General features: G+C 40.8%; 17 protein-coding genes across 31 annotated transcripts in view; 5 read left to right on the forward strand and 12 right to left on the reverse strand.

Annotated features, from left to right (window-relative positions):
- Positions 1-1453, reverse strand: part of LOC122773947 (tumor necrosis factor receptor superfamily member 19-like) — a 16125-nt gene extending 14672 nt beyond the window's left edge. The window contains exons 1-2 of one of the 2 annotated variants that reach the window (XM_044032953.1): positions 1249-1453; positions 331-416 (exon numbers count right to left, since the gene is read on the reverse strand). In XM_044032953.1, the coding sequence (XP_043888888.1) occupies positions 331-396 (66 nt within the window). In that variant the 5' untranslated portion in view covers positions 397-416; positions 1249-1453. The remainder of the gene's footprint in view (positions 1-330; positions 417-1248) is intronic. The other variant, XM_044032952.1, reaches the window with a different exon arrangement.
- A 5127-nt stretch (positions 1454-6580) lies between these two features.
- Positions 6581-30784, forward strand: sacs (sacsin molecular chaperone). 2 transcript variants are annotated; one of them, XM_044031965.1, is made up of 11 exons: positions 6581-6722; positions 6913-7021; positions 9237-9387; positions 12014-12104; positions 12181-12266; positions 12659-12770; positions 13906-14052; positions 14675-16160; positions 16783-16874; positions 17493-17519; positions 18280-30784. In XM_044031965.1, exons 2-11 carry the CDS (start codon positions 6999-7001, stop codon positions 29826-29828), a joined length of 13764 nt encoding a protein of 4587 aa, XP_043887900.1. In that variant the 5' UTR covers positions 6581-6722; positions 6913-6998; the 3' UTR covers positions 29829-30784. The 2 variants fall into 2 exon arrangements, with proteins under 2 accessions (XP_043887900.1, XP_043887901.1); XM_044031966.1 differs by lacking the exon at positions 17493-17519.
- On the reverse strand, positions 15511-44867 carry sgcg (sarcoglycan, gamma). 2 transcript variants are annotated; one of them, XM_044031968.1, is made up of 10 exons: positions 44709-44867; positions 44358-44577; positions 40172-40373; positions 39431-39535; positions 37430-37517; positions 35847-35966; positions 33818-33890; positions 33457-33580; positions 32720-32902; positions 15511-15540 (listed from the first exon to the last, which is right to left on the reverse strand). In XM_044031968.1, the coding sequence occupies exons 3-9, from the start codon at positions 40364-40366 to the stop codon at positions 32735-32737; spliced, it is 873 nt and encodes a 290-aa protein (XP_043887903.1). In that variant the 5' UTR covers positions 40367-40373; positions 44358-44577; positions 44709-44867; the 3' UTR covers positions 15511-15540; positions 32720-32734. The 2 variants fall into 2 exon arrangements, with proteins under 2 accessions (XP_043887903.1, XP_043887902.1); XM_044031967.1 differs by lacking the exon at positions 15511-15540 and having other exon boundaries at positions 31627-32902; positions 44709-44865.
- Positions 44868-47447: 2580 nt separating this feature from the next.
- rps25 (ribosomal protein S25) lies at positions 47448-49585 on the reverse strand. Its single transcript, XM_044032376.1, has 5 exons — positions 49504-49585; positions 48851-48940; positions 48519-48702; positions 47589-47687; positions 47448-47501 (listed from the first exon to the last, which is right to left on the reverse strand). The coding sequence occupies exons 1-4, from the start codon at positions 49504-49506 to the stop codon at positions 47593-47595; spliced, it is 372 nt and encodes a 123-aa protein (XP_043888311.1). The 5' UTR covers positions 49507-49585; the 3' UTR covers positions 47448-47501; positions 47589-47592.
- Positions 49586-49782: 197 nt separating this feature from the next.
- trappc4 (trafficking protein particle complex subunit 4) lies at positions 49783-51722 on the forward strand. The gene is made up of 5 exons (XM_044032375.1): positions 49783-49990; positions 50642-50816; positions 50961-51064; positions 51158-51284; positions 51435-51722. The coding sequence occupies exons 1-5, from the start codon at positions 49816-49818 to the stop codon at positions 51511-51513; spliced, it is 660 nt and encodes a 219-aa protein (XP_043888310.1). The 5' UTR covers positions 49783-49815; the 3' UTR covers positions 51514-51722.
- On the reverse strand, positions 51717-58030 carry slc37a4a (solute carrier family 37 member 4a). Its single transcript, XM_044032374.1, has 8 exons — positions 57230-58030; positions 56350-56582; positions 55208-55451; positions 53998-54156; positions 53835-53920; positions 52937-53050; positions 52695-52833; positions 51717-52278 (listed from the first exon to the last, which is right to left on the reverse strand). Exons 1-8 carry the CDS (start codon positions 57375-57377, stop codon positions 52112-52114), a joined length of 1290 nt encoding a protein of 429 aa, XP_043888309.1. The 5' UTR covers positions 57378-58030; the 3' UTR covers positions 51717-52111.
- A 1174-nt stretch (positions 58031-59204) lies between these two features.
- cfap45 (cilia and flagella associated protein 45) lies at positions 59205-63031 on the forward strand. 2 transcript variants are annotated; one of them, XM_044031594.1, is made up of 12 exons: positions 59205-59416; positions 59533-59679; positions 60255-60367; positions 60549-60693; positions 60775-60945; positions 61029-61207; positions 61290-61419; positions 61529-61675; positions 61781-61894; positions 62016-62209; positions 62328-62552; positions 62617-63031. In XM_044031594.1, exons 1-12 carry the CDS (start codon positions 59414-59416, stop codon positions 62681-62683), a joined length of 1635 nt encoding a protein of 544 aa, XP_043887529.1. In that variant the 5' UTR covers positions 59205-59413; the 3' UTR covers positions 62684-63031. The 2 variants fall into 2 exon arrangements, with proteins under 2 accessions (XP_043887529.1, XP_043887530.1); XM_044031595.1 differs by having other exon boundaries at positions 59206-59416; positions 59533-59649.
- Positions 63032-63123: 92 nt separating this feature from the next.
- Positions 63124-87752, reverse strand: LOC122773161 (clathrin heavy chain 1-like). 5 transcript variants are annotated; one of them, XM_044031593.1, is made up of 35 exons: positions 87314-87752; positions 85759-85966; positions 85317-85319; positions 82506-82774; positions 82127-82288; positions 81849-81962; positions 81125-81298; positions 79911-80108; positions 79313-79513; positions 78610-78762; positions 78378-78500; positions 78069-78206; positions 77781-77945; positions 77490-77670; positions 77210-77373; positions 76993-77118; positions 76717-76859; positions 76359-76593; positions 76057-76179; positions 75684-75829; positions 75299-75482; positions 74993-75185; positions 74690-74847; positions 74447-74611; positions 74196-74303; positions 73769-73936; positions 72234-72383; positions 72018-72149; positions 71701-71811; positions 71310-71480; positions 70957-71178; positions 69945-69965; positions 66068-66105; positions 65905-65980; positions 64798-64861 (listed from the first exon to the last, which is right to left on the reverse strand). In XM_044031593.1, the coding sequence occupies exons 1-34, from the start codon at positions 87353-87355 to the stop codon at positions 65950-65952; spliced, it is 4920 nt and encodes a 1639-aa protein (XP_043887528.1). In that variant the 5' UTR covers positions 87356-87752; the 3' UTR covers positions 64798-64861; positions 65905-65949. The 5 variants fall into 5 exon arrangements, with proteins under 5 accessions (XP_043887523.1, XP_043887524.1, XP_043887525.1 ...); XM_044031588.1 differs by lacking the exon at positions 66068-66105 and having other exon boundaries at positions 63124-64861; positions 87314-87750; XM_044031589.1 differs by lacking the exons at positions 66068-66105; positions 85317-85319 and having other exon boundaries at positions 63124-64861; positions 87314-87750.
- A 906-nt stretch (positions 87753-88658) lies between these two features.
- vaspb (vasodilator stimulated phosphoprotein b) lies at positions 88659-114414 on the reverse strand. 3 transcript variants are annotated; one of them, XM_044032194.1, is made up of 14 exons: positions 113912-114413; positions 99337-99508; positions 96263-96443; positions 95575-95641; positions 94304-94416; positions 93487-93803; positions 93142-93272; positions 92915-92966; positions 92257-92284; positions 92124-92163; positions 91913-91969; positions 91054-91123; positions 90242-90299; positions 88659-90152 (listed from the first exon to the last, which is right to left on the reverse strand). In XM_044032194.1, exons 1-14 carry the CDS (start codon positions 113914-113916, stop codon positions 90118-90120), a joined length of 1326 nt encoding a protein of 441 aa, XP_043888129.1. In that variant the 5' UTR covers positions 113917-114413; the 3' UTR covers positions 88659-90117. The 3 variants fall into 3 exon arrangements, with proteins under 3 accessions (XP_043888129.1, XP_043888128.1, XP_043888130.1); XM_044032193.1 differs by having other exon boundaries at positions 93142-93275; XM_044032195.1 differs by lacking the exon at positions 91913-91969 and having other exon boundaries at positions 93142-93275; positions 113912-114414.
- Positions 114415-121260: 6846 nt separating this feature from the next.
- Positions 121261-124116, reverse strand: snrpd2 (small nuclear ribonucleoprotein D2 polypeptide). Its single transcript, XM_044031435.1, has 3 exons — positions 123994-124116; positions 123012-123191; positions 121261-121682 (listed from the first exon to the last, which is right to left on the reverse strand). Coding segments are annotated over exons 1-3 (357 nt in total). The 5' UTR covers positions 123996-124116; the 3' UTR covers positions 121261-121507.
- Positions 124117-127881: 3765 nt separating this feature from the next.
- foxg1c (forkhead box G1c) lies at positions 127882-129552 on the reverse strand. Its single transcript, XM_044032666.1, has one exon. It carries the CDS (start codon positions 129462-129464, stop codon positions 128256-128258), a length of 1209 nt encoding a protein of 402 aa, XP_043888601.1. The 5' UTR covers positions 129465-129552; the 3' UTR covers positions 127882-128255.
- Positions 129553-132556: 3004 nt separating this feature from the next.
- On the reverse strand, positions 132557-134742 carry pglyrp5 (peptidoglycan recognition protein 5). The gene is made up of 4 exons (XM_044031393.1): positions 134474-134742; positions 134179-134374; positions 133960-134078; positions 132557-133113 (listed from the first exon to the last, which is right to left on the reverse strand). Exons 1-4 carry the CDS (start codon positions 134487-134489, stop codon positions 132938-132940), a joined length of 507 nt encoding a protein of 168 aa, XP_043887328.1. The 5' UTR covers positions 134490-134742; the 3' UTR covers positions 132557-132937.
- Positions 134743-134803: 61 nt separating this feature from the next.
- polr2i (RNA polymerase II subunit I) lies at positions 134804-137373 on the reverse strand. The gene is made up of 6 exons (XM_044031394.1): positions 137201-137373; positions 137004-137058; positions 136315-136388; positions 135988-136062; positions 135165-135216; positions 134804-135071 (listed from the first exon to the last, which is right to left on the reverse strand). The coding sequence occupies exons 1-6, from the start codon at positions 137260-137262 to the stop codon at positions 135009-135011; spliced, it is 381 nt and encodes a 126-aa protein (XP_043887329.1). The 5' UTR covers positions 137263-137373; the 3' UTR covers positions 134804-135008.
- A 3183-nt stretch (positions 137374-140556) lies between these two features.
- On the forward strand, positions 140557-146176 carry lbhl (LBH regulator of WNT signaling pathway, like). Its single transcript, XM_044031773.1, has 4 exons — positions 140557-140769; positions 143421-143496; positions 143782-144091; positions 145221-146176. Exons 2-4 carry the CDS (start codon positions 143464-143466, stop codon positions 145289-145291), a joined length of 414 nt encoding a protein of 137 aa, XP_043887708.1. The 5' UTR covers positions 140557-140769; positions 143421-143463; the 3' UTR covers positions 145292-146176.
- Positions 146177-146654: 478 nt separating this feature from the next.
- Positions 146655-148463, forward strand: LOC122773252 (C5a anaphylatoxin chemotactic receptor 1). The gene is made up of 2 exons (XM_044031772.1): positions 146655-146729; positions 146946-148463. The coding sequence occupies exon 2, from the start codon at positions 146958-146960 to the stop codon at positions 148002-148004; it is 1047 nt and encodes a 348-aa protein (XP_043887707.1). The 5' UTR covers positions 146655-146729; positions 146946-146957; the 3' UTR covers positions 148005-148463.
- Positions 148464-149198: 735 nt separating this feature from the next.
- Positions 149199-163957, reverse strand: LOC122773251 (dapper homolog 3-like). The gene is made up of 4 exons (XM_044031771.1): positions 160524-163957; positions 152992-153124; positions 152523-152633; positions 149199-151509 (listed from the first exon to the last, which is right to left on the reverse strand). Exons 1-4 carry the CDS (start codon positions 160752-160754, stop codon positions 150011-150013), a joined length of 1974 nt encoding a protein of 657 aa, XP_043887706.1. The 5' UTR covers positions 160755-163957; the 3' UTR covers positions 149199-150010.
- Positions 163958-165213: 1256 nt separating this feature from the next.
- gramd1bb (GRAM domain containing 1Bb) lies at positions 165214-229767 on the reverse strand. 5 transcript variants are annotated; one of them, XM_044031765.1, is made up of 23 exons: positions 228644-229767; positions 222912-223001; positions 220703-220729; positions 187228-187438; positions 184854-184874; positions 183414-183437; positions 181168-181188; positions 175465-175549; positions 175051-175154; positions 174823-174918; positions 173922-174002; positions 173706-173821; positions 172067-172229; positions 171775-171967; positions 171242-171385; positions 171029-171147; positions 170790-170932; positions 170589-170692; positions 169945-170245; positions 169733-169744; positions 169482-169589; positions 168547-168667; positions 165214-167815 (listed from the first exon to the last, which is right to left on the reverse strand). In XM_044031765.1, the coding sequence occupies exons 1-23, from the start codon at positions 229045-229047 to the stop codon at positions 167726-167728; spliced, it is 2778 nt and encodes a 925-aa protein (XP_043887700.1). In that variant the 5' UTR covers positions 229048-229767; the 3' UTR covers positions 165214-167725. The 5 variants fall into 5 exon arrangements, with proteins under 5 accessions (XP_043887700.1, XP_043887701.1, XP_043887702.1 ...); XM_044031766.1 differs by lacking the exons at positions 220703-220729; positions 222912-223001; positions 228644-229767 and adding exons at positions 213006-213049; positions 217354-218222; XM_044031767.1 differs by lacking the exons at positions 220703-220729; positions 222912-223001; positions 228644-229767 and adding an exon at positions 205406-206053.
- Between the last annotated feature and the right edge of the window lie 45299 nt (positions 229768-275066).

Here is a 275066-nt window from a genome sequence, read left to right on the forward strand (position 1 = left end):
TCCCACAGCACTGCATGAACTGTAGAAGTATAGGTGTGCAGTTTGAGAAAAACATACAAAAACAACAGTCTTAGTCCACTTTTACCAAAGTTCCACAACATAATGCGGCGACAGAAGCTGACCGACAACAGAGTGATACTTTTAGAAATGTTAACAGACACACTGAAGCTTTTTCGGTTACATGTAAAGCAACAATGAAACAGTTCATATCAGTAGAACTGAGTTAGAGAGATAGCAGTATAACACTGGGCTGATAACAGTACCTCACCAGATTACACACACACACACAGTTTGGATTTGAGAAGATATATTGTGTAATAAATTACTTACCAGAGTTAAATAAATGACGTGCACAGTTAATAAAAGGGAGAAGGTGTGTTGGTGCATCCACACCATTTTGATCCTGATGCTTGCAGCTGAAAAAGGACACAACCGTAAACGAGTGAGTTTATCATCATATAAAAAATACATACAATAATGCACAGTGAGCAATTCTTTAAGACAATTTAATTCAATACATTCTATACAGAGAATATAATCAGACAGGAAGCCTCAATGACATGTTGGTGAGTTAAACATTAATTACTGATGGCTGATTATATTCTCACTGAATTTGATTATATTGTTTTGAAAAAAATATTGTTAGTTTTATATATACAGTGACAGTGAAAAATTACAATTTCCATTTCCCAAATCAATGAAGAAACAATGAACACGTAATCCAAAGTTTGGTTTAGTCCACAAACTATACGTAATCGGTTTACTGTCCAAGAGGAACAACACTACCCGATTATGAAAATATTGGGCAATTTAGTAGCCTATTGATTATTAATTAATCAATTAACTATTGCAGAAGACCAGGTGTAGATTGTGAGGCACTGATTAGAAACAGCATCAGACTGTATGTGGGCTACTCTCCGCAGCAGAGTCAAGTCATGTGATGATTTTCAGTTCAAAATCACATCAGCTCCTCCGACAGTGAGACCGAATATAAATGTCTCTACAACACATAATATTTTGATCACTGAAGTGATACAAATACAAAGAGGATGCGCGTAAAGCGAGTGTCTGTCCCTGTCAATGGTCGTCGATCAAAGTCGATACTGTGAAATGATAACCTGAGGTTTGTTGTCACTGTTCATACCATGTTTGCCGCTGCCACCTTCTCCTGAGTCGTGACTCGCTGTATAAACTTTATTCTGTACGTCTGTGCGGCGTCATAAAGAACTGCAGCTCTACTCTTCTTACCTGATCAAAATGGAACCAAGTTGCTCACAATGTGGGTTCTGGAGAGTTCAAAGCACAGCGGTGAGAGGTGAGGACCTGGACCTGGACCTGGTGCTGGAGCTAGAGCTGGTGTGTTTCCCGTTCACCATGTCAGCGTTGCTGGTGCCTCAGACCAGACCGGCGACTCACACACTCACTGCAGCACAAATACAGCAGCTCACCGAGAGAGAGAGGGAGAGGGAGAGAGAGAGAGAACATCAAAGGCGGGCAGAGGAGGGGGGGCAGAGAGTGCACTGCGGATCAGAAGCCAATGTTCTTTGAAATTATACAATTTACAGGTCATATTCAGAACAAGGCGATTGAAAAGCATACATTTAAAGCATGAGCAGAGAAAACACAAGAATATAAGAAGGGATATTCAAAAGGAGACATGTATTCATTCATTCATTCATTCATTCATGCATTGATTCATTCATTCATTTATTGGACTGTTCAGTGAAGAAGAGGGTGTAGTTGTTCAATACACATGTGTTCTTGTCTGTTGGGTTTTGAATTGTCTATTGATTATTGAATTAATTTCAATGAGAGATGAAAATGGGGAATAGTAATAGCTGTACAAATATATAGTTATACAAATGGGATGGTTGATGAAGAACAGTCTGTAAACACAGTTTGTAAGAAAGCTAGTGGTGTATGTGTATGTACATACATATATATATATATATACATATATATATGAACTGTACAAAGTGAAGACATTTTGGCTGGTCATCACATCTTTAAAGGGCTTTTGGAGGGTTAAGGCGTGGTTTTAGGGTTAGGGTTAGAATTGGGTTTAGGTTAGGATTAGGGTTAGGGTTAAAGGTAGGCATTTAGTTAGGTTTATGTCCATGAGTGTCCTCACTGGGAAAGCAAATGTGTGTTTCAGTGACCTCCTGCCACATGTTCCCTGCAGTTTACTTTCCTACATCCATTATCGGAAATCACGTTGTTCTTCGTGAGATCTTCTGCTCACTCGCAGTCTGCCGCTCGTCTATTTTCTATTTGGAGGCACTTGTTGTCGACATCAAATTATTTGGAAGCGGTTCACCCCTGTGAGCTGCAGATGACATGATGTCAGCATGCTGACCCAGGATTGGCTGGAGCTCAGATGACTTGTTAACACATCTGCTGAGAAGAACAGGGTTCAATGTCAAGTTACTGACGTTGTCTGCATGGTATAACTTAACACGGGAGTAGATAGTTATTTAAATGTTGTACAGTTGAAAAAATGTCCAAAACTTAGTAAAAAAAAACAAAAAAAAACACACTCACATAAACTGTATAACCAGTGAAGAATCAGTGAAAATTAGTCGGTCTTGGTTTAAAAATGTTTATTTTGTTATCCTGGAAAGGAGTAGAGGTTGACATATAACTAAAGCTTTCTTCAACACCTTTTTTTGTTTAAAGCCTAATCTTTGTTTTCCTAAAGGGTTTGCTGATAATTTCTGACAAGTGGAGCAGTTGACTTGACAAAAAGTGCATGATTACATCCACATCTAGCAAAAAAATGTGTGTGTGTGTGTGTGTGTGTGTGTGTCTGAACCAAGGCAAAGACACAAAGGACAAAAGTTCAGCAGCACTGCAGCAAAAGTGGCCAATTACTGTTCATGTCTGGACATGTTGTATCTAAATTCCAGGAAATCTTGTTACTTCTTAGTAAATGTAATTAGCTTTTACAGAACCTGCTGTGGAACAATAATGATCCAACTGCTTCACTTACTATTTAATGTGGCATGCACCAGAGAATAAACTATTTAATGTTACTTTAAAGGGTGAAAATAAAATCTGCCAAATGTCACTTTCATCATCTTTATTAATTTGTTTTATTTTGTTTGTAAGTGAAATCATGGAGGAGAGTACTTTCAAACAGTTGCTGTGATGATTAAAATGATCTAATTCATTCTGATCGTCTTTATTCGTATTAATTTCGACTGTGTTGAGGTTTAAACTTGACCGGTGTGATCTGTGCTGACTGACACCTGGCTGTGAGACGATGGTACTACAACCAAAGCCCCGTACTGAAAGAAACTCATGCAGCTTGAGGCTCAGGTCTTTGCTGTTGTCGCCATCTAGTGGAATATTGCTGTTATTGTTTGTTGGTGTCTCATTTTTACTGAACTGCAGGTGCTTTTATTTTTTATGTTTTTATGGAAGTGGAAGAGTCCTGACGGAGCTACAGACGTGACATGAGGGGGAAAACTTACTCAAAATTAGAGATCCCCCCCCACACCACCTATTATAATCAGAACAAATAACGTGTGACTCATAATCTATTCTAGTCTGTTCTATTCTAATTCAATGTATTGAAGTGATCTACTCTGTTTTGTTCTAGTATATTAAAGCAACGTTATTCTATTATGTTCTATTCTAATTCATTGTATTAATGGTATATTCTGATTTACGGTACGAACTATCTATTCTATTCTATTCTATTCCAGCAGCAGTAGCACCATCAGTAACTGTGGCTTTAAGAACTCTGTGCGATAGAAGAACCAGCAGTAAAGTGAACTCAGAGGCTGTTCACAATAATGTGAGATATCTCATGTTATGGCTGGTTTAATCTGACTAATCTGGTCTAAAGGTGACTGAGTGATTAGTGCGGTCATGTAGAGGAGTGTACGGGCTGCTGTGGTGCAGAGGACATGACAGTGATGATGCTGCACTGAATCTGCTGCCACTTCCATGCGTCCTCAGTGTGAGTATTTCTCTCTTCCTCCTCAGTGCGACATTCAGATAGCTGCAGTGGGGCGATCTGTATGACGCACTGTGAAATGTGCAATAGTTTTTAACTTCCCAGTATACACGGGTTTTTTTTTTCCATTTAACCTAATAAAAATGAGTACAATGTGCTAACGCAGCCTCTGGTGAACTGTATCAATCTGGTAACATGACTGGGGTTTTTTCTGTCGCTCAAGATCAAATGTGCGTGCTCTGCAAAAGCGAAACGATGCCGCTGAGAGCAAGTTCTATGTCACGTCTGATGCAGTAGTGTGAGGTGTCAGTGTGAATTTGACCATTAAACATTATGCGGTGGATCAGCTGGACCTAGACATGGCCTTAAATCAAAGTGCGCATTTTGTCCGCAATTCAATTAAATTCTAAGGGAAAAAATCTCTGACTGAACATGACTGGAAAAAAAAATTACAGCATCTGCCACGACTGGTTGGGGTGAAAGGAAAAATGGGGGACAGAGGAGAGGTGGGGTACAGAAAGGAGGGAGAGAAAAGATTGGAAGCTAGTTAGAGACAGTATCAAGTTATAGGTTTAGACAGGACAGTTCTGACATGTTTATAGTACTAATGTCATTTGTACACGCAATAACATAGATTGTTGATGAAAAATTATACTGTTATCATTTTTAATCATCGCAAACTAATGATGACAATACTACTATTGCCTGATCATTTTGTCTGTTGACTACAAATACAACATTTTCAAATGAGAATTAGTAATTTTTGTGCATGCACCAATTACTGACAGTGAATGTGTCCTTATTACACACCTGTAGTGAGCACACACAAGCCAGCTGCAGGAGCAGTGGGCAGCAATGATCTGCACCCAGGGAATAATGGGGGTTTTCATGCCTTGCTCAGGGCCACCTCAGACCTTGGCCCATCCTGGGATTGAACCAATGACCTTCCAGTTAGCCCATGGGCTTCCCACTATCCCACAATTCAGTGGCATAAACCGCCCTGGCTGGTGTAGCCGACACCTGAACCATGTCTTCTAAAACGTAGGATGTTAAGTTGTATGTGTTGTATCTATTCATTCAGAATTAGCCTGTGTACATTAAAATAGAACTGGACACCATCAGAACTACGGTTGGGACTCAGTATCAGCATCGGTCCAATACTGTTGAAAATCACTGTATCGGATATCAAACAGATAAAAATGTAAAATCCGATACAATACAAAAATCCTATATATTGCATATATGCACAGACTGTAAAAATGTAAATAAAAATCAGCAAAGGCATTTGAGCTGAGTCATGTTTGGGCTGTTAGTTACAGAGCTGGAGAATTATGTCTTTGAAATGATTTAGCACAAATGTGTTTTTAACAGCTTCATAGTTCATAAATGGTCTAAAAAAACTGTATCGGACAAATATCGGTAGATAGTTGAGTTTGTGGTATGGGTATCGGACACAAAAACGTGGTATCATCCATCCCTAATCAAGAGGTGACATAGTAGTCTGGCCTCAAAACATAAGCACATATTTAAGAGACAAGCTAAGAATGAAATATAATGTAATTGCAAGAAACAAATAATTTATTAAAATAAATAATTCATATTTATATTTTTCTAAAGTGTAAAGTGTGTCTGTCCATTCTTATTAGGGATAAGCAGATAGGGTCAGTATTGGCTCAGTATTGGTCAAATTGTCTTGATCGGACATGGTGGTAAATGCATCAGCATGATCCATCTTAGTTTTCTGATGATATAAAAGGCTGTATCTTACTGATTTTTATATTGGTAGATATTCAAGGTTGTGTAATATGGATCAACCACAAAAAAATGACATTGAGCCATCCCATTTTTTTTTTCTAAATCCTTGTTTGCATTGAAATCTGCATTTGCATCAATTGCACTTTCTATATCAAACGGATGATAGAGCAGAAAGGTCTTTTTACAGAGGTAATTTCATGAATGAAATATTTCCATTGGTAGTTGGAAAAAGAATCAGTGAGGAAGATGACCACAAATAATAGTATTTGTGGTCATCTATTTTGCTTCCACTGCATCACCCACTGTTAACAGCATATTAATTAAACATAAAAAAATGTGGATTCTAAAAATACTAACGATTGAATAGAGATGAGCAAGAATACACAAAGATTAAATAAATAAATAAATAAAGTGTGAATTTATTGAGCAAATAATGAATTATCGCTCATCAATGGCACACCTGTGTATAATTTGAAAATCCAGTAGGACAGGCAGATAATAGCTATGTAGCTATGCTACAAGTATAATGAACAGTAAATCCTGTGATTACTCTCCTTCAATTCTACTGCGCCTGCGCAAAATGGAGTCGAATTCTTTCTCGCTCTGTAGATTGAAATTATATAAAAGATATAGGCTTATAAAATACAAACATTCTATACAAATAAACACCTTTAATATCTGTATGGGAAGTTAAAGCGTCCTAAACTCTCCGTTATGAGAGGAAAGAGTTCCCTGAAAGCGTTGAATCGGTTTGACCAGATCTGCGACAACTCGGAAGTGTATGGGCAGGGAATCCTCTCGCTTCGCCTCCGCAGCTGCTGCTCTCAAACGCAGTGTAATTCATTATTATTAGAACATCGCCTTTGAAGGAGTCGGTGTGTTGTTTTAGGGGAACAGTCATGTCACTGGTTGTTGTGGTCGTGTTTGTTCCTGGGAACAATAACCTGCCGTGACATGTGTCGTCTTCGTGGAAGGAGCTTTCACGACGCGCACTGGACTGACACAAGTGAGTGGGGTTTGTCGGGATAGCGGGTTAAACGGTAAAATACAACGTGTTTCAGTCAACCCCTCTGCACCATATAGTGATTTAAAGTGAATTTGCGCTTCGCATACGTCACAATTTAAGGGTAGACGTACATTTCGTAGATGAGGGTGCTTTTTTGTGTGAAAGTAACGGTGTTCTTGTCTTGTCACAGCCGCTCTGCGGGTGGAGTATCCCTGCGCCCTGCGCCGCAGATAGTCCGATGACTGTGAATGTGCAGAGACACACTAAAGTGACGACATGACCTTCTGTCACGACCCGTGGTAAGTTTAATGTGTGCTGTAAGTATGATCGTCTGCAACATAAGAGCGTCATTATTAAATGTGAGCAGCCCCGCCTGCATCACTCCACTGTAAGGATGATATACTGCAACCAAACATACACATGATGTGTGAGATGTAGGGAATTCCCATTGTCAAGATAATTGTGAATAGGACAATCTACATCCCATCTACATCATGTAGTCCAAAATATTTATTTTTAAATGTTCCCACAAACTGGAACCTGTATTATTTTCGTTGTTGTTGATGATGTTATTATTCTGCCTCTATTTGCCTTGTCACGACTTAATGAGGGAGCGTTTGTGTACATACACTTGCAGTGCAGTGGAGGGCGGGGGTAAGAAGGTTTTATCCCATCAAACTGCTGAATGACCAAATTATTTGAGCAGTAGAATGTGTGTGTTTTCAGTCAAACTCCGGTATTGTGTGAGCCCATTTGACAATTCCCTGAATCACAGCTACAACTTTAAAGGTCCTGTGTGTTCATTAGTGAGAGCTAATAGTGAGACTGCAGATTGTGACAAATGGAGGACTTTGCCATGTGGTCAATGAACTATGTAGACCATCACATAAAATAATGGATGTCATTCGTGTTTGCATGATAATCCTTTGCTTCAAAATGCAAAACAAAACACTGTGGCTGGTTTGTCCATTTGGGATACTGTACAACATAAACACAAAATGGTGGCCTTTGTAAAGCAGGGCTCTTGCCAATAGTTTTTTTTATTAAAGACTTATTCTAAAGCTGAGAAAATCAAACTGTTTTTATTTTGTTGTTGTAAATATTGTTGTTGTTTTGAAATTTGAAAGTTTACAGACAGAAAACCAGAATACATTAGTGTGTGGACAGAATGCTCTGCCTATTGATGTTTTTTACAGTCAGTAGCTTATTTTGTTCAAGATTATTGTGACGGGAAAAAATGTAAAGGACAGATTGTTCGTGTCATGTCAGGTTCAGCTGCACTGACCGAGGTAACATGAATAACAGCATTGATTTACCGGATTTGAGGAATTTGTCCTGGATGTGGCTTAATATGATCTGAGCAGGATTTCTACATCACCCTGTGCAGGCTGCCACACCCACACCCACTCCAGCTCCAGTGACTGCACCACTGGGGACAGGGCTGCATAGATGTGGTGCTGAATAAGCAAGAATATTTTGCTTTATGGCTTTAAGACGTGTTGACAGTAATTTACACTCATAAAACACACATGTTGTTTCCTTAAATAGCTAAGCAGTCCATTTCTAGCATGTGGTAGCTGTGTCGTGGTCATGGAGGCTGAGCTGACCAGCAATTAAATGACTGATAGTTCCTGGGAAACAGCAGCGCTCTCTTGGAGAAGGAATCAATACTTTTGTTTGTGACTGTTGCAACGTCTTCAAATGTTTTTTTAAGGATAGCTCATCAGCCTATGCAGCAAGACTGCAGGCTTTATAAAGTGGTACAATAACGCTAACTATTAATACAGATGTCTGACTGCTACTTACGGACCATGAACAGATGGACCTAGTTAGGTGTCCATTCTCATGAATCATCCAGACCTACACCTTGATCAATAATGACTGTAAGCAAGACTATTGACTCTTTCTTGCTGTTAAACCACAGCAGCTGTTGTAGACTGGTCAGTGCACTGAGAAGGGAGTGCAAAATGATGGGATATATCAACAAAAACAAACTAACCTGAATAATACGTACTGCCTCCAGAATCATCCAAGGATGAATACCTAACCTCTCAGAGCTGAAACACACACAGATACAGGATTGTAACATCACGTGGATTGGGTGAACAATAGCCCATGACTCTCAGCACTTACTCAAGCCACACTTCACACTGATGCCATATATCAACATATCCTATATTTATATATTAAATAGCAAAACGGAGAAGAGCTATAGCTTTGTCCCATCTCCGAAAGCGTCACTTAACAATCTTCAATGTGAAATTGTAACCTGTACAAACTGGTGTAGTCTATCTTTCCTATTGGTTGCATCAGTTGCAGTGTCGTTTTCCAGCCTTTATCTTCACCAGATTTGTTTTCTTTTTATTGATACATTTTGTTTTTAAATTGCTATATAGACATGGAGAGGATTTTAACAAATAACCACACGGTGTACATACTAACGCTTTAAATCAACTTTGCATGTATTGTGATTGAAGTCATAGATTATTCACCATTTTCATCCCTACGTTTTAGGTTGCCATGGGTGACAGTCCGTCATGAGTACATTGGCCCAAGGTCCTACCAGGTCCCTCCTGTCACGTCTCTTCTCGAGGTCAAACAGTTGCTCTATGAGGAGACAAACCTGCCAGTGAAAGAGCAACAACTGACGCACAATGGGAAAGTGGTGAGTGTTTTTTTGTTTGTTTTTCAACAGACGGGTAAACACACTGACATGTACAACAGTGTGTCTTGTTACCTGTATATTGGTTTCTCATGACTTAGCTGAAGTCATTTCAGTCACAACCCTCTTTGGGAAGGAAAAAGCAATGTTACTTGTCTTACTGCAGCCAATTTGTTCAAACTTTGTTTTCAACTTGTGTCTGGCACTGCAAACACACTTATTACATATTGTAAGACTCCTGTAAAAGCCAATGTTGGGTAAATTGTAAAAAAAAATAATATTTCATTGATTTTGCAATGGGCATTTAGTTTATCATTAAGGTCTATTATAAACTTATTGTGTTGGTGAATCAGTCACAACAGGAACAGAGGGTTTGTCTTTAGAAGCAGCAGCAGCAGAAAATCAGCCTGTTTTAATGACCGCGTGCCATAACTGCAGAGAAAATGATGCGGCATTCATCGAAACTGATAACAGTGCCTTTCATTGTTTGAACTGTTGACTGTTGTTTTTCTTCTTTGGGTTACTATGAGCAGTTTTTGTTCTCGATCTTGTGACTGATTTTGATCATGTCTCTGTCCTTCCAGCCGTCTGTCTGTCTGTGCGTTTTACCTTCACTGCAGTTGTAGTCGAGCAGAGTAGTGCAGTGTAATGTGCACTGTAATGCAATATCAGCTTGAATGACTGCAGTTAAAAACTCTCACTCTGGGCAGCATGACTAGGCACCTTGTCATCACAGCGTTTTAAAAACTATATAGTAGTTTACTTAATGCAGGCTTGGCATATAAAATAAAGTAAGTGACGTACAAATGGTATATTAAACCACATATTAATCCCTGACTGAGTCTAAAGAACATCATTACAGTTACAATGATACACTGTTTATATGGTCTTATGACCTGATAGATTTATTGTTTTTTTGGCAGATTAGTGTGTTTTATTGCCTGTGGAAGTTAGAGTACTATGGGCTAACATGACAAGTTGACCTCATCTGGGAGCTGAGCGGATGGAAAGTAGCAGGTGGTGGTCAGCACTTGGCAGTCCCCTGATATCGTATGCAAAAATAAGCTGCAAGCCACTCACTCCTACAAAGGGATATGACATACACGACAAGGTCAGGTCACAATTCTCAGAGTGTTAAATCAGATCAATATTGTTATGTAAACTGCTTTCCAGTACAATTATTTTCCAGTCTTCCCCTTAAATGTATGGTATTCCTGCTTTGCACAGTTTAATTAGAAATGTGCAGCAGTCTGATGTGGAAGGCACCGTGCCAGGCACTGCACTTAGCAGAGGCGTGGTCTGCTTTTTGGGAGAAACTGAAATGCAAGTTAACCTTGTCGTCAGTGAGCTTCAAACTATCATACTGCCTAATACACAAACATTTGTGTATTAGAACAATGATAAATGCAGCATATATTTTGTAATCCAAGAATATTTATTATTTATTTTATATGTTATTACACAAATTAAAGAACATTTACATTTAAATGTGTCAGACTGTACTTTCTATCTATAGCCCCAAGATTATTAGTCCTCATCCAGTTCTTCAGATGTGTTTTGAATGTTGCAAAGCTGGAGCATTCCCTGACAGATGGTGGCAAATTGTTCCACCATGTGCTGCCTTTGAGTTACTATTTACCCACAATGCCTCACACACTTGTGTGTGATAGTTTTTGCAAGCAAAGAAACTTGAATAATATTAATAAGAAATTAGAGACATACTGTACATTACTTCATTGCGATGACGACACTGTTTTGCAACAGTGATGAGGATGAAAAGTTTTCCCGACACAAAGCTGATGTGCAACGATTGCTGGGTGCAGTGGGTCACAGTGTGACCTTCAAATGCCTCAAACAGCAGCAGCAGCAGCAGTAGTGTCAGACTTAGTGTCGACTCCCCACTGTATCGATCCTGTAAAATGCATCAGGACCACGGTATCGTTTGCAGTGGAACTGACCAAAAGATTTAACTGCAGCTGTGATGATACAAGACTGATGCTACGCGAATCTCAGTGGCCTGAAAAATGACTTAATGGGCTTTAAAACTGCTGTAAGATCACAGTGAGTGAGAACAATTTACATAAGGTATTTTGTTCATTTTTCACCACATTCACATTTTTCTGGGAACTTTTTACTGAACATCATATGAATGTAAATTTAATCAATTTCATTTTTATTTGTCAATAAAACAGCTAATTAAAGTCAAACTAAACTTAATCATAAGACCACTATTGCACAACGGGTATATCGTACTTTCCTTCACACAGGTGAAAGAAACTTAATGCCAAGTTAAGACTATTCCTGTTTTTTTTGTTATTTATTGTCCAAAAAGCAAGGAAGTAATCAAAAGAACTAAACTAAACAAACTAAATAACAAACAAACATCTCCTTTAAATATAACATCATTTCAATGTATATTAATAGAAATGATGCATAACACAAACACACAATTCAGTTTGACTCGCGAGCAAAAATTAATCTTTAGTATCGTGATAATTATCAGTATCATCGATTTAAACTTTTTGTTGTAATGACCTTTTTGGCCACATCAGCCAGGACTAGAGATGTTAACTAATTATCTCTATTATTTCTAATGATCTATTTCTATTTCTATGTCAACTCACCACAGCTGGATGATCGTGTGCAGATTGGGACCTTGGTGCCGACAGGAAGTCCAGAAATTTCTATCACACTGGAGGGAAGAGGCCTTAAAGGAGGAGGTAGGACTAAAACTGCTGCGTCTGTGATATAACCATTTCTTACAACAGTGATGGTAACCAGTGTCGGTCTTTACAGGCAGGTTTGGGCAGACGACACCACCACTAGTAGAGTTTTTGAAAGATATTCTGAGGAGGTATCCTGAAGGTGGACAGATTTTGAAGGTAAGTTTCAGGCTACACTGTTTTCTCACATCTTTTACTCCCTTTTTTATTTGACTAAATACAGTAGGTTAGTAATACTGTATATCAAATTATGTTATTATAAATGATGTATGTTTAACAGTGATAGGTTAAGTTGTGGGTGAGTAAAAAACATATTATCTTAAAAGCTTTCTAGGCTCATCATTGGATGACTGTAATTAGTCATCATCCATAAGTGTCTTCTTTTACTTTAATGTGAGCTTTATGCTGGATACTTTTCTGGGTATGTCAGGCTTTTTTTATACAAAATATATTATATAAAAACATCCACCAAATCTGACATAACTGTGTACCGTCACAGTTAAGGTCCCTGCCTTCATAAATACCTGGTTTTGCTATGTTTTCTGTTGCAGGAGTTGATTCAAAATGCTGAGGATGCTGGAGCCTCAGAAGTCAAGTTCATGTACGATGAGACGGAGTATGGAGTGGAGTCGCTTTGGTCACCTGACATGGCTCAGCATCAAGGTTAGTAGCTATTACCTAGTTAAACACTGGAGGATAACCAAATGAGTGGACTTTGATCACTCTAAGCCATTTATTATTGACAAAATAATCAGTAACTGATAGTGTAGTACTACAGTTTAATAATTGTTTGCTGGATTAAAGGGCTGTTACAGCCCTTTCTTATTCCAAGAGTTTCTAATACTGCCACCCTGTAACGTTCCTTGGCATTGTCGTGCAGCCGGACGGGTTACCCTTCTGTGTCTGAAAGACAAAAGGTGGCTCGTATTTATCAGATATACTGATGATATTGGTAAAATAAAAGTCTGTCTGAGCCTTAACCTCAGTTCTTTCCTGGTCCCTAAGCCTAACCTCATAGACTGAGTTTTATTTTACCGCTGCTCTGCTCTGAGCGTCTAAATGTTCCACCAGTGGATTTACATTGGAGTCAATGGAAAGCAGGGTACCTTGTGAGGCTGTCAGGTGACGCCGAGGGATGTGACACGGCGGCGGTATATGATGCTCTCGGGATGAGAACACGTTGGCTTTACCTAACCTGTAGACATTCAGACATCATCATCATGGTCACTTTCATAATAAAAATACTGTCAAAGCATATATGAACAAAAGTCATGACATAAAAAGATAAATCTATCAACATGAAATTAATTAAAAGAAATTTGCAAAATGGCTTTGACACTTACTGTAAAGAAATTTCAAATTGAAACCCGTATTTGCATCTTTTAATCAAACAATTATCAACTTGGCCATGTAATTAAAAAAAAAAAATTTTTTACAAAAGTTCTGACAAGGACCTTTTTTTTTCCTTGTTTGTTAGTCACACATGTGTAAGTAAATAGTAAATGCGTTGTGCATTGTGCATTCTGGGCAAGAATTACCAACATGTTCAAGCCTTTGAGTTGGAAGGCTTTTGTCCTGCTTAAGTGTTGTTAAGAAGCTGTTCTTGAGCTGATCCTATGCTCTGACCTCACTGTCAACTGTCAAGGAAAAGGGAAATGACTGTTTTGATTCAGGGATTATTAAAATGAATTAAGTTGTATTAATACACCATTACCTGTTATTCAGGTCCTGCAAATGTTTACTTGGATTGTTTTGGACTATTTATACCGATCTGATTGTTACTCATGTTGTATGGCAGGGTCGGCATTGTATGTCTACAATGACGCTGTGTTCACTATGGAGGACTGGAATGGAATTCAAGAGATTGCAAGGAGCAGGAAGAGAGAGGATCCTTTGAAAGTGGGAAGATTCGGGATTGGCTTTAACTCTGTGTATCATATCACAGGTGAGGATTGTCCTGCTGTTAAATGCTTGCTGATAGTGCAAACCTATTTTCTTTTGTCAGTTTTCAGAAAGAGATTAAAAAGATATTAAAAGCAAATTTTTGTTTAATGTAAAAAGCAAAATCTAAAGTGTATATGTATTTCTATATCCATCTTATACTAATAGAGCAATAAATCTCCATGGAATTTCTACTGAGTTAGCACAAACATTCACTCATTTTTCGGATCAGAGGTTGAAGATCAAGGTTCACTGTGACCTCACATGCTTCCTAATTTTGTGAATGCAAAGTCTTAGGAACCCCTAAATGTTTTTTATTGTTGTTATTTAGGTTAGGTTATTTTCTAAGGATTCAGCTCAAATGATTTATAAACATTTCTAAAATTCAGAGAATGAAGAGTAGAAGAAGGAAATATCATGGTTACATTTACATTTTGAAAAACCAAAATGTAAATAAGGTTTTTGAAAAACCAAAGTGAAGCAAAAAGTATACCAAAACAGCGGAGATGATAATTAACTGTGATCGTGATCAGAGCTTTCTTGTAAAGGAATAGAGAACAGAAAAATGATTAATGTTTATATGAACTCATTTATAATTTATATTATTTTTTCTCTCAATAATTTAGATGTTCCCAGTATATTCAGTGGAGACCAGATTGCCATGCTGGATCCTCATCAAACCCTGTTTGGAGTGAATGAATCTGGGCAGTGTTGGAACTTGAAGACAGACATTAAAGAGATCACAGAACTGGCGGACCAGTTTGCCCCCTACACTGGGATGTTTGGGAGCTCTGAGGAAACCATCCAGGACGGCAGCTTTCCTGGAACACTCTTCCGCTTCCCACTCCGCATGAAACCCTCCCAGCTCAGTGGCAATATTTACAACAAAGAAAAGATTTTGGAGCTGTTTGAGTCTTTCAAAGCAGATGCAGACACTGTGCTCCTCTTCCTCAAGAGTGTTCAGAAGGTCTCCTTGCATGTGCGAGAGTCCGATGGTACAGAACGCATGTTGTTTCAGGTTACAGCCACAGAAAATACTGATGATAAGTTAGAAAGACCAAATGCACTGAAGACCTTGGGTCAGGCGATAGACAATTACAACAATGGTGTTCCCAGTTCGACCATCACATGTGTCACTTACCAGGTCAACATGGAAACTCAGGATGAAACGGCTAAAGAGACTCAGAGAACGTCTTGGCTTGTTTGTAATGGAGTAGGGGGGAGAGGAATGTGTCCCGAGTTGGACTCTCTGGCAGATGATTTGAAGTTCATGCCCACCATTGGCATTGCCCTGCCACTTACTCTGATAAATAGAGAAGACGTAGGTGCCACATCTGGTTTCTCAGGACGGGCTTTCTGCTTCCTTCCCCTGCCTCCTGGAGAAGAGAGTGAGACGGGGCTCCCAGTTCATGTCAGTGGCTTCTTTGGTCTCACAGACAACCGTAGGAGCATCAAGTGGCGGGAGGTGGACCAATGGCGGGATCCAGCTGCCCTGTGGAATGAGCTGCTTATAATTACTGTCATCCCTAGGGCTTACTTCACACTCATCACTGACACTATCAAAAGGGTACAGACAAAAAAGGACCAAGACTTCCCATTGTCCCCTACAGGAACCTATGAGGCCTGGCCAAACCCTAAGCAGGTCAAGTCCCGCTGGAAACCTATTCTCCAGCCACTGTTTCATGAATTAGCGCAGCAGGAAGTCATTTATTCTCTCAGCGATAACTGGATCAGAGTGGACCAGGCTGTGTTCTCAGAGCTGGAAACAGAGGAGGACATTTCAGAGACTGTGATCAACTACCTCCAAAGCTCAGGAACGCAGGTGGCGAAGGTGCCTGCTGCTGTGGACTCTGTCTTGGTCACCTACATTGCTGAGTCCACTGAAGTGAGGAAGGTGACCCCATCTTTGTTGCGGCAGGTGATCAGGAAGTGCAAACACAAAGGGCCCTCTCAGGAGAAGCTGTTACTGCTGGAGTTTGTGCTTAGTGATGCCAATTACAGTGACCTAATAGGCCTGGAGCTCCTACCAAGACAAGATGAGACATTCACAACATTTTCGTCTTGTGTCAGTGATAAGGATGCCATTTACATTGCATCTGAAGAATACCCGAGGTAGAGATTTCTTTCTTAGACATTTACTCATTAATTTATTTGAACAGGTGAAAGTGAGATTGTTTGTACTTGATCCCCCTTAAACCAAATTTAAACTGATGCAGCAGGAAATTTTGATCCAAAGTACAGTCAATCTCTTGTTGTCCTTTGTATGCACATACACTTGGAGATAAGTGTATGTTCTTTTCAGTATTCTGAGGAATATATTTTTCTTTCACATCAACTCAAATGAATAGTACATTTTAATGATATAAATAAACACCCCCTCACCCAATGTGTCCCAAAAGTGATGTAGGGAAGAAGGAGGATAGCCAAACGATGACAATGGTGACAGCTTTAGTTTGCTCAGCTACATGGTGTTACATGTGGAGTTGAATGGCTAGATCAATAGCAATATCAGTATTTGTATTTAAAATATACCTATATAGATAGATAGATAAATAGATATATACACACATATATATATATATATATATATATATATATATATATATATATATATATATATATATATATATATATATATATATATATATATATATATATATATTCAATAGTAAAACACGTGTATGTACAGACTAACATTTTAAGATTCTTTTCATTTCTTTTGCTTTGTTCCAAGGTCTCTGTATCCAGGACTTGAGGGTCGTTTTTTACTGGAGAGCATTAAACCTTCAGTAATGGACTGTTTGAAGAAAGCAGCCAAAACCAGAGGTAATACAAAATGTTACTTTACATGTGTTCTCCTCCTCTAAATACTTATCTGTGTTAATTCTATGATCCTAAACAGTAAATGGAAATGTATGTTGAACAGTTTCAAGCCCTATGCAGAGTACAGTGTATTGTAGATTGTATGTTTAAAAACAAACATCTGACCGAGCTGTATCTCAAACTGAAAGTGACAAATCCTCAGTGCATGTAATGACTGTGTGGGTTATGTGGGTTCATAATGACCGTGTGGGTTATGTAGGTTCAGTCATTTTTATAGTAACACTGGGTCACCTTTACTCCCATGGTGCCAGCAGGGCATTAAATCTGTTACAGTCCTGAAAGATTAGGAGTGAGAGACAGAGAGGAGCAGAGAAGCAGAGAAGGCTGAGTCATGGAAGGGTTGTTGATGTTTGGATGTTACATGTTAAAGCAGAGCTATGCAGGATTTTTAACTTGACAGCTTTGGAATCATTGTTGTGGTGAGATTGGGGGCTTAAATGTTACTGCAAATTATTAAGTTATGAAAAATCAAAACAAATGTCTACAGTGAAACGTGACCTGAGACAGGGAAGCTGTGTAAAATTAATTCCAGATCTCTATACTTTGTCACTTCAATTACAGTGCAACAGTATCTTTGGGGGTGCTCAGGTAGGTATTTCAAAGTGTGTCAGATATTGAATGTTTGTTTGCAGTGTTTTTCTTGTCAAAATGCCCTTTCAAGAAATGGTTTTCCCTGCACTGAAATGCTAAGAGGGGGCCCAAGATTGATATTAACTTTGTTTAAATGTAAATTGTGTTTGCGTGTTGATGCAAGTGTGTTTGCATGGTTTAGATCAGCAGTTGGTGCAATATTGATGTAAGTCTTAAATTGTGTGTACTAACACCAACTACATCTATTCACAGTTATGTGCAGTGTGTGCACTAGTGCAGTGCAATTGGAATGTGTTTTTTTCCAAAAGACCTGAGAATGGGCCCTGTGCACAACAGCCATTTTTGAAAGGTCAAAGTAGGAAAATCACAGGTGTAAATAATCAAATTAATGATGGCTGAGTTCTATTTAGCTTCCTCGCTTTCAGGTGGGCATGCTGGTTCAGTGGTGCTGGTGTGACATTGTTCTCACTTACATGAGCCATTGTTAAAGTGATCTGTAACGCCTGTTCCTGGTAAAACATGTCAAAATGGATGCTGTTGTGCATTTGTATGGTTTCAAATTACTTAATGAAAAATGATCTGTTAAACTGCATCTTCCCTCAAAAAAGATGCTTGCATTTTTACTTTTAGGGAATGTACCTCTATTAGGTGCTGCATCCTTTAATAACAACAAAATGGTGGCAACTTTAAAATATAGTATTTATATATCGCATAAAATAACAAACATAAATAACATTTTCCTGTTTTTTCTTAACAGGGAGAACCTGCACTCAGCTACAAGTGCTGAACCCAGAGCGATCAGCTCGACTCATCAAGGAGATCCTATCAACAGCCTGGCCGACTCGAGACTTCATTGTCCAGTGGGAACCTGGAAACAGAGAGTTGAAGCACCCTACAGTTCCCTGGCTGAAGATTATTTGGAAACATCTTTATATACATTTTGCTGATGACCTAAGTATGTTTGAAGATTTGCCTTTGATCCCATGTGGGCCACTTGAGGAAAACATGGACAAAGTTAAGCTTCTACGAATCAAAACTCCGTCCCCCATTATTTATGTGGACCAGAAGGAAGTGCAGCTTTCTGAGATCCTTATTTCTATTATGGAAAGGCTTGGAGCAGTTGTTATAAAAAATCTGGATCCATGTTTGCAGCACCCTCTGCTAAAGAATTACATCCACCCGTCCTCTCCTGGCATGCTGTTGCAAATTATGGATAGATTAGCAATACAGCGATTATCCAGCCACGTCTCTTCATTCTCAGTTAAAGAGAAGATTGCACTGAGACACTTTCTTGCAGGACTGTCTGACATAACGGAGAAGGAAAAACACACCCTGCTTGAACTTTCCATCTTTGAGAAAGTAGGGATCTGCTCTGAAGGGACCCCAGCATATACATCACTGAGAGGAGCTAGAGTTTTACACCATAGAGCCAAGTATCCACCAGATGTGAAATTATCTGTAAATCTTGTGGGTTGTTGTGATGAGGAAACAATCCGCCTCACCAAGATGCTAAATGTGGAACAGGTGAAAACAACAGAATGTTTGAAATTCATGATTCGGGATATTGAGAGGGGTTTCTATGCAACAGATGAGATAGCACAGATCATGCTTTGGGCTCTCAAAAATCTGACATTTTTAAAGAATGAAAATTCTGCTGTGATCCGATGGCTTTCTGCTATCAAATTTATCCAGCTGCCATGTGGAAATTCAGTCAGAGCCTCTGATCTTTTTGACCCTGAGTTGGAGATTTTACAGAATCTGTTCTACATGGAAGAGAAGACAAGGTTTCCCACAAGTACGTTCATGTCTTCCGCTGATATTCTACATTCACTCCGACAACTGGGACTAAGAAATGAAGTACAGCTCTGTGAACAAGATGTAGTCCAGGTTGCAAATAAAATAGATGAGTTACAAAGAAGCAATGAACCTGAGTGGGATTTCATCATCAAAAAGGCAAAAACACTTCTGCAGATACTCAACAGACAAACTAAGCTGGTCAAATCAGCTGATGCTCAAATTTCATTGTTAAAACTGAAATGGGTTCCTGTCTGCAAGGAAAGACCACCAACTTACCCTAAAACTCTTACCTGGGTTGGAGATACTCTCAATATATGCTCTCTGTCTGAAATGTGTGACATATCCCATGCAGTGCTTGTGGGATCTTCAGTCGCACTCATTGAACATACATCTGCAGGTATGAAGAAGGCACTTAAACTCACTGTAGAACCCCAGGTGGATCAAGTATTGCAACACCTGAAAGCAGTGAACGACTGGCATAAATCTCAAGCATTTACCACAGAGGATTGGTATCAGTTTCAGCAGATCTTATTTGAAATTTATGCCTTTATGCAGGCTCACCTTGAGGATGCAAGAGAAGCAATGAAATCACTGCCTTTCGATTGGGTGTGGACAGGAAAGACATTTTCATCACCAAGCCACACGGTCCTGAAACCGCTCCCTGACCTTGACTTACAGCCTTATCTGTACTCCCTTCCAAAGACAATTAGAAAGTTTCACAAACTTTTCAAATTTTGTGGCTCAGTTGAAGAAGTTATCCCAAGCCATGTGTTCAAAGTCATAAGCACTATCCAACAAAGATGTGAGGGAGAGATCAGCAAGGAAGAAAGCCATCATGATATCTTACTTTTAATCAACATCCTGAGATGGCTGTACAACAGTCACATAGATGTAGATACTAACATGCATGTGCCAATTCTTTGTTACAAGGACCCAAACAAATTAGCCATGAAGCCAATTCATGAATGCACGTATTGTGATGTTAAAGTTGAAGATTTAAACGATTTACTTGAAGATGCCTCAGAGCCCATCATATTAGTCCACGATGACATCCCCATGAAAACCGCAGAGTGGCTGAAGGTGCCATGTCTGAGCACGAGGCTGATAAACCCGGAGAATCTCGGCTTTGAACAATCAGGCCAAAGAGAACCTCTAACAGTAAGAATAAAGAACATCTTGGAAGAGTATCCATCCGTAGCAGACATTTTTAAAGAGCTCCTCCAGAATGCTGATGATGCAAGTGCAACAGAGTGCAGTTTCCTAATTGACATGAGAAAAAACACTGACATCAGAGAGAATCTCCTTGACCCTGGCATGATTGTTTGCCATGGGCCGTCCTTGTGGTCTTTCAACAACTCTGTATTTTCTGACACAGACTTTCTCAATATCACAAGGTTAGGTGGATCGGTGAAGAGATGTGAAGCAGACAAAGTTGGCAAGTTTGGATTGGGGTTCAACTCAGTTTATCACGTTACTGACATCCCCATCATCATGAGCAGAGAATTCATGATCATGTTTGATCCAAACATCAATCACATCAGCAAGCACATCAGAGACAAGTCTAATCCAGGGATCAAAATCAACTGGAGCAAGCAACAGAGAAGGCTGAGAAAATTCCCTAATCAATTCAGACCTTTCATTAATGTCTTCAATTGCCAGCTTCCTCTAGCTCAGGACTCCCCTTACAAATACACTGGTACACTTTTTAGACTTCCATTCAGAACAGAGCAGGAAGCATCAGTAAGTGAAATCAGTAGTCTGTACTACAACACCACAGACATCTACTCCCTCGTTGATGAGTTCAGCATATGTGGCCATCGATTCATTCTTTTTACACAGCATGTTGGAAGTATGGTCTTGAAATATCTGAAATTTGAAGAACCAAACCCAGCAGGAGCACAAGATGTTGTGGCCATCAATAAAAGTGTGTGGTCATCCAAAGCTTCATACGGACCTCTCAGTATACTAAAATCTGCTGCAAAGGTTATGAAGAAAGTAGCAAGCACCAACAAGGTGCCTGCTGATGTTCCAAAGTCTGGCTGCATCATACGCGTTGTTGTGGAGGAGTATCACAACGTGTTCAAACGCATCGTTGATCTCCACTCCCCACTGTTCAGAGGTCCAGATGAAGATCCTAACCAGTACTTTGAGATGGCCGCTAAAGGAGTTCAAACGAGAAGACTCACAGACGAAATGCCCCAAAAGGCAGTTGAGGTCACCAACTGGCTCATCTGCTCATGCATGGATATCACTGAAGCACTCAAGTTCTCCCTCAGTGACAGTGGGAAAAGACTTGGACTAGTGCCATGTGGAGGAGTGGCCGTTCTGCTCTCAGAGGAAGAGAATCGCAAATGGTCAGTAAAGACAAATGTCACACCAATTGGAGAAGTGTTTTGTTACTTGCCTCTCAGAATCAAAACAGGCCTGCCAGTCCATATTAATGGCTGCTTTGCTGTGACCTCCAATCGCAAAGAGATTTGGAAGACTGACACCAAAGGACAGTGGAATTCTGTGTTCATGAGGCATGTGATTGTGCAGGCCTATTTGGCAGCACTCACAATGCTACGTTCAATGGCTGAAAGTGGAGAACTGCTCGACTACAGCTATTATGCAGCTTGGCCAGATCCAAGTCAGGTGCATGATGACTTCACATTGATCAGTCAAGGTGTCTACCAAGAAATAGCCAAAGGAGGTGACAGTCAGCAAGCAAAGCTTTTCTCAGATGGAAACACATGGGTGTCAATCAAATACGTTCGATTTCTTGACGACACCTTACTCTGTAGGGCAGACATCGGTCCTGCTGCTTTCAAGATATTCCTGAAATACCTTAAGAAGACTGGCTCACAAAACCTCTGCGCTGTCGAGTTGCCTGACTGGGTGAAGGATGGATTTGATGATGCTGGGTGTAAAGGGAAGTTGATGGAAAACACCCTGACAGAGACACAGTTTTTTTCAGATGTCTTTTTCCCTAACATCCAAGGAATTGACAAGGAGCTAAGAGATCCTCTGATGCATTATGTCTTGAATGAGAAGCTGGAAGACTTTGCATCAATCCTCAGTGTTACCCCTTGTATCCCATGCTCTGGTCCTAAGGAAGAACTGGTATTGCCTTGCAGACTCATTCACCCTGAGGGAAGAGTTGCTAAACTCTACAGCCCTGATGATGGGAGATTTCCTGAAGGGACTTCTAAAGACTACCTAAATCCTGTGTGTTTGGTGAAACTAGTGCAGTTAGGCATGGTAAAAGATGATCTATCATGGGAGGACCTGCTAGAACGTGCCCAGTCTGTTATTGATCTCAATCAAAGTGACCATATGGCTGCATGCTTTCGTAGCAGTATACTTCTCAGTCTCATAGATGAGAAACTAAAGATGAGAGACACAGCAGCACCAGAACTGTTAGAAAAAATACAGGACATTAAGTTCCTTCCATTTCTGACAAGACCTGCTGGCTTTTCCCTACCGTGGCATGGGAACAGTTTTTCCCAATCAACAATGTTCTCTGCTAGAGAACTGTTTACAACTGAACATCAGGACACTGTGTGTCTCATGAAGCCAATCCTAAATGAGAATTCTCCGTCTTTCAAGGGATGTGGTGCAATGTCATTGGCTGTAAAAGACTCTCTTGGTCTCATAAGAAAGCCCTCAGTATTACTGGTCATCTCTCAGCTCAAGAAACTGTCTCAGTCATTTGATGGCGTCACATTGTATCAGGAAAACATAACAAATGCTTGTTACAAATATCTCCATGAAGAAATGCTACAGGATGAGAATGCAAAAGTACAAATAACCAATGAACTGAAAGCTTTCAACTCTATCCTAGTAGAGAACACATATGTCAATCCATCCAAAGTTGCATTCCACCTGAATTTTGATGCCTCCCCACATCTCTATCAGCTCCCTAACAAATACAGAAACAGCTGCCGTGAGCTTTTTGAAAATGTTGGGGTACAGCCGAGCTTTACAGTTGAGAACTTCTCGGCAGTTCTTGAAACTGTGAAGCAAGAATGTGGGCGAAGGACACTCACAGAGGATAACTTCCAGTTGTGTCGCAGGATTATTAGTGAAGGGATATGGAGCTTGATACGAGACAAAAACCAGGAATACTGTCGAGCAAATTATGGTGGGATCATGTTACCCGACTCAAATCTGACATTGCAGCAATCAAAATCTCTATGCTACAATGACTGCCCGTGGATCAAAGTCAGAGACTCCTCTGTGAAATACTGTCACGGGGATATTCCAAGAGAGGTCGCTGTAAAACTAGGAGCAGTCCCAAAACGTCACAAAGCCTTGGAGAGATATGCCTCAAATGTCTGCTTCACTACACTTGGGAGTGAGTTTGGACAGAAAGAAAAACTCACAAGCAGAATTAAAAGCATTCTCAATGCTTACCCATCAGAAAAAGAAATGCTAAAAGAATTGCTTCAAAATGCAGATGATGCCAAAGCCACTGAAATCTACTTTGTTTTCGATCCAAGGACACACCCTACTGACCGAATATTTGATGACAAATGGATCCCAATGCAAGGCCCTGCACTGTGTGTATACAACAACCAGCCTTTCACAGAGGACGATGTCAGAGGTATACAAAATCTTGGAAGAGGAACAAAAGAGGCCAATCCAGGCAAAACTGGTCAGTATGGTATTGGATTTAACTCCGTCTATCACATTACCGACTGCCCATCCTTCATTTCAAACAATGACATCTTGTGCATTTTTGATCCTCATGCACAATTTGCGCCTGGGGCTACATCAGTGAGTCCAGGAAGAATGTTCAGAGACTTGGACTGTGACTTCAGATCCCAGTTTTCAGATGTTTTAAATCTGTACTTAGGTGCTCACTTTAAGTTAGAACGCAGCACTATGTTCAGATTCCCAATCCGCTCTGTAGACATGTCAAGGACCTCAGAAATCAGTTCAGTCCCTGCATCAGACAGAATGGTGCAAAACCTTCTGGACAAGCTAAAAACTGATGGTGCAGAGCTTCTGATGTTCCTGAACCACATGGAAAAAATATCAATCTGTGAAATTGATAATGCATCTGGAGAACTCAAAGTGCTATATTCCGTGACTGCCAAAATAACAGATGGCGATCGGCTAAAGCGCAAACAGTTTCATGCCTCAGTTATTGATAGTGTGACCAAAAAGAAACAACTCACTGCTATCCCAGTCCAACAGATAACCTACACAATGGACATAGAGGATACTGAGGGAAACTTGACTACATGGATGATCTGTAACCGATCTGGCTTCCCTAACATTGAAAACGTTTCAAAAAGTGTCATCTCAGCTCATAAAAATGAAGACATAACCCTGTTTCCACGTGGAGGGGTAGCTGCATGTGTAAGCCACAACTACAAAAAACCCCACAGAGCCTTCTGCTTTCTGCCCCTTTCACTAGAGACGGGCTTACCTTTTCATGTAAATGGACATTTTGCTCTAGATTCTGCTCGAAGGAACCTATGGAGAGATGACAATGGAGTAGGTGTAAGAAGTGACTGGAATAATAATTTAATGACGTCACTGATAGCCCCGGCATGTGTGGAACTGCTGCTTCAGCTTAAGCGTCGGTACTTCCCTGGTCCTGATCCCACATTGACTGTACTCCAAGGGACTCCACTTCATGTTGCTAAAGACACATTGCGGAAATATCTCTTCTTTTTTCCGTCAAACAGATTTGACATACAACCAGATTGGTACTGCCTTGTTAAAGCAGTTTACCATTGCATCCATGCTGACCTGAAGCGTCTGCTTCCTGTTGTCAGAGCAGCCCAAACTGACAACTCTGACATGCACTCTGCCATCTATATTTCATGGGTTAACACATCCATTGCAAACAAAGGCAGAGCATTTTTTGACAATCTGCTACAAGATGAGCTACATCACTTAAAAAACACAGAGTACAACATCACTTCAAGGAAATCTGTGGCAGAGAATGTTTACAGGCTGAAAACCTTGCTCCTGGATATTGGTTTCAATCTGGTCCACAGCTGCGATGAGACTGTAAATCTCTACTCATGTTTGGAGGATGCAGGGATACCAGTCAGTTATGTAACACCAGAGGATGTTCGAAGCTTTCTTTACACTTTCTCATCACCAGACACATCTTGCCATGTAGGAAAACTCCCTTGCCGTCTCCAACAGTCGAACTACAGGCTCGTTCATAACCTGAAGCTTCTGTTTGACTACTGCTTCAAAGACATGGAAGCAGATGAAATCAAGATCGAGGGTTTGCCTCTGTTGTTAACAATGGACAACATGCTTCAGGTATTTGATACCAAGAGACCAAAGTTCCTGACATCATATCATGAGCTAATCTCAGCGAGGAAAGAATTGTTCATGAATTCCCTCTACATCAGGTATAACACCATCCTGTTGAAGGTTGGAGCTGCGAAGGTATTCGATATCAGCAGCTTTGGTGACCTACTGGGTTCTGTTCTTCCAAGAGAGTATCGAACAAGGGTCCCCGTGAAGTGGAGAGACACTTTTGCAAGTGAATCTTGGCTGAAGAATGTGTGGAACTTCATCAGTGAGAATATTGCAGTTAAGGATGATCAAGTGGATATAAAGCCAACTTTTGACACAATGCTTGACATTCTGAAAGACTGGGCTTTGCTACCTGGAATCAAGTTCATGGCAAGAGAAAGAATAGTTGTCCCTGAGCATGATGTGCTTTTACCTCTGAGTTTGATAAGCATAGCTCTTTTTCCACAGGGCCAAAATGACAAAGTTTTTCACACCCTCATGAAAGCAGGGTGCATTCAGCTTGCAGTGCCCAAAATCTGTGCCAAAGAGAATCCCATCATATCCTTTCTTGCGCAGCATACGGCAAACATTGAAAGTCCATCAAGTATTCTGAAAGCTGTAGAGTACATGATTCAAACATCTGCATTCAAAGCATCAAACCTGACTGACAAGGACTTCGAGGCTCTTCTGTTGTATTTCAACTGCAACCTAGCTAATCTCACGCAACAAGATGTACAGAGCCTAAAGCTACTCCCTTGCTTTAAATCAGTTAGTGGGAGATACATCAGCATTGCAACCTATGGGGCAAACTATGTACTTGCAAAAGACATTCCCACCGCAGACATAGAAAAATGGTCTCACACAGCCTCCTTTTCCTTTCTCACTGACAATCCACAGCTGAAAGAACTGTACACATTTCTTGGCTGCATGCCAATCGACGACAAAGAAATCTACCTTCAACATCTCCTGCCCAAGTTTGAAAGTTTTTCCTATGATGCCAAAGTTAAACACATTGTCTACTTGAAGGAAACACTTATGTCAATGGAAGAATCATGCAAGGTGAAAAATCAGCTCTATGAGAAATTGGAGGGACTGTCATTCATGTATGACAACACGAATCGTCTCAGGCCAGCCAAGTTCTTCTACGATGAGACAGTGAAGGTATTTGAGGTTATGCTACCTGCAAAATCGTTCATACCAAGTGACTTTTTCAAGAAAGTAGAGCAAGTGTCGAAACCAAAGAATGGAACATTGTTGCTCTCTTCATGGATAACCTTTCTGAGAAATATAGGTCTCAAGCATGAAATGTCCCAGCAACAAGTTCTTCAGTTTGCAAAGGAGGTCAGCATAAAGGCCCAGACAGAAAGCTGGTCAAAAGAAAAAGTACAAACCACCGTTGATGTTCTCTTGACCCATATTTTCACAGAAAGAACAGATCTGTTCCAGGGCTCTTTTCTCAAAGAGCTCTCAATGATACCATTCCTGTGTCCTGAGAGAGCACCCAAAGAACTCATCAAGCTTCATTCACAGTACCAAGAGATGAGTGGCACACTTCCTCTGATCCGTTTCAATGGGTCTCAGGTAAATCCAAAATTCAAACAAACAGATATCATTCACTTACTTTGGACATCATGTCCAATTCTACCAGAGAAAGCCACCCCGACAAGCATAAAGGACCAGGAAGGAAGCACTCTCACTGGACAGGAACAACTTGACCAAGTGTTGAACATGTTAGGTGTCAGCTTGGACCCACCATTGGAGAAAGTAATAAGCAACTGCAAGAATATTTGCAACATATCCAGTCCAGAAGATGAAATGGTGAAAACCAGGAACAAAGTGTTAAGATCCACCTACGAGTTCCTCAATGCAGATAAAAGAGATTTCCGACACCAGCTTCGTGGAGTGGCTTTCGTCATGGTTGAAGATGGCTGGAAATTGCTGAAACCTGAAGAGGTTGTCATCAATTTGGACAACGAATCTGACTTCAAACCCTATTTGTACAAATTGCCCCTAGAACTTGGTACCTTTCATCAACTCTTCAAACTTCTTGGCACAGAAGACGTGGTGTCTACAAAACAGTATGTTGAAGTGCTGTGGCGAATTTACAGAAATTCGGAGGGCAAACAGCTCGACCCAAATGAAATGAGAACTGTAAAAAGAGTGGTTTCAGGATTGTTCAAGTCACTCCATAATGATCCAGTGGAAATCCGCAAAGACTTAGAGAATCTAAAAGATTTGTTGTTTTATTTGCCAAGCAATGATGGTAGACTAGCAAAATCTAGTAGTCTAGTGTTTGATGATGCCCCACATTACAAGAGTCGAATTCAGGGAAATGTTGGGGTTCAAATGCTCGTGGACATGAGTCAGTGCTATCTGGGCAAAGATTATTCCTTCCACACAAAGCTGATCATGCTACTTCCACAGAAACTAAGGCCTCGGCTGTTAAGTAGCATTCTCGAAGAGCAACTTGATGAAGATTCTCCAAAAATGTGCCAGTTTGGAGCTCTTTGCTCACTCCAAGGCCGTCTTCAGCTGTTGCTATCGTCAGAGCAGTTCATCACAGGACTGATCAGAATAATGAAACATGAGAATGACAATACATACATAGTGAATGAGGATAAAGCCATACGTCTCTGCAAAGCACTTTGTGAAGGACTCAAAGTATCTTGTTTTGATAAACTCCAGACAACTCTAAGGGTCAAAGGATGCAGTCCCATTCCTCACAGCCGCAGTGAAACACTTGCCTTTCTCAAGAGGTACGGGACATCTGTGATTCACCTCTACATCCAGCATTCAGACAGCAAAGACATTAATTTTCTTTTGGCACTGGCAATGACATTAAAGTCAGCTACAGACAATTTGATTTCTGACACATCATATCTAATTGCCATGCTGGGCTGCAATGACATCTACAGAATCACAGAGAAACTAGACAGCCTTGGTGTCAAGTATGATGCAACAGAGCCTTCAAAACTCGAGCTACCCCTCCCTGGAACACCCATACCGGCCGAAATACATCATACACTCCTCATGGATCCAATGAATGTGTTCTATCCAGGTGAATATGTGGGTTACCTTGTAGATTCTGAGGGAGGGGACATGTACGGGTCCTACCAGCCTACATACACATATGCTATCATTGTTCAAGAAGTAGAAAGAGAAGAGCAGGAAAACACAAGTTTTCTTGGAAAATGCTTCCAAATTGACATCGGATATAGTGAATACAAAATAGTCAGCTCCCTTGACTTGTACAAATTCTCAAGGCAAGATGAAAGCTCCAGTGTTAGAGACGCCAATGCTCCATCAACACCTACGAGCCCGGAGAGCCGTTTTCCTGGTGTCCGCATGGTCCCGCCTCTTTTTGCAAGCAAGGAAAACCTCAGACCTCCTCAAAAAGAATCGCCAAAAAAGATCAAGCTTCATGCATTGCCTGAGATTCTGAAAGAAGTGACCTTAGTAATTGAACAAGCTTGGAAGCTTTCTGAAACAGAGAGAAAGAAGATAATCCGACGATTGTATCTCAAATGGCATCCAGACAAAAATGCAGATAATCTGGACTTTGCTACAGAAGTCTTCAAGCACTTGCAGAAAGAGATCAGTAGACTGGAGAAACAGTCTTTGGCTGATCAACAAAATGCAGATAGAGCTTCCAGGAGATCATTCTCCTCATCATCAACCCGCTTCCAGTCAGAGAAGTTCTCATTTCAAAGATTTTATTCATCATGGAACCAAGAAGCAACAAGTCACAAGTCCGAAAGGCAGCAGTTCAGGGAGCATTATGCAAGCTATGCAGGTTCATCACATTCTCATCGTTTCTTTGTGCCACCAACTTTTAAGACAGTTGGAAACCCTGTGGAAGCCCGCAGGTGGCTGAGGCAAGCCAGAGCAAACTACTCAGCTGCTCGCAATGACCTTCATAAAAATGCCAACGAGTGGGTTTGTTTCAAATGTTACCTGGCCACAAAGCTTGCACTCATCGCTGCAGACTATGCAGTCAGAGGAAAGTCAGATAAAGATGTAAAACCAACTGCCCTGGCTCAAAAAGTGGAGGAGTATAGCACTCAGTTAACAGGCCTCGCCAATGATGTTCAGATCCTGGAAGGATACGGTGTGGACAGCCTGAGAACTCGTTACCCTGACCTTCTGCCTTTTCCACAGATTCCCAATGACAGGTTCACATCTGAGGTGGCAATGAGAGTTATGGAATGTACTGCACGGATAATCATAAAGCTTGAAACCTTTGTACAGCAAAAAATATGATGTTAAAGAGATCAGTGAAGCTACAGTGAGCGTAGATTCTCTGTACAATAGAGGGCGCCCTTGGCTGTGTACAGTACAGACTGTGTAAATCACATAGAATAACATTTAAGCGTTCAGCTGGCAGCTTATGGTACGTGTGCCGATGTATGGCTCCCATAATCCATTCAGCTGGTTCAATATAGATTTGCTGTAATGTGTGGGGAGAAAAAAATCTGCATATGCTGTACATATGAATGCCTTAGCAATGTTTGGATTACCAAAGTCCCCATAGTGTACTGACATATATACTCTGAGTTCTAATAAGAAATATGCTGCTTTTTTTACTTTATCTTTTATAAAAAAAAAAATACACATATGTATACAGTATATTTTCTTGCTACAGAAAACCAGTGGAGTGTAAACATCGTGTGTGTAATGAAGAAATTGAGCAATTCAAACTGACAATTCTGTAATTGCTGTCATGCAAGGTGCCCCTTTTTTGCAAGATCCCAGCAAGGCAAATAAATATAATAGTGTCTGTAATTTTCCTTTTTTAACGGGTTCATTTCATATAATTTCTGTAAATGTGTAAATTTCCTGTAATATAGCCATTCATTTGTGTATAAACAAAAGCATTTTTTAAACTCCTCATGTATTTGCACTTGTATAGCGCTTGTGTCACCCCAGCAAATCCAACTGTGAATGTAAATCTGTATACGTTACTTCAATGCAACTATATGTGTGTTCATTAGAGATATGTTTTTATGGTTATGTTAAATATTGGTTATCCTTCATACAGTAATATAGACTGTTATGTTTTAGTACCTGCAGAGAGCGAGTCTCTTAATACTACATGGGGGCAATGACACTTGCGGCCCAGCTTTTGCTCAAGCAATTCAACTATTTATTTCCTTCATTTATTTTTATCCGTGAATACTCAGCAGGACAGTAGAGCCATACATATATCTATATATTTATTTATATATATATGTATATATATATATATATATATATATATATATATATATATATATATATATATATATATACACATGTATATATATATATATATACATATATACATATATATATATATATATATGTATATATATACACTGTAGTCTGGACACAACCTTTAAGTAACCTTTGTTACCATGAAATAATGTTCATATATTGTTTGGTCACTGGAACTTTCCTGGTTGAAGGGACACTGAACAGCACCACACAGTGGTGCTTGTGTGTTTTACGGCCTCTTTTTCTATTCATTTTGAAAGACAATTTACACACTGGCCACATCATGTGTCATTTTGAAACATAATTTAAAAATGTACTTGTTTGTTTCTCTTGTCTTTAGGCTAAGGTGACACAGCAGGGGGGGCATCTCGTTGATAAACCGACCTAGATTGCCTGATGTGTCATACATGTAACTGTACACTGTTCCACAGAAAGGCCCTAAAGAGTCTGTCTGTGATTAAACACTTCTGGGACTTTAAAACGCATGGTTTTAATTACGTTAATATTGAATTGTTCATGTTTACAAGCAGGACAGCCTATTTATCTATATAGTTTTCCATTGTAGCCACAGAAATTGTTTACACAAATTTTTAAATGTTTACTGTTTTGTGCATTGTGGGGATATATCTTATCCACTAGAGGGCAACAGATAGTCATTAATATGGCCAATCATATATCGAAAGTACAGTATATATACTTCCATGAAACGGCTTTAATGCTTGATTGTGTAACTTTAAAAATGATGATTCTCTGTTAGATTATAAACACCAGAGCAGTAATGAAGCACGAGTTGCTCTGACAGATACACCGTAGAAGAATATCAGTTTATTCAACATACACAAGTAATAAATATACATTAAACACTTTTATCAAAATATGCCAGGACAGAGGTGAGAGTGGCAAATAAAAAAAAAACAACTAACTTATAACACAACACCATGAGGTTGTTGATTATTCAAAATGTACTCCAGGAAAGTAGCATAAATGTATGCTAATCTGAATGAAAAATGAATGCATACAATCCAAGTGCTGTAATTATTAGACACTTGTTTGACTGACTGGCTGCACAGAAGGCTGATTGAACAAACACAGACTTACTTGCAAAAACAAAAAAAGGGTTTCATTCTTGTAAGTAATGCATAATTACATGCTTGTAAAGGATTTAAAAATAACAGGCCAAACATATATAATCTTTTTTTTAAAAAAAACTGGAGAAACACACAATTACATAATATGTGAAAACCACACTAATAACACTCAAAAGTGTTTTAATATCAAATTTCATGAATCAATTGAAACTAAAGAAATTAGTCCATTGCTAAGAGTTGTATCTGAATATGAGTTAGAAAAAAAAAATCACATCTCAGAATGATCTATAACAATGAGAAATTGAAAAACCAGCATTTCTTAATTTCTTTCTCCAATTGAATAAAAACATGCTCAACAGCAAAACAATAATACAGATTACCAAGGGCCTGGAGCCAAACGGGCTCATAAAACAATAAAAAATCACCATTCGGGACATTCATTTTCTATATCTATGCCCTTGATATATCTCTTTCATTTATTGCACCACAAGATAATATTGCATAGGATGTAAGCTGTTACCAGCTCCTCATCGCCCAGCCATGATACTGTGTGTGTCGAAAAGGTTTCCTGCAAAACTAATGAAGATACATTTACCTCTGAGTGCCAGTTTGCCTCACCTAAAATAGTTAGAAGACTATAAATGCAATGACGTTTCCAGCATGTATGCCAGCAGCTATTTGTCTTTTTACACCAATGAGATCACCATAGGTTTTCTGTGGTATAAACCTTTTTAAAAAAAAAAAGGCTGGATATAAACAGTTGTGCTTGTTGCCTCTCAGACAATTCACCCACTAAGAGAACAAAGTTACCTTATCAGAGTCAATCTAGCAGTCCTGATTCTCACTGCAAGTGGAGAGGACCTCAGCCTTGGACAAGAAGAGTTTGCCACTGGGACACACGCAGACCTCGAAGAGACTCTGCGTCGCTCCAGACACGCCTCCTTCACTCAGGGGGAGATTTGGCATCCGCACCGTCTCAGCGTCCAGCACCAGCTGCACGGCAGACAGTGTGGAGAGCATGGATGTGTTAACAGAGGGAACAACACAGTTGCACTGAATCAACGAGGAAATGTCCCTCTGCTTCATTCTCATCCACACACTGGTGTCAGTGAGTGAGTGCAAAACCAGTGCATTCTTCCATGTGGAAGATGGAATGAATACATTAAGATGTATGACTGCAACTACTCTTAAAAAAGGGGGGTCAAATAAGTGCTTTTTTCAGTTAAGCCAAAATACCACACTCTGAGTCATCCACAGTCTGTCAGCAAAGCTCACTGTTAACATAACATCAGAAATGTAAACTACTGCACAACAACACAACAGAGCACGCACAGCAACACGCTCCCAGAGCAGCTCAGTATCATTCTGCTCATTTTATAGAACTACAAACAAATATACTTTGCATGTACAACCACAACACGAACAGTAGAATTGTTAAACAATAACTGTGAAAGGCGTGAGACGCAGAGATGCAGTGTGTCGCTATAAGGACACTGAAATACACCTGAGGCCAGTAGAAGTAAGGAGGGAGATAATGTTTTGCTTACCAGTCCAACACTAGACTGCAGGATGACATCCATGTTGGAAGCAGCTTCAATGTTGCCGTTTAAGGCTCTGATGTGAACACCTTTCGGGGCATCCATACTGAGAGATCGAGTAGGAGACTCCAACCTAGAGTTTTTATTAAAAAAAATAAAATAAAAAACAAAACACCGCTTCACTCCATCCATTCAGGTCTCAACATATCTGTGATTAATTAATGTGCAGCAGAGTAACATAGAAGAGGGTTCAGGTTTTTTCTTCTGTGTTCTTCAGTTTACTGCGGGGACGTGGCCCAATCCACAGAATGTATCTGCTCTACTTTTGCACCGGGTAGGTCTACAAGTTTAACACAGTTTAAATACTCACCTCAAGTCTTTGAAAAGTTCAGACCTGAGCATTGGCACCTCCACTGAATGCTGGAACAGTGCCCCCTCTGGACCTGATGGAAAAACACATGAAGACATGGTTAGTTAAGTCTTCTGGAGTCTGGGGACCTGATGTAAACATTTAAAGACTCTTCTTATAATAATGTGATTAGTATACATAAATACAGAGTCTGATATATCAGCTCCTGAGCAATCACTGTGAAATAAGGGATAGAAATGACACAAGAACTATTAAAACAAGCTGATGAAGCAGCATCCGTACAAGCAGCAAAGATCCAGGTTTGTCATCCAGTCCACCACTTTGTTCATGGCGTCTCTGTAAAAGCTCAGTTTCAACTCTTACTTATTATAGCACAGTAGCATGGCTGTGGAAAAATCAAATGCAAAAGAAAAGAGCGAGGCATTAGAGAGGAAATTGGATCCAAAAAAAGGTCAAAACACTGAAGGGGTGTGTGGTTCTGACTGTGGTGAATGAAACCACTCGCCTCTCTGTGGGAAACACAAAGCTTTGTTTCAAGGATTTTACAAACATGTCCTGCTCGACTGCAGCTGCCCGCTGCTCTGTGTGGACCAAAATGGCCCTGGGCTTAATGAAGCTGACACTGTCATTAATCAGCCGTCACAGTGTGTGGTCAGTGACCCACAGCACCATCAGCTCACACACGCTGGACACTGAGACAATAGGAATGCACCGAGTGGACTGTGGAGACACAGTGGCTGATATTTCATTATTTTAATCTTGAAATATGACACACTGAGTGGTGTTGGGTGTACTGCTGGTTATTTTTGGCTCAAAAACACATGGTTAGAATCTCCTGTTAGTGTGACTGATCTCACCTATGTGGCATTAAGAGTTTCTGTTTTATTTGAAGTTAAAATCTACGGCCATTTAAGCTGGGGATGTTTTTTAGAATACTGTACTGAATTCACCACCTTTTTCTTTTTCTCTGACTGGAAACCGTAGTTTGTGTCAGCCTCCTCCAGTAAGATCAAATGTGTTGTTCTGAATCTTTGGTGTTTTAAAATACTTTGTTCAGATAACTAAGCGATACAAACTTAGCAAGGCAGCAGTAGCCCAGCAGCTCCTGTGACCCTGTAAGCTAAAAACACAGATTTTTCTATATGGGCTTTGGTGAAAGGGAGAGCGTGGTTTACATAATTCTAACCCTGTAACACCTAACTTATTTGCTTATTTTAACCATAAAAGGACAAGAGAATGTCCTGTTACTAAGTACTTTTGTCCATTTTTCCAGAATAATTCTAATATCTGGCAGTTATTTAGAATTTACTGCATGTTAAAATACTGTTTTAACAATATAAAATGAAGACAAAGTTTTATTTAGAAAAGTTCTACACAAACAACAGATTTTGCATGTTAAATTAGAATTTTGTTAGTCTTTGTCTCAATGTGCAAACTATGCACAGGCAGTTTTTCCAACTCTCCTCTCTGACGACAAAGAGGCTGATTCTCCGACTTCCTTCAACAGCGGGAGTGAAATTACCTTAATAACCACATGTAGACTTTAATGTGCAACGTCTCAGCTTTTAGAAACAGTTGAAATAACACAAACTGTAGTGTAAGTACCGCAATGTCGTCCATGACACGCTTGATGTTAAAGGGTTAAGATATACACTTAAGCAGGAGTGTATTTTAGTCGGTGAGCCTTTTGTTATGTCTCAGGCTGAGCTTTATATATATAACTTCACAAAAAAAACATGAACTATCCCTTTAAACCTGTGGTTTACTGAGCTCCCGGCATTTCATGTCTGGGTGCAGTTAATGATATCCACTCAGCTGTGGGACATGAGTGATTGGGAGAATGATTGTATCTGTCTTTGTCCTTGGTTGCTGACCGGCTGCGCAGACACCTGCCGTCAAACATCTGTCGTTAATATTATCTCTTCAAATCTGAAACACGTTTTGTTCTATTGTTCTCTCTTTTTTTTGCCGAGTTTGCCGAGGTGCGAGGTATTTCCAAGGAAGCGGCGGGTGGCAGCTGCAGGTGTACCTGTGACTCGGAGTTTGTCTGGTCCAATCACAGCCTGTTCACCATCTGCACTGAACAGCATGTTGTCATTGTTGGAGTTAATGAGCAGATTCTGAGTGTGTCCCTGAGTCTCTTTTGGACCTGCAACGACAACAACAACAACGCATTAAGATATTATATGAAAAATCATCAAGATTTATACTTTAAATGAAGTTATAGAGACTTAACAAAGCTCTAATATGTAAGATTCTCTGTATATACTGACAAACAAAGATAAGAAAAGCTACTGTAACAAAATTAACAGATAAAAAAGTGAGGGCAACATATTTTTTCACTACATTAGTGTTCAAGAAGAAACACATTTAAAGTAGGGGAATCAGTTAAGGGAATTTTTAACCCACTCCAGCAGCTACAGCTGTGAAGCAGCATGTCATCCTTCCTAACAAGCATTTTTCTTTTTTCTTTCATAGAGCCAAGAGGATGCAGACTACTTTTTATGGTTTGATGATCAAGCGCGCGCGCACACACACACACACACACATACAACGGCGCTGCTGTGAAACACTGCAATTAGCAGGTTCATTTGTTGGCCTTTTAATTGTGACAAAATACCGCACTGCAGCCAGCGGTGAGCCATAAAAGACAGAGGTGGAGAGAGAAATGCTGCATTTAATGGATTTTAAATGGAACCCTAAGAGCGTGTAAATGGGAAGATGGCCTCTTGTCACTGGTAATGTTTGATGAGGGATCACTGCTGGACAAACGTATCAATGACTTGACCACTGCCCTCACACATCAGTGGATGCATGTGAGTGAATGAATTCATTTATTTTGGTTCATATTCATTCATGTTTTGGTTCATAACAGACAATACAAAAGCAAAAAATAATATAGGTAATAAAAGTAATTAAGGACCGTCTGCATTTTTTAAAAATAGTAAACCAAAAGGGAGCAGACTGAAGCTCAAAATCAAATGATCACTAACGAATGGTTATTTGAGCAACAAAAGATAAATTATTTATTATATAGTTATAGTTGTTATTATTATTGTCAGTCCTTACTCTTATAAAGAGTTTTTGAGCCTTCTCAGTGAGTTGTATGTGTTAACGTTTTTAGAGCAAGTATTACTTTATACCATCACCAAATATTTACAGTACATGTTTTTAATGTTCTCAGTACAACAACAATAATGTCTGGCTTTAAACACAACCATTTCATTACATTACATTACATTACATGTCATTTAGCAGACGCTTTTATCCAAAGCGACTTACAAAAGAAGTCGCTTTTCCATTACCGTCCTGGATTAAACTGCTGTACTTCATCCTTACATTTATATAAAGTTTGTATTTTGTATAAAAACTGATTTCAGTTTTTTTTTTCTGCTTTACTTCCTCTGTTAGACTGTTCCATAATTTAACCCCCGAGATTGAAACACACACTTTTTAAAGTTGTCCTGGCACACTGCATTCTTAAATTATATTATATTATATATATATATGTATATTCATTCCTCTGACCGAACAGGAGTTTTAATAAAGTTCTATAAAGTTCTTCTGTGTGTGTGTGTGTGTGTGCGCGTGTGCGTGCGTGTGCGTGCTCACCCACTGATATCCTCCCTGTGACATCACCATTTTCATTACGGGCGTTAAGGGAAACATTGTCTGACGAGTGCACCAGAAGTGAAGAGTCCTGAGGAGAAAAGAAACACAAAAAAATATTTATATTGTCTGTCAGGTATGAAGAAATTGTAAAAAAAAAAAAAATAATAAAATACAAATCATTCTCAGTATGTGGCAGCAAACATTGTCACTGTATCAGACAGACTGTTCCTGAAAAATGTGTCTTCATAACTCCTGATGATGATGATGAACTAATTACCTTTCCTCTCACTCCACCACAAGGTTCACGTTTGTGTTTCTGAATGAATTATCTTTGACATTCTTTGAAATAATTGCCATGGAAACTGGTGCAGACATTAAAGGACCAGTGCATATGATTTAGAAGTTGTATACCACGACAAAACAATACCTCCGGTGAACTAATAATGCAGTGCAACATGTCAGACTCCTGGAAAACTCACTCATTCTCTCATCTTCTACCACTTGAGGGTAGTGGGGGGGCACTGGTGCCAATCCCAGCTGACATAAAAAGCTGAGCTTGAACACCTGTAAAGCTAATGAGCTTTAATCTTTTTTAAAGATTAATAAGGGCAACTTTTGGGAGGGAGTAATGGAACATTGTGGATGCCAACTGCTGTTAAACACTACTTCCAACCAACTTATGGGAGAAAAATGACTTTGGCTGCGTGTTTATCCTCCACTGGCTTTGTCCTTACATAAAGATATTTCCTTATAATGGATGTTTATTAATGGAGCCACATATTAAAACTCCCTCCCAGCTGCAGATACATTTATTATTGACTTACTAACACTAACTGTATAATGACTTTGCTCGAGGAGGACACACGCCTACCAGAGAGAGTGAATTCTAAGTAACGGGCAAACTAAAGGTTTCACTTTACATGGCTTATATCACAGTAATTATAGCAGTAAGTTACCACTAATGCAACTCTGTGCCACAGGTGCACGCATGGTAAATGGCTGTGGGAATAATACACAACTCCTTATATGGACATCCTGGGGGGGGGGTTTATAGGTCACATATTCAGGCTTTAAAAAATGTTGTGTTGTTGAGTCAAAGTTATGATTAATTTTATCGCATTTTTAGTAATGATTTAAAGTAGCAATAATTCTTCAGAAGTCACAGAATAGACCATGTTTCTTTAATTTTGTTCATAAAAATGAGCCATGTAAATGAGCCAAACTCTATGCAGAAAGGCCCTTGTTCCAACCGGGGCTCAAACCTACTTGGGTCTTTTTGCTAACCACTACACCAACCGTGTGGCCACATTGTGACACAATAATGGAAAAAAGCAGCCGAAATGCTCTATGTTCTCGGTGTTAAAGGAAACAACCAGAGATCTGAGATTTAATAAAATTGTTAAAACAAAGCAACTTTATAAATCATTAATGTTCAAACGTCATTTCAAAATAATAAAGTATCTTAATTTTTCACGCCAAATATGAGTGTATTAGAGAAAGTGTCCATCCCCAAATGAGGCATACATTTTCCCTTTTAATGAGACCCATAAAGAAAGAATGCTTAAAAAATGCTGCTATGAGCAAGAAAAGCCATAACATGTAAACAACTGCAGTAAAGTGTTCCCATCTGCTGTTAGCAGGCAGGCTATAAACTACTTTCCACCACAAATATTCCTGAGGTTAATGGGGAGCTCACTGCATCCCCGCCACGTGCACCAAATCCAGTTCATTCTAAAACACCAACCAAAGAAAGTACAGTCAGAAATATGTGACTCACTCACTAAAGACTCTGCAAAAATCCAACTCAAAATCTAATTTAAAGTTTGGTAAACAATGAGATGAAATAATAACCATGCTGTCAGGCCTACTTAACTGCGCAAACAACAGTCTGGTAATTTGTTTGGAAGGAGATAGAAGAGGAAGGAAAAGCAGAAGGTAGAGGGAAGAAAAGAATGTGGGGAGACGAGAGAAGAGAAGTGTGTGTGTTCCTGATTAGCCTACTTCTCTGGAGTGGATCTCCTGAGCGTAGACGGGGAGCAGAAACTCCGACTCGCCGTCCTCCAACTTCACACCATCTGAGTGAACCTGCAGGTATCCCATGCCTTCCTGCAGCCAGGAGGAAGAAACACAGCGATGCGTTCAGATGATATATGGACTGTTAGGAGGTGAGAAATCTTTATTTACACCATTAAACCACAGGGTATAACCAGGTGTGAAACACATGTGGAAATGTTCCCTGGAACCATTTTAGAATAAGACAACCATGGTTTGTTTAATCTATGCAGGCATTTCTCTGCAACCGTATTTCTAAGGAACTGGTTAAGTTTAGGACTAAGATTTGAATTGTATTTAGGTTAAGGGGTTAGGGTTGAGGTTAAGGATAAGGTTTTGTTTAAGTTGATCAATTGAATCGAAGTGAGTAAGCGTTCTTAAAGGGATAGCTGTGTGAACCTGTGTGTGTGTGTGTGTGTGTGACAGTTTGTTCCTGCATAAATCTGTGGATGGCATCTGGACTTAAGACAGGAAGCTGACAAGACTCCAGGAAAAACAAATACAAACTAACTTGTTCAGTCAGCAAACTGCCACATAGTGATGGATAACGCTGCTGCTCGTGCTAACACCAATGCTGGATCAATATGATGGATTCACTATCAAATCCTACATGAAAATACACCATATAGCGTGTGCTGGCAGTGATCATAAGCAGGTACACTGCAGATAACACTGGCGAGTCAAACGCACCGTGTTGAACCACATCACCCGCAGGATCCAGATGGTGAGAGCAAAGTTGACCACCAGGATGATGATGAGCAGCAAGATGAACAGGTAGAGGCAGCGCTTCCTCCAGCCATAGATGCCAATCTTGTAGACATGGTCGTGCACCGGCCTGGGCGTGTTGCTGCCCCGGGTGGTGCTGACATACTGCTCCCGCACCATCTGCTGGCTGGGCACGACACACAGAGGCGTTAAAAAAAAAGGAACAGATGTTGTAAAGAAAACACATTCAAATGCAAACTTTAGTACATTGTAAATAAACAGATTACGAAGACAAAATCCTTGTATTACAGGTCTACTGTGTAAGAATTAGTGACATCTATTGGTGAAACAGCAGACTGTGACAAACGGAGGACTCCTCCACTCAGCTGTCATTTTCCTGAGTGAATCAAGGAACTACGGTGGCCTTCACAAACCAAAAAGGATGTTGTTCTTTCTGTTGCGTGAGACGGTTGCCACCATAAAGCAAGGCCCTTGCCTGAAGTAGATATAAAAGGCTTTTTTCTAAGGCTACAAAAACATTTTTTTATTTTTAACTGATTACACTCTTTTACAAACATATATATGGGATATATTACATCTATGCCAATAAATCATCCAAAATGTTGCACTCTGGGCCTTTAAATGATTTTCGCAGTGACCTGTGGATTTAAAGTCCAGTATTCACTCTTGAGTTAGCACACATTTGTTCTCCACAGGCTCATGAGGAACATTTGTGTCTAATACCCAGCTTTAATCCATCCTTGAAATTGAGAGTTAGGAACAGCTGCCAGCTGTGTCACTAAAACGGTGGAGTAAACCTAAACAGTGACGCTGAATACCTGAAACATTACCTGAAAGTCACTCCTATCTGTGGAGCTGTGAAGAGTTAAATTGCATTTATCTGTGGTAACAAGTTCTCATAGAATCCCAAATTGATATAAAATATTGCTAAACAGCTTTAAGTGTGTCTGTACAGTCTGACGTCACTGTGACCAGAAAGTTCACCTTTGGAGAGTTATGTTTTTGGAATGACTCAGCACAAATGTGCTGTTAACAGATTTCTAGTTGATAAATGAACATAAATGTAAAATAACTGTATCGGACTAATATCAGTATCTGTATTATTCATTTTTCCTTTGAGTTTTGATGAAAGTGCAGCCTGAAGTCATACATTGTTAATATGACTATGAATTGCTGAGGACAGTAACAGATATTTCCTATTGGTTTGGTCTGAGGTGTGTCTCTCTGCTCTCTGAATGAAGTCACAGGGTGGGTTTTCATTTCTCACAGTGAGTTTTAACACATCCAGCACATCCAGCAGACTCCAACTCCACAATGCCTAATGCCAAAGTAGTTTCCAGCCTTAACTGTATACATCGAACTTCTGCACATTGTCTTGTTCACACAGTGTACACACACACACAGTGTGTTATTCATGAGCCCACATCTCGCACACAGACCCAGTGGATGTCTGGCCCTCTTTCACCAACGGAAAACTTGACTGAATTTCCAGGAGTCTTTTTTTTTTTTAAAAAAGGCAAAAGTGTAGGAAAATGCCACTTATTACAGAGCAGAGGCAGAACACTACCCACAGCAGCAGCACTGACAAGAAAAAACAACAACCAAGGAGATGAATGTCAGCATATTTCAAACCACAGCGAAGTTTCAGAAGTTATGACACAACAACAAATGTTTTAGATTCAGTTCACGTGAGTGCACGCTGACCTCACAGGCTCATATCCAAACCCCCCCACTCCTCCTCCTCCTGCTCCTCCTCCCCAGTCAGCAAATCTGGACCATCCAACACAGTGACAACAGGGACAGATTTTTACAACAACACAGGAAGTGTGCATTGGCGCACAGTGGAGCCAGAGACTGCTGCAGAGAGACGAGAGGTGTCACTTTCTGATGATTAATCTGCATTAATAACCAAACATGGGCTGCGGAGAGAGCTCTCAGCGAGAACATGGCCTGGAGAAAAAGCTGTCAGATAAAACTGAATATTATTTCTTTGAGTCAATAAAACCAGACCAGGCAAAGTTGGTTGTCTTTCTCTCTCTGTGACAAACTGCCAGAATATGTAGTGCTGCCACACCTCCATTTTATAGAAGGTATCTGATCACAGACGTATATCATAGGCTGTCTCAGCTGGGTTTTCTGCGCTCGATGGGACACAGGCTCCAGCTGCTGTGCTGATTTACATACGTGACAGGTGTTGCATCTTGCTGCCATAGCTAAGGCGTTTTCCATCATGTTTAAGGTAATGCTTCTGTGACATTAAAAGATTTTCAGCCAGTGATGAGAACAGAAGACTGTATGAATAAACTCGAATACACAATGTTTTTTGTAAATATTGTTTTGGCACTACAAGTGGTGGAAGCTCACGTCTGAGCTTGCTTGTTTCAGAGAAACTATGAAAAAGACACATCACCTCCAGGGCTTGTTTCTTGTTGTTTGCCATAAACACATGGACAGGAAAGACTGAGATTATTTCTATGACTAAATCTGCTTCTCCACAGGACCTGTCACATGGCCTGTGAGCCCAGGCGTGATGAATGGCCCTTATATCAGAACCAAATGAATGGATGCTGCTTGAAAAAAAGGGGGCGATTTCCACACAGAAGTGGAAAACAAAAGTTGTCAGGGAGTAAGTTCGATGGCGTGCTCATTTCTTGCTCATATCTAATCTCGTTTGTATTTGTTAAGGTACCCGAGTGAGAATGAGTCATGGTGGTAAATTGAATCTCAGTAACACAGCAGAGCAGAGGCAACGTTTAGTGAGGGCGTACGCCATAGCGTGTCATAACTCTGCCAGTTTCATTAACATAGTCTTTTCCATCACAAACCAGTGACTGTTAAATTGTCACCATTCCGATATCTCCACACGTAACCAGCCACAGATCATTTACGTGTAAACATGTTGATCAGCCAAACGCTGCACGGTGGGCAAATGAGCGATAAGAATGAAAAGAACTCAGGATTTGTTCATTATGATGTTTAATGAATTTGAGCTCACAGAGTCAGACAATTACTTTAAATGAAAGCATTAAGAAGCCTCCCTACTTAAGCAGCCGTTGGAAGGAGGAGGAAGTGACTGTGAGGCGCTGGATCTTTAAAGGCATCTGCCAGGTCCAGTTTCAGTGTTACCACTAAACCATCAGCCACAGACTGATCCTTCCATAGCAACCCAAATAAACACTCCCTCAACTGCATCGCTGCTCAACTGCCAGGAATGCTCAATTTATGTGACATTATGATCGGAAATACAGTCTGATCAGAGAGTCTAAGAGGAAAATAGTTGATCTGGTTTATGAGCTTACAAAAACTCCACAAACATGGATTCTACACCACAGTGGAGAATGCTTAACTTCTTGGCTTGTTCGCAGCGGCTATTCATCCATAGACACTCTCTGAATTAACCTTATACACAAGACGCTTCCTGTCAGACTCTGTCTCTGACCTCTGGACCAGAGCGAGGGCCAAGTCAGGCAGAGTTTCCGCTCGTCCAACAATCCATAGGATCTTATTATTATTATAAGTGAGAATCCAGGTTTCCCGCTGACCCAAGGCCTGACATGACTGTATGCCAGAAGTTTCAGTGAGTTTTCAAAGTTTGAATTGTTTAGCCGTTAGACATTGTTCATGAGAGTGTGTAGCGATAGAAAGCTCAGCACAGAGCTGACGTTTCTGTCTGACTTGTAAGTGGCCGGCAACATGTCTGCTGTGTTACCTTACCTTCTAAAAATAGGACACAACATTGTAAACTAAATTTAAAAAAAGCCTCACAGAGGACACACACTCAGACATACTTTAGGTTTAGGTTTAACTTCTAATGAGACACAGAAGTGCTGCTCAAAATGCACAGAACATTACTGAGGGGCTCTTTTGCAAAGTTATTTTTGTATTTCAATATTGTTGGCCATGTATGGTAAAACTGCAGACAGCTGGCAACTAAAAACATTTTTTCAAAATCCCCAAACTACCTCTGTAAGGAAAACAGAGTAATCCAAGCACAGAATGAAACACGCGAGTGACATAGAAGGGGGGAACGTGAACAAAAAATGGACAATAGGTCATAGTTTACTCAAATAAAACAATTTAACAGCATCTTAGGAGACAAAAAAACAACAACAAGACTGATTATTTCTGTAAGAAAGTGCAGAGTACTCACTGTTTAGTGTTGAGACAGAGCAGTCGTCTCTCCTAAGCTACAATAAGCAGAGCTCGAGCTGGTACAGGAGCCTGAGAAGCAGCAGTGCTTGAGCTCCTCACACGTCTGTCAGCCACTTAACAGCTGTGTGCCATAAATCCTGCTCTCAGACTGGCCAGCAGTGAATCACCACGAGACGGCGCTCCCTCTCCCCCTGACTCCTTCTGGCTCCTTAGCCTTCCTGCAGACATGTGAATATCAGAGAGCGAGAGAGAGGAGGAGGAGGAGAGGTTCAGTCTCTCGCCCTCCCTCTCTCTTTCACACACAGAGAGGGAGAGGTTGAAAGAGCATCCATAATAACAGTAGACATACCAGTGAGTCACTTTCTTTTACCCAACGCTTAAACACTCCATTCTAAAAAGAGACTTCAGTCATGGCTCGAAACATGAAGTTGAGCTTCTCTCTGCAGGAAGGGTGGAACTTGGGCAGTCACTAAACGGCAGAGAGGCAGAGGAGTCAGACAGCAGACGTATTAATAGACATGAGGCGGGGAAACGCAGCAGTTGTTGGGAGTCTTGTTCTGAATTCTTTCAACTATAGTTCAGCTTATTTTCAAAACTTTATAAAAGAGACATACAACTATCAACTCAAGACTGTCCATCACTTTTACTGTAGATGTTTTATTACAAGTATGACCACCAAGTGTGTTAATTACATATTCATGAATGAATTTACTAATATTTATTAGTAAGAGGGAGATTTTCAGTAAGGCACCAATCAAGAGGATGTCATTTCATTGCGTTAATATGCAAAACAAGGAAACTATCAGCCATTTTGACATGTTTTAGCAGCAAAGTGCATTAGTGATCGCATTAACAATTGCTCTGTTCAGTTCACGCAAAGACAGTGCGACAGTGGACCTGCAGTCGCTCTGAAACTGGAGAAGCCAAATGTGATTATTTACACCTGTGATTTTCCTCCTGTGACCTGTCAAAATGGCTGCTGTGCAAAGGGCCTATTAGTGAATTTAAGGTGGACATTTTAATATTATAAAATAGCAATTATTTTACAACCTACTGTATTCTGCATGTTTTCTCTTTTACATTCATTCAAAAAAAGAAAGCTTAAATGAGCTGAAGAATAGAACATTTGATACACGCTAATACATGGCACAGCTGTAGGAAAATGTCCCTCAGAATCACACGCAGGTTAAACACTGCGATTAGACTGCTCTGTGGACTGTGTGGTTGTGTGCACAATGAATTTTACAAGTGTTGGATGAAAATTTGTCAGATTTGCCCCACTCACCTTCAGTGTGAATGTTGCCTCATTTACTCACCTTTGCCCTTCAAAGGTGTTACACAGTCCATCATGACTCAGCAGGAAAGTCACTTACAAAGCAACGCATTATATTTCCACAAACCAAACATGAATAAACTCACTGGATACACAAGTTCAAGTTTCATGTTTTGATTTGTTTCCCGAGTTCCACAAGCACAAAAAACATTTACATTTTATACACTTGTTGCTTCTGTTATAAATAACAAGTAATGAACCTGTTGGTTACTACAAAAGAGACTTGAATGCATGAAAAGGAAACCTGACCAACTGCAGATTTATAAATCAATCATTCAGTTAGACTGATATAGAGTAAAATATATTCCATTGAGTCCATTGTGAACCAGTAACTTACATCAGCATGAGGTCATCTCCTGTTGTTCTCTCACAGGCACATGCTGGAGGAGCAGACGGTGCCACATCTCTTAGCATCATACTTTCAGTTGCTGCTTGAGGTTGTGATGTGCAGTGACAAAGTGATGTTTGACAGAATCCATCACAGCCATGCGTCTTTCATGCCCTCGGCCAACATCTGACAGTTTCTTCACTTAATGCCATTCCCTATCAATATCTCATAACTGTACACTGCCTGTGGCTTTTCACAAAGATAGACAAACATGATGAATCTCAAAAAATAAGTTTAGAATTACCCGGATCAACTGGATAAAAAGATCACCCAAGTCAGGACATCTTTTAAAGTATAATTATGATAGCAAGTACATCCTGTGGTTGTATTACTGAGGACCTTCATTATTAGAGGATTTTAAATTAGCACACACCACTAATGAGGCATGAATGAATTAAATAGCTTTTTAGTCAGCGATTCAGCCCCAATGTCCTATTTTAACCAATTTCGTAACCGCTCTGAATGTTTTCTGCCCGTTCAGCTTCACTTACGTATGCCAAAACACCAGATTCAGCAGCTAAGAAGTGAAAGCACATGCTTTTGTGAAAAGCATTAACGCTAATGAACATTATCCATGACTATAGTATCTGGCTTTTAATGATCAGCTATAAAATGTGCTTTTACTTGAAATCCATTTTTCAAAATGGATAGTGTTCATTTATGGATTGATCAGAAACATTTTCTTTTTTATTATTATTCTTAACAGATGACAAATAGCAGTCTCCATTTGTTTGACAGGGGAGGCAGAGTCTCCAGCTATCTTTTCAAGTTCATAATGATATCACCTATTTTTAATTTAACCTCATCACCCAATTTCCTGCTGCAGTTATTTTCCTTGTTCTACGCCAAGACAATCTTATTTATAAATAGAATTTTAGGTAATCAGAGACATGAGTGAAGACAATTTTAATTCAGGACAAACATGCAACTATTTCCTACTAAGAGTCAGTGGGCTGCCTGACTGTCTCCTTTGCCATATTATACTTTAGGCTGAATGTTAGAATTTTACAAACCAAACTATTTTTCCACACTATAATGACTAGAAATAGTAACATTACTGGCAAGACCCATGTCCCATTTCATGTCAAATATCTGCTTTGAAAAGGTCCATTATACCAGGTTTATTCAAGACATACTTGAGTATTACACATACACATGTTGTGCGAGTTAAACTCATTGAAACTTGGCTGATATACAAGACTAACTTTCAGTCACAACATTCAATCCAAATGCCAATGATCATAGAATTTGAGATATAAAAACAAAGCTGCTGGTGCCCTATGACCTTTGCACCATACAACTGTTATACCATTGAGCAAAACAAAGAAACCAGTTTTCTACTGTTCAAAAACCATAGACAGGCTGAATTTTGTCTTTACAGAATTTATTCACCTTTCATTACAAACAGGAAACCGGAAAACCTGCAAGACAAAACGTAGATCAGTCAATACATCTTGAAATGAAATGAATAGAAAATGTATACAGATGTTCAGTTGTTAGTGATGTACCTTGTTATGCTTTCTCTGGTGCTCCCTCCTCATCTCCACCCTTGGTGTTACGTGTGTAAATCAGCTGTGCTCTGTGTTTGGACACCAGTTTGATCATGCCTGAAGACAAAACAAGACCATGTTCTGTTAATGTGATTGCATTTTCAACCACACATTGACCATTTATTACAAGAGGACATGGAGTAAACACAAGCAGTATTTTACTTTTGCTGACACGCTTGACAACCATTGCATCACAAAACGTGCTATTGCATTAAGAAATGAGTTTGGCATAAGTCATGCCAGTAATGTAACCTGCACTACAAATTACAATTTGTGTGAAAATAGTAAATCAGAACAAAGTCGTCTCATTAAGGTGATACCTTATTTATGCCTCCTGTAGTTCGCATATTAATGTGTATTATCAAGACAAGTTTTGGACATAAATGTTGAAACTACAGATTACTGATGTTAACAGTATGGCAATGCACATTATCACTGCAAAACAAATCTTGCAATAATTGGTGTGACATTAATAAATCACCCACCCATCGAGTGGTGCTGATGATTGAGGGGTGATTTGATGGGATGAACCTAATGATGCATGACCATGCTACAGCTAATACATGATATTGTCTAGTCTATGCAGAATTGCAGCTAGACAGATCACCTCAAGCATTAATGCAAATGACTTGTAGAATGGTTGATGAGACAGAATGTGACAAATTATATTCAAATGGATTTAAACCATGCTTCACACAGAAAAACTACATTACAACTAATCTCTAACACCAAAAATTACAGGATCAAGCAAGAAGCAGTTTGGCCTCTCCTCCAGCTCCACCGGCAGAATATTAATATTTGTTAACACCCACATAGTGATTCACTGAAATGCCTTGTGCTAAATTCAACTTTCAGTATTTGGGGCTGTGTACTGAAGTGTGAGTTCACCTTTAGCAAGCAGTTCCTGAAGGGCGTTCCTGGCCAGAGAGCCACGGATCTTCAGCCTCTCAGACACAACAGCAGGGGTGATGAGTTTGTAGTTGGGGACTTCTTTGTACAACTTTTCGTAGGTGGCCTTGTCGAAGAGGACCAGGTTGTTGAGCTTATCCCTAACTTTTCCCTTGGACCACTTCTGCTCAGAGTAAAATAAAATACCAGTGTCAGTGCAGTTCATTGTGTTTTTGTGGACTAATACAGTGTGACAGGCAATGATGACAATTTAATTTAGATCGGCAAATAAAACAATTTATTAAATTTATATTACATCATCAATTGCATACCTTCTTCTTGGCTTTGCCTCCAGATTTGTTGACTGGGTCCTTGTCCTTTTTGGACTTCCCAGTGTCCTTCTTCTTGTCTTGTTTGGGAGGCTGAAATCGAGAGTTTTAAGTACTTCAGTATTATTTGGATTGTAGCTACACATACACGTGGAGCCTGACAACGCTTTTCTTTATTTCTGTACTTCCACGGAATAATTCATTCTGCTTTGGTAATGTACACAGCCGGCAGTCCGGTGCTAACTGGGCTAGCTGGCATGGGATGGCCTGGTGTGCGTCCTCACAACTGGGTTCCTAACAGCGCTATTAACTATAAGTAATGGTCACACTGCTAAAGCACTTCACTGTTAGGTTCTTTTATACAGACACACATGGATTTAATCTGTAAACAGGGCTGTTAAATGTGCTGTAATCCATTCGCTTTCTGTTGCCTGAGTGCGGCATGAAAGCATGCTGAAATTACCAAGCTAGGTAGCTAACTAGCCTGCCGCTTAATGCGTTAAAACTATTACAGTCTTCATCAGCTCTCTTTTATCGCAGTTCGGGAGAGCACGGTACATTCGAAGTGTATTCCGAGTAACTTGGAGTCAATATGCATTTCAAAAACTCAAAATCTTTAATTTAGGTTTGACAAAACGTGGAATAACTGTCCTCACCATGTTTCCTCGTCAAGATGTCGGAGCGAAAGGAAGTCCACCCGTGCTACAACCCCTTAGACAACCCGTATATGCGGAAATAGAACGAGGGATTGTGGGTACTTGAGTTTTATCAAATCTTGTTCTTTTCTCCGATTATTACTGACGATCGCATATCGACAACACATTGTGCCACTATTAAAAGCCAGATGACCACATCACAAGTGTTTAAATTGTTTTAATTGAGATGGTTAATTTGTAGTTTTTCCTGTGCTTAGAGGCTGTTGAGGTCACGTGACTGCGTTGTCAGCTGGGCAGTACGACGTCGCAAACATGGTGATCTTCAGTGTGTATGTGGTGAACAAGGCTGGAGGTTTAATCTACCAGTATGACAACTACGTCCCGAGAGCGGAGGCCGAGAAAACTTTCAGCTACCCTTTAGATCTGGTGCTCAAACACCACGATGAAAAAGTGGTGGTGTCGTTTGGACAGCGTGACGGGATCAGAGGTAACGCCTCGGGACTAGCATGAGCATGTTAGCGTATTCCAGCAGCTCCGTGATACTGTTTGTAAAACGACATATGTTCATTAAAACGTGGTGTGTGATGTGACTAACCTTTTCCCGTTGAACCTATACTTAATTTAGCATGTTAGCATATTTTAAAGACCATGCTATGTGATATGGTGTAATTTCTTAAACCTTTAAAAAGGTGGCTCAACAACTCCTTTTTCAAAGAAATGAGCAAAGACAGTCATTCAAAGCTACATATTTAAAGTTATGTATTCATTCATTCACTTTCACCTGCACCTGAGAATTGTTTTTCATTACCTGACAATTAGCTGTATAATTGCAGTATGTAACTTTACCCTTAGATACTGGTCCTGTAATATGTATTGTGTTTTTTTGTCAAAATATACCAAGTTGAATCTATGACGGAGTGAATACTGAACTGAAGCTGACTTAAATACATATTTATATATGTTATATATTGAAGATACAGAATTTTCCCCAAATTATTAAAATAAAATCTGAATTTGTTTTATTGCCAAGAAGGTATTTACATAATTTGCTTTTAGCAAACAAAAAAAAGACTAAAGAAAGCTCACGATCAATTCCTTTTCACTGCATCAGTGTATGATTCCTGTTGTCATTCTCCAGTGGGACATGCGGTGCTGTCCATCAATGGAGTTGATGTGATGGGGAAGAACACAGCAGAAGGAAAGGACATCCTTGAATACCTTAAAGATGCCACAAACTATCCTGTGTCAATCAGATTTGGACGAGCGCGCCTGAGCTCCAATGAGAAGCTGATGCTGGCGTCCATGTTTCACTCGTAAGTTACACATAACCGTGTTTTATATGAACTCTGGGGATGGTGGATGGTGTAGAGAAGTCACAGTGTTGACAAGAATCCACTAAATGTCTCCAAATTCCTGATGTATTTTAATAATTAACAGTGTTCGTTTGTTTGCTCTAGGTTGTTCGCTATAGGTTCACAGTTATCTCCTGAAGTTGGCAGCTCAGGGATCGAGATGCTAGAAACGGATGTCTTTAAACTCCACTGTTTCCAGACACTCACAGGTGAGAATGACATGCAGTCATGTGTAGTTTAGACTTTTAACAAACATGTAACTGACATGTTCCTCACTGTTTGTTCTGTCTCTGTTCTAACAGGGATAAAGTTCATTGTGTTGGCAGACCCCCGGCAATCTGGCATCGATGCTTTATTGAGGAAGATTTATGAAATCTATTCAGATTTTGCCCTCAAGAACCCATTCTACTCTCTGGAAATGCCAATCAGGTAATTTCAGGAGATAATGATGTGGCGCTGCTTCACCTTGTTGTAATGATATGTGTCTTAAAATGATCATCTGTTGTATTTCAGTTTAAATATCAAGCATCCATTGTGTGCATCCTCTGATGTCACTGTAAATATCTGTGTGTGTTCCAGGTGTGAACTCTTTGATCAGAACCTGAAGAGTTCGCTGGAGGTCGCAGAGAAAGCCGGTAACTTTGGAGCTGGATCTTGAAGAGATAAATAAAGAGACAACATGAATCTGCCTAAATGGTCATTTCCAATCACAGGAAGGAATGAATGAATAGTGAATGTTTATGACTGAGGACCTTGATGAAGGAAATTAAGTAGGCTGACTTTGTTCCTTTGGACTGGGATGTGTCATGCTGTAAATACATGATTTTTTTTGTAAATATTTAAAAATATTAAAGTCGTGTGTTAATGTTTCATGTGTCATGTTTCTTTCCGAGTATAAACGAAAAAGCACAATAACAAAGTGTCATTCATTGAAGTCTTTGGGTATGATGCAGGCAGCACCATGAGTAAGTATCATATATTCGGTGTAATTCCATTCATGATTGATAATTACAATGTTATAACAAGTACAAATATTCTACAATATACGCGTTTCTATACCGCGCTTTCGTTGTGCTTATGACATAAATCCTCATTTATATTCACTAGTCTAAACACTGTGTGTTCGGAAGCACCTTAAAAACTTTTATCCATGATCTTTGTCTAAACCTGTATGAATAACTGAAAAAACACAGCGGTATAAAAGGTCAGTACAAATATTATAACACATTGATGGTTCAAGAATGAGGCATAAAGCTTTAGTCTGTCTTCTTGGACACTCTTCCCATCTTTGACTGGATGTTGCGCAGCAGAAAGAATCCAACAGCGGTGACACCACAGGCGATCTCTGCTACCCAGAAGGCCATTTCCCAGCCATGGTGCTTTGCAATTGTGCTGAACGGTAGTCCGGACAGGAAGCCACCAACTGAGAAGAACGCAAATGGATATGTTCACTCTATGGACATATAAAAGCTGTAGTCTCTGGAAGAGAGGGGTGAGGTCTAACATTATACGATATCATCCATCCATCTGCTGGTTTAGCCTCCACGTTAGGGTTGGAGGGGACACTGGTGCCAATCCCAGCTGACATAGGGCAAAAGGCGGGGTACACCCTGGACAGGTCGCCAGTCCATCACAGGGACACAGAGAAAACAACCATCCACTCTCACACTCACACTCCCACCTACAGTCAATTTAGAGTGTCTACTTTGCCTAATCCCTAAATCTGTATGTTTTTGGACTGTGGGAGGAAACCGGAGAACCCCACAAGGGGAAATGTCATGTAACTGTGAGGATATTAAGCAGTTAGCAAAATCTTTTAATGGCTGAAATGAAACTTACTGTTGGCCATCAAGGCAACAATGGCATGCGATGTCCCACAGTAGTTGGATGGGGCGCTCTCATTGGCTATGACACCAAACAATGCAATCGGTCCATAAGAGCAAAAACCAAATGCAGCACCCAAACTGAGAATCCACGCCTGAATGTGTATGAGAGATGAGATGAGAGGTAAACTGCCTGGGTCACATTAAAGATTATTTTAGTTACTCATGCTTGTTCAGTGGGATCTGAATAGTTCATACCTTTGAGCTGACGGGAGAAACTGTGATTCTGAACAGGTACATGGACACACTCATACCAACCATCATGCAGATCAGGATGAAGTGACGGGGATTGCCATAGATTCTCATTCCTTGCTGTATGAAATAAAAGAATATATCAACACTGTACAGTGGTTTCACTGGCTGTAGATCATACAAAATAACATAGAAGTCTGGCCAGTTCAGTGAGTTTGCTGCCCAATTTATTTACTTCAAGAAATACAGTAAAGCTTAAACAGTATAGACAGGTTAGAGTGTATTCTTCAGGCTGTTAAGATGTAGATCAAATGTTGACAGGTCTGTTAAAATAGTTTGTGGACCAAAATGTCATTGACTTTATAACCTGTGCTTCATGGAATAGAGAATAACAAAGGCAACTGAAAGAGCTAATCTAACAGTATCATAGTACAATCACAATACAGTATATATGTGTATATACTCCGGAGGGTGGAGTGGCTCAGTGGTTAAGACCGGTACCCCTGGCTGATTGTACTCAATTCCATTGTAAGTCGCTTTGGATAAAAGTGTCTGCTAAATGACATGTAATGTAACATATATATACAGTATATAAATACAGTATATATATGTATACATATATATATTGTGTAGGTTAAGATAGGATGGTGTTGATGGTTTGTGAAACAGTTCAAATCAAGAAAAATGAGATAAATAGAAATACAAGGCTACTTGAAAAGCAAGATAAGAATGAAGGAGTGTAGGCTACAGAATAATGCATCATCAAGTGAGTCAAGAAAAACACGGTCAGTGTTGTTTTTCCATCACTAATACACTTTGTAATACATAATTTTCATCAATTATAATCATGAGTCTAAGCCTAAAAATCAACCACCACATGTCCACTCTATATGAGCCAACTCACTTTGGCCACAGCCTTGTCAGAGAGGTATCCTGCTGCAAGACTGCCCAACAGTCCCCCCACCTCCAGGGCACTCATGTATGAGCTACCTATGAAGGAGAAGAAGACGGTGATTCACAGGAATAGATAAAAACGAAGGAGGGTCCACTTTATTCCTCAGTCATACCCATGAATGTAGATTGGCCCTTGTCCTGAATGAGAAACAGTTGGCCCCAGTCAGTGCAGGCCGTCTTCACCCCGAACACCACCAGGTAGGACACAGAGAGCAGCCACAGGTAAGGAGACAGCAGAAACTCAGAGAGGGTGCTTTCATTACTTGAGGATCCTAAACAGGAAACAGACAGAAGACATCATCACCGATATTCATTCATTCATTGTCTACTGCTATCCTTTTTTATCCTCCATATGAGGGATAAAAACACAAGACCTAATAGACCTAAGAACGGACAGTAAAACATACAATAAAACAATAAACTACTGTAGAAAGTATAAAAACACAAATAAACAACAATTAAACAAGTCATACAATAAAACTATAAAAAAGATAAAACCGTCTCATACTGGGCCGAAAGCCAAAGAGTAAAAATGAGTTTTAAGATGTGTTTTAAAAGTGGACAGTGAAGGGGCGTGTCTAACATGCAGTAGAAGATTTATGTACATATTTTTTAAATACCAATTTTATCTGTTCTCTAGTCCTTTTTAAATTACATTACACATTAGTTTAGTTGCACTTGAACATGGAGCAACTTTCAAAATGTGTTTTCCGTGCACTTTTCATCTCCTTTACGACTTTGCCTTCATTCATTAAAAAAGAGCCAGTCTATAAAAACACAACACATACACACACAAACTTGTTTTTACAACTTTAAAGTTGTGGGGCCCAGACAAAATGTCCCCACAAGGTCAAAATGTCCTCACAAAGATAGGTTTGTAAATTTTTTGGACCTCACAAAGACATAAATACAACGTCACACACTCAGACGTTAAACCCCGTATTCTTCTTCTCTTCGCTTCGTGTTTCTCGGATTATTCATGCTCAAAGACCTCGATGAGATTGACTCTTAGGTACCACCACATGGTGTTTGTTATGAGGTGATACAGAGGAAGTTCAACACCCACTCCACTCCACAAAAGTGTTACAGTTCGATATCCAGCCCTTCCTGTGAGATCTTTACCCTTTTAAAACAAATGAATTGATAAAACATCTCTGACATAAACAGTGTGTGAGGGGACACACTGGGTCCAGAGTCCACTGTGTCTCTGACCTTTAGTCACAACACAAGGGGCACATGTTGTATAAACACACACACCTGGATGATATGTGTTACATGACTGTGAGAATCAGTATCAGTCAACAAGTCAAACATGAGCCTCACCCCCTTTGCTCTTCTTGGTTGCTGTCTCGATGTTGGGCAGTCCCACGTCCTTAGGCTCATTCTTGATGACCAGCAGGCAGACGAAGGAGACGGCCACACAAATCAGTCCAGAGACGGACAGTATCGTCCTCCAGCTGTAACTCTCGGCCAACACCGTGGCAATGATGGGCCCCAGGCTGCCAGCCAGATTCATGCTGCAGGAGAGGACGGCCCACCACGTCCCAAACTGAGACGGCTCAAACCACTGATGAGATAAGCGCACAAAAATAATTAAACCACCGTTGATATACAGGGAGGAGTACAACGATTGAACCCGCTGCAGTGTTCTGATCTGACAGGTTGAACAGCAGAGAGGTCAAACAACGAAAGGAAGAATATTTCACTTCTTCTCTGCATAATTTTACAACTGAAGAACACAAAGACGGTAGATATTAAAACTCCTAAATATGCAGAAACATTTTCTTAACTGGCATTTTCCTATGACTGACATGAACACCAACTTCTTTCCCAAAATAAAAAATAAAATAAAGCAAGCTTTTATTAAAGTATGTTAACCCTAGCCTTATATGGACACATTTTTAAAACCTCACATATTTTAGTTTTTTCATCTTCCTACGTGTTGCTGAGTCAGTTATGATTCATTTCACATCACATTTTAAGTAGGGATATAATAATTGTGCAGAAGTCACAAAATACACGATAGTTTTTCTTTCATTTTTGTTCATAAAAACGAGCCAAGTGAACTTTGAACTGTGATGTATTTCCAAATTTCAAATCTGATTTTGGATTGAGCATTTTGAGTATTTTTTGCTCAGGTGTGTATAAATTAAATTTCATCAGATTGTCTTGGAAAAAAGGATGTAAGACACTCTATATTGCACATTTTAATAACCTCTGTACATTTTAACATACTAATGGAAAAAGCACCTTAGATTACTTAGATACTTTAGATTTTTGTATTACTTTGACATTTTTTTGAAATGTAAATTGCATTTCAAGTTCGACTTTAACTCTTTCTTTTATTTCAGAAATACAACTAAAGTTCCAGTTCATATTGTTTGTTCTCCGCCTCATGTAATGTGTTGTCTGTTTGTTATTAGGCATCAGTACAGTGCAGTGTGACGTCGTGGCATACGGCTCACCTTGCGCAGCACCCTGCCACAGGGAGGCCAACCAAGGCCTTGACCGAGGCCGTTGAGAAACCACAGGGCAGAGAAGACGGCCACCGTGGACGACCAGGAGAAGACAACATTGATGCCTCCCACCATGAACAGGCCAATGGAGAAGAGCCAGCGGGCGCTGATCTGGTCTGAAAGCACGCCGCTGATGAACTTACTGATAGCGTAGGCCAAAGACTGACTGCTGGTGATCATTCCTGAACACAGAGAAGACAGGAGTGAACACATTGAGAATGTCTCACACATGAGTGTTAATCTGTCAATCAGGGCATCATTTTCATCATCTTTCATAATCATTTATTGATTATTTACTCTGGATTAAGAACTGGACTGACTACAGAAGTAAGTCCAATGTCATACAGCAAATTAGCTGAAGATACCATTGACCTGGATGACTGGGAATCTTTGAAGAGATCAATTTGTTGTATCCATAAAATGTCACAGAATGGTAGAAAAAAAAAAGTTTTTGGCATTTCCCAAATGTGAGAGGGGAAATAAAGCAAGCACTTTTTTAGTTCAGTGTCACAAGGGAGCAGAAAATATTGGCATTTGAGAAGCTGAAATCACAGAAACCACTCAAACTGATTCAGTGAACATCAAAACAACTGGCAACTGATTTGATTATAAATTAAGTTTAGATTATATATAGTAAGAGTCAAGCAATATTGAGTTGTGTGGAAGACAGACTCACTTTACATTTACTACACTTTAGATATTTCAGGGGTAAACAAAATGCTTTGCAACACTCTGAGCATTATAATAACAACAATAACACGTTTATGTATTGGTCTTATAATAGTTTTTCTCGAGCATCAGGTCAGTGCAAAACACCAGTGTCTCATACCCAGGTCATCCTTGTCCAGCTCGATCTCCTCCATGACAGCCGGCATCACAAAGGAGAACGTCTTTCTGTTAAAGTAGTACAGTGTGTAGCCAACAAACATGGCCAGAAATATAGTTCCTCTGTAGTATCCATAATTCACTGTAGCCATGACTGCAGGCAACACTACAACACCAACTGTGAGTGACTGTCTGACTGACTGACAGACGTCTGCTGTTGTCTGTGAACTTTGCCTCAGGATCCACGGCACAGAAGTGGACCAGTGGACGCGTGCTTGCAATCACCCAGGAGAGGTTAATGGTCAACTTCTCTCGCCCCCAAAACAGATTTAATCTGCACTGTTACATCGTTCACTTTGTGACATCCCACGCTGTGTATATATGACGTGTCCAGCTGGAATAGTGACCTTGATGATGTCCCCGTCCCTCTGTTGTTGTTGTTGTTGTTGTTTGTTCCTCAGTGAATGTTGTGGACGAAGAGCACCTCACACTGCTGAGGTTAATGATTCACCGTGGGAGTCCGATAGCTGCTGTGGGGGGGCGTCTCCTCAGCAGCGGAGAGACACAGACAGACATGAACTCAAACACAGTGATTCGTCCAGTCAGTCAGTGTATAATACGTGACGAATGTCCCTTTAAAAACACGCCTCAGTGGAAGCACAGCAGCTACTTGTGTGTGAGCACCTGCTCTCCACAGGAGAAGACGGAGATTCGCCTGCAGTCTGTTGGAGTTTGGGACTTTTTCCCCGCATGATGTCCGTGACGTGGAGAGAAAGAAGGAACCGGAGCCGGAGGCGGAGAGTGTGTGACGTTTACGCGATCATGTGGACGAGCTGGCCCCGCCCACATATACAGACTCGCCACTGCTATAGCGAAAATACAAAATTAATGTATCTGTACTTTTTTTTTTATATATATTTCTAGCAACATTTACTCCACTACATACCCTCTAAATATCTTTGCTACTCGTTACTACCAAATAAAATCAGAAGAAGAGTTGGTAATGGTCTGTATTTATATAGAGCTTGTCCAGTCTGGATGAGCTGCTTTACACTACAGTTTTCATTCCCATTCACATCTGTCAATATGGGGTTAAGTGTCTTGCACAAGGACACATATAGACCAGCAGAGCCAGGAATTAAACCCACAACCTTCCAGTTAAAAGACAACGCACCCTACCACTGAGCTCAATCATTATCTCCTCATTTAAGTACATTTTATATCAGAAGATTACTTTTGATACTTAAGTACAGTATAGACTTTAAGACTTTTACTTCAGTATTGTTATAAAAAGTGACTTCATCTTCTATCAAAGTCATTTTCTGGTAAGATACTTGTACTTTTACTCAAGTATCCCTTTAAGGTACTTTATACAAGACTGCTTATGATTCACATAATATGATATTATAGAATATAATACAACATTCATTGCATAACTATATTATCTGTCTAGCTGTGTTTAATCATCTAATCAAGTTTGTGTGTGTGTTCCAGGTATTACTCATGTTGTGAGGACCCAGGGGTCTCAAACTCAAATGACCTGAGGGTCACTGAGTGTCCAGTGTGGTCAGTGAGGGGTCTGTCAAGTAAAAAAAAAAGAAAAAAGAAAAATTCAAATGTTTTTATAAAACTATCATCAAAATAATCACATTAATCATCACATTTCACATCATTTCAAAATAAATGGGTTTGCTTTGATAGGGGACCATTTACAGTTCACAATATAAACGTATATGATGCAAAATTATGTGTGTGTAGTTATATCGTTATGAGGTCCAAAAACAATTTACAAACCTATCTTTGTGGGGACATTTTGTCTGGGCCCCACAACTTTAAAGGGCTTTTTCAGGATTTAGACCTGCTTTTAGTGTTAGAATTAGAACTGGATTAAGGTTAGGTTACTTATTAGTTAGTTATTCCTTATTAGTTGTGATGGTTAAGGTTCGTCTATGACGTGTCCTCACTAAGACATAAAAACAGGTTGGTGTGTGTGTCACGTTAGCCAGCCCCTTCTACCGTCACCTTCGTTCCCATGACAACAGGCAACAAACCGAATGACATTAAATTGCAGATAGTTTTCAGAGGCGGAGTTAAATAGCTATAACCAAACATTAGTTGTCAGTATTTTAAACGCTAAACAAACATTTGAGTTGACTTTCGTTGTCCTGGACTGTACCAACTGAGCAACATGGTAAGTTTTACAGGGACATCTCTAATCGAGCTCGTGGTAGTTAAGTTCATTAATAGTGGCTACTGTGTGTGTGCGCTATCAGATGTGATAACTGTGGTGATGGCTCCTCTCTGTAGAGACTGGCATCCAACTCCACGACCTCAAGGAGTAGCGGTGATTCCCGCCGCCGGTATCGAACCCGAGCCCCCACGTCTCAGGTGGACGAGAGCCTGTTTGGAAGAGCTGAACCACCGGTAACACAGAGACGGACAGAGACACACACAGTATGCAGACAATGTACATGAGAAACATTTAGTATATGTCAAATGTAAACATTTTTGCAACAACATAACCTAATATAAAATATTAACAATAAAGCTACTTTGAGCTAATTTGAGAGAGGGAGGGGTGGGCCAAAATATCGACTTGGTGATATATCGTTGTCCTTCCTCGTGCAATACTAATCATCGATACCCAGGGCACATACCAATATTTAATCAACACATTAAGACACTGGAAAGTAAAGAATGCAGTATGCCAGTTTCACTCACCGGGCGCCTCCTCGCAGTGGCGCTGCTTTGGCGGAAGAAAAGGGATAATGGTGGACAAAGGTACTTTAAGTGATGCTCCATCCACATTCAATACATAGACTTTAAACACAGAAATCCCTGCTTTCTTCAGTTAGACAGATATCGTGATGTATCGCTATATGACTGTCTTGCAAGATATTGATTATCAAATAATCGTTGATATTATTCGTATCATGTATCGCCTATCATATTGTATCATGAAATACAGTGATTCCCACGCCTGGTCTTGTTCACACTGTATTTGTTGTGTTGTGTTACGTTGTGTGCAGGTAACATCAGACAGATGTGGAAACGCGGCCTCCAAAGCCAAAGACAAATCACAGAAGGGCCGGGAAGTAGAGACAATTCAAGTCATCACCAAAGACCTCATTCGTAACCTCAGGTGAAAACCATTTTCTATTCCACATGTGTCCTTATGAAAAGCGTAATGCACATTTTATGAATCATTCAAGCTACTCCACGTAATAAGAGAGTAGAATAAGAAATAACATGCAGCTGCAAATCGCAGTCATGAATGTACGGCAGTAAGAGACATTTAGCGCCACCATCTGTGATTTTGTTAGAGTGCCACTGAAGGATCCTTCAGGAGAGTCCATCATTCTTCCACCAGTTGAGTTCAAGCGGATCACCTCGACATCCCGCGTTCTCACTCAGCAGGAGAGGCAGGCCTTGATGGAGGCTTATCAGAGGAAGAGAGAAGAAGAACTTGTAGGCAACTCAATAAAATGGTCCCTAAAGAAATCAAACCAAAACCATATATTAAAATAAACACATATTTCCCTCATCCAGAGAGTTGCTGAGGAAAGGAAGCGTCAGATCTATGAGGCAGACTTGTCCCGTAAGGAGAATCCTGCACTTACTGAGCTGGAGCTGGAGGCACAGGAGCAGGCGCAGCACTTGGTGGAGCGGACCAATGCCCTGAGGATGGAGCAAGAGAATGAGATCCAGAGGCTCAACAAGGTAGAACTGGTCAAATGTGCCTGAACATTACTTTGTCGCTCACTGAGTGCTCATGAACTTCTTTGTCTGTGTCATCCTGTCAGCTCATTCTGGACGCCCAGTGTCAAGCCACCCGTGATGCCCAGATCCAGGAGAAGAGACATATCCTGGCTGAGTTCTCAGAGGAGGAGAAGCGTTTGGATGTCATGATGGAGGTGGAGCGATGCAAGGCCTTGGAGACTGTGGAGCAGATTGAGGAGCTGCGCAAACAGCAGAGGATCAGGTAGAAAGACGCTGCAGAGAAACACACACCAAAATCATCATGACCCAACAAAATCAGACCACTTCTAAACATTTACTTGCAGTGGGATGCAGCAGATCTATGACCAGATCCAGCGACGTCTGGAGGAGAAACAAATACAGGAGGAGATGAAAGAGCAGGAGAAGCAGCAGATTCGACAGAACCAGGAGAGAATGAACCTGGAGGACCTTAAGGTGTCAACACAAGTTCCCCATGCCGAGTCAATACACACAAATATGAGAATTTACACATACACACAAACACACAATCTACTTGCCCTGGAGTGCGTTTCTCTTCTTCCAGGCCCTGGAGAAGAAGTGGGAGGAGCAGCAACATCTACATAAGGAGGTCATGAGAATCAACGCTGAGGTTGTGCAGGCCAAGGAGCAGAGGAGGGAGGAGGAGAAGCTGGCTGAAATGAGAGACATGGAATATCTCCGCAAAAAACAGGTCAGATCAGAAACAAAACAGACAGGAAAAGTCACTTTCCCAGGTGTAGAGTTTAGTTCGGTATTCACATATGCAAATATTATTGTTCCATCTTGACCTCCGCAGGAGCGAGAGGCTGAATATGAAGCAGAGCAGAGACGAATCAAGAGGGAGAAGGAGTTGGAGATCGAAAGGCTGAGGGCCAAGCAAGAAAAAGCAAAGGATTACAAGGCAGAGCAGGTCAGGATTAAAAGCCACCTGCCGAGTCTGACAAACCATATTTGTTCCCCTCCCTTTATAGATTAATTCACTGTAATCACAGTTTCTATATGCAGCCGTCTGTGTATTGTGTGTTTGGAAGGATGAGCTACGTGCTCGCAGGAACCAACAAATCGCAGACAGAGAGTGGAGGAGAAAAGAGAAGGAGGTGGCTGAGAAGAAAGCACAGGAGGCGGCGATGCTGCGTGCGGCTCGTCTGGAGCAGGTTCAGTGCAAAGAGCACTTCCTGTCCATCGAGGCGGGCAGGGAGAAGACCGAGTTTGAGAGGGTGCTGAAGTAAGAGACTGCAGTTGATTGTTCTTTAAAATTAGATTTCTTAAATGACTCCGAGTGAAGGAGGATGTGGCAGCAGATGTATACCATTTCATTATTGACTTTCCCCATTTCTACCCAGGGTGCAACAGGAGGCAATAGCCAAACAGATGGAGGAGGAAGAGAGGCAGCGGCAGCATGCGCTTCGCCATGCCGAGGCCATTCGGCAGCAGGTGAAGGAACACGAGGCCTCGGCCATAGCCAAGCGCAGAGGGATCTTCAAGGAAGCTGATCAGCTGATGGAGGAAGCCAAGCAGAGGCGTATGCGCCTGAATGAATTCAAAGAGAAGAAGCTGAAAGAGCTCAGGTGAGTAGAGTCTTTGGGCTGACTCATATACAGCAATACAAATCTAACGTTTGTCTCTGTGCAGGGCGACAGGGCTCTCTGAGAAATACTGCAGTGACGTGGAAAGGAAGGCGAGAGCCTCGTTACTCTGAGTCTTCGTCAACAGGAAACTAGTTTCACCACATTTTACAGAATCTCTAGGAGTGTGAGGACTCGGAAAGTATTAATATCAATCAAAACATTGTACTTGCATAGACTATGTTTACATTAATGTCCAGTAATATTTTGGAAGGTTTATTGGCAGAAATAAAACAAACTACTTAAGTAAATAATTGCATTGATGCCATTTTGCTCAGCATTCAAAAACGTTCCTGCATTTTTGAAGTGAAAGCTCAATCCTTTCTGGAATCTGTAGGCCACCGTAGTTGCCGGACGCATTTGGGAAAGGCAGAAAGGCAACATAATTATGGACCAATAAAAGTTTCTGTTGAACTTCTGTATGCAAATGTTTGAGTAGTTTACGGCGTTGCTTTTTGTGTCGAAGCACTTTGTACAAAAACAACTCCACTCGCCAACTCCAAAGGAGAAGTGGTACAATTTTTAGACTTTTATTTAAGCTAGTATTTCCCTTTCAGTTAAGTCATAATGTTCCACTTATCAATGACAGATGCCCTTTATTATTAATATGCATGACAACAGAAAGGAATTCAACTTATGTTAGGGTTTAGATGACACTTTACACACACAGCTTAAAGCATGTAAGGAAGTTAAGTACATCAAGATAAATACAGGCTCTTATTTCAGACCATTCTTAACAAAGAACTGGATGTACTGAGATCTAATGTCTTCATCATAACCATCTAAACACACAACCTACAGGAGTGTTCATGGATCTAATCCAGCTGTCATTAAGTGAACAAAGGTTCCTCCACTCTGTCGTCTTCTGCCTCCGTGTTTGTTCATGTGGAAATGCTGGAGGAGACAGGACAGGGGAGTGGGTGGAGGACAGATGGGTGGGGTCTCCATCTAAAACTTTGCCATCAATTATGTTCACATCTGTACACACTAAAAACAAAAAAACAAACAAAAAAATAAGTAACGGTGACCGAGGGAAACAACACAACACCCGGCATACACGGACCTCAGCATGAGGAGGGTTCAGAGTAAATACATACACACACACACACACACACAGAGTACGGTTCAGGGTTTAAGGGCCCTGGAGTTTGGGAGCCGTGGTCCCTTCCTTGCACATACACGGACACAGTCTCACACAAGCACTGTACACGGCACAAGAGGTCACCTAACTACATGGAACCAAGAAGGAGAGCTAACATCTAGGAGGGTGGATTGTACAGCCCAGTATAGGCTGTGGGGGAGTTAAAATCCTTATTTCGACCATCAGGTCACTCACACTCTTTGTATCTCTGACACACACTCACTCACTCATTCATTCATTCATTCATTCACACAGTGACATACATCTGTATGCATTTAAAACTCCATAAAGCTACACGCCTGTGCAGAATATACTATCATTACTTAGTGTTGCTATCTATAGCCACTGAAATGGCAATAAATTGTTCAAATATTATATGTAACCTTTTTTTTCCTCAGAATATACAATGAAATGCATTATACAGACAAACGAGACAATGTAAGCTGTTCACATGTTCAGTACATCAAAAGTAAGAGCTTCTCTACATTAATTTCTCGACGAGTGCAAAATCCAATGCTCCTCCACCTACTTCAAAGGTTCTTTGCTGAGCTTTAGCAAGTCCACTTCTGCACAGACCAAAAAAAACAATAGTTAAAAAAAAACCATCAATGTAAACACCAAAAAAAAAGTAAATAAGTACTTATAAATATGGAATGTGAAACAACAAAGAAATATGTGGTCCAATTTCCTTTCAAACAATACAAATAAAAGTCCTTCATTGCAGGTAAATGTTTTCTTTTGTAACAGGACGATATTGTAATAATAATAATAATAATAATAATAATAATAATAATCATTAAAATAAAAAAAAAACAGTACTCAAAATGAGAGTGGGCTGTTGCTTGCTTGTGTCCTCTGTTGTGAGAAGAAGACCATGGGAAGCTGGTGAGGAACACAAAGAGAAGGAGAGATAGAAGGAAGGTATTGGGTCAAGTGGAAGTGGAGGTGGTGGTGGTGGGAGGGGGGGTGTTGTGGGTTCACATGCCGTAACCAAAGTTGGGCTGTGGCGGTTGGGTGTAGCCCGGTGCTGCTGCTGTGTAGCCGTAACCATAGGCCTGCTGGGGGGGCACAGGCACATTGGGCCCTGCTGTGAGCATGAGCTGCGGTGTGCCTGGAGAAGAAACAATCAACACAATTTGTTAAAATGATCATGGCAGTGGTCACTGACATGTTTCCATCAAGCAGTAAATGACGGTATGTTATGCTACTTACATTTCCCATGCATCATGACAGAAACCTGGAATCCTCTCTCTAATTATTATGGCACTTTTCCACTATACATTTCTAGCACGACTCGGCTTGGGTAACAGACACGTCATTTGCCATTACTATACTACCTCCTCAATGTCGTCATAACAACTGCACACAACTGCCGTGATGTCGTTTTTTTAAGCGTCTCACACACAAACTAGTGACAATTCTAAAGATTAGTTCAGTACTTCCCGCATGACCAGAGCACAGACGGCGTCTGACACGGTCACTGATCTGAAATATGGCAGAAGGGGTTGTGATTCAGCTCACGATCGCCGGCTTTTGGCAGTGGTGTTGCTAAATACCCCAGAAATATTGAGATTTTAGAAATGTTGAAAATTAACACCTGTTTTCGTGATTTTTACGTCTTCTTAATGATCTACAGTTTGGCATTGTTTGGTTCGATTCCTGTGTCAGACATTGCACTCAGGACTCTTCCAGTGACGACACTCTCTGCCAATCGGTGGCCGGCGGTCTGTTGACGTCACATTTTAGTATTGGCTCAGCTCGCTTGGAACCCCGCCAGAGCAGGTTCTCTTCTCCTGAGTTAATGGTCTCAATTACTAGTTTCAGGTCTACTTCAATAGAACATATCCATTTGGATGAAAACAGATGATAAACATAACACACGCTAGTGGATAACAGTGTGATTGACAGCTTTATCGTCCAACAGGAGCATGGTTGAAAAATCTCAACCATGCTCCATGATTGCGGAGTTTAGATTCTTGTGGGTGACATCATGATTGGTTGCCACTTGGGCAGCACACAGCCGTGTGAACACTGAATTTATTGGCAGGCTACACTGTATTGCAAGGCTATTAAAAGGTTCTGTAGGTTCTCTTGTAATGTCATGGCGACGACAGCGTCACCGTATCATCACTGAGATCAGTGTGTGGTTTTTACCGTAAACAATAGGTTGAGACTCTGTGGCTTGCTCCTCCTGTTTCCTCAGGGACTCGGAGGCTTCAAGTTTGTCCACCTGCAGAAAACACAACAATAATCCCCACGTCAAACCTCAGTTCCCTCAGTGAGAGTAAGGGCTGAGATGCCTGTAGTAAAAACTGACCTCTGGGTTATTTCACTGGCTGACAGATGGGACCATTCCTGACAGGTGAAGACGAATAAGTCCAGATTTAAAGTAAATTGGGCTGTTGCAGGCCCTCTATGAGGCAAAGAACTTAACACACCTAGAGAGCCATTAGCTAGTGGCTAAGCTATTAAGTAAAAAGCTGCTGATTAGTGCAAAGTATTAGGGATTAGGAGGGGAGACAAAAACAAACAGCTATTGGGTAATAATGGTCCCACCATCCAGCCACCCAAATCATCTACACTAACATGTTGAATATGTAGGGTATGTAGAGAACCAACCCTGTGCCAATCCGACCCGACTTATTAAAGCCACCATTTTTCCAAAACTTTCAAACCACTCGTTGGTCATTTTGGTATTTGAAGCTTAATGCTTAACATTTGGTGGTTGTTGTTACTGAGCTTATTATCCTGCTCTTTGTGAACAGAAACAATGCAATATAATAAGGATCCTGTGTCATTAATCTGAAAATGGGCTCATTCAATCAGTACTATCAGACCTGACTCAGGGAGCGATTGTGTGTATATAGCAGCAGCGCAGACTCAAGCGAGGGAAAGAGGGACTTATCCCATCAAACTGCCTAACAACCGGGTTTTTAGAACGGTAGAATTCACTTCGGAAAATTTTCATGAGCTCTTCTTTGCGTTTTCAGTTAAAGTCCCAACCGTTTGCAGCCATCTCCATTTACTACCCCAATGGTGCCATTGCCTTAGTCTGTGTTGACATAATACACATCATTTCCTGTGTGTGGCCAAACCACACAAGATCTGAACACTGCTATGCAAAGAAATACAGAGAGTCGTGAGGAACTGATTGGCTTAATCAGCATTGTGTAACTAGTGGTTTGAATGTAACAGACATTTGTTGATATTCAAAAGGGCAAAACTATTAGACTTTAGTTGAGAGTGACATTTGACATTTCTGTCAAAAGATTTTAATTAGAAATCTTGATTCTAAAAGAGGTGTTTTGGAACCAAGAGGACAGAGTAAAAACACTAATTCAACTTGAGCTTGAAACCTGCTTCATGTACCTGTGTGTATTCTACCCATGTAAGATAATACTAAGACAGAGACTGATTGTTTTAAAACACTGATATTGGTGTGTATAAAGTCTTTGTTGGAGTGACAGATTAAAACATAAAGTGACTGTTTTAATTACATTTACCATTTTTCTTTGATTTATTGCAAATTATTATTGAATAAAAAGGGGAATAAAAAGCCATTTCCATTATCAATTTACCCATCGGATGATTCATATTATTCATAGAAAGTCAGATGATCAAATATAAAATGAAATAAAAAATTTATTTTGGCAATTCATCCTCAATTCATTCCTACTCTTACCCAGAAGAAAACAACAACATTCAGTGTGTAGAGTAAGTTCACCAGGTTGGCAATGTTTTTGAGCTCAGCGCAGAGGCAGATAATGGGGTGGTGGGGTGGGGACAAACAATTCAAAGAATTAAGCAGCCAGTGAAAAGTTTCAGGTATGATCCTCAGATGTGACAGTGTGCAGTTTAAATGCATATGAAACTGTTGAAGGACAAAGGTAAATGATGCAACAGGACAGATTTACTTTCAGAGTGGTCTTTGGGTTCGGTTCTCTACATACTAGTTTTCCTACTACAGTCAGTCAGTCTGGTTAAGCAGGCTGTTTCCAAGAAAAGACAGGCTGTTGTGTTTGAAAAGGGTCAAGAGACATGCGGAAGCGGCAGTTTAGTTATTTTCTTTAGAAGAGTGAGTGAGAAGGAAAGAAAAGTAAGAGAAAGGTATATAGGTACAGTGAAGAAAGTGTGACAGAGGGTGGAGAGGATGCTTTTGTACAGCCAGATCAAGGTTTCCAGAAGCAGGCACAGCCAACATCGATGTCTCCTAGTCTGGCCAGAGTGCTACTGATGCTAACAAGGGAGGGGAAATGCATGCTTGTTGGTCGACATGTTAGGTTTTCTTCCCCAGAGAACATACCCATACTATAGATTATTTGCTGACATTTGAAGGGACCACACATATATAAATGTACAACCCTCTACAAACACGTTTTTATTTTTTTTGTAATTGTCTGTGTATCAGAGATAAATTCAGTAGTGCAAATGGACAAGGAGGAAAATGGGTCTCAGCAGAAAGGTCACTTCAGCAAAATAACATCTCACTGGCTCTTTTTTGATTAAGGTGATTAGGACTTACATGTAGCTGCAGTCTGTGCCACTGTTCACCTTCTGAAGTACATACGCCCTTGCATACGTTCCTTTTACTTGACTTTGCCTGTAACTAGCAGTTTCAGCCATTTTGAATGAAACAGTAGCTAAACAGTAGCTAAACACAGGTGTAATTACCAACATGAATGTTCTTCTCAGGTACAGAGCCTTGTATTACATGATTACTAACATCTGTGTTTCATGTCAAAAAGGCTGCAGTAAAGTGAACTGTATATTGATACTTCTTAACTGAGTGAGACTGATGGCCTGTCACAGACTGCAGCTGAGCTGTGTTACAAGAGAGTTCCACAATATAGTTTTAGTTTGTCTGTGAGAAAAACACCCGACCACAGCAGGTGATCCTGAGTGGCACTCTTCAGCCAGGCCTCAGCAGAGCTGATGGACATGCTGGTTTTAGTGAACAGCACATTGGGTTTGAAGGTTAAAGTTGGGATGAGATAGAAATCAGTAAAGATATTGCTGGTGGAGTGTTATAGAGCTCTTGGAAACATCCACCATATTTACTGTTTATAAGTACAGCCAGCAAAGAAAAGAGCTGCCTGACATATGCTGCTGGTTATATAAAGCCATGTTTCCACCAAGTGGAATGGTTTGGTTCGGTTCAGTACAGTATGTATTTATTTATTTTTTTCAGGAATAGTCATTTTTTGGCACCCTTCCCTTGGGGTACCAAAACAAAATAGTATGGTATGGTCAGGGTGGAGTGACACTGGCTCAGTCTGTTATCATAAAAAGCTTGACATCTTCTTGAGACAAGCAGAAAAAAAGAGCTACTTGATGTCCTCCGTTGTGTTGTCTGTTGTGTCGCGTTCGTTGTCATTCACACTATGCGGCCATCGAGCACAGCCCAAACCCCACCTGACCCAGGACTTTACCATTCTGAACCGTACCGTACCATGACAGAAACACTGCAACTATCAATGGACCTGAACAGCACAGCTTTCTGCCAAAATGGTGTTTTGGTTTCAATTCTATGACAGGATTGTGCAACGTCAACTGTCGGAGCTCTATAGCATTTTTCAGCTTACTGTTTTGGTTCAAAATGCACAGATTCCATCAGCTGTGGCAATAAACTAAAAATGTATATATTGTTGCTCCTAAAAATAGGAATCTGTAATTAAATGATATTGCTATAAGACGCTTATAGGAGGACAAATTAGCAGTTGCCTAATTTTTAACTCAATTATTAGCTGAGTTGTAATCATGCGTAACTCAATTATTATTTATCCAATGCATGACAGCTGCCATCTGGAACTAATGATGGTTACAAGTATGCACGTTATTGACATACCTGATAAATATGGCAAACCTGGCAGTGACTGAAATGTTAACGAATTTGTGAATACATTTATCAGTTGATAAATTCAAGATAGGCATAGATATCAAGTAAAACCAAAAGCCGTCACTGACACCAGCAAACCTAGCAGTTCGGAGGTTATGGTGTGAAGAGCACCACTCTAGAGTCTCGTGGGTTGGTAGGTGGTCTAGTGGAGATGTGAAGTTTACAATCAGAAGCAGCAAAGTGATATGGGGGGAGGGGGATCATGCGGTTTCTGCTTTTACTCCTCCAAACTACGGGCTACAGGACGGGGGGGAAGAGGGGTCAAAAAGAATGATTAGAAAATGGATTCGACTTTCACCTTTTCCTTTATCGCATCAACCTGGAAAGGAAATTCAGAGAGGCAACTTAAGGAGGAAAAAAAAAACAAATGGAAGTCTACCAAAATAGAAATTGACAAAGAGTAGAGCAAACAGAGGACTTTTCACTTAAAGAAAAATAAAAACCCAGAGAAAAGAGATAAGGGTAAAAATGCCACTTTTGTTACAAATGCAGACTTCTTATCGTGGTCGTGTATTTCACTGTGCTGGTGACACAATGAATAAAATGCAAGTTTGCAAGACTAAGGAAAATAATGCATTGTATTTAATGAATTTAAAGGTGAAGTTTGCTACAACAAGCACCAAAAGAATTGTCAAGCTAAAGAAAATACATTTTTGTGAATTCAACAGATCATATGAAAATCTTAAGTATTTCGACGCAGTAAATACTGCAATTTTTTTAATTTATTTTTTTTTACAATTGCTTCACTCAGCTCTGTGTACTGTGGGTTGTATTTTTTTTATCATGAAACAGACAAAAATGGCGTGACGAATGGCACAGCAGTTATGACTCTCCTCTGGGAGCACATTTGTACGAAAAAGTAGCTTGTGTGGATGGAAATGCAAACGAAAAAGGAAAACACCAGTGATGTGACGAACAGAAGCACAGGAAAATGAGCATGATTGGAGGAAAGAATAGATAGCACTGGCAGGACTTTTAACTGTAAAACTGTGAGGGAGACTGTGTGACATGGCCTATAATTCAATAGTATTTGCAGATTCAGTGGGTGCATCTATTTGAACAGATCTGACATTTCTACACAGAAACCATCAGCTTTGCAAATACTATTTTACACGTCGTCTAACAATAGGGGGAAACAACAACATCTAAGTGAGATGTCTTTACCCATCTACCTTCCATTTGTTATTTCACTGCAGTTATCTTAGGTATGTAAAGGTGTCTGTAACATTTCTGCCTTAAGACACCTTATGACACCGCTGTCTGCTTTGTTCTGATAGAATGCACACACTCTATATCGCCGGCTGACCCACCTTACTCAGATATTCTCTCATGACCTGGATGAAGTATGGCATGGAGAAGTCCATGATGTTGTGTCGCCAGGCCGTCTCCAGCACCACATCGGGCCGCAGCAGGTCGTAGCAGGTGAATAAACAGGCGGCGAAACACTCTTTCTTGTCTTCGTTCAGGAACCAAGCCAGGAGCTCTTCTGCAAGCTCTGTGTCTTTGGACTCTGATGCATACTGCATAGCATCCTGCAGAGAGTCAATCACAGGTCAATAAACTGACTCGGTGGAAAATGAACACTGGGGTGAAATTGGTGACATGTTTTATATCACTTCATATTAAGATGTTATACTAAAACTATGATTTAGTGGCTATGCACCTTATAGAGCTTGTCCTTCTTGCAGAGTTCAACACTCTGTTTCCAGCGGTTGTTGCCCTTGAACAGGTAGGCCGCAATCCTCCTAAACTCGATAAGCTCGTGCTTCTCCAGGCCCTGAGCCAGAGAGATGTTGTCGAAGTTGTCATACGCATCGATGGATGTGCGCAGCGCCTGGATATGAGAGGGAGGATTTATGATCCGGCTGAAAATGAAACTCGGTACAAACATTTATCCTGCTGGTGACAATTTATATTAAGTGGAGAACTGTGACATTTTGTGTCCTCTGCTAAAAGTTAAAAATTAAAACTCATTCTCTCGTTAATCAAAATGCTTAAAATTAGATTGAATTTTGTTATGACACACAGTGCAGTGGGCATAATTGAAATCATACCGCATAGTCTTCCTCAATAATGAAGAGGTTGTTCAGTGCCTCATTCACCGACTTGTTGTTGTGATTCTGGACAGACCTGAGATAAGGTTTCACCAGAGGCAGTTGTTTCACCTAAACAATGTAACAGAAAAAGAAAAAATCATTAATGTCAGTTTCAAGTTGTTTCTTACTTCATTTACAGCCATTTTCTATCAATTACAGAGTACTTCATATGAATAACAGTCACAAATAATATTACCCAATGTTACATTATTATATTATTCTTAATGTTACACTACTTTGATAAATGTTTATAGAAGGTAATATTGGACCAGAACCTTGCTGAAGAAGTTGACAGCGCGCGTGTGGTCCAGTCTCGGAGAGAGGACAATGAGCAGGTCATTCAGTAATAGTGGTTTAATTTCCAGATAAAAGTGGATGGCTTTGTAGTACAGCTCCACGTTGGCCACCTGAAGTGAAAAGCATATGTTGTCAATGAAACATCAGCACTGTTGTTTAGAACTCGCTATCAAAATAAAAGCTAGCGTTTTTACCTTGGTGACAATGTCTTTGAACTGGCCCTCCTTCCAGGCATCAGATGCGTGATTCATCATCGTGATGATGGCATTGTCATACTCCTCGTACTTGTCGTAGAGGAACACCAGCTCTGCCCACAGGTGGGCCTGCTCTGCTGCCCTGAGAACCTGACACACACACACACAAACAGAGTACACCATGAACTTTTCTTTGTAAACCTGTCACAAAGTGTACAAACAGAGATGTGTCCTAGTAATTTCACACTTTACACTACATCCACACCAGGGGTCGCTTTAACCGAATATTTTCCGTCATTGACCGTTTTTTTGGATGAGGGCCATCCGTCATTTTGACAGATTGCAATTCACACCCCTGACCACTTGGTGGAGAAGAGCATATTACAGTAATTGGCTCTTGTAGAAGAAGAAAAGTAGAAAAGAAGAAAAATGTCACAGCAGTTGAGTGTCAGAAGATTCTTTAAAAAGCCCAATAACGATATTGAGGTGAAGAAAGAGGGATAGATGAAGATGAAGGACAAACTCAGCCCTTGGCCTCGGCGGAGTGAGGATGCAGCAGCAAGGAGGTTGGGTGGGAGTACAGAGTTCAGTGGGAGCAGGAGTTCTCCTGGCTGGGGAGGGAGGATGGAAAAATGTTCTGCGACAAAATAAAGATTCCCATCAGAGCATCTGAGCATATTTTCTGACCTGGACACTGTACTCAATGCATCTCGCTATCCAGGTAGTGCTGACAGCGTGTTTAAGAGCTATGGACAGGAGGCTTTGGAGCGCGTCTGTGACCACTACGGGTCACAGACCGGTGCAGCTGATCCACTGGTGCAGAAGGAGCGCATACTGCAGGATTTCCTACCGCTGAAGCGGGTGCTTGCAGGATCAGGAAACCCCTCGTTCAGAGAGTCTTGCCGACTTCTGATCACTTCACTTGGAGAAATGTTCCCTGGTTTCAAAACTTTGGCTGAAGTGGCGCTTTTAATTCCAGTTTCCAGTGTGGCAGCAGAGCGCAAATTCAGTCTCCAGAACAACATCAAAACAGCCATGAGAAGTTGTCTGTCCAAGGAAAAAGTCCAAAACCTCATGACAATAGCCTCTGCAGCAGTCCCACTTTTGAGACATTTGATTACGCGCAAGCAGGCACGCGATTCAAGTCCATGTGGACCAGGAGGATAGTGTGAGACTGTGTGTTTAGGCCACAGGTGAACTGTTCATATTTCACTGCAATATGAACAATGCAATTGAATATGTCATTATCCTCATTTAAAAAAGTTAAGTGACCGGTAAAAATAGATTATGACGGGATTTTTATGACCCTGTCAACCTCTGATCCACACTATGTTAAAAAAAATGATAAGCGTCCATCTAAGTGTCAGGTGACAACACAACTGAAACTGAAGGCCTACAAATATTAGGGTAATATAAATGTCTTCAGAGCAGAATTTATGCACTTTTTAAAGAAAATAAAGTCATGTGGATGCAGCATTTAATAAGCTTCTGCAAACAACAATATAGATGTTTTGTTGTGATATTAAGTCGCCTACCTTTGGAATGTTGACACGGGACCAGAAAAGCTCCAGATGCTCCCTCATCTTCTGGGGCTTAAACTTAGAGTAGAGAATGGCCAGTTCGGTGAACATACCCATGTGCGCACGCTCCAGCCCGAGAGCAGCCTCCAGCATGGTGATCAGCTCTTCAAAGTAACCACGGTCCTGCAGAACACAAATTTAATAAGACCATCGGCAGCCCTTCAAACAAGAGATACTACAATCCAGACTTATAGACATCACAAGGGACAGTTCCGGTACAGACATTAGAAGTGCATGTCTTAAGTTTGATTTTAAAGCAAACTTAACTCGACAGTCCTCTGCACTAAATGCCTGATTCCTGAAAGTGTCTGTGTTTTGTCACTTCACATTTATAGTTACATTTTACATTTAAGCTTAACAATGTTCTTGCTAACCCATGTACCTGGTAGTAGTTGATGAGTTCTTCCAGTTCATCAGCATGGACGACAATATGTAGGCCACACATTTGGGCAAGACGGAACTCCTTCCCATCTACACACGCAAAACACACCTAAAAGAGCACAGGGTCAAATAAAATATGTTTCATATACATACATGCACAGTTAACTGCCATGAGTATTAAATAAGACAACGTTTTTTTGATAAGAAAACATGAAAAATAGTCAAGTGAAACTTCATTATCCCTCTCCTCACCTCCTTCCAGATGCGGGTGCTGTTGGCCTTGCGGGCTCCATCAACAGCTGCCTGATATTCTCCCAGGTGGACCAGAGTAGAGGCCAGACGGCCAAAGTTGGACACATTGTTGTAAAGCAGTTTGGCTGCCTCGTACATCTTCTCGTCATAGCACCGGTCACCCACCTGTAGGAAGGAAAAAGATAGCAGGGTCAGTAAAGTGTGTGTCAGTTTGTGTCTGTGTTCTTCCTTCTCAGGACATACTTGCTGAATGTGAGCATTATTGGGTCCGTTGATGAACTCCTCGAGCTCAGCCAGGCGGTTGGTCTTAGCCAGGGCAAAGATCAGCTCTGTTTCAACATATGACTCCCGAGCCTTCTTACGGGCCATCTGCAGAAACTTCACCAGGTCCTCCCAGTTTCCTGCACACAGCGAGCAACTCCCATGAATTTCATGAGCAAATCAATCCACAGTATGATCAACCATTAAAGCCTCTCATTTAATATGATACTCATTCACAATTCTAAAGATTTAAAGTACCAATATGACAAATGAAGTTCATCTTACCACTTTGGGCTGCAGCTTGTCCCACTTCCATATAAGCAGAGGGGTCGTCAGCCTTGATGTAAGAGTCAATGGCTTCTTTGACAAGACCCTTCTGAAGCTGTGCCTTTGCCAGCTGACTCCACACTGGTGGCTCATTGCAGCGCTCAGCAAATTCATAAGCTCGGTCCAAGTTACCAATGTGCTCAATCAGAACCTGGACAAAAACACACAGCATTCAGATCACACTGCATCAAGCTAAATAAAGCCGTTATGATGATGATTATAAAGTATAAAAGCTTTTTTTAAGTCAAGATATAATCCACTGACCTGAACAGCAGAGGTGTTGACATCAAATTTTCTAAAAATAGCAAAGGCCTCCTCAAAAAGCTCATTGCTAATGGCAATGTTTGCAATGTCTGGGGCATCATAGTTGTCCAGACGGTTGATGTACTCCATGACACGTGTCCGATCAGCTTTAATGGCTGTCAGGATGAGCAAATTCTGCAGGTTTCTGAAACAAACAAAAACAGAGTGAGCAACTATTTCTTATTTCCTTGCATGGAACTCCTGAAGATGATTGCATTTTAAGTTGCTTCAACAAAAAGCTATGCAAAACTCACGGTGCAAAAATTTGGCTTAAAAGGCTTTTAATGTTATTTTAATGTTTTAATGTGGAAATATCATAACTTCTGGATTCACAGAATCATATTACCTGTGCTCACTGAAGACGGAGTTATCCAGGACAATCTTCTCTAGAAGCTCGATGAGCTCATTGGGAAGGTCAGCGGTCATGAAGGCCTTGACTGTGACAGACACCTCCTCTGGATCCTGGGTCTCTGACAGAGCTGTCTGAACAACCTGCCACAGAAAGCATCAACATGCTGTATGTAAAACATTTGAGGTTTTAATAGTTTTACAATTTAAAAAGAACACAAATCTACAAGACAAGTTGTCAGTTATTTGCAGTATTTGCTGATGGTGTTACAGGACTAACATCCAATCTAAGGCACTAAAACTGTCAGAGCAAGCCAATTAAACTCCAGTAGCTCAGGAAGTTAGTTATTAAAAAGAATAAAAAGTCAAACCTGATCAATGAGTGGTCTTCTGTAGTTATTGGTCTCCAGCAGCACACTCGCCCACAACTCAGGGTTCTTACGACGTACAAGGTAGCGGGATAGACTCTTAAAAAGTGAGTTCTCATTGCACACCTAAAGGACAATATACAAAAAGTGAATATTTGAGGCAACACAAAGGGTTCAGAAACAATAATGATCTTAGTTTTTATGTCATAGAAGTGACAAGATTAACTGGTAAAACTAGGTATGAGTGTAGTTAATGTTGTTTATCCACGTTTCAATTTAAGCCCTTTTGGTAAGTTAATACTCACATGAATCAGTTCCTGGTCACACTGTCCTCTTTCATAGGCCACGCAGGCCAAGTGGGGGTCTCTCTTCTCACAGTACTTCCCCACCACACGGCTGTCATAGTAGGGGTTTTCCCTCAGGAAGCGCTCGGGGTTGTTGTTGCTGTCGATATAGATCTTCGCCAGAGCATTGTGGGTAGCAGGCTCCTCACAGCCTTCATGAATACGAGCCTCCAACCAAGGCAGCAGCAGCTTCAGTCTGGAAGAACGACGATTTGTTATGAGTCAAAATTCATTTTCTTATGTAACAAGATGAAGGTGCAGAGAGCCAAGTTAGTGATTTCCTATTATCAAGCTGTTCAATAAGTCCTCCTCTTCTTACCGGTTCCTTTTCTCAACCTCAGCAACCAGTTCATCAGTGGAGAACTGTCCTCTCACCACCATGATCAGGTTCTTAATCACATCCTCAGCGCAGTCTACATCCAGGAGCCCACCAATGACGACGGGCAGACGGCTTGGGTTCACCTGAAATTAATGATTGTACACATTCAGAAAAAGACCAATATCTGAGGAAGCCCAATGTCAAGGTCTTGCCTCAGCGAGACAGATCAGTGTTAAGAGACAAGTTTTCGCACAGAAAACCTAAGAAGCATTGTACCTTCTGCACGTAGATCTCAATGTATTTCTGCAGGCTGTTGCGGTACAGGTAAAGGACCAGGTCATGGACAAAATCAAAGCGGTCACACACGATGATCAAAGGTAGTTGGTCGGTCAGCTTGGCTTCCTGTAAAATGAAATGATAAATAGTGGTATTGGTTAATACATTCCAGCTGCTTAAACAACGAGAAAACTTAATAGTGAATTGGTTTCTTGACCTTGAGGAAGTTCTTCACGCGCTCAGGGTCATAGCAGTTACTCTCTCTGCAGATTCTCTCCACCTCTTTGATCTGGCCCGTCTTGCAGGCGGCCTGGATGTATTTAAAGTGGACCTCTGGATCCTGGCTGAAGTTCACGATGGAACCCAAGAAGTAGAACAAACCTTAAACAAAGAAACACAGGATCAACAGAAACTCTTTAAAATGCAACTTAAATGTATTGTCCTCTTAAAAATAAAACATGAAGGGTGGAATTTCTTGGCACCGATTCCCAACTTACCCTCAAAGCTCTTGAAAGACTCAAAAAGTTCAGTGAGGGACTGAGTAGTGAGCTGCTCATGGTACTTGGACGCCACTTGCACACAGATCTGAAGGTTCTGGCGGATGTTTGCAGACAGCATAGCCCTCAGACATTCCAGAGAATCCTCCACTGACAAGGAGCCAAAGAAATTCACCAGCCACTGCAGAGAAGCATAAATATAAAAAGTAACATAAACGCAAATACTTCAACCACCATCTTATAAATATTAACTATATTAATACATCTTATGCGTCGCAGTCAGAACTGTACCTCTGGGTTCAGCAGGTGTGTATGCACCACTGCACGCTTTATGTCATACAGGTCAGTGTAGTGCTCCAGCGCCCTCTGCAGGAGACCAGCTTTCTCACACAGCTGTGCCACATGTGCCCGATCATAGTGGGTGAACATCTGATTGCCCAGGATGGCATCTGCAACCTATAAGACATGATACAGGGGATAAAGAGATTTCAGTGTCATAAAAGGCTTTGCTGGCAGAGAACTTCAATGGGTGCTGCAGGAAGTTACATTTTTGAACAATGCTTTGAAATGTTTATGTACCTGTGGTGCATGGACCAGATTCATTTCCAGCAGGCGTGTCTGCAGTGGTCCTTCCATGGGTCTATTGTTTTTCAGGGCATCTAGTAGGAAGGATGTGCACTGCTGGATCAGGTTGTACTCCATGAACACATCGACTATCTGGAGACAAAAGAAAAAGAACCATAGATGTCAAACTCAAAAACCTGGATGACCATCAAAGAACTGTTTCTGGTTTGATTAGTGTAGAACAAGCAACACATTTCCTGTCACACAGATTCTCTAAGCATCACTGCTTAAATGATGCAAGATGCAGGTTTTTCTTCTTTTTACCTGTGTAATGTCAGCAAGTGGCTCTTCATCCTGAACCAACATCTGTGAGAATTGAAGTCCCTGCTCTGGACTGATCCGCATTACATTCCTCAGCAGAAAGATCCAGTCTGGTGTGTAGCCCACCTGCAGACAGACACAACACATCCTTCATTATCAATGTGATGTGCCATAACCATCATATTCACACATATTATAAGAAATGTAAATAAGAAAGGTAGACATGGTCTCAAACCTTCTTGGCATAGAGTACAATCTTCTGGAACTGACCGGTCTCTGCAAAGCACTGAATAACCTTATTGGGAACGTTGGCTCTGAGGTAGACACTGAGAGCGAGTGTAGGATCAACAGACTTCACCAAGTCTCCAAGCTCCTCAGAGCACTCAAGCTAAAAAATACATGAACACACAGTGCAGTCAGTGACTGAATCTTAACATAGCAATAAAAGTTCAGGACAAAGCAACAGAGTTAAAAAGTGGAGTAAATCTGAGGTGAAATAAGGAGGTGTAATTGTTAGGTCTCAGCAAATTTGAAAGAATGGAAATAGACCAATATGTCTAATGTTGAATGAAAGCACCTGTTCTATAGAAACAGGTTCTAAATGTAGTCTTCAGGCCAAGCTTAATAAAGCTATCACATGTAACAGAAACCAGCAGAAAAACAGTATTTGTAGAATTGGAGAAACTGGACTGTAATCGAAGTCCTTTACTTCAATGCCATTAAGATGTAATTGTACTTCCCTTTAAATTATGCAACTATTTCTTTGGACCAAAGTTTTAATGTTGTGGCAACTTAAGGTCAACTCTCACTGTACCTGAGCTCTATTGAGACTATTTTCAGATGTGTTTCTCATCTTAATATTTGAATGACATGGTGAGAAAACATATTTCCACAAAAAATACAGTTTCTCCAATAAAAACTCATCACTGAGCATATACCTTGTCCTCTTTCAGCCACTTCTCTAGTAGCTGCTTCCGGCCCTGCTGGAGGACTGGCCTGCACAGCTCCAAAGACTCAAACTTATTAAGCTGGCCTTGGTCCAGCAAGATGCCAAAGTACTGGAGCAGAGGAGATGTCTGGCCTGGTTGAGCTGGAACACTCTGGAAACGACGTATGGTGTCTGGAGTCCGCAGGATACCCTGAGAAGAAAAGATGGATAAACAAAGAGTATTAGTGAGATGAAATATTAACCTTTGGGCAAGGAGAAAATGGTTGTGTTCCGATACAAGAGGTGAAAATTAGCGACTACCAGGAAGACAAGCGTTTCTTGGTTTTTGCTATGCAAGATAACTTATCTGTCTAACTTACCATTCAGAAACAAAAGAATTCAAAAGTGTTTTTTTAACAAGGTAAGAAAATATAATAAAACATTATAGTTAGACATTACTATCATATTACAAGACTTATAAATTCAACCTCTTTTACATATAACTCTAATGTCTCTCATGTGTCTAAAACTGCTTAGTCTGAGCTTTCACTAAAACGGTGAGAAAAGTAACTTGGGTCGACTCAGCTCTCAGTGTGCACTGGCAGTACCTTGGGCGCATTAGCTGCCACCTTGGCAGCCTCCGAGTAATTTCCTGCTGCAAAGAGGGTGTTGAACTTGCGGGCGAACAGCTCCTCAGCACCAGCGAGGTTGTTGCGAACGGCCATGCGAAGAGCCAGGTCTGGGTTCTGGAGCACGTTAGTAATGTAGGGAATGATGTTTTCCTCCTCCACGCACACTGACAACACCTGGAGAGGGATATATAGATGCTTAATTAACTAGTGTCCATACTATTTTATTCCATTTACACATGACAACTCATAAATAAAGTTCACCGTTAAAAAAAAATTCCAAAAAGAATAATTCTCAACTAGGATCTCCTAACGTAATTCATCTACACATGCTATTCAATTTAACTGAACATTACATTACATTACATTACATGTCATTTAGTAGACGCTTTTATCCAAAGCGACTTACAATTTAATTGAGTACAATCAGCTAGGGGTGGAATCGAACTTGCGACCATTGCGAGTATGATGTCTTTCGCACAAAGGATACGGTCTTAACCACTGAGCCACTCCACCCCCAGTGCGCCTCTAATCACAGTCAAATTTTGGATGTTAGGATTTGAGAATACGTTTAGTTCTCTGTATGCAAAACTAGATTGTGTAGTCTGCCTGGGCCAATGCCTCCTGCTGTAACTTTCACACGTGGCCTGACACAGTTGAGGCTGGTACACATTTCCACACAGCTTTCCTCAGACAAGGTCACACCCAAGGACATGATAATACACAAAATAGACCAGACATACGAGAGGGGAAAAGAATCATGAACAAATGCCATAAGTCTTAGCTGTTAACTTAAACTCCCAGGGTGAACATTTTAGAATGAGCTTGATTACTGGTTTAATTTTTAATTGAGGCATGGATTTGGTGTCCCATTGCAATGAACTGCATTATTTAACTTAATACAACAGGGATCCTACAATTGTCTGGTAACTCGACATTCAACAATTATTCAGTCAGTTTTGATAAGAACTGAGGAATGCTAATGTCTTCAATTGAGGATGAACTTATTACCCTCACTTCTGACGAACAGAATATTTACATAAATATGCACCCGTGTCGTTTTGTGCAGCTATGACAATGTGTCACAGCCATTACAAGTGAAAATAACACTGATGCAAGATGACCCCTAAGGGGGTTAATCTCAACACAACTTTCATTCTGTTGGACAAATAGAGGAGTGTATATCTGAATACCTGTCCTTTCCTGTTGACTCCAATGATACCAGCAGTCGGCTCATGGGGGGCTGTGACAAAAATGGTCTCCCCACTGATCCTGTTCATGTAGATACAAGTTCCAGTCTCCAGGTCATAGAGGTGGATGTAGCCATATTTGGTGATGAGGAATACTACATCTTGCTTTGAGCTGATCTACATGCACAGCAAGAGACACAACAGTTAATAAAGTACTTCACTGTCCAATGCATCAACAATGAAGCTACTATTGTAATTGGTGAGCTAAATTGCTTGTGCTTTCAAGCCATTTTTCGCCAGCTGTCATAACACACTAAGATGCATTTTTTTGATTAATTTGTGCTATTTGACCACCTATTTTTAAACAGGGTTCCCACAAGTTGGTTCACATCAAATGCAAGGACTTTTCATTGATTTTCCAGGACCAATTGCCTCAAATTCAAGGACACATACCACTACTCGCTCATTGTTCTGCATGAAATCTCACATCAATGGCAAAGAGAGACAATGTACAGTGCCCACATCACCATTAGTAATTACAACTACATGAAGTAATGCATGTCTGTTTACGGCTTTTAAGAGCCTTGAAGGTTTTGTTTCAAATTCACAAACGTTTTAAGGGGAACCCTGTTAACAGTAAAATCTTCAAAAACTAAATCTGCTCCAGATTAAGAAAACAAAGACAAACAGACAGCAACTACTGGGTATGGGTTAGTAGCTTTTGTACCTGCATGGCCACAGGGAAGTCATTCTGGGCTTCTGGAGGAAAGAATACATCAACAGCTTTCTTTGGAAATGGCTGGTTCCCAGTTGGTGGGGTCCCCACTTCAATGATGTGCAGCTGAAAATAAAACAAACAAAAAGTAGACAAAGCCAGGTTACATGGCTGTTTTGAATGTATTTACTGAAATACAGCTGATATGAATTCTACATTTCCACTCCAAAAGTATCTCGATCTCACTCTTTGCTTGAGCCTGAGACATTTAAGTTGATGGTAAATCTTACTTTTCCTCCTGCCTGTCCTCGCACAGCAAAGCAGAACAGAGTGGACTCTTCAGTGTTGCCCTCCATCTTAAACTGTGCAAACCCAGCAGCATGCCCCTCGATCGGTTGAGACACCTTCCTGTCCACCGAGTACAGTTGCATGGCTCCGACAACACGATTTTGCTGAAGAGAAAGCAGACAAGTTAACCCAAAGCCCAATAATTCATTATACCTCTGCTTCCAGTACCACTTTAGGCCAATGATAATGCTGTTTCACTACATAAGCCTGACTTACAGCATTCAAAATCTTTACATCCACTATGTGCTTCCTTTTATGACACTTTACAAGGCATATACATGTAATTGTAACTGTTATCTATATTAGCATAAAGTAATTTACCTGTGCTGAAATGCCAATGAGCAGCAGCCACTTCTGTTTGGCGTCAGTGCGATAGTTAATAATCTGGCAGCCTGCCAGGCTAGAGTGACGGTCAAAGACTTTGATTGGCTGAGAGTCACCCTCCATACTCCAGTGGTAGACTGCGTTGTCTGTGACCAGGGCAACAGTGTTCAGGGAGATCCATTTCCAAAAGGTCACGTCATCAGTCATTGTGTGAGCCTTCATCTTGCTCTTCATCTCAATGTTGAAGATCTGCAGGGTCTTTGCGGCTGAAAATATTCAGAGCCAAGGTTAACACAGTGAAAAACAAACAAAACAATATTTACTAAAAACCAGTTTAGAGACTAAAGCTACCACACACACGACCCACAACAGACTTTGGGAAAAAAGACAGCATTTGTGCACACCAAAATTCCAATTGCTGGAGAAAGGTTGGAAGCTAGGGTTTGGACCATACCAAAGGAAAGTCACTACCAGTGTCAAAACAAGAGGCAAGACCAACAAAAGGGAAATTATTTAAGACGTAGATCTGCATTCATTGAGGTTTGATGCAGAAACACACTGGAAATAAGTTATGGTATAACTTTCGAGTGTCATCATCTTAAAATATTGTGATGCAGTGCCATAACAGTGTTTATATATTTATGTCAAATCAATTATGTCAAATCAAATCAATTCAAAGTCAGTTGAGACTGATTATTTGCAGCTCTTGTGAAAACGTTGACAAACAACATCTATAGGAAGGATTTTTACTATATAGAAACTTAGACATACTTCACTGAGCTGAGTGTGACACAGCATCAAAAACTGCAGCCACTTTTATTATATTCAATTATATTCACCATGTGAAAGATGGAGGCCAAAAAGTTGAACAACCTTTTTTTCGGATTGCAATGCAACACCATAGTGCAACATACGTGTAAAGGTGCAGAGTTCAGGTAGATTGATTTACAATGCAAACTAGGTATTGCTAGTGCGGATAATTCCTTATGATATATATCCTGTCATTTGAATGATGATTTATATGCTGCTTTAGGTCTGTTTTTAGGTCTCGCTTTGCAAAATTGCTACTACGGTATAGTTCTACTTTTTGTGCTTCTCTGTGACTCTCCACATTTTATTAGTACGATTACATTTTTGACAGCTTTTCAACCAAAACTTGATCAATTAGAGAAACAATTTCAGCAGAAATACATGGTGCCCAGTGTGAGTCAAAGTGAGGCTTTATGGCATGTGTCCAGCCCTCCACCCACACCACATTAGAGAGAAATTAAAGTCCAGACATGCTGTTACAGCTCTTAAAGGATTCACATTGAAATTTAATCCTAAAATGAGGGATGAAGGAATTGAGCTTGGGTCTGAATGCATGTTAGCAAAAGAAGACCACAAAGCACACAGATGGATGTAAGGATCGGAGGGATGCTGGATAGACAAAAATCACACCAATTCTGTTTTTCTCTTTCTTCTTCTACTTAAGCCTCACTGGAGGAAAACTACTCCAATACTTTGGGACCTGCGACAATTAGGCTCAAACGCTCCCAAAACCAAGCTAAACCCTATAAATAAGTGTGACTTATAATTAAAACAGCGTATGAATGATAATGTTTCTTATTTAAATTGAAGAAATGCTCTGGGTATAGTACACTGAAAAATACTCTTACCCATAAAATATATACGGTAAAAAAGAAGCAAAGAGAGAACGTACAATGTAAACTGCTATAATTAACACAAGTTATAAGTTAAAATTTGAAGTTTTGTGGAGGGGTGTGGCATGATCCAAGGAGGAACCAAAAATCTCTTGGATTAGATCAATTAAGGGAGTGGTTATAGGATTTTATTTTTATAATTATTAATGCTTCATATATAATGAAAATTGTTCATGGGTCATAAATTACACTTAAGGTACTAGACAGACAGACAAAAAACAAAATGATTTACCAGTAAACCACATTCTGCACTTTGGAAATGTCACCTACAAGTTAGTGTGATTGTACTGCCTCTGCAGGCTGATATTATGTATACTGATAAATAATAATAATATATTTGTTTATCACAATCCATTTAATTCTTATGCGTATCAGGGGCACATTACAGGAATATGTCCATAAACAACTATATAATATACTATATAAATACTAAAAAATGTTTCTGTTAATTTAAATGATCATCTTACTTTTTCTCTGCATGGTTTAGCACTTTAAATACATACATACTATACATTACTGCCAACCATTTTCCAAACCACAGATTTGTAACCTCTGACTATTCACAGATTTTCTGTGATGAGGGTGACACAAGCCTGAGAATGAAGTCTCATGAATCAAAACTGATGCACGAATTACATTATTCAATTTTAAATGAATATGAAATCAGTGTTACATCTGCCATCTGTGTCCTTTTAACAGAACAGTTTAACAAAACCTTAATTTATTTGAGTTAAGGTTGTTATTTAAGTTTTTGTTTTGTTTTTAACATTAACCCAGTGTATTCATTCACTGCTATAAACTAAAATATTAATTCACATTACTGGTTGATCAAAAACTTCTTAAATACAGTGTGTTTCAGAAAATGGTCAGCTGTAATACAACATATGTACTGTGTAGAAAATGGGACAAACACCCACACACAAAAGGAAAAAAAAAAAAGATACAGCCAAATAAGCTGCCCTCTTATTTTAAAACTATGCACTGCTCATGTTATCAAGATAAATCCAGGCATTCATTAAAACTACCATCAGTACTGTGCAAACATTTTAGACAGTGCATACAAGGTTACAGTTTGACAACTCATGATATGTAAAGTTCAACTCACCGTCTGCAAACATAAGAAAGCATTAAGAAATGAAAAAAGAGCAAAAACAAGCAAAATAGACAAAGCTTTCATGACAGCATGACATTTTAGTTCCTATCTAGTAATCTAGTTCCAAGTCTACTTGTCCTGGATTATCAAATTTCAAATGCATTATCTTGAAGTTCAGTGCTAAAAATTTAGTACTACATTTTTTGACAAACAAATGAGGTGGTCTACACATAAACATCAATATGAAGAGCAGGCTGTGACAACTACATAACCAACTGACAACACAAATATTTATATAAACTGTCCAATGCATTTTAAAGAGCACAATAGCAATGTATATGAGCATACTTTTTAAATCTATGTGGTTTTAAGAAAGACCTGGTACTCTCCTCTCTAAGTGGGACATTACTCTATGTCCTGATAGGACTAGAAATGTTTTTTAGCTTGTGCTTACCTTTAAGGGCAATAACTTTGCTGGCAGGGTTCATGATGGCGCTGTCTGCTGAGATGGGCCTGCGGATGGGATTGTTGGGATCGGCCAAATCTATGATGACAACCTGGGCCTGCTCGCCCACTTTCTCTCGTACACAGATGAACTTGTCGGACTCCATGGTCAGAGTACTGAATCCAATGTTGGCTGGGTTGATTCCCAGGTTCTGGAGCTGAGACGCAAATAAAAAATTGTTTGTTAGTAACAGCTTACAGTATAAGACATTTTCAACTGTGTTCTTTTTTGGAAGCATGAAGCAAATATTGGCGATGACCGTCCAAGGTGCCACTTCGCCCTATGTCAGGCACGACCCACATGCGTTATACGATGAATGAATGAATTAAGCAAATATCCTGGTTCAGTAATTATAGGGGCAGAATGATTAGGGTAAAATTTCTAATTGAAATTTTCCTGAAATTATTTGATTTATGGTATAATTTTTATTGGTTATAAAAGTTCAAGTTCCACATTCACTTTGTAACAGAATACCACAGGACGGAGCTTTGCCACATGATAAAAATCATCAACAAAATAAATAACTACACAATATTCTAATGCAAGGATAAAAACATATATATGACTGAACAGTGATATGCAGCATATCTTATAGTTAATCAGATATACTCCAAAACAAATCCCAGACTGCAGCCTCTGCTAGTTGTTGTTTGTGTTATTTCAGTTAATGTGACTATTATGTCCTGCACTGGGTTATAATTATACAACATTCAGGGGCCACCAAAATTGATGCAGGCAGTGAAACAGAGACTGCAATGCCATTTATGGCAATTATTTCTAGCTCAACTGAAAAATGTTGTTCATTTCATGGCAAAAAGGTCGTCCATATTACATGGTCAAGATACAACCGCTTTCTGTGGGTATCAGTCCTGAATGTAAAAATAACATTAGAAGACAAAGCACATTTAACAACCAGAGGCTGAGATGTATCAGCTAAATATTAACTTAATTAACTGTATTCCATAGAATATTATGTCCATGAATATGATAAGGAGAGGAAATATGATAGGTGGACCATCTATTTCACCTAGATAAGGTGGTTAACCGGCATCACTACGATCAACATCAGATGAGCATAATAGTGAAATAATAGTTGATTAAGGTCTCACACGATTCACTTCAAACATCGTTCACGACACCAACTGTCACGGCTAACTCGCTGCTGTCATTGCTGTACGCCGACTCTGAATGGGGCCATACATGTGCCAATACCGCGGCAACGGAACACCGAAGGTCTGCAAACATGTTTAATCAATGCCCGGTGTCTCCTCCCGGTGCTCGGTGACAGCTAACGTTGACAAACGGCATCGCTGAAATGAATGAAACCGCTAACCTAAAAAGCTAGCTGCTGTTAGCTAATCGGGGGAGGGGAGGTCATTCATTTGCTGCGGGTATTGACGTTTAGCTTGCGGTAGCATCCTGTCAAAAACGACGGCTAAGCCGGGAAAACACCAAGTAACGAGCAATGAGAAGTTCATAGAGCTTTCGTGATTTGCATACACACCTGCAGGTGCTCCTGGAAGCGGATTGGCAGGATTTGCGCCATGGTGGTTTCCTTGAGCTTCTCCGGAGTCCTGAAAATCTAGCCGTGCAGCTCGCTAGCTAGCTAGGCAGTAGCACCGCGCTAGCTACGACCTCTTCACTGTTCGTGTAGGTCGGAGCTGAGCAGTGAAAAATGAAAACCACGATTAAAATGTGAAATGCGCAGTGGTTTTAACCGCGTCTCCAAAGCCTGGAATCAGCAGAGTGGTGAAATGAGTCCCCCGTCTGTGCGCGCTTTCAGCACTGCATCGATGGATAGCAGTGGCTACGGCTGATCTGTCCAAAATCCGCAATGGCGGCGGAAACAGCTCAGAGGCTTCCAGTCCGGAAACATCCAGGCAGCACTGGAAGGACACTTTCTCTCCCTCGGTGCTGTTTAACATGGACCATTTTGATGCAATCAAAAAAATAAAAATCACTTTGATCCAAATAAAACAATTATCTCCGTTAATGCTGTCCACAGCCCTGATTATATTCCGTACTAAATCAAACCCTTAATTCGCCCCTGTACGTCAGTTCCGTTAGAATAAGAAAAAAAACTACTTGACAGCATATTTTAGTTTAAGTTTTGTCCAACTGCTACATTCCAAAAACATTTTTATAATTTTGATAACAAATACTATCGAATCTATTCGAACGTACAATTGAAATGTTTTCTTTATAGCCATCAGATCTGGGACCAGAACTTGAGTGAGATGACTTTTCAACTTCAGAAGGGGGACCATTAAAACAAATTGATTTAACCATTGAATATCTTCAGCAAGGCTAAATATTAGACCACTGTTGCTAGTGTTTTACAGCAGTTTGAATCCATATTGCAATACTGCCTCCTTCCTCCTTTTGCCTCTCCTCATCTCCCAAGTAGACAATTTCAAAGTCAAATACAGAGCATAGATGCAGAGAACTAGATGTGTTTTTTTTTGGTATTTATAATTGACCTTCAGTAAAAATTAGCAGGGGGAGGCACACAGAAACAGCTTTAAGCTGCTCACATTTCTATCTCCATTTCAGTACAACACTTTACAATTACACATCAAAAGTTTTCTATAGATGCATGTAGATGCATGAAGTTCAAACAGAGGAGGCAGAAAATACCACTGTGGGGGATAAGCCCCATTTTTGCCCTGGGCTCAAATCACCTATATTAAATGTTCAACCTAATGTAGTAAAGATGACTAATTCAAATTTCTAATAAAGCTCAAAATAAACAAACTGGGTTTGAACTGTACAGCGCAAAGTTTTGTTCAAAATCCTGAATTCAAAGAAAAATTACAACACGATGCAAAAGATGACTCAAGACAAAGCAGTGCATTTTCAAGAAGCAGCTGTATTCGACTATAAAGGCATTTCTAATCCAGTGTCTCTAAGCTGTTTTCTTAATATTTCAGTGTAAAAAGCCTAGACTCTATTAGAAAAAAGAAAGTCAACCCAAAATAACATTTCATAAGAAAACAATCATTGAAAAAAGAAAAAGGAAAAAAACAAAACAAATCCCCAGTCACCAGTTACTTCAATTAAAATAGAAACACCATTTCATTTTTGCTAACATTTTCCCTCAAAACAAATATATATTTTTCCTTATATATATATATTTATCTATATATATTTATTCTCAAGGCAGTTGGTCATGGCCAAATTAATTGACCTCATCATGGCCATATTTTATGTTTCAAAGTTTGAAATAGCTAGAATGCAGAAAATGACTAGTGGAAGCACAGTGTAGCAGCAGCACCACACTGGCTAACAAATAATATTTCATTTTTGAGTAAGAGGGAATAGTCTGTCAAAGCAGTGTGGCACGCAGGCACACTTCCTCTGGAACAAGTGCAATGCAAAGAGAATACATTTCTCACACATCATAAAACTACAACACACTCCTCTTTCACAGCACTCAGGTTGTCCGTCTTTTCCCCTAGGCTCGTCTCCTCTTCCTCTAAACTTGTCTGCGTTGCAGCAGTGAAGTATGCTGTTTTTAGTTCTTAACCACTGCCAGGAGCTTCAAGTCCACTTGATGGAGAGTCACTGCAGTAGTCAGGGAGGTGGGGTGTTTGGTCCATCCTCGATTGTGGTCGTTTACTCCACCTCTAACCACCATGGGAGGCAGTGTACTGCTAGAGGATGTCTAAGCAGAAATAACTGTTGCAGTGTTTGAGGTTGAACAATAATTTGGCCAAACGAGCACAAGAGAAAAAAAAGTGATCTCAGAATGTCAGCATTTTGCACTTACAGTAAAAAAAAAATGTGATTAGTAACTTGTCCCTGAATACTGAAGACTGTTCTATCAGTAAATGTTTTGTCTGATAGAGGGGTGAAGACACAAGTCGCAGGATTTCTGCAGAAAAGGAGGGCAATGATGAGTGTAGGCAATGATGAACGGGAAGAGAAAGTGGCTGCAGCCACATGCTCTGCGTTGCTTCAGATGAGTAGAGCACATACAGGACACAAGGGACGGTTGAATAAAGAGGAGTTATGGGACAGACAGCATCACCGCTGCGATATCTGAGTGATCATCAAAAGTGCCGGTTGGCAACATTAGGAAGTTCCCTGGATTACCATTTACATGAAGTGTATATGCATGTTCTACACATCAGCAATTATGCCCACGTGTGAGAGAGAGAGAGAGAGAAGAGAAGAGAAAATGTCTAGGTGAAAAAAGAAAAAATCCCTGGGCTACATGGGAGGGGGGGGCAGTGGAGGAGAGTGCCCAGCAGGCTTCAACCACCTCCATCTATCGCAGCCCTCCGTTACACCTGACGCTCAGTGGAACTATGTGCTTCTCTTTTGCAGCTCCTGAATAAAGGCTGTGGAAAACAGGAGAGGTGACACTTAAGCACCTGCAGTACTTACACAGAAGCAAAATTATTTTAAAAACTTTGAAGAGAAAACTCACCTCCAATAATTTCCTCCTTGACTTTTTGTAATTCCTTCCGCACCTCCTCAAGGATCTCCTGCAGAAAAATTAAAAATATGTTGGTCAAGGTGCACAAATATGAAAAGAATGGGTTTACATGCACTAGCCACCTTGTTTTTCTGTCTAGCATGATTTCTTAAAAGGTCTAGTGTGTAAGATTTATGGGGGGTATTATTGGCAGAAACTGAATATACTACAGAAGGATGCCATATTTCTAAAGCAGCCCAATTGGATAAACCAGCCAGGGTGTGTTTCGCATTTTGAAGTGGAAGCTCACTACAAACAAAACAGAACAACATCCTTTCTGGTAAGAAAATGTACCCATAGTTTTCAGATATGATTGAGTAAACGAGGAGCGAGCAGAGGAGGCCTCTGTTTATTACAATCTGCAGTCTCGCCATTAGAGGTCACCAATTCTTACACACTGCACCTTTAAGGCTGGACTATATGACCTACAATTAATATCCCAATACATGTCAGATAAGTAACTGACTTTTAATCCCACAGGAAAGGTAAATAAACCAGTTAATTGTAATCTTAAACTTGTTCTTTGGGCAGAAAATGACAAGAAACATTTCACTAATCGATGATAAAACTTTCAAAGCAAATGTACTGTATGTATACAAACTCAGTGTGTTTGTGCTTGTTGAACTTGTATTGCTTATTAATTGTTGCCTGGTCCAAGGATTTCTAAGTGTATTGAGATAGAGGATGTATTTTTTCCTTGAGTGGGTGTGTGTTTTTAATACAGCTCCTTCAGCAGCAACTCTAATGTGGTGACAGAAATGTACCTGTTTCATCTTCTCTAAATCTGAGTCATCCACTCCACCCGCATCATTACTGTTGCCTGCAGGCTTCGCCCTGTGAGAAGAAAACATAAAAGACAAATGCAGACCGTTATTTTATGTTCCTGTGTTTCCCAGACAGCCAAGAAAGGTCCATGGCACTGGCACAGGCAAGGCCCACTGTTGATCAAGCTTATCACCATAGTACCAGAGCATTGAAGGGAGAGCAAAGCGAAAAGTACATAAATGTACACACTCCCGCAGATGCAATGAGCATTGTCACATCAAAGATAACAATAGAGGAAATTGCACACACACACACATAACCCTGTTTTGAAAGTGCAGGGCCGGCAGAATACTAAGTGCAAAAGGAGATAGAGCCCACACACAGCCTGGCTAACTGTCAGCAAAGCGTGTAGTCACCTCCCACTTCCGAGAAGTGTGACCACATGTAGATGAAAATGTCTTGTTCAAACGGAGCGATGGCCATCTAGTAATGGCGTCAAACAACTTCCGTTGAATTTATCACAACACTTCGATTCTAATCCCTCACACAGCATTGAGACAAGATAAACTAAGCCATGACCATGTTCACCTACAGCCACACCAGCACTTGACACATAAGAATAAACAATCACGCCGTGAATCCTTCTTATCTTATTATTCCCTTTCCAGAGAAACACACAGCTAGTACACCTACAGGTACGATGAGCGTATGCCACTGTCGGATCCATTAAGTGATGCTATCAACTGTTATATACAGTATGCTATGTCAGCACATGGCTTGCAGTAGTAGCACTGATCCTGAAGAGAGAAGAAAGGCAAAGGCAGCTGAGGTCACGATTGAATGGGACAGCATGTATACCTGAAACTTTGGGACACTGAGGAAGTGGAGTCCATGTTCTTGGGGATGGAGTTATTCCTGTTAGTGAGACACACATACTCTCCTCTTAGAATGGAAATGAAAGACAGTCACACTTGTCCACAGACACACACTGACGGGACAGACTCCACACGCTAAAGAAGAGTTCAGGGTTGTAGATTTTCCGCCAGTGGTGGCACAGAGATTAACATACCTGGCCATGGACGATTTTTCCCAAGGTCTTCTCAGTGTGTCTGTGAGGGAAGATAAACAAGACCGGTTAGCAAAACCTTTTTCTGCCTATATCTTAAAATTAATATCGCAATTATTGTAGGTTTGGTTCTTACCGCTTTGACCTTGAGACTCTGAATCATCCTGTTGGAAAAAAAAACCCAAACAAACAGTGAGACCTTGTGTTAGGACAGAGTCATCTTCAACTTTGTCTGTCTGTGTGTGTGTATTATTCGCATATCTCTCAAACCGATGGTCCGATAGATTTCAAACTTGACAGGTGTCTTGCGGGCATGATTACGTGCAGTGCCAAGTTTGACGTTGTTTGGATAAGTAATGCAAAAGAGATCTCTAAAAGAAGCACACATTGGCTTTTGCCACTGTAGCCACTCCCCCTCTCACTCACACAGCACTGTGTGTGAGACGAGGCGCCGTCAAGCTGAGGCAGACACAGTGCCCCCAACCACAGACTGTTCTCCCCACTCCCGGGAGGCATTACAGGTCTCTGTGCACCCAAACCAGCAGGTTCAGTGGAAGTTTCTTTCCTGCAGCTGTCACTATACTGTTATGCAGCCATGTAGCTAAATTTTACATAGTTAGTGTATGCCATTATGTCAATATGAGTATTTGCTTTCTACCATAAACAAATAAAATGTCACTGAACTTTTGCTGTGTAATAGTGACAATGAGCACTCACACACACCAAACCAACAATCACACTAAAAACACACACAAAAACAGATTTTGCACGGGCATTGCACTAGTTTTTCTCACATGATCTTGTGTCTTTACTGCTGGCTTCTCTCCAGTGTCTGCAGCTTTCCTCCTGATAAGAAAAAGGTATCACATTAATGGAGCTTTAAATACAAGACATTTGCACACACTATATTATCAATTTTAAACATGACTTAACAAAAGGCATTTATGTGAAAATCAGATCTTCTCAATTAGGAACCTGAAACGTTTCAATTTCGTGACAGCAAATGTTTTGTGTCACCCACCTTCTTGCCAGGATGGCACTCATCTCACCCATTAGACTGCCGCCCCCTCCTCCGCCTCCCCCTCCTCCCCCAGCAGAGCTGCTGCGAGTGGAGTCACCTCTGCCTAGTGAAGCTGTAGAGCCCGAATCCTCCTGCTGAGGGCAGCAAAAGGCAAAAAGATAAGGATGGGTCAGACAGACACTGTTTAGGCATGGTGACTCAAACACTAACACAAGCAGGCGTCACAGCTTTATAAATAGGAACAACTTGATCAATCTGGCAAGCAGAGTTCTATTTGCGTAAATACAAAAACACATGCATGTAATCATCATCCAATCACGTTAACAACAGTTTTGAGCCACTCACCTTGGATACTTTGCGAAGTTTTGCTCCTGCTAACGCAGCCGCCAATCCACCAAGGCCACCTCCACCACCTCCACCTCCTCCACCTCCTCCTCCTCCTCCTCCTCCACCACCGCCACTTGCTGCTCCTCCTCCTCCCCCACCTTCAACTACTGGAGGGGGTAGAGGTGGGGCTGGCGGTGGTCCTGGAGGGGGAGGAATCCCAGGGGCTGGAGGGGGGCAGGGGGGGCCAGGGGGACCAGGGACTAGAGGAGGGGCCGGTGGAGGAGCGGGACCTCCAGAGACCAAGGGTGGAGGTGGTGGAGGTGGAGGAGCAGGGGCTAAAAGATAAAAAGAACCCGAGACAGACCATCAGTAATTATCAACAGACCCCACAGTTAACACTCTGGTCTGATGGTATTGCTCAACAGAACCCACTTTCAGACGTAGATGCAGGATAAAAATAATGTTGCAACATTTCACTAAGATCGAACAGAGGCAGAATAATAACATAACAAAAAGATCCAAAGATTACATAGTGCAGCTTTAAGTCAGATACAACAGTATTAGCAAAACATATTTTTCAATTATCGCATTTTCTATTTTTTCTGTTTATACTGTAGCGCCATGAATTATTATACTTTTCACAAATCACAATATGCCATGCCTTCAAACTGCTGACACACAGTCCGACACCAACAGTGACCAGGATTTGATTAGAGCTCCTGATGTAAAGCCGTCATGTGGAGCCACAAGAAGGATTACACAAAATAAGAGGACGAAGAGCAAACTGTGGTGCAGTTAACTATAGTTATGTCGATCATTCCAGGTGTTTCCTGACCTGCAGCTGCTTGTCTCTCTCTCTCCAGTCGTTCTCTTTCCTGCCGTTCTCGCTCCTGTCTTTCTCTCTCCTGCCGCTCCCGTTCCTGCTGTTCCAACCTCTGCTGCTCCAACCTACAAGCAAACAAGCACATCCATCAGTCAGCAAAAGCGACGAAGAAACCTGCTCAAAGTAAATCATTGGCTGGAGAGTGCATACATTATGATATTTCATTTGTGTGTAGTCACATCGCAATCTCCAAGGTAATGTGTGGATGTCTGACCAAATACTGAATTACTAAAGCAAAGCAGCAGTTGTGGTTTTTATGGATCCGTGTCTAATCGCATGCAGTGTTTACCAACTGTGACCTTAAAATCACATTTTGTACTCCATATACCGACATCTGTAAAAAGGAAGAGATGGATTTCATGGGTTCAGATTAGTCTACCACTGAAAGAAAAGTCTACAGCTGGATTCAGTGGCCTGATTCAAACTGTCTCAGTTTGTTACTGCTCCTTCCCCCCAGCACATCTGCCACTCACAACAGCTGTATGAAATGTACACATACATCCACTCAAATAAACACATGCACACACATGGTTTAAAGCGTAAGTAGTATGTCCATAAATGGGAATTGGGGTGGAGGAGGAAACCAGGTCCATAAATATGTCACAATATTTTGTTACGAATGAGTGTACATGTGCTCCTTAAAACTAAAAAATCCACCAATACCATAATCTATGCTGGATAGTTGACAGATTTGACGGACAGTCCATCTGATCTATTCTGCAGACTCACTGTGTAACATATTACTTTTTAGTTGAAATTAGATTATATGGCTGATGCCAAATATATGAAGGTAGCCACAATGGGTCTTGCTGGTGGAACAAACAGATGGGAGAAGAGAGCGGCTGGGGTTTATGTGAAAGGTGTCCACGTTTCTGCCTTTTTAACCTTTAACCTATAACCTATAACCTATAGAGGCTGACGGAGGGTTTAGCAGTGTCAGGCTAATGCCATCAAATCCTCTACATATGCGTGTGTGCAAAACCATGCCAACAGGACAACTACAGAGCAACAACAGCTTTGCATGTTATTGACTGGCAAGGAACTAAATCCAAAAGATTTTTGGATTTAGTAGACTTCTTCTTTATCATATTGTCAAGTTGCTGTCATTGAACAGCCAAGTTGATGGTTCTGACATTGCTCATCACTGGTTCAGGGCTTTTTGAGAAATACCAAAGTAAAAAAAAAAAATAGGTGAGTAGCATTTCCATGTAGTCTGGAGTTACCTCCGCTGTTGCTCCAGCTCTTCTGGAGACGGACCATTTGACACTGGGCGGGGGAGGGTTGCATAGCCTGCAAAAACACAACAAACAATTACAACACAGATAAAAAAAAAAAAAGATTAAAGAACATGGGATTAGACATTGCTGCAAGTGGATTAAGCAGCCCTCTGACAATCGCTCTCCATTGATGTGGTCTTATTTCTGTACACACGTCGTCTTTTCATGCACTTGACTGCACACAGTCTGAGGACCGCAAGGACAGCAGCCATGATACAAAGACAATAATGTGATATTTATTAGGCAGGACTGATGGACATTACTGATTAGCTTTTTCAGTAGCATTGACAATACATACCATTAAAAGCAGATGTCCATTGTTGGATTACATTTTCCATTTCATGCAGACAATTATAAATCATTTTTTTTGTTAAAAACTAGTGATAGCAAAACATATGTTATTGTCATTGTTGTATTATTAAAATTCTGAAACAATGTTTTTATGTCACGTTGACTTCACAGCAATTATTCACATCTGTTCTCCATTTCAAATTTAGACAGCTTTAAAAATATGAACAAGAACAAAGGTTCTTGCTTTGTGTATAAAAATACAATACTGTGCATCAAAAGTGTTTCCTGAATAAGGTCTGATCAGCGGTAAGTAAACAGAAAAACCTGGTGAGAACTCATTCACCTGCATCTGCCATGGAGTTGAGCACCTCCAGAGCGTGAGCCATGCCGTTGGCAAATAGAGCGGCGTCCTCCTTACTTCCAAAGTTAAGCCCCCACACCTGTCGGGCATCTCTCCATTGGTGGAAGTTGGGTGTGGCCTGGTTGTATTTGAGACCTCTTACAATCGGACAGTTTATAACCACCTAGGTAAGAAAGAGAGATATTTGATAAATACAGGGATCCTTTCAGTGGAGCTGGTGAGCTCTTCTATAGTTTTTTTCTACATTTACACAAATGATAGTTACTAAAGGTCACGTTTGAAAATACTCAACTGAATCCAATACTGCTGTTCAGAAGTTTAAAATAAATAAATAACTCTCTACAGTAGCTTCTAGGGGTTACTACTTAACTGGAAAACTATTTAAAAGCATAAACCCACATCCCTGACCGACTGTATACAATTACAGTGTGGGCTATATTTTTGTTGGATAATCCTGGTTCAAATTTCACCCAGCAGGTGGCGTGAAGTCTATGAACAAAGAAGAAAAAAATGTTCTGGATTTGAGCGTTGCCTGAATGTGCTGACACACCATTTCAGTATTTGTTTAACAGCCTCTGGATTCCACAGAGTAGACAGGAGGAGAGGAGACCCTGTCAGTGCGAATATCAGAGCAGGCAACACACGCTTTGAAAAGAGAAGGTAGTGAGTTCAGCTGCCAGCACAGACACTGATATTCTAAACAGTAACGCTCCACAATCCTGTCAAACAGGCAAGAAGGGCAACAGGAATGGTGCTGGAGGATGAGGATGCGACCAAAAGAACATCACTGTAAGGATAAAAAGAGTTTATTTTAAAAGTAAAATATAGCCATTTAAAAAGCCTAAACGCCTGCAGTAAAAACGCTATGGCGCCACTTGTGTTTTCAGTGTATTTTAATCATCCAGTCCCACCAGGATAGAAAAAATAAATTGAAGAGACAGGCATAAAATCAGCAAAATGTGACTATACACACACACACACACACACACACACATATACACACACAACAGGACAGAAGGAGGGAAATTCAGCCACCCCAAGTTCTCTCTCTCATTAGCGCCCTGCTGCTCTCACCCACCTACATCCTAAACCAAGTTGCACGTCTCCATCAGACACAAATACAGAGCTCCTTATTGGGTATCAGGCTTCACCCTAAATTGTCACAGGAAATGGTTGAACGGGTCTAACTAGCTCACAGGAAACATCATCCACTTTAAGTCCCATCTCCGGGGAACACTTTGGCGTCCTGAATGTTTTAAGAAGGAGAGGCTGAGGCAGCAGTGAGAGCAGGGGCGCAGTCAAGAATAGACCCACCCAGACTCAGTTTATCCAGGCTTTTTAAATTAGATCCTGACCACCTTTATCTGCTAAGTCAAAGTGTGGCGATAACATCAAGGACACCAGTTTGTTCTACTTTTCTGAATGGTTTACATACCCACTGTGCCAACATTATGCCCAACATGAGCACTGCATCGTCCACAAAGCTTTCTATCCACAGTCAGTCCATATAAAGGGTTAAGTAAACTGGTATTTATTTTATTTCAATCCCTTATTCAAAATCAGCACATTTACACATACAAGGGATTTGACTTGGTGTTCAAAGAACACTGTAGCAAAGTGTGTGTGCAACAGAAATAACTTCTTGATATTTTCAAGCACACAGACAAACACAGTGCAGTGGGATCCAAAAGACTTGTCTTGTGCTTCTTGGCCCCATGTATTTTTATCTGGAAAAAATAGAAAGAGAAATGTTCTCTGCATTCCATTCTTCAATAAATGCTGTTAGTTTTAAAACAGACCAGTAACCAAATAGAATTCAAACACAAGGATGGTCCTGCTCAGATTACTGTATGAAACCAGGTGTGGATTAAATGGTTGCTATGTACTGTAATAACATGTGTCCAACACAGTTTTATACAACGTTAACATGGTCTTAGTTTTGACTTTCAGCTTCATCTAAGAATCAGCGGAGCTTTTCTTTATACTCTGTCTCACTCTCTCTATTACAAAGCACAAACCCCACTGGCCATAGTGTTTTTGTTCTGACAAAAAAAAAAACAAGTGTTGTGTCAGGTTGAGAAATTTGAGCCAGGGAGGGACAATAAATCCAGAGCACCTTATTCTACTGACCATACAATTTATATAAAAAAAAGAATGAAAATGACATTAACCCATAAAAGGTGGTGTGGGACTGGCCCTGCTTAAACTGTGAACTCCACCAGTCTGCTGTAATATCATACATTTACATTCACAGTTAAGTTGAGCCCACTATGCTGTTCAGCTGGACTACTGATCTTGGTCACAGTAAATAAGCACTATTGGGTGGTGGAACACTCTTTCAACTTGTTAGTATTAGGCCATTTTTAAGCACCTACCATTCATTAACTTTGAAATATCCCATTCTTTAAGCTGCCAGAGCACATAATCAGTCTCATTTTTGGTCCAAATAATGTATTATTATGTTTTTGTCGCTGTTGTCTGATTCTTCCGAGTACTGGCTTCTTCTGTTATTTACAGGTATTGACCAGGGGCGGGAACTGCGGCACACGTGCTGAGCACCCAGGCCAGAGTGGCCATCTCTGGTACGACAGAAAGCATTATCAGGTTGCAATGATCTGATTTTGAGAAATTTGCATAGTACAATTAAAAAAAAAAAAAAACTTGCAATACATTTTTTTTGAGGTTCTTAATGCCAGTGTAAATGTACTGACAGTCAAGTGAATAACTAACTGATGAATGTGCATTTAAAGAGAGACAGACAACAATGCCCCGTAAAGAACAGCTGATAAAACGACTAGTCACAAAGCTCTAGTGTGTGGACTAACAATGTTGAAGAATGGGAACATACAAATACGGAGTGTCTCACATTTGCTTCCTTACTCATACACCCACAGATGCTGATGGGGCAGATGATAGAGACAGATGAATGAGGTAAAGACAATCACATACAGTCACACATCCAGAGACATAGTCAACCAGAAATACACGCACACAAACCCCAAACATGCAGTTGTTCAGACACACACACACACACGTCACAAAGCTGGAGGATTTACCTGCTGGTCTGTCTGCATCTTACGTCCCACTATCCTGAAGGCATTGGTGGTGGGGTTGTGATAAATCTGGACTCTGCTGAAGGTCTGGGCTCCAGCACCTGCCGGCATCCACTTCTTATTGCCATCATCATAGATCATCACAGTGGCCCGAGCCTGGCAAATACTCGACTCACTGGAAGAGAAGCGACAAACAGAAGGGACAGGGTTAGAATAACTCTCAATGTATGATACTGGCAAGTAACATCCACAATTTTTTTGCCAAAAACAAAACCTACATGCCGTCTAGAAAACCCTTTAAGGTGTCTAAGCCTGCAAAACATATCCGGCAACTATAAGATAAAAGAATCGCCACACAAAATTGAAACCACATAGGTTTGCGGTAGTGACTGCACACTCCTACATGCCCAAGAAATATATGATCATGTTATCTCTGTGGTTGTTACCAATGGTTCATTATTTGCCCCTGAGAAATGGCAGATTCTCGTGTAAATATCTGACACTGGATTGTTTTTCATTTCCATTTTCTGTGTGACGAGTGCTTTCAAGTAATTATCTTTAACTCCCATTGTGGTGAATCAGTTATACCATTTTGTCGAATGAAAATAAAATGTCAAATCTGCTTTTATTATTCAGCATTTAATAAAAGGATGAGATAGCTGTAGTTAACCACCATTTCTTATTGTTTTACCAGTTTGAAATGTTGTTAAATGATGTTAGTGGTGTGGCCCGCAGCTGAAAGGAAATAAGCAAACATGAGGGGAGGTGGAGGATGAAGTGGAGACACCGGATAGACAAACGAACCAAAAACACTCACTTTATAAACAAATCGTTTCAGACGAGAGCCAGTCCTTCCAGAGTAGCCTGGCCCCCCTCTCATCTAACAGACACCATCAGTACACATGGTAGTTTGTGAACTTTGTCAGTCATAGACTACATCAGAATTTGGAGAATATGGATAAACAAACAAATAAATCACCATGTTTTTAGATGCATATTTCAGGGGGCTGAAGTGAAAAAAATAAGAACTTAAACTAAAGACTGTTAAACTGAGAAGAGAAAGATTAAGAGTAGATTAGCTTGACTCTAAACAAAATGGGAGGCAGAGACAACAATGGTGGCCGACAAAGACAGGAAGTTGTGGCAAACTCTGCCAAAGAGGCAAGGCTCTGGAATCTTCCACCTGCTCTACAACCTCCTCCAAAACACTTTAAGAAAAAAAAAGAAAAGGAAGAAAAAGAAAAAAACAGGCCCATGTGCTTTGAGATCAATGACAAAACATTTATTTATAGTCCCTTGCAGGCAGAATACACACAAGTTACCACACATTCAGGAATGTCTGCCCTGTACACAAGCAAGTTCGGTCAAACGTGCACATGCAAACTCCTAACAGAAAGACATTTGCAAGTTCCTGTTATACACAAACACACAAACCTTAACATGACTGCTTAAACGAATGAATACATTGGTTTCTGGTGTATTATCCTCGAGCCACTGACCACCAACCTAAATATGATGATCATGCACATGTGCAGCACGTCCAACCTACTTCTTAAAAAAAACAACACCACAGGAAACACCAAAGAAATACCAGATAAATGCTGTGTTAATAGAGAATATAGAGAGTTAGTGGAAGACAAACAAACAAAGAAGGTTAACTGTCAATTATAATGTTTTTCTTAACCCCATGTCCCTGTAGTCCCCTAATCCATCTCTTCCCTTCTCCGTCCATCTGTCCGGCCCATGATACAATCTGCTACTTCCTGTGACACAGCACCAAAGCCACAACCTACTTCCTGCTGCCAGCACTGCCTAATAAGGCCTGTGCCTGCCTCAACACACACAAAAAATACACACCATTTCCCTCCAAGTTGATAACTTTTAAATAGAAACTTGTTCACACACAGAGAGAGAGTGGTTTACAATTTCACAGCACATGAGAGCCGAGGGTTTTGTGTCACAGATACATATATATTACATGTTATTGTGACATTTGGCACATGTCTAATACAGTATGTGTGCCAACGGTTAATGTTTGCCAATGTTTATAATAACTGTATCTCTTCTATACATTTAGGCATTTTGTACATCCGATACTTTTTTTTTAACTTATTTGTTAAATTGCCAGTAAATTGTGCCTAACTTATAAATGATCAATCTCAAATATTTTGGAGAAAATTCCTGCAATAAGGCAGAATCTAATTTTAGACCATGTTTAGACTGCAGAGAGAGTCAGGACCCTCTGCTATAAACAAAAATCACTAAGACACATTGTAATAAGATTTGGGAAGAAACTGGCGGAGATCAACATAGCATTGGAAAAGTTTCCGGTGGTATGCGATGCATGTTGTAAATAGTTGACTCACCCTATGCAAAATAGAGGTGGACTGATAAAACTGGTCGGTCCAGTAAACTGCAGGTGTTACTGTAGCTTTTTGCAGATGTGTCATCTCTCTGCGTGTCAACAAACTCTATTACAGAAATATGGCAAAGACATGACTGAGGTCATTTTTGTTGTCCATATAAACAGTCTCATTCCATTACTTACTAAATTATTTATATATATTATTCTAATAATCGATTAATAGAGTAATGTTTTGGTCCATAAATGTCATAAACTGTTGAAAAACATTAATCAGTGTTTGTCAAACCTGGAAATTACGAGGTTCTCGGAATGTCTTGTTTTGTCCACAAACCAAAATGATTCAGTTTTGATTTAGATGATTAGATTTTATAGGTCAAATTTAATTTTTGCTTTGCAAGAATTAAAACAAGCTTTCTAATTTTTCAGCAAAAGGGTTGTTTTGCAAAGAAATCATTAAAACTGTATCATTTTGGTTTGTGGACAAAACAAGACATTTCAGAACATCATCATTTCCAGGTTTTCTGACATTTTAGGGACCAGAAAGTATTTACGGTGGGGGCTGGCAAAGGTCAACACATTTACTGTGACCTTACAGCCTCAGCAAGCAGAGGCCTGTCTGTCCAATGGTCATTTCAAGCAAGTGAAAACCACCAATTAATTCTACAGCAAATTCACTGCTGTAGCATCCTCTGATCTCATCTGCATCAAGCGTGCCATTGATGAGTGGGACAGAGAGGGCCTATGGGAACTGGGAGGGGACAGGGTCTCTGGACTGGGAAATTGATGCATATTTAATGTCGGAGAAAGCGGGAGCTCAGAAGTGAGACCGTGAGTGAACAGATGCATTATTGATAGAACTACAGACAGACACTAAAGCTCTAAAAGCGTGCGGCTCATGCGCACAAAGACAACGGCACACAGCCTCACACCTGTCAACCTGTCGACACCCATGTCCATGTGCTAACCTGACCCACTGAGAATAACCGGCTGCAGAAGACTTGTGGCTATATTTGACTGTACTGCATAGTAGCACTGGCCATAAAGAAGTCTCCTTCCTTACACCGAGTCCTCCAGTGAGGATGCTGGCACTGGCTGTGGAGCAACACTAAGTGTCCAGTTGACTTAAGAGGTTTTCTCTTAAGCACAAATAGGTCACTGGCCAATGCTCCGAGGGGAGGGATTTGAATCACAAACCTTTAAAATACCTCAGGTAACCTCCCACTTCCATGCTTTGGCACAAGAGAATGTCCACCAGGACGATATGCAAAATGCATTCAAAGTTAGAAATACGGACACACAAAAGTCAATCCACACTCTCCCCATTCCTTGGTTTTGAAGCTAGCGTGAGTCGCTCATCCCTCATCCCTCTGTGGTGCTGTGGTCAGGGAGGAGTTAACAGGAAACTGAAGTGCATGGCTGGGGCACATGCTCTCTTGGAAATGTCTGTATATGGCAGTGCTCACAGAGCTTTTCCCCAAATGTGCTGGCAAGTACAGTCAAGCCCAATAGCTCTGTCTCTTACCTCCTCCTCCTCCTCTTCTTACCTGACCCTCCCACCAAGCTCATCTACTGCTCTCCTCTTCTTCCTACATCTTAATGTAGTATTATAATTGATGTATCTATGCAGGTATGTACAAATTTATATAGTACTCATACATGCGTCGATACATCAAATATAATACTACTGTGTATATGATTGTGGCGATCAGCCAGACTTATGGATAGTTAAGCAATTAATTCCATATTAATAATTACAAAATTATTCTGTATCGAGAACCAATAATAAATTGATACCAGGTGTCAAAAGAGGCTGGGCAAAATGGCACTGCTGTTGATATTTATGTTAAATTGATTCTAACCTCACTTCAAAAAGTGCAGCTCACTGGCAGTTTCTAGTTTGCACCTGTGATGTGCTCAATAGTTTACTTTTCGGCCACCATGGCAGGCAAGAACTCAAAGGTTCATGTGCAAAGAATGTAATTGTGAGTAAATGAGGTAACTCTAGCAACCCCGTGGAAAACAACAATCTACAAATGTGAGTGCAGTGAGATTGACTGCTTCAGGGAAGTTTCTGCTGCTGCCAACAGAACGGCAGCATCCGGGACAATGCAGACAGGTAGGCTGATGGTAACACTCATCATGATTAAATGTGTAATTCCTAACTCAGGAGGCTGTTGGCGTCAGTTTTAAGAACTTGCAATGTCACTCAAGTAGTGATCACAGGTCAGTTCAGTTTAGTCCATTAAACAGCTTTATACAGCCTTTCAAAATGGAATCTATTTTGGTTCAAACAGAGGATGCCAGGGTCCTTACACCTCTGCATTCAGGCTTCCTCAGCCCCAAATTATATAAAAGTATCAATAAGCACTATTTGCATTGATAAAATCATAAAGATCCGCCTTCCTAAAAATAATTGTTCATTCATACTTGGAATGTGATATTTTTCCAAAACACAATGCTACATGGAGCACAGGCATCATTACTGAGGCTAGGATGGAGCAGAGTGAAGTTACATAGCAATGTCTAGACACCGAGTAATACCATTCATCTTTGACTTATTTGTCAAGCTTCTTCCTCCTAATACCACTATATGAAAATACCTTCTTTATTTTACTCAAAACTACAGCCAACTATCATTTTTAATGATGGCCGGGGCTTCTGATTTAATCTTGCCTTCGGGAATAAAGTGCATTGCTCTTTGGTAGACAGACTAAAAAGAACAGTAAATCCATCAGTAGTCACTTACACAAAACCTCTGACAAGATAAATGAAATTCAAACAATAACAAACACTCAGCTTTATGTATCATCAATTAAAGAATGTTTTCTCTTCCCCTGTACACAAGATGCACTGTCAAACATGAAGCATGTGTCGCATTTGAATTAGTAAACCTTAGGTGGCCGTGCTGCACCTTCAAGAGCACACAGTGATTCATTAGTTGTTTTTCTCTTTCCCTGCAGTAAAAAGCATGACATTAAAACCAGACCGGGACTGACAATAAGTCACTTAATGTCTGTGTAACCAAACCACTTCCTCCACAGCCTGATAAAACCCGACCACGACTCACCCCACAAAATAATAGTCCCATACGCTGAATACTGATATTGTCTAAAAGAAAAATGGTATCAATTTGAATATGGTCACATATTTTAAAATTGTATTGCCATTTACCTCTGAAGAGGTACTTCTCATTGGTTTGGCTGTTGTCAAGAGTGAAACTTTCACTTTCTATGACAGCACGTGAATGGTTGACCCGAGACAACATTGGGAAAGTCACCTTATAACAAACACACAAGTGACGGCAGAAGTGAGAATTGACAACATGGGAAAACTCAGCATGTGCCAGTACATGAATGCTTCCAGCTGCACGGCCCGTTTAGTGTGGCATCATAACACTTCTTTTTTTTTTAGTAATGGTTTCATGGAAGTCTCTTACTTTTGAAGGTTTGGAGAGGGGAAAAAAAGGAAAACATGCTGCCCAATTACAAACACTGAACCGAGGTCATGAAGAGGGTAAAACACTTGACCTCTGATGCCAAGTCGGACATGTGGGGAACCACACAATAGCCTGTTGATGTTGGGCCTGGTCATCCAACAGTAGTGTCCTCGCTCCACCCTCTGACCATGTGTGCAGCTCCTACAGTAGCTACCATCAGCTAGGCCTATAGCCGCATTTCCATCACGGTACAGTTCGGTGCGGGTACATCCCACCTGCCTTTACTTTGTAGGTGGTGTGTGCGCTGTCTCAACGGACAACGGAGGACATCCAGCAGCTCGTTTTTTTTCCTGCTCGGTTTGTGGCCGTTTGACGTCAAAACGTTGCATGAGAATAGACTGCGGGTGTTGAAGAAACACCAGTTGCATGGGAATCTGTAGCCCAATCAGTTGACTGTCGTGGGTCTAGCTACACCCGTACCATTACTCCAGTATACCAAGGGAAGGGTACCAAAAGATGGAACGGCTGGGGCCGGTTATTTTGGTACTATTCCTAATGGAAATGCCAAAAAACACGTAACAAACCGTTCCACTCGATGGAAAGACGTCATATATGACCGTGAATCCCTTCCAACCAGATAAAATACATCTCATGAAAACAATTTGTTTTTCATGTCAACATTCAGTGACTTAATCAGTAGGTGCAAGATAAGCTTTTGGACTGCAAAGTACAGTTCCTGCTGTGAGACACTTCCCTCATAAATGTTAATATTTAGCTAGAGATGGGAATCGTGGACCTTTGTAGAGAAAAAAGATCTTATGACTCAGTTCCTTTGCAATGGCTGTTTGTTGACTTGTCTTATAAAAGCATTATAAACATGAATATATTTTACTAAATGACTGCTAAGACAGCTTGTATGATTGTTGAATTTGTTACACATTTGTTCATCCTAATGATCCGGTACTTTGGAGTTGGTTTATAGTATATTTTTCCTCAACAATAGATATGTTTACATGTGCAAAATGTCAGTCAGTCAGTCATCATCTAACCGCTTTATCCTCCACCAGAGGGTCGCGGGGGGTGCTGTGCCAATCTCAGCTACATCGGGCGATAGGCGGGGTACACCCTGGACAGTTCGCCAGTCCATCGCAGGGCCACACACAGATAGAGACAAACAACCATTCACTCTCACACTCACTCCTACGGTCAATTTAGAGTGTTCAACTTACCTAATCCCCACATTGCATGTTTTTGGACTGTGGGAGGAAGCCGGAGTACCCGGAGAGAACCCACGCACACACGGGGAGAACATGCAAACTCCATATAGAAAGGCCCTTGTTCCAACCGGGGCTCGAACCCGGGTCTTCTCGCTGCAAGGCGAGAGTGCTAACCACTACACCACCGTGTGGCCCATGTGCAAAATGTCTTCACTTCCACTTTCGTAGTAAACAAGCGGCGCATGCGTCCCATCACTGTCCACTATTTCATTTTCCTCCTCTTCTGCGTCTGTGACTTTCGTGTCTGTTCATTATACCTTTTTGGAATGGAAAGACACCGCGCTCTTCAAACAGATCATGTGACAGCACCAAACCAGGAAGTCATGATTGGATCGAGTATTTATATGAACAGGTGGATTCGTAAGTACGACCATACATTTGTACCAAAGAGCCACTATAAACTGTGACCCTTTGTGATTTTAACATCCAACCTTGACATTCAGAATAGATGTCTTTATGCGTGCCGTGGCAGAAGGCACTTTAATCATTCCAGAAAGATTTGTCATGACAAAAAAGGTTTTTCTCCCAGGTGAAATATCCAACAAATGGTTGTAACTATAAATAAGCATATGTTATGTACTGAATTCACTTCAAAGAAAGACATTCCCTAAAGTCATTATGTCACTTCAGCACGATTAACTGAAATAGCATTGGACTGAGAAAAGGACTGAAAAAGTAGATCCCAGCTATAGCTCCTTTGTTGTCCTCACTCCTTTTTTCTTTGTCCTTTTTCCTCATGCCTGTTCCTGGTCACACAGGTCCTAGCATGCTGTAAAAAAAAAGCACACGCACACACACACACACACACACACACACACACACACACACACACAGTAGGCTACTGCTTTCTGCCTACAGATGAGTCAAACACAACAGTCAAACAGTCATCTATCACAGCTATTCTTAAACTCTTCTTCTCAATACATGAGTCTGAATCTTATCAGATGTCTCCACCTCAAACTACTTCACCAAGAAAACCCTACGGCATTTCTTTAGACCCATACTTTATCCACCATCATTTCAGGAACATTATGGAAAAGTTAAATAGACAGACTTTCCATTTGTTGATCATTTTAAAAGCCAAGACATATTCCTTCCTGTTTCTGAGGCGGCGTATGCCGGGTGTGGGTGTGTGTGTAGGGGGGGGGACACAAGTGGCACACTCAATGCCCATATTTGGAACCATTTCACCTCTGTCCTCTTCTCTGAGCTCAATTCCTTTTACAGGTTGGAGCATATCCTCCTACTTGGGCCACAGAGGAGGCAGGCATAAAAAAACAATCCAGTGAGAAACACTCACAACAGCCTTGTCTTGTACACTCCACTTTTGTTTGCACAGAAGAAAGGAAGTCTTCACTAAACTCTGAGCCCAAAGTCGTAGATGAGGTAGAGAATAGGTGGCACCTATGTTTTTATGTATTTCCAGAATGCTGCCGATGTCAAAAAGAGCCCTGATACAGGACCACATGAGGAGACAGAACACCTGAGGACTAAATCCACAGAAGAACTGTGACCAGTTCTCCAAAATGTATGGCACATCCTACCTATCGCGTTCTTTAAAAATCATAGTTGAGGTGCACCAAGTAGGATTGGTGCCGCTTTAAAGCTTTGTTTATACCAAATGTTGTTTTTGGTGGCTGTGTCTAATTGATAAATAAATCCAATAACAGATAAAATCCTCAATTCGCTGAAACCTTTTGACAATATTAGGTACAAACTGTTCAAACAACACTAGTTCAGTCAAAAGATCTTTCAGTTCAGACTGCTCACTTGCTGGTTTGAAAAGATACTTATTCTTATCATGCCTCTTCAAACGACCTTCACACCGAGTTTGTGTAATATCTAAAAAGACCAAACTGCTACTCAGACTCCACATTATCAGAAAGGAGAACAACATGAGCTTCACGGAGCATCCAGGACAGCAAAAATATTTCTGTAGACAACATTATGTGCATCACTATCCATGCAAATAAGGGGTGGGAATTGCTAGAGACACCACGATACAATATTAACACAACATATATATTAAAAATAGATACAACGTTATCATGATTATGATGATGCAAGTATATCGCAGTACATGAATTCGCAAATACTCAGTATTTTGCAAACTTTAATGGTTATTCGTAAACACCAGTTAAAAAATTATATGCTAAAAAACATCGATACTCGGTGTCTCAAATCGCCACGCAAAATAAAAGATTTATCCCCACACACACCCAAATCACCCATGCAGAACAATCCCTAACAGAAAAATTCAAAACAAGTTCTCTTCCAAGCTCCTTGTCAGGGATAAATCTTTGGTCCAGATCTGGTCAAACTCTCCCGATCAATAATACCCATTACTTCTACCCACACTGAAAGTGGTGCCTAATGATAATGCATGGAAACAGCTGAACAACAGACCATAAAGCAGTTACTGGGTTCCTTCCAATGCCGTTTTATCTTATAAAGCCTTTGTGTATCAGCAGTCGCCATCATTCCAGATCAGTGAAGTTAAGATCTGAGGACCTGAACACTTGGGATGTTTAAGATGGCTGACAGCATAAAGCCGTTTTTATACTCACTTATATCCATTAGGCTCCATTAGGCCCGAGAACCCCATGATGAACCCAGTGTATCCTTGCGTCTGTTTAGCAATGCTGACCACACAATAAACATGTCTCACTGCAGCACTTCTACCCACAACAAGCTTGGGTTTCACCATAATGTTAGATGCAGGCTTTCCATCACCTAGGATGACGTCGCTGCTGTAAAAAAAAACGTGGGGGCTGCAGTTGTGCTTGTAATTTAATTTCATCAACTGAGGAGCTCTCTTCGATTTCACCCTGATCATGATAGTCTGATCATTGCCAGTCAAAACAAACCCAAAAGCAGAAACTTGACTTGATGTACATGTTCGAACTGTTTATATGCACTAAAGACTGGCTGGACTCATGTGTCCAATGAGATTATTTCCACTGACATTTTTCAAGCTACCATGCTACATTCATGACATCGACACAATAAAAATTGTGACAGGCAGGGTGTGATCAGCACCGAGTGTGGCAAGTAAATGAACAGATACAACAAAGCCTTAACCCTAAGTGTTAAGATAAACTTAGCTTAGATACACTTCAATAGCTTCCAGGAGAACTGACAGACATTAGCTGAACAGATATGACATATTATTATATCATTTTAAATGATATGTCTAGGATAAAGCAGATACATTCCTAGAACTCATTTTGTTTAAACAAATGTACAAAATGTTGAGATCTGTTACTTTTACTTGACTATGACTAAAAATAGATGGAAAATGGTTTGGTATTTTTGTTTGAAAAAAGACTATAACTCATCAACCAACAGAAATAAATGCCCCTGCTTCAGACCTGGACAATAGTCAGTCTCTTAAGAAATATTTACTTCCCGCTTATCATCTTCTCCAACAACAGCTGTAAGGGTGATTAATCATTTACAGGCTTGTGTAAAATGACGAGATTGAAAAGATTGAGAGTCACTTTGTCAAATTTATATGAAGTTCCTTTTTTTGAACAACTCTGAAATCTTTTGTTTTAATTAATTGAATGACTCAATGGAGGTAAGAAATGTATAACATAATAACTTTATTTAAATGACAAAGCATGACCCCTTCCAATATTCCACCTAACTTTGTGTGACAAAAAAAAATCCAACTTGTGTTTCAAAACATCAAGCCCTTCAGACAACTACTAACTATGGTAAAAGTTATGTTTGTAACAAGTAAATGCAGGAAAAACAACAGCATAAAAAGAGAATGTTACAACCTAGAGGCACAATTAAAGAGAGAAAACATTGGCCACTACCAAGTAACTGGATTTGTCACCAAGTAGACAATAGAAGGTTTTGTATATTGAGCAACTCCTGTAGAAAAGCGTCTAATCCAAGAGGCAGCCTGGTATAATGGCCTATTTATGAGTTTTAGAGAGGCGGGAGGACTTAGAGGGGTATAATTGTTTCAGGGGAGGGGGGTGGCAGTGATTGGATGTTGTGGGAGACAAAATTCAAAAGGCAGGACCATTTCAGTAATGGAGCATGTGGAGTGATGGAGCGCACAGGCTTTGTGATCTATGAGACATTCCGTCATACCAACTGAACGACAGCGTTCTAGAGGTCGAGATTAACATGCGATTCTTTATGATGCTTGAAAAGAGGCCACTACTCTTAATCCATTTAAGACAAGAGTTCCTGCAGACACTCTCAAATAGCCATTGCTTCCGGTGGTTGAAGGTTAGTGTGGATATTTAGTTGAAAAATTAATGAAAACAAAACATGTAATCAAAAATTCAGGCTGTTTTAAGTAAATTCAGGTCTGCTTAAAACAGTGAATTACATCACAAATGCACGTCTGTTAAGAACAGTGCTTTGACATAGCTCCCAACAATATCAGGATTAAAAACACAAACCAAACAGATCGCAGAGTACAGAGGGATTTAATTAAGCTGCCTTAAAAAAAAATATGGAACAGTGATTACTGAACACAAAATGAAAGTCAAGTTTGTCTCTGCCACTGACAGACTTCAAAAGAAAAAAAGATGGTCGTATTAGAAAAACAAGTGGTGACATGCAGAACACAGACACACACGGTTGTGAACATTACACAACCAACGAGGCATGAACATGCAGCTATCGCAAGACCAGTGGGTTTCATCTTGTTATCCTTACATGGACAAATGCAATAATATTGCTAAATTCATGAAATTACTGCTACTCATCTGTCGGAACACGGGGTCAAGTGGCGAAACATTTGAGGAAGAAGATGTGACGGCAAAACTGTGAAGCTGTCCATCAGCAGTGTGTTAAAGCTGGCGCTCAGACACAAAGAAGAGGAGGGGCACTTTGCTGCTTTTAAGGCTGATCAATAATAAGCTTGTGCACGAGTGTAAGGAGAACAGCAAGGTTTGACGTTGCTTCCAGTCAAGTCAAGCCTCAAGACGGAGCACAGGGAACTCATTAGGCTGCAAACACTGTGTTAAGCAGATGTATTACCGCCGTCTGTGTCCCTGCGTTCTCCCATCATCTGCTTAAAGTCTTGAACATGACACAGCCATACTGCTGGTGTCAGACAGGGCAGAACTTTTAATCACAGAGACCCAGTCAATGAGTCACAGTGGGAGACGGCAGTCACCTATCTGAAAGCAGCAGTGAATCACAGTACAGATGATGCACTCTGTGTGCCTCATAAGATGAGTGTATGAACCAACGGACAGGCACTGAGAGTGGTCAGTGACTACACCTCTTTACGAGCAGAACAGACAAAGGTCTCTACTGACCGCATGTGTAAAGGCCGCGTTAGGTTCTGATGCTTTACTGAGCCATTTTGCCACTGGGTCAAAGTGCTGAACTTTTGACCAACTGACTGCACTTCTGTGTCAACATTTACATTCCTCGGAGAGAAGCGACAATGGAACGGAGCGGGGCTGCATTCCATTGTTCACCTATTATACAAGGTGACGTTAGCTGTTTAGGCCACACAGTGGAAGGCAAGCGGGAGCAGAAACATGTAGCGCATGTAGTGCCATTTATCAAATCACATGCGACCCAACAACTGCAGGGAGACGCTACCATGAGGGGCAGGATGAAATGTGAATACAGGCACAAACACGGTACATGTTTATGTTTACATTGTTTACGATGCAGTCTAATGGCGGCAGAGGTTCTTGGAGAGCAGGTTGCTTATCACTTTGTGTGACTGACAGGAGACAATTTTGTTAAGTGCCACAGTGGCAGCTGTAATTTAACAAAAGGGTCAACATATACTGTATAGCAATGCAATACATCAACTGAATTCTGACAGTTGTGCTCCAAGAACTTCTTTGGTTAGATCGCCATCATTAACCCATAATCTGCCTAGGCATTATGTAAAGCATGTCCACACCATAGTGCCTCCTGATAATGGCATTCATCTAATTCATTTAAGCAATGACCGAATCATGAGCAGAGTTTATTTAATAAACTCCACTGTGATTGTAGCAGTGCTTCGGGAAACTTGACTGCCTCCTGATCCCTCTGTAATCAAAGTTACCAGCTAGAAATATGTGCAAAACAAATACAAAATTTGGACCAACCCTTGTGCCTGCACTGACATACATTGTTACAGAAAGGGCAGCACAATAAGCTCAAGATAAAGAACTAGTCACACAGGTTATCAGTCGTGCACCACCATGCCTTACTGCACCTCATCGTCCTGCATTTGCCAAGCTTTAAAAAGACTAAGTTGGTGCGTGATACAAGTGGACTGCTCCACTAAAATGTGAAGGAGTCAGTGTGTGTGCGTGTGTGTGTGTGGGGGGGAGAAAAAGTGAGTAAGCACAGGGAAGCCTGAGCCAGCAGCAATACCTTCAAAGCATGCAATTGCCAACTGCACAGGCTGTGACAGGATGTGGAATTCATGGACATAGAGCAAGTTAGGTCCTGATGCAAAGCTCGGCACTCACACAGGGAGAAGAAACAATATCGGTCCAAAATCACTGAATCATATATCAAATAAATGTTTATATTGTGTAAATGCCAGACGAAGCAAACACTGGCAACATGTTGTGAAGAGAGACGTGTGCCAGTCATGAATGCAAATGTCTCTCTTCACTCAATCAGAAAATACCAACGCAGTAGCTAGCATTTTCCACTTCCCAACCATTGTACCAATTCATCAGGCAATAACATGTGTCGTCATGCTGCAGTTTAGTCTCCAGGCCATCGTCTCACTTTGCTAAATTAAGTGCGAAAACTTGTAAGTAAAAATCTAGTGAGTTAATGGGCTTGCAAAAAACTTACAGTCACAACCACCATGTTTTCTCTTTCCTACGCCTGACCTAGTGATTGTGATCAATATCTGACTGATAACTAAACTGAATATTGTTTTAATTCATTGTTACTAATGTGGAAGGAGGAGACGAGAACCCAATGCTGGAAGTACCCTACAGTGAAACAGTGAATGTTTTTCCCCATGCTCCATAAATAATATTGTGGTAAACGCACTGTTTATGATGATTTAACCTGGGCTCAGGCACAGTGACAGTCAAGGTGCAAAACAAAAGAACCAACATGGTGCGTTTGAAACAGTATGTTGTTGTCATCAGGAAACCACAACTTGTGGGATTTTTGTGAGCCACATGCGAACAGGTGGGGCATGGGCGTTTCATCCCAACCATGCATTCACTTATACGTTTTCAATACATTCACCATGAAGTTAGTCACTTATACAAGTCACAGAAAAAAACTGCTACACTGAGTGTGTGTGTGTGTGTGTGTGTGTGTGTGTGCGCGCGCGCGTGTGTGTGTGTGTCCCGCAGCTGAAACACAACAGCGACAGGCACTTTGACTTATATCAGGTTTAAAAAACGCGATTTAAATGTATTAACGTGGAGGGGGGTGGTGAATAAAGTGCGAGCACATTTTTCTCTGTCGTCTTTAGCCGAAAACAAGGCAAACACAGCCGGGAAACAACGGTGAAGGTGACGGGAGTGGAGCCGCTTAACCCACCTCATTGTTCGGCCAGAGTGGAGATCCTCTCTTCCTCTCCTCGCAGGCAAGTTTGTGTGACTTCAGAGCGGAGGCTCGGCTTCAAAAGTCACGCCAGATGAGTACAAATAAAGCCGGGAAAACCAGCGACAAAACAGTGCATCTACACCCGCAGGCGGGGTAGAGGCAGCAGCGGGATAAAGAAGCACACCTCGACGATTTCCTGGTTGTGTGGAGCGGGAGAGGAGGAGGAGGAGGTGGAGGAGGAGGAAGAGGGGGGCACATACAGTAGTCGTGGAGCGCGCTTGTCAACTCCAATCACTCTCCCACATTAGCCGGAGCCCAGGGGAAACAGCACCACGGCCGAACCAGAACTTCTCTCCCCGCACTTGAAGTGCCGCTTCACCGCGACATTAGTAGAGATTAAAGCCTTGTGTCGGTGCGCTCCGTCCCCGCCTGCCTGAGTCGGTCAGCCCGTCGGTAGATTCGCGTAAATTCATTAGAGTCTGGCCCAACCCGCCTGCTCCCAAGTAGGCTACAATCCCACGGTGCGTTTACGGGCGCCTCGTAAAAAGCACCACTCAGGAGTGTGTGGAATTCTCTCTGTGTGGTTGTGAGTGACTGAGTTTACTGTACGTGTATGAGGCTGGAATCACTGAAATTATTTTTGATATTTGATTAAAAAAAACAAGCCAAACGTTTATTTATTGACTTTCGAATAACTAATTAATCGTTGTAGCCCAATAGTTACTAATAAACATTTCTTCTTCAAGTGAAGAAAATATATAATATATTAGTTCAATTTAGTTATATTATATATAGTAATATTTATGTATTTCTAGTATTTCTACTTTATGCCACTTTGTTAACTGTGTTTTAAAAAGTTGTGTAAATAAAGCATATTATTTAAGATTATTTGTTGTTACAAGCAGGAAGTATAATTATCTCTACAAATGCAATGGAATTAAAGTGCGGCACAATAAATACATTTAAAAAAACAATAAAACACAGAGGGAAACAAGATAATACACCAATGTTAAATATTCAAGGCATTGTAAGAGGTTAAGCCAAATGTATTTTCACTCCCTACATCTCTCAGAAAGCCGTGTGTAGTTTGGTTTATTAGGGATATTTTACTCCTCATTATGACCCCTACGATTTATCAAGTGCCCTTTATAGACATAGTAGTTCAAATAAGATTTAATTCATAATTATGCTCTTTCGCAATTGATACTTCTGTACATTATACTATAGTACTTAAAGGGAGGATAATGCAGGATTAGAGATTACATTAGATTGTGAACGTGGCAATACCCTAACCAGGCTAACTCTGACAACTGTCAAAAATAAGCAACAATAAATGTCTCTTCCTACTATTGTTGAATTTTATACATGTGCGGTGACTGAATACATTGTCCATTACACAAAAATCAAAATGATGTGCAAGTGGGAATATTTATAATAAATAAATGCCCAAAACAAGCACTCTTTTCACCAAAATCAATGAATCAATAATAACAGAAACACATTCTGAGAAGGCACCTGAAATAACAGGGCTGTACATTGCATTATATTAAAGAAATAGTCTAACATAAATCCTTTGGAGCCAGAATATCTATAGTATAGTATCTCATCTAATTTTCTGTTTTTCACTTGCACAAAAGATGCATCATATATTGTTATTTGGAAGTTGATGCAGGTAATTTCCAATGGCACCTGAAGGCAGCATCTCATCCACGCAAAGGAGAGGGGGGTCTGTCTGTCTGTCTTCATGGCTTCCCCCCAATCCAGCCCTACACCCATGCATTCACCCTCCCAGCTGCCTGTCTGTGTTAAACACCCAAGGCTTCTACCAGCGACTGTGGCTTTTGTGGTAAACTTTCTCTGTCATTAGGTAAATACTGTTTCTGCTGAAGTAGAATTGACAGCGCCAACTTGTAGAAGTCTAATAATCCTGTTTGAACTGTGAAAAATAAGAGTTTCTAATTCTGCTGTCAACTACGAATATAGATGCAGAAGTTAGCCTCACCTGGCCCTGTTTTCAACAATGACATAGTGTACACACTAAAAGCACTGCTGCCTCTTCCTAATGGGGACAGAGGTGGAGGAGAGGATGAGAAAGGAATGCATTACGTCTGCATGGCATGTGTAAACATCCAGAAAGCCAGTATGCCTTTAATCTCACCACACACACACACACTCACTCACTCACATACACTGAAGACATACAAGCTGATCGCTCTGAGCAACTGTGAGTCTGGTATTTTTTATTATTAGCCCTGTGTCCCCAGTTAAATTGGCTGTCTCCTCAAACTGTCAAGCAAGCAAACCCAAATTTATTTTCCACCTCTGCAGTTTTGCTCACATTATCACCAGCTCCAGCTCCTGCATGAGCTTGCGCTTAAACACGCGTGGAGGCGTTTGTGTGATTTGTGTTGGCCCATTCTCAAAAAGTCACTGCTGTTCCCAGAAGCTGTAAAGAAGTGGAAACAGACATGCAGTAATTTTAGGTTTCTCCTGCTCTCCTCCTCCTCCTCCTATACCACAGCTTCATTTCCACAGATTGACGTCAGTCGGTCAGCGCTGTCGAGGAGCAAGGAGGCCTCCGTGGGACATGGAGGAGAGAGTGATACAGCAGGTGTTCGGAGCTGCCTGTCAAAGGTCTAAACTACTACTGTGAAAGTGAGCGTGAGAGCGTGAGTGTGAGTGTGAGATGAAGAAACAGAAAAACAGGAACACAAGGACATGTGCACAAAGAAGCACTGGGCAGCAAGATTCTGACAGAGTGGATGTGCTTGGTAAAGCCAGGCTGAATTGCACATTATCTCTGTCTCTGTTTCTACGCCTGTGTGTAGACTACTGGATGTCAGTCCAGGACTTGTTGAAGCGGCATTGTCTGAAAGCCTCAGCCTCCACTGTTCGGCTGAATTGTACTCAAAGAAGAAGAGAATCATACATAACTGAACTTAAACCTGAGAAAAACAGTGTCAGTCTGGCTTCTACACAACTCTCTTTTCTATTTTACATGGCAGGAAGGTAAAAATGTGGAGATACATGTTCACTAACTCGGAGGTCAAAGGGCATGACATGACATTCTTAGAAAAGAAATAGACCAAATTAATTTGTACAATTTCATAAATTAATAATTTAGACCTTCATTTTAATATCAGTACCAGAGCACTGCGGCATTTACCACTCATGGTCAAAATGGCCCCAAAGACATATACTAGAGAAGATATACTTAGATTGTGTGATATGTTAATGACCCCCAAAACATTTATGGTTTGATTGTTACTGAAAATTACTACATGGTGTCTCCTGGGGAAACAAGGTGCATTACATTTATGATCCACAAGATGGCAGTACAACAGTACAAGAGTATTGTGTAGTGACCTGGAAAACTTGTGTGTCATGTTTCTGTGTTGTTTCGTGTTGTGTCACGAGTATTAAACAGGTTTTTTTATTATTATTATTTGTGTTGACTCTTCTCTTGGAGTCTCCCCGGAAAATACTGACAGCATGTCGATAAATCTTACATAACTATTAAATTGTTAAGTAGATCCAACAGGTGAAACACAAAGGCCTTATAAGTACCGTGCATTGTGAACTGTGTTGCTTTACATTAATTTTAATTAGATGAATGGTTTTAAGTATGTGTGTCCAAAACTATGTTTATTTGAGGTGTAAAAGATGTATAGTGTACTTCACCAGCGGCTGACAGCATGGATGTGACATCTTTATTCCAATGGATTGGATTTCTAACTCATGAAGAAAGTGAGACACAGCTGTGAGCTGCTGAGAGTTAGTGGATATGGAAGTCAATTTTGCCAGCTTTTGTCTGAAAGGTCTAGAATAAACTTATAAGTATAGGGAAGTAATGCAACATACCAACTGCCATAATATGCATATGATTTTAACTGATAAAGTACTGTTTTAGAATAAAGTACAAAGAATGTGGTGAGTCAAAAAAAGAATCTTATTTAGGTTTGCTGAAAAAAATGGATTCATGGCGGGAATAAGAAAGAAAGAAAGAAAGAAAGAAAAAAAGAAAGAAAGAAAGAAAGAAAGAAAGAAATATTAAAGTTGATTATTTGTATTCATATACGTATTTATAAATAAGTATACATGTCAAAACATGTTACATGGATACAAGGATTACTTTGGAATAGATAAATATACATTTAAATTATTTTAAAATTAACGGAAAAAATATGCAGATATTAGATAAATATTGTTTTTCAAACTGGAATTATGGGCTGTTGTGATATTGTTCACAAAGGGGATATTTACAATCCAATCTGTCATGACATTTGTGGATATGAAGCATATTATTGGAGATAACTGGAGTTTATATTTTTGTGTTCTTTCTGGGAAGAATTTGATTACAGATTACATAACATAACATAAGATGCATATTTATTGATAACCTACAGGGGAAATCAAATTGACACAGCAGCGCAAAAGGTAGCATCAAAATGTAATAAGAATATGAATAAAAACAAGGACAAAATGTAAACAAAACATACAGTAATACACCATACAATACTACACAATGCACAATATCAATATTATAAAGCGTTTTAAAACGACTTGCCATGAGTATTTTCTTGTAGGCCTACATCAGTGCTGGTTTGTCACCGGTCACTGAACGCAGCAGCAGCTCTGTTCACCTGATTCGTGTTGTTTTGGCTGTCAGTGAACGTGTCATTGCACTTAAAGACACTTAACGGAGGTGTTTGTGTGTTTACGGAGCAGAGGAGATCCTCTCCTCTCACCTGCTCCGGCCCTCACACCCTCTCACACCCTCAGATCGCGGCTCTGCTTGAAAACAAACTGCGGCGGAGGCTCCGGTTACCTGGCACCGATCGATGCGCTGCAGGGTGTCGCGTTGCTCGGATGGGATGAGTATCGATGCATGACCGATCGCTATCATAATCACACTTCCCCCCTCTTATCGCTTTCCTACTGAATAAAACATCTGCCTTCCTGTGCTCATGGATCCCCGCCACAATCTAAATTCAGGGGGGAGAAGGTTCTTCTTCTTCTTCTTCTTCTTCAAATGTGTCTGAAGTAACATGAGAGAAGTGCACGATGATACCCAACAAAGTTGTTTTTATCTCCAGCATCTCAAAGTAGAGCCACCAGCACTTTGTCCCAGGATACTGCTGCTGCAGCTGAGACAAGTGCAAAGTATCAAAGTGTGATTTATTTTGGTCACAACATCCCCAACAACAGCTTGGTCTTTATGTCAATGAACTGTCACTAACTAATCATTTATTAATTATGGAATTACCACTGACTAATGATTAACTAACCATAAGATGATGACTAACCATTAGGTTGCCAATAACAAAAAAGTTAGTATTATAAAATACTACTTTTCACGCAGTTTAATACATATCGATTCATATTGTGCTCATGTGCAAAAAGGCCACTAAAACATGGGCATGAATGAATGTATGAATGATACTTCAGGTGAGTGCATGAACTTGAACTTGACTATCACAATGAAAAGCCTCTTCAAAGCTTCTGTGAATATGTTCTCAACAGAAAAGAGAAATCACATTTATGCTCAGAATCCCCTCTCCAATCATATATATACTTACATATTTATAGTCTGTACATATTATATGTACAGAGTATTCAATATAGTTTCTTAATATATAGATTTCCTTTTCTCCCCTTTATATTCGTGTATGTTTACAGTCTCAAAGCGACTCAGGGTGACATTTAACTGTGGGTTTTATGAGTGTAACGATGCATGGGACAAATAAAACTCTCGGATCTTGAATATAAGTGTAAATTCATAAAATCTGCACTGATTAATTGTGTCAGCTGCTTGTACAGCACTGTTAAAATATGTTGGTGCAGCACAAAACTAGTTTGTAGAACAATCTACGAAAAGACATAATGAAGAGAGCAAAATGGACAAATGTCATTGATATGTGTAGCTTCATTCAGGCGAAGACATGCATGAATATGTATTTAAATATTATTTTAACCCAAAGACAGCAGATATGGTACACCTCAGATTAAGTACCATATATGATAATGGTCTTTTTTCTTTTTTAAGAGATTTGTTTCAAGGAAAGTTCAAATAAAATACAAAAGGTTACTTGAGAGTGTTTTAAACTATAAAAGTTAAGAGACACAGGGCTTAAAACAGCTGTTCTGTTTCCTCCTGCCTTCAGCAGCTTACGGATGAAAAAACTTGTTAGATTTCCAGCCTCTGAAACACAATCCCACTCACACTTTTAGTAGAAGTCAAGAATCGCCTAAAGCGGGAAAACAAGAGGGTAACATTACATTCAGAGAGGTCACAACGTCAGTATCACTGTATTTCAAATTCACGGCTCATCCTGACTCTTGCTCTCTTCTATCTGACGCAGCACGCTGTAAATCAGCCAGTTCTTGATGCCACACACACAGAAACTCCACAGGTGCTGCACTGGCCTCAGGTTTGGATGTGTTAGGACGGCAACAATTACTAATAAACTAAACTGCAAACTAAACTAAGCAAAGAAATCATTAAAACTGAAGAATTTTGGTCAGTTTTGGACATTGGAGAACATCATAATTTCCAGGGTTGGTTAACAGTTTCTGATATTTTAAGTAACTCTATAACTACAATTGTGAAAACAGTCGTTTTCAAAAATACAGTTGGGACAACAAATTGACATGAAGGAGAGTTCAGGCTCCTTAAAAGCTTCTGCACACGGATTGGAATCCAAAATTGAGGCAGACAAATAAAACCAGACATAAACACTGATCCAGTTTAATACAGTAAAATCCTGTAGGCGCTAAATCTGAGAGCACCAAAGCACAGAGGTTAGGTGCCAACTGCTGGAGGAGGAGGAGTAAGGTGAGACTATAGCTGTCAAGCTATTAAGACAATTAACAAAGTGGTCAGGAGGGGATGAGTGGCAGAAAGGAACAGTCTGAAAAAAGAGAGAGAGATGAGGGTGTGAAGTGATAGTCAGCACATCTGGTCTCATCAATAATGCAGTGGGCCTTTAAACGGCAGTTTGTCACATATTGAGCGCTGATGACTGAAATCAAGCCCGACACATTAGATGCTGTCAGGGGAGAGTGAAAGGGTGACACTGGGGGCAGGGAGGGGAGGTAGGGGATGCAGGAAAAACGGAGAAAAACTTTCCTGCAGAGGTTTTCAATTATACATCTGATGTAGTGTTCATTTTTTTATTAAGATGGTGATCTGTATATTTCTTTTAAAATCTTTAACCTTACAAAATACCCTCAGTGTTTCAACACTGAGGGAAACCGAGGAAGGTGGCGAAGATTGTACTTTTGCATGTTTTAATATCAGGTGAAACTTTAAAGCTAAAAGCAATGCAGGACTCACACAACTCTTGAATCCAATCATCATTTTTATTATTAAAATAAAAAAGACAAGACGCCTTCTGAAGACAAAGCAAAATCAGCAATGAAATGCTTATTTCACTTTCAAAATAGTAGAAACATTTTGTTGACACAGTGTTTCTGTCTCAACAATAAATGCAGTGAATGAGAAAAGTCAAAAATAAAACAAAACTTTACATTTACGACAGTCCACTGCCTTCACAGAGAAAAACAAAAAGCAAGGCGTCTATAAACAGTTCATTTTCCAGTGATCAGAGGATTTCTCAGCACGACAATGACAGAGTCGCCCCTGAGGAACATTTTGGAAATGTAGCGGTCCTTATTCACGGGCTTGGACTTCTTCTTTCCCTTCCCGCTCTTGGGAGCTTCTGTCCACATTTCCTTCACGTTCTCCAGGACCATGTTGCAGTGCCTGCAGTGGCAACGAGGATGCAAAACATTAACATATAAAACCACCATCATAGAGAAAAAGCACATATGCAGAGCACTGATACACAAGATGTTGCAAGATACAAGATACGATCACAGGATGAGTGTTTTAATGATGAGTGGGATGTTTTCACTTACTACACAACATAGAACTAGGGATGGAACGATACACAACTCGCGATTCGATTCATGATTTTTAGACAAATTATTCATGACCAAATAAATTTATAAATACGATCGTTATCTTAAATAACAAAATACAAAAAAAGGCTTCCATCTTTAACAGAAACACTGCACATCACAAATTATCTTATTAACTATATGAACAAAAGTGCAACTGAAATAGTTATACATCTTAAATCAGAAAAAATATTTCGATTTTTAAAAACAATCCAAGATAGGCACCAGTGTCTGTTACCCCCTTACCAGCATAGACATCATGACAAGAACTTAGTAAATCAGTATTAAACACAGGCCTGGCCTGTGTGCCAGACTTGGGCTAAATTGAGCAGCGGACCAGCACACAATAACGTCCACGATTAACTTGTGCTTGTTGATGTCAGGGGCAAACAATGCTTTTTGTTTTGCAGCCAACTGTAGGGCTCCTGTGTAAGAAATTCAAAACCTACTAGTTCTTGATGTGCCTCGCTGATATGTACCAGTGACTCTGAGATAAGTGCCTACACTTTCAGCCTTGTGGCTCTATTAATTTACTATGTAAATCTGTGCAAATAGTCACACATTTTAATAAATTTTCTGTGCATCGTTACATACCTACACATAACCTTTAAATGCTCTGTGTGTGCCAAAGTCTTAGACCATCATTAAAAAGTGATGTTTCAGCAAGGCTTGAACAAGGTTATACATCATTATTTCTAAATATCTCTATTGGCACACAATCGGGAAATATATATGCAATATTACCTCACCAAGACATGAGTAATAATAAATAAATAATAAAAATGCCTCTACAGACTGTGTCTAGTTTTTAGTTTGACCTCCCCTAGATAGCAAGACCCTTGCTCTTTCGCACCTGGGGTGGAACCCTTATTAATGTCACGGTAACAGCTGTGATTGTACTGCTATTTCATGTTGAAAATACCAAAGGGTCTGTTACATCAGATTTATCTCATTTAACAATTTTAATCAAAATGCCAAAGACCACAGAATTTGACAGAAATAAAAGCATAAATAAGCAAGCTCAACAACAAAGTTAGTAATGGCCTAAGATGTTTGCCCAATACTTCATTCATATTTATGTTAGGGTAACTAGCATAAAAACAAGCTTTTAAGCAGCAAAGAGGTTGTGTACCTGTCAAAAGCCTTGACTCTCCCAAGCAGCTTCTTGTTGTTGCGACAGTTAATGAGCACCTGAGTGTTGTTTTTGACTGACTGGGTGAGAACCGACAAGGGGCCAGTGTTGAACTCCTCCTCCTCTCTTTTCTGGAGCTCTTCTGGGGTCATCTCTGACTTCGGCTTTGTTAACAAACTCCTGATGTGCAACAAATAGGTGTGATCAGGTTACAATATAATATTTGTCTTTATCTAAGAGGAATACTGTCCAGTTCTGTGTCACTAATTAGGTATTACATTAAAAGGGGGGCTTTGTTAATACTTGATTAATTTCTTAATTGATTAATGTGGAGATTATTTTCATAAGCAATTGATCTGTCGATCAATTAAATAAGTCCTTGCTTGGTCTGTAAAATGTCTTGTTTTAATGATTTCTTTGTTACATGGAGCAATGAAACCAGAAAATATTCACATTTTAACGAGCTGAAAATCAGAAAAAAACAGTCATACCAATTAATTGATTATCAAAACAGTCGATTAACAACCAATTAATCGCTGCAGCCCTACTTTTACGTAAACATATAATTAACACCCTCAGTATCACATTTGTTACAGGCTGTAAAAATGTAACACATTTACATTTATTGACCATACGCAGCTTAATGGAAGCGTCTCGCTAGCGTGTAACAAAACTATTGTGTGCCTTCTGACTCGTAACTTTTACACTTCGAATCACAACAGTTTTACAATCATAAAAAAGTAGTTAAATGTGTGTTTGCACTGGCACAGTAACACCATAATGGCTGTAAATACACAATATTACACGAGAAAATCACAAAGGGTTTATCGGCTGGAGCTAATCGTCCTCGCTAGCATAGCTGACTCTCTCTCATGCTAAACGGGTTAGCACAGTGGCTACAGAACGTTGTAAGTCACTTAAAGTAGACAGTGGGTTTGAAAGTGACATTCAGACAAAGACCGAGTGCTTTATGAACACTTACATGGCTGATGGTTTATCGAAGTAGTTCTCTCAGATGTTGCAGCGCTCGTCTTCACTGGCTCACTTCGTTCGTGTCGGCAACGTTTCAAGCGTGGACCAGACTACTTCCGGGTCAACAAGTACGCGCTTCAACATGTGGGAATAATAACCGGGTTATTATGATGAAGAGTCATTTGACCTTTTAGTTCGAAGTTCCCTTTCACATTTTGAAGTCATTACAGTTCAGGGTTTTTCAACACAGATCGACGTTGCCCTTCATTCACATTCTTTTTCATTTCCCCATTCCTCATTCTTTTATCCTCATCCTCATTCCTAAACCCATAGTTCTCATACTGTGGTACATAGGCTTCCTCTGGTCATCAGAGTGGATCTGAGGAGTTTTTGACCAGTTTGTGCAGGACATGAAAAAAATAATAATTAATTAAAATAATAATTAACAGAGTCACCTTATCTCTCATTCCATCTTAATTTAATTTCACTATACCAGTGTCTGAAGTATATGGGAGGAAGAGGAGGATGACAACAGAGCAAATGATCTTAGTGGGAATAAAGCAATGTTCATTCATTTATTTTCATGCACTTCTTAGTGTTCACATATTCAATAAATGCGTCCATATTTTATTCTACTGCTTGACACTTGCTATGGAGGGAAGTAAGAAAGTACAATTAATACTGTGTTGTTGTTTTTTTAACACTCATTTGTTATATTTAATTTGTATTCTATTGATGACTGGGGTGATTAAATTAACTATGTGTGTATATGAGTATGAAGAGTGCATACAAATATTGAGTGCTTACAAACAATATAAAATGGATTGGATTGAATTGGGAAGAAAATATTTTGCAATTCAAGAAAGACATTAGGTCCACAAAGTATAAGCAATGGTCCAAAAGAAAGGAGTTTGATGCACTTGTATGAAGAAAATAATAAAAATATGTGAATGCCATTTTCACCCTGATGAAGAAGACAGTGTCCTTAAGTTTTAAATGTGTAGCCTTTTGGGAGGGCTAATGTACATATATAAAATGTATTTTTATATATATATATATATATATATATATATATATATATATATATATATATATATATATATATATATATATATACATGGTGAATATGAGACCTGTGGAAAAGGTCTACTGATACGATGATTACTGATATGTGATCATAAAAAAACAAAAACAGAATCACAGTGATGGTAAGTCTCTGGCATTTAACATTAACTCCCGAATTGAACCCGCATTATTTTGGAGTTACACTGCAATGTAACTCCACAATGTTTACAATGTGGCTGAATTGATAATCTTATCTTATGAGTACACACAACAGGCATTCCTAATAAAGTGCTCAGCGACTGTATACCAACAACCTAAGCACCTTCTGTTACAGAAGTTGTTACAGGAAAAGAGATTGTAGCGAGAGCAGCCAAGGTGATACCATGTACCCAAACAAGAAAGCCATTGTTTTCCCCTTTAACACAACAAGAACAAGGAGAAAGTGTGTGTGTGTGTGTGTGTGTGTGAGAGAGAGAGAGAGTAAGAGGGAGATAGGTAGATACGTGGATGTAGGCCATTCTGTCTTAACAGCAGGAATGAGACATTAAGAGATTGGCTTTCTGGCAAGAGACAGACAGACGCCAGAGGGTGTACAACCCACCCACCTTATTTCAAAGGGTGGCAGATCTACCTGTGGAAGCCACTTGCTGCAGATAATGGCAGCCTGTGTGCTGTTGACTGTGGCAAGTGTGAGGGATTGATTTCCAGAGCTGTACTACATCTTTATGAAGCACACCTAATTCAGCCAACAGACTTCCATCTTAAACTGTGGCACAGTGAGCCTGTAAAACGAGCTGACGGTGACAGAGCTGACCAACGCTGTAGCAAACGGACAACAGTTATGAAGTTACCCAGGTAGAGCAGATATGACTCTCCAACCAAAACATTCAATCAGATAGTCAAGAAGGGGACAAGTTTATTTGTATTAAGTCGTGATAGGAGGCTGTAAAAAGCAGTTTGTTTTAAGGTCCAGTGTGTAAAACCTAGGTCAAATTATTTTCAAAATAAAATAGTTGTACTTAATTTGTGTACAATCACCCCAGAATAACCCTTTTTAATTTAATCAGGAGCCAGGTCAGCTATTCAGAGGCTGTCATTTTGAGGAAAAACGTGTTAGTTACTTTAATGGCTACATAGTTTCTCCGAGGTCTACTTTAAAAGATGTTCAAAATGTCATCTTACACAAGTACTTTTAAGCACTGTTTATTACAGGAACTCTTGAATGCTCCCTGATAATTGTATGTTGTATGTTTTTGAAGTATAGGTTGATGCGATTACTAACGCATAAATACAGTTATTTTAATCGATCCCTTTGCACAGCAGCCACATTGACAGGAAAATCACAATAAATAGTGAAATGAATGACGGCCGAGTTCCATTTAGCTTCCTCAGTTTCAGGGTTTCACAGTCGCTCTGTCCTGACTTGCAGGAACTGAACAGAGCCATCGTTAATGTGATCACTAACACCTGTGCTTTTCATACGCCACGTCAAAATGACTGCTGTACAAAGCCCCAGTGAATTTGAATGATATTTTATGACAAACAGCAGAAGCTCTAGATACTTGATGAGGCCAGGCTGACAGTAATCAAAGCAATAACAAAAGCTTGTGTTCAGGGTTTGCTGTCCTTTACTGACCTTTTAGCTCAGGTTTTGTACAACAGGCCCAAATACAATATACATCGAAGTCTGTCGTGTTTTTCAAACTGCCAAAATTTGCCCCACAATCGTAATATGATGACCAAAATAAAGCCATGAAACAGAAACAGCATGCCTTCTGCTCAAAGACACTTTAAGGGCACACAGGGAAAACAATCTGATTTGGGTTTACGTGACCAATTTTCAATAGATTTTTATTAGTTTTTACAATGAAAATAAAAACAGTACCTTGGTTGGAACAATATTAACATATTTGTTTCACTGTTTATACATTTTGTTGACCGAATTCACTTCTAAACCTTTGAGCACATGAGCAGGGGCAGATTTATTGGTCGAGCTGTCAAAAGAAGGTGGTTATTTATCCCATCAACAAACAGTATCTGCTTACTGCTGCCTCAGGGAGGAGAACTCTACTTCACACCATGAACCTGTTGATTCACATCTCTGTCCGCCTGCGATCAGTATGAGTATTACTCATGCCAGTAATGAAAATATTATTATCTTGGTATCTATCTAGACAGAGAGTTTGCCAACAGTGGAGTTACCTGATCCTACAGCTCATGCAGTCTGCTTTTACCACAGTGACTGAGCTCAGAGAAGGTGACGGGTTTGGGGTCTTTTTTTTTTTCAAACAAAGAGTCTCTTGTTTTACAGAGTGCTGGTCTATATAATCTGAATTTTTTTTAAATGTGAGGGGGCGGGGAACGACGGGAAGAGGTGAGGGAAAGTTGAACAGGCAGTGATGTCAGAAAAGAGTGAAACATAAGCCGGATCAATAAGATTAGGCTGGAAATGTCATGTCTACCTGATGAATTAACATCCCAGTCTGCGTTCAGACACACCTCTGCACTGAAAACTATCATAATATCACATACACCTGCACTATAATTTGCACTCCATTCATCTAATTTTTAATTTTGTGTGGGCTCAAATCTGCAGAGTGACACATTTGACCATGGTAAAGTTATAATGAGGTAGAAAAAAGAAGAAGAAATACAATTAAAATAGTATCATTTATTGTTTAATTACATGGAACCTCATCAAAATAGTTGTGTATTATTTAAAGTGTGAACAAATGAACACCTTACATATATGATTTTAGTTTGATCTCATCGAAATAAAATAATATTGTATATAAGTATTACATTTTTCCACGTAAAACAAATGACATCAGACTCAGTGATTATTATTTTTATTTCATCTTCTAAATGTCTTATTAACAGTGACATGCGCGCAAACAACACTTTGTACACGAACACGTGGATATATGAGGAAGAGTAATGAATGAAACGCGTCTGTGGTGATTATTATTTATTACTGTTGACTTTCCAAAGTCCCAACAGATGTGCGACATTTTCATTCATTTGCACAACTCTCCGTATTATTCTAAAACAGAATAGTCGCTCGTTTGACTTCAAACATTTAAACACAAATACTTTATTGAGTAAATATTGTGGACTAGTTTTCACCAGTCAGGCTGGAAGCTTTAACCACGTGTTTATCTAAATCCTACAGTGATATTTTAAATCTCAGCTATGTGTATAATGACTTTATTTTTCTATATTCCAAGATGAAGGAGCAGTTGGACTTATTTGAGGGCAATAATTTGGAAAGTCGTTGCAGCATCCTCCGAAGTCCGAGTGTCCGGCCTTGGATAAAAAATGACCCGGGGACGTCCTGCTGGTTGTAAACTCATCCTGACACGGACTACAAGTCGCAGCGCACGGAATCTTGTGCGAGTAAAAATAGCTGGCTTGTCCGGAGATCATGTTAAAAGGGCAGGGATCTGACAGCGGCAGTGTGCACGCGGGGATGGACGTGGAGAAAGCGGCGCACGCTGCGCCGATCTGATGGCGGCGGGACTGCGCGCAGCTGACTCCGATGTAGGACATCTCCTGATGGTGAGCCTGCACGAACCGGTCCACGTCAGCCGGGGTCGCTCTGCTCAGGCGGGATCGCTGAGTCACAACAGACGCGGCGTGGTTGGAGAAGCGTGGGTGAGCGCTCAGGTAGTTCCCCGCGCCAAGGCTGCTGCGCACTGGAGTTTGCAGAGGCAGAAACGGCGGCACTGGCCAGTAAAACGAACTCGCCGCGGCCAAAGTCACGCTGGTTGCAGTGCTGGAGGACATCAGCCGTCCTCCTCCGCCTCCTCCTCCTCCTCGTTTCAGCGCAAGTTTTGCCCTAGATCCAGACGTGGTCCTGCGCCGGAGCTTCCCTGACGCGCCGCCTATGAAGACGTCCTCACTGCAGGGGTCCAGCATCCAGTAGTTGCCTTTCCCCGGGTCGTCGTAGTGTCGCGGCACTTTCACAAAACACTTATTGAGACTCAGGTTGTGCCTGATGGAGTTCTGCCAGCCTTGTCTGTTCTGTCTGTAGTAGGGAAAGTTGTCCATGATGAACTCGTAGATGCCGTTGAGTGTGAGCCGTCGCTCTGGACTCTGGCGGATCGCCATCATGATCAGCGCGTTGTAACTGAACGGAGGTTTCTCGCTTTTCACGATTCCTTCACTCTCCTTTGATTCCGCCTTGTTCCCATCCCGTTTCCCACTTGTGTCTTTTGTTTCCACTGTCGCGCCCTGTGTGGGAAGTTCGCGCTTGACTTCGCTGTCACACTTTTCATCCTGGCTGGATTTACCTGGATGTTTCTGGGACGGAGAGTGAGACTCGTGCACCATCCCATCTCGTCTCCACAACAGGCTGCTAATACTGAAGGAGGAGGACTTGTGGACACATCGCTCAGAAGTTTTCAAATCCTCCATTTCAAGCAATAATAATAATAAAAAAGAAGCCCTCAGAAGTTCAAAATAGGAAATGAGCGACTGAGTGAAAGCTGCGCGGAGCAAAGAGGCGCTGATTCAAAGTGGTGAGGATCCAAAGAGACGCACTGGCCAGACAGCGCGACAACACATGCGCATGATCACAGAAAGCCTGCAGGACACGTTACCTACAAAAAGTAGTGGATTACTCTGCTGCTGCACCTTATGGTGACGTAAGCAGAGTTTGTCCCGCCGGAACAAATCTTCATTTTAGGAAACAGCTGTTTTACATAAAGATATGTTTTCTCCAAAAAACTAAAGCAGCACCACAAGAAGACCATTCATTCCTCCACTTCTGGGCAACAATAGTATACAAGGCACAATAATCTCACTCATGATCTGCAGGTAACGGAATATGACTCTACGCTGCTGTGCCAAAAGAAGGAGGTGCAACAATGTCAATCAGTGTGACTGATCTGTGAACTCAGGTTCAATTATGACACTTTTCATGACTCATGAAACTCAACCCTCTCACACGCGCCTTTCCCTCTGGGCTGCAGGTCTCTCTCTCTCTCTCTCTCCCTCTCTCTCTAATCTGGCATGAAATAAGGAAAGAAAGACGAAGCCTGAGTTGATCTTGTCAGTATAGGCCCTGACAACAGTGTGTTGTGTAACACCTCAGCAAATATATGGCATATGATTGTTCCTAAAACTTAGATTATTACACGATCGATTTTAAATAAACATGAACAGTGTGAGAAAAATCACCTTATTTTGAAACTTTATTACAACTTTGTTACTTTGTTACAAAAATAAGTGCAAAGAACAGGCAGCTCTGGGCCTCACTTCCCTTCATGCCACATCAATATTTACTCTGATTAAAGGTCTTGTGTGTAACATTCAGTGTGTTTATTGGCAGATATATTTTCCATACGTTTTCTTTTAATTGTTCCTTTCGAATAAAATGAGTTTGTAGCCTCAGAATAAGCTTTTCAGTCTATTTCAGCCAAAGGCCTCGCTTTCTGTAGGCCGAGATCTCGCAGTGCTGTGATTCTACTGCGGCCTAAAAGAACAAACTAAAGAAAGTTTAGTTTAGTTCAGGTTTTATTCAGGCAAACAAGGACGAATAACACCCTGTCTGGTGAGTGAAGGCCCTGTGAATGGCAATCAATGACTGATGATCAGAGGAGTCACCATAAGACGTCACTAATTCTTACAGACTGGACCTTTAAAATTAAAACTATCATTTATGTACATATTTCAGGTGATATCCCTTTCCCATATTTTCAGAGGCTATTTGTTAAAACAAATAATTGGCACAGTAGCAAAACTAAACTCACATTACAGCTGCAGCAGCACAAACGAATAGTTGTGTTTATTTTAGTGTTTTAATGATATTTAATTGGCTTTTGTCCAAGCAGACAAGACAGTTTGACATGTCATAGTAATACTGATGGTGACAAATACTGCTCTGTTCAGTTCAAGTGTCCCTTTACAGACGTGACTCAGCCACCAGGAAGCAGCTAAATGGAACTCAGCCACACTTACACCTGTGCTTTGTAACATGTCAAACGTCTGCAGAGAGGAATTACCCACATATATGTAGACAACTCTGCAGTTCATCCACATGTTCAGGCAGCATTTTCCCTGCAGACTTCCTAAATACAAATACTTTTTTTATTTTTATTAAATAAATGAGTTAACTGTGTGTTGCTGCTACAGATTCAGGCTGGTTCTCATCCAGAAAGACAGTGTGAAATGGTCTGGGGTCTTTGTCTTTGGATTGTATGTGACACCATTCATCCATATTTGTGTATTTTCATTGTTTTGAGTCTTGTGACTCTGCCAAAGCTGTTCATCTGTGCCTGAGTTTTTTTTTTTGACTGAATGTGCTCTCTAAACAAGCTGTCCTGCCCTGAAATTCTTTCCCCTAGAGGCAAGAAAGAGAACTGCACAGTATGCATCCTTCAGCAACTACAGCACTAGGTCTGCCATTCAACTTTTTTTTTTTTTAAATGCTCTCAGAATGAAAAATGATTCCTCCTTCTACACCATGGACACGGAATGAGCTGCAAAACATAATTTCACTACAGACACGACTTCTTTAAAAACATTCAAAGGCACTGTATGGACCGTCATGAAAGAAACATGTTTCACGTAACCTTTTTGAGGGGTTCGTATGTGGGATCTTGTTGGTATGGTCTGAATACTTCTGCACTTTACTTATTATAGCTCTCTTATTTAGTCTAATTTTATATTCTGTTGGGAGTTTTATTTTTTGTAACTATTTGTACTATCTATGCTGTTATCTTGACCAGGACTCTCTGGAGGAAGAGATCTTGCATCTCAATGGGACCTTCCATGTTAAATAAAGGATAAATCAGGTTTCTTGCTGCATGGACAAACTAAATTAAAACTAAATATTTAAAAAAATATTATTATTATTTATTAAAAAACTAAAAAATTAAAATGATTAAAAGTAACACATGAATTAACCTCTAGAAGAGAAAGGCATTCCCTTCATTACACAGTAAAATATATACCAAAAGTTAAAATTGGAATTAGTTTCAAGTTTTGGTATGGTAACTCACAGGTAAATGTAAACCACCACAAACACCAGGCCATTCTGTACATACACACTGACCAATTACAATTCAGCTGTTTACTTCACCTAAGCTGAGACAACACCTTCCTAATTTCCAGACATAGTCAGAAAAGAAATAATCAGTTAACCTGAGTTCTACCCATTAGTCACGATGACTGCAAGCTGTTCCCATGATACGCCCGTCCACACAAGTGAACACATGTTGGGAATGTTTGTGTTGCTGCAGAAAGCTTGCGCTGCTGTCTCAGGACTTGTAATCCCCTCAGATCTTTTGTTATTTAAATGTATTCTGTTCTCCTATGCTGCTCGTGTTTGCTACCCAGATGTGGAAATCCAAGCAGCAGCAGCAGCAGCAGCAGCGTTACTCATGGATAAAAGTGACCTTTTTGGTTTCAAAGCAAAAAAACTAAAAACAGACAGAATACCTTATAGTAATGAAATCAAATAATAATATTAATAACCATTGGTATTTTATTTTCAAAAGACCATCAAAAGGTAAAATAGAAAGAAAATGGGGTTTAATTAATGTGAAATGTTTATGATACAGTGCACGAACAATAATATCAAGTAAGTCTTTGTTAAATAAAATGTCTAATTCCACCATATAAAGTTAAGAGCTGTGCTTAAAAGGTTATTCATATTTTGCTCCTGTTGTCTGTAAGTCTCATCCTCTGAGACTGGTTCCTCACTCACATGAGAAACAGACCGTGACCATGTTGTGAAACCTTTAGGACTTCTTCCTTTTACAACACTTTACAAGCATTTCTCTCAGTGAAGGGTCCGTGCTTTACCATTTATAACCCGTTTACACCAAATGTTGAAGTGTAAGTGCCAGAGGGCGAGAATCCTCCGTCAGCAACTGCAGCATGTTTTATGTAGTGCCCCTCAGTTGTGCCAGTGCAGCATACAGATTCTCTCCTGGACACTGAGTGTTTCCCAGATCTCTGTGTCCTAACAGAGAGAAGTCTGCACGTAAAAAGCCTTGGGAAACTCCAGACTGCAGCAGCTGATTGACTGACAGTATCGCGTCTTTGCTTGGAGAGTCATCTGAAGTCAAAAAGCAGTAGCATTAATGTTCCATGTTGCCAGCTCTCCCTGCATTATTATGCTGTATGCTTGGCAACAACTAATTGATTTTTAAAGTGAAACTGCTACTTGAAACAAAATAATTAGCAAATCACCATGGTGCTTTTCGGATAATTGTGCTATTTTTGATTGTTCTGTTAGAAAGAAAGAAAAAATAAGCAAAACATAGGCAGCTCATATCTAAAGAAGTTTTCATCCTGGCATGAGGAAATGTAACAGTTTTCATTTTAATGGCGTCTCATGAGTAAATATTTTTACTTACTTTTAATAATTGTGATTTGAGTTGCCATATAATTTGTTGCACCAGGTTTCAAAACCTTATTTATAAATGTAAAACATCAAATGTAAATACATGGTGGTCCAACATGGCAGCTGACCTGGCCCCTGGTACAATGTATGGCCAAGAGGAAAGGAATTGGGCTTGTAACCAGAGGGTCGTCAGTTAAAATCCCAGTACAAGTAAAGGACTGTGGTGCCCCTGAGCAAGGCATCCAATCCAATCAAAATTAACAAATTCTAATAAGAAAAAGGCTCATTCTAGGATAACGAAAAACAACAGTTCATACAAGCAGGTGATTGTACACATGTAAAAATTAAGAATTGCTTTTGTTAATAATCAATTTCTGACAATTGAGAATAGTTTACACACGAAACCATTCATTCGGCATAGAACAATCAAAAATAGAATCACAGCATCTGTCAGGTAAAACTGCATGCAAGATATGCTGCCCAAAATGTTCAGCCCTGCTGTACATATGATGTGTTTTTGTTGTTGCCACAACATAATAGTTAAAAAAATGTGCTTACTGTTGAAATTGCCCATGAAAGCAATCCCCACTGAGTCATGATTGTTGCCTCTGGAATGCGCCCCTACCACACCCCAGCCTCTGCCCTCGAACACTCTGCCATCTTGTCCGATGAGAAAACTGAAACATATACAGGTTATTATTTAGCAGCGCAAAAAGAACAGAACATGACCGAAGCCTGAATCAAATATTTGTTTTCTTGTGAGGCAAAGCTACTCACTTGTATCCAATGTCATCAAAGCCTCTGTCCACCATATGTCCTCTCTGAATGCTGAGAATCTGCTGCTTACATTCTTCCAGGCCTTTGCAGCCTGGCAGGGCAGTATGGTGGATTATAACTCTTCGCGCTGCGCTTTTCAGTCTCTCTGTTTGTTTAGGTTCTGCTGCTCGCCACTGGGCCCTTTCAACGATGTCCACTGAAAGGCGGCGTGAAATGGTCAGAAGCATTTTCAACACAAAAGTCAGCTCATGTCATCATAGCACACGTATTGCAGAAGGTTATTATATTGTCATACCTTTATGTTCCATCATTCTGTAGAGTTTTAAGTAGAGTGACCAGAAGTAGAGTGTGCAGCAGGCTAATCAAAGAAGATTTTTCAGGAGGCGTGGTCATGGGAAGTACACCTTCATGGGCAATTCATTATCTAACGTTCATGTCAGCTGAGTCATAGTCTAAAGTTACACAACTACTGGTTTGGAATATACATTTGAAAAAAAGGAGGAAGTAGGAATAAATCCTGCAAAAACTGCTTCAAAATCACAATAACTGTAGATGGAAAAGGCTCGGGCTCTGTGGTGTGAATATGTACAGATATATATATGTTTCAATAAAAATGTCAGACACATTTGAAACAAATGATTCCTTTTAATCTAATGAAACACATTTGAAAATGACAACTGCTAAAAAAATATATTCACAATCCGATCATTTCAGAATCTACAAGCTTCTGTTTAACAACAAACTGGTAGGAAAAATAATTGTCCACTGGAGCTTTTTTGGAACAGAAATACTGTAGATGCAAATGTCCGACCTCTTCACCTTCGCCAGCTTTACTCCGTCCACCTGTGTCCACAGTGAGGAGCTGTGCAGACGTAGTATAGTCTCATCGCATCCTGTCAGGAGAATAAAAGTGTTTGTTAAAAACAGTAGATCTTCGCCCACAGAGAGGACAATCATACACAAACTACACAGTGTGAGATCATTACCTCAGCTTTCATACTGTGAGACTGGAAGAACACTGCCTCCTTGTGACCACATCTGGGAACAGACACAGTGCATGCACAACATTAGAATATACACCAGCTGCTGACACAACAACACATTACACAATCAGTGACAGTCCAAAAAAGACAAATGATGGATTCTAGTCAAACAGATGCTCGAGTGTGAGAATATATTATCGAACACTTCAATTACAAATCTGTTAAAAGTCTGGTCTGTGGTGCAAGATCCTGACCTGATTAGTTTGAGTGTAATAATGATGATCTAACGGGTAGGGAGTTCAACATAAATATAAAATGATAATAACAATGATCAAAGTGATTCACATGACATGAGCAAAAAAGATTAAACCCAGTAAGTCTATGTTTAATAACTCAAAAACAATTAAAAAAATTTACAGAGAGACAAAAAAATGTCAATAAATAATAAAATCCAAATCTTAAATCATTATATTAGCTCACATTAGCTCAATAAGGATTACTAGTTTCAGTTTACACAAACTGGTTGTACTTGTCTTGTAATTGTCCAGTAAATACAGAAAAGGTGCTAAAATGTAAAAACATTTTTATTATTCAGCATTATTCAGGTTGTGACGAGGAAAAATTTAATAAGATTATCATATTAGCAACAAGTTAAATCTGTTCAACTTTCTCTTCTGCCCATTGTTTTCCACTGCCGAGTGCCCTTCTATAATATAATGTGGCACCAAACCAATAAAAAACGGGTCATTACCCATGATAACATAGATAAACAATTGGGGCTGTCCATAGATAACGTGTGCTGTCAGCTAATTGTGGTTAAACCTACTTGGGACAAGGGTGATCCTCTGTTCTTGGTAGAGTTGGATCCTGAGACACATCAGCGATGATCTGTGTCAATTCACTGGAGAAAAAACAAAACGGAAATGTCCTCAATGGATCAAAAATAATTCTCTTCTCTTCTTATGAGGTCACTCAATAATAAAAAAACATAATAAAACATGGTAATTTGTGGTCTAAAATCTGTGGTTTCTTTGAGCACAGTGCACACCTAAAAATATGATCAGGCCTCTAAAAAGTTAATTCAACTCTTTACAACTGGGTCAGATAATCAGGAACAAATTATAAACTGGCCACTGTAGTTTGTGATACTTACTCAACCTCGTGGGTGATCTTATTGACATATATGCAGCTGTTGTCTGCCTCTTGTTGGTAGTCGCAATTTCTGCACTGTGGGTTGAAATAAATTCAGTGCAAATTAAGACAAACAAACGAAGACAAGCAAATAGGGCAGACAAAATTACATTACATTACATTACATTTAGCAGACGCTTTTATCCAAAGCGACTTACAATAAGTGCGTTTAAACATTTGGGTACAAATAAGAGCTAGAAGTAAGTAAGAGCTTCAAGTAAACCAAAATATGAAGTGCTAGTCATAAGTGCGATGTATACGTTTTGTTTTGTTTATTGTCGTCAAATGACATGAAAGGTATGCTGTGGATATGTAAGCACAGTTTTGGACAGGGACCTTTTCCAGAAAGCAGGCTCAACAAACTCTGAACTAAAGCCTGGAAAAAAAATGAGACTGAAAACTCTCCGTTACACACCAACCTGCTTCTTTGCAGTTTGCATCACCAGTTATCATTCACACAGTTCTCTCAGTGTCCCAGCCCGCTCACCACCACCAACCTTTACTGTTTAAGCTGCTTACCTATCCGAGGGGGTTTATGCACATAGACTAATGTTATATCAGTGTGCACGTATGAATTGGTTCCTATCTGAGCATCACTCAGACTGATACAGATCCTTGAAAATAACTCTTGAACAGGTAAAAGACACTTACCGCATACAGCAGGACACGGTTCTCCTTGTCTTCTTTCGGGTACAACATGTTATTACTGAAAAGAGAGTCGATGTTTTCAATGACTTCCTGAGGTTTTCAAATTTTATAAAATAAGACGAAGCGTCACAACATAAGCGTGTGTAGCTAGCAAGCTAACGATGTTACATTCCTTAGCCTCTATTCTGCCACAGACTCACCATTCTTGACAAAAACGTATCCCAACAAATCCGGGTTCGTATGTTCCACTGTCTAAATCCATTGTACAACAACAACAAAAATAGTGGTGGAAAATCAACTTGATTGATACAACAGTCACTTTGCACCGCGGACAGACTATCCAACCGCTTAGAAACACATCACCTGCGCATGCGTTAACCACAAAACGAGGAGTTATTTTTAGAAACAGCGCCTCCTTCGGGCTTGGAGGGGAATGATTTTATTTGACGTCATCAAAAATAGCTGCGAGTCCATAAAAAAAGAATAATCATTATAAAGCTAAATAATTATGGTAGGTTATATATGTATATATATATATATATATATATGTATATATATATATATATATAGTATATAAATAGTATTAGGTCCACTTGTGAGTATTTTATAAAATAAAATAAAAACTGATATTACATTTGGAATTCTGACTTTTTGCTCAGAAGTCTGACTTTAATCTCGTTAAGTCAAGTCAAGTCAGTTTTATTTGTCAAATGTACTATATGCACGACATACAGCACAGATGAAATTGCAGTCCTCTCAGACCCACGGTGCAAAACAGGCAGTTAAATAAACAATCAATTTTGCTTCCAGATAATTTTCACATGTGGCCTTAATCCTATACTCTTCCGTAAATAACAATAATAATAATAATGACAATTTGTTGTGTACAATGTACTGACTGACAAACATAATTCATGCAAATGAAACATTTTATTTGGTGTTAATAATGTACATTCTGCATCAAACCATTGCCACATTTGTGTATTACATTACATTACATTACATGTCATTTAGCAGACGCTTTTATCCAAAGCGACTTACAAAAGTGTATCAAATTAACACATTAGTCACCGAATTTGCTGGTGCATAAAGGAAATTCCTTTTGACACTCTTAACTCAAACGTACTCCAACAAAGACAGTGTCATTGTCTACACTCGCAAAGATGTCGTTTCTATCACACCCCCAGAGATTCACCCACACCTGATCGTTCTTGGACAGCTTCACCACACTGCTGACACTGGCCACTTGGCTACATTTGTCAGGGAGAGAGGTGTGATACAGAGACACCACTTTCTCTCCGTTCTTGAATATAGCACACTGTCCACGCCCGTAGACAGACACGTGTATGGTGAAGTGATACAAGCCCTCCACAGGACACGTGAAGATGCCTGTGTCAGGACTGTAGCTGTCTCCCTCGTTGACCACAACGGTGGTGAACTTCAGGACTCCAGAGTGTTTTGGGTAGCTGTCACAGACGTCCAGCTTGGCTGTAAAGGCCACAGGGCCCGGGTCTGTCAAAGCAAGCAACAATATTATCAGTACGATCGTTTCCTTTCACAGAGCCACAGTTAATCTGATCAGCATCTCCTGTGGTTTTCCTGCTGAAATATTTAAAAAGAGCTGCTGTGCAAAAGAGCCAACATTTTGTATAATTGGTGGAGAATAGCATGCACAAATGAAGTCCATTTTAAATGTCAGGAGACAGGTCAGATTGTTTTTTTTTGAGAATTTATATAACTACCCTCTCCTCTTAATTATTATAATATTAAATCTATGAATGTCTGAGAGAGCTGAAAATAGAGAGCTTTTTTTGTTTGTTTTTTTTACCTGAGGGAGAAACATTGTCTCCACGGCGAGGGGAAAATTCCATGACTTAAACTCCAGATGATGAGCACGTCTGTGAACCACAACAAACAGCTGTAATATGTTAATGGTATCCCCACAGTGTTTGACAGCTTTGCAGGCTTTTAAAACCGGGGATTTATACACATGCAACACATGTTACCACACCATACAACAAATATACAGAATGAAAGATGCAAAACAAACACGTGCAATCTCTATGGAACTAAGAGTTTGTTTTACCTGTTGCTGTCTTGCAGGGGAGTGCTGCAGAATGTTAGAGATGAGCAGAGACACAGAGCGAAGTTGCTCACCTGGTTTGTAGGAGGAACCAGTTCATTCAGTCCTTCATCCTTGTTGTTTCAAAGCCAGAAGGAATTCACTTTGAGAAAACGAAATAAATGAGTAAAATGCAAGAATGCCTTCTTTTTAAATGAAGAATAATTCTTGGTTCGACTTCTACTGTTTCTTTTTATGTTCAGTATTTATTTCAAACTCGAAGGAAAAATATCAAATGTTTGCTGTGTACTGAGCAATAATGACAGGTTTATGCCATGGTAATTGTATTCAACCATTCACAATCACAGAGCTGAATGTGTTTTAAATCTGATATGTAAGTATATGACGAAAGACACAAGTCCACCGTGAACCATGAATATATTAAATGTCTAAGTTAGACACAAGCACATTTTCTAATTATCATGTCTAATTATGTTTGAGATATTTGAGATCATTTGTGTTTGATACAGATCCTTGAAACCAACCATCACATTTGTTTGACATAACGCGATACACTTGTTGTAGTGCTGCTGCACCAATAAATAGCATGATGGTTAAGAGCGGAATAGTAAGAAAATATGACATCATTATTCCCACAGACTCAGTTGTGGTACTTCTGCCTCTGGCTGTGTGCAGGTGTGTCAAAACAGGAAGTGTGTCCTTGCTATATTACTAGAGTAGAAGACTACACATACTGCACATGCACACACACACACACACAGTTTTTCTTTCACTCGACTGTGCAATTCTGAAGAAGCAGGAAATGCTTCATGAAACTTACGGCCTTTCCTCTTTCTAGATAGATAGATAGATAGATAGATAGATAGATAGATAGATAGATAGATAGATAGATAGATAAACCCCGCCCCATCCATGAGCCCTTGATCCCTGGGCTAATTCCATGAATCGCCCAAATCTAAATCCACACACGGAGCAGCAACACACAGTTGAAAAATAAGAGGGAGGGAAAGAGAGAGCGACAAACTGACAGATGTTGGAGAATATAGAAGGTAAGTCATTAATAAAATATCCATGATTATTTTGTGAGCAGTTATAGTCTGTTGGTTGAGCCTCCATCAACAGTCTGTGTGCCCTATACAGTATATACTGTATATATATGTGTTTCCTCACAGATGCACCAAACGACCCAGTGTGCCAACTCATCAGAGTAGACCGTCAAGCCTGGCTGACGTCACCTACCCAGCCTCTGTAATCGAAAGAGACGCTAATCCAAAGCCTGGCAGTGGGGTGGGGTGGGGTGGGACAGGGAGGGGTATTGAGAGAGACACAAGGAAGGAAGTGGGATACACAGGAGACTGGTGAGTGCATGTCGGCTGTGGGCAAGCAGGCAGACTCAGCACTGATCTGGACGAGTGACATGGTGCTGCTCTGACTGTAAAAGGACACCAGGCACACCTCAACCACCTGACCATCTTCTAAAGGTTTGGAAACTCTGAGGGTTCAAGCAACCCACAAGCCAGGCTTCGCCCTGGAGGCCACAAGCCTCGCTGAGGGCTCTGCGGAGGGGGAAGGCAGTGGGAGCTCACCCCCACTCGAGTCACCGCCACTCATTGTGGAGGAGCCGAGCTTCGCCACGGTGGACCTGTGCCAAGATGGAGAAGACATCTGTCTGACTGCACCTGAGGGGTAAGAGGACATGGGGGTCAATGCAGGGTCCAAACAAGAATACTTGTGCTAACCTGTCTCTCTCTCTGCATGTGTGAAAGGATGTTTGTATCAGAATATGTTTCTGAAGGTTATGAGATCAGGTCATCCTGAATATATAAATGCTTATTTAAAAATCCTTTGAAGTTAAAATTGTTTAGATCAAAGTGGAAAAACCCAGGGTCAATGTTTCTTCAGAGTTTCCTCCGCACTCTTTCGTAAGGTGCATTTAAAAACGACATGTTGCAAAGAAACGTTCTCAGAGCCACATCCTCCTGATGGCTCTGATAATAGCTCAGCTGTCAACACCCAGGTGCATGTTTCACTGGTCATATAGCTTGGGGTTGTAACACTATATTCACTGTTTTATGCACAGCATTTCTAAATAAGAAAACAGAGCGCGGTGGCGCGCAAACAAAGACTGACTGTTGACTGAGCTGCAGTGTGCAGGTGTTCACAGGCAGTGTATATGTGTGGGATTACATGGAGGTTAAGCTTCTTCATCATAATAGCTGCTGAAAGTTTCCATCCCAGGTGGCGCGCACACACACACACACACACACACACACACACAGCTTATCGTGCCACATTTGTCAGCAGCATAATATCAGAAATTGAACATTGTAGCAGCGGCGTGCACTCGCTCACAAGTGGGTCAAAAAAAATGACAGACTCCTCCTAAAGCTGGTCTTGTTGAGATGAGAACAGGGTGTCCTCGTTTTATCTGTTGTGTAAACTGACTTAGTGTTTCTTCGTTTGCCGTAATAAATGAACTCGGAATCTGTTAAAGTAAATGATGTCCCGAACAATTCATTCTGAGTGAGTGGAAGAGAAGGTGAGATAAAGGACGATACTTTGATGGTGATGGTATCTTTACACATTTCCTGTTTGGCACACAACAAGGTTTAGAATCTTGGTTTTGGTTTAGGTTAGGTGGTTTGGGGTTAGGCATGGTGATGGTTTTTGGGGCTAAGGAATGCATTATGTCTATGAGTGTCCTCACAGCTATAGAGAGACAAACGCAAACTGTGTGTGTGTACTAAAAACATTTATAAGCCATATTAAACAAGGACTTTTGTGAATGTGAGGGCAATATAGCTAGTCCTGACATTCTGTCACACCTTTAAAGGGCCGTTAATGGGTTAAGATTTTTAGGTTGAGGGTGTTAGGATTAAGCATTAATTTGTGATGGCTAAGGTTAAGGTTAAGGGCTAAAGGTCTATGTCTACGTGTGTCCTCACTGAGAACGCTGTACAGAAAAATGTGCACGCGTGCAAGAGTCATGGAGATAAGATCAAGCATGTTCTTGCAGTGGGTTTACAAGATGTCAGAAACAAATCATTTGACTAGTACATGGAGAGACGGAGGCGTACGTGTTGTACACTGATATCAAAAAGTACCAGAAACAAGATTTTGTCATTTTTGCTTAAAGCTCGAGCGACGGTGTCATCGCGGCATGTCTCAGGGCGAAAATGCGCCATGATTGGTACTTAAACAGAGTGAGCAAACACTACACAGCAGGGAAGAAGGAGAGGGGGCAGGAGAGAAGGATGAAAAGAGGATTCAGGCAGATCCTCAGTTCTACTTAATCCCCCCTGTTAGCTCTTGTAGAGACTTTAAATAGAATGAGTTTAGATATGGACGCAGGCGTGTGCTTCTGTCTGAAACAGTCGATGACCACTCGATGCAGTGCATTGATAAAGGTTGCAGGATCAGCTGAAAGAAAGCATGCAGGACTTTGGTTTGTAAAGGGAATGCTAATACTGTAGTGGCTCTGATGTAACACAGAGGCTCATAGGTTTGATTCAGTCAGACTGAAATATGAGCATCAGAGGATTTAATCCATATTGGTATCAATCCGTATTATAGCTCTGTTCTAATCCAGACTATGACTGCATTTCAGCGTGTTTGTCTCCTGCTCACTGGCCCTGACACGTAAGACCAACCAAAAGCTAGAAACTTTGGATTCTGATGATATCATTCCGATTCATCCAAATCAACACAGGATGTTGATGTTGAGATAAAACAAAATAACCTAAAACCAACACATTCTGATTCTGAAGTGTTATCACAATGTTGTTACTAAAACGTATTTCTAAAGGGGATTTTCTATGTCTAAGAGTTTCCACATTTAAAGAATAATTTAAATGGTGTGCAGGGATTTTAAATGAAAAGTGCATAGATCTGGCAAACTCAGCCATCAGAAATCACCTTTTTTAACCGTTTGAAGCTTTTAACTGAGAAACAAAACTCTGGCTTAAAAATGGCAAATCTGTGAACACTGGACTTGAGCTAAGTAATCTTGATTTTAGTCATTATTAGAAGCACTGTCTCAAGTCATCGGTGAATGTTAATTGTGATAGCCTTGGTTATATTGTTAATTGTTGATGTCTATTTTATTTTATTAGTTTGTGGTAATGTAATTATTGGTAATTATTCTATGGAAGCCTAACCAGGGACAAACACTGGTTACATTTAGTTAAGAAAGAACAGTGCTTTTATCCATCCTTCCAGTCAAATAAATAAAGAGAGTAAAGTGGATGTGCAAAGGAAACAAAATGGAGATAAAGCGTCCATGCTAGAATTGGATCTGTATTGTTATGTTCTACTCTCATTATATCCACACTCTGCAGAGCAACACCGGAGACATTCAGCCAGGACACAAACTGTGAAGACATGAAAAGGACAGATGAGAGATTGCCATTCCAGGTGTGTTCCATCATCATACTATCATACCAGATTCTCTCATTATTCTGTTGTTTTCTTACCAATCCAATAGTTAATCAAACCAGAACAAGATTATTACAGGGTTGCTGAAACAATAAGTAAACAACTTCCAATGTTCACCTGTTGAAAAACAACAATATAGGCTTCTAGCTTTGAACTCTTTGAAAAATAAGCGCAAGACTGGAGCATGTTGCTCTTCCCTGACTGAAAAGCCGTGTGGCTTTCCTACCGAATTCACAGCCTGCCCTCTTCTGCCTTCTCCTTCAGATCTTCCCTGACCCTGTTGAGATCATCCTGGGTCCAGACACGTCCTTGAGCAGCCCGGAGCAGGAACTTGGGAGAGAACGTCTCCCCTCCATTGTGGTGGAGCCCACGGAGGTGAGCGAGGTGGAGAGCGGGGAGCTGCGCTGGCCTCCGGAGAACTTGGACCTGGATGACGATGACGAGGACCTGTTCTTGGAGCAGTGCATACCCCCGGCTAATATTGCAGAGTGGGGAGAGGAGGAAGAAGAGGAGGAGGAGGGGGAGGAGGAAACGTCAGTTATACTGAACCAGCACCAAGGCTTGACGCTCATTGGTGAGCTGAATGTTTTCATACTCTCTACTTTATAGTCAATTTTTTAAACAGTAAATATAAACTACTGGGTTTCTTTCACCAACAGAAAAACCCTGTGTAATTACAGCAGTAAAAAAAGGTAAAATAAAAAGGAAAAGGAGAGAAAGAGGAAGTCACTGGACATATTTGGAGCATCCACTTCAAATTAAGAAAGGGGAATCTGAAATGCAGTGTTCAGCAAGATGTAAAGAGTGATTCTATTTTTAACAAGACATTTCCCTCTGCAAGTGAGATATTTAGGAAGATGAAGATCTTCTGATTGACATGGCGAAAAGGAATGAACCAGCGAGTGTGCTAGAAAAACTTAAACCAAGTGAAATCCTTGGTCTGTCACTGAAGGACACAGGTTTGACTCCACAGTGACTTCAGGAGTGAGGATTTTCAGGCAAACAGCAGATGAAACGTTCATTTCTGTCTGCTTCAAACATTTGTGGCTGCACAAATATAGGTGGGGCTCTCAACGGTTTGCTCTCTTTTAGTTCTTTGTAATCTTCCTATTTTTTTAGTCGCCACAGCGCTAAATGTCTTTCGAATACAGTATGAATGTACATTAGAATCATAGAGAGTCACAGTTTCTGTGGCTTGCTGTTTGCCCTTTTTTGGTCAAAGGTGAATTGTATGTGTGTGTGTTCTTGTGTTTCTGGCTTTGTGAGGACCAAATATCCATACAGAGTAAGGACATTATGGCTGGTCTTTTAAAGGGCTTTTTGGGGTGGGGGTGGTTTTAGGGTTAGAATTGGGTTTAGGTTAGGGTAAGAGTTAGGGTTAGGTATTCAGCTGTAATGGTTCATTTTAGGGTAAGGGACAATGTAGCAGGGACTGATGGTTTCTGCCCAACTGCCTTGGGACTTAGAATTAAAACTTGAAAATGAAAAAGTGAAAAAGCCAGATCTGCAGAAAACGGCGATCAAAAACCACAAATATAATATTTACTTTGTGTGAAAGAAAGAAGTTTATATGAGAATATCCATTTGTTTTGTCACAAAATATAGCTTTTATGTCTTACATGAGTGGGAGCTGCATGATCTCAGTGTTAGCGTGACAAGGACGCCACTGTGCTTGTAAGAGTGTGTCTCTTGTTTTCACGCAGACCTTCAGTCGGACGCATTTCGAGACGACACCCCCACACTTCCACCGAGCAGCACTTCAGCCTTCAACTGACTCAACTGCTGACTGAGCTGCACCTCGGATGACTCAAGAGGAAGCATCCTCATCAAGTTTGAGAAGAAAACGTAGCAAATTTAGCAACCGAGATTAGGCAAAGTGTGACCTAAAACAAAATGTTAATACAAACACTACACAAGTGTTATACACTGATACACAAACGCACATGGCAACTGTTGCCAACTGTGAATTCATGCTCTAAGCTGTATTACAGTGAGTGAAGGCAAACACATTCTCACACACACTTAAGTCACAGCTCACTGACGTTGGGAATAATTGAGCAATATAATGTCTTTGCTGTGTGTTTCTTTCTGAACTTGTGGGAAACCTTTTGCTGACATTGTGGCTTTGTGTTTCATTTCCCTAGTTGTTTCCTAATTTTAAAGGGCTCACAGATGACATTAAGATGACATCCGAGCATGTCAACAAACTGTCTTCATCTTTTGCTCATTATCTATGCGTCATCTCTGATTCAGACCGAACCCAGTAACTAAATGTCTTCATTTGCTTCAAGATCAGCATTTTACCCCATTTATTGGCTGTTCCTAGAATCAACCCACGTTGTTTTAGATTTTTCTTGATTTTTTTTTTTTTTTTTAAGATGTCATTTTTAATCACAAGGCGGACGACTCATCATGCATCATGGGAATGACAAATGATGACTGATACTTGAATATTTGACCCAAAAGAGGCACTGTAATGCTTATTTCGTAAAAAAAGAAGGGCAGCTCTATTTATTTTTCGTCACGCAAGTAAGACTGATAAAAATGTGTAGTAATACAGTATTTTGTGAGTAGCCTGATTTGTGAAGAATTTATATAAATGGAAAAAGTTGTTGTGTTATTATAAAATGATTATTAAAATAAATAAATGAATAAAGTCTTCCGGACTGTTGCTTTATTCTACGTTAAGGAGTTACTCTAATATAAGATCAATCACAAATTACGATGGAATATGGAAAACCATATGCAGAACATTTCAATTCACAATATTTGTAAGGAAGGTGAACGATGTAAAAATCCAGAACAGATGCACTGAATAGATAAGCAGAAGACTTCATGAAGCAGGAATAACACAACTACACGGTTGTAATTGCTGCAAATGTGTACTGAGACCACACCTAGTCACAAATGCATGGAGGAGACGTTCTAAGTCTTAATGAATACAGTTTAACTTCAAAGTAAACAAATGGAAGGACATTTAGCAACAATACATTAATAAATATTAAAAATGCATTGCTAAGGATGTATGCATAATTTAAAAATCACTTTATTGAAATAGTCCTGCCACTTTCTTTGCTTTGGGGGTTAGAGTGTTTGTAGGTGTGTGCATGAAGGATGGGCTTATGCAAGACACACTTAAAAGCAGAACAGCCTTGTGTTTTCCTGTTACAAGTGTGAGCACAACTTTAACCGCTGCGCCGACCGCTGAACATGTAAGTTCAAATATTACCAAATTTCATTTATTACTTTGTCAGGTGATTTAAATATAATCAACTTTATTTGTGATTTGACATTGGCATTTATTTGTGATTTGACCTAGTTTTTGTTTTAGAAAATAATTGAACTTAAATTACACTAGAATCTATTGTCCGTTGTTCATCTGTTCATGTGATTTAAACAGGTTGCAATTCTGTATTCTAAATCTACAGCTCTCGCACATAATGGATTTTGATCTGGGCCTGGATAACCTATCTTCATATGACGATAATTACACTTTGCCCGTATTTCCTACTGACATTGTGCCACCAAAGATTCAACCAATCCAGATAGTGGCTCTGATCCTCTATGGCCTTGTGGTCCTGCTGGGTGTCCCTGGGAACGCTGTGGTGGTGTGGGTGACGGGGTACTGCATGCCCCGCTCTGTCACGTCACTGTGGTTCCTCAACCTCGCCCTGGCTGACCTTCTGTGCTGCCTCTCCCTCCCTCTGCTCATGGTCCCGTTAGCACACGACGATCACTGGCACTTTGGTGCACTGGCCTGCACGCTGGTGAAGGGCCTGTTTTACCTGGTGATGTACTGCAGCATCCTGCAGCTGGTTTTGATCAGCGTGGATCGCTGGTTGATGGTCAGCAAGCCCGTTTGGTGCCAGAACAACAGACGACCAAGGCAGGCCATCTGTGGCTGTGTTACCGTCTGGTGCCTGTCCCTGATTGTCAGCATCCCCCAGTTTGTCTACACCAGGCAGATCAAAGCAGGTGAAGAGAAGCGAGAGTGTCTGACAGTGAACAATGCAACCAGTGCCTGGGTCGTCACATCCGTTCAGTTCCTTTTGGGATTCGTCCTCCCATTCATGGTGATTGTTATCTGTCACTTGGTGGTGTACAAGAGAACACAGAGGGGCCTGACACGAGGTCGGACCCGCTCCAAGCGGACACGGAGGATCATCATTGCTGTGGTGCTGAGCTTCTTCTTGTGCTGGCTCCCTCTGCACATTGTGGACTTCCTTACGTTGGTGACCCCTCGGGTTTCTCCTCACAGGCCCAAGCTTTACCTGGCACAGGTTTTAGCAATCTGCCTCGCATATTTCAACAGTTGCCTCAACCCTCTGCTGTACGTGTGTCTGGGCCGAGGCTTCAAAGACAGCATGAACCGCTCCCTTCGCAACATACTGCACTTCATCAGCGAGGACACACAGGCAGGCAGGAACAGCATTGCTACAACTGATACCAAAAGCTCGAGCTCGGGAAAGGAAATTACTCGAATCTGATGGTGTATTAACTTTGTTATAGTCTCACAGTAGTCCTGCAGTTTAAAGTTCAGATTCTCAGAACTAAAGCTTTAGAGTTTGGAGTTCGGTCTTTACGGACACATCATATGCTGTTATGAAGCGCTTTGTGGTGAGAATTTTGCTTAGTGACACAAAAATGAGGAAGCTAATTTGCAAACTGTGTTTTTTTTTGTTCCTCAATGACAGTTCTGATCTGCAGCTCTGACCACTAGAGGGAGCCACATGCAAACAGTGCTGGGCCTCTTAACTGGCAGTCATTGTTTCAGTGTTAAAGTCTCACTGAGCCCAATAACAATAGATACAGGTCACAGAAGAGATTAAACAGATTTAAACTGAGATTATATGAGCTCTAGTCAGTTTATACAATGAATGCATGTTTTTAAACAATCCTGCTGTAAATGTATGATTATTTTTTTACCTGTTTAAAGAATAATAATAAAAAAACTATAAAAGTGTGTTGATGTATTAAAATTAAGAGTGACATTGCCTTTATTTAAAAACTACATTCATTCCAAACAAGGCCACATGATGGCAAATACAAAAAAACATACATATTTACATTGTGGAGTAGTGGCTAGCACTGTCACTTCACCGCAAGAAGGTCACCGGGTCAAATCTTGGTCAGTTAAGGGCCTTTCTGTGTGGAGTTTGCATGTTCTCCCTGTGTGTGTGTAGGTTTTCTTAGTGTTCTCCGGTTTCCTCCCACAGGTCAAGTGATCGCAGGCTATCAGCAGTGCTGTCGCTAAATACACCAGATTCCTCTGTTAAATGATGAGATTTTAGACATTTCTGTGCTAAATGACTTGTTAAGTCTTTTTAACTGATCTACAGTTCGGTTTGATTCTTTTGCCTCCTCCTGTGACGGCACTGACCAACGAATGAACCTCGTCTGAGCAGGTACTAAAAAAAGCACTATCGCTAATGAAAAAGCAAAATGACTGTGCCATGGCGAGGCGAGTCGATTCGTAGAAACACGCCATAAATTGACCATAGGTGTGAGTGTGAGAGTGGATGGTTGTTTTATCTCTGTGTGTCCCTGTGATGGACTGGCAACCTGTCCTTTCACCCTGTGTCAGCTGGGATTGGCAACAGTGAAGGATAAAGCGATAGAAGATGAGCGAATGACTGAGTGAGTGAGTGAGTGAGTGAATTAATAAAAAAACCATAAAAGTGTGTTCTAAAATTAAGAGTGACATTGCCTTTATTTAAAAACTACATTCATTCCAAACAAGGCCACATGACGGCATATACAAAAAAAACATACATATTTACATTGTGTAGTAGTGGCTAGCATTGTTGCCGCACAGCAAGAAGGTCACCGATCACCGGATCGAATCCCAGCCGTTCTGTGTGGAGTTTGCATGTTCTCCCTGTGTGCATGTGGGCTTTCTCCAGGTTCTCTGACTGTAGGTGTGAGTGTGAGAGGGAATGGCTGTGCATCTCTATACGTTGGCCCTGGTCCAAGGTGAACCCATCCTTTCCCGGGATTGGCTCCAGGCGACCATCATGTGCAGTGTAAGGCGGTTGACAATGAGCGAGTGAGTGGTGTTTAGCAAGAATTGAAACTTTGAACAATGAATTCGTCAGTCAAGTGAGCTGATGTAAGGTCTGTGTGTGGCCAACTCTCCGCTGTCCGAATGAATCAACCAGAAATCTAGAGTTGTATGAAAAAAACCGATATGAAAAAAAGAAAAAAAAACATGGCAACATATTAAGTGTCAGTGTGACGTACCTGGGCATCATATCAGTTAATTAAAGCAGGATAATCTGCATTAGTCTAATAATGCAGATTAATAATAATGATGGCTGTTGTATACAAGAGAAATGACATCCCTGCAGACAGCAGGACTTTAATCATGTCTCTCACGACACAAAGAATGGAGGTAGGTAGAAAGTAGACTCTATTTTGATAGCGACCGAAAGTAACAGCCACAACGTTGCTGTGAAAATGGCTCAGCTCCGTGGTGAAGGTTATGGGCTTGTCCTCATACAGTGGTCATGACTTTGAGGGACCCTGAGCGGAATCTGAGGATCTTCTTCTTGAGAGCATGAGAGGCCTTGATCTTGACAAAGGCTTTTGGTTGAGTTGGGGCGTTGGCCGTGGCCTGCGGTGAAGGCGAGGATGAGGAGGAGGTCGAAACAAAGCGAGGTGGCAGCTGCTGTGGCCATACCAGCCCCCCACTCTCATCTGAGTCACTGGACAGTGAGCTGGAGGCTGGGGAATACACCTCACTCATGCTGGACTCGGACTCGATGGGGGCGGGACCGGCGTAGCCCTCCTCTCCCTGACAGAGAGGTGCTCTCTCCTGAACGTCAGAGTGCCAGCGTTCAGTTGGCTGCTGCTGCTGATGGTGGTCCTGTGTTTGGGAATGGAGATTTGAGTGAACATGGTGAGCTTTTCGAGTTGGTCGCCTATGTGCCTGCACTGCACGGGGCTCCCCTTCATCCTGGCTGAGCTCCAGGTTGGAGCACCAGCGTTGACACACACTGTGGCTGTTGCTGCCAACCTGTGGTCTGGCGACCTGGCCTTGGTTCTGTTCTCTGTCTTGGTGCCTCTCTGTGGTGCTGTATCTGCGCTCAGGCAGCACTCGCTGGCTCAGGAGACTGTTTTCTGACTGGGATCGATTGGTTTTACTGTTTGATTTCTTGGATTTCTGTCGCTCGTTGTGGCTCTTTTTGGAGGTTCTAGACTTGGAGGTGGGGTGGTCAGGAGACACAACCGCTCGCCTGGGTTTAGGCTGCTCTAGGTTGTAGTGTCTGGGTGAGCGGACAGGAGCATGGCTGGCTTGTCCAGGGATAAACTGAGCACTTACTAAATTGTGCTTGTGATGAATAGGGGGTTGAGGATGTAGATAATGCTGGGGGGATGCGGGTTCACAACAAAGGTCAAGAGCCCCAACACCACATTTGGGGTCCAGGGAGGGCAGAGGTGATGGTAGCCTCCCAGCCAGGGAGTTTGGCCTGGACTGGGGGTAGGGCAGAGCCAGATAACAGTCCTCCTCCAAAGATGGGGCCTCTCCTCCACAGGCCTCCCCCTCTCGCTGGTCACAACCCCAGCTCTGGCTCTTAGGGTCTGCCGAAAGGTCAATATGGCGGTGTAGCTGGAGGTCAGGAAGGCGCTGCTCTGTCGTAAGAGAAGGGGTTCTCCTGTGTAGTGAGTTGTGTCCAGAGGTACTGCAATATGGGAGGTCAGGGCTCAGGGTGGTGCGAGGCTGACACGGTCTCGGTGAGAGTGTGTGGCGCTGGATGAGACTCAGGATGTAGTTCTCAACTCTTAAAGCCTGCTGGTAGTCCTCCTCAGTGACCTGGTCCTCCATGGGCTGCCAGGTTTGGTTGTATGTGGTGGAGTCCAGCTGCCAGGAGTCCACTGTTGAGCCCTCCTCAGCGATGCCCTCCAGAGGTGGGTAAGGGGCAGAGAAAGAACGGGGTAGAGTGGTGTGCACCACTGGCATATCCACCTCTCCATTCAACATGACAGGGTCTCCTGATGACAGACAGGAAGTTGTCACATGATATAAGGTACAGGGTATTTGCATTAGAAAGGAGAACCAATATTTATATCAGTTAGAAGTCACGACATAAACACACTCGTCTGTGCGTTTATATTGTGGTCCTTTCTTTTTTGGTAAATACAAGACCATATTACAAATATGCAGCATTCAAATGGGGTTTAAACACACCAAGATCAGCATGTCCTGCATATGACATGATTACAAGTTCATAGGTTGCTTGGTATTGAGGGGTCAAAAGTGGGTCAAAGTGTCCAGCTGAAGGTGACCCTGCTGTTTTACTTTCAATTAACCCTTAGAACACAGAGAATTTCAGCTGTTTTTTCTCATTACTATGTTTAAAGGTACAGTGTGGTACAGAGGGTATAAGAATGTGTAATATCGACTGTCTTATATCCTTTTTTTCCAGCACAACCTATGCAATCTGATGAACATATGAAAATTATATAAAAACACCTGAGCAAAAAGTTCAAAGTTCACTTGGTTCATTTTTATGAACAAAAAGAAAAGAAAAACAGTTTAATCACAACTTTGACTCAACAACACATAAGAAGAAGAAAAAACCCCGGATGTCCATATAAGGAGTTGTGTATTATTGCCAGGGCAATTTACCATGGGTGCACCTGCGGCACAGATCCGTACCGCGTGAGCACTAAAGGTTAAAGTTCTGTTCTTTGATTTAAAAGACATCAGACCAGAGATAATATTGGTCTGGCGTTTCTACAATGTAGAGCTCCACAAGGTGTGACATATAGCTCCAAAATGACTCCAGCCCTTCTCCTCCTGGTCTGGTAACTTGAGGTAAACATTATAATACATGTGTGTTTTCATTGGTGACAGCCTAAATTAGACACAGCCAGTTGAACGTTGTGGATGAATAATAAATCTACCATGTTTTTTTTTTTTTAAATGCATAAAAAGAACAAGAATAGAAGAAAGCATGTTGTGATTTAATCAGAGGGTATGCAGTACGTGAAGCTTTCCTTACCCACAGACTTTGGCCTGTCATTGGTGTAACTCCAGGAGGAGGCGGTCTCTGCGGGCTCAGTGGAGAAAGATCTTCCTCTTGGTGACTGACCCTCACTTGACTCATAGAAACCTACGTGCAATTACAGAGGCAGAGAGGCAGAGAGAGAGAGAGTGAGATGACTCTCCCATTTATTACAGCCCACTGATTGTTCCAGTCGTCTAAAAATATGCTGCTTCATGCAGACGGTGTCTCACCACATTTCACTAACAGAGCATGAAAACAAAATTACAAGCAACTGAGGCAAAAAATAACAACACGAGCAGAGGAAAATTACAAACTCTATGCAGGTAGGTTACACATAAACATGACTTCTGTTGTATAGAGCAAGAGTCTCATGCAAAAAGTCGCTACACGACTGGGTTGGAAGTGAGTAAATGACAAAGTGCACATTTTGAAAGTCATGTGTGGATTAAAAGAGTGGAAGTACCAGAGCTCGGCCGGCTGTCGCCCGTGTCTCCTTGAGCTCCATCATAACATCCGTCGTCTGTGTCGATCCTCAGCTCTCCCACCTGCTGTTCCAGTGCCTGCATCAGGCCCCATGGGGAACTCTGAAGAGCACTCTGTAACACACACAAGTACACACATGCTCAGATCGCTTTTTTGATGCCGTGTTTGATTGCACTGTGCTGGGAATAGATGCCTTAATAGAGGGTAAGCGATTCCCACAACAAAGCAACATTTTGACATGGGTTATTTTGTCAGATGATGAAATGCTACAGGCAGACGCTGAGGTGTGAATCCTTTATTGCTTTTTTCCTCCAGCTGCACCTGATCTCATTAACGGCTGTTGACATAAGCTCTTACATTTTTATTCCTATAAGTGTTTTGTGTTTATGCATAAATGAGCTGCATCTATTTCTACAAGGGGTGGGAATCACAGGGTGTCTCAAAATACAATACGATACACGATACATGGTCCACAATACCAATAATACACCGATACAGTGATTCTGTGATCAATCATATAGTATATACATCACGGTATCTGTCAAACTGAAGAAAACATAACCTTAAAAGTGCGATCGATTATCGTATTGCACGAAGAAAGACGACGATATATCACCAAAACGATATTTTGACCCACCCCTAATTTCTACAATAAAATTCAAATAAAAGCATTATTTTGCCCAGAACTCATCATAATAATTAATCAGCATAATAATATGACAAGAGAGCAACTGTCATTTCAATTTGTGCGAGGATTTTTTTTCTACCAATGTGGATGAAAAAAAAAATTACCATCAAAGAAGAACACGCAAAATGTCAACAAAAAAAGATAAAACCACAGGTCAGATGGAAACTGTGCTTCACTATTTACTCAAATAAACATGTGGTTATCACAGGTCATCACTCAAGTGCATCTTTACAGAATCCATATCTGTCAGTGGGCTCTCTTACGTAAGTAAGCTTAGAGAGGAAGCAGTCAGTTTGGTAATGAATAATTCAAGGGTGAGTGAAGGGTAGGGGGATGTTCTCTCATGGGTCTGTAAGTGGTGTGGGGCAAAGACACACACACACACACACACACGCACACACACACATACAGACAAATACTCACAGTATGGTCAAATTGGTGGATTTGTCGTATTATAACTGACAAATATATCATAAATCAACAACAAACAAAACTTTTTTTCATCACAATGCTTTTCTAATACCCATTTTCATTTTTACCAGGTAACTACAGTGTTTTTTTCAATTTCTCCTTTTTACAAAAAAACACCCATAACAAACCAAACAGAACAAAACTAAAAACTGAAACAACACATGGCTCATTTCAACAGTCTACACTACAAACATATCACAGATTCAGGAGACTCCTTGTATAAAAGTAGAAGACAAGTTCAAACAGGGTCGCCAGACTTTACAAGAACTGGTCTACTCTGTTATGTAGAGGATTTGTAAGATATTCCAAAGGAACCTGCTCAAATACGATCTTACATCCTAAAATTTGACTGAAGGTCTCTCATTATTAATCCACTGCATCAATATATCTTCCCTCGCAGCAAAAGAGAGAATGTTATATAATCTTTTACCAGTGACAGTATGTATACTTCGACTTGATATACAAGTCGATTTAGTTAATGCACTTAATATTCACCATACATACAGCTCAGAAACACACACCAAACACACACATGTACCTTTAACACGCAGGTCCCTAACAATATTGCACTGCTGAATACACTAAGAAAGGAAAACATCCCAGTGTGTGCTGATACTGCTACTACTGTAATGCGGTCTCTTTAAATATATGGCTTTCTGAAAGGACCAAAATAAATATTTATCAACCACTGGTCTAGCCTTGTTGAGCTCAATACAAATTTCTATATCTATATCTGCAGTATATCTATCTCCAGTGTAATGGTCCAAGTCCATATTTTTTTAAAATAAAGAAAGAGTTGCAGGAACACACACACTTCATTACCACAAGTTGAGCATGTTCTCGTTACGGTGACACTTGCTACACCTCTCGTGATGAAGCACCTGTCAGTCTCCTGCACGTCCTGAGCACCGTGTCCATACGTCTGTGTGTCTTTCTCACAACCTGGATGAGAAGCTGCTGGTGAACTTCTACCGCTCTTCCATAGAGAGCCTGCTGCTGTACTGCATCACAGTGTGGTACGCCAGCTGCACTGAAGCAGACAGGAAGGGTCTTCAGAGAGTCATCAACGCAGCACAGAGGATCATCGGCTGCACTCTCCCCTCCCTAAAGGACATTTACCACTCTCGCTGCCTGAACAGAGCGAGGAACATTGTTAAGGACAGTTCCCACCCCGGCTTTCATCTGTTCGACATGCTGCCCTCTGGCAGACGCTACAGGTGTGTCCGAGCTCGGACAAATAGACTTAAGGACAGCTTCTTCCCCAGAGCCATAACCACACTGAACATGGACATGCACTGACCATCCTACCTCTACCACATACTCTCACACATTCTGGCATGTGCAATACTCTACATTTCATGCTGAAATGCTTATTTATTTAATAATTTACTCCACACTATGCAATACTTATATACTGTGCACTACTTATATTGTATATACAGATTTTTATCCTGCTTAAATTACATTCCAACTGTGCAATATCTGTATTTTTAAATGGTACCCTGCTAAAATCACTTTCATACTGTGTAAATGTTTATATTTCTATTTTTATATACTGCAAAATTACATTTCACTCTGTGATATTTATATTCTATATGCTGCTAAAATCATATCTCACACTGTGATATTTATATTTCTATATTTCATATACTGTTAAAAAAAACACTTCACACTGTGGAAATAGTCTTATTTATTATTTTTTATACCCTGCTATGGGTCACGTCTCATAGAAATGCACTTTTTATATTTAAACCCTGATACAGACCTGCTATTTCATATTGTGCAATAAGAATGATGGCTGTATATCCTTTAATGTAGTACGCTGCAACTGAAAACCCACCTCACGTTAACTAGGGTCACTTTTTCTTTTTAATGTCCTTGACCCATACACTGGTTGTTGTTGTTGTTGTTGTTATTGTTCTTCGTTGTTAGCTGTATGCACTTTCAAGGTGAAGTCAAGTAAATCTCGTTGTACAACTTGTATAATGACAATAAAGGCATTCTATTCTATTCTATTTAACACTACTGCCTATGGAAAGTGGAAATGTAGAGAGAGAGAGAGAGCCTACTGATGGGTAATCACCAGGAAGTGCAGTTTGTCACACTGCTGAGCAGCCGTCTCAGCTATGTCTGCAACAAGCCTGGAGGGACAATAAAGCAACGTTAAAGCAAAAATATACGACATACCCGCAAGGAGGGCGACTCCGCTGGTTGCAAAAAGACCTTTGTTCCAATGAAAGTCAACGGGAAAATGAACTTCTCAGTGGATTTCTAATGTCAGTTAACATTCCCTGAGGAGTTAATGCGCTTAATCACTAGTTTCAGCTCTTCTTCAATAGAACATGAATGTCGATTTTGTAAATTACGTTCCTATTTAGAGGAAAATAGACCATAAAGTACAATATATATATGTGAGTGGACACCAGTGTGACTGACAGCTGATATCGTCCAATACGAGACGGTTCAAATCTGTAAAACCTCAACATGACACAGATCAGGAGCTCAGATCTTCATGGGTGATGTCACGGCCGGTTGCAAGGCCCTTGTCAAAAGTTATTTTAACCAAATGAATTTCATTTTAAAGTGATGATTCTACACGTATACAAACATAAACGTAGGGGTAGTATATTCATCATGCCAATAATACCTCGCACTGGACCTTTAAACAGGAAAACTGATGTTCCTTTGGTGAGATCTTTGTGGTCATTCGCTCCAGTCAGTGCAGGAGCCCTGACTCCTTTGTCCCGCAGACGAAATGAGGTCATAATGCAAATACTGCTGAGAGGCAATTGACCCGAGCTAACCTATGCTTCCTACGTAACTTCACCACAAACACTGTCGTTCCTTTTGTCCCGACAAAGGTGCTCATTGTGTTACTATAAACAAAGCGTTAGTGAGGCGACATCAATAGAAACAAAGAGTGAGCAGCTTTGTCTTAGGTAGTGGTTGTGGGCTTGAGAAATCACTGGGAGGAGGAGGAGGAGGGACTACTGGAAATCAATTAATCAATGATGATGTTCCACACAATTGATTGCTTGCATGCGTCTTTTTCGGCCGTGCCTGCAACTGAACATGCGCCGAAGAAGCCATCGTGTGTCTCATTTCATTACGGTGCTGCAGGAAACACAATAAAAATGTGAAAAAGAAAAAAAAAAAACCAAACCAATTAAAAAGAATTAGACATTTTGATGGCGTGGCTTTAGGGGACGCTTGAGGGAGCATTGTGCAGGCTGGTCTTTGATTGCACTCTATTATTAATAGTCTCTGACTGGTTCCCTGACACTGCACACTGTGTCATTTCTGTTTAACTGCATCCTCTGCTGGAGCCTGATGGGGGATGGGGAAGACACAGAGGACACGTTGCAGCCACCCTCACCTAGACATTATGCTGTTACACAGTGGGTGTACACAACACACTGGCTCCGACAGTGAAACAGAATGACCTGCAGGTGAATCCGGGACAATATTATGATTGATTTCTTCCCGTTATCACCTGTTAGATCATGAGCAGCAGCTGATGAGTGCAGACGAAAATAAAGGAAAGTAAACAGGCTTGTGATTCTGTTATCTGTCTACAAGACGAGGGAGGAGATACAGATCTTGGCTTCTGTAAAGAGGTCTTTGAGGTGTAGGAATATATGGAACAGCACACATGAGGCATGGAGCCGCACTGCTGGACCCTCTATAATTAAAGCACCGTTGTGACTGACTCCACACAGAAGAGGACTGTGGAAGGCCAGAAAACACACATATGGACACTTTGATGAATTATTTTAATGAGGTGAATCACATTTTAATGGCAGTGTCTGATTAGACAGAGGTTGGATTTGCACACAAAGCTGCACACAGTGTTTACATAATCATCACGAGTGGCTTAATCGGCTAATTGTGACTCTGTCCTTCTTACACTTTAACTTGTAAGCAGGGCGGCTAAAGTGAGCAGTGGTTCACGCTTGGGTCTGACGTCTATGGGACCAGATTGGAGTCTGTCTCATGTGTTGTCTGCAGTTTGCAAATGTGCACTGGACAACCTAGTTTCTGTGTGTGTGTGTGCATTTATAACCATTCAGATGCACATATCCCCTGTACCGATGTGCACAAAGAAGGCAAAGATGATTTTTTTATTCCCCCTCCATACTGTTGTGGCAGAACAAAGCAGAGGAAACCACCTAGTGATCCATTTGGCTGATCTACCACCGCTGTGCAGACTCACAGCTCTGTGCTCCCACTAATGATGTACTGCTGTCTTGACACAAGGACACACGTCCTGGTCGATGATGACCAAGTGGCTCAGCGAAGGCACAAGCATATATGGAACACAGGGAACATGCACATGTTTTCATACACAGACCCTGTCCCCATGCTGGGTTTTCTGTAAATCCACTCTCTGTTATTGAATCTATCATAAAGAAATAAGCTAATGCCACACTGCACAATTGTAAATAATCATTGATTTTGATTGGATCATTCATGTTGTTCTAACATTGTATTGCTGTGGAGTATGGTCTTTCATTAATACATTATTTTATTATATAATGTTCTTGAGTTCATGTGTTATGTGACTGGAACTGTGCTTGTTTTGAGAGCAATACATTTCGTCTCTGAGTTCATTAGTAATATTGGATTAAGAGCAAATTTAACACCACAGCATGGTTGAAGTTTGGATGTTATATAATTCATATATCCTCCTCATCTTCTGTGTCCACACACACACACACACACACACACACACACACAGCATGCTTTCCCAGCTGCTGCGTGGCCCCACAGCTGTCAACACCTCCAACAGTCACTGTAAAAATGTCTGTCTGGGGCCAACTTCATGTTCAAGGCAGCTCCACGGACGCACACGCAGTTTCGGAGACTTTAACCTGACAGTCTCGGGATCAGGTGTTGTGCATTGATAGTTTGAGTCAATGTGAGACTTTAATTTCAGTCCTGTAGGGCAAACAAATATCCTCTCAGGAATTTCCCCACCGTGTAATTACTCACGCGCTCGGGGAGGCACAGCAGTTATTAAACATCGATCTGCAGACGCGTTGCTCAGAAAATGAAAACAGGGAACATATCTTGCCCTGCGGGGAAACAGCGTGTCACTTCTCCTGTTTGCCGTCATGTGCGTGGATGGAGCGCGTTGACAGCTCCGCCAACACCAGTGGACGTGGATTTAAAACTGCTGCGCGTGGCTCACTGGAAACACTTGACCCGCATGTATTTCTTCTGAATTGGTTTTCTGAGCATCTTTGTTCTCCATCATGTGTCATGTCTCCAGTGCACGAGCTCAGATGGCTCAGACTCATTAAGGCAAAGATAAATAGTGTCCATATAATGTGCCAAATACCCAGAGTACAAGGCCACCTATGCGTCTTAACCTCTCACTGGGGCCTCGGCTGGCATCATTAGTATTCTGCTCCATATGCGCCTATTGTTGAGCCGCCGGCGGAGGACAAGGAAGGAGGGAGGAGGGAGAAGAGGAGGCGGCTGATTTAATTTCTTTCTCACCTCTTTAATAATGGATTCCCATGTAGCAATGTTGAGACACTTTCGCGCAAAAGCAGCAGCCAAACAAACACACGAGGAAACCAATCACACCCAAGAATAAAGTAATGCATTTCATGTATACCAGATTCAGCACAAATACACACTATAATAAACCCAGCCAGTTTAGAGTTGGCTCACGGATGCGCAAAACTGCTGCTGTATAAATTCTTTCATACAGGAACTTTCATTAATCTCGGTCATCCCACTGTTTCATTCTCATGTTAATGTCGGCACCGCTGCTGCGCCTCACTGGAACATATTGGACGCAACTTGGATTGAGCTCCGACGAAGAAAGGCGCAGATAATTATGACATAAAAATGTTGGCCTCAACAGCAACATCCAAGGAGAAGGAATAACTCACTCCTTTATGATGTGCAGAGAACACAAATAAGAGCTTGTTAAGTAGTAAAAGCTACAAAAGTCCGTGATGAGGGAACAATGGGCCATTAAAGAGTGGGTTTGTGCCACAAACGGCGGCTGCTCCACCCCCTGATTTCGTTACCCACAGGCATAAATCTCAGCCTGAAGCGCAGAGACGCACCACATCCTTTCATGGAAGCAGCCTATTAATCAAGTTGAGTTACTTTTTTTCGCACATAGAGGTCACATCCACACAAAGGGCGCAGCCCGCACCAAGAGTCCACGCAACGGTCAAGCAGATTACAATGAGGATACGCTTAGGTATTCAAAACTATGTCGGGCTGCTGTGATACATGATGCAAGGGGGTAAAGCAGGGTTCATCGCCACAGGGTGGGGTAACATGGTGTGAAGTAAACATGCTGGAATCCAGTCAACATTATAAGTTCTTACCAGTTGGCGCCTGAGTGTCAAGTTTTCCTGTCCCCAGCTGCTGAAACACGCCAGCTCTCCCGTGGATCTGTGCTGGGACAGCGGCTCCCCCAGAGACAGCGCTCCCAGCACAAGACACTCCTGCCTCTGCTTGCGGAGCTCCAGCTCACACAGTCCGGCCAGACTCGCCTCCAGACGCTCCTTGGTCCGACTGCGCTCCACAGTCAGCGGGAAGGAGAACGCGCGGTGCATGCCCTCCACGAGTTCCAGGAATACCTGCTGCAATAATAAAAGCTTATTATATTTTCTGTTTTCTGAAGTTGTCCAAGTGGCCCAGATTTACGAGGGCACTCTCGCGCTACACAGGGCCATGCTGCATCTCATTCCCTGTGATGGTGTGGTTGCCTTGGAGCGGCATGCTTTCCCAGAGCGTTTTATGCGCTATTCATTTTCTGTTTCGCAGCTGTCAAACGCAGCGGCAGAGCTCCGCCCTCTGCGCCCAGGCACATCCACATCCACATCCACTGTGCACACTCAGACTCAGCCTTGATTGGATGCGAGAGGCCAACAGTGTAACGCTGTCCCATCCCCCTTGATTCATGGCAGTGACGCGTCGACCTCACCCATCCTCTTCCAATCTTGGCCTGCGACTAATGGAGAACTTCGGGGCAAGGTTTATGTCTGTGGCAGTGGCGAAAATAATGGCGTTTTATTACCACGAAGGATTTAAAGACACCATGTAGGAGCATGGCGAAGGATGTTCTACATGAATCACATTGAACCTGTGGAGAAAAAGCAAAACATGTGAAATGGATGCAGATATTAGACAGGAATAACATGAGGAAGCTATGTATAGTGCAACATTATACTATTAAATACAATTATTTTAGAATGTTTTTTTTATTTAATATATATTTATTGTTTAAATTCTGATTAGTAGCACTTTTATCTTACAACTGTTGTTGATGCATTATTTATTTGACCACCTAACAAAACATTTTCATTATTATTTATTTGGCAAATAACTAAATTCACTAAATTCACCCGAATGTGAGCTGGCTCACTAGACTGCTCTGACCATAACATTCAACCACTAAAACCTATTTCTGACGTTTTCTGTCCAGGAATGTAAGTAAATAACTAAGTAATAATCAAGATATAATAATGTACCTTATAACTCTGGATTGGTAGGGGTTACATGCTCTGTCTTCTCAGCATGAACAGTAGAGGAAACCAGGTGCATGTACAGTGAATTTGGTCAATATCACTCCTTGCAATAAAGACTTATAGGGTGCAGTCACTTTTCGGGCAGGCCCTGCCGAAAGCAAAGTTCACTGTACATGTGCCTGGCAAACACAGAGAATGTTATGCAGAATGTAAAGGCAATCCGTTACAGTTAACAGTTCTATATACACAGTGCATTATTGTATTCATAATTATACTCTTAAAAGTACAAGTTATCCAAAAAGTTACTTAAATAAATGTAACTAGTTATTACCCACCTCTGATAGCACTTACTGATTTCTCATTATGTGTTATATGATTGCTATCTAATATGACATTAAAACATTGTCTTCTTTCTTTCTTCACAGGCTACAGGACAAAAAAAACATTTCTCTCGGTGCTGCACCTGCCAGCTGACCCGTATATTATATCTAGAGTAGACCTAAGCTTACTTCCTCTGAACTGATGCACGTTCCCGTCGGGGGCAGTCCTTTTTCGGCAAGCAGTCTCTTTTCGGCACTACACCGGCTATAGCTCCTATACCAAAGTAACAATATGCAACATCAATGTTTTATTACCTTTTCATTAGACTTTGTTAAAGTGCAGTACCAGATTAATATTTCATCTCATACAAGCTTCCTCTGTATTACTCTACTGTAAAGCACAAACATACTCACTGTAAAGAAAACATGAAAAGCCCCTCTCTATGACAGTGAAGAGGAAATAAGTGGGATTTATTCAAATCCAAATGCCCTCTTTCATCCTAAAAGTGGAACAAGCAAAATGTCGAGTCTCAAAAGCAAACACTTTCTGTTCAATGTTTTTTTTTTATTCATACTTCCAGTCTTTACTTCACATGTACCAGGAAGCCACTTTTATCGTCATTCTATATGAGGCAAAGTCATCGGCAAATCAAAACCCGCGCGCAGCGCAGGCCGGATTCGTTTGTCAGTGTGTGTGGTGTGCACACTGCAGATACACATAACATATACTTACAGTATATTTATCTCATGTATAAAGTTCACTAAAAGTCTCTCTAAAGAGATCAAAACATTAAAAAAAAAGAAAGAAATAAAATAAATCAACATACAGTAGAATTCTTGCTGAACAGAAACTACACCAGTAGAAGACACACTTGAAGAAGAGCAGTTGCTATGGGTTTGATCAGTGGTCATTCATTAGAAGGTTGTGTGTGTGTGTGTGTGTGTGTGTGTGTCTGAACCACGGCTATTCCTTTAGTACTGTTGTTGCATGAGTGGCACTGTTGTCTTTCTGGCTCTGCGATGGCAAGACAGATGCCAATCGATACGGCAAATGAGGTGCTCAATTCGTTAAATCGTCAGTATAGTAGCATCTAAGAACTCTCAGTTCACCTCGGTGCCACAGGTTGTGCAGTGACAGCAAGGAAAGGAAAATGGAAAGAATCACTGATTGATGTGCTTGAATGGAATTTGCTGGTAACAACGACAAAACGTGGAATTTGTAGCGAATGACGATGGCAAACAAATGTGTAAGCGTGGAGACTTATGGGATTGAAATCCGGTCTGCTGTGAGAGTCTATTGGATCGAATATTGGATTTTTAGTGCACTTCACCATTCCACTCAGCCTCGACAGTGAAGTACAAACACAGGATCAAACCAAAACACACCTCAGCATTGATAAGCTGCCTTTCCACCAAGCGGTGCAGTGCAGTCACGTTCAGTGGGGCGAGTAAGTGGGATGACAACAGCCTCGCCATCCACGTACATACTGTACACAGTGTGACATCATACCGGCAAAACACAGTCCAGCACGTGACTAAATGAAACAAAGAGGAATGGGACACATCTCCACGAGTTACCGCTGCACGGTGACACGACAACACAAACCACGCGGGAGCCTCACGCTGTCGTAACGCACGGCCCACGTTAAAAATGGAAGGTTTTGTGTGTTTGACATCAGTCTGACATTCCACAGACTGGGACAGCACTGTGTCTCACAGGAGCCCCAGCAGAAGGGGGACAAAACGTGGGACAGTATGGATCAGTCATTTTAGTACCATTCACAACGTAACTCTCGACAAACGATGGCAAACTGAACATATAACTGTACAGCTTAGTGGAAATACGGCTTTAATGTCTCCTTCCAAAACTATTGAAGATTTTTGACTCCTTTAGACCAAAAAAATAGTTATATGATCATTTGAAAAAGAAAAGGAAGAGGAAAAAAAATACAACTTTATCACCTTAAAAACAAACTCTTTAAAGCATTTCAGCCATTTCATAAATACATTTTTTTTTTGTACCATCAGATACATGAAGCACAACTTCACTAGAATCGTTCAGTGTCATTGGGATTGTGAAAGTGATTTCTATAAAACAGAAAACATTTCCAGTCACATTCGGGTCTTATGGTTTTCCATGAGTTTTTCATGACATCATCTCTTTCCAGTGTAACACACAGAAACAGCAAGTGTCCAGTCCTGAAGCTTTTTGTCAGTAAATCATTCAGTAACGCTGCACTCTGGCACCCTCTAAAGATACGCTTCCCTTATACAAGTCACACACACTTGACAGTGTGTCAGACCTCACAGTGGAGTTGCTTTGTTTGGGATTTCCTCTGGAAGATTCAAATCAACTCAATAATATTCAATTTAGGCAAATGTAACCATTTCTGAGCAGTAACAAACCAGCGGGATTAAAATCCAGCTCTTGTAATGAGTTTGGAAGTTGTACATTACACGGTGTAGTTGTTAAATTAAATAAAAACACACCAGTAACTCTCTCCTCATGCCCACATTTACCTCCAAACTAAACCCCTGCCATTTCTCTTGATCATTCTTTACCTGAAAGGCCTTAAAGTGCTTCTCTTTCGCTTTCCTTTTTTTTTTTTTTTTTACTTGAGGAAGTTTTTCTTACTTTGGAGGTGTGATTTCGGTCTCTGTGAACAAACGCGCTCTTTACCACACCTAATCCAGTACATATAATACATGACATACATGATAAATACTTTATTTTAAAAACAACGTGATCTCTACTTATTTCTTTTGGTTCAATTTAGTTGCATTAATTTTCATGCTTTTATTGCATCCAAGACAGACACTTGTGACAAGGGAGAATATAATTTGGGTTGAGTAAGGGGTTTTCAAAACAACAGTTTGACAGTTTGGGAAATGCACTTTCTGTCTGTAGACGATTTTTTTTTATATCTGCACAATAAATATGAAGCTAGAGCTATCGGCACGACTTTGCTAAGTTTAGCACAAAGAAACAGGGGGAAGCAGCTGGCCAGTCTAAAAAAATAAAAACACTGGGAATCAACTTGCTATGAATGCATAGACTGTCTGAAACCTGTATTTTCTTAAGTGGCCACCAGGGGGGCCACTCTACTGGCTTCCAAAAAGAAAAAAGTCAGTTTGTGTCTAAGTCTATGAGAAAATAACCTACTTCTCACTTGATTTGTGACATTTAACATTTTCATGAAGAGTTTCAGGTCTTTTTTTTTTTCTTTACAACAGAGTATCAGGGCCAAACGAGATTTTGTATAATTATTTCATTTCATTTCATTTCAAAATGGAATTGCTCTGAATTTCTCATCATGTGGCAGGTTGAAGCTGATCATGTTTGCTTGATTAAAAATGATTTTATTCTTGAAATTTGACTACCTTATTCTCATTTTACGACTTTATTCTCATATTAGGACTTGATTCTCGTAATGTTACCACTTTATTCTCCAAAAATTCAACATTTTTTTCTTTTCAATTTGGCCCAAATACTCCGTCGTACATTTTGTGCTGTAGATGATTGACAGCAGGTAAAGGTGTGGGTGCAGTGGATGAGCTCTCAGCCACCCCCACTCTTCCAAATACAGTTTATTCTCTTAAAACAAAATAACACTGGCCAAATTATTACTCATGTCTCATGGCATTAACACACCAATGGGTGATGTCACAGTGGGTTGCCAGTTGTATTTAAGCAGTATTCCCAATTAAAATGTATTTTTTTGCTAAAGTGAGCTAAGCTAAACTACGCTATGCTAAAATAAGCTAAGCTAAACGCCTGCTGGGCAGTAGAACCAGGTTGTTTAGCTATTAGACTGGAAAATGGAGTAAACGACACCCTGTGCTAAATAACTAGTTGTAGCTTCACATTTAGCATGTAGACATTTTGGTATCATCTCTGCCTCGAGCTCCAAAACAAACAGAAGTATCTCTAAAAACATCAAACTATTGATTTCTTATAAGCAAAAGAGATGTCAACCCACACAGTGGTGACACGGACAAAGAGTCACTCACAGAGGGCAGACGAAGGGTTCGTCTCCAAAATGTCACATATCCATTTGTCATTGTCAAGTTCAAGTTAATATTCAAAAATCTTGAATCTTCTTCCTTTTGTCGGCCGCCGACTTCAGCTAATTATGTCAAAAAGTGACATGAATCGTTGCATGTAGAAGTAGATTCTTTTTTGTTTGTTCTCTGAATGTTGGATACATCATTTTGGAACAAAACCCTTCAGTTGTAAACTGTACCCTGGTTGGGCTAATGCAAGGCAGCATCCAAATGCATTAGCATTAAAAGGCAGTCTGGCTGCAGAAGCCAGAAAAGAGAAGAAAAAAAACAAACAAACAAAACAAAACAAAAAATACAAGTGTGGTATGGTAAAAATGTCACACTTTACAGCACGCACGCACGCACACTCGCACTCACACGCAGTCACAGACACGCGTGCGCGAATATAATCGCGCGAATGCAGAATCATACTTGCACACTGGACATGTCACAGACATATCTGGCATGCATTTCTAGAAGAAAACACTTTTTGTTAGAAAGTCTTTAACTGGAGAGCTGATCATTTCTTTATGTACATAAATTAACAATAAATATAGGTAATGTTTATATATTTTGAAATATATGTATTAAATAATGAAATATTCTTATGTATTTCAAATATATTCATAGAATTCTTTCTATCATTTGAAACATTTTTAAAGAGATATAATCACAGTTTAGTAATAAAACAAGTAAGAACACAGGTCCCTCTACTGGTCCGGCTGCAGCATCTCTTTGCTGTTCACAAGAACAAGAACTTGTGACCAAAGTCTGGCCATTTTGTCCAGGCTAATACATTCGAGGAGTAACACAGAGTCAGGTATTTAACACTGTGGCAGAGGAACTGATCACGTGACAATTGCGTATGAAGTTAAAAACATTTGCTTAGGTCTTCTCCAGCTTTAGATTCTTCTCCTTTTGAATATTTGAACACAACTGACTGACTGACTGACTGTCTGACAGGGAACCAGCCCTGACAGAGGCCACACAGGCCAGGGTCAAACAAGAGAAGCAGCCTGCAACTACAATACTTTTGCTTGTTTTTGATTGTGGGGAGATGCTGCACTCTGGTTGCCAGGAGGTTTATCAAAGGGACGCTGCAGCGAGGACACCTAGGGGACGATTGGTTTTGGAACAGTCGAGAGAGTGTAGAAAGCCATTAAGACTCGAAAGGACCCCCTTTCCTTTAACTTGATCTCTCATCTTTTTCTGTTCTTCTTTTTTTTTTTGACACACATAGACTGGAACTGGACCACATAAACAGCGACTGAGGGGAGCTAGGTTGTCTAAACGCATGCAGTAGCTTTCCTTCCTGCTCTCTGCCGCTCTCCTGGTCGACATGGCTTACAGTATGGTGCACTCGGACATAAAGAGAATAAAAGGATATGGTTATCCCGCAAGCGTGGAGAAGATGCAAGACCGTGCACCTTCCCACAATGCCTCAGTGATGCACCTCCGTTTCTGTGTGTAATGGGGGGAACTTTCTATCAATGACTTCCTATTCTGGGGAGGGCATGTGTGTTACCCTCTGTGTGCTGGTGACCCTCGGCTCCTCTCTTTGTCTCTGTTGGACCAGCTCACCATTGGTCCCGCTTTCTCGCTCTGTCTTGCTGCCGCCTGTGTACTGTTTCACAAACAAAACAGGTCCTAAATTGCACAGCGCGCCCTCGTGGCCTGGTTGTGGTGGTTGCGTTAGTGATAGTGACTTCTCTTGTCCTCTGCCTCAGAGCTGTAGTCACTTAAACCAATGCCTCTCTGGAGGTTTAACAAAGAGTCTTTCATCTGAGGAAGAGACATGAGAACAAACACAAACATGTCAGCTTGTTTGTTCAGACGGTACAGTCATACAGAGGAATATTACTGCATGGAACAAGAAAGAAACTCTTCAACTATCTTAAAGCTAAGGAGCAGACTAGATCATTGTTATTAATCTTACTTTACATCCTAGACTTATTAGATCCCTATGAAGCATCCAGGGCTCTAAGATCACCAGGAACAGGTTTACTGTGTGTTACCCAGATGCAGAACCAGACAAAGTGAAGCAGCATTCAGTTATTCTGCTCCTCACCTGCGGAACAAACGTCCTGAAAACCTCAGACACTTAAATCAGGCCTGAAAACATTGTTATTTACTGCAGCGTTTTCTTAAATACTTAAATAACCATCTTGGGTTTTAAATCACACTCGTGTCATTTCAGTGTCTACCTTCTATTTTGATTCGTGTCATTTCTATGCCCCTGTAAAGCACTTTGAGCTGTGTATGAATAGTGCTATACAAATAAACTTGCCTTGCCTCAAAGATAACCAAATAAATAACATTTCCTCAAAGAGCTGCAGAACCTTTGGGCAGGTAGCTGTAAGTGGGCGATATGTGGCCCTGAAAAACCTACATACAGTATGTTCTCTGAGTGACTTCATCCCAAAAGTGTCCTCAATCCATGCATTAACACCAGACCCACTTGCGATGGGGTCACCTGAGATGCACGCTAACACCGCGCCTTTGTGTCCACATACCTGGTCTAGCAGCAGCACTGACGACTTGATAATCTCCCTCCACTTTTGCAGCTCGGTGTCATGGTAACGCTGCTGCGCCTCCAGGAGCTGGGCCCACTCCATCTGTGTCTGCGGCAGTTTACTGGGAGAAAAAAAACAAAACACACACACACAGATTAACACACACACACACACACACACGGCAGCATTGGTGTGCAGCCACTGAAGTGTGACTTCCATTTTGAGAGACAGTTTAAGTAAGTTGTTTCAGTGAGCCCAGAGCTATTCAAGGTACTTTCAGAAGCGCTGTTTCTCTGTCACACGTCAGCTGCCAGATAATTATACTGTTGTGTGTATTTGCACATGTAACTCTGTACAAAAACAGCTAAATAACTACAGTGGAAGTAGTTTAAATACGCATTTTTGATTTGCACATTAAAAATAGAGAAAAAAGGGGGATGTGGGCATATCAATAAAAGGTAAATGTTAGTAAGTTCTATAGATAAATTGACATCATTAAAATGTGCCTTCGTATTCTTCTTCTGTGGTGGCCTGAATATAAAATTCTTTATATTGCTTTATATTTGTGTGTGTGTACTTTGTATGTCCATTTTTTCTTTGGCATTTAATTCAGTTTTGAGCTTCCATTTTAGTGTGATCGATTGTGTTGTGTATCGTTTTATGCCGCTGCTGTTTTATTGACGCAATCGTGTACAGCACTTTTGGTCAACCTCGGTTGTGTAAATGAATTTTCACTTGACGTTACCTCATTAGGACCTTACCTGGCATCATCAAACCTGGTCCTAATGAGGCAGAAACTCATTTCTGGTTAAGTTTTGGGCTGAGATTTGAATTAGACTGAGGTTAGAGTTAGGGATAAAGCTTTGGTGAGGCTGTCCAAACTTATGTGTGTGTGTATACAGTATATATATATATATATATATATGTATATATACCTTTCATGTAGCCGTAGACCTTGCCATGTTGTTAAGGACTGTGCAGAATACTCCAGCATCCACAGCTTGTAGAAAAGCATCATGTTGAGGAACACCAGCAGCACCAAGCTGAAGAGAGTCAGTGAATGAGTCACTCTATTTGCAGTTTTGGTCAATCACAATGACCTCAGTCACTTGATGTGTAAATGTGAACGACATTCTCTATGTTTTGGTGCATCTTGCTACGCTGACTAATCAGGTATTTTATGTACCTTAAACAGATCCTATGGATGGCAATGAGAGGAGAGGAAAGAAAACAACACGTTTTAGTTGAAAATCAGACAAAACTCTACAGAACATGGACGAAATCATACAACAAAAGACAAGAGTAATAATGATGCGACACAAACGTGTGTATCCCTGTGCCTCATGTCAGTATGTGTACACGTGCGCGCGTGTGTGTGTGTGTGTGTCTGTTGCATACACAAAGCTAATGATGAGCAGCATTTTGGAGACACTGTACAGGGCAAGGCCTCCAGGCAGGTGATGGTGTTCTGGACTCTGGTGTCTGGTCTGTGTGGATCCTGCCACTTGTTTGATCCTCTGAATGACATCTTCGTCCGTCGGCGTGGTAACGGGGCTAAGCGCCTCATCGAGATGCTGGCTGCGCAGGTGGGGGAGCGGCCTCTTCTTCCGCCTCACCGTGGAGTTCTTCACCACCTTGGCCTTCGGTGACAGCTGGTGGGTCTCCAACAGTATCTCCTCCAGCTTCGACAGCTCCAACTCTGAGATCGGTAGAGAGTCATGATTTGAACTATTGAAGTGATTTTTAAAATCAGAACAATCGCTCTAATTTCAGTTCCTTCAATATGAATACTCTCTGATGTCGTTGGTCCTTTATGATAGGACATTGTCATTTTGAGGTTTGGAGAAAAAAAGATCAACAATTTACAGTATTTTCTAATTTGCAAAGATCTTATACAACAAAAAAATAAATTAATTGAGAAAGGACTTGACATATTAATTAGTAATAAACAGCCAAGATAAACCTTTACTATCTGTGTTATCTATTAATGATTTAAATCAAGAACTTATCATTGTAATAGATATTAGGACAATCAGGTTTACCAAGATGGCGGAAGTTTTCTTCGAGTCCACTCCAGAAGTTTTTCTCTATGAAACCTTTCACCAACCCCCACGGCTGTTTTCTGTAGCGCAGCTCTGTCGACACCCTGAGAGCGAGAGAGACACACACTCAAAGTTACGGACAGGAAAGACGTTGACGTTCTCCTCTGTCTTGCTTGGCAGGTTTGTGCCGTTGTTACTCACCGTAACCGACATTTGTTCTTGGCTACCCTGGTGAGCATGTAGCGGTTCAGAGTGTAGAAGTAATCGTGGTAAGGAACGTCATGCGTGACGACCTCGGCGTCGATGATGTAACACTCGCTCTCCTGACTGGCTTTGTACAGAGTCTGAAGAATGACAGGGAGTCGTGGGATTGTTTTTTTCTGTCTGCCGAAAATAACATTTGACCTTTGCAACAAACATGTTCCTCGTGTGGACTGTACCTGTGTCTCTGTGACTGTGGCTGTTTTAGGGGCCAAAGGGTTGGACAAAGAGATGGTGTACAAGATCTCCCGGGTCTGGTTCCCAGCCTCCTCCTTCTTCCATGGGTGGTAGACCACGTCTAAAGCACAGCATAACCAAACAGGACCATAAATGACTTGATTTCCTCTGACAGACGTCAGAGGTCAACCTGCAAGAACATTACAAATACAAACCTGAAAATCGCCTCTGCTCCATGAAGTCACTCATGAACTGGGACTCGGTGAAAAGGATGCCGTAGAGCTTGTCCACACTGAACTTGTAGATCTCGTTGATGTGCTGCCTGCCGTTCAGGTCCTCGTGGAAAGCTTGCACTTCACCTTCAAAGACACCACATAAAGACAATAAGACCAGAGACCTGTTCAACTGCTTGTTAATGCAAAAATGCTATAACCCAATAACATGAGCAGCAACAGTGCATTGAAGCATGTGGACATAGTTGTAGTTAGCATCAGAGCGGAGAAGAAAGGTGATTTAAGTGTCTTAGAGCGTAGCATTGCTTTAATACTTCACTGCTGACCTACTGGGATTTTTACACACAACCATCCCTAAAGTTCACAAACAAAGGTAAGAAAAACGAAACATTAAGTGCTCCAGGTGAACACGCTTCGTTAACGCCAGGGGTTCAAATAAAATCTCCAGTCATTCGCTGAGGGTTCATGATTCAGTTCTATGTGGTGAACGCTGTGCAGTGTTCCCGTGCTGTTACCTTCGTCGTGTGTTTCTGAGGAGTCACTGAGCTCAGTGGGGAGGTCCTCGTTGTCGTTGAAGTCGAGTGAGGGCGAGGGCACAATGCCACCAGGCCTGCTGGCATCATTGTTCTTCTCTTCCACCACCAGTGGCACGGTCAGCAGCTCGCCATCAGGCAGGCAGTCTGCAAACTCCTCTGCCGGGAGGTCAAACTGGGGCAAAAGAAGAAAACAGACATGAAAAAAACTAAATTCAGCAAAGGTAAGAGTTCTGAGTTTCGTACAATGCTGTATGTGATTAATGGAACTTACTGTAATATGTGTGTCATGGTTGCCTGGGCTGGGGAGGGTGCTGTTCGGAACCATCTTCTTGTGTAGCAGAGGAGGGCTCCCTTCAGGTTTGGCCTCAGTGCTGCTCTTAGACAAGTTGTCAGTGTTGATCTCGTTCTCTTCGTTGGGAATCTCTTCACTGAACCTGAAGGCACCAGCGAGACAGTGACCGACGGGGAAAACATGAGTCGTCTCCTCTCATCTCAGCAAAACTTTGCTCATGTATTGTTTACAATCATCTCGCATGGTGCGATTTGCCCCAGTTTTGATCACATTACTTATGTTTGTCAAAGAAGTACCAACCGGTTCAGGCCCGGTATTGACATGCATCCTGAGTGAATGACACGTGAACAGCTCCCACGAAAAGCTTCGTCATTGCATCTTGTGATTTTATCACCGCATGGGGAGCTGATCTGGGACACATAAGTCCTCTCGCTTCATCATCACTCTCTAATTTCAAGCAATTTTTTTTCCCCACTTTTAAGGGCCCATACAACATAATATTAACACTGATTTGACAATACCATTCAATATTCCAAACAGGTGTAGAGCACAGACAAACAAACATGTGCAACACACACACACAGTAAACAGACACAGGGGTTTGTCACAAAAATATTTTCACAATAAAGCTTAAGTTGAAATATCAGAAGAATAAAGTCGATTAACGAATAGATTCAGGGAAACTAAATGCCAGAGTGCTTTTACTTTGAAACAGGTACGAGGTGTGTTGAATTTGTAGCATGGGAGACAGATACAGACGTTGGAACTAGTAGTGGGGGATTATTTTCTCTCTGTCTATTATGCTTACATGTGGAAAGTGCAGCTGCTCTGATCTGTAAACATGTGTGCCTATATGAAGAGCAAGAAATATCATGGTCATGAGTCCAGTGTGGCCCTCGAGGAAGTGAGACTTAACCACAAGTGGTCTCTTTGGGCTAGTTCATAAATATTAGGTCTGAATGGGGCCTTAGAAAACGCCAGATGTTTTTGATTCAGTAGACGTTCTTGAAACAAGCTGATAAACAATATACGTGAATCTTTACAACGCCACCTTCACATTTCATTTTTGGAACATCCCAATTGAACATTAGTGGACTCTTATTGCCAAATAGTGGTTTAACCTCATGTACGGTGTTGGAAACGGGCCACTGGAATTAATGCTGTAATCATTTTCAAATCACATATGCCTCCTGAGCTCATGCGGTTGCTAATGGAAAACTTCTGACTCTAATACACACTGTGTTGACTGTAAAATATGAAACTGTCACTACAAACTAATCATGAGGGATCCCATGATTGAGAAAAGTGGGAAGTGAGGAGCAGTGATGGAGGAGAGCAGTTTTTTTAAGCCTTCAAATGAATGCAGTGTTATGTCTTTATCAGCCTTTAGATCGCTCCTGGTTGGTAAACAATTCCCAAACTAGCTGGTGAACCACTAAGTTGCAAATAATAGCTGAGAAGGATGTAAAATGTGCATTTGAATGGATTATCTGCATACTAGCATGTGACCAAATACTGCTTCAACTCCCACCGGGCTCTCTGCACAAATGAGTAATCTAATGACAACGGTCGACAGTGGTAGCCGTAGAGAATGATGCTGCAAAATAGCCACACCCACCCCATTGTGTTGAAGTCATCATCTGGGGGAACATAGTCCTCGTCGTCACTGGTTAGGCCAAGCTCGTTGCCATAGCACTGATGAACAAAGTGCCACAGTTCTTTGGGGCACAGAGGCTGGAGGAAGAACACACCAAACAAAAGAATGGAAAAGTCTGTTATAGAATAACTGTTTCCGTACAGATCGGCCTACGTAACACAGATCACACCCACTCACCTTGTCCAACAGTGCATTCTGCCACAGTCTGAACATCATCATGTATGTCCGGTCCCGGGCTCCAAACGAGGTGAAAAAGTGCTGTGGAAAAAGAAGAGAGAGTCTCATCTGCACTCACTCATTCACCACAGAACTGAACTGGACATTTAAAGGCACATTTTAACCCTCAGAACACAGAGTATGTCACCTGCTTTCTTCCATTACTACATGAAAACATACACACACAGAGGCTATAAGAATGTGCAGTATAATAATATCCTTTTTTTCTGAGGCAATCTGATGACAAAAAAACAAAAACAAAAACATTTTCACCAACTATATAAACACACCTGAGCAAAAGTACTAAAAATGTTCAAAAACACATTCAATTTGTAAAATTTGGAACACTTGGCTCGTTTTTATGAACCAAAAGAAAAGGAAACTTTTCTCGTGACTTCTGCACAATTATTGCTACATTCTATCCCTACTTAAAATTTGATATAAAATGAAACATAACTTTGACTCAACAACACATAAGAAGACGAAAAAACCCCTGCATTTTTAAACCATTAAAATGTGACCTATAAACACCCCCCCTCCCAGGATGTCCATATAAGGAGTTGCGTATTATTCCCACGGCAATTTACCATCTGTGCCGCATGCATGAGCACTAAGGGTTAAGGAGCATATTTCAAATTGTAATAACATATATTAAAACACCAAACAATGACCAAAAAACAAACAAAACAGTCACACACTGAAATTTTTGTTTTATAATCTTTAGCTTTGATTATGGCATGTACAACATTACTTCTAATCCATAGTTGCATTACTTGTTTTGCCAAAATCTCCAGTTGACCTCCCAAAATCCCTCTATTGTAAATCCCTCTATATTTACTAAATCTATGTTATAATGTTTTACCTTCTCAGTATCTGTGCAGACCTGGATGGCATTGGGAATGAGGCGGGCAGTCTTCTCTTTCGTCATCGAGCAGATGTCCTTTAGCCGCACGGTCAGCTACGTGACGCAACAACAAAAAAAAGAAGCTAATTTATACAATTAAATATGCACCGACACATTCCTGTTCAGAGAATGACCCAGAACTGCCAATTTTAATAAGAAGAGAATCCAGAACATAAGTGTGCACACCAGTGTTTCCCAGCGGAAGATGTTGCTATAGAAACAAATCCAGTTTTCAGAGAGGTAGAGTCGTCCCTGAAGCAGGATGTCACGTTGAAGAGCACAGGAGTAGTCTGAAACATGAGGAAAACACAATCAATAATAATATACCAGACATAAGTGTGCTATTAGTCATCCAAACACTTCATTCACAAATCAAGCAGAGTTCGATTTATAAAAGAATCTGTTCAAAAGTTCATCAATGTGTAATACGTTCATATAGGATAAGCAGAAAATGGTGGTATTGTTTGTTAAACACCGTCAGTGAACATCACATGGACATATTAACAACCAAGACAGTATCTTCATCTCGGGGAAGGTCAACATTGATCATTTTCTACTTATTAACAAGAGTAAACAGCCTGTCCCAGTGTGTCCACTCACCCACAATGAGTCTCTCTGTGTCAGGGAGCTGCTTGAAGAGTTTCCTAAAGTCCTCATTGCGCTGCTTGTATGTCGGACTCAGCACCTGCAGTGACAAGGCTCAGAGTTAGAGACCTCCTGACACACGCACACACACACACACACACACACGCTCCATGCTCTGCGACTCGCTCATTCACAAATGTCGTCTCCGTCACACAGACGGGGGTCGTTTGTTTCAAAGAGCATGTGAGATAACCTTGTTAAAACCAACCACAGCCTCAATGTCTTTGATTCTGTGAGGAATTTTGACAAGCGCCGGCAATGGATGTATGGTAAAAGGCAAGCAGAGGGACATGTGGCCCGAGTTATCGGACGTCGTTAATGATACCTAATAGCAAGTCCAAATGTCAGCCTGCAGCAGATCATTCAGTGCACATGCTTCTGAGCATTGACTTCATAACCAATCACATTCTCAGATTTGCATTACAAACCAGCATCTTTCTGACAATGAGACTTTTGTTGAGTGACGGAGGGATGGACAACTGATGAATACTCAAATGTAACCATGACGGCATACAGAGGTTTAATTAACACAGTATCTTTGCAGCAGTGGGGATTTAACATGATCATATCTTTAAGCACAACTTGATTATTTGCAGAGCGAGTCTGCAGCGAGTGAAGTCCCCACATGTGGCAAAGTGAGGGTTCTCACTGTCTGTGACAGATGCTTTCCTTCCACAGGAAAGCTCCAGGAAACAATAGCTGCCAATGGAGTTACACGAGGTTTACAAAGACAAAAGACTTAAGAAAAAAAGATACACATTTCTTTGGCCCTGAGCTGGTGGGAAAAGAACAGCTTGTTCACATTAAACGTCGTTACAACTGCTTTCTCTGTTGAAACCCTGACATATTGTTTGGGAGGATCTTTCGCTGCTTTGACTCGCCGATGATAAGGGAAAAGTACACAGACACCATCCGACTCACAACTCTACTGCAGAAACAACCAAAAACACCACACAGTGTTCACACATCAAGTTCCTCACACAGTATCCTGAGGATCGCTCCAAACAACAAGGCCTGTGAGCTCTGGGAGAATTTAAATAGCTATGACTCATGAGCAAACCAGTTGAATTTCCACAGGACTGTGCTGACAGCAGCGCACCGACTCCTTACATTGTTTGGCTTTGAGCTTGACAACTTACAGCAGGGACGTCCTCAGTGTCCCACTCCAGGTCCCGCAGGTCCGAGGCAGCCCAGCCCCATTCCCAACCCCACTCCCCTCTCGCCGGACCTTGCAGAAGCCAACCTGCCAACGCCTCATCCAGCTCCAACACAGCCTCCCAGTCTGACATTGTACAATCCTCATCCAAATCCACACTCATAGCGCCGGACCCTTGTGGGGTGAGACTAAGTTGTCCCAAAATGGACTCCTCCTTTATCTTGACAATCACAGTGGACTTAGAGAACAAGAGTAAACAGAGGTGGTGCGTCGAGCAGTTTGGAATCTGCAGAATCTGCCCCGTTTGGGTGCCGTTCCCCTTCAGCGCTGAGTGGTGGACACGGCATACTCCAGCCACATGATCCTCGTCTCGCTCTGTCGTTCTGTGGCTCTCTCACTTCCTTTCACACACACACACACACACAGGGAGAGAAGTTACGGCCGTTGCCCTCTAGTAACCCCAGCCAACAAGTCCTTTATTATCATGCCAGTAGCTCTTTCCTTTTTTTTCCTGTGTACTCCTCCTAGTTAAGAGTGTGAGCTCTGTGTGTGTGTGTGTGTGTGTGTGTGTGTGTTGCTGTCAAAGTCTGAGAGCCTTGTAATTACCCTGTTTATGACCAGGAAAGAATGAAGCGTGTTTACTTTGCAGAGAGAGAGAGAGAGAGAGGGGCTACTACAAACACCACAAAGTGTAAAAGAAAGAAATAAATTGGTCGAAAAAAAAAAAATAATGTAAATTTCGCGTCGAGGTAAACGTCGAGTCCGTCTCGCTGTCAGACCGAGTGATCGAGTTACAGAAAACAGATGTGAGCATAACCTCCAGTTACCTTTGCCTGCAAAACAACACCATCAATCTTCACGGCGTCTTCACTGGGGTTACAGGCCCCAGCACTTACTGCACATATCCTCCATGCTCGTCTTTACTGTATGACAAGATCCATGAAAATGTGCTGATCACTGGTGACTTGAAGGTATTGGAGGCATCTCCTCCATGGCATTAAGGTCATTCATGTTCTCCTGTTACTTGATCGGCCTGTGTTACTCTCCTCAGAGAGATTGAAGCTCATATTTTGGCAGAGCTGCCCAAACAATTGATGGACTATTCTTAACTGAAACAGATTAAGTTAACAGATGAAGTTAAGAGGGGCGAACATGGTGATGGAGGTCTCCGCAGCAGTAAAAACTCTGTTGCTACAGCTTGTTTTTTCCTCCTGGATGAAGCAAACGTGCAGCCAACTCATTCATTCATTCATTTCCACCTTTCCCCTGAACTTTTTTCCAGTACTTTGAAGCAGACACTGAAAAGACAAACTGTAGCAGGAGGAAACAGATGTGTCTTGGAAGGTAAAAGTCAGTATTCTTAGAAAACAGTGCTCATCATTCATTTACTGAAAAAAAGAAAAGAAGCCTTCTATATCATGTGGATCGGGGCTCTTCTGCTAAAAACCACCACCAGAGCATTTGATTCTTCGAAGTCATGAATCATTTGTTTGCAGCTCATTCAACTCATTTTCTCAAAGAGGCTATTGTGACTGATGCAGCGCCCAGTGTTCAGGTGACCGCTCGAAACTGGTGATGTTGGGGAAGACACTACACACACTTTATGGATTGAGTTAACGATTAACTGACTGGACAAACATTAGGGGATGGAAGAGACTGGTACTGTAAACCGGGGAGGTGTGCACAGAAATTTCTGTGCACACAATTTCACACTGTCCTACACAGTTTTGATGGCGTCAGATGACGTGTGCGGGCGCGTGCGTCGATCAAAGTCGAGCACATGAGCATATACTCTCTTTTCCACTGTTGCAGATCACACTTTGAAAATTTGTAAATCAATCATGCCACCAAACAGGGAATATGGATAGCATTTGGGTAGCGTTGTCATGGTAGTGTTGCGACAAATATTTGGAAAAGTGAATTAACAGGAACTTCACACTGATGCAATATGGGCACTGTGCATAGCTCCAGCAGGCTCAGAACTCACATTAGGACGGACATGTTTTAAATCACAGTGGTTTCAGTGCCATGGGAGAACATCATCGCCATGTGGAAGTGCACACAGTGACAGGCAAGCATTCATTCTCCTCCATGCAAATGTGTCACAGGTGCGATCCATAGGAGGAGGAACTATAATCTTTCTTAAGATATCAGGAGCCATTTTATGAATTAAATGCGGTTCAATACTTTTTACAGTTTTCCTTCTAAATCGAGATCAATATATAGACACATGATAGATAGACAGTACTAACTATCCACCACAGGGGTGTCAAAAGTATGGCCCGCAAGCCAGAACCGGCACACCAGAAGGTCCAATTTGGCCCACAAGATGAATTTGTGCAAAGTACTGTTGTAAGAATGCTGCGGCCCCTTTAAGAGCTGGGCAAGTGTATGTTCGGGATGCGGGGGAGAGCGAGCAGCGCTGTGTATGCGTGTGTGAAGAGAGATACTGAGTGAACAAGTGTCCCCCTATCTGTAGAAGTAAGTATATACTTACAATAGAATTTAATTCCAGATACCTGGGACTAAATGTTTTGTACCTAAGTGTAAATGGTAAACTTAAGCATAACATTTTCAGGTTTTTCATAATATGTTTTATGAAAAGATGGATTTAATGTAAAACAAAGGGAAAACATTGGAGTTCTTGTTATTTATACGTTATTATGCTATTATTTTAGCCTTTAGATCACACTGCTCTGTATGTGGCTACTGTACTATCTGTGGTTTATTATTTCAGACCACAATTACTGAACCATTACCATACATTATTAGCTGACTTGAATTTTACACTATGTTTTAATATTGACAATTATACCACACCTTACCACAAACGTTACATCCTCAAAGTTCTACTATACTCAGCAAAAATATTACCCAAACTGAAGTACTACATTCAGCTGTACACAATACACATGCTGCCAGTAGCAGGATGTTACATGTGGGATCGAGTTAAAATAAAGCACAGTATGAATGTTCATGGATATAACAGGAACATGTTTCCTTTTGCAGTTTTGACACTGCGTTTGACACAGGAATAAAATAAATGTGACGACGATAAAACATTATCAACAGGCAGATCCTTTAGGATTATGGTTTGCGTAAGTTCAGAGTGTATTTGATGGAAAGCGCACGTGGCTCTGATTTCTTGTACACCAGCTGTATTTGAACAGTAAATATGTCTTTTGTGTCTGCTAAGTGTTAACAGTGTCAGAGAGTTATGTATTATTTCAAACAGAGGGCCAGTAGAAAAAAAGATGTAAGTGGTGTAGGAGGATTTGCTGTTTTTCAGAAGCTGTCTGGACATGTTGAACCAATCTCCTTTTAAAATTCAAGAGTATATAGCAACACATTTGTTTTCAGCTGATTCTCATTCCCTATCCCTAAAGCCCAAGTGACAGGAGGGAAAGCATGCTGAGACCTAATGCTCCATGCTCCATTCCCCGTTGTTCAAAGGCATTCAAGGCTCGTCCAGAGGCTCTGTGATGGTTTGTTGATTTCTTTTAGTACTGTGAGAAACTCGGTGCACTTGTTACCACCTGTTGCGTGCCAGATTTAGAAGTTTGTGCAGTGTCAGGCATTCAGGCCACAACTGAGGGACCTCTAAAATACAGTCTCTCCGTTATGACACAATGTTATGAAACAGCAAATAAGAGCAGAGCATTAGTCGGGAATGGCACTGGAAGTAGAACAATAAGAATTTAGTTGGACAAACGGCTAATATACTGTATGCCTACATGACATACAACATGTCAAAATCACTTCCTCCAGAGTGTGGCTTCGCTATCTGGTGGTAACAGCACTGAGAGAAGTCAATGGATTGAGAGACAGGCAAGGCAGGAGGAATATTATCATCCCCGCCGCTCTGAGAACCAAGAGACAGTGAGAGAGAGACAGGAAGATACTCAGGGTTGCACAAGAATACAAGTCATGCTTACTCTCAGGATGTGCTGTCTTTCATGCTACATGGAGAAAAGGGGAGAGTGTACACACAGGGAATAAAACAATGTCAATTAAGCAACACAAATTGGGACAGAAACGTCCAATAAATACATTATTGGAGGAACTAGGATTTGACGCTGACATTATTTCATTTTAAATACTGGTTGAAAATAAGTTTGATCAGTGAGTGACCACAATTATGCTTTGGTCAGAATCAGTGTTAGCACGCCATCTTGTGGTGCTTTACAAAACTGCACCTCCGTGGCTTAGCTGGGTCTGCAACACTTCCAAGAATCAATGGTACAATTTTTGTTCATTCTAAGGCTCCACAGTGGAATTTCCACTCTCTTGCCTTCCTGCATGAGAAAAGTCCACCTGATGCTCTTTCAAGCCAAAGATAATCCCTGCCTCAAGGACCAGAACCCCACAAACTGGGTCAAGGACAAATCCAGGACTCCCTCACATGACGTCAAAAACGGAAATCACACATTGACACCGATAAAAGACACGCAAACTCACACAGTGATTGTTGATAGTATGAATAAAAACAAAGCGTTACTTACGTTGTACCAGCTTTGGCTCTTCTGTGGAGAGAGAGGGAGAGAATGTATTAAACTATGCAATGCGAGTAAAAATACCGCACAAGGCTTGTCAGTGTGAGACATAAACAACTTGGATATAACAAGTACCGAGAGGTGTGACTGTCAATCTGGACCTCACAATCCTTTCTGCCCAGAAACCACAGGCAGTTAACGACACTATTTAAATACGGGTGTCTGAGGGGAAACACAGGTGCAAAGTCTCTTTCAGTTCACTCACTCTGGGACTCAAGTCCTTCACATTACACATTTGTGATCACTAATCTACTGGGATATTCTAAAACAAAAAAATCTGCTCCCTGTAGTTGCAGAACTGAAGTACCACTGCAGTAGATAAATTGAAAAACAAGCTCATAGCTTGGTTTTTATGATACATCCACTACAACATGTCAATCTTTCAACTAAGAAATCAATCGGTGACCTATGATATATCTGATTTTTGTTCAAAAATGCTGTGATATGAGCATATTTCACGAATTTCCAAGAAATGTAGGGTTACAATTAGGGATGCACGATATCTGACTTTTTGCCGATATCCGATATGCTGATATATCAGGAGTGCTTCGGCCGATAACCGATATAGTTGCGCCTAACTGCAAAGGTAATTTATTCTCTTTTGTAGTGAAATTAATATCATATTTTTCATACTCATGTCACAGCAGATATAGATACATTTTTTCACTGAGCAAAATAAATAAATGTTAATAAAAATAATGCTTTAGCCTAATTTTGTAGTCGCAATCGTGTTTGCCGATATCTAATAATACATTTTAAACCAATACCTGCCGATAATATCGTGCAGTTGAAATAATTCTTGACAAAGTAAAATCTTTTTTCTTTTCGCAATTTAGATAAATAAACCATATTTAATGCCAACTAATATACAGTATATATCAATAGTTAATATCGATTGACTATCAGTAGTTCAATAATATAACAATTGATAACAATAGAATAGTCCAGAAGTGACTTTCCATCCCTGACAGTTTGTTGTGCTCTGTACAAACAGCCAATGGCGCTTCTGTTTGAAAACAGCAGAGGGCAGCAGAGATATATAACTTAGTTATGACTATGACATAACAACAATTACCAGCCACATATTTATATATATGTATATATATATGTATATGTATATATATATATATACATATACATATATATATAAAAAAAAACTCAAAAAACACTTTCACCTCTAAGAGACTAAGAGCAAACGTCCCAGAGGGAAAACATGCAGGTGATCATTCAGAGGGTGAGAGACGGGGGGAGGTGGAGAGAACAGAGGGAATAATAGTGGGATAAGAAGTGATTACAGAGTCTGATTACATTACCACTGACAACGTAGCTGACCTGAGAACAGAAAGAACTGAGGACGGACAAAGTGCTCCAAACTAGTTTTAATATGCCGATAACTCATTCATTTGAGAGTTTTTTCCCCTCAGCCGGGGCATTGGTGATTTCATTGAGAGTGTTGGTGTAAGGGGGTGGAGAAGCCTGGCTGTGACGAGGCCTGGGCTAATGCGGGCTAATCTGATTTGAAGGTGACAGAGACATGAGAGAGGAATTACTTTGAGGCCAATGTTTGGATACAGTGTGTGTCTCTGTGTATGACTGTGTACGTGTATATTTGTATTATACATTATGTTTAACTGAGTGCATATGAGTTTGTGAGAAACGTGTGGTTTACATACACACACACACACACACACACACACACACACACACACACACACACACACACACACAGAGCACACACACACACAGAGAGAGCCTGTTTGTTGTCATTGTTTGTGAGAGAGAGCGCGAGAGCATGCACCTGTAAAATGTAGGGCTGTTTGTTGGTAAAGACTGACTCCACTCCCCATAAGTATGCTCATACAAGTGCATAGCTGCTATAAGATAATAATAAAAAGAAATAGTTAGTAGCTTTAGGATAAGTGTTTTGTAAGTACTTTGCAAATGTGAATTAGCGCTAAGCCCTAATCTGGTACAGTGATTCAAATGGTGAGATTTATGTATGAACTGTACACTGTCGCCCCTTTTAAATAAATATAATAAATACAATGAAAATGATTCAGAGGACTAAAGCAGCGCTGAGGACACGACTGAAACTATCTGAGGGGATCCTACAGTCGCGGTGGGCCGAGGGGTTTAATGAGGGTCAGCGGGGGATTGTGAATGGGTCAAATAAAAAAACAGGAAGAAATGCTTACTTTAATCAGGTTTAGTCTGTCATACTGAAAGAAAATTAAAGAGAAAAGAATGCATTAACCAAACCAGTGAGCAATATGGACATAAAGAAATAGAAAATGTTAATGCCTTACTCAGTTTGACTTTCCATCTAGCTCGTTTGTCACAAGCGTGAGTAGTAGCTGTGCTGGTGTCTTTGTCTAAGTCAGCATCGTATGGCTCTTTTTTTTTTTTTGCAAAGAGGAGTGGAGCCCCTGTTTTCACTGAATGCACTCTTTTATTTGGATTGCATTAGGGACTGGGTGATCAAGCTCACGTTGCTGGGACAACCTCACGCCATCTGAGATCATGTGACTACTGCTGACCACAGAGGCTCAGGAAAGGAGGGGGGAGGGGGGAGGCAGGGGTGGGGGGGTGTTGACTGTGGCACAGAAATGAGCAATGATGTAATCAATCGGGACATGTGTCTGTATACGCCATGAAACACATTGTGGGACTGCACACCAAAGTACCATTTACTGTCTCCATGGGTTTCTCACCATCTGTCCTCCTTCTGTCTGTCTCTACGTATGTCCCGCGGCCCTATAAATATATATGTGTGTATAAACTGGATAAATGAAGAGCTAAAACATGATGTAGTCCATCTATAGGATGCATTTTGGGCCCTCTGGTGCAAGCAGAAATGCAGGACTTTTAAGAGATTGTCACACAGCTCGACAGATATGGAGCTTTACAACAGGGGTGGTGTGATATCACTTTTCCGTGACTGATTTACCGTTAACAAGACATTTGTCCTGATGCTTTTGCCACCTGCCATCACCAGACCTTACAAACACACAACTGTTTAACAAATATTCTGCTGCTACAAAAGAAGAAATAAACAAATACATGTGTACAGGCTGTGCTTAGAGAAGCATTTATGTGATATTTGGGTTCTGGTAGTATTGTATCTGCTCATGCTTCCTTTTTTTAAAAGAGAAAGTCTTTGGAAAGGGTGCGAAGAATTCCGTTTCTGTAATTTGTTAAAACATGAATCTACAGAGCCCAGGAGGTGATATCTGTGAGGGTAACCCATTAATAACACGTGTTACTCTTAGTGTAATTGTGATAAAGTAGTTTTTCCCACAGATTTCAGTCTATCTATATGTTCAACGACTATTGCCACAGAGGAAAAAAAACAGGAGAGGAAAAGGAAAGAAAATGAGTAAGGTTTGATGTGGGACTGTCAGTTTTAACAAATGTCCATCTGCTATGATTCGTGGGTGCAGACGTTAGAGTTGCAATGTGCCAAGAAAGGAAGGTGGGTTCAGGGTGAAGCATTGCAAACAAGGTTTGGACAATGGACAGGGCCGCACACCAGACAGGAAGTGGGGGCAATGGTGGGGGGGTGGGGGGTTGGGGTGGGACTGGTGGGGAGAGCAGGGCACAGAAATATTTGAAGAACGGAAAAAAGTAATGCTTACTTTGGAAAGTCGCTTGTGAGACTAGCATGCAGTCAGGAGAAGAACAAAGAAAAATCAGATGACGAAAAAAAGAAAATCAATGGCAAGAAGAAACAGCTGAAAGTACCAACAGAGGAACTGAACAGTCATTTTCAGATGGCACACATTATCACATGGCATGTAGCATCAGTAGCAAAGAGAGGCGATGTACACACTGATGTTCTGGAGACGAGAAAGTCAAAGAGCAAAAACAAAAAAAAGAAAAGTGATATTATCACAGCAGAGACAAATGAAGAAAGAAAGAAAAAAGGAGTAAAAGATGGAAGAGTGTCATTGTTTATTTTTAGTATGGGAGCTTAAATATACGCCGAGCAGACATGGAACACAAACACTCTAATAACTGTTTGAATCTTACAGCCAGTAAAACACAACAAGCAACAATCAATACTGTGTCTATACATGTGATCACCTTTGCCAATGCCAATGACCATGAGCTTCCAAAATGAATGTTGGATGTTAGAGGTGTGGCTTCACACTTTCTTTTATGTCTGTCTTAAAACAGTAACTGCATGCTTACATGTGTTTATATCAAAAAAACTAATATGGAAACTATTAATACAAGTCTGTTAATTGCATAATTGTCTAACAGTTCCCTTGGCAGGTAACTTTACTAAGGGCACCAGACGATGTCTGAGGTATTGTTAGAAAGGCGACAGATGCATCGCGACACGAACCGCGTCCAATCGTGTGACTGGAGACAGACGCCGCCCTCAACTTACTTACTTCGACCTGTATGCGAGTAAACCTGCAAAGCTATCATCTAAAATCAAAGCGCAGAAAACTATCAGCACATTTTTAGGCTGAATTAATGTCTGAATTATGCCAAAAACAATCTCAGAATCATGAGAATAAAACATCTCGATGCATTACTGAATGTCAATTTCTATCAATCTGACAAGCAAAGTGAAACTAAACCAGGTTACAACGATCACTAGTTCATGAGGGACGTGATGTAGAATACAGGGTTTTTCTTTGGATGTTCATTTTTGAATAAAGTGCAGAAACGACCTCCACAACAAGCCTGTTCTCAGTGCGGTTCTGATGTTAGCGTACTGTGCTCAGGGTTCCTACGTCCGTTTCTCACGGTCTGACCTTTGATTCTATCATATCTCAACTGTAAGTCACTGAGGATCCACGTTTTGTCGGTGTGACTCATTATCGTGTGGGAGAGTCTCAAGTCAGACAAACTCTGCCCTGTGAAAGGTTAAAGCTTCCACAGATGGACTGCAGCTCAGGAGACGGGGATGGATGGCAACATTTCAACACTCCTCTGTTTCCTGTATTATTATTATTATTATTCTTCGGTTGTTGTTTTAGTTCGGAGAGTGGGCAGTAAGTGAGATGAGGAAATAAAAAGGCTGGAATGAAGAGAAGGGTGATCTTTCTCCTTGGGGTTGGGGATGAGTGATAGCTGCAGGTCACTAGTTGAATACATGTCAGTGTGAATAAATCAATAACCAATCATAACACACGCACGTCACTAGAGAACTCTGACGTGTTTGTGCAGTCACAGCTAATAGATGGCTGCGTGTAAGAGATTCCATAGTACAGGGCCAGAAACACATTATTCTTCTAGTGACATATGAGGCAATACACTGGGCTGAAGATCAATAAACAGTCGCTAAAAAATGTCACACCTTATTTGAACTACTTGGGGTTTTTAAGAAGCTAAGTGTCATATCTTTGGGCACATTTTGATGCTTTAAAATGCATATAACAAGGTATAATAATACCTGCTGTTATGTTTCTGGTCAGTTAATTTTCCACACTGTCCCACAGTGATGCCGCTCACACACAGATGTTTTCTGGAGCATCTGTGTGCATCACTAAGGCCTGGGTCACGCTTTCACACGTGCGTACGTGCCTCACTGATACCGATATCCGTGAACTATGAAGCTGTTAACAACACATTTGTGCCGAGTCATTTCAAAGATATCGTTCTTCAACTGTGTCACAAACATTGTTCTCCCAAAAAGAAGAAATTCACAGCCCAAACAGGACTCGACTGATTTTTATTTACATTTTCATTTACATTTATCTTTGTGTGATGGGTCGCACATTTGTGAGGACCAGTAGACCTCCTTGCATAACCTTGTGGAAATTGACGTGCTATAAAAATCTGCTCACAGTCATGAGCAGATTACAACCTTCGCGCCACACGGACCACAGCAGACGTCCGCGGACACGTGGAAGCAGAATGTATGACCCAGGCTTTAGTGCTCTACTGAACACATACACATATAAATCTTACCCCCATTTGGGACTGCGAGGCTCCATGTCTAACGAAAATGGATCCTCACACAGAAACAAAAAGGCGCGTCTGCCGCTCACTCACCTTCGAGTTCTTTCCGCCGCTTCGAGCTGACTGCAGGGAGTACGTTCTCTGGACGACCTGCTCGGGTGTGGAAGGGGACTTGTCAGAGGAGTGGTCTGAACCCTTCTCCACCATGTTCTCGCCCTCCTGGGTCTGTGGCGTGGGAGAGCGTGAACGTTTGCGCAGGACTGGTGAGCAGGCAGGCGTGCTCTTGTTTGAGTTACTGGCAGTGCTGAAAGAGAAAGAGGGAGTGCAGTGGGTTGAGAAAACAAAACAAATGTGACTTCCTTTTACAGCAGCAATATGTGTGAATCTGTCTGATGCCAACAACACTGTACTCTAACGCCGTCACAGGTCGTTGACGGGTGCTGCTCTTGTCAGCATATTCCCTGACCAACACCCTACTATGATTTTATTTATTTTCTCCACCTCCATCTGATATAATGGCTTGCTTATAAATGGTTTGTTTCTGCTTATATATTTTAAGGAAAAATAACGTTATACGAAGAAAAACTAACTATGTCGAATAAACTGTTGAAGGGAAATGAAAGTTTTAGAGCACTTGGTAGCATTTACCACATTTCTGAGGACAGAAATGTGTAAAGTTAATAAGTAATAAGCCAAATAAATAATGAATCTCTCCTGGCTGGAATTCGGGTAAGAGCTGGGAAGGGTCAACATAGGTTCTTCAACACAAATCTACTGAGTGTACAACCCAGTATGTTGTGATGTCATAACATGTTGTGGCCCTGAAACATAGGGCCACAGAACTCGCTGCGCTTGATTCCGGCAGTTTAAACTTCCTACAGTCATTCAGTAAAACACATTTTCACAGGAAATCACGCAAATCTTGAGGTGAGCAAGGGCCCAGAGTGGCAAAAAAAGAGTCACCGTCCTTTCTAGCATCTTTTTTTAAAGCATGGACATGATTTTGCAGCAGTAGCAGCAGCAAAGGAAACACACATAGAAAGACATCATAACACACTTTATGATCTAATTTCCCCACAAATAGTCCACTTTTAAAAGAAACAGGGGTGTCAATATGCTTGTTTATGAGCCCATCGTCAATTTTAGTAAGAGATGTATAGAGTCTGGAAAAACAACCAACTCCAGCTGTTTCGACCCTGACATTTATTGAGCAGTGTCATTAGAGATCCTATAAAATCTCTTTCCATGAAACACTAAAACTGTTTCCATGCCTGCAGCAAAGCCATTGAGCCAGTCTGGAAGACATAACAAGGATTAAATGATCAGAGACACAGTGCCAGTGGAAAGCATAATTCTGGCAATTAAAGTAGACCGATAACATGTGACTGTTTTCCTCAAATGAAGGGACGTGTTGACTACAGCAAAAAACGGAGGGACTGGTCTTCCCTGATCTGTCAATGCACCGTCCGTTATCCTGTTAGATGCATCACCAGACGCATTCTTTTCTCACACACACACACACACACACACACAGACGCACATGCAGCTAGAAGACTTCTCAGAAAAGGCACAGAGAAACAAAAGGCTTTGTAAGTGATCCGTGTGCCAGCTTGCCTGCCAAGCCTGGTTACTTGACATGGCATTATGCAACGCCGTTACGTCACTGTCGGCCAACGGCCGCCATTAGTGGCCATGAATTACTGATCTACTGTTACATTCATCGGAGCTCGGAGCACAGAATCACAGAGAGCAGCAGTGACGGGCTCTGATCCGGTTGCTCAGTGTTCCTCAGAGTATCCCGTCCAGGGAATGACCACCTTGACTGCAACAGCGCATTGTGTACTCGACACAGACGACTGATAAGTCTCCGCTGATCTGATTAGCAGTGCATTTTATGATCGAATGATGTATCAGTGGCCAGTGAACACAGACAACTCTAAGATGTTAGAAACAAATGACAACCCACCAGTTGGAAACCTCGCGTGCTGCATGTCCAACTACACCTGCAGTCACACACTCATGGACAATACAAGCCGTCAATCACAACGTGTCCATGCCGTGCTTTTTGGTATCGGGTCATTTTCTCATCAACACATTGAGTTGACACAATTTCCATCGATGGCACTTTTAGAATCAGTACTTTTCCACTCTAAACTACGTCGGGTGAAGTCGCAAGCGGTGTAACCTGACAGAGGATCGCTGTCACTGCCACTCAGTATAACATCTTGGTAGAAGATGTTATTAAAAAGAAATGTAATAATTAATCAACTATCTCCCGATATCGTGGTCACATCAAAATTCTGCTCAGCAACTTAGCTTCATGGGAAATCAATATATATATATATATCCGATAACACAAGCAAATTATTCAACATCATTCCCTGTTCAGTAGCATTGTGTACATTGATGCTGACAAAGCATGGGTTGTGCAACAACATTTGCAGTGAGGATGATCTATTTACATTAGTGCAATACACTTATATATACTATATATATAATTTCCCATGGTTATACTGTCAAGGTGAAGCCCATACTGTGTATATTAAGCAAACTGTCCATAATGTACATTCTACATTCTATTTTATATAGTCTTAGTGTTAATATCTTTATATTGTGTACTTTTATTTGGTAATGCATGTTTATTATTTATTATCTTTGCTGCTGTAACAATGTAGATTTCCCCACTGCGGGACAAAGAACTATCTTAGCTCATCTAAAACATATGTCAGAACTAATGGCTGTATTTCAAGAAATCAGGGCAAAAAAACAAGGGTGTTCTGTTTCAGTAATTTTACCCAATTTAGTAATGGAACCACTTGCTGAGAAGATAACATCTGAAATGAATGTCAAAGGCATACACATTGGAAGCCAAATCTATATAATACTTTATTTAACAGACGTGGACTCAGTCACGCTAACCCTCACTATCCAGAAACAAAGTAAGTTGGGGAAAGTGTGAGTTACTCTCACTGAATAATCTATGCAGTGAAGCTTGTGTGTGAAGCATCAAAGTTAAATGGAAACTAAATTCACATCAGTAGGGTTTAAAAAAAAAAAAATCACACCTAATGCGTATCAAATACGAGATATAGGGGTAATGGTGAATGGGTGGTAGAAGGGGTTGTCTTTTGACTAGAAGGTTGAGGGTTCGATTCCTGGATCTGCTTGTTAAACATGCCAATGTGTCCCTGGGCAAGACATTTAACCCCAAGTTGCTCCTGATGGTGTGAATGGGTAAAACTGTAGGGTGAAGACGAGAAAAGTTCTATATAAATCTCACTGAATGAGTTCAAATCCTTCGGTATTGTTGTGGGGTTAAGTGAACATATGACCATTCTCCCGACTATAGGAAGTCTAACTAGTATGTGTGTACTTTTTATTTACATTTTATTATTATTGTTTTCCTCTGACAAACTATGTAACAACGTCAGTATTGTAAATGTTGTGTACAAGTGTCACAATAAGACAAAACTGACGTGTACATGTGTTTTTTTGCAAAACACGGTCAATGCAGAGTTCAATAATAAAAAATATATTTTTTATCTTTTCATCTTATTCATTCCAGTTTAAACGTGACATAAAATTTCACTTTTCCCACTGTTTCACGACCAAGTAAACACACACATACACACACACCCAAATTAGCCATAACAATAGAAGCCGTTAGCAGTTTCAATATTGTGATCAATCACTGTTTATTAAAACATTTACCAGACCCACTGCACAGTGTGTTCTCAACCAGCGAATGACTACGTCCACCGCTGCTCCATTTACTCATGCAAACAATGTATTGTACAAGCATAGAAATATAAACAAACAAACCCTCCTCTGCCTGTGGTTATTGTTTCCATGTCACATTCCATACTCAATCAGCTTTCATTACACACACAGACACACACACACACACACACACACACACACACACATATGCATGGGGTCTTCTGGATGGTATATACTTAAAACTTTATACTTTATATCTAAAACCAGTTTGTAAACAGTAGTTGTATCTACATTTTTAAACTAACTGAAAATAAGGCATTGAAGTACATTTGGAGTTGACTAGTAATGATTCCTTTTGAGTGTTTCTGTCGCTGTCTGACTTTATTACAGTTTGAACAGACTTCTCCCTCGTTATAGCTTGCACAATTGTACAATTACTTTTATCGAATTAAGAATTCAAAGCACAATTTAATTCATTTAATTTGGCAGAAACTCACATTTTTAAGTTTAAGTTAAAGTAATAGGAAATAAAAATTTGGTTAGGGTTGCTGACACAAGATTAAAACAGAACAATGCAGAAGAACAATGTAGATCATTTTAATCTCCAACATTTAGCGAGGAAATGTCTAAAATCTCAATATTACAACAGAGGAGTCTGATGATGTTTGACGTATTTAGCGACAACACTGCTGATCGCGAGCCGCGTCGCAAGCCCTGCCACTGTATCTCAGTTCAGTGACTGTGTCAGACGATTTCTCTGGTACAAGAACTACCAAAAAAATAATAAATAATAAATCCAGAGACTAGAGTGTAATCTTTCCAGATACACCAAAGGGGAATGAAGTGAAACATGCAGCTGACAACAAAGAAGCACAGGAAAGAATGTAGATCACACATTTGTGATCGTTGCAAAGTGCTCCTGATACAAATCACTGAAAGTGTGTCATATTACACCAGCTGGAAGCATGTTAAAAGAAAAAGCACCGGGACTGTTTCAGCTGTGGAATAAGAGACAGAAACTGTACGCTGCTACACGCGTATGATATTGTGATGACATGACGCAAAACATACTGTATCTTGGTATTAAACGAATAAATCTCTCCACAGAGAGAAGCTGAAGTTATACAGAGACTCAAGCAGAGTGAAACTCACTCACCATGGATGGGTGGACTTCATGACCTAGACCATATATTACAATCAAAATATTGCAATAAGTACTGTACTGTGGACTTGTTGCCATGGTGATATCTAGTGCTGAACAATGAATAGAAATTTCAATAAAAATGCAATATGGCTAACTGCAATATTTATTCAAGCCAAAATGCATATGAAAATAACATTTTAGGATTATTGTCCTGACCTGCACACACAGTCGTTATAAATATGTTTTTCCAAAACAATGACAACAATTATGTGAAAATGACCGTTCCTTTTAATATCGGAGATCACACCGCAATCCCAATTTCAGTCAAAATAATCACAATCATCGAGCCTTTCATGTAACAAACAATGCAGTAATTATTCCGCTTCACATCATGTATGTCTAATTACCAGGTATAGCAATGGAACTCACTCAAGAGGAGGAAAGTGTATTTCACTTATCAAAAAGTTGTAGCACTTAGCGTAGAAGCTATGGAGTTAGAGCGATCCAAGGCCTGCGGTCTGCGTTCACCGTCAACCGTCAAACAATTTAACAATTAAAAAGCCATATCACTTAGAGCACCACCCACACAACTACAAAGCCCAGCTTAGACACAATATCACTATAGCAACAGAGAGAGTGGTTTAAATATTCAGAGTGTGTGACTCTGTTAGAGACGCCGCCTGTGCAGGAAATACAGCGGGGAGACGCGATGTGACAGACGAAGCCTCGTGAACCCCAGTGGCTGCTGGGAGGTCACACATTTGGAGCCTGATTTGTGAACCTCTTCATACAAATATGACTTATGATGGATACACACTATAATCAATACAGCCAAATGAATTGTGACACTGCATAAAATATGAAATCCAATCATTCCTGGTATAGAGCAGGAACCTCAAATGTAAAAAAAACAACAACAACAACAACAACATTGTGATGGGAAATGGAGAAAATTTACAGAATCACAGCTATATATTGTGTTGGATTATTAAAGGAATACTTCACTGATTTGCGTTTAGTTTTGTGTTACTAGAATAGGGGTAGTATTAGTATAAGATATTTCTCAACTCAAGGGAAACTGAGGTTGGGAAGCACAATTGTATTTGTAATACAAATCGAAATGGATGTTGGGGAAGTATTCCTTTAATACTACTGATGAACAACCATCTGTGCTAGTCAATGGTGAGAGATTAGATGTGGTAGAACAATTTAAATATCTTGGTGTAGTCTTTGATTCCATGAATTTCAAGCAGCATGTTAAGAAAATTGAGCATATAATTAAGTTTAATCTGTCCAATTTTACATATTAGACCTTTTCTCACTACAGAGTCGGCAAAGGTCTATATGCATGCCATGATATTCAGCCACATAAACTACTGTTATAAAACTTGGTCCCATACCTCAGAGAATATTCTGAAGCCATTAAAGTCTCTCATCAAAAGAACACTAAAAATTCTGAAAAAAAGCCTTTCCAGTATCATTATTGGAACATCTTAAGTAAGTATAACATTTTGGATTTTGATAATTATCAGATATTCATGGATGCTTGCCTCATCTTTAGAGTTTTAAATAAACTTGCTCCCCCTCCCTTGATGGATTTTATAAGTAAAAAAAAATAGCAGTCGAGTAAACACCAGAGCATTGACCAGAGGGGACTGCAACGTACAAAGGCGCAGGAATAAATTTGGCCAAATGGTGGGGTCTATCAGAGGCACACATGGAACAGGCTACCAGCCCAAATCAGAAACTGTAACACCTATTCAAAGTTTAAAATTGCAATGAAACAATGGTTGAAAACTAACCCGACATGCACTCACAATTAGATTATTCACTTTTTTTTCTTCTTTCTCTTGGGCCCCAAAGGTTTAATATTAACCTACATGTAACTTGTCTATAGTTTACTTGTAATGTGTAATGTCTTGTGATTGATGTATTATTTTGTATCATGTCCTGTTGAATGTCTACTGTACTAACCTGCCTTAGGACAACGGATGAAAGTGAGCTATTGTGCTAACTCCGGCATACTTACGCTGTTGCTCTATGCTGACATGTTGATGAATATGCATTGTCCCAATTCAAATAAATAAATACATACATTTGCATACCATGCGAGTAGGACCAGAGGCGTGAGCACAGAACTCATCTCTATTACAGAGCTCTGCAGAAAAAGGACAGACAGACGACTGACTTCAAGGTGCTGCACTAACAGGTCTTACATTATGGCCTACAAGAAACAAAAAAAAGATAAACAAGCACGCTGCTTGTGTCACTCTGTTACAGTCTTTTCTTTAAATAAGCTCTAAAGCTCTAAATCCAACGGGCTCAAGCTGTTCAAACGCTCAGCTCCACAATACAACAGAGTTCCGGGCCTTTCCAACAGCCCCTCTTGTTTTCACAGTTTAGCTGACCCTGGAAAACACCCATCTGGCAGCGGCAGTTCCACTCGGTTTGAAGAGGCCATGAGGAGCAACAGCCATCCACTGCGCATGCGCACGCAGGAGTGCGCATACAGTTCATAGAGGCAGACGTAAACATGGGCACGAGGGTGGACACGGCCTTTACGGGCCCCCTGGTGTAACTGCAGAGCTGCGTCACAGTTCCCCGTGTTTTTAACGTCACAAATACTGCAAATTATTACACAACTGAACTTTGTCCCACTCATCCAGTCACCGTCCACACACACACACACACACACACACACACACACACACACACACACACACACACACACACACACACACACACACACACACACACACACACACACACACACACACACACACACACACACACACACACACACAGAGAGAGGTACTGCTTCAGGCAGCGACATCCCTCATTAGCCACCGTCACACACTCAAACACGACCATGTCTTCGTGAGCATGAGCTGTTTATCCTACAGACTGTTTAATGCACTGGGCTTTCTCTCTCACTGTCTCACTGTCAAAGCAGAAAGGTTGACAGACACAGAGAGAGAGAGAGAGAGAGACAGAGAAAGAAGATGGAAGAGGAATGCAGGGAGATTTTCTTTAGCAGGCTTAGGGCCACTGATCTTCCTCGGCAAGCCCTGATCTCCTAAAAACCAGCTTACATCGTCCTTAACGCCACCTGCCAAAGAAGAGCCCATGGTGGTCTGCAAGTGCAGTCGCCCCTTCCTCGTCCTGTTCTTATTTGGACTCCCTTTGCAAACAGTACACACTGATCTTTCCAAGCATGGGAAGGAACCATTATTCAGGCTCCATGCATTGTTTTCCTGAATGCAGGCAGGTAGACAGGCACTTGTTCCCAGACTAACCTGGTCGTAGCCATGTAGAGAGCCGCTCCGCAGCGATCAACCTTTTTCCAACAGCTTCATTCAGCAGCGGGAGTCGGGGACGAGGCATGGGAGGAAGGAGAGGGAGCGGAGCGAAGAGGAGAGAAGAGTGAAAGATGAAGGATAAAGGGGGAGGAGGACAGACGAGTTCCGGAGCATGCCAGAAGGTGGGGAGGAAAAAGGAGGAGGAAGTGGACGCAGCAGCACGAGGGATAAAAAAAAAACAAAAAAACAAAAAACTTATTTTCCTGACAGACAGAGAGAAACCACAGGAGCACAGATGCTGGAGATTCTCTTTCTATTATTTACTCTCTTCCCTTTGTGTCTAATTGAGTCTGCTGTAGCTCCGGTTCTATCTTGGCATCCCGGACTTTTCCATTCCCCCCTTTCTTCCCTCCATTCTCCAAGCCGCTAGATCATCTGCCTGATTGCTGCATCCGCTAGTATCCGAGTGGGGCTCTTCTCTCGCGATTTCTGCTCCTCGTTCACATAATCTCAAAGCTGCAGACTGACAAGAGGAGAGAGAGAGGGACTGAAGGAGTGTGCAAGTCAACAGAGAGAGAGAGAGAGAGGGAGGGAGGGAGGGATTGAGAGACAGAACAAATGAGAGCGAGGAAAGAGATGGCTTTCACTTTGCATTCCACCTCTACTTGGTGCTGGTGCACTGAGCCTGCAGCTTCCTCAATTATTCATGGGCTTCATGAATGGAGGGGCTGACATCACCCACATTCAGGTCACTTTACATTCAAAGCTTCAGATAAATCAAACAATAAGAGAGTATTTATGTATGCATATGTATATATATATACAGTATATATCTATATATACATGTATATATCTATATATATATATATATATCTATATCTATATATCTATATGTATATAGATATATATATATATATATCATGAACAAAACACACAAACAATATTTTGTGACTCAACACAGACAAATACATGCACAATACTGTCCACTGTGGATCTTTACTATTTATTATTTAACTTCAAAAACTGTTTTAACTATTTGAAATGCAAACTTTGATCCCTCTTCATTCGTGCTGCAGTGTAAAGTACTAAAGGAATGAACTATTAAGTGATGAACTATTACTTAATATACATGATGGCGCACATATGCAAACGGAGACTTAAACTTCAATTGAACCTAAGTTCCATTTTCAGCACTATTACAAGACTCTACACAGAATGTAGACTTTTATTTGCCCAAGTTTAAACTAAATCATCCAAACCATGATGCCATCAATGGCACTTACGATTATAACATGAGTAGATAATTAGAAGTAGATGTTAATTCTGATAGGCCTGTTTTTAAGTGATAGACGCAGAGACTCAGCTCGGGTATAAAATATAGAATCAATATCGGCTAAATTTAGATGCCTGAATCACAGACACTCATCAGGTTTCCGTCTAAATAAAGGAGCAATTTCAATCTCAAAATGTGTCAGTCTGGGCCGTCTATGCGCTCTTTGGTCTGCCTCTGGCCTGCTTTTGCCTTGTTACCCAGGTTGCTCCTCCCACTTTGTCTTCAGCTGCGGGAAGTCGATTTAAACCTGGTATTAGCAGGATGTCTCTCTCTCTCTCTCTCTCTCTCTCTCTCTCTCTCTCTCTGTCTGTTCCCTCTGGTTCCCTCCTGGAAGTCTGACGCCTTTGAGAACCTCAATATGACTCCAGACTGTTTTGCCTGTGACTTTGCACATACATTTTGACTTAGGGCTGAGCGATTTCCTATAAATATCTGATGGCAAAATGATTCGCAGTTTGAGCGGGAATGGTGATGTTAATTCGAGTAACATATTTAAAATGATTACTGTGTGATATTTGCGCATATATGTGAGAAACACAGATGCTGTCTTCAGTGTACAGGTTAGGACAATATTTAATGTAAAATGGTAACTTGAGACACATTTTGGTTTTCTAAGAAATATTGTATATTCTAATATTATTATAATATTGTGCCTCCTCCAATTTGAAAATCTGCAGTGGGCCATATTGCGATTTTGAACACATTTCAATTCTCTGTTCAGCCCTAATTTTGACTTAATTGTGTTGAGTTTCCTTCTTTACTTTGTTAACCTGATTGCTGTGTGGTCATCCCTCCTTTGATTCGTTATGCTCTAAACATGTCCACAAAAACTGACAAACCCCCGAACAAATAAACAATAACAAATAAAAGCTGAATTCCTCCAATGCCAAGAGTCATGTATTTATTTGAGGAAGGGTAATGTTTCACTATCGCTTAACAATCGCTCTGTTGTTGTACGCAGAAAGTAGCAAATCAAAATGATTCAAATATGACCAATGATATCAAACACAGGTAATATGAAATAAATGCCATTATGAGAAATAAAGCCCTGCTACTGTCGCAGCTGAGCTACATGAAAGTCTCGCCCAACAGGCAGTGGTTGTGGGAAACCCTGTAATGGAGCTGGACTAAATGATTGGGATGAGGTGAACGGGGTGATTGCAGATCAAAGATCAGTTAAAAAAAAAGGCCTGGATCGGCTCCAATCCAATATTTCAGACCAGGATGAACTTGCAACAGCAGGTACAGCCAATATGACCTAACTGTTAAAATGCTTCAATGTAAAACAAATACATCTCATCGTCTAGCGCTTTATCCTCCACATAGGGTTACATATTTAGCATCCAATAGACCTAATCCCACGGGGTGAACAGGCAAGGTCACAGCTAGCACACTAATTATTTAAATAAAAAATAAACGCTATCACTGTCTGCCTTACTATCCAATAATACGCTGTTAAGGATTTCCACTAATCACTGCTTTTTCTCAGAAATGTAAATTCCAAGGTAAGGCATTCAAACACACACAGAGACTACTACAGTCAGTGATCTCCCTTGTGTCTCTCTGTGCCCCTCAGCAGCGCTCAAAGCCCTGACCCTGGGGCTGCAGCAGTGCTGGCTGCCTCTGTGGGAGCGCTGTGTGGAGCCATGGACCAATGTGTGCCCAGTTAAGCCTGCTCAGCCTCGCACAACTACTGACCTACTTATGCAACCTCTGTTCTCCTTGTTGCCCCCCCCCCCTCCAGGGGACATGAAGATAGTCAAGTCGACCGCACACTAACAGATGTGGCGAGCAATGGACTCGCATCATTACAGCAGGTCGCGGCTGAATCACTCGTCGTCGACCGCTGACAATCACAGATTTGACAGTTTCCACCTGAATTCTCCTCGTAACATTTTTTAGCCGAGCACAGGCCGGAATTGTCGGAAGACGGACGCCCAACGAAATTTCGCCATCCATCTGAAATCCAAGTGTGCTGTTTACCGAGTTGCCATGGCCACGCCAGCGTGGCGACGCCCGGCTGTGTCCCGGCCGTGCAGTTGCCACGGTGACATGTCAAACCATTCATGTGCACCACCACTTGAAATGTTCACAAGTCGAGGGGGAGAGAGAGAATGTGTGTGTGTATCTTTGTATCAGAGGGTGATGCTTTAACACACACACGAATAGTTATCTACAAAGCCCTGGGGTTTAAGTGCACTCTGCTTTGAACATGTTTGGGACTGACACGAGAAATCTGTGGGGCCCTGGCATTGGATATCTCCATTTCACTAACAGCAAGGAATAAAAGTTTCAGAGCTCAGAACACAACAAGTTCAATTTATATATAGAGTGAAATCACTGTAGTGCATGTTGTTACTTTTTATGTACCTATTTAAATCCAGCCCCCATGAGCATAATTTAAGTATTTAGTCCCAGGCCCAATTAAATTGCTTAATAACCCTGACTACGTGGCAACCTAACATAGACGGGCCTGTACCAAAGTCTTGGGTCGCCACTGGAGCCATGACTGCAAACCTCTGGGTACAAGAAACCTGTTTTAAAAGCAGCTATAATTTAAGTCCATGATTTGAATTCTAGAGGTAATTCAGAGGTAAATTAAGGCCTTGGTGGAGATGTAAGAGAGAGAGAGAGAGAGAGGGTGAGAGGCAGTAGGGGACAGGAAACTGGCAACCGGATTAAGCCCCTGTGGGACACTTTGTCCCTGTGGGACGGGACACAGCCACTGCCATCTGCAGGGGATATACAGGCGGAAGGAAGCAGGCTGGGTGATACAAAGCAGTGAGAGGGGACAGAGAGTGAGCATGCATATGCAGCAGTGTGGGGGGAGAGAAGCCAGGTGGAGAGTCGAGGTATGAGGGTGAATATTTTTAAACAACTGCAGTTTTGGAGACAACATATTTCAGTAAAACAAACATGGTTGAATGCTTTGATAAAACCACTTGACCTGTGTACAAAATGGCTCAAAAAGCGTCTTAATATACAACTCTTTGTCCAAACTTAACTATTTGACATAGTTTTTCTGATGTAGAGAAAATAACATTTCTGTAAACTTTTCCTGCAGAAAAATGCTTTAAATACTGTTTTTACTTTTCCTCTAAGGCAGGGGTTTCAAACTCATTTTAGTTCAGCGGCCACATGCAGCACAATTTGATCTCCAGTGGGCCGGACCAGTCAAATAACAGCATAATAACCTATGGACAACAAGCACTTAAAATGTTTTCCTTTATTTTACATTGAATATAAGGAACTTTTTTACAAAACATATTATGAACAATCTGAAATTTCCTGAGAAAAACAAGTGCAATTTTAACAATAGTATGCCTAAGTTAACAATTTACAGGTATCTGTACCTGAAGCCTGTAATAGTTTGACAAACTCATCCTGGGGGGCCGGACTGAACCCAGGGGTGGGCCAGTTCTGGCCTACGAGCCGTATGTTTGACACCTCTGCTTTACGGCTTGTGTCTAATTACTTAATTGACCATGATAGTAGCTGTAGTGGTTTAACCCTGGGACCTGTATCGCACACTCCAAAAACTTCAGTATGGACGCATATTGCATTCAATACCATTCTAAATGAATTAGATAAATATTTCATATAAAATAAAACTGTGTTTCTGAATGGTTCCATCAACATGATGAGTGGCTCTGATGGGAACTTGATATTCACAACACGACAAAGGTTTCTGCTCTAATGAGTGCAGTGTTGACTGAATGAATCTGATTTTACTGCCCTATGAATAGAAGCTTCGCCATTTCGTTTGTGTTGTTTTTAATTAAATACAATCATGCTAAAGTTAAAATTATCTATCAAATCTATAAAATATCTATCAGCCAGGTACATGGCAGCAACTTAATGGACTGAGTTAGACTTGTTCAAGTGAACTGCGCATTAGAAAGAGGAAGAAAGATGAATTATGTTACTTTGAGTTATGGGCAAAATAACAAAATCACAATACGAGGGCAATTTTCAAATCGCAATTTTTCTTAAGATTAAAATGTGAGTCAATTTACCATTTGACATTAAATACTGTCCTGCCATATACACATCATATTCTACAGACTGAAGAAAACACCTTTGTTTCTTACAGATCTGCACAAATATCACCCAGTAATCATTTTTAATAAACAGGTTATGCAAATAAAAATTAGAATAATGACGTAAAAAAGCGACCATTCCCTCTCATATCGCAATCACAATTTCAGTCAAAAATAATTGCAAATCAGATATTTATTCAGAATCGTTCAGTGTGAGGATTTTGGAAACTGCTGATCTACAGGGATTTCCACACACACAACCATGTCAACGGTTGACAGAAAACAGTCGAGTAAAAATATCCAGTGAGCAGCAGTTCTCTTGGTGAAAATGAATCATTGCTTCCAGAGGTCAGAGAATGGCCAAACTGGTCCAAGATGATAGCAAGGCAACAGTAAGTTAAAACAGTAACTTTAATTAACACTTCAAACTCAGTAGATGGGCTAAGACCATGACAGGTGACACTCCTGGCACTTTATATGGCGTCTTATGTATTAAGTATAATAAATAACAATATGTTGTACAATAACTACCACTGTGACAGACCGGCAGAGGAAAAAATAGCACACAAAACCTTATTTCACTGGTGTATAAGAGCTTTAGTGATTCATGACAGCGAGCGGTTCTGATTCTGTTTTAAAAAGCCGAGTGGAAAATGGCCTTATTGTTTGGACAGGATTCATTTGAGAAAAGCGCATATGGTAATGCTAATGACAAGTCTTTTCATCAGGCATCCATCAGGAGGAGGAAACCTGAATGCACCTTTCAGTCCATTAATCACACGGTTGAGAGAAACCAGCGTCCACAAATTGTTATTTTCCTGATTATGTCACAGCAGGTTAACCCTGGTTAACATGAACAACTAACATCAACAGTTACATCCACACACGTCCAAAAAAAGATAAGGGGAAAAACAAAAGCCTGGGTGACACTGGCAAAGAAGTGCAGAAGGGAACAAGAGAAGTAGAAGAGAATCAGGGATGACAAATGGGGACAGGAGAACAGAAAGAGCACACAAGAGAGAGTTAATAAGCTGTGGCCAGGAGGAAAACAATTCTGCGGTTTCTCTTCACTGCAGCCCCTGCTGTGAACTTGGAGGTCCACTGTGGCCCAGTCTGATGATGCAGTGCTTTATCTGCAGAGCTGCAGTTGGTTCCAAGGATCCCAGTCCACAACAAACAGACTTCCCACTCTAGACATTTCACAAATAAGTTTTCCGACTCACTAGGAATTGTTTTACAGAGCAGGATTAGTCGTCATCTCTTCTGACTACCATAGTATACGTTGAGGAAATGACCAGCTCTTCAACCGCAGCAAACGCCAACGGTATTTTCTCATTTCCTTCTGTGATTCTTTGCTCGCAGAAATGAATCGTCTTGTTGCCGAGGCTCAGGAGCTGCAATTTTCAAGTCAGTCTAAAATAGCCCAGGGAGACATTAGGAGCAACACTGGATAATACATGCCTGCGTGTGAGTGTGATGTGCATGTATCTGCAGCATGGTCCCTGAGCGGATGGGGAATGTTTCCAAATGTATCGGGTGTGTTGTTCCTTTGCTATGACAGCATGTGCACACTGTGGTCGTGACTGAGCTGAAAGCTGCAGTCTTGGAGGGGCGTAGAGAAGACATCACGCATGGGAGACTTGTTCTCCTCCTTAGCTGCACTGCTGTCTGACCATGACATGAAGCAGGGACAAGATCAGTTGCATCAATAAAGATAAAGGGTGCTAAACAACTGACCAACAACTAGTAAGATACACATGTATGCGAGCCAGCGCTCACACGTCGCTCCAACTCTCCGTGTCCACGGCGCAACGTGCAGAGCGTAAGCTCCAGCTCTGGCCTCTTGTCAGTGATTTGCTGTTGCTACAGCTGCTGTTGTCGGCTGCGTGTGCACATCTGTGTCTACGTGTGTGTTTCTATCTGTGTGCGTGCAGATTTAAGTCGCACCAAATGTCATATCAAGAGCAAACATCCCCACACTGGGACCACAGCCAAATCCTGAGCAATCACACTCTCTCTCTCTCTCTCTCTCTCTCTCTCTCTGCCGGTCTCACACACAAACACACATCAGCATACATGTATGCACACACAATCGCTTTCTCTCTTCTCCTTAGGTCTGACGCGTCTTCTCACAAGTAAATAATGCTGCAAAAACATCCTTCTTTATATATTACAGATATGTTTATGTAACAAACAACTAAAACAACAACAACAACATAACGCAATTACCATGCTCATCATCTTGAGCCATCCCATCTGTCATCAGACATCTAATGCAGATACATCTGCTGCCGTTACCAATGCACAACAATCGTACTAATTGAGCAGCTGATTGATGGAATGACCTCAAGGCCTCAGCATTGTGCAGACGCAGCAGAACGTTCCGGAGAGATCGGCGTAATAGAGACGAATAACGAGTGAGAGATTTCTGCCGCGTCCTGTCATTGATTCGTCTACAAAAAAAAAAAGAAAAAAGCGATAAATCGTCACCATCATTTGTTCTTTGATTGATTTTTTTGTGACCTTCAACACTGACTGAAACGCAGCCGAACAGCAAACCTGGCCTTCAGACCATTGACAGGGTTCAGCACTTCCTGGATGGATGGATGGATATCCATATCAAAAGACACTGCATTTACACAGTTAAGATAAAATATGTGACATTCTTCACAGTTGCAAAAAATCTCAATACCAGTATTTGCCAAAATGAATGTAATATGGATATTTTGACCCTATCATCCAGCTGTAATGGATAGATATAGATGGATGGATGCATGGGTGTACAGGTGGATACTATTTGATTAGGCCTGGATAGAAAATATATTAAATTAAATTAGGGCTGGGTGACAAAAAAAAAAAATTACACACACACAAACCAACACTCTGGAATAGATGTAATGGGATTAAGCAACACCACGTAGAATATCATCAAAATACGTATTCTACCCAGAGAGGGAACCAGACAGAGTTAAACTGTAAAGTTTAAACTCCGGGTCACATAACAGCTACATAACAGCTGTCCTAGAATGCAGCCTTTAAGCAGTTTGTGTTGTTTCAATTGGCAATTTTGACTGCGCTTACTAACAGTTGTGACACAACACAACACAACAGAGAAGCATACAAACTAAACAAACTAGTTATCAGGGAGAGAGAGAGAGAGAGAGGTGACCTCCATGCACAGGTGAATACAGGACGCTAACAGATGGCTGCTCTGTGTAAAGTCACCTGTGTCTGTCAGGGTGCTGCAAAGAGATTAAGTGAAGACAGACATGTGTTTAAAGGTGCAATCTCCTGTGCTATACAATGATAAAAAGGCTCTGGATGTTTGAAAACACACTAGAGCCGAAACCATTGTAAGTTTTTAATCGATTGATAAATTAATAAATATTAATATGATAAAAACAACATTTCTGATCCTTTTCGCTTCTTAAATGTGAATATATTCTTTATTTCTTTGCTCCATACAACACATAAATCATCATTGCCAGGTCTGACAAACACTGATCAACATTTTTTAACGTTTTCTGATTTTATGGACCAAACTCGATCAATCGAGAAAATAATTGAAAGATGAATCGATTATGAAAATTATAGAAAAAAATAGTTGCAGCTCTAAAACACACACAAACACAAGTTTTGTGCAGAATTTGCACAATTCACTGCTCTGCTATGTCTGCTCACAGACATAATTCATTCCCTACCTTAACTATGACAACTAAATGCTTAACCCTTAACCCCCAATTCTAACACTAATATAAACCAAAGTGTATGGTTTATACACATTTGGTATACACAAACTCTGAAGGCCTCAAAGCACAAAATTCAAAGCAGTTCACAGCGTAAATTAAGTGAGTTAAGAGGAAAGAAAATTAGAAGAGAGATGAGGAGAGTAATGAAAATGACAGGACGTGGTTAAATATAGAGAGAATGCAAAAGAGACACGGGAACATTAGGGAAAAGAGGTCCTTATGACAGTGAGGGACAAGTAAGTGATGCACGTTGCAGAAACTGCTCCCCCTCCAGTTTTTTTTCTCATCCTGCAGTGCTCTGTAATTCGCCTCTAAAAATATCAGGCAAGTGGAGGAGGAGGAGGAGCACAAACAAACAAGGGGAGGTGAGGATAGAAGGAGGGACGACGGAAAAGTGCACAGAGAGCGCACACCGTAGCACAACAGGTTAGGGGAGGAAGCCACCTGGCTGGATGTGGACGCGTTTGTCCATATGGGACAACAAGTGAACAGGAAAAAGACGCGTGGAAGAGAAGGGGGATGAGAGCAGGGGAGAGACAGAGAGGCGGCATCTGCCTGGTCTTTTCCAGGCAGCCACGTGAGCGCTTCTCCTCAGCTGCTCCGCTCACACTGAGCACCCTAGAGGGGTCGGCACAGTCGCAGGGAAAAAATAAAAAACACTGCACTGCATGTTCACACGCTGGTCACGGCTTAGCGGTGTCCTGATCTAGCCTGCGTCAGATGAAGGAAGGTTTTCTGTGGATTTATGTAACTCCACAGGAAACGCACAGGTGAACATAAACACACACATATGATGTGCTGTCCGTAACAAGCGCTGACATTTGAATATGTCAGTGCAGCAGAGGATCAGAAGACAGTGACAGACATCCAGACCTGACTGGGTCGTGCTGTTCTATACACGACAGCTGTAAAGACACAGAAAATAAACATACATAAGCAGACAAACACACACACACACACAGTCTCTGCACTGTGTTCAGCCTTACCAGGCGAGCTTGAAGCCTTTCATTAGTACAGTGAGGAGTGTGTGATGTCCATAGCATGTTGAGGGTACAGGGCTGCCCGTTGACACCGCAGCATGCTGACTGACAGCTTACCAAACCTCCCATGCACAGAGCAGGAGGGGATGCCCTGAGGGGAGAAGGGAGGAGTAGATGGTGTAGAAACGGACGGATGGACGGACGGTCGGGGACCAAAGTCCGAAAAGAGGATCGCCAGCGTTACCCCACCTTTCTGCTACATCCTTTCGGTGGTAATAAGGTGCCGCAGTGCTGAGCACTTGTGCCAGAAATTCGCGCCTGCCAGGGATTCTTCAGTTTTCCCAAAAGAGAAGGAGACAACCTGCACTGCTATGGTCACAGCGCAAACTGCAGCAGGTAGCAGCAGCAGCAGCAGCAGCAGTAGCAGCAGCAGCAGCAGCAGGAGAAGGACTAGAAATTACAAATGACAGTATGGCTGCTAACAGATCCTTTCAAACTCTCCGTCTTTTCCATCAAGCTCTGTTAAACACCGTCCTCCCTGAAAGCGTCTGTGTGCTCGCTCAAACTCACTCTCTCTCTCACTCTCCCTCAGTTCACTGCTGCAGATGAAAGCTGCACTTGCTGTGCGCACAGTGAGCAGGCGCAGGATTTCTACCCTCCTTTCCCCTCCTCCCTCACTACCCTCCTCCCTACCTCCTGTTCTCTCCGTCCTCTTCCCTAGATGGCTCTCTTCTCCATTTCTCTCCATGATAAGCCCCGCTGTCCCTGAGTGGAGGCCTTGAACAAGATGCTAGCCTCTGGCCATTCTCTTTGTGACGACCCCCACCCCCACCTCTAACAACGATGCTATGTATGAGAAGGGTATTAAGTGTATGTGTGTGTGGGGGGGGGCTGCTTTAATTCTTCCTTTTCCTATTGGATTCCAGATTTGATCAGTGTCAGCAGCTCGCCCCGTTAATCTCTTAATGAACTGAGTGTACCGGGGGTTCTCCCTCCCTGTTTATGCCCCGCTGTGTGCTGTGGATGTGTTTTGCATGCGCGATGAATTCAGAGGACATCATATTGTTAGCTTAGCTGACAAACAGGTGTTTTTGAACGCAACACGCCGTGTTTGAATTTAACCGGGAACTTTTGTTTAATTGACCAGCACAGCCCGCGTCTCCAGCTTTAATAACCGCAGCGACACTCTGTATCTCAGAGGATTTTCCTGCCTACAGCACAAGAACAGTAGTGTAGAATAAAATCATTGCAAAAAAATATCATCAGTTCAGTCAACAAAGTCCAGGGGATTTTGTTTACTTTTACCACTGTTATCATGGTAGAAGACTAAAAACTGCTATAAACCTGCTAAGCTCTGAAATGGCAGTCTCATGTTGGTGATGAGCAATAACTATGCTAAGGGTGCGTTCACACCAGCCTGGTTTAGTGCTGTTAAATCAAACCTTTTAGTACCGTTAATTTGGATTGGTGTGAATGTGGTCCGCTTGCAAGTGAACTCTGGAGTGGTTCATACGTGGTGTGAACTCTATTTGCACCCACACTTGAGGCATAGTATTAGCAGCTACAGCCTCAGTCTTCTTATTCACATCCGCAAGTGAGGAGAAAGGAGAACCGGGAGAAGAGCCTGGCAGATCCCAACTCTTCCTCCTCCACAGACAAACTAGCACATCTAGCACACCTTAGACAGCGTTTACCATCATATATCCTCTGAATCTGCCAGTCTTCAGGGCTCTGCTCATCACCAGAGCAGCAGGGCATTGACCTATACAGTCTACATATCTGACCAACAGTTGAGCGGTATGTCTGATCACATGACTTTGGATCACAATTTATAGTGCGTTATTATCAACAAAACAGGTACGAACACATCCTAAGAAATCCATTTACTCTTCATTTAATTGCGACTTCACACATCAAAGCACAAGACTTTTAATAAGACTGTTACTCCAACACAGCATGAACTTATCTCAACTAGACTTGTAATGTGTTCACTTTTATGCCACTCCAGTCCACGGACAACCATAGAGGTGGTCGCTTAATCTCTTTCCTTGACCATGCCCGGGCCACAAAGGTCAGAGAGCAACTGAACATGCACTTTAATAGCAGCCGTCTTCAAAACAGTGACCAACATGACCACAGCCAGTGAGTCAGGGTGCAGCACATTCCTCCCATTTAATCTTCTCTGAGCACTGCAAGCAAATTACACTTCATTATGGGCAGCTCATACTACAGCTACAGCAATTGGGAGAAGCAAGAGTCTGTTTGGCATTACATAAATTATTCTTTTTGTTTTGTTGCTGCTTGATTTTATTAGGGTTTTAATGGCAATATGCAGTAAAACACAGTAAATATGCTGTGTTGTTATTATAGTTATTGAGCTTGGACTGCTGAGTCAGTGAGCTTCATTCACTGGCCCTGCTTTATCAGATGCAGATGGTGCCAGGAGAAATCGAGTGAATGCATGAGTGACTGATGGAGATGACAAGCAACCCGTAAACATAATGGAGAGGAGATGGTGCAGTTGGACCGAGAGAATATTGGCTTGTTTCACCGAAATCAGTCTGTACATCAGATCATTTCTCAAAGTATAATCAGAATAAAGAACACTTGCCACACTTGCCACATAACATAGGCCAACTTTGTTATAATTTCTTATCCAGCATCACATACCGGTAAATACACCCTACATTATGTCATCCAAAGTCTGTCTGTCTATCTCTTCTTTGTTTGTGTGTGTGTCTGTAAGCACATGTGTGTATGTGTACTTTAGGTACTGAACAAAGCTCTATAGAACGATCTATAACTGGCAATTAAGAGCCGGCAGCTCTTAAAGAATTGCTTAAAAGAACCTCAGATCATAATTGGCTTACTTTTATTATGATAAACTCTCACAGGGATGAGGATCAGTGAGTGGATTGTTCGTCTCTGCCTCTTGGGACAAAAACAAAAAAGCTGACAGGAGGGCACACACACACACACTCACTCTCTATTATTAGACAGCATTACCAATGTCCATGGGCGACAGCAAATGCACTAAGACATAGAGAGAGAGAGAGAGAGAGAGAGGGAAGAGGAGAGAGGAAAAGAAGCAAATATATGAAAGCACTATAATCTCCTCTCTGGGTGAAACAGTGAGTGCTGCAGCCTGAGCTTCAGTCAAGCAAGACAACAGTAAGTCATCATACAGAGAGTCCATCTGGTGTCCACTAAGGAGTAATACAGATTTCATGGGGGGAAAAAGAGAATACCTTATAAATTGCCTTATAGGGGAACATGCAGAAAGGCCATTGACACAAAGCAGTCAAACTAACCAACTAATTACTTGATATTATATATTATTTTATATAATGGACATTTTAAATCCGCCAGTAAGGCTGTAATGCAATAGGAATTTTTTTTTTCTGCATTGGAAAATTGTTTTATGGGTACATCTATCACCTTAATAATTGAAAAATACAAATGAAAGAGTCAATCAAAAAAAAGAATATGCTTACACATCATCATCAAATTTTAACTCATCTATTAATGGATTTTCTTTCGCTCATCTAATTTTCTGTGTGTGTCTGATGGAGTATGTCCATTAGCAGAGTGGTGCTGAATGGACAGCTCCTACAGAGAAGAGCCAGACAGTCAGTGAGATGTTTCCTCTCACTGGTGCCACCTGCTGATCAGACCATGGTCCTGACTGCTGCAATGATGGAATAACAGAATAAGGTGGCACAGACCATCACATATGATTTACTTGGGATTTACAGTCTGTTTTCCAGAAAACCTGCTGAGAGAAATGCAAATCTCTGAGTTTCCTGAAGTTCTAAAAGTGATATTTTAGGTATGAGATGTTCATGCTACATTATAGAATTAATTTAGTCAATAAACCAGCAGTTGTGACGCTCTTTCAGGATTTATTGAACCTTAAACTAAATGTTTTTATGTGTGTCTGAGAATAGCACCGGCAGATAATCTGAATTAATCCCTCTACACTGCTTTGTGTGATTGGATCCCATTCTGCTTGGCCGGCATTCCCGACTCTCTGTAACACTGTGTGGATTAAGCCCCATAGATTGATCTCCGCCCTCTGATCAGAGAGGGAAATGGGCGATCACGTGACTCACTGGCCATTTGTTTATTGATGACCTGACCACTGTTGGATAATCCATGCTCTCAAGGCCACAGTGGGGAGAACGCAGCAATGCAAACACATATACAGCACATTAGAGTACACACACACACACACACATGAATCAGTACAAATTGATAAGCCTGGAAAACGTGGAACATCTGAAATGGAAGCTTTGGGAAACAGATGCAAACACTCGACAGCAGCTCAGTGGGAGGCCTGGCTAAATTTAAAATTATGCAGAAAACACACGGGTGCAGGCGTCCCACCGCGTGGAACAGCTGACACTGACTACATTAAAGCAGTGTGGGGAAGGTCTGATGAAGGCAGGGATGATGAATGACATTATGTTTGACAAGCAACTCTGCAGAGGAAAAATATCACCTTCAATTTTGGGTTCAGCCCAAAAAGTGAAATATCACTAGCGCCCACCCATGTGTCACGAATGACGTCAAGCGTGTGCTGACATTAGACCAAAAAAAAAAAAGCCAATTTCCTGTGGCAGCTTCAGGACTCGGACCGAAAGCAGAGCAAGACGCAGGAAAAGAGGGGAGGACAGAAATGGAGTTTGAGATTATCTCTATTATCTATTAACGTAAACAATAGGTTGAACCCTGTGTGAAAACAGATGTCAGACGAATGGAAGTCTAATGCAAATACTGTCTGATGTGCTGTCACTGAGGGGAATGTTTACTAGTGACATTTAAACACTTTTTACTTTTTATCTTTTGCGTGCAAGAGATAATAGATTTGTCTTTGCTCACATGTGCACAGAAAATGCTATTAGTACAAACAATATTAGAATAAGCCCATCTGTAAACCTTTATTTTACGTTACATGTCATTTAGCAGACACTTTTATCCAAAGCGATTTACAAGGGAATTGAGTACAACCTGCGAGGAGTGGAGTTGAACTTGTGACCGCGATGTCTCTGCACATAGGGTAACGGTCTTAACCACTGAGCCGTGGGAATAATACACAGCTCCTTATATGGACATGTGTCACATTATCAGGCTATAAAAATGTGTTTTTTAATGTGATGTTGAGTCAAAGTTATGATTTAGGTTATATCAAATTTTTAGTAGTGTTATAAAGTAGCAATAATTGTGAAGAAGTCACAAAACAGACCGATTTTCTTTTCTATTTTTTGTTAAAACAAAAAATTTGAACTTTGACATATTTGCAAATTTCTTCAGATTGCCTGAAAAAAAAGGATATAAGACCCTCTATATTCTTATAGTCTTTGTATATACTCTACGTTTTAACATAGTAATGGAAAAAAAGCAGTTAAAATGCTCTATTTTCTAAGGGTTAAAAGAGTTATAACATTTTGCCTCAATGGTGATTTAGATTATTCTGTGGCTTTGTGACTTGTGCAAAGGCTTGAAAGTCTTTCTTTTGGCTGTTCAGAGCAGTGAAATGATATGACAATGGGTGAATTTATGAAATACAAAGATGGAAATATTGACAGACCTCTCCCATGTAAAAAAAAAAAAAAACTTAAGTCACTCTGGACTGTTGCCACAGTGACAACCCCGCCATCACTGAAGCTGACAGCGGCTCAGCATGCTGCTTCAGGGCCACATGTGGAGGGGCCACACCTTACATGCTGTTTTCAGTCTCTCTCTCTCTCTCACTCACTCTCTCTCTCACACACACACACACAGATATTACATCTGCTTACCAGTGGTTGCTAGGCCACTATCACGCACACAGCCTTCAAGGACGGCTCTTGTGTTATTTTAAGCCTCACAAACGATCCACGTCATTTACAGTGACAAAGCAACAAGCGCCCAGCAAGGACTCCGACTTTCAAACACCTCAACTTTGCACTGATGAAACAGGCAGAGTTAAAAAAAAATGAATCACAGTCTCAATCCCCTGCTTTTCACCAGCACGGTGAAATGTTACAGACGAGAGTGTCTCCACGACAACAAAGCGCTTTGTGTAACTTCTCAGATGATCTTCAGCATCACAACAATTCTTTGGGGTTGGTTGATTGATTGATTGATTGATTGATTCACGAGGATCCAGAGCAGCGGTCAGCAAAAACAGTTCGGCCGTAAGCGATCAGTTGGCAGGACGGACAGAATGATAAATTCCAGAAATGAATGAGCTTGTGAGAGGATGTTACAGAGTGCACAACGAACTGCTTCACTGTCGTCACATTCATACTGTGTTCAGTCAGGAACAAAAACAGCCACAGGTCAAAGAAAATAAAAACAGTATTTTTGCGTATCATAATGGAATTATACCTAGTTTATTTAGGTATAAATATACCAAGTTTTTATTTTACCGCATTCAGCACTTGTCCTAAAGTTCTTGCTGTAGCAGACACACAGTCATGAAACGCTCTCTCTCAACTGACTTTGTTTTGTTGCGCTGCACCAGTGGTTTGTGTCTGATTTTATTGAATTACTGCGTCCCATTCATTTTACTTTGGCTGTTTCAAAAATCCATTCAACACAAGAAACTCTCAGCACCCGAGTGTGTTTGTGTCTGTCCAATATTATTATAAGAAAAGCCAAAAAAAGAGCAAGTGTCTTTTTTCCCTGTAACACAACTGTACGATTATGTGTACATTAGACAGGTTTTATAATGTGAATATAATTAACAAAAATTGCTCCGAGTACACCCTGTCTTAACTACTGTGGATCCACAAAATCACATTTCCACACAGCTCATTACCAAACTACAAATTACACTACAGTGTCCCTGTAATCACACATTACTGCCTATGAGGAGACACTAATGTGGAATATTTGAGGTGTGTAAAGTTTGCTTCAGATTGTATTATTATAAACCCTTCTGAGGACCCTGCTGTGCACTTCAGTACCTTTTCTTCTTTTTTAATAAAACTGAATGGACCACAACATTAGAATCATCTTTAAAAGAACGGTGTGCAACATACGAAAGACATTTTAACATCTTTTATGTCAAAGCCAAGGGGGGGTCACAGAAAACGTTAACCAAACTGATCACGGTGTGTTGAATCAGTGGAGTTGAACCACTTTCTACACGTTCACCACTCCAAAGTTAAGCACTTGTGTTCTTGACAACACGTTGGTCATATTGGAGCCAAAATGGCTGTAATGTCAGATAAGCTGTGGCTGTGGTGCTCAATGCTGACAGTGTACATCTGTAAATTCATGCTGCAGCACTTTATTTCCTGGATCTTACACAGAATGAAATCTGAGGAGCAGCAGAAGTGGAGAGGTTTTTTTATGCAGTACACCATATTGGAGCTGCCCCTCCCGTTCTGCATACAGCAGTATCAGATGTGATGGATCACCTGCAGGCTCTTCTTCCCCCCCACTAATGATGACTAGAACCTTTTATTAAAAAACACAGTCTATGAGGAGAGTATAGGCAGAAGGATGGAGGATGGATGTCTATCACAAGCATTTTATCTCTGCTGTATGAAGCAACAGTATAACATTGCTGCTCGTGTGTGTGGAGTGTCTTTTGCGTGCATGAGTTATATCCTACCTTTGAGGTTTCCATATCAGTTTCTTCCACTTCCTTTGCTTGGCCTATCAGTGAAGGTAGAGAAGAGTAAATGACAGGTTTTTGGGAGGAGGTTTTCATGAAATGGATTGATCGTGATGATGCACTAGTCTGAGTGCATAAGAAGAAGAAAGAAATGTCGTCTTTGTTATCGTCTATTCTTCCTCGCCCTCGCCAAAGCTTTTCATCAAAAGGACCGAGAACTGCTGATGTGCACTCGTGCTTACACGATGAGCCATGATGGTAAAATGTTGTACATTGCCGGTTTGTTTTATCACAGTCTAAATAATTCACTGCAAAGACACCAACATTTCGCAATTACATGTAAAAGTGTGTGTGTGTGTGTGTGTGTGTGTATGAAGTAAAGTAATGGCTTAGTGAGTTTGCTTGAGTGCAGTCCATTCACTCCAGTTACTGCTGTCGCCAGTGACTCAATACGGAGCGCCCACATGTATCCATGAATCACTGTGATCACAGGCCCCTCAACCACTCCTCCGTCTATTCAATCAATTCATTTTCCTTTGGCTCCTCATAATACATTTGCCTCTCCAGTCAGAGCAATTTCTCCCCCCACTCTCAGTGCCCCCACCTCTTTATTACTCCGGCTGCACGACACCTTCTTCACATTCTCATGCCTGTCAGAGAGGTAATCAAGGATAAAGTGTGACTGCGGAGATTCCCCTCTACACACACACACACACCGCATGTGGAATACTACAACTGTGGATTCAAGAATTATGGAGTAAAGACTGACAACAGTTGTTTTTTTAAGCCGTATACTAAAAAGATGACTTGATGACGCACCGGAGCCGAAGTAAGCATAGCTCCTCCTCAAACACAGTAACAATATAAAAACCCTGAGTTCTGTTCACCTGTTCATTTGTGAGTAACTCACGACTGCCTTTAGTTTTTTAAAATTAAATCACTTATTAAAATAAATTAAAACTAATTGAATAATCAATGAGTTGGTTCTTATTACGCGTACAGTTGCCAATCAAAGCCGTGGCAGTAAGCGCTGTAAAGCTGGATGCCGACCGCCGTAAAAGAAGAAGAGAACCAATGCCACGCCTTGTGTAGCTCACATGACGTGATTCTGGAAGAAGCGTTGCAAAACAGCGATGGTGCAAATTAAAAAATTAAAAATCGAGGGTATTTCTGTCCATTAAGTTTGTTTTTACATTGACCTGAAATCATGTGTTTGTCCGTCAAAACACACAAATTTGGCGAAAAAAGTAGATACATTTGAAGTTTTTATGCAATTATTCAGAGACAGTTTAACGCAAATCCTTAATTTCTTCATAACAGAAACTTAAGCAATATCTGGTCAAATATATATTAATTGCATCTCCCTTTTGTTGAGAGAGAGAGAGAGTTTTTTTTTCCTTTTAATCAGCAGATTAATCAATTATCAATATAATCATTAGTTGCAGCCCTAATGTTCCCCCAGTCCCCACTAAGGCGTGAGAGTGTGTGTGTTCAGGTTGCTGATTTTTACATGATGTGAAACCTCATTTTTCTGTGGGGTGACAAAGTCAGAAGAGATATTTCATCACTTTCCTCACAGAGACAACCTGATTAACTGAGGTATTTCCCATCAACTCTGAAGGGCATTTAGCTAATGCTGCTGTACGTGGCTGCCCGTCAGAAGCAAAATAAATGTGAAATGTCTTCATTATTCACGAGGAGAAAGCTATAAGGGATGTGTAACATTGACCCCGACTGCTCTGCTCAATCACAAATGGGAGACACAGAAGGATGGAGGAACGCCTGAGTAATAAACATGCTTTGGAGCAGGTACAGGCAAAATCAATAATGTCTGTGATGGAACAAGACAGGTCACAGATTATTTATGCGACCTGAAATGTAAGATAAGAGTGCAGCTTTGCAGAAAAGGTAAAAGCATTCAACGTCGACCTCCCATGACGGAGATAAAGACATTCATTTTGATGATGAACATAAGTGAATTACACCTATGATTAGCCAGCAGAGGAGGACTGCTGAATGCAGACACAGGGGCCAACATTATGGACTATAAAGCGAAGGAAAGAATAAATAAATACATCGGATATACAATCTAGCAGGTTCAGTTTCCGCATCCTGTCCCAAATTACTCTTGAGTCGCACAATGAACTGCACGAAAGTCAGCTTCCGTTTCTCACAGACCTCAGATTCCCCCCGTGAAAACCAATACTCGTCTAATAAGACCGTTTAAGTGGGTGTTGAACATGTGACAGAATCGGTGACAATTTCTGCCGCAACTGTGGACACAGACGCAGGAGATCGCCGAAAGACAATGACGGCGCTGTATTTAGTTTTTTATACAGTGGAATGGCATATGTGCACGATGACACATCTCTCAGTGCCACTGTACAGTGAGGCAGATGTCCACCCAGCATGAAAACAAGACCTTTCACAAAAACGGTAAGTGGGCGTAGCAGTGACAAACAGAGCCTACGGACTTAATGAATCACCGTCATTGTCCAATGTCAGGAATTGGCCGAAAATTAGTTTTTCTATTTTTCCCAGCTCTGACAAACTGACATATATATGTTTGTTTAAAGTAACACGATGTGGATTTGCTCTCTGGTTCCCCCTACAGTTGGTAGACTGTATTTTCTGTTATTATACACATTGTTTGAGTTACTTGATTTAGGAACGAGATGGCCAAGAGGACTTCAATACACACAGCAAGCTCAACTGAACGTGTATAGATGACAAGCAAACTATTTACCTTACTAGTCCAACAGGACCAGACCATGTGGGTGCTGTGACGTACAGTAGATGTAGATGATGTAGTTGTTTTTGTGGCACATACACCAAACCAGACGTTGCATGTATAGTGTCAATGCTCAGGCTTTTACAGACATTCATCCTGTTTCGAGTTGATGTACCATCAAAATAGTTTTGGAGACATTGAAATTCTACACTGTGTTGCTTCTCAAGCTTTTTTTTCATTCTTTAAATGTTTTAACTTTTATTTTTATGTAGGAAAAAGTTGTTGTTTTTTCAACATGAGTAAAATACACTACCGTTTGTTCTAACCGGACAGCACAATATTCTTAAAAAATTACAGGACACATGATAAGCACCCAAAATGCCAATATTACTACACAAAAGTGTTATTTTTGATCACAACAAGCCTCGAAAAGTATTGATTAAAGTCAACAATAGGTGAATTGAATGATCGCCCAAAGAAATAAACGAAAAAGGATGATGTTGTATTGGCCGTTTAAAAGGTGAATAAAAAAAACAGACTTTTAAACCAACAATTACTTTGTCCATCGAAGCTAATGAGCTACTTTTTATTGTCTAAACAGAATAATGAATTAAATTGTGCTCACCTTTTTTTTTAGCCCTTCCTTTGATCCTTAATGAGTATCATTTGTAATTTATTTAGGTGCTAAAGAGATAATTAGGTGAGGGCAACACGGCAATACCTACCAGGAATATTCATTACAGGGAGCTAAGCTAAAGCAGTCCCTGGACTGTGCTGTGTCCCCATCGACAGGCACAGTAAATCTGACTAAACTGCCCTTAATGGACCGAGGGAGCGGAGATCACAGTGGAGATTTAAGAGGCCCAGAGGCCAGGTAAAAAAAAAACAACCTCCTACACTAATGTGTGTGTCTGTGTGTGCACATGAGGTATATTTCAGAAACACTGACAAATATGGATTTATTTCATTCAAAATGTCTAGTGTGTGGATACATTAGGGGCCTCCAATGTCAGCAGTGGAAGGTACTATTCATACAACTCTGGTTTCATTGTGTATACTAACCAGGTATATCTCCAATATCTGCTGAGCAGTCTTAAATATAGTCTTTCGTTATATTAGCTGCATTTTTAGCTACATGTTTTACCTGAAGGCCAATTCTCCTACGAGCTTCAAAGTCACTAAATCCGTCACACCAAACCTTTCAACGTTAAAATGCTGAAATTCCTAAAAGCAGCATGACGAAAACAAACATAATTGACATTACATTTAAAAGCCTGATGCGGGCAGTGGAAGAGGCCAGATGGTCAAACAGTAAACGGTACAGTTACAGAAGAATCTATGATTTCATGTGGTCGGCAGAAGCTTCCTTTTCAGTTAGATTGTAGTCAAACGGACTATTGTAGCACAAATTGTTGCAGAATATATGAAAATAGCCTGTTATTAATCTTTCTATGTTCCTGTTTCAGTTGCACTTAAAGGTTTTGAATGAGAGCGTTCCTGTTTCATATTCATTCCATGCACTTCAGACTAATTGGATGAACTCAAGACGACACAATGATGAGAATGTATGAGAGAGTCAAGGTAATGTGACGAGTATGAGCGATCAGACCTGACCTTATGTTTGTGCATGGTGAACAGGCAGACACCATCCTGGCCTCTCTTCTGGCTCTCATGGCCTCTTCTTCAATCACTGTCCTGCTGTTTGATTGTCAGATTGTCATTTGTCCAACATGGTTTAGTCATCATCTCCAAGCCACACACAAAATCTCCTCGTCCTCCTCCTCTTGCATACGGCACATTCGAATGAGTCAGAGAAAAAATAATGTCACCATCTCAGACAGTGAAAGTTGCTGAAACGAGTGGGGAACTGACCAACAGTTGTCATGTACTGTGTCTGCCCCGAAACCACAGGACATCCAGGCTGATGAAATCCCACGATCCTGATCCAGACGCATCGACACCACTGTTCTCCTCCTCGCCTGCAGCTCCTCACAGCGCTCGTGTTAAACCAACACCGTTCACTCCCTCCGTTTCAAAAATGCAAAAGAGCTTTGCAGCCTCGCTTCCTCTCATATCGCCTCGCATCAGCTTCGCTGAGCAATGCATGAGCAGTTGTATGAGGGAGGATGGGTCAAGGATGCAAGGGCTCTGATTGGCTGGCTGGCCATGGTGTGTGTGGGAAGGTCCCTTTGGTAGGTTCCCTGAGAACGGCTATGCTCGATAAGGGTGGTCCTTCACCTCCTTTCCTCCCTGCTCTCTCTTCTTTATCAGCCTCCTTTTCCTGTCTCTGCTCGTCTTCACTTTAGCCGTCTCTCCTCCTTCTCCTCCTCCTCTTCCTCCTCCTCCTCCTCTGTCTCCCTGACGGCACTACAAGCTGCAGACATGCACTGGTGTCGCTCAACTAAAGCATCACAGTGTCTTTGTGAAAAGCCACATTAACAATACAGTGAAGGCACACACACACACGCGATTACAGGGAAAGGATGTTAGCGATGTCATGCAATCACTGTATCTCACAGAGCTACGTCCATGACCCAAATTCATTATAGTCTTGATCATCACAGCCATTTGGATGCACTGATTTGTAACGACACGGATGATTCCTGAGATTAGACGATCTAGAATAAGATTAGGGGACACGTTTTAAAGCTGCAAGCAGCTCTGCATTACTGAGCAGATCGGACACACAGAGCTCCATACAGAGTGAGTGTGTTTGACTGAGCAAACCACCAGGGGGCAGAATATGAGCTCTCCATGCATGGAGAGCATGGATTTCAAAGTGCTGTCAAAAACTCAGTTGTCGAGACAGAATTCTTAGAATCTGCATATTTCATCTAGACAGCATAGAGATGTTAACAGCAGAATTCTAAATACTGTCAAAAATTCTGTTTCAATTCTGAGACTAGAAACACTTAATCTTCTGTGGAAAACTTTAAATGAAAATTTAGTTAGCAAGAATGTGCAGCATCATTTACGGTCAAACGTTTTTATTTCAACTAAATGAAGTGAATGAATACTAATTACATAAGAACACATATGAGTTAAAAGAAATAGAAAAGATTTTAATAAACATGCCTGTCTCATTGAAAAAACCTCCCACAACACTGTATATGATCTGTCGTCTAATTGGACATGACTGCACTGACCTATCCTTCCCTGGCTTGAAAGTCAACTGGAACAAGAAATAGCAAACTCATCCATTTTCCCCACGTATCATTTACTCAATAGGTAAGATCCTCTTCTGAGGCTCCTGCACAGAGTAAAGAGTGAGATCAGATTATGCTGACCTCCATCTCTGGAAGCTTTTGTCTCAAACCACAGACGGTGATCGATAATCCAGTAACTGAGAAAGGGGCGTGAGCAATGTGGACATTAGAAGAAGGCAAAGAAGGCAGGAAGTACAAGGTTCGACGGTTCAGCAGCAGAGCTACTGTATTGTAACAGCCATTATTAAGGACACCATCGGGTGCTGTCACGTTATTCTCCTCAAGATCAACTTCCAGGTGCAGTAAGAATACACAACAGTAGAGTAGAGGCAAGGCAGGGATGGATTCATATTATCTTACTTAAAAATACATGAATTATGATAGATATGAGAATAATTTGTCTTGTCACGGCTCCTGACAGATTGATATCAGGATGATTAAAATCCATTAGCAAGCGCTCTATTTTTATTCACGGCTAATTAGATGAATCCTTTAAAACGTCCTGTGTCCTGTGGGTTTTTTTTGTCTTTTCTGTGACACGTGTAGAAAGGAGCTGCACCTTTTCACTTTGCTTTTGGGGTTCATGCAAAGTGAGACAGTTCCAATATCACATGTGTGATCTCTGTAGTTTTAAACACGATCAAACCCCAGCAGTCATAAATGCTGCCTTGTGTGTAAATGGTGACAACAACAAAGCAGCATAATTTGGCCTAATGGCCGCCTTCCTGTCCCATCACACTCAGCACCAGGAAATATGTGTTATTGCAAACAGCATTCATCAACAAAGTGAATTAAGTGTTTGTTTTTAATGCTGCAACAGAAAAACAAACACTGAACTGAGTTGAGAGTTTATAGAGTCCATCCACTGTGAGAAAATCAACCATATTCTTCAATGAGTACAGCGACTCCTAGTGGTTCACACGCAGTTCAGCCTGCTCCTCACCTGACACGCATGACTTTGCGCAACGATCATACCAAAGCAGACACACGAACACGCAATCACAGAGTCAAACAATCAGAACTCTTGATGGCTGAGCAAACAACACACCTACACAACAAAAAGGCTTCCAGGGCTACGGCTTCATAGCAAAAGTGCCACCAAACACCACATAGAACAATCATGTAAACTCATGTACACATAAAAACATACAAAGCCAACATCTATCAACAGAATCGCTACAGAAATAAAGATTAGAATGAATGAATACAACCAGGAAAGTTATGAATAGATGTGAAATGTGCAATATTGACTGAAGCACAAGATGTCATCAAAGGTCCATCCCACTGGTGTATGACATTGATCTCCTCAGAGTTAAATGTCAAGTGTGTCAAACAGCTTTCCTGTTCCAACAGATTCGGATGTCGTCCACCGTCATTACCGTCACTCACCTTTTCAACCCCCCGAGCTTCACGTCTGGCACGGCATCGCAGAGCCTCGACTCGCGCCCACAATGCACATCCACACAGTGGTGACCTGCCACCAGCTACAAAGGCTGAAAGCTAATGAAGCCTCTGTTTCTCTGTCTCACATTGCTGTTGTTGTCCAGTAAAAAAGCAAACAATGACATTCCATGACTTGCAACTGTATTCACTGCCGGCCTCCCCAAATGCAGAGCACACAAACAAAGCCGCGGATCTGTGTCACATGTGCGGTGGGCGGAGTGAGGGCAAGCGGGGAGACAGCGAGGCCAGATCTGCAGCTGTGGCTCTGCTCCACAACACAATTAAAGAACAAAAAAAACAGAAGGCAGACTTACCTGAATTTGTCCGCTGCACTGTCAGACCTGCACAGTAAAAGAGGACAGAGGGGTCAGTCATGGGGCGCTGCTTTCTTGTAGTTATATATATTGTGTGCATAAGTGTATATAACATTCCATAAGGTAATTGCAGCCTCAGCCAAATAGTCTCAAGGAATTGGCTTTAGTGTTCTGATGCGGAATAAACACAGTAACAGGAGAATAACCTTAAATAAGACCAGGACATTTTAATGCGTGTCATTATTTTTGCTCATTCATCAACTCCCATAACGTGAAAAAATATTGATTAAGGCAATCAGCTTTTTCAGTTTAGTGGGCTCTAACAATGCCCAGCGACATTTGCAAGCTGCACACAGGAAGTGATTGGCAAACAGATGACTGAAAACACAGAGAAGCTTCTGCAAAAACAAAGTTTTAGAAGTGAAATCTACTGCTCATTCAGTAGTTTGACGGGATAAATGCTTGTTGCTGACGCTGTATATTCACCAAAGCTCCCTCAGTCCTCAGGTCCGATCATACTGCTCGACAGAGCCGGTTTTCAGGTGAAGGACGCAAATAATCAAAAGCATTCAACCAACCAAAACCTATGCACTGCAGCTTTAAATGTTGTGTTTTATATAGTAGTGTAATCATACAAGCAGCTGAGTCTGATGAATGGTGGTCACATTCCTGGGCCAACGGTAGCTCAGTGGACTAGAAAAGCGCTATCTATCTATCTATCTATCTATCTATCTATCTATCTATCTATCTATATATATATATATATATAGATATATATATATATATATATATATATATATACATATCTATATATATACACACATACATATAAACTGACCATTTCTTCAATACATAACTTTTTAAAAAATATACTCTGTGCAATAAAATAATCTAATGATGCATCCCTCACTGTGTTACCTCCATTCACAATCATGTGCTGCGTCATCTTCACTGATGAGTCATATTACACCGATCGTGTTGTGATATTACATAATCTGCAGTTATAACGGGAGGACACTAATACAAGAAAACCGCAATGACGGAGCAAAGCCCTCATTCTATCATCTGGACTGCGTCTGTTTCTCTCCCAGGACGACGACAGATGCCCACATGATCTGGCAGAGGCAGATAAGAATCACAGCTAAGGGCTCACATGAGCCGACAGCCTGCTGACACTTGTCCAAAAAAATAAATAATCTGCTGCGCTGTAGCAGCACACAAGGCAAACACATGCAAGACCAAGGCAGTGAGAGCAAACCGAGACTGGTGGACACGGAGGCGGCGAGACACAGTATAGTTATGGGAGATGCAGCAGTGCTGCAGCTGGATTTACCTGCAGAGGAGACATGACATTCCGTGCCCTCTAAAGCCGGCTACAGAACGCTGCTCTCCCTGCAGCTGCTGCAGAAGCCCCCGCTCTAGCTATCACCAGCACAGCAGAGTGAAGAGCAGCCAGAAATCCCTCATGTTAACAGGCTACTGCTCCTGATTCAAGCGAGTGGAGACACTGAGCGACAACAATGTGCGGGAGGGAGAGCCAGAGAGGGGAACATGGAAACGAGTACAGGAAAGAGAGAATGAGTGGAGGTAGAGAGAACAATGCTCAGAGCTGAAGGTAAAGTCAGAGATGCTTAGCGTGGACATTTTCTCTTTCAGGATTTACGATCATCGAAACCTTCCGGCAGCACATTTTTAATTAATTCGCTTTAACTGCCTTAAAATGCAGCAACAGCTTCCTGTGCAGCCAGCAAATATTCATTTTTGTGTTGAACAGTAGAACATAAATAAAATAAAATTTGATCTTCCCAAATGAATTATAAGTTCTACTCTAAACACAATATTTGCGTGTTTCTTGTATATGTTTATAATCCTCCAAGTGTGTAATATAAATCGATTTTCACCACACGAGTCACTTCTAAGACAAATAAAGTTAAAAGGACTGAAGGCCTGACTATGCAACACCAGCAACAGCAACACAAATGCCATAATAAACAGATAAAGCTCACAGCTGTGCCAAACACTGATCACCACAGACATGAGTACAGGGAAGATGTGCCCTCTAGTGGACCAAACAAATGTGACCCAACATTTGTGGAAGTCCCTGACATTTTGAATCACCTTTATAATAGTATAAAAGTCACATTTCATGATTAATTTCAAAGTTGCTGCAAACAAACAGTCGCAATGATGCACATGCAGTACCGCGCACCTTTCCTCTTGGATCAATGGAGTCAGGAAGCGACTGCTGTCGTCTTCATGGCTGCTCTGCTGGCTGCTCTGCTGGCTGCTCTGTTGGCTGCTGTGTGGGACACAGGAGAGAGAGCAGTGTCAGTCGTTATAGAACGGTGTTGCATCAGTGCAATGTGAATGCACAGCATATATGTACATTCCTTAGGGTTTTTTTGTGTTATAAACTAGGACTCTTTAGGAAAGATAGAAGATTTTTTTCCCCCACTTTCATTTAATTCTTATCAGATTGCGACTTTGATTTAACTGGTTGGATCGGACCGTGCAGTTTATAAACTGTCACTTGTTTATAGCTGTACATGCAATTGTACCAGTTAATCTGTTAAATAAATTAGTATAAAGTCAATCAACTCTCTAAACTCCTGCAGGCTTAATATCGTGGCAGCAACTATGTGTATTTGGTTGGTGGTTCATGTCCTTTATGAGCACAAATCTAGTATAATAACACTAGAGGGGGCTATATGACATAGGCTATGCAGAAGCTGAGGCTTGAAGGGGGTTACAGATGTGTGTGTGTGTGTGGGGGAGAGACAGAGAGAGAGAGAGAGCTAAAGCTAATGCAGAGATTCAAAGATAGTTATTTGTCTAATCTAATCCTTTTCCCATTTAACTGCCAACAGATTGAAGAGCAGGACGCACACACGGACATGACAGAGGCAGGGCTGTCTTTCCTTCATTCTTTTTCCTCTAAAAAGGAGGAATTCCCTATTTTCAGATTCCGCTTCCTGTCCGCGTACTTTGACATTTAAGAATAAAGCCGGTCTGTTGGGAAAGGTCATGATTAATTCACTCTCTGCAGGGCGCCTTGTTCCATCTCCGACAGGTCCCACAGGTTCTGAGAGGTCGAGCTCATTTTTTGCTGTGCTCAATCTGCATTGTAAACATTGCTCGGCCAGTTCCAATTTAATTCAGCTATACGACCATATGTGTATATATACTATTATAACTCTTCCCCGATCATTTGACCTAGGATTTAGTCTTAATTTGTGAAATAAAGCGCAGTTTATTTCACAAATGCGGTGACACAACGCAAGACACACTTACAATTTTAGTTAATGTCAGGAATGAAGAGCACACAGTGCTCATTGTTGTACGCTGCAACAGATGAAACTGACACACCGACGTACATCTGTACTCTCGCCCTGCTTTTCTCTAGAAGAAATGACGTTTATATAAATGACACCAATATTCAGCATACATGGGATTATTGCTTGATGCTGAACATTTCTTTCTCAGATTCAGTGCATCTACAGGCTGTGGGAGTGTGTGTGTGTGTGTTCATGTGTGTGTTTCTCTGCCCTGTACAGCATGTGCATTTGACATCAAAAGAACAGAAGGCTAACATGAACTGGGCCTTCAGTGAATTATTCAGTACTCATCATATACAATTGATGCAATATGTGGTTTGAAACATAGTTGCCAATGACAACCACCTAAAATCATTGTGTGCAGTAGAACAACACAACATGTTGACATGTAAATAACTAAGTCACACACTTTGGTTGACACTTGTGTACATAAATCATAATTTAAAAAAGTATTGTGATGACTATATCTCAACTAAAAAACACAACTAATTTTGTGAGGAAAATGAAGCTGCAGAAAACTATGAGCGAGCAATTTATTCATTACTTTATTTCATTTCAAAAACGTGTTACGTATGTTAAAAATGTGTTTTTTGGTCACTGCTGTTGATAAATCAAATTTATAGTGAACATGTAAAAATCAAAACACATATATCTGAAAATCTGTATATAAATGAACAAAACATCAAAAAGGAGAAGAAATAACTTTATAGTTATTACTTCTTGCCTCTTTTAAACCTACTTATTGCGTTACTAATATGAACCTTATGACATATAGAGTCCATATAAAGCCTGGGAGAGGTTGTGACTGCGAGCATGAATATTTGAAGGCTTTGGAAACGGTGGAACCCTGGAGAAAGATGCTCCACCACTTCCTTAAAATAACCCTGCTCTTATCAGGGTGCAGAACAGCAGACTCCACTCTGTCTATAAATCTCCACTGATCAAAGACACACACACACACACACACACACACGTGAGCCAACACATCCTGTTGGGCATAAAAGTAAAAACTGACAAGATAAGGATGCACCACTGACAAATTTCCAGAGATGATAAGATTGGAGAGTTGTCGTGGACTATAGAACATCTAACTGAGACGTTATTCTCAGATCGTGTTTCATGTCAGCGACAGAAAGCTGACGCCGCATCGGAAAACTACACCGCAATCTCAGGACCAGACAACTCGCAGCGATGACAACACAGAGCCAATGATGCTGTTTGACGAAACGTCAAAGATCACATTCAAACCATAAGGTTTTTGAATACTTACAATGTTTTGATCCTGCTCCACAGTGAGAAAACCATGTCAACATTGTTCCCGCTGCACCTGATTCTACAAAACCTCAGCGAGCAGGTTACCTATAAATGCTCGGCCATGTTTGTATATTAACTCGACAAGACAACTACAGCAGTTTTTAAAAAAACAGTATCTGTGAGCAAAAAGTATTAACTTGACTCTCTTGCTACGGTACACGGTAAATAAAGTAACAATCTATCACTTTATATACTTTATATTTAGAAATTTGCAAATTCAGTCTCCTGATATGCAGAATATGGTCTTCCTCTCTCCTGTAATTAATCAGTTATATGTTGACAGAGCTAATTTCGAGGCTCAAAGTGCCGGGCAGTCTCTCCTGGTGGAGGCAAAAGTCCACAGTCTTATTTAAGCAGCTTTACAGCAACATCTGACAACAACGCCTTGAGACAGACCACTGTAAAATGTTAGACTCAGTCACAAGGTTAAAACTTTGACACGGTTTTCTACGTGCAACTCTTTTAAAGACTCTAATCCCTCCACATCAGTCTGGAATCAATACAAGTACAGTGACAAGTTTGTTCCACACAGAGTTCACAATTAACTTGTGGTTTAGTTATGCACAGTTAATTACCCACAGGCAGAGGGAAGACAAACACGTTTCTTGATTCTTCTCTTCATTCCCGAGTAGTATTTCTGTTCCAGACTCATGCGCCTGGTTTGCATTTCAGTGGGAAATAGTTCCTGCACTATTCATTTCACATTTATAGTCCCTATGCACATTCATTTACACTTCAGACAAAGTGTTTAACAAGCGACCAATGTCAGATAATGAGATAAAGAGTCGACAGTGGCGCTAGCGGCTCAGTGAGACCCCTGGTTTACGTGAAACGCTGTGATAGACATGCTCATGAACGTGTGACGTTTGGCAGGTATGTTCACCGTCCTACCCGAGTGTTATAGCGCGATAGGAACATTAGTACTCCTGAGGGTGACAACACTGTGATTAGTTCAACATAACGATTATGAGAAGGTAAGCGGTCAGAGAGGTAACAGTTCACCATGATTGTTGGCAAATAAAAAAAACAACTCTACTACTCTTTTTAAAATAAGCAACTAGTGCATGTAACATGTCTTTTTTAGAATGATACGATACTAAAACAATACAATACAATACGTAAGAACTCGCACACCTGACAGAACGAAAGTGCAAATAATCCCGATGCAAATTATGATGCAAGGCGAAGAAACTAACACATTATGAGGACGAGGGGAAAAATCTCAGTGCGTCTGCGACCAGAGCAGGTTTCAGTTACACACACACACACACACTCAGTTGATGCTGCTCCCACTGCAGCACCATTGCAACCCCCCCCCCCATAAAACGTCTTGTAGTCTTTTATAGTTTTTTCTTGTTTGTTAAAATGAAACAGGTTTAAACACAATCAAGCGATTCTCCTTGATTATACGTCAACAGCACAAACAAGAACGTTGAGGTGCAGTGGAAATGCAAACCACATAGACTACCAGGACTTATTTTCCCCAGGTAAATACGTCCCTGGTAACAAAAGTTCCTGGATAGGTTGATGGAAAAGGGGTTAATGTATAGCCTTCACTTAAATATCAGGTTCTCAAACAGTCCCCCCAAAATTTCTGCCACCTGGGCAACAATAACCAACACGTATTCTGCAATACTTGTACAAAAACATATCCATTAATATGTTTTCATGATGTTGTGATAGTCTGAGTATAAAAATACTTTCAAAATGCATGTAAACCCTGAAATTGCACTAAATTAAACATGCATGTTTTGCACATGTTCCACAGTTACCACTGCTGGAAAGAAATGAAGAATCCTGTCACAGAAGAGTAAAAGAGAACAGCAAGCAAACCATGGAGACTGAATTTAAGCTCTGTCAGCTTAAAGTATTAAGTGTATTAACTGGATGTTAGGAAGACACAGAATGGCCCTCAACAAGCAACCAATAAGTTGTCAGCTAAAACCGTTTTTTGGTCTATGACGCAATGGAAAAACACTTTGTTCAATAAATCGGTTCCCTGCTTGTATACTAGGACAAAGACAGTCGCAGTCCAGTTAAATGACATAATCAAACTACAACTGCAGCTCGACTCGAGTGTGCAAGGAAGCATGAGTGAGGACACAGTGTCCGGAAGCACACTATGTCCTCACAGTCTACTATGACAAAAAACTGCTTGTTCTGTTCCATCAATAATTAAGTGAAGATAAACATTAAGATTTGAAATATTTATGCGACTCCCACGCAGCTGTAGCCCGTATAGGATCTTTTATATACAACACACAGCGAGTAACAAGGTGCAGACAGCAGAGGAACCACAGCTCAGTACAGTATTAAGGCGAAGAACGCGTGTTCTACACCTTACACCCCTTGGGGGAGTGGAGCTTTACTCATGGTGTGCTGGATAATGACGGGATTTCAAACTGTCAGGGTTAGCCGTCGGGGTTATACACACACGCCTGTGGAGAGGAAGGTGTCTTCAACTGAGAGAAAGATAACACGTTGATGGAGCGAGTAATGAACCTGCTCCCATCTGCCACCTGTTACCGCTGACAACCAGAGGAAGAGAGGAGAAACATGAGCAGAAATAACTAAGACTATTATTATTTTCTTTCTCACAGGACATGTGACAAACTGCAAGAAGATGACATCTTTTCCCAGTGTGGGTCAAGTCCAATCAAATCTCCCATCACTAATTAGAGTATATATGTATATGTTAAAGTTGTTAAAATACATTAACTTTGTTAGGGTTGATTTACTTTATTGACCCTATGTTCATTTCCTCTGTGCTACAATCACACGCTGTAGCTCAGATGTAAGAATAAGATCACAAAGGACCTGAAAACACAGTATGAAACACTATAGAGCTAAAGGCTACACAGGTCAGTGTGTGTGTGTGTGTGTGTGTTTGGTCATTATGACGCCGTGGTCATTCATCTCTAAAAAAAAAGTGACTTTAAAGCCTTAAGCTAAACAGACGTGTGAATTAGGGCTGTAACAATTAATCAATTAGAAAATGAGTTTGAGTGTTTTTAGTGTTTCTTTTTTCAACAAAAACCAAGTTATCTGGTTTCAGGTAACTTTGTGTGACACTTTATGAATGAAACAACTAATCGACTAATCAACAAATGAATCAAAATAAACTAAATGTTCAATAAAATACCTGAGTGGACGAGACAAAACTATCTAATTATCTTTCAGTTCACCACATTAGAGCAGATAGCAGGGGTCTTCAAGCAGCATAGAGACATTGGGGGAGATGTGGGGAGGGGAAAGGATTGTTAAGAGGTAAGTGTGGAGAGTCAATACCCACCTGCTCTCGCTGCCTTGTTCCTTCTTCTCTCGGACCTTCAGCCATTTCCTCAACAGGAAACGCTTGCGGCGCGGGGAGGCGCTGGGTGTGGAGCAGCTGGACCAGGAAGAGGGGGCATCTTCATCGCTGGATGGCGTGATCTCAATGGAAGGCAGCTGGAGGTATTCCTTAGAGCCAGAGTGGGACTGGGCTGTGAGGTGATTGCCGTTCAGCTGCCCTCTTTCCAGCTCCCTCTCGCTGGGCACGTTCCTCATACGGCGCATCTTGAAACGCTTGCGCCGAAGAGTTGGGGTTGAGGAGCTGGATCGCACGCACCCGTCTGACACGGCGTTTCCATCCGAGTAGGCTGGAGCGTCAATTGGGACACTCACCTGGAGTGAAGGCGGTCTGAGTGTGTCACTCATGGTCCTGACTAGCTCACTGATGTGCGGTAACAACCACCAAAACACTTTAGAGCTCCGTTTACAAGAACTGCCTTCTTGCAATTCTGCAGCATGAACGGTGGTAAGCTACAGAAACTTTGAGGTGTAGTGCCGAGGAGATAAAGCACAAAAAGGATCCTTGAAAATGTTTCATGGACTTCACACTGCCCCACAGTTCCTCTTGTTTACTTGAAAGCTCTGTCTGTGTGCCAGCCAATGGTCTGAGAGAGAGGCTGAGAAGTCCTGATAGCAGATATCTGGGGCCTGAGCAGGTCCCTCTGCTGCTCCTCAGCTGTTGGTTGATATGTATCGGCCCACCGGCTGGATGACAGACTGTGAAGAGCAGTCTTCTGGCGCTAAACTCAGTCTCAGGCTAGAGAGAAGGCTGGATTAGATAACAAAGGGGGCTTCTGTTCTGAGAGCAGCAGATGAAACATGTATAAGGCCTGTCAGGCAGTGTAACACAACTCCTGCGCTGTTCCTGCCCAGGGACGAGCAGGCCAAATTACACACACTCGCTTAACACATTGGTTGTGCTACAGTCTGTGCTGCCAAAATTGTTACCTTAGCGGCTGTTACTAATGCTACAAAGAAAGGCACCAACTGTCAGCCCTTGAATATTGATGCTGCGTGAAAGCCTGGGGGGTTTTGGCGTGACTGCAGCAGAGGAAGACACAGTCGGTCTGGCTTGTGCCCACAGGGTACGGTCGTCGCCTCCACGTGGTTAATGCCTACGGGTTAGAGGGAAGTGATAGGACTGCAAGGTTCAGGCAAGGCTGAGGGTGATGAAGACCAAATTATGCAGCCACAGAGACACACGCACACACACACACACACACACATGCAGATAATCAAGAAAACAGACAGTGTTGAGGGAGATACACGGCAAAAGGCCGACACAATGTTAAGCAATCACTGCAAACAGGGAACACTGATCTGATCTGTTAAATATTCACTGCCTATCCACCACCATGCACCAGCCCACCATCATCAGCCACCAAATGCCCCAGGCAACAAAGGAGATGAGTGTATCACAGACCTTCAAACATTCTATCAATGTCCACAAACAAATCTGAGTTAATCAGCAACTCCTGTGGATCAGAGCCACATTACACAATCCACTTCTACTACAGCTGCCGGCAGTATTTTACATTTTCAAAGGGTGCCTGTGACTAATGAAGACACAGATAAGAAAGTCACCTCACTGGTTCAACAAATCTGGGATGCTTTGCTCCGATCGGTCACGTACGGTAGCAACCATCACACATACAGTGCATGTATAGCAGTGTTTAGTAGATTGATCACTAAGTAGAACAACCAAGAATCAAAGAGCTCTTGCAGATTCTGACTCGTTTTTTTCTGTAAAAGTTGGAACGGAACCACCACATCAGACATGTGACGGGAGTTGGTGAAATTGTTTTCAAATTCGAGGGACTGTGGTGTTTATTAGAAATAGGGCTGCAACTCACTATGATTTTCGTAAATCACTTAATCTGCGCAATTTGTCGATACTTATTTTTTGATTAATGGATTCATATTTGGTCCAAAACATGCCAGGACTTGTTAAACATGCTGATCTTTGGTTCCAGGGTTAGGATTAGGCTTCAAATGTCTTGTTCTGTCCACAAATCATAACTATTCAGTTGTGCTGATTTCATTGTTATATGGCGCAAAGAAACCAGAAAATATTCAAAAAAAAAAACATTAATCAATTCAATAGTTGCTGATTCATTTAGTAACTGATCAGCTGATTTATAATTATATAAAGTTGTGATGCTCCCAGTCTGAGCATGAAAAAGCCTTTTCTTGATGGGTATAAAATGAGAGGGGGCCTGATCTTGGAGAAGTGGGATTTGAATGCTGCACTGACTGCACTATAGTAGATACTGTGACGCCAAAACCAAAATATCTTCAAGGTTTCTTGAAGAGGGATGTGAAACAGCAGGGGAGCAAATGGATTATGACGCTCGTATCTTGCATCCTGAAACTTTGACTTTAAAGACAGATTTTCTGTCTTTTTTGAGTCAATACTTTCAATACCTATGAAATATAATGTTGTTTAATGACATGGAACTCCCTGGTTGGATAGCAGTTAACAGACAATATGTCGGAACTAGTACTGCAGAGTTGAGCTGCTCTATAATAGAGTCTTACATCATGCCGGTAAGAAAATCAAAAGTACACAGAAACTGACAGACAGTTGAATGGGTTGCAACAGTTCGAGCCGTGTTCCTTGGAAACCATTTGCTCCGCGTGTTCTTCAGGAGCCCGACAGCAGTGACAGAGCTGAAGTCAAGAAACATCCACACAGAAACACTGACTTTCATCTGCTGCCATCAAAATATCACTGGACATATGGAGCGCAACAGAATCCAGGTCACAGTATTTTAAGAGGCGCACAACCTAAACTGCACGGTTGCTTAGCATTTACAGAGACAACCACGTTCTCTACATACGTGTAGAGTCATTCAAACACAATAATAACCATGTAATGGTCACACGAAGGGCAGGAAACAATTACTCGATTATGAATTGATTACCAAAGTAATCATCAACTATTTTGATCATGGATTAATCGGTTTGAAGCTTTTTTGATTATTAAAACAAGATGATTCTGATTGTTTCTGCTTCTTAAATGTGAATATTTGCTGGTTTCTTTGCTCCACATAACAAAGAAAGCATTAAAACTGAATCATTTTGGTATGTGGACAAAATACAAGACATTTGAGAACATCATCAATTCCAGGTTTAACAAACTCTGATCGACATTTTTCAACATGCTCTGATATTTTATAATGATATAAATAAAGCTCCACTACCACTATCACTGAGATATCCTGTCAAATATTTCAGGTTGCCTTTGGACTCCATGAGCGCAAATATTTGAACTAAGCGACCGAGTTGTTTAAAGGTCAGCACTAATAGGCTGGAATAGTGTTTCATTATTTTCCTTGTGCAAACTCCCTGGCTCGGGGCAAATACAACATTTCATGACAAGGAAACGACAATTTTCAGGTTAAACTAACTAACTTCCTACCAGGAACAGGACACGCCACAGCACACATGCATTTCACTACCGGACAGGAATGCAGCCTTTTTTTTACTGACACTGAGGGGGGGAAAAAAAGTCAATGATACAGTGAAATATCGCAATATTTTGCTTTAATATTATGGCTTTTATTGTATTGTATAGTATTGATTTCTTTAGCATATAACTTTTTTATAACTGATGTTACAAATAAACGTTAAACATTAGGCCAGGACACGATTGAAAAAGGGATTTTTAATCTCAATGTGTTTTTTTCCTGGTTAAATAAAGGTTAATGGTGGATTAGCATTCTTTGAGTGCTTTCTCTTATTTATTTAATCAGCTAGATGACATAGTTTTTTTGTTTGTTTTGTAAGTAAACATTTGAGACAACAATCTTATCAACATCCCAGAACAAACTGCACTCAGAATCCAGCCTCGCGACTACAGTATGTTTTTAAATTTGTGCACTTTATGATGGGATTTTGGTTTCAGTGATCAATTGATCAACAGGTTACCGGTGTGATGCGCTGGTTTAATTCTGGGATTACTGAACCTCTAACTGCTCCTGAGGCTGCGTGTGAGTGCGAATGGATCAATGAGATATTCATTCAAAGCATATGATAACACTGTGCAGTTCATTAATCAGTTTATAATAACGTCAAACTCATAACAAAGAAGTCCATTGTTATCCATTGTTAAGACACAGTGTATTAATGTTTCTCAGGTAACTGTCACGCAGTATTCAGTTCCAGGTCAAGTAATGCAATATAGCTGCAGATAATTCTGTTTAAGCAGAGCTCTGCTTTCTAAGAATTCAGAATTCAGAGCAGCTTTACTTCAATGTCACAATGTTGTTTGTGATATTCCTTCACATTTAAGTGGATCAAGAGATGAAACATGTTCACGCAACGTCATGTCAAAATCACAATCTGACATTACTGTACGAGATCAGCTCACTTAGAATTTAACAGGGATAAACAATGCTTTCAATAAACTCTATTGTTTTACATCTTTAACAGTTCTGAGACTGTAAAAACTGTCAATATAGAAGTACAGTATAGAAATCACTTAATCTATCACTGTCAGTAGATCTTGATAAATGAGAAAATGATTAAAAATTAATTGGTTCCTCTTGCATTATTAAATCCTAATGAAGTCATTGTTTGTTATTCATAAAGCAGGGAGTAAATCCCCCCCAAATTGCCGACAGATGGGAGGCAACTGGCGATAGAGACGTCGTCTGCACACGTTTTTTTTCATGGCAATTCTTGGCCTCCAATTGTTCCATTACAAACGTGCAGTACAGATCTACACACACACACACACAACAACCCACACACTCTGCAGGCGGAGAGTGGAAGTGGGTAAACATCATGCATTAATCATTGGGAGACACTGTTTCTGGTTACAGTTTCACACGTTCCAGTAGCCTCAGGTGGTATTTGCTGGTCTTAACACAGGGAGAGAGACGCCGTCAGTTTAGCATATCAACATGGCTGACAGTCTCATTCAAATCTATCATTCCCTGCCACCGTCTTAAACTTAATGTATTAATATTTTTCAGATTTCTTTTAATTTGACACTTTTCCGAGACAGGTCTTTTAAAAAAAAGGGAAACACTGTTGAACACTGCACTCTGCTGGAGAGTGTGTTGATACACCTGTGCAGTGGAATAATATGAAAAACAATATGGCGCACAGCAGGAAGGACCCGCGCGACCTCTCCATCTTGTGTCGCACTGCCATGTGCACATTGGTGGAGTCAACAGATGGACCCACCGTGGAGTGACTCTGCTGTTACAGCTGAGACAGAGATCACAGTTTCCCATCGCTGTGAGGGCTCCACAGCTCAGAACAACCATGCGATTACTCGCCTGTCACGCGTCATTACTGACCATCAAAGTTCAGCGGTGCCGTTCACTGCCTCTCTATTCTTAGCACGGACCCCCAACCGTTAACACGATGTCAGAGACGGTGGGCAGATTACAGAGGCGTGCAAATTCCGATTAAACCAACATGCAACATGAAGTGTTCCGATTAGCCAAATTAATTCTCCACAAGGGCACAAAACATCATCGTATGAGGACTGACAAGACTCTTTGTCATGGTGGATAGAGAATGAAAAGAACTGTGGCAGTCTGTGTAGAAATCCTTGGAGCATGTTTGTGTATATTTCTTTAATTCACATTTAATATCTTATATTTATATAAGATATATATATATAATACTATATATATATATATATATATATATATAATATTCTTATATTTAATATCTAAAGTTCAACCAAATAAGTTACATGGTAACACTTTTCTAAATGTCACTTCCCTTTAATCCAAGTTAACCTTCATGACAGCCCTAATTTAGATTATGCTGTTTATACTGTGTGTGAAGAACAATTCAGTTATATGTCACAGAAATAATGTGATAATGATCACTGCTGCAAAAAAACTCCCAATAGGATGTAATATGTGTATGATTTTAGCTGTAATAATATGATTAATGACCACATTTCAAATCTAAATATGATTATTGGTCATTCTGCGTGGGGAGAAAAAATCTTTTAAAGATATCCTTTTCTATATCATTCCATAATTATATATATCGCAATATAAATCATATCAATATTTCTGTCAAGGTTAAAGCTGCTCCCTTTTTGGAACATAAAGATAGGAGAAGCTTATTTTTGTACCTGTTTCTGCTAATTAATTTAGATAAGTAAAACAGGTATTTAACACATTTATATCAAAGCTTCATGTTTTACAGGAGAACAAATATTCTTTGATAAGTTCTACATACAATTAAATATCAGGAACTACATTCATGCCGTCAGCCCTAGTAGTGACTTATTCAGACTATTATCTATAACTTTAACTATAAGAGGTTAAAATCTGAAAATTGCCATGTATACACACATTAGATTTATAAAGGTTTACATAAGCGCAGACCAGAGGTTTAGTGCTTATATCACTGCACTGTATCAGTCACAAGGTCTAAAAACGGCCGGCAAAACACAGAAATTGCCAAAGGCACCCATATGTCTTTAGTGCAGCTTTGAAAGGTTTCTTTGTAGTCACAGAAAAAAACTTGCAAATGATTATATATAATTTCTGAAGCTGAAATCTGATATTGGCTGAGAAAAATACAAGGTGAAATAATAATAATGACAGATTAGAAGATTTATACCTCGTGTCTGTGTGACCTTTTTCATACAGACATGAAGCTTGTGTTGCGATGAGGTGACCAAGCTAAACAAACTGCTCCCCACACAAAACATGATCAACTGCATCAGCGCGTGTAGCAGTACACTAACGGGCAAATATTACATGCACGTCACAGGCTTCCCCTCATTTCTATCTCTCCTGTGCTAATCTACTGGACTCTTCTTACTAGAGATGCAGTCTGATTGGTATCTGAGCGCTCACTGATTAAAAAAAAAGGCTTGACAAGTAGTAGTTGTAAGTAGTAAGGTTATTTTCAAAGATCCATTTCATCGCGCTCTCTTTCTTTTTTCAGCTCCAGAGTGATTAACATGTTTGTGAGACATTTTGCAGATGAATGTCATGGCTGGCATTACCTCAGGTCTAAGGGAGTCGTGATTGCTAATTCAAAAGCAGGACTATGTGTAATATTATCTAGCCGGTTGTGTTTTTTTCAGGGGGTTCACTCACGCCTTGGGCCGCCTCTGGTCCACCGTGTACGCTTTAGGTGACAATGTGAAATCGAAGATAAAATAATACTTCATTTCTTTTAATAATTTAATAATACAAGTGTAAAATCCCCTGATTGCACACATTATTTTTCATTACCCCAAAATGAGCCTACGAGATTTAAACAACAGTACACAAGTGCTCAAACACATTTTGAAGGGAAGGGCAGGTGATGGACATTTAGCTCAGGAATAAATGTTCAATCCAGGTAATCCAACAAGACCTCCTCACAAATATAAGGAATAGAAACAAAATAATAATAAAAAAAAAAATAGAAATAGAAATATTGTATGTAATGCAGTGTGGCGAGAGTGTATCCTAATCAATCAGAGCTGTCAGGGAATCCTATGATCCAAGGTTCTCATCATGAAAATATCTCCTTCCTCCTTACTTCCTCTCTTTGGTCCATGTGTTTCTCGACTTCCTGTACTAATCAAAACCCATGCTTTCATCTCTTATTTAGATACCCTTCCTTCTAAAAATAGCCTTGTTACACTATGGAAACAGGCACAGCTCTTTGCTGAAGCCACACACACACACAGCATGTAGCATGCTGCATATTTATTCTGTGCACTTAAGATCTTCTCGATCAACCTTTATTCATTAAACAAGCGGTAAAAATGCAACACACACTCAGGAGGAGACGGGAGTCTGGCGCTGTAAGAAACAAGATCATCCAAGGCCAGGCCACTAACCGTTACATCACCAATTCCCACTCTTCTTCTCTTTATAAAGAGATTAAAGTCCTGAATCACAGTTCTAGTTTAACTCCTAATCACCTAAAACACCCTAAATATATATTTATATATATTTAAAAATGTATATAAAATAAAAAAATCTAAAATATATTTAATTTTCAACATAGAATAGTAGTATTTTTCAGTTCTAGTTCTGTGTTGTTCCAGTTGTATTAGTTTTGTTAATTATGGTTTTATTAGCTTTGAGCCTCCAGTAGTGAGGATTTTGTGTGGACTATTTTATCTATATTTTAAGTGAACACTGCTTATCATGCGAGATAAAAATGTTTTTACTTTATATATGTAGTGATTTTTGCCTGATCTGTGTCCGCCATAAAAACAACAACAACACACACAGAGACACTAAGATAAGTAAGAATCAAACAGAAATGTATTTTATTTTCTTTCTTTCCTTTGTATGATTTTTAAAGTATTTAATTAATCTACATGACAGACAGCTTGGTTTATTGGGTCTAATTGTTTTATGACATTAATTATAAGCCATTTAGTGATTTAATAAAGATTCACTGCCAGGATACGTTGCTAAGCACAACAGCTAAAATGGCGCAGTCAAGTTAAGTTGTAAAATAATTAGCAGCTTCATTTTTATGTCTGAACTTATTGCGATTCCTCCGAAGCAACAGCAAGTAATGGACCAGTTTCTTTCTTCTAAAACAGTCATGTCAAAGTCAAATACAAGATAAATATGTGAAATGAAACAGCATGCATTAAAAACAAATCAGTCTGCTCTGATCCTCACCAATGTCTGTCTTTTATAATAAAATTAGAAAAGTTAGTGCATACTTGAAAAAGTGCAAAACAGTTGCATTCATTTGTTAGGCAAGATTTCCCTGGGTCCATTCAACTGGAGAAAAAAATAATAATTCCCTTCAAAGAAATATCGTGCAAGTCCTTTCTGCTCACTTGTCTGAGGCTGAGCTCGATACTTGGCGTTTCATCTTGAGTACACGTTCATTAATGTTTGGCGTCAGGCTCTGAGCTGAGGAAATCCTCAGGATTGAGTTCAGGTGTTCGTCAGTAAGACGACTCCTATGTGATGTTTTGTTTAGTTTCATCAACGAAAACAGTTGTTCACACAGGTATGTGCTGCCAAACATAGACAGCGTGTGAGCAACTTGGGTGCGCAGCTCAGGCATAGTGTCGGGGATGAAAAGCGGACTCATATTTTGCTTTCATGGTGTCATTACACTGAAGCACAATCAGCTCCATTTGGAGATTAACTGGTGCAATTTTGGGGGAGAGGGAGATGAAAATTGACGGCGATGTTTAGTCCTCCATTGTGACTGTGCTGCTGCTCATGAAGAGAAGACACGGGATCGCGCTCGCTTGCGGGCACTCGGTACGCGCCAATGCACTCGCAGTGCATCTTGGGATTTGTGGTATTATGGTGCTGCGGGCACATAATACTGCGGGCCGGTTTTAATAGTAATTAAGTATCATACCGCGGGCCAGAGATAACTCATTCACGGGCCTTGACTCTGACATATGTGTTCTAAAATGAAAGTGAAAGCATTTAGAACTCCAGCAGTTACAATAATCTCCTCCCATGTGCTGATCTCCTCCCATGAACTCATCTTCACAGTTTGCACTTACAGAACTTTCACAACGTACACAGAACGCTGAATGAATCTGTTTCAGACAAACTCTTCATGACTTAAGGTATTTACCTCTCCTGTTCCAACTGCTGAAGGAAGGAGTGATTACTATCACTATCATTATTTTCTCAGTAAGAACACTCAGATTAAATCACTTTTTAAACATTTCGTACACAGGAGAGTCACGCTTAAAACCACTCACGATGCAAAACAGGAAATCTGCACAGCAACAACTAATGGACTATCACTAAATCTATACTCTCTATGTTGTAAGTTTAGCATGTGATCCATGAGACGTCCATAACCAGAACAAAGGTAGAAAAGACAAGAGGTCGACATTCCCTTTCAGAAACAGTCAGCAAAAACAAAGGAATTTTGCTGTGTAAGTTAAAAAACAAACACAAAAACAAAACTATCACAAATCATTTGGGGAATCTGAAGCAAATCTTATTTTATTTTCAGTAACACTGAGGAAAAGAAGCGACAGCCTGGATGGATCAAGAGTAATTTCCTGTGGGGTTAAGAGGCATTTTCCCAGGCTTGACAGTCACAAACAGCTGAGAGGAAGAGGGGCTGTCGAAAACCGGGGGACCAGACTGTGAGACGCATTCAAAGTGGTTTCATTCAGTAAGCAAGCGAGAGCTGGCCACAGCAACAGCCACCAACTTTTAACTGTACTATAGAGATGGAAGAAGCGGCTGTTGCCGGTTGTCCTCAACCAGAATCTGTTCACCAAAAAGATTTGTTCACCGAATCATTCAGTTCTTCCTGCATGACCGGAGCGCAGACTCAGTCTCTGAAATACAGCTGAACGGGTTGTGATTCGGCTCACAATCGTGCTAAATACACAACCCCTCTGTTAAATATTGGTATTTTAGACATTTCCCCACATTTTTAGGATTTTCAAGTCCTACAGTTCAGCATAGTTCCTGTATGCTGAAGCTGTTTCTGACAGTTTAAGCCAGTGAATATCACTCAGGTCACATGTTCAGTGTACCAGTCTTAAGACTACACTGTTAAATGACAACAAATCACTTCATGTACCGGTACACACACCGTTTCCTCGCAGAGTTCTGAGTCCGCTGTTTTTTACTGTGAAGGCGGCGAGATCAGAGTGCAGCACTTTTGAAAAGAATTCAATCTTGCATTAATTAATCACTGAAACGCTTGCCTTTATTGATGTATTTGTTACGCCATGCACTTTTTACATGACAAGGAATACAAGAACGTTACTACATGTATCTCTTAGTTAGTGAATTGCCCGTTCTCCTCCTCCTCCTCGTCCTCTCATCACAGTGGAGTCTCTACACTGTCCTCTCATCACAGGACAGCCTAATGTTTTGAGTATGTACTTACTCGGGGGACATGCAGGGAATCCCTGAACTAAGTAAGTGACTGACTCATTTCCACAGTGAACAAATCACTTTCCTCCCCACTGACTGATGCCTCACACGAGTCGCAACAGAATGTGAGATGATTGAATCGTTTCAGTAAGTGATTCAGTTCAGTTGTTGAGCTACAAGCTTTGTCACATTATAACACCCGGGTAAATACTGTATCACAACTCTGCCTGTTTTTAGATATGCTGCTCTCACTGTATTGGTTAAAAAAAAAACACCTCCAATTGTACAGTGACTGCTTCATAAAAATTGCATTTATTCCCATAAATAAATAAACGTTTTACAATTGTGAGCAAAGCTGAAACTCATCCCACAGCCTCAAGAAGGTAAACAGGGTCAAGACAGTTCTCTTCTTAAGTGAGAGTGTTTTCCAAAATATTTGATTCTATTTTTTTACACTTCCTCTGAAGCTTTTAATGCTACATGTTCTATATGGAAGAGTAATGTTAGAGACAATACATGCACCCTTTGTTTTGGTAGAACCTTTTAACACAAATATCCAATATCAAGGAACTCAATGCATTTAGACATGTAGACATACATGGTCAAGCAAACAAAAGAACAAGGATTAGAAGCGATTTCAATGACTCTGAAAATGATTGTTCAGATGGGCTGAGCTGATGTACTGGGATTTTCACACACAATCATCTCTATGGTAGAAAGGCAAGAGAAACACTTTCACAACCATGGTATATGCAGAAAACAATATCGCCCCAATAACGCACAACGTGTCAAATCTTGAGCAGCAGAGAATCAATATCGACAACTGATTTGTTACACATGTCAAATAACACCTTAAGAAGTGGCCAGAGAGTCACAAAGTGCCCCTCTCGTTCTCATGTCTTCTCACAAACACATACTGGAACTGAACAAAATCCTGTTGTGACAAACTGCAGATTCACCTCAAAGAAACGTTTCCCTCGACCCTGCTGTGCAATTATACTGCTGCAGGTTTTTATGATAATAGGCTCAGACATGTTCCTTTGTTTGTCTCACCCACCACTGCACTGCAACTCAGTTCTGCTGTTGTAATCACACTCACCGAGTTCAAGTAATTAAAATGTGCATCCAAAAGAACAAGAGGGTTTATGAGTGGGTCTCAGCTAAAACAGTATGTACAAAAAGAAAGAAAGAAATATCCAAATCAGAAAATGTTATGGCATTAACAAAAGCAAGCACAGGAATGATACTGGTTTGTCCAAAATAAGGAGCATATTTAATCCTCACAGTCTTCATTGTTAGCAACTATAGCAACAGAACACTTCATATTGTTGTGTTCACTTCTACAAAGCATACTCAACTTGTTTTCAAACTTTCTATCACAACCTTGTACTGTATAGGTCATGCTGCAACCGGTGTAGGAGATCGTGAAATCCTGGCTTTTCAGACTGATCAACACTGTGTATAAGACTGTAAGTGAAACAGATGATTATGACCATGATTAAAAAAGCATGTGGGATAATAGAAGTGTATAGTAATTTACCACTCATTTGAACTGAACTACAGGTGGAAGAATGCAGAATGAAAACATAAAGAAGTGCTAATGATAAGATTTCTACTTTCTAAATTCTACTGCTCAAAAAACCCAATTGTTTAGCACTCAAATGACCTGGGGGCTAACTATTTAGTAGCCGGTGGGCAATATGAGATATTCATTATGATATTAGACAGAACTGCAAAGTCAAAGTGATTGTTTTGATATAAAATGATTCACAATAAAAACACATTTATGAGGCACAAAAACAGAGAGTGAAAAAGAAAATTTTGCAAATAATGACGAGGATAACTGTGATTAAAACAGCTTAAATGTATGTAATTTCAGGTTGAGTGTAATACATTTAATAAAGCAATGATTACAACCAAATGTCTTATTACTACTATAAAAATATTTCTTATATCTTATACTATATCTTATATAAAGTCTTAGTCTTATATTCTCTATAGTCTCTATTCCATCACCTCGCACAGTAGTTGGCGGGCCGCATGTAATCGATTGGAGGGCCACATGTGGCCCCCGGAACACCATTTTGACACCCCTGGTTTTAGCAGTTGAAATAAATGATTCTAGTACCCACCCACGCCCTGCGCTGCTGGCTAATTACTTTAGTTGTATATAAATGTGTGAATGGTCTGGCTGCAGCCTGCCTCTCTGATCTGCTTCACTCATGTTCCCTCTTGGGCCCAGCTGACCACCTGACCTTGGTTGTCCATAAGACCAGGTTGAAGCTCAGAGGGGATCGGGAGTGCGCAGTCATAGCTCTCAAGCTCTCTTCCTGTTTTTAAATCTCTTTCAAAGAATCATTTGTTTTCATTAGCTGTTACCACAACGTGAGTTCAACTTTTATTGCTGTTGTTTTACTAGTTTTGTGGCTGTTCTCATGTTGTTTTATTGTGTGTCTATTTTATGCATACAGACTTTAGACTGTACTGCACTCTTATAAATAAACACTGAAGCAAAAGTTACATTAAAACTAGAAAACAAAAGTTAAGGACAAAACACTAAGAAACTATTAGTTTACCCTTTAAACTGATGTGTTAGCCCTTGATGAGATAAAGTTTGGTGATGCTCAACAACAGCAGCAGAAGCACGTTGTAGCATTAGACATCTTTGCAGCAGTCTATCACCAGAGTGGTCAGCTGGCACCTTTTATGCTAATATTCACGGGAGAGAATGACAGACCGCCACCATCTCTTTCGTCATGAACTCAACGCACTGACCGTTTTATTCTGCGCATGCTCACAGTTACATTCAGGTGCACTCAGACATATCAGTTCTAACATTAACTTTACTGTGTAGGCTATTTTTACATGACTTTGCCATTCATACTATCAAATATGCTTAACACTCCCACTCAAAGACATGTTTACAGCTCTCTATAGTGGTAAACAAAAATACACAACTTCAAGATTAGACATTTTACATACTGGCAGTGTTCAAACAAACTTATAAACAATGTTTACATCTGCCGGTTACATTACTCTCCAAACAAATACCATTTGAACTTCTCAAATCTTGCCTTTGTCAGTGGCTTGGTAAGGACATCAGCAACCATGTGTGCAGTAGGGCAATATCCTATAGATATTTTCCCTTCTGCGTGTGCAGACCGTACAAAGTGATACTTTATATCTATATGTTTGCTTCTCTGTCTGCATACTGGGTTCTTGGATAGAGCTATCGCCCCCTGGTTGTCCTCATATATTTTGACTGGTACATGCTGGTTATTACCATCTATTCCTTTCAGTAGTTGTACAAGGTACATACTCTCTTGAGTAGTGGCTGCTAGCGCCATGTACTCAGCTTCGCAGGTGGATAGTGCCACTGTTGGCTGCTTTCTACTCTTCCACGATATAACTGGACCATTTTCAGTTAGGCTGAAACAGTATCCGGTTGTGCTCCTCCTTTCATTTATATCGGCTGCCCAATCAGCATCACTAAATCCCTCAAGCTGTAGGTTTTTCTCAGATTTCTGGTAGTGTAGTTCTTGATTTATAGTACCCTTTAAGTACCTCAGTAGGTGCTTTGCTGCAGCCCAATGTTGTTGTTTTGGCTCTGCTAGGTGTTGTGATAGTTTACTAACAACCCAGCTCAAATCAGGTCTAGTACATGTCATAATGTATATCAAGCTACCCACTATCTCTCTATATCCTGTTGAGTCAATAACTTCACCCTCACTGTCAAAGTCTAGCTTTTGTTCGCATGGGGTGGATCTCGGTTTGCATTCTAACATTCCAAATTTTACAAGCATCTTCTCTATGTGTCTCTTTTGAGTCATTTTGACTTCTCCCTCACTTTGTTTAAAGTCGATACCCAGGAAGTGTTTAAGTGGACCCATATCCTTCATCTTAAACCTTCTCTTCAACATTTCTTTTACATCACTGAGTAAGGTGTTGTTACTCGCTGCTATGATTAAGTCATCTACCCATACAAGCAGAATCACTTTCTCATTCTCAGATTCTCTGTTGTAGACACAATGATCAGCATCATTTTGTACAAAACCATTCTCTGTAAGGTGATCATGCAGCAACATGTTCCAATTACGCCCGGACTGTTTTAAACCATACAATGATTTATTGAGTTTACACACTAGGTGTCCTCCTGTTTTTGACTTGATCTCGAAACCGTCTGGTTGTTCCATATATACCTCACAGTCCATCGGAGCATGGAGGTATGCCGTCTTCACATCCATTTGGTGTAGGGTAAGACCCTCCTGTACAGCCACCTGCATTAATGCTCGGACAGATGTCATGTTAGCTGTCGGTGAAAAAGTCTCTTTATAATCAATTCCTTCCACTTGAGCATATCCCTTTGCGACATATCTGGCTTTACAAGTCTCAGATCCATCTGGGCTCTCTTTCATTGCATATACCCAGCGACCTCCCACTGCTCGTTTGCCTCTTGGCAGTGGGGTCAGAGTGAAAGTCTCATTCTCTGTCAAAGAGTCCATCTCCTCTTTCATCGCGTCAGCCCACATTGTTGACTTCTTAGAGTCCATAGCCTCTCTAAATGTTTTAGGTACACCATAAGTCACTCTATAGAAGTAATCTACATTTTCACTTTCACCATTACACTCAGCTTTACACTGGTACTCCTTTAAGTATTCGGGAGCTTTTCTCTGTCTTGTAGGATACCTGTTTTCTCCCAGTTCTCTCTTAGTGTTACCAGTCTGGGTTGGACCTGCGTCAGCAGTTTCCTCAATACTGGACTCTTTACTCTCCTTAGGCTGTCCCTGATTCTGGTTGACTATTTTTGGTGGTGTATCTCCATAACTTTCAATGGTGTCGTCCATGTCATGATCTGTCTGTGTCTGGCTGTCTGTGTTATTTTTGGTAATGAATTTTACCAGCCTATGTTTTAGGACTTTTCCTGTCTCAGGGTGATACACGTTATAAGCTGGACTGTATTTATCATAGCCTACAAAGATCCCCTTTTCACACCTAGAATCCAGCTTCTTCTTATCCTGTTTATATACGTAGCATTCAGAGCCAAATATCTTCATGTTAGATAGGTTAGGTGTTTTTCCTGTGAAAACACAGTAAGGTGTCTGCTCTAGCCGCTTACTGTAACACCTGTTGCGAATTTGAGCTGCTGTCTGTACAGCATATGTCCATAATTGTTTTGGGAGGTTAGTCTCCAATAGCATGCATCGTGACATCTCAAATAAGGTTCTCCAACCTCTTTCGGCAGTTCCGTTCTGATGAGGTGAGTAGGGTGCACTCGTCTCGTGCCTTATCCCATTACTCCTAAGCAAAGACTGGAACTCCTGCCCGGTGAACTCTGTTCCGTTATCAGACCTTATGCACTTTATTTTTCCATGTGGAGCCACATCTGCTATGAATTTTTCTGTAGCTTTTGTTGTGTCACTCTTTGCTTTGATAAAGTATGGAAAAATCATCCCACTGTAATCATCTGTAAATGCTATCGCATACCTGTATCCATCTTTATCTGCTGGTTCTATAGGACCGCATAAGTCTGTGTGTATTAGCTGTAGTACACTTGTAGCTTTAGCATCTGCCTGTCTGTTTCTGTTCTGTGTAAACTTTCCCTGTGTGCATATTTCACAGTTTTGATTGGACTTGTCATGTTTACCTTTTATCATCATCCCTTCAACCACTTTTTCTAATTTTGCAACATCATCAAAATTACAGTGACCAAGTATTCTGTGCCACGTTTGAATGTCATGACAGCCATGCACTTCATCAACACTTTCATCTTCTACTGTGCTAAGGTAATACAGCCTACCGTACACATCCATTTTGAACTTGGTACCATCTCTGTGGACCAGCCAGTTATCACCGTCTTTGAAGTGAACCTCGGCTCCGTTCGCTGTCGCTGACTTGACTGAAAAAATGTTTTGTGGAAACGACGGGATGTAGAGTGCTTGCTTTAGCCTCGTTTTCACTCGTCGTCCCTCGCCGTCCAGCAAGTAGACTTCGGCGTCTCCCCTCATCTTCGCCATCCCGCTTACCTTGGTCCCGTCGGCAAGCTCGATCTTGTGGTCCTCGGGTCTGAAGCTCTTGTCCACTGTTTTGAACTTTGTAGCATCGTTGATCATGTGTGTTGTGGCGCCGCAGTCGACCATGAGACCCTTCTTGTTTCCTCTTTGTGTCGAGCAGTCACTCATTTTGAAGAAACAGAAAGATGCGGGCTCTGCCTCTGTCTCTCCATCAGCTTTCTTTACGTGGTCACGGCCTCGTCCTCGATTGAACCCGCTTCCTCGCCGTGGCTCCCATTTTCGTTCCTCTCGTCTTGTCTGGTGTTCGTCAGGACATGTCCTGGCCATGTGTCCCTTTTTACCGCATGCATAACACTCGACATCAGCCAGGTCCATGTTCCTTCTTCTTCCTCGTCCTCTTGACCTCGTTGCCCCGCTCGTCTTCATCACGTTGTCGTTTTCTACATTTTCGTCGCTCTTCCCATATTTTTCCGTACTCTCATAACTTCGTAATTTTGTTTTAAACTCGCTGAAAGTTACAATGTCATTTGACTGGGTGATGTGCACGACGAATGGCTTGTATGAATCGGGTAGCCCCTTTACTACCATGGCTATCTGAAGCCCATCACTGATATGCTCGTCGGCTCTTCTCAATGACGTAAATATAGTCTCTGCTCGAATAATGTAGTCCGTGACAGTTTCACTGCTGGCCTTATGGAGCGAGGAAAGTTCACAATATAAACTCACAACGCGGGGTTTATCCTTTCCGGCGTAGTGTTCGCGAAGAATCTCTAGTGCTCTTCTTCCATCACGTTTTGCGTCCCTCATTACCAATGACAAACTCTTGTTGTCCAGGCATTGCACTAATTCTGCATATGCCTCTCCGTTTTTTGCCTCATCTTCCGCGAGAGCTGCTTCGTCTTCGTCAGCTATCTCCGGTTCCTCCAAGATGACTTCTCTGAGGCCGCGCAACTCCATGTGCGCGAGAAACCTCGTTTCCCAGAGTTCGTAATTTTTCTCGTCACCGTCGAATAACAGTCTGAACCATCTTTGGCCTGCATGACTGGGCCCATAACCTGTAGCATTAGACATCTTTGCAGCAGTCTATCACCAGAGTGGTCAGCTGGCACCTTTTATGCTAATATTCACGGGAGAGAATGACAGACCGCCACCATCTCTTTCGTCATGAACTCAACGCACTGACCGTTTTATTCTGCGCATGCTCACAGTTACATTCAGGTGCACTCAGACATATCAGTTCTAACATTAACTTTACTGTGTAGGCTATTTTTACATGACTTTGCCATTCATACTATCAAATATGCTTAACACACGTGTCCCAGACTCGAACTGGACCAGTGCTTTTAGAGCCGTGTCCTCACACCAACGCAGGAAAACACAGTCCCAAACCCATGTGGATCATCATCATTATTATCATTATAATAATATGAATATGAATTATGCGAGTCGCGCGCTCGTTTCCCGGTCACTTTTAGAGACTTCACTGACGTCGTGCTGTATTTTCACAGACAGCGTTTGAATCTGTAGCGACCCCGAGAGAAACTGACGAGGGAAACAACGAGGGGACAAAGTGTGACACAAGTCTGTGTTTTTACCTCCGACTCTGCAAACATGTCCATCCTCTCGACGCACACGCAGGACGACTTCTTTACGCACTGTGCGCCTCCATACCGACAGACTGACAGACGGACGAGGTTGAAATGAAGCCACTGCAGTGCCGGGGTGCTGTGCTGTGCTGTGCTGTGCTGCCCGGCCCGCTGCCTTGTTTACCCGGCAGAAGTATAATCCGAAATCAGTGCGTGTTGGAGGCGGAGACGACGCGCAGCCCGTTACTTCACGGATGAGAGGAGCAGAGAGCAGACCACTGAGCAGTGACCTATCAGTGTCTGACCACTCACCACTAATGACCTCCCTTCTTTTAACCTCTTAGTGGCCTGAGTGCTGCTCCTGCTCTGATCTTATCTTTATATTTAAGACTATTAGACGTAAACCCTCATGTGTGCGTGTGCAGCAGTGGGGTAAACACTTTCACAAACTCTAGTGGGGCATTTTTAAAAGCCAAAACAACAACCCCCTTAGCTGTAATTGTAAATTGCACCATATAATTCTTGTTAATTAAGAAAAAAATATGGCGGAATGAAAGGTGAGGTCAGAGCTTCAAAATAAAAATAAAAATCTGAAGTATCTCTTTAAGATGCCTGAAAACATAAGAGGAGCAGCCTCCAGGATGCCTTTTCCACAAATGACACTCAATCAAAGATGTGATTGGCACAACATCCTCATCTTTATTACAGGTACATCATTCTGCTAAAACCAACTATTGACATTTACTGCTGCTGCTGTGTCTTGCTTGTGTGTGCGTTCACACCGGCTGCGTCTCCCCACACAAACAAAACGTTTTTGTTTACTCAGACAGACAGACAGACAGAGAGAGAGCTATAGGGTTATAGCCTCCACTTTCATCTTTGTTTTTCATGTACTCAGATTCAGCCTGGACACTAAAATGGTCTATTTTTGCTGTGAACCGCGTGACTTACAGGCGAGAAGCAGAACCTTAAAAATAGATACCCCTGAGACGCACATCTCACCCGTGCAGTGTGAAGACTCCAATCTGGTAATAATGGGCGCTGAAATAAAAAAAACATGACAGAACACAGCAGCTTGTCCAATACGAACCCGGCCTTACTCTATACAGAGTGTGTGTTTTTAGAGACACAGAATTAGAGAAGATTTAAAGTGACTTTTGACATTTATAAATAAAAAATAATGTCAAAGTGAAAATAGATCTCTACAATAGACTCTAGAATAATCCAAAATAAAAAAGTCAAACTGGAGATTGTCGTCAACCAACACTACAAAAATGTGATCCGACTAGAGGTAAATACTTTTTATTATAACTTATAAACTCACTCACTGTAGCTCCAAGTAAGATAGTAATGGTCTCCTTTAGAGCATTGCTACAACACACTGAAAGTTTGATGACAATATGTGCACCAAAAGAAACAAATAATCCACACTCTGCGGCATTAACATTATTATTAGAAGACATTTCACTTCCTATCCAAGAACAGGTGAAACATTTTAAGTTCAAGCAAGTCCAACTGCCTGTAGCTAACTCCTGAAAATGACTATGACCTATATAATGACTGAGAACATTCACAGGCATCGCTGATATTAATTCTAATCTGGCTCTTCACCACGTGGACTTCAATGTTTGCCTGATTTTCTGTCACCCGCTGAAAATAAATGACAACGCTGTGTTGCAGGTGGACATGAAGAGTCAGCGACAGATGCCGCATGTCCTCATTCACGGTGCCTGTCCATGTCCTCACAACCTGTGCACGACTGAAAGACGCACAGTACTTAGCACACTGACTGATACATCTCCTCCTTTTCAACACCGTCAAATGAACCCTCATTGGTGAATGAACAGTTTGCAGGTCCGAATGAGGAGGATTACAGCCAGCAGTCACTTGTTATGTCACAGATCACAGCCTGACCTTCTCCGCCTCTCTGGGAACAAATGGTTGAAGGTTACAGACAAACATTGTGGGCCGCCTGTCTGCCAGTGTGTGATTAAACTGTGTGTGCCTATGAATTGTGTGTTTCCACACCTCCCTCTGAGCGCGGCTGCTTCTGTGGCCTCGTGAATGCAAAAGACCCGTTGTCGGGCAGAAACTGCTCATTTCTTGGATTCTGTGGAGAACACGAACAATGCGGCCTATTGACGAAGAAGTGACAGAGAGAAGGAGACAGACGGTCCGACACATGCGACGGAGACAGATGTGGAGTTATTTTCTGACTGCATTCATCATCACTCACTGTCACAAAAGGACTTTTTACTGGACCATTCAAGATGGCGGAAGCCACTGTAGCTCAAGTCCATCAGCATTGACATTCACTTTGATGGAAACCAAAGGCCATTAAATGTAGTAGTGTACACGTGTGTCTATTTTTTAAAATATGTTAAACATGATGATAAACATCCGGTGTACACCCCCAGTATTATCTGGACAGAAATTCAACAGACTTGGAATTTACCGTGTAAATGCATTTAATAAAATACACAGTCATGTCAATATTTTTTACCTAAGCAACTAATTGATATAATTGAATATAACTGCAATAAAATTAAAAATCAGTCTCATAAAAGATCCGTCTTTCAGCGAAATTCAACGCACAATGACTGACTTAGCTGCTTTACTGCTAACTAGATGGCTCATTAACTCATGAGGCCTTATCTGTGAGTCAACATGCAGAGTGGCTTTTTGTGGACAAAATAAGATAAATGCTTCACAGTGTGTGACGATATTGTGAAGCATTTATCTAGCTGAGATAAGGCTTCATGTTTCATTGAACATATTTCACTTCACAATGTCTTGTACCAATCAATCCTGAACGTGTCACAACCTACAGGCAATTTTAATAACCTGCATCTCTACAAAAATAGGCGATGACGCAAAATCCAGGTGACTAATGTAATCAGTGCCTGTCTGATATATACAGGGATTTATTGCTCACTACAGCTCAAACTTCAGAGAAAGAAAGTGGTGAATGAATCAGTGAAGCGTGGAGAATGAAAACCACTGTGTCTCAAACACACAAAATGTCTGAAAACCTATAACCTATCAAACTCTAGTTCTGTTTCTGCAGTCCTGTGTGCACATGTACTGTATATTATCTGCATCAGTAACACCATTATCGCCAACGTTAAAATACAGTGGCGTAAACAGGCCCGAGCAAAGTCAGCGACAGGCTTTTCACAGGAGGCAGATTTATCCTCAATAAGATAATTTGCTTCCTCATCCTCCTCCCCTTCCTCACATATACGTCACACACTGGTATAGTGAAATCTATGGAGCCAGAACACTGACATTAAGTTTTGGCATTAAAGATTAAATTTGGCGTTGTAGAAAAAGTTGTATTGACAGTAAAACTGAAAAATGTTCCATTGAAAAAACACAGGCATCAAAAAATTCCAATATTTGATGTATTAATTAAAATACTGGCTTTAGTGCCAATGCCAAACTGAATGTCAGTGTTCTGGCTCCATAGAAACAAGACAAAGATAGAGCGAGAGATAAAGGAGACTCCTATTATTATTATTATTATTATAATTATTATTTAATATGAATCAATTTGTTACATTCTCAGCTCCACTCCGATCACATACCCTGGTATATACAGTAGATACAGATGTGATTTTCCACCAGTTTGAGAACCATGGATTTATAATATCATGGAACACAAATGAGTGTATTCGATTCTAAAAATTGACTCCCACATACTGTAAGAGGAGTGAGAAAATACTGTAGGAAAAATGAATTAGCTGCATTCACACTCACACCTATGGTTAATTTAGGACCCGTTCACACGAGGACGCTTGCGGGTAAAAACGACAAAATATTTTACCGGAAGTGTCTTTCGTTTCGACGGTGACGGCGTTTTTGGGGCTTAAAAACACAAAAATCTGAAACAACCCTCAAGTGTAAAACTTGAACACGCTCCGCCGTATCCTCTCCGTCTACACTGGCAAGATGCAAAACTCTGCTCAGATCTGCTCACGCCATGTACGTGTTTACGTCACATACATGCACCAGTACAGGGAAATATTTCCATGGGACGGACATTCAAGCTGCTCTGGCAGCTCTAATAAGTGTTTCCACGAAATGTAAACGCCTAAACGTGGAATAAAAAGTGAAGACGCGACACCACTTTTGCGACTTCTGTTCGGACCGTCACCATGTAAACGTAGCCTTAGAGTGTCCAATTCTCCTAATCCCCATATTGCATGTTTTTGGACTGTGGGAGGAAGAAGGAGAACCTGGAGAAAACCCGCACACACACATGAACCTGGCTCTTCTTGCTGCAAAGACAAGAGCGCTATCCACTACACAAACTGTGTGACCCCGGCAAATAGTCCATATTCCAAAAAAACTAAGACTTAAACTAATAAAAACTAAACTAAAACTAAGCATTTATAAAAAAAGAATAAAAACAGATACAAACTAACTCATTTTAAAAACAAAAAGTCAAAACTAAAAAAAAACAAAACTATTACATCCTTGCTCTGCCCTACACAATGCATTTTCATTAGTTATTTTTAATGAGCCACTAACAATGCTAAGAAAGGCTCAGCATGGTAATTAAGCTACAACATCTTTGACCCCTCTGCAATTATTTTATTGAATTGATTATTGTCAACAACATGGAGTTTTAATCGTCGCCGCACACATGCAGACCCAGATGGGAGTCGGATGAATCTGGTGTTCCTGCTGCTGCCCAATGAACAACTGAAGGAATTTAAAATAAGCTGGAGCTGTTATCAGGTTCATCACAGCGTTTCTCAGGTAATTCAACTGCTGTCAAGCTCACTCTGCTCACTTTACTGCAGGCATTGTTAAGTGATATGGTAAACAGGCCAGGGCTATCATGTACTTGTCACACTAAAGCCTGCTGCACTGGAACATTTAATGCTCTTATGAGATCGCGAGTGCTAGAGAGGAAGAATGAAGCGGAGGAAGAGGAGGAAAAAACAGAATGACAGTAAGAGGGGCAAATGTAGGAAGAGCTGCAGGCGTTGCACCAGCCTAGGTTAAATAAATGCAGTATTCTCCAACAACACATTCATCATCTCGACACCTCCTCCTCCCCCCGCACAGATTCATGAAAGGACTGGTTCACATATTATGTTTTATGTACAATAGACAAAGTAATAAATACACACAGCAGACGTGGGATAGAGGCAAACTTCTCTTGGTTTCTACGGCAGCAGAAATAAGAATAAATGATCATTAACCTCTCAATTTACCATCTTTCACTGTTTTACAGACACAAACCCATTTTTGTGTGTCAGCTGTACATTCTGAAGTTAGTCAGATGCCGCAAATATAAAGTAAAAGTGTCAACAGTCGCAGAGTCACATGAAAGACGACGTGACTCATCACAAGTCGGAGGCAGTGGACTCGGTGTCAAAAGCAAAATGTGCCTATTTGGAAAAGTTTATGTTTTAATTAGATTTTAATTAATCCGCAAACTTCGTCAGAGTGAAGGCAACACTTTTAATCAACGAACGTGCGTCTCGCAAGTTCACGCCCTACTCCAGAGCGAGGCAGCCCGCAGTGAGAGGGTTTAAGATCAAAGTCAGCTTTACAGACAGCATGAGTCAGCGTATCTTGCAAAATGTCATGTGTTTTCAATTACGCCTGAAAAATGAATTGCTGTCAAATGAAAATCGCAAAAGTATTTAACAAATCAGAAAGGTCATCAAATATAATATAAACATTAAGATAGGCAAATGGTAAGGTTTTATATGTGACAGTCTAATAATGTGCGGGTGAGAGCATCATAGCATTTCATGCTATTTCTGTTGACTCAGATTTAGTCACTTATTTGCAAATAACATCCTGTTGCTTCCCCCCTAAAATACAGCCTATGCATGAAGTACATGCTAATGAGCTGAAACCTAAAAGCAGTTCAGTCTGGTGTGAAAACAGCATGAGCATTGTCCCCAGATAAATACTCCATGTACTGTGCATGGAAACTGACAACATGTACAGTATGCTGTTGTTTGTTGGGTGGACGGAGACAGAGAAATGTTGACTCAACTGCTGCATTTTGTATTGTGAGGTCCCACTTACTTTGTCCACCCACTGCACAGCATTAGCATAGAATAACAGGAAAGCAGTAAAAGCAAACTGAAGGAGAGACATAAAGGAGGACACGATCATTAAATGTTGGAGACACAAGATATCGGTCATTGCAGTTTCAGTTGACGCTACGATAATGTCCATATGGACTCTCTTGACCCTTCAGCCGTGTGAGTCTCTGTTGGTGAACTATAGCAGGTTCAATCACTGCTTCATTTACATAATGGCAGAAATCCCAAAACCACATTAGTGTAATGCATGAAAATGTTCTTTGGCACAACGCCCATCCATCAAAAGAACCAGACGAATATTCAAGGGAATATTCTGTTTAAAGACCAGGCTGAGAGACAGAGGCAGGCAAATCAATATCCACAGTAACTCGTATAGACGGCAAGGGGCTGTGATGATGAAGGAGGTAGATTACATAACATGACCACATATGACAAATATTGCATTCTGTCTGAAGTTTAAATCTGCATATGGTGGATTCAGCCTAATAATTATGTGTTAGCGACTGGCTTGTCCCAACATGAGCAGTCCCTTTGCTCACTGTAACTTCAGGTACTACCTGTGCTGAATAAATGTAGACCATCTCTCTCCAGTGAGAGTGAGAGCGATAGAATGAGAGCGAGGGTAGATTAATTCAGTCCGTCTCAGAACCACAAATAACTGCATCGCTGTTGATTAAATGTGTCTGGTTGCGTTTGCAGAAACACAACGCTCACGTGTGAGGTCATCGGAAACCTTTTTTTAAGCGGCAGTGTGTCACTTTTAAATATAAACAAAATGTCCACTACATTCAAACAAGCCATTGTCAAAGAGGTCACACAATGCCGATTAAGACCGTCGGCTCTGCACGACTCTCTCTGCGTTTCTTAGTACAGCGGTGTTTTGTTTTCATGTCTGTGGGTGAAGAAGCACACAGAGCTACTAAAGTGAGACAGTGTCCTACATTTACATTCTACTACTAAAACTAGACCTGGACTGCCAGCAGGAAGATCATATTTTCATCACAATCACTTCGGTTTCTACTGGTTTCTAGTCTTCTGATATCGAAAATACAGGCTCCCACAATGGAATACAAGGCAAAATGAAGCACTCACTAAACAACTGCCTGCATGTGCTAAACACAACACAGCTGCTGCTGTTCACTGCACCACGCAGCTCCAAGTCTCTAATATATATATTATAAGCAAAATTTTATTTTTAGGTGTAACATCATAATATTTTAGTTCATGATGTGGGCCATGACAAAAAGGATTATGTTTCTGATTTGTTTTGACAGAAAATGAGAATAAATTTGACATTTACACAATTTGCATACATATTTACTTCATAGCGTGGTAGGCAACTTTATTACAATTAACATCTCATCGTTCATCGATCATGATTCCATGCTGCTCGAGTACAAAAAACAGCAGATGAGCAAAGACACAAGCAAATCACTTCACTAATGAGGCTAAAACGAAACTCAATCGAGCATCCACACAAATCAAGGGCAAACTAATTTGTCAAACCCTTTCCCTGTGAAACAAACAATGACAAGATGGCTGAAGAAATGAGCCTGAGTGTTGCCTGAAAGACTGATTCCTCAGTTTCATTCCGCCCACACAGATCATAAATCCTTAAGGTTTTGGGGAAAATGACATTTGAATGTTACGGCCTGCCACTTTAATAGATACGCCAGCTGTGAATTAGATGATTTTTTTCTATTCAGAAATTGATTGTGTTTATATGCTGGTTTGACAGCAGACGTCCTATGTCCAAACTGGGAATGATGTCTCACTCAAGTTAAACTTCACACCACCATTTATATTTGCTCTTTTGGAGCGGAGAGAGTGACAAACACACTTGATGGAAGAGGACGGTGCTATGTGGACAACCTATTCAATTAGACACAAAAAAAGAGAGAAAAGGCTGTAATAGCAACTGCTTTGGCTTACTTACATCTTCAAGGTATGGGGACTTAACTTAATAACAACTTAACGGAGCACCCAATTAAATCTTTCAAACTAATGCCTGCAACTTCAACTGTAATACACAATCATCTTGTAGATGAAACTTGCTGAGCGAGCTTTAAATCTACATTATACGGTACTGACTGTGCAATACCTTTTGTGAGGGAAACACACCAGGCAGCAAAGTGGCGTAATTTACTCCACCTGACATCCAATCACACAATAATTGGCCCATTGAGGCTGTGCACTCTTCAGTCTCCTCTTAATAGTGTTTGGCAACAATATCCCAGTCCCTGTCAATGAATGAATTATGTTAATGTCTCTATTTTTGAGCCGAATGACAACGTTCGGCACACAGAGGGTGTTGCTCTCTCTCTACAATCCTCTGTTCTGGTAAACTGTGAAGTCAAAGAAGTGATAATCGCACTCCCAAAAGGTGTGATGTGGAACAATATGCGATGTTTAAATAGATTGTGATCAAGGCTCTCACTATTCACGCACCAATTTAACATGAAAACATGTTTATGACGATTTGAAAACACTGATGGGACTTTCACAATTTATTACCTCTTCTTCCATTCCTCTGAAGGTTATGGGATCATGTCATAATTCACACTTCAAATACCACTTTAAAATCTATCAAGCATTAGGCGTCAAAAATTAATCATGGGAAGGAAGGGAAGGTTTAATACAGCACTGACAGTCTGAGATGGGGGACTCTGAAGAGTGACTGAATAATTAAAGTCCGCTCAGAGACAGGAGCTGGGGCCATTTCTTTTGCCAGAAAAACAAATGTTGATTGTTGGGGGCTGTGTGTGTGCACAGTACGGTGCCCACGGGTAAAATATCAGCACAGATAATGAGAGTCCAACCTTTGTGTATAGCCCTCAGAGCTGGATCCTATTGAATTGATGGAGGGCATAAGCTCAGAGACAGTCAAGGCCAAAGTATTCTGACAACACCATGAAATCTTTATATTGTGATAGAATTGATGGAAGTGTCACAGTTTACTCAACACAGTCTCTGGTCAACACAACAATAATAATATTACGTATATACATATATATATATAAGAAACACTTATAGTCTATGATAATCTACATGAAATGTGAGTGTAGTAACTCAGATGAAGCTGCTTATTGCGTCCTTGGTGTCAGTGTTGTAGTCTGGAGACAAGAACCAGAATAGAGTCTGACTTGTCATGTTGATATCAAGGACTCAAATCAAACTCGAGCGCGGATGACTCGGACGTGAGTGCATTCTGACAGGGAAGTTAGAGACGATGACTCGAGCTTTTTTAAATACTTTTTTATTATTATCTAATATGCCCAAGATATTGATTTACAGTAACATTATCCAAGTTTGTTCATTACTCCCAAAGGCAGCTTCTCATGTGCTCCATAACAGTGAGCCAGGAGTGTTACTGCAAAGGGCATGTAGTTCTATATGACTACAAATGTGTCAGTGTTATTTTAAACTCTTTTTTTTAAATAATAAATCAACTGTGTCACAGTGTAGCATGGGTGCTCAACCTTGTTACTTGGATTCTGCTGGACAACGTGAACAACATGCTGGGGAAAGTCAGTCTTCTGATGAAAATCATGGGAGACCTTCTAAAGCTCCAGAGTTGCGTCAGAATGGAAGTGATTTGCCAGCTAAAGCTTCCAAATACAAGAATGTAAAACTATCTTATATTATATACTATTATCTTATCTTATGATCTTATTCATAGTCTTACATTACCTACAGCAGCCTGTTTCCTTAACTGTGTTGCTACCAATTTACTCACTCACTCTTCTACCACTTAATCTCAGCTTGACATAGGGCGGAAGGTGGGGTCACATCCTGGACAGGTCACAGTCCATCACAGGGCCACAGAGACAAAAATCATTCACTCTCACTCTCACTGTCACACATACATAACATATTGCATGGCTTTGGACTGTGGGAGGAAACTGGAGAACCCAGAGGAAGCCACAAATCTAGTCTAATTACGTGGTGCACTTTTAGGACGGTTGAGTCGTATGCAAGTTGGGGTCATTAGCCTTAAATAAGATAATGAACAACAACGACATAACATAAAAAGTTACAGTTTCCGTGGCACAGAATGCTGTTCAGTTAGTAAATTAGTAAAAATCAATATAAATTAACATGCTGATGGGTTGTTATCTTGAATCTTAAATACATTTATACTTTAGAAGCTGAAAACTTTAGAAGCTGAAAAGATATCAATTAATTATATATATATATATATATATACATATATACATACATACATACATACATATGTATGTACGTATATATGTACATACATATATACATACATATATGAATGTATATATGTATATATACACACATATATGTGTATATACATACATATATACATACATATATATATATACCAACAGTATATACTGTATATGTTTGCACGCTGTGAGAGATTTATGGAGGTAAACAAGAATGCAAGCATTAGCTTGTTATTTCAGACCGAAGCTCGACACTAATGAGGTTATTTTTAACCTCGTTTTCAGACAACCTGAAAACCTGATTCAAGCGCAGAGTAAAAATGCGGTAAAAAGCAGTGACATCAGGTCGTCCTGTCAGAAGTGAAACAGCCATATGGAAACAGCTACAAGTTGGTAATTAGTGCTGGGGGAAAGAAATAGGCACCTTCCCAGCTGTAGGTGAAGAAAGTGTTGAATAGATTGAGTGGCTCTCAGAGGAACACTGCATCAGCTGCTCATCAGTCGTCAGTCAGTGGAGGAAAAGTTGTACTGTTTGACAGTAATGCAGTTTTGCTTCATTTCCTCTGAATCAATACACAGTCCAGTTGTTGTACAGTACAAATTTAAACGTGGATCAGATTTTAAATTATGTTTAAATGAAATGAGGAGCAGCACGGTGAAAACGTAAAACAGGGGGTTTCAAATGTTGGCATGAGAACAGTGATATCATGTCTAGGGACCATTACATCTGAAACAGCATCGACAGCACCCTTGATGAAAAGAAAGCGGTCAGAACTAAAGACTGTGACGATCAATGGCAGCTCAACAGATGGAGGGTCGTTTGGTGCCAGTGAAGTGTGCTAATGCATTATTTGAAAGTTAAAATCGGACATGTTTCAGCTCTACTTGTTAGCGGCAGCAGTGAACACATAAATCTGCCTTCCTGGACCGTTTAAAATACTATTGTAGTTAAACAACACGAACAAAGAAACAAATAAAGGAGCAATAAAAGCTCGCTTAAAGTGACACTGAGCTAAAGCTCCGTTTTAAGCACAAAATAAGTCCTTTATGGCTCTAACATGTCTTTGTGGAGAGCAAATACAGTCAGTAAGGCATGAAGACGTTACAATGGATTCAAACAATATACTGTGACATCAATTTAGAAACACTAAACTCAAACCAAAAATGCAACCGATCTCCAGGACTCAATATTACAAAAGAAATAGAAGATGCCTCCATCCCAACTCATCTACTTACTATATAGTAAGACAATGTTAAATTGATAAACAACAATCACAGCAAACTTTGGGCAGCTGTGGCACAAAAACCTGGAGGGTTGTGGATTTAAAGAATTATGTGTGACCGAAAAAAAAAGTGCTGCTTCTATAGTGTATACAAGTTGTATGAATGTGCCACATAAACACATTAACATACAGCTAATGGCTCAATTTCATCCCATGACAAGTGTGACTGTGTGATGTATCAGCTTTAAAAATGTGCCAGTTCTGTCAAATTACAAAGAGAGGTTATTTTCCCATCACCAGAAGAAAGAAATATTCCACATGTCCTGGGAGGGGAAAAAAAAAATCCATCCTTCCATTCAAACAATCAGGCCGTTTCCATATAAAAGGGCTACTGTGAAAGCGCTGATAGCCGCCTGCTCCGTGAACTCAATTTGTCTATATAAATCAGTCATTATAATAAAGGCCCCTCAAGACAGACTGAAAATCAAATGACCACTTTGCTTTGATCTTAAAAAATGGACATATGAATAACTGTAAGAGAAGATATTTATATGCAATATATATATTTATATATAGACCCATTTGCTCTGTATAAACGCAACTTAAAATAACAAAGGCATGAATAAAACAGACATTTTATCAGCATTACATGACTAAAACTGCAAAGAAAACCTAGCAATAATTGTAAAATCTATTGTTAATACATTAATATGTAAAATAAGATAAAGTGATCCATGTAAACCACAGAGCAGAGTTTTCTATCCTTATAAAAGAACCGATGCTGCCAATGTCATAGATGCATCTCATGCCACTGTAGTTGAGGGAGGTAAACAAACACAAAGTAATATAAGAAGAAGTGAAATAAAAATAATAATATTTGAATCACACGTCAGTTTCATTTTATGTGGTGTGTTTGTTCATATAAATGAAACACATCAAGAGTTGAGGGACATGTGGAGGAAATGCTGTGTCCCATTAAATTAAATTGTATAAAAAGAATTTAGATAATCCAACACGTTTTATGTTGCAGCTCAGATATTAGAGATTAAATGTTTAGATGCATTTATTAGACTTATTCAGGAGTTTACGTTGATCATAAACAATGTCATTCAGATGCATGTGTGACAGCCTCAGACCTGCTTCAGCTGCCTTGTTGTCACCTGGGGGTAAAGAAAAATCAGACAGGATGTTTTTTTTCATCCACATCAAACAACAATCAGTAGAAAGCTGCAGAGAGGTCACTCCAACAGGACACAGACAAAACACTATTTGAGCAGTAATGGGAAAAGTGTCCGCTCCAGTGCTGAGAGGGTGAGAGCTGAAACGTTATTCTTCAAAAGAGCAGTGCAGGTCTGCTCAATCAATTCATTCTTTTACATTTGCCACTGCGTTTGAATAAAAATGAAATGATCATGCCGCCCAAAGCTGTTACTACACAACACCAACAAATGCAACCTAAAACTCTTATATAAAGAGGAAGCCACAATGTCCATTTTGGACAGAAACATGACTCAAGTCTTTTCTGAGATGAACTGAAAGACACCGGGTCCATGTTTTGGGAGGAAAAAATAAATGACATCAGATTCTAAGAGCCAAAGATGTTATCAATGAAAGGTGCAAAAACCAAGCATCAGTGTCCATGACACAGTTGACATGCATATATGCGAATGCACCATTAATGGAGCTGCTTCTATAAGAATATTTGAGAAACATATGACGACATCTTTTCCCAGTTAGTCCATGTCTATTTCAGCAGGACAATGCCAGGCCTCATTCTACACAGTTAAAGAGGAGAATCAGACAACAACAACAACAGAGCGGCTTGTTTAGTCAAGTCTTGTTTACAGCAACAATTCCACATGTAAAGCTGCAATAGTTAATATCTTTAATTCCCAAATGAATAAAAGTGTAATTAAAAAAAGGCGACATGACCTAGTGGTAAAGTCGGTTCTGTCACATCTTTTGAGTGTGTTTCAGGCATAAATTTCAAGTTGTTAAACAAATAGAATTACAGATTGTAGCTTCTAATTCCATCCATCCATCTTCTACCGCTTTATCCTCCACATGAGGGTCGCGGGGGTGCCAATCTCAGCTGAAATAGGGTCGATAGGTGGGGTACATCCTGGACAGTTTGCTAGTCTATCAATCAGCCACATAGAGACAAACAACCGCCCACCTACGGTCAATTTAGAGTGTCCAACTTACCTAATCCCCATATTGCGTGTTTTTGATCTGTGGGGGGGAAGCCAGAGAACTCGGAGAAAAACCCGCGCAGACACGGGGAGAACATGCAGACTCCATGCAGAAAGGCCCAGGTAGCTTTTAATTGCATTTTCATAAAGTTTCTGACTTTTCTGGAAAGGGGTTATGTATTCATGGCTATTTATTGAACACATTGGGCAGTTTAATCAAATAAAACATCCCTTCACTATTCACATTTTTTTTCAAACAGTAAAAATTGCAGCGTTTACATTGGACCTATTTTGTTTGATGCCATCTTCCCTGAAGCCCAATCATGTCCATAATACAGGCACAAACTCAAGTTGTGCATGTTGCTGCTTTCATTTGAAGTAAATGCCTGGGGCACATCGTAATATGACATACTAAGGAAAAGTATTAAAATGTAGTAGTAGCGTTTAAATGGACAGCTCATAAACGCACACCCTGGGGGGAAAAAACTGCTAGAGCAAAAGAGAGAAGGTCTAAATGTCAGCTTTAATGTGTTTTCAGTTAATCGCTATCCCCTGTGTCAAATCCACTTATCAGATTCAAAGTGATAGTGATTTTAGAGACTCCTCAGGGGGCCAGCAAAACCTCTAAAGGCCAGCCAGTGAAAAAAAGGTGCAAGGATACCAACCATGAAGGCCTGCACACAGAATGGGAGATTATAAGGGGGTTGCTCTCTTGTGGGAAGAAAACCCTTAAAATAGAAAAAGCTGCCGCTTGCAGGGATGACACATTGCACGCAGGTGCAGGACAGAACCTAATGTTCCTACTCTACTTCCCCTTCCACCCTTTTCTCCTAACCAAAATACCTATTTCATCCTTGCCACTAAAACACATGTCGTGTCCCACCAAACCTGCCATTAATTATGTAGAGTCTGCTTTCTGTGGAGGCTGCACAGGAAAGAACCTCCAAATCTCTGCTGGCATCTAAATCTAGCCCTCGGTGTGTGCCACGCGTCCTGCCTCATCGCTGACATGCTGTGTTTAGAGGCTGCGCTGTATTGTTCTCATCCATGATCTGTAGTCTAAATGTACACAGTTGTTGTAAATGTTACACGAGCTCCACGACACCTCTGTGAGTAGCTGCTGCTTGCCGAAAACCAAAAATACTTTCTCAAGCGTCACAACAATAGCCACTAATTATAATTTGCATTGTAACCACCCCTTGGCTTTTGTTTCCGCCTCATCCTCTCTCTAGTGTGACATGAAGGATGTTAGTTTTGCTTCCTAGTCACTTGTTAATTTCCCAGATGGAAAGTAAACAAGTTTAAATGCATTCGCTGAATGATCATCAGACGCTATGATTTCTGTTCGAGTAAAGCGTGCCGGAAGTGAACACTGAAGACAAACAAATCTGTAACTGTAATAAAGACATACACAGCTCTTCTGATTATTCTAATTCACCTCAGGTTGCATATTTATTTGGTATTGGGCAAAAACAAGTTTTGATCAATACTAGTTCATCCATTATTTGTGAACCAGAGCATTTTCCAGAGATTCAACATTCATTTAAAGTAGGGTAAAGGTTCTTCACTCATCACTGATGTAACACATAGAATCTTTCCCATCACATTTTAAGTTAGAGGTCTAAATAAATCATATCCTTATACATACTCTCTCAGGACAAACTGCAGCGTGAAGGGAAAAGAACACTGCCACAAAACAACACTACATCTGTATAAAACTGCTAAAAACACTTTGAACTTGATCAGCAACAACACACCACGTGTGGAATTCCAGGCAAACCTTTACATGCACACAGTTAATGGTAAATAATAAATCCTTTATTTTGAGGAAACTAAGCTGAGACTCGTTAATTACTGAATTATATAAAACTCAGCATGTCTCACCACAGTAAGTCACTCTCCGGCTTACAGCTATTCACCTTGATACCAGTCAAACATGTCAACTATGCCCTGTGCTTTGGATTTTATGAGCAAGTAAGCAGGTGATTAGTCAGGGAATGCTAATAAAGAGTGTTTATTAGTACAGGGATTACATGGGGATACAGTTTCCACTAAGGCCACGGGCCCAGTGTTTGTCAAATGCATAATATGCACTTGCTGTGAGGAAAATAGCCTTTAGTGCCAATAGATTATAACCACAGAAAAAGCCTACACTTAAAATGCATATAAACATTAAATCATGGAAAGTATCTCACAAAAGGAAATGTATACATCCTTGAGAAGATGGTACCAAGATAATGACGGAGGAGAGAGAGACAAGAGACCCTCACTGAGCAGTGTTTACACAGAGTACATCACATTAAACCTATTTGTTTTCTCCAGAGTGTAACATTTAGGAGGTATTATTGGAGGAAATTACCCATAAGTATGATTGTATGAGTATATATGCTAGAATTGTTTGGTTTATGGAGTCTCGGAATAAGCCTTTGATATGTGCTTTAAGCAAGGGCCTTGTGTTAGATGGTAAATGCTTTGTATTTATATCGTTTTTGATTACACTACAGTTTTGCCATTCACACCATTCACTCACACTTTCATACTGCACATCTGTGTGCAGCACATTTTCTATCAGTCATCGTTCACACCCATTCACACGCTGCCGGCAAGAGCAACGTGGAGTTAAGTGTCTTGCCCAAGGACACATCTGCATGTAGACTAGCAGAAGGCGAAGCTTCCTTTCTGGAATGCAAAGTTCTAGCACTACTCGGCTCGCCTCTACTCTTTTTGCTTTTACATTAAGGATAGTTCCTGGTTCCTGGTGTGTTTGTGTCGCATAAAACGACGTCATGACGACCCCACCAACGTCAAGGAGGTGCCTGATACTCAAACTGAGTAGAGCTAGAACAGTATACAGAAAAAGTGCCAATCGTTTCCTGATGTGTACATAACCACGTTGTTAACAATTTAAAGGTTTTTTTTAGGTGGTTTCTCCTCTTTTTTCATGCTTATTTACATTTTGCTTTGGAAACTCAAAGAAGAAAAAGTGATCCAGTCCTTGTTCCTAGATAACGACATCACATCCAAAGCAAAAGGTTAAACTGACTTAAAAAAAAAACAAATCATTGTATAGATTAATTTGTCTCACAGCCACATTCTCACTAGCCTGTTGGTTTGGCTGGAATTGGTTAGTTACTGCATGGACTACAAATCACCTGCTTTGTCACTCGGTCTCCGAGACAGGAAGCATCTTTAATCTATAGCTAATGGTGTGGATTTCAGCATGGACACCAACGAGCTGGAGAGTGACCCTGGCAATGCGGTGGGAGGGAGTCCAACATCAATCTTCATACTGAGCCCAGTCAATGAGTGAGTGCTAAAAATACACAAACAGAGAAGGGCAAAATCCCACACTTTGAATTGTGCACCTGCGGACACGGGGTTGGTGGGGGTCCTCAGGTGAGGTGATAAAGGATTAAAATACTCGTCAGCCGCGATCGATGGCTCAACAAACGTCTGAACTGCAGAGGTCACGACGTGCGGCTGATAAATATTTAATGAGCTTAAAGTATAGTATGTCTATTGTGCACATGCATGCTAAGGGTCTCAGTGTTGTGTGACTCATCATTCACTCTGGTGTGGAAAAGACGTGTTTTTGTTTTTTGGTCTCACTATTAATAATTTGGTGCAAGCTTTTGCTGAATAAAATACATGCTGACGATTTCCAAGAATAAGAATATAAGAATATAAAATAAATCTGTTTATTCTGTGATCATGTGATGATCTCACCAGGTCCCAGCTACTTGACTTTAACTAAAGACCAACGATCCTTTGCAATGTCATTACTTTTTAATAAAGAGTTCGAACGATTAGAGCAAATTTAAAAGTACTTTTGTCGTAATTGTCATGCAGTTACCTGCGAGTCCTCAGTCATTTGTGACAGACATAATGTGCAATAACACATTTCTATTTTGAATCGAGCAAACACAAGTGAGATAAATCAGTGAGATGAGATGATGCCATTTGCACCAGGCAACACATCATGTTTAGTTTATACTTGCAGGACTTGGACTTTAAATAAAAATAGGAGTGCAATATTTGTTGGATAAAATAAATACTCATTTAGGTTCATTTTTGTGATTATTATAATACTCAAATGAGCAGATAAATGTCAGTTACTGCTTGAATTCAGTGAGTGTGGTAAAAGCAGTAGTGAGGAGGTGACACTGTGGTTCGGCTGATTCTGTATTTCATGAACAACGTGTGCCGTTAAAAGCCTCGACTTGATTTTATAGTGTTTCATTCTTACCTTATTTCAACTATTAGGTACAATCAATGTTGTGCTGTGAAGACTTCTGTGAACATCAACCTCCTGCTGAGAGCAGAAATTAGACGACGGCAGACTATACACACTTGTTTCTGTGTGCGTGTGCGTGTGCGTGTGCGAGCGGCTGAGAGTGAAGGTGATTGAATTATTACACGCAGACGAGCGCGGTGAGTCTGCCATTGTTTCGGATGCCGACTTCCCTACATTCAAAAATCTCAGGTTTTCACTAGATACTACAGAGGCTGTCATCTATTTTTCTACGGAAATTAAACAATACATTTCCCACAGTGTCAGCTGCTTCAGAGATTCTAGCACATTGTGTTGAGAGCATGGCTTTTAAAAGAAAGGCTGGCAAGTGGCCAGCGACTGAGGTTAAATCCTGATTTAGAACGGGAACAAAAGTCAAATAAAATCACGATAACTCTCTTATTGGGACTTTTGCTGTTATCATTTTTTATATCTTAACTAAAAAATGCTTTATAGTTTGCTGGTACTGGTACAGCCATTACTGCAAAACTTTCAATTTCTTTTTTTCTTTTTTGCAAGACCGTGAACACAAATCCCAACCCCTCAAACACCGCGACACTTATATTAACCTGCAACACCGTGGGGACGCTGTATTTCCACACACAACAGCACCTGCTTCTTGTGCCACCATGATTTGTAAGTCTGCTACAGCAAAAAATAATAATAATACAGGCGCAGAGCACAGTGACATCAGTTATAATCACAAAGGTTGTTCAAAGAATAGTGCAGGTGGATGCAGACTCAGTAAAAAAGAGAGAGAGAGAGAGAGAGAGAGAGAGAAAAGGCTGCTGTTCAGCTTGACGCGACCACTTTTCATCTAGTCCTCAGTTTGCCCCAGCATACAGTATATACACTTTTATCACAAAAAACACCTCTGGTCAAAAGCCATAAAATACTGTGAGTCCACTCTGAGGAGATGCTGATGAGGTGGTGACTAAACTACAGGACTTCCTATTCTCTGTTCCCTCCTGGCACTGCCTCTAAACTTGCATGTCAGACACACTTGCATGCACACTGAGATGTCATATTCATTTTGCCCATTCATCCATTCATTCATGATCAACAACGCACACAGACAGCACACATGAGCGGGGTTTTGGGTAATGGAATGACATACGTTACCTCAGTGAGAGGAGCGAGGGCTGGTCGTTGGGTGAGAGTCAAAGATCATTCTGCCAGTGCCATCTGTCAAACAGGCTGGGCACAAAGCAAGTGTTCTCCTCTCCCTCCTTCCTGTGCACCTCGTTCGCTTCACAAAGTCCAGTTCAACGTTAGAAGAGGGAGCCGCACTCTACACGCGGGGAAATCCTCCGTCAGACTGGAGCCAATCTGAAGACAGTTTAAATCCCACATGAGAAGATGGATGGACGCACCTCGCTTTTCCTGAGGAATCGCGACTTGCTTCTGCCACTGCACACAGTCCCCCCTCCTTCTCTCTCTCTCTCTCTCTGATTCTTCTGTCTCCTTCTCTGCTCTTTCTCTCGCCTTCCTGATTCTGCTCCTCTGGTACACTTGCTCACTTGCTCACTCACTCTCTCTCTCTCCCTCTCTCCCTCTCTCTCTCTCTGGCATGCATTCCTGCCCACTGTAGCTCACGCACCCACAGACACACACTGTACTGTACAAACAAAATTATGCAAATACACACAAGATCACACAAAAATCAACTGATTCCCACTTTAGCTTTTCTTTATATATCTGGTGACTTCCTCTTCCGTTATATAAAAGGAACATGTGTTTCTGCTGACATGTTGTTGAACGCAGCACAAAGTGTGTCAGACAACAGAAATACAGCAGCCTCTTTTGCCAATGTCATATATTTGGTGCCTATTCCATTGCATTCCACCACAGAAGATTAGTCATACACTCAACTAGAAGCAGCATGTGGAGAGGGATTCAGACAGGAAGGAGAGAGCCTCAGCTCTGATGGAAAAGGAGATACAATGAATAAAATAAATCTCTCACAATGAGTCACTGCGCGGTGAAACTTTACGTGCAAATCCAATTTCACATGATCACATGGAGAAATGGGCGTCATTGTGTGGTGTGTGTGTGTGTGTGTGTGTGTGCACTGCTGTGACTGGACGCTCTTGAGAGACGTTCTATTTTGAGCGTTCAGCTGAAATGCACAACACAAGACAGACGACTGCAAAGGACTATTATGAGAATATCCCCTAAAACTACACCCACTCTCCCAGTGCCACCTCCTGCACGTCTTTCCCCTCAGCGCTGTATGGGAACAGCAGGAGGGCAGCTCGTAGAGGGAGGCGCAAGAGATATAAATAGTGCTGAGAAGACCCGAGCCATTAGCAGGTGATGGAAACAGATGCCGAAGCTCACATCATGACAGGTAGCAGCGGTGAGCTTGGACACCAGTCAACTATGAATTACTCATATACGGTTTCATGCTTATAAAGAAAAGTTATAAATGACGGATTTTCAACACTGCTCCTACTGTGATGCATCTACGTCAACCAAGTGGCATGTAGCGTGTTTGCCTTTTCCGGCCACTTTGGCTCCAATTGGCACAGCAGAACTAACAACACTGTTACTGTGGTTACAGCTGTGGTTACAGCTGTGGTTACCGCTGGTCAGGAAACATCTCGGTAAGGGGACATGACATTACTGATACATGGTCCAGGCAGTTGAAAACAGAAGATCTTGATTTACCCGTTTTTTGGTGATGAAAACGAGTGATCGTCACAGATCTAAACCACTTAGAAATGAGATTATAGCCTCATTTATTTATCATCTCTTCTTATGATACTTATTCTATAATGTCCTCTTATTCAGTATTGGCAGTTAAGGGGATTTCTCTATTTCTTTCTCTATTTCCAGGCAGTTGAAAACAGAAGATCTTGATTTACCTGTTTTTTGGCTGATATCGGACCGACATCCGTTATCTGTGTGCACACGTGCCTCCACACACCACCTGAACATTAATCGGGTCAACAAATTAACAGTAAACTACTTTTAAATGACTCGATAACAAAAATAAAGCATAGATCAGGTCACGAAACTAATGCAAAACAACACTTGTGGAGGTGTGATTAAGCAAGCTTTGAAAATTCTCCAGGAATTAAAAAGAACAAAGAATTCATTGTGATTAAAAGTAAAGTGAGGCTGCTTTAATCTGTAGATAAGCTCAAGGATTCAAAAAGGTCCACACAGAGATGGAAGTCACCCGTTTCCAGTCTGATTACTAACAAGCAGGTGGAGAGAGAGGCAGACAAAAACAAGCACTACATGGAAACACCGTTTTCTGTCTTTTAAAATACTTCTGCAGCAAAGTAAAGTACAGCAAAAGAAAATGAATCCATGTCTCATTAACTCATCAACTGAAATTAAGGCGATGAATGATGGAACACAGTTAAATGCTTTAGCGAACACTTAGTGTTCACCATCATTATCTCTTTAAGATTTGACAACAACACATTTAAAACAAATGTCTTTTTTTGTTCACATTAATCCAAACTATTAAATATTAGAATCCCACATGACACAAAGGGCAATAATAACTTAGTTGCTATGTCTTTCTGACAGTTGTTTTGGTGGCTTAAAAGTAAATTCATGTTATTAAAGCAGGCTGATGAGAGCCCCGTTAACTAATACTTAATGAAAATGTCTTCATGAACATTAATGGTTGTGTTTGATCCAATGGAAATAATGTGACCTTTAATAATGGAAGTTGTACGGTGGACAATAACATGCTGCTAAAAGCCTGGAGCTAATCATAAAACAGTAAAATACTGGTTACTTCTTTGTGATTTCACCGTCTAAACAAACAAGTAATCAAAATACTTACAAAATAAAGTGGAAATAAACAGATTCTGTTTGAAGAAGGTCTCTACAGTGAGCTGGGTGTGAGGTCAGGCTGACAGGTAAATCTTTTTTCTCCAGCATGACACCCTCAAGCAGCCGTCATCATGGCAGGAATGTCCTGTCCTGTCCTATCAGGCCAACTTGACCATGAAACAAATGTCACTTTCATTCAGAGTCCTGTTGCTTCAGAAGCCTCTAACCAATCTGAGCGACTCACACCCTGCAACTGAAAACAGAAATGACCCACATTACGAGTCAGGGAGGATTTGTGCAAATGAGTTGCCAGCAAAATGAGACGTAACATCTGCAGCAACTGGTGATGAAAACGAGTGATCGTCACAGATCTAAAACACTTAGAAATGAGATTATAGCCTCATTTATTTATCTTCTCTTGTTATGATATTTATTCTATAATGTCTTCCTTATTCAGTATTCAAGGGGATTTCTCTATTTCTTTGTCATTATACAACAACTAAAAACAAATTACATTACATACATATCTCTAATTACAGTGGTGATTTTTAACTTGGTGTTTTGAGGCAGAACATCTGGTCAAATACTGATCAGTGACTAGTATTTATAACTCAGCTCCCTCCACAATCTCTTAAATACAATCTTGGTTGACTTTCTAACCTGCTCCACCTAAACAGCCAGAAGACTGAGTTGATTGCTGTCGCTCCTCCACAAGTTTGGAGATCTTGTCATCAAATCCGCCTTTTTCCATCTCAGGAATATCTCCCGACTCCTGATGTCGCTCCCTGATTCTGTTGCTGAAACCCTCATCCATGCATTCATTACATCACACCTGGACTATACTGCAATGCTGTCCTGTTTGGGGTCCGCAAGAAAATGCTGGATAAGCTCCAACATGTTCAGAACTCTGGTGCCAAGTGCCCTCACTTGGACCAAACCATGGCAACATATCACCCCCACACAAACATCAGATTCAAAGCGGAGGACAATCCTCTGCTACAAGTCTCCTCATTTACTTGCTGCACATTATCTTTCTGGCCTCCTCCATGTGCGCCGTCCCTCCCCGAACCTGCAGTCTGCTGACCTTGGTCTCCTCTCCATCCCCCGCACCTGCAGGCAAAACTTTGGCAACAGGGCTTTCAGTGGGCTTTTTTGGCAGGCACCAACTCCGGAGTCTTTTAAATCAATGTTGAAATGACACTTCAGGTTTTTGCCACCCGACTGTTTTTTATTTGTGTTTTTGTTCTTTTTTTTTTATTTCGATCGGCTCCTTTGCAGCGATTAGGAGGTTTTTAATCATGAAAACAAGTTAATATATGTAAGTAGACCTCCATAACTAACATATATGTGTAATACAAGCATTCTATGTCACCTTTAAGTCAACGACCATGCAAAAGACGTGACATGTGAAACTCAAAGAGATCATTTTTGCATGCATTATACTATTATGACTATTTTTTGAAGAAATAATGCTTCAATTGCATGGTGCAGTTTAGGACTTAAAGCTGCAGTGTGCAATTTGTTCGTCATTTTTGTTGTTGATGTGATTTTTCTGCCTCTGTTTGGTCTTCATGGACAGTTTTGCTACTAAATGTCCTGCATTTGCCCAGTTTTAAAGATAGCAATAGATGAAGATTGCATGGTTTTAAAAAGGGATTTTTAAGAACAACTACCATGTCAAACTCATGACTGTTCGCTGTCCTGGCTCCCAAATTGTGGAACGAGCTTCCCATAACATCCGGCCTCCACATCTTCCGCCACTGACTAAAAACACACCTCTTTCAACTCTACCTCTTTGTACCTGTACCCCTTGTACATCGCACTTATGAGTAGCACTTTATAGTTTGGCATACTTGTAAGTCGCTTCGGATAAATGTGTCTGTTAAATAACACGTAATGAAATACCAAAATATGAATAATCTTAGTGGAGTGTTGCTTTAATGGGTGAATTTTTTTCTGTGCAATTAAAATAAGTACAGCATGTTTGGCTGCGCTATGGGAGTCCTTCATGCACTCTGAATACACTCTACTTACACGTAAAAAGGCATAGTTTTACAATCAGCTTGATTTCTTTGAAAAGAAATAAGAGGCCGTCTCATCAGATTCTGATGAGTCACTTCACTGAACTCAATAAGAGGCGAGTGAAGACATCCTTCTGTCTGCTGATTACTGCACTGGTCCTGCACTAATGACACCTTGCTGGTTATAATGAAAGAGCTGCATGAATACATAGATTTCACAGATGAGCCAAAACAGGAACAAGACGGGCACTCTGACCAGTCCACAAGCAAGAAGTGGTTCCCGGTGTCCTTTTAAAACCATCTCTCCATATCCACTTGTGCCACAGTCATTTCTGTCGCTTCAAACCAGAAGGAAAAACCTTGACCTTCATGTCGGCCAATCACATAAAAAAAAAAACGATTGTGATCTGTCCAGGGTGTACCCCGCCTATGTCCGATTGGCACAACCCTCATGTGGAGGATAAAGCAGTAGAAGACAGATGGATACTGATTGTTGGAGCTTCTCCACTAATGGCCAGATTGGTCTATAATTTACTTTTCTTTGGCACCTAACAAATTCATTTTAAAATTTGTCCCCAAAGCAAAATAATTTCTTTGTTATACGGAGCAAAGAAACAAAAACAAACATTTAAATTTAAGAAGCTGAAAAAGCTTGTTGAATTGTACACTCCGAGTAATCGATAATCAAAATAGATTTAATGTATTATTTTAGTTAACTAATCTTTGCAACCCTAGTTTCTTTACCTCAATGAAGTGTTTTACTGCTAAAAAGAAAGTGTGGGACAGCTTTTGTAATGTAAAAGATTAACCAGTGTCCAAGCAATTCTTTATATAGCAGCCACTTCCATGCTTAGGTCAGAACATCAAGTTATTTCTTTCCTTAATTTATCTTTTAGGCAGTTATTTATTACCCAAAGTCTCTTCAAGTACTGTTTAAGTCTGACGCAGCAGAATCATAGCACTATTGAAGCTCCAGATGTCATGTGACTGTTTGTTTACTCTGCCATGGTGGCAGGAAAAGCTTCTGACGCCAGTGGCAGGTTCACAGCAACAGAGTTCACTTCACACTTTAAATCCTTGTAGATTGATCAATATGTGTCCGACCCTGACAGACTATAGTATATATAATATATCTGACCCGTGAAATGCCTCTGCAGGGCTTTTGGACCTCTAACCTCACATCTTCAACTTTCCTTTCCTCGTCCTACACCAGAGAATATTTACACAATGCACTAAATGCATGTTGAGTTAGTTGGCACTGGATTCTGTACCCGATATGCGATCACTACTCTGTAGCCTGAGGGTTCCCATCGCTGTGACCTCTATGCTCGCTTTAAGCACTTGGACTTGATCCAACTCTGTCGTCTCTTGGGATCTTTGGTGATCTGGTCAAATGTTGTTTACTTGCGCCTGACTGTTGTGGTATCCACAACAGCTTCACTTCCTCACTTTTTAGAAATACAGCCAGATAAGAGAGAAACTGCCTGAAATATTGCCTGGTATAGATTTGCTGCTGTATATCTATGGATTGGCAGCTTCCTGGGATTGTGCGACTGCTATTACAGCTCTTTAAGAGCCACAAACGGTTCACTTGAGAGACGTTATGGCAATAGCTTAATTCCCAAAGCGGCCATCTCATTGCAATTTCTTTAAATTGTATTTTCTAGTTCATACAAGCTTCTGCTGCAGTTTTAAATGAATTAACGCTATTTGTTCTCAGTGATTTGATAGAACTAAGTGATGTATTTGACCTCTCTCCACTTTCACAGCTCTCTTTTCAGCGCCGTCATAATTGAGCGCTGCAGAGAGCACTTGTCATAACCTCGCTCCAAAGCAATTGTTATAGAGTATAACTGCAGACAAAGAAGGAAGACACAACTCAGATCTGGAAGGATATTGTTACAAAGTGACACTTAAGTGCACCCTCTCCTCTGTTTTATCCTCTTTCTTGTCAGTAAGAAGATAAAACATGCATCATTATTATTATTAGCCTACAATTGTGCAATACAGTCGAGAAATGATACGTGTGCGCTGATGCAATTATATGCTTCGAGAGAGGAGAAGCTGTGTGGACGTGTTGCGCCGTGTTATATGACACAAACTGGTGTTTTGTATTGGGACAGTTATAATCAGGCGAGAGAAGAGGAAGATTTGTCTCAGGTTTATGGACATGACCTAAATAATTGGCTCTCCAAGGCACTGTGTATATACTACTATACTGTAGTATATAACAGGAGCTACCTACTAACATGTATTCACTTATTGACTTAGCATTGATTTATTATTGTTGTTACATTCGCTGCTTTTCAAACCCTTTCAATCCGAGTTAAGTTATATTATGATTGGCTAATGAGAGATTGGAAAAACGTGCAGCAGAATAGAGTGAACTTCAGCATGATTATGGCTTTTGTTGTTAATAATCTGACTCAAATTACCTCGCAGGGGAGCTTTACCCACTCTGTGGGATATTGGCCTGATTGAAAATCAACTCTGTATGCACTCGTCTGATTAAATAATATCAATTAGGCCATTTCACAAATGCTTATTACAGTTTATATACTATAGATAATGGATATTTGTCCATTTATACATGTGTATGTAATGATCATATACATTTATGTCTGTTTTGCTCATCCTCTGTTTATTATCACACATTGTATCAATGCAGTGTTGTTTTCATCATCTACTGAAATACTGTAAAACAAGGAAATATCAAGGAAATATTTCTTATTTTTATTATGGATGATTCAGAGAATCAGTGCACCGGGAGAACACTTGTGTTCCATAATCACTCTTTGCTGAATTTATGAGCTCATTAAAAGATTCACTGCTGCCTGATTTATGCGTGGCTGCTCAACGCAATTCGGTTTTGGGCAGGCAACTAAAAATGACGCCCAGAGAACCTTTCACATCTTCTCTGTGATTCCCATTAATAATCCAAAACAACAAAAGCACATCCACAGAGTGTCTCACCACATACACTCCCTGACGTCCGCTCCATGTGACTTTCCGAACCTTTCCTACACTCCATCCATAAAGCAGTCTTTAGTATTTGAGTGTGTGTGTGTAATTATGATTAGTAAGTATCAGGTGAAGAATCATCGCTCCTGTGCCTTGAGCTGCAGCATCGTTTGTCTCGTATGTGAAAACTTCATCAGCAGAACAGTGATTTATTTATAACACATTTTGAGGATAGTGGGGAGTAACCTGGCCAAGCTTCTTTAATAAATAACTCAAAGCTCGTGAGTTACTGTGGGAACTCACAGGGCTGTAGCTTTCAGACACTTCCGTCTGTTCATGGACACACGTGAGTAAGAGTGAAGCTATTCTGCCCCCATGTGGACAGTTAGCTACACCGCAGTTAATTATGCAGCACCGACAGTTACAGTGACAATGAAAGCAAATCTATATATAAGTGATATACTGTAATGTTTCAACAGGTGTTGTTCTATATTCTGGACTGAAAACATCAGCAGCATTTACAGATTTTATTAGAATGTCCCTTCATATGACACATATACTGTATATACTTTATTTGTATATGTATAGTCAGGATCCAGGAAATGGATAATAGCGACTATATTAAATTTAAATAGTGACACACCATCATATCCTATTATATTGTGCATCTCCACCTCAGGCGCATTAGCTTTGCGTGTTGAAATGTTTGTTTTTATTTGTCATGAAAGAGCAATAAATGACAGCAGCCTTAGGAAAAATGCACAGAGCACATCACAAACATGTCTACTGTGCAGGAATGCATACGTTCAATACACTTAATCATGAGACATGAGTCTAGTTTTTATTGACGGATAATTAATGTGGTTCTTTAGGTGGAGGAAAGGAAATGACTTTGGAGGGCTTTACTGAGCCACGGCCCTGGGGATTCACCCTGTGTTATCTTTGGCCTGCATGGGATGGAGATAGGAAGGTGGAGAATAAATCAATTTCCCTGTGCTGGCTAATTAGCCGGAGCCCTTGGGTTAGTGCGACTCTGCTGATTCCCTTAAAGAAACAAAGCAGAGTCACTTGAGGTGTGGCCTATGCGGCTAAAATAGGATGTGCGGTCACGCCGCCTATGGCTATGATGTGTCATCAGAAACAGAAGTTAAAATACAGGTGAAGTTAAGTTTATTTACTGAATACATTTTTATGTTCTCAAACTGCTTGTTGGTATCA

This window comes from Solea senegalensis, linkage group LG8, assembly GCF_019176455.1.
Source record: "Solea senegalensis isolate Sse05_10M linkage group LG8, IFAPA_SoseM_1, whole genome shotgun sequence".
NCBI classification, from domain to species: domain Eukaryota; kingdom Metazoa; phylum Chordata; class Actinopteri; order Pleuronectiformes; family Soleidae; genus Solea; species Solea senegalensis.

What these genes read in the sequence shown, in the direction of transcription:
- foxg1c (XM_044032666.1), bottom strand. Translation starts at nt 129,464, where the DNA reads ATGGAGGATTTGAAAACTTCTGAGCGATGTGTCCACAAGTCCTCCTCC.
- LOC122773161 (XM_044031588.1), bottom strand. Translation starts at nt 87,355, where the DNA reads ATGGCGCAAATCCTGCCAATCCGCTTCCAGGAGCACCTGCAG. An exon ending in TCAAAGACATTGTCACCAAG is followed by an intron (nt 72,150 to 72,233) that starts GTAAAAACGCTA and finishes TTTTCACTTCAG; the next exon opens with GTGGCCAACGTGGAGCTGTA. An exon ending in GTCTCAACCTATTGTTTACG is followed by an intron (nt 64,862 to 65,904) that starts GTAAAAACCACA and finishes TTTCTTCTCCAG; the next exon opens with GCACACCGCAGCTCATGCTC.
- pglyrp5 (XM_044031393.1), bottom strand. An exon ending in TTTGATGACATTGGATACAA is followed by an intron (nt 134,079 to 134,178) that starts GTGAGTAGCTTT and finishes TATATGTTTCAG; the next exon opens with TTTTCTCATCGGACAAGATG. An exon ending in TTTCATGGGCAATTTCAACA is followed by an intron (nt 133,114 to 133,959) that starts GTAAGCACATTT and finishes TTTTGACTTCAG; the next exon opens with ATGACTCTCCAAGCAAAGAC.
- vaspb (XM_044032193.1), bottom strand. An exon ending in GAGCTGGAGCAACAGCGGAG is followed by an intron (nt 94,417 to 95,574) that starts GTAACTCCAGAC and finishes GTTTGCTTGTAG; the next exon opens with GTTGGAGCAGCAGAGGTTGG. An exon ending in GAAAAATCGTCCATGGCCAG is followed by an intron (nt 91,970 to 92,123) that starts GTATGTTAATCT and finishes TCTCACTAACAG; the next exon opens with GAATAACTCCATCCCCAAGA.
- trappc4 (XM_044032375.1), top strand. Translation starts at nt 49,816, where the DNA reads ATGGTGATCTTCAGTGTGTATGTGGTGAACAAGGCTGGAGGTTTAATC. An exon ending in CTGTTTCCAGACACTCACAG is followed by an intron (nt 51,065 to 51,157) that starts GTGAGAATGACA and finishes CTGTTCTAACAG; the next exon opens with GGATAAAGTTCATTGTGTTG. An exon ending in TCTCTGGAAATGCCAATCAG is followed by an intron (nt 51,285 to 51,434) that starts GTAATTTCAGGA and finishes TGTGTGTTCCAG; the next exon opens with GTGTGAACTCTTTGATCAGA.
- LOC122773251 (XM_044031771.1), bottom strand. Translation starts at nt 160,754, where the DNA reads ATGCACCGCGCGTTCTCCTTCCCGCTGACTGTGGAGCGCAGTCGGACC. An exon ending in TGACACTCAGGCGCCAACTG is followed by an intron (nt 153,125 to 160,523) that starts GTAAGAACTTAT and finishes TGTGTGTTACAG; the next exon opens with AGTGCTCTTCAGAGTTCCCC. An exon ending in TGACAGGCCAAAGTCTGTGG is followed by an intron (nt 151,510 to 152,522) that starts GTAAGGAAAGCT and finishes GTCTGTCATCAG; the next exon opens with GAGACCCTGTCATGTTGAAT.
- sacs (XM_044031965.1), top strand. Translation starts at nt 6,999, where the DNA reads ATGACCTTCTGTCACGACCCGTG. An exon ending in AAGAGGCCTTAAAGGAGGAG is followed by an intron (nt 12,105 to 12,180) that starts GTAGGACTAAAA and finishes CGGTCTTTACAG; the next exon opens with GCAGGTTTGGGCAGACGACA. An exon ending in CTCTGTGTATCATATCACAG is followed by an intron (nt 14,053 to 14,674) that starts GTGAGGATTGTC and finishes TCAATAATTTAG; the next exon opens with ATGTTCCCAGTATATTCAGT.
- lbhl (XM_044031773.1), top strand. Translation starts at nt 143,464, where the DNA reads ATGAAAAGGACAGATGAGAGATTGCCATTCCAG. An exon ending in ATGAGAGATTGCCATTCCAG is followed by an intron (nt 143,497 to 143,781) that starts GTGTGTTCCATC and finishes CTTCTCCTTCAG; the next exon opens with ATCTTCCCTGACCCTGTTGA. An exon ending in CCAAGGCTTGACGCTCATTG is followed by an intron (nt 144,092 to 145,220) that starts GTGAGCTGAATG and finishes GTTTTCACGCAG; the next exon opens with ACCTTCAGTCGGACGCATTT.
- slc37a4a (XM_044032374.1), bottom strand. Translation starts at nt 57,377, where the DNA reads ATGGCTACAGTGAATTATGGATACTACAGAGGAACTATATTTCTGGCC. An exon ending in GGGCCAATCTACATTCATGG is followed by an intron (nt 53,921 to 53,997) that starts GTATGACTGAGG and finishes TCTCCTTCATAG; the next exon opens with GTAGCTCATACATGAGTGCC. An exon ending in TTTCTCCCGTCAGCTCAAAG is followed by an intron (nt 52,834 to 52,936) that starts GTATGAACTATT and finishes ATACACATTCAG; the next exon opens with GCGTGGATTCTCAGTTTGGG.
- cfap45 (XM_044031594.1), top strand. An exon ending in AGATCCAGAGGCTCAACAAG is followed by an intron (nt 60,946 to 61,028) that starts GTAGAACTGGTC and finishes TCATCCTGTCAG; the next exon opens with CTCATTCTGGACGCCCAGTG. An exon ending in TGAACCTGGAGGACCTTAAG is followed by an intron (nt 61,420 to 61,528) that starts GTGTCAACACAA and finishes CTCTTCTTCCAG; the next exon opens with GCCCTGGAGAAGAAGTGGGA.
- sgcg (XM_044031968.1), bottom strand. Translation starts at nt 40,366, where the DNA reads ATGGTGCGGGAGCAGTATGTCAGCACCACCCGGGGCAGCAACACGCCC. An exon ending in AGGAGATCCACTCCAGAGAA is followed by an intron (nt 37,518 to 39,430) that starts GTAGGCTAATCA and finishes TTTTCTCCTCAG; the next exon opens with GACTCTTCACTTCTGGTGCA. An exon ending in AGACAAACTCCGAGTCACAG is followed by an intron (nt 33,891 to 35,846) that starts GTACACCTGCAG and finishes TTTTTCCATCAG; the next exon opens with GTCCAGAGGGGGCACTGTTC.
- rps25 (XM_044032376.1), bottom strand. An exon ending in GAGGCAAAGCCAAGAAGAAG is followed by an intron (nt 48,703 to 48,850) that starts GTATGCAATTGA and finishes TACTCTGAGCAG; the next exon opens with AAGTGGTCCAAGGGAAAAGT. An exon ending in TCAGGAACTGCTTGCTAAAG is followed by an intron (nt 47,688 to 48,518) that starts GTGAACTCACAC and finishes TTTTGTCTTCAG; the next exon opens with GCATGATCAAACTGGTGTCC.
- LOC122773252 (XM_044031772.1), top strand. Translation starts at nt 146,958, where the DNA reads ATGGATTTTGATCTGGGCCTGGATAACCTATCTTCATATGACGATAAT.
- polr2i (XM_044031394.1), bottom strand. Translation starts at nt 137,262, where the DNA reads ATGGATTTAGACAGTGGAACATACGAACCCGGATTTGTTGGGATACGT. An exon ending in GAGGATCACCCTTGTCCCAA is followed by an intron (nt 135,217 to 135,987) that starts GTAGGTTTAACC and finishes GTCTGTTCCCAG; the next exon opens with ATGTGGTCACAAGGAGGCAG. An exon ending in CTCACAGTATGAAAGCTGAG is followed by an intron (nt 135,072 to 135,164) that starts GTAATGATCTCA and finishes TTCTCCTGACAG; the next exon opens with GATGCGATGAGACTATACTA.
- gramd1bb (XM_044031765.1), bottom strand. Translation starts at nt 229,047, where the DNA reads ATGAGTGACACACTCAGACCGCCTTCACTCCAGGTGAGTGTCCCAATT. An exon ending in TCTGCACAGATACTGAGAAG is followed by an intron (nt 174,003 to 174,822) that starts GTAAAACATTAT and finishes CTTTTTCCACAG; the next exon opens with CACTTTTTCACCTCGTTTGG. An exon ending in AAGAACAAATGTCGGTTACG is followed by an intron (nt 170,693 to 170,789) that starts GTGAGTAACAAC and finishes TCTCGCTCTCAG; the next exon opens with GGTGTCGACAGAGCTGCGCT.
- snrpd2 (XM_044031435.1), bottom strand. An exon ending in AGAGTCAAGGCTTTTGACAG is followed by an intron (nt 121,683 to 123,011) that starts GTACACAACCTC and finishes TTGCCACTGCAG; the next exon opens with GCACTGCAACATGGTCCTGG.